At 38.3% G+C, this 242,565-nt stretch overlaps 2 protein-coding genes across 4 annotated transcripts; one reads left to right on the plus strand and one right to left on the minus strand.

Moving 5' to 3' along the window:
- Positions 1-16,077: 16,077 nt before the first annotated feature.
- On the plus strand, positions 16,078-22,152 carry phox2a (paired like homeobox 2A). Its single transcript, XM_039746498.1, has 3 exons — positions 16,078-16,551; positions 19,093-19,280; positions 21,237-22,152. The coding sequence occupies exons 1-3, from the start codon at positions 16,329-16,331 to the stop codon at positions 21,717-21,719; spliced, it is 894 nt and encodes a 297-aa protein (XP_039602432.1). The 5' UTR covers positions 16,078-16,328; the 3' UTR covers positions 21,720-22,152.
- A 5,518-nt stretch (positions 22,153-27,670) lies between these two features.
- On the minus strand, positions 27,671-231,216 carry inppl1a (inositol polyphosphate phosphatase-like 1a). Of its 3 annotated transcripts, XM_039745657.1 has the most exons (28): positions 230,081-231,214; positions 145,975-146,038; positions 130,766-130,910; positions 124,062-124,170; positions 120,295-120,435; positions 110,365-110,455; positions 106,116-106,205; positions 99,925-100,023; positions 89,115-89,265; positions 83,514-83,620; positions 80,805-80,907; positions 73,895-74,091; positions 73,320-73,437; positions 68,978-69,074; positions 68,737-68,875; positions 67,238-67,337; positions 66,810-66,898; positions 65,317-65,398; positions 63,162-63,251; positions 61,601-61,714; positions 60,319-60,407; positions 51,897-51,984; positions 51,319-51,474; positions 50,828-50,912; positions 48,692-48,823; positions 41,712-42,483; positions 36,485-36,621; positions 27,671-29,210 (listed from the first exon to the last, which is right to left on the minus strand). In XM_039745657.1, the coding sequence occupies exons 1-28, from the start codon at positions 230,245-230,247 to the stop codon at positions 29,120-29,122; spliced, it is 3,843 nt and encodes a 1,280-aa protein (XP_039601591.1). In that variant the 5' UTR covers positions 230,248-231,214; the 3' UTR covers positions 27,671-29,119. The 3 variants fall into 3 exon arrangements, with proteins under 3 accessions (XP_039601591.1, XP_039601592.1, XP_039601593.1); XM_039745658.1 differs by lacking the exon at positions 48,692-48,823 and having other exon boundaries at positions 230,081-231,216; XM_039745659.1 differs by lacking the exon at positions 36,485-36,621 and having other exon boundaries at positions 29,126-29,210; positions 230,081-231,215.
- Positions 231,217-242,565: the final 11,349 nt, after the last annotated feature.

The raw sequence follows: 242,565 nt of genomic DNA on the forward strand, positions 1-242,565 counted from the left end.
TTTGTGTTGCTCTGATGTCCCATCTAACACCTCAATCCTACTCTAAAGCCCGGCTTTTGACAGAAAACATTCAGGTTCATCGTAACTCTGTAAGAGATATCTGGCGGGTGAGTTGCGATTAAATATTGTTCATGACAATATGGCCGTGGTAAATTGGGAGAGTTGGTGGTGGTCATTTCTAAAATGGCTAAAGTGAAAATTGCCCCTGTTAATAGGAAAGGACCAAGGCAAGAAGAGATGCTTTAGATTAGGTTCAAGTAAGAAGATGAATGTCAGGAATGAAGAAAGGCCTTTTGCTTTTCTCAGCCAAAATGAATATTATGAATGCACCCCATATGCATTAGACATAAAGATAGCAGCTTTGCAGCACAAGAGAAAAGGAGCAAAGCCTTTGTGCCAGAAACATTAGACTGTCTGGCAGGAGAATTCAATTAGTAATGAACATTTTGACCACGTGGCTCCAGTGTAATTCAGTTACGTCCCTTTCTCCAGTAACACAGACACATGCATGTGCTCAGCCCCCGGCCCCTCAATCTCTCCCCTGCCCTTCCTAAACAGGAAGCTTTAGAAGCATTGTGTTCAAAAAATGCGTGAGGGAGATTTTCCCCTCTCCCTTTGCAGATGGCTATTTATTTTCAACTTTTTTTTTATTAAAAAAAATGATAAAAATGCAATTTCTTAAATTCAATGATAGCTAGAATTTATTGGAAATTTCCAATTTAAGCTCATGCCACTCCAGAGCTTGTAATTCCGGGAACAAAACAAACTAGGGAATCAAGATATTGCCAAAGTGTAGGTCATGCTGTAAAGGGATGTCAGCAGTCATTTTCTAATCCATTAAGAAGAAGGCTTTTGAATAGAAACAATATTGTGGGCTCTCTGAACGTGACGGTGACTCTTTTTAGACGTGAAACGGGATTAGAAGATATGGAGGCGCACATCCTCTTCAAGAATACAGCTTGGCCAGGTTCCTTTAGGTCTGTAAGTTAAGTGGTGCCGACGGGTACCAAAGAGCCACAAGCGGCCCACCTCCATCCTTCTGCGCTGCCCTCCAGCCCCTTTGTGCAGCCCACTGCACTCGCCTCACTTGTGCGCCTTTAGCACCGGACCACCTCCTGCTTGGCTGGGATGAGAGCGCAGCTAAACACTACTTGTCTACAGCCGTGACAGTGCAGAAGTGGCAAGTGCCTCGTGTTTTTATGGGAACTGCAGTACTCGTCCAGTGGCACTCATGGCAGTCTTCACTGAAACACTGGCATGGCTGATCACATCAGCGTGTAACTACAGAGACAAGTCTGAGACAGCTATGTTTTAGTTATGCCGTGGACATTTTGTGTTGCCTTCCAACCGATTTTGGTCTGAGGAAGGTTATTCTTTGATATTTTAACCAATATTTCAACCCAGATTCATTTCTGCTCTGAACTGAATCTTTTGGCTCTTTTTTTTCCTATGTCTAATTTCACTTTATATGTATGACATGCTAGTTAGTTTGGGGCGGCACGGTGGCGCAGTGGGTAGCGCTGCTGCCTCGAGTTAGACCAGGGTTCGCTTCCCGGGTCCTCCCTGCGTGGAGTCTGCATGTCCTCCCCGTGTCTGCGTGGGTTTCCTCCCAAAGGTTAGGTGGAGTGGCCATCCTAAATTGTCCCTGCTGTGTGTGGTGGGTGCCCTGCGGTGGGCTGGCGCCCTGCCCGGGGTTTGTTTCCTGCCTTGCGCCCTGTGTTGGCTGGGATTGGCACCAGCAGACCCCCGTGACCCTGTAGTTAGGGTATAGCAGGTTGGACACTGACTGGTGGGCTGACTAATTAGTTTGGTTTAGAGGGCCATTGACAATTCTAATTCATGTGTGTGAAGTGTATACAGTATAATACACCCAAACATCTTTGTATGTACAGTATAGCCCCCCCAGCCAATTCTTAATTCGTTTCTGGGTCCAGGGAGCGACATAGAAATGTACGTACTCTAAATACTGTGAAGGATGGCCGGCCAATAAGCCCAAGCCGCCAGGTGGAGCCCTCCTTGCAGCATGGAGGTCCCCAGAAGACCAGCAGGGCATCATGGACAATGGAGTTTTTATGCAAAGCCCTGCTGGATGCCGTGGGGGCCACAGGAGGGAGCTGCAGGGAGGACCGAGGGCTTCTTCGTGCCCTGTGACCCGGAGGTTCGTCACAGGAAGAGCGACGGACTTCTGGGTTGAAGAAAAGGACTATTTACCCTGACCCGGAAGGAATAAGGACTTGTGGACTGCTGGGCAGAAACACCTCTGGGTCAGGGAGTATAAAAGGACTTTGGGAGCTCCCAGACAATGAGCTGAGCTGGGTGGAAGGGTGACAACGCGTCTGGGAGTGGAGGATTGATTAGTATTGAGTATTTGTGAGTTTAATGAGTATTGTGGTGGAGAGTGTGCTTTGTGCACTGTGGAAGAAAAATAAAGTCAACATCTGGACTTTTATCTGGTGTCTGGAGTCGTGGACAGGGGTTCAAGGGAGCGAGGACGCCCCTATCGTTCACAATCCATTATGCCTTCTACAAGACGTTGCATTTAGTTTTGCAAATGTGGATTGTGTTCATGTGATCAGTTCACAGATCTTGGTATTATTATTATATGGCACTCTGTTATTTGGATATGCAGTTGATGTCATATTTTAACATTAGTTCACATAAAAAGATTATACAGTACAGTACATTGTTTCACTGAGTGAAGGAGTGAAGGCTGTCTTTTTGATTAAATCTCCATTTAGACAGAAAGTCTATCTTCATGGTAGATTCTCGTCCCATCCCATCAAGTTTATTTTTTTCTCCAGCCGTCTGGAGTTTTTTTTTTGTTTTTTCTGTCCCCCCTGGCCATTGAACCTTACTCTTATTCGATGTTAATTAATGTTGATTTATTTTGTTTTATAATTGTGTCTTTTATTTTTCTATTCTTCATTATGTAAAGCACTTTGAGCTACTGTGTGTATGAAAATGAGCTATAGAAATAAATGTTGTTCTTGTTGAAGTACTGAGCAGGTTGGTCATTTGCACATGGAATCCATCCATTATCCAACCTGCTATATCCTAACTACAGGGTCATGGGGTCTGCCGGAGCCAATCCCAGCCAACACAGGGCACCAGCCCACCGCAGCACATGGACGCTGCCTTTCTCATTGTCTTGTTATTCTCTTTTGGCGTATTGTGGCCTACCCTGCATAATAACTAACGGAGCCATTAGATCATCCCGTGCAGCACGTCCTGTGATACGTATAAATGGCACAATGGCAGTAATGGCAATTTAACTCTAGTTCTGCACAGACTGGATCTGCTGAGGCCAACAATCGATTGCTGCAGTTTTCTTGTTGTCTGCGTGGACGCAAAGCGATTTCATCCTGCATCCTAAAAGCGTGAGTCGCATTGAATTGGCAATTCCAAACGGAGAGGGTGCATGAGTGTCCTCCGTAAAGGACTGGCATCCCATCCATGGCACATGAGTATGCCCAGTCACACTAATGAGCCCCTCTAAATGGCAGGGGTGTGAATGAGTGTGTCTTGTGACCTTCTATCAGTGCAGACTCCTGTAACTGGACCTGATCGGGACAGAAACAAGAATATCAGAGAGAGTCTTCACACGTGAATATCAATAAAGTTGCTTGTCAGAGAGTCGATAAACGACATGACTGAATGCTGTAGTCAGAGAAAGAGATCCAGGAGCACGGAGCTGTACAGCGCACTGTATTCTGGGCAAAGGGAGAGGGGAAGAGTCAAGAGAAATGTGGAGATGGCAGTAGTTGGGATTTTTATTTCAAAGGTCGGTAGGCGAAGATAACGCAGAAACACACAACAGGCGACTAACATACGTGTGAGGAGTTTGAGGTGGCTTTCGGAGTCACTTGGCACCCTTTTATTAGAGGGACTGGCACAATTTCAGCAAAGCAGACCCCGATATGTCACTGAAGGTTCAGCGTAGATATGATATTATTATACAGCAGATAATAGAATAATATGTAAGTGAGAGAGATACGTAAACTTACACAAGGACTTGTCGTACTTTATATGGGATGTACAGAAACAAATCAGCAATGCAGCGATAAGAATTACATGTGGTCTTCAGGGCCAAGGAGACGACAAAGACAATTACAAAGGAGCCATAATGTTAGCTAAATGCATTAAATTACTAGAAGGCCACAATCTAGATAGAAAGATAGAGAGAGAGAGAGAGAGAGAGAGAGATAGATAGATAGATAGATAGATAGAGAGAGAGAGAGAGAGATAGATAGATAGATAGATAGATAGATAGATAGATAGAGAGAGAGAGAGAGATAGATAGATAGATAGATAGATGATACTTTATTAATCCCAAGGGGAAATTCACACAATCTACATGTCTTTTTAAAACATTATTATTATAAATGTATAACATTATAGAGAAACTGGAAATGCAATTAGCCTATAGGTGTTTTACAATCAACTTGCAGGCTGAAATGGAAGCTTTCTTTTTCTTTTTCTTTTTCTTTTTCTTTTTTTTTTTCTGGAACGAGGTCGTGGAGCCCGAGCTGTCTGAACAATATGAACTGTCCAGTTTGCCCCCCAAAGTCTTATTACAGCAAGAGAGATTTTACTTCGTCTGCACCATGGAGGTGGAACAAGGTTTTTTTTTTTTTTGTTGTTTTTTTTTTTAAGTTTATGAAATAACTCTCACCATGTAGTATATAATTACAAACCACTAGCTAGCGATTACCATCACAAAGCCCACCGGCACAGACCCCCACTCGAACTAATGCAAGCAGGTGAAGCGACTCGCTGGAGGTCAGGCGGTGAGCCAAACGTCAAGTCGGCCTCCTAGTCAATAGCCATCGTTGTTAATTTAACTTCATTCATAAATGGTAGCAGAAAATATGGAGCGAGCCCTGAAATTATTCATACATTTTGAAGTCCAGAATTCGCTTTGTTTTATTCAGTTTAAGAGGACACACTTCTCAGACTGAGGTTTAATACATTTGATTTTATTAACTATTAAACCTCCATTTTAAAACATCAAGCTAAGAAGTTCTGTTTAGGATCAAGTCAAAATTAAAAATGGTTTTAAGTTCAGGGTTAAAACTCTAAATATTGTTAAAAGTTTAAAAGTGAACAAATATCTCGTATTATTTATTGTAATTATTTTACCGTTTTTATTTATTTTTTTAATCTCCTTAAGATCACTGTACCTTCATTATTAACGGAATGTTAGCGGAATAAAAAAATGACTTATTAGCATTTTTCTCTTTTTATATTTACAGCACAGAAAATGAAATTTCATATTAATATCAGCAAGAAAAAGTGTGACACCAATACAATTAAGGCAGGCAGTCATAAATCCTGTTAGACGGGTTTCATGACACAAATTGAATGATTTTTATATGATTAACAACGGACTGAAACAGACTCTGCGTCACAAGAGAAACATTTGCTTAAACCTTATTTTGGAAATTAATATATATGTATTTTATATATATATATATATATATTTATATATATATATATATATATATATATATATATATATATTTGTACTTATGTGCGTATAATTTTCAGAAACTGCAGTTTCACAGACGGGAAGGTAATCGGCTACAGTGTAGTGTACAGTATTTTGAAATTAGAGCTTCGTGATGGTTTGATTGTTTATATCCTGCACGAAGTAAAGAACTGCCTTTAAAACAAACCTCGGAAAAGAGGCGTCTTGGCGTTCGCGTGGCCAGAGTTTGGACTTGGGGAGCCGGCGGTTCACGAAAGAAGAAGCTCCAGGGGTACAGCAGCCGAAACGAAACGAACGGGCGAGTTATTATTAATGAGCTTTACAGTAAAGCAAAGCAAAGAGCAATGTGACCTGCAAATGTACAAGAACAGTTACAGCGCACACCTCAAAAGGATCCTCAGGCGATTTGAATCGCGTTACTTAATAAGCCGAATGTCATAAAAGTGCCAAGAAAGACGAAAATGAATAATAATGTGCAAAGTCAGCAGAATTCCTGCGATCTCTAGAACTGCTCATTAAAGATATTTTACTATCGTTTTCAAATCGATGTAAGGGTATTTTTTTTAATAAGATTGCTATTATGTGTTATTGAGTCTGAATGATATGGCTTCTTTTCGTAAATTAATATGACTTTATAGTGGACATGAATAGTCGTTTATATTGAAGCGGAGGTTGCGCTTCAGTTTACGCGAATGAATTAATAGTATTTATTCTGACCTATGCATTAAACGTTCAAGCCCCGATATTTATTACGGAATTGAAAGATTTTTCTTAATCATGAAACGCAAAAGGTAGCCAAAATGAAGACTAATATTTCAAAAGGGAAAGCTTCACATAAAGGCTGCATATTGCAGTGTCCTAAAGTGAACTTTTTTTTTCCATTTTCGGGAAACAAAACCCTTGTTCTCTCGCCTTACTCTCTGAAACAGCTCGCGTGGCAGATTGCTTCCTAATTAGTTTAGATAAAACTTAATTCAATTAACTTTCCTCGACTCCAGAGCCCTGACAGTTGGGTCTTCCTTTTAGAAGGACAGCCTAGATCCTCTGATCTAATTAACTTGTTTGGAAAAGCTGCCGTTTCTCCCCTAGATCATTTCAAGTTTAAAAGCTGAAATGCAGAAGGGGCAGGTGGGGTGGGTGATGGACCGCTTTAGGAAATAATGCCCCAGACTTTCCAAATATGGACACACATCCGTATTTATATACATATAATATATAACAGAAGTGAGAGAAAGTAAATACTGTTTATATATAATTCGTATTAATAACAGTAGATACGATTGGTCTCTTTTGTACGGATTCATCCTTCTGCACGTCATTGTCTGTCTGCCTTTAGTATTCTATCATTTAGGTAGGACAAGTACAGCATAGCGCATTTCAATCACTTCATTTCATCTTCGCGGCAAGTTATCGAAATGTTAACTGCCACCCCGGACAGTAAGTTTAAGTAAAATCCACTGATCATGTAGTCTGTTATAGAGTGCCTTTCATATCTACCTGACTATTAAATACTGCCGTCCATCTGGCTTGATTTAAAAGGATAGGAATATGTTGTTACCTATTATCTCATCGAAAATCTTTTCGACTTTTTCATATATTTGCCGAACTTTTTTTTTTCTTAATACAATGCAAGAAGCATTTGTTTCAGAACTGCACACTGCTCGTTTTAGATGTGATAAATCTGATCTCTTTTAGAGTACTTTAGGTGCGGGGTTTGCCACACTAGTAGCCGTGTCAGTCATGGATGAAATGTAAAGCAACCTGAAAGAGCAGTTAAAGCAGTGCGTGCCGTTTTTACTTCGTCCTCGCACCGCCGATTCTTATGTTGCTGGTAGTAAATACTTCCAGTGTGTCGCGTGGAGCAAGTTTACTGCGGTAAAGTGCAGTTTTTCTGGACTTGCAAAAATATATTATTATTATTATTTACATTTAAACAAGAACTGCACCAGTGCGTGTATCCGAGCTCTTGCCGAAGCGAACAGCCTTTAGAAGGAGCGGCAGACACACAAGGGACCCTCCATTAAAGCGAGCGCGCCGGTGGTCCGGGAGGACTCAGTAACTGGTGGTCTTGGGTACAGGCGCAGCCTGGCAGGCGATGGAGGGCACAACATTATTAAGTGCATCTTGCTAGGTCGTCATTAAACATATAAAAACATCAGCATCGTATACCGTGGTATATAATGTTTTAAAGAGAAGTGTAAAGTGTGTTTATTCTAAAATAATAAAGCGGCGTATTGTGATCGATATGCTGAAATGTCAACATTCAGTTCCTGCCTTTGCCACATTGTGTGTCGGTGACCAAACTATAAAAGAAAAAAAAAATTGTAACGTAGCCTTGGAAAAAGGTGTCAGTAAAGTAAAACAGAATATAATAAACTTCGGCGTAGCATCCTATTTTGTGCTTTTTTGATTGCATTGTAAAACTATAACCGAAGCCATTTAACACTCGACGGGCGCATAGACCCATTGGCAAATTGGCATACAAGCGAAATTTATTTTTAAAGGGTATGAGTATTATTAAAGATAGTAAAATTGTACGTTTGACAGATTGTTGCTTAGACGACAAATCGTGTGAGTGGGAAAGCATAAAACGACACGCGTAACGTGCATTTCATTTTTAAAAGAAAGCGCCCATCGAAGACAATCAACGGCGTCGGGTCTTCTGAGCAAGTCGAGTGCGGACGAAGCCAATGACGCGGCGAGTGAGAGGCCGATACAAGTCGCTGTCCTGTGACCTCGATACTTGACGAGCAGAGAACAGAAACTTTTTAATACCCTCAAAGGGAAGGTATCTCCTTGACTCTTATTAGACTTTCAAATCCACTGCAGCCGAAGTGTTTGTCGTGAAAATGGGCACTAATCCTAGCTAATTCCCTCTTGTGAGGGACCTGAATAGATGTAAGGGGTTTTAACTTGGACTTTAAAATTCATTGGCTATCAGTGCAACTTTGGAGCTAGCCATTCAAATTCATTAAGATTTAGATAAATAAAGGCGGAGAGAGAAGAGAAAAAGAAAATGCCTTCCCAGGAATGGAGATTGACAGCTAAGGGCTGGAAAGGGACATTAAATATCAATCGGAGACAGTGGGCAGCGGCCATGAAGAATGGATAACCGGTGTTGCTCGTCTCTTCGAGCCCGTTAAGGCATTCTGATCGGTTTTGTACATCTGGTGGAAATGTACATTTAGTCGGAATGCCTTTTTAAACCACTCGAGAAACACGTTGCTACTTAAAAGCGCAATTTCCGTACACGTTGTGTGTTTTCCATTGACTTTCACTGTTTTATAGAAATGATTCAGCTCAGTTATATGTAGTGACACACTTTACTGAGCGCCATTCTCCATGCCCAAGGCTCCTTCACAGGAATTAAAAAGTGAAACGGTAAATAATATAAAAGATACATTAATTAAACGTAAAATTATGAGTTAGCTCAAGAAAATAATAAGTGGAAATATTGAATAATAAAATATGAAAGACACGAAATGTAAAGCTGTGAAAACGAAATGTATTAAATAAGATACACATAAACGAATCAATAGGCACATAACTAGAAAAACACGAAAATATAGCGAGACCCCTTTCTCTGTATACAATGCTCCTCTTTTGTTGGCCTTCCTTCACTCGGCGGTTTTGGTTAGAGATGGCACACTTAAAGAAGAGCATTACATTCTGCCAGACACTAACCTGGCCTCACCGCCCACGTTTCAAAGGGTTTCTTCATTGATCCAATAAACCGTCGTGACTTATATTCGTTTAATTTTCAGAAGCGGTCGATAATTACCGTCATTGACTCTTCAACATAACATTATCAAATCTGCTTGGTCTATAGGAGTTGTGGGATCCTATCGGCCACAAGCCAGGAGCAAACCGAGTAGGAGGCACCAGTGGGCACGCAGACATCGGCACTCACTATAAAGTTACACCTATACCTCTTTGGGATACAGGAGGAAACCCGAGTACGTGCCACATAAGGGAAAGCCGGCAAACTGCATGCATATTAAATATATATATTTTTTTTATATATAGGTTTGTTTCCTGCCTTGCGTCCTGTGTTGGCTGGGATTGGCTCCAGCAGACCCCCGTGACCCTGTAGTTAGGATATAGCGGGCTGGATAATGGATGGATGGATAGATAATACTCTTCTCGGTACTCAAATGTGGCACTTGGTGCCACGGCCCACCTGCCAAGTTGTTTTGTCTGCCTGAGGTAAAGTCATCCCTGATGGAGGATCGCAGGAATCATGGGAAAGAGGGGTCCTTTCATCGGATTGGCTGGCCCAGCACTGTTTTTAGCCGTGGAATGGCCAAATGAGGGAGGCAGCTTGATGGATGAGGTCTCCAGGACTCTAGAAATATCCAAATCTTATTATGTGATATCATCTACTGTTAAATTCTGCTCCGTACTTCTAAAATTTTTATTTTTATGCGGTATTGAGGATTTGTTCTGTTCTGTGTATTGTATTGTATTGTATTGACCCCCTTCTTTTGACACCCACTGCACACCCAGCCTACCTGGAAAGGGGTCTCTCTTTGAACTGCCTTTCCCAAGGTTTCTTCCATTTTTCCCTACGAGGTTTTTTTGGGAGTTTTTCCTTGTCATTTCAGAGAGGAAAGGCTGGGGGGCTGTCAAGAGGCCATTGCGGCACTTCCAGTGTGATTTTGGGCTATACAAAAATAAATTGTATTGTATTGTATTGTGTGTATATATATATAATTCATATTTTAATGCGTCACGTCCAATAAAAGTAATCATTCTGCAGGAATCTTGCTTTATATGAGTAATTACATGATTAGATGATAAAGATGATGAGGTTTAGTATTATCTTAGAGGATGGCACAGGTGTACATTCTCTTTATAGTTGACGGTTGTTAAAGAAGTGCCCGGCCTCTGAACCACAACGTTCCTGCGGCTCACGTGCACAAAAATCCTCGCGCGTTTCGCCGATCTGCTTGGGTTTATGTTAACATCAGCACTGACTCGATCCTTTATTCATTTTTAAAACATGTCTTAAAAATATTCGATGTTTTGGCATCGTACCCACCCCCTTGTATATTTCAAGTCCCTGGCGAACCCTCGCCCTTATTGGCTGTCTTATGTGACAGTTAGAAATGATGTCGGTGCTCAATCCTTCAGCGGACAGAAACGTCCTTTGGCTTGACAGCGCCAAGCTGCAGACTGCCCCGAAACCAGAAAGGCTGGACAAAAAGACTCCTGCTTTGGATAGAAATGCAAATCGGACTGTGACAGAACATAGACAGATGTGAATCCAGAAAGCATTAAATACAAGTTACCTCGCATAACAGGACAGTGGGGAGATCGATGAGTAAAGAGACCCAGACTGGTGTAAAGACAGATGAGGGGCTGAATGGGTGAAAATGTGCGCATTAAAGAACTGGGGGTGGGGTGGCTGTCGGAATAGTTTCAAGGGGACAGTATGCCGTCTTCCCCAGAAGACTTTCTGAAGCGGAGAAGCCGTCAATTGGAATTAGATTGAGATATTTGGTTAAAAGAAGATAGTCTGCACTGGCCGGGGCTTTTCCACAGCTCAGATATTCTTTTACCCTTATTTTCGTTTTGAGCCGTGAACACCGATCTCGATGCCGAAGGTGAACGTGCAGCTCACTCTCTGCTAAGCAAGAACAATTAAATGGTAGTATTGCGTAGCTGAAAAATAACCCCGCACACCACGTGATTCTGAAAACACGTGGGGTCAAGCAAATCAAACGCAATAAAACAACCGGTGTGGCTGACCGTGCTGAGTCGAGGCTGCCCATCTTGCATCGCGGCCACAAAGCACGGCGCATTTCAACCGCTTGATGGATTTTTTTTTTATTTTTACCGTTCCATCTTTTCGATGAGGCTCCTCATTTCAATCGGTTTACGTTTCACATTCATTTCAAAATAATCGTTCAATGCTGTGAAAGATTTGAAGGCGCCCTCTTGGCAGGTCGCAACACCAGTTCACCAGCGCGACGATACCTGTGCATGCCCGTTAAGAGAAGCTTTTATAATGTTATTATTCCAATTATTCTTTTTCATCTACATTCGATAACTATGTTTGAGGAAAAAAAAATGCACCAAATACATTATACACCTGTGAAGTAGTTTGTTTGTATGATTCATTCTTCATGTTATATAAACGTGTTAAATAAGACCCTGAGTAGCAGTTTAACTTGTAGCCATGTTCTAGTAAAGTGAGTCGCCGTTAAGAGATTCACATCTGCGTTCTGTCTCAAGACCAACACACCATTTTAATTGGAATATTCAACGAATGTTTGAGTGAAGCGTATTATTTCGTATCGTATTATTCATCATTTCATATGTTGGGTTGTACCATCACTGCTTTGTTATGCTGTTGTGTTTTATTATGATCTGTTGTGCTGTGTTGTTGCTTTGTTTCGCTCCTTCATGCACTTTTCCTTTGCACATTATAGAAAATATTCGTTGACTAAACGCCACAATAGCGACGACTAATCTGCAGGGCAACGTGCTCTTCAGTGCGCACTAAAAGAAAGGATTTTAAAAAATCGAGTTATACAGCAGACCCCTCAGAGAAAATACAAGTGAACGATTTCTTTCAAAATATTTATTCTAAGAGGCGCAATCAACAAAATTCCAAGTAGCCTCCGAGTGAACGTTTCATTCAAGTTGTATTTCAAGATACTCCTTAATAAACAAACGGAGGTTGTCGCGGACACTGGTTATTATTTTTTTATTTTGTTAAAAATAATCACAACCAAATAAGACGGTTAAATACTTTGATTGATGAGTTAAAATAAAACAGACTTATCGAGTTATTAATTTATAAGTGTCACAATTTTTGCCAATATTATCAAGACATCCTATATAAGCTTTAAAATAAATTTGATTAACCACAAGCATAAGATCTCAATGGCGGTCATCAGAACTGCAATGCCGGACCATTCCAATGTGAATTCATTTTTAAAAACCTTCGTTAACACAGTCGAATGGGTCGTCTATTAGCCCGTTAGTGTCCAGTAACGACTTAACGAACGTGTCACGAAGAAGCGCCCACAAGGCAGCAGTGACATTTTAAAACGGGGCTGCCCATAATCATCCGTTAGTCGCCTTACCGCCACGTAACGCCGCTTTAGCAGAGGCTTCTCTCGTGTTGCGTGTTGATAAGTGGCCAGTAGGTGCGCGAAAGCCCCCCTCTTCTAAAATGTTAGCAAGTATTTGAAATAAGCTTGCCATTTAAATTAATTACGGCTTTATAAATTAGTTTGCTAACCCGTTCAACCTTGTCTGGCAAACAATTAAAAACCTCGTTGTCTGTTTCGAAAACTGAGGTTAACCGAGTTGACTCTTTTTGTGTAATAACTACGTGTATTGTGTATTTTTTAATAAACTGAAAGCAATCCATCTTAACTAAAACCAAGACATTTTCATCAGACAAATATAGTTTTGAAGTCACGTCAACCTCAGATTTGTAAGAAGCTAAACTCATTCCGACTCCTGAACACCGGCCTACTTCCCCGAAACTCGTAATGGTAAATAAAACACAGCTTATTAGTTTAGCTCGGATCATTTTAATCCCTTGGTAGTGAGTGGCAAAGAAGAGGACGAGTTAAATAGCAAGAGAAACTGTCGGCTTTATTGAGAGTATTTGTTAAAAATAGTTGTTTAAATAATTTGGAAGGATTTCTGGAAGCGTTGTACACCCTACGCGAATGTGTGTGTGTGTGTGTGTGTGTGGTGTACAGTTGTGCACGTGTGTGTGTGTGCAGGCCGCCTTGTGCAAGCTGCGTTTCCTTCAATGATGGATGTGACGGAGTAGGGGGTCCGAGACGTCTGCCTGCTATTTGCTCTCGAATTATCCAAATGAACCGTGGCAGCGGCATTGGAAGCAGCCCGTGTCTAACCTGGTTACACTTCCCCAGCCCTGAGGATATGCGACTGGTACCCGTCCAGTCGCAGCCGAAATGTGGAGAGGGGCAGGGGACAGGGGGCCTCAGTAAGGCAGCCAGCCAGCCAGCCAGCCAGCCAGCCGTGTGCAACCTGATGCGATGAACATACGAGCGCAGTCCGAGGCCGATAATTGAATTAAATGGCGCACGAGCGGGGATGCAATTGAAAGGAGCAGAGACTCGTTATACTCAGCAAGGAGGGAAAACAAATGCACTGGCGTGAATGTTAAAGTTCGGGGTGTGACTGTAGGAGTTTGAAATCGGCCTTGGGTGCCGTTGACTCGCAAAATTCATACTTGATAGGTCTGTATCCATTTAGAGTAGTAGCACTTTAAAATGTAATCGAGCTGACACACCACACCGACATAATAATATGATGATAAAGTACATTTCACATCTAGCCATTATATAGCGCTTTTCATATCTAGCTATTTGTTATTTAGTGTCATTGACATTTCTTTATTATACATTGTGTCATTGACATATATATTCTATAGTGCCTTCTATATACAGTATCTGTTTTATAGCGCCATTGCGTATAATAGGACTTTCACACACATTTATTTTACACCACCTTTCACGTTTTCCTGGTATGTCAAGCCGTTCACATCTAGCTATTATATATCGCCTTTCATATCAATCCATCTATTGTATCGTGCAATCAATCTATATTTGTATAGAATTATCGAATATGCAATGCCTTCTCAAATCAAGTTTGAAATTACTAAAAGAAGAGGTCAAACTGCTAATGGTGAACTGGACTCCCCTAAACTGTTTAGCGGAGTAACCATTCTGAGGTACAAAAATAAATGTAAAATCTAAATCTAGAAATTGTGTTATATTATCGGACAAAACGAGCAGTTATAGTTGGAAGAAAGGACAGAATAACGGGAATCTAAAAGGCTTCGGGTGAATTACGGTATATATGAAGCTCTTGTATTCCTAGCGTTTTTAGTTAACATTGACAGATAAAGATTTGGTGTTTATGTGTTTGTTTGTTTGTGAACGCACTTCTTTTTCAGAGTCGCGGACAGTCCGAGCGCTAATTTGAGGCAACCCTCGTTATTACCCTAATCAAGTACCATAAGAAAAGAAAAAATATATACTATTTTATAAGCCCGGCGTAATAACAACTGAATTCTACATACCAGGAAAACACCAGATTTTTATAAAATGATAAGAACTGCAAACACGCTTCAAAACAGCATGTTGCAATTAGCCCTTATAATGGTGTGAAGTGACCAGTCTATCTATTTATATATGCTTTATAGAGAAAAGTCAAGCAAAATGACACCTTTTATTGGCTAACTAAAAAGATTACAATATGCAAGCTTTCGAGGCAACTCAGCCCTCTTTTTCAGGCAAGATTGGGGCCTGCGTTGTCTCGAAAGCTTGCATATTGTAATCTTTTTAGTTGGCCAATAAAAGGTGTCATTTTGCTTGACTTTTCTCTACATTCATAATGGCTAACACGGCACAACACCCTAGTACTATATGCTTTATGTTAACGATGCTGGTGTTGGTATAAAAATCACTCTGATAAAGTATGTCAAAAGAATTATCAAAATAATACAATAAACAAAACAGTTATAAGGTCGAGATAAGGAAGCAAACCTTATTAAAATTCAGACATTAGTGATGTTACTTTGATAATAAAATAATGCAACAGTGCGAGCCCGTGCGACGTTAAGAATCATCATTTTGCGAAAAAAAAAATCATTTCACTGTGGCACCAGAATGCAATAAGAGTGTCAGTCACTTAATTTTGGAAAGTAAAATGTTATTAAGTCCTGTTAACTGGCAATCTATAGGCAGTGGCAAATATGCTACAATTCCCCAGTTCATTTCTCAGATAAAGTTAACATTCTTATCGCCACAAGCATTTAACTTCGTTAGCGCAGACTGTAGAGTTAAAAAAAAAAACGGAGTCAACTGTTATTTTTTATTGTGTTATGAAGACAAATTGCGAATAATTCCATGTCCGCCCGACCCCGCGTTTTGCTATAGATGACGTGTCTGACACGATCGAGCCCCTTAATGTAAAACCGTAACGAAACAAGGCGTCCAAAAGGAGGCGGGCGAGGAAGATAACGGAAATGTGCGTGCGATTCCATTGCGTTTAATTTTGAAAAGCACTATACGAGTAATACATACCCCAAATAACACGTGAAAGACCCTGTATGAATTAATAAGGCACTGTGACAGACACAGACAGGCCGTATAGACGGGAACAGAGAGATACATATGAACGGTAAATATAATATCGATTGATAAAAAGCTCTAACACATAGATACAGATGGACTGATTTTGATAGATTTTTGTCAGCTGCGCGCTTGAAGCAAATCAGATTGCGAAGTGATTTGCTTACAAGAGTCCAACCAGAGGAAGGCCAATACGAAAGGGTTAATCAGACTTAGTGATGCATAAGGACTGGAGGGAGGGGTCCTCTGGCAGTGCCCCCCAATAGACTGAGGAGATATTGTCATGCAAAGAGACCACCGCCTCGCGATTGTCTCCACGACTTCCAAGTTTATTATAAACAGCCCTCGAAGTCCGCGAGGACCATTGCACTCAGTAAAGGTGGAAGGAGCGCAAGCGGCAGCACAGAGCGTCGGGGCGAGAGAGAGAGGAGAGAGGAGAGAGGGAGGAGTGCGTGTGTGCGGGCGGGAGCAGCAGTGACGAGCACACTGCGCAGCCAGGCAAGAGACACTTCGTGAAGCCAAGAGGAGCACAGGTTGTGTGAGAAGGACCCGCACCTGCCCCCGCAGTCGGCTCAGACAGCCATTTCAACTACATCTCGTCCGTGTTTTCATCGTTTGCTTTGAAACAGTCAAAGTCTAGGAAGTCAAGTCAGGGGTCCGAAAGCAGCGCAAGGACAAGAGAACAGCGAAAGGCTCAAGTGTTGGCTCTCATGTACAAGATGGATTACTCTTACCTGAACACCTACGACTCCTGCATGGCAGCGATGGAAGCGTCGGCCTACGCGGATTTCAGCTCGTGCAGTCAAGCGAACACTTTCCAGTATAATCCAATCCGGAGCAGCTTTGGTGCCAACCCAGGATGCCCACCTCTGAGCACAGCAAGTTGCACACTTGGCGCCCTCAGGGACCACCAGCCCACTCCATACTCCACAGGTAAGACCACCACAGAGCGGGTAGGCACGCACAGGTGAGGGGAAAGCGCATCCGAGTGTCAATGTTTCCGATTGAAATGCATTAATAATAAATATCTCAGAACTGGCACTGCACACTGAGCCGGAGAGCCGCTACGTGTATACGTGTGTGCAAACAACCACAAGGAACGTCGTTTATTGTGCTCATCTTTAATTTATTCGCTTTTTCGTTATAAGGATATGCGACATTTGATATTTGAACTGGCGTCCGACAACGAAAAAAGTTGAAATAAAGAAAAAAATATAACGCTGACATCTAAATAAGCCTATATTCGTAATTCGGAGCGCTCCTCTCTTGATACTTTATGGCTTGCTGTTCAGTCGACATCCGCTTTCATCTTCTATATTTCACTTTTAGATATTCCGATCAAAAAGTTACGAAACTGAAAATATACGATTTGAGAGATAAGCAATCAACTGAAGGTAAAGCGCAAAAGAAGTGACGGCGAAACGGGGCAAAGGAAGAGCACGGGTCTCAAACCGCAAAGAAGGAACCTGACACCAAAAATGAAAGAAACAAAAATATACAATGAATAATATTACCTGCCCTTTCATAGTCAAAACGAATTTACTCCAAAATTACTGTGTGGGTGTTTTAGATGTTATTATTAAAAAGGCTACTACTACGATTTATGTTTTTCTTTGCAGAGGCTTGCTATCCAAAACGAAATATAAACCACATATTTATGAAGAGATTTTTTGACAAATTAATAGTGTTTAAATTGTTTAAATTTACACATGCCGACACAGATCTGAACCACACGCAACGTTGTCCAAGCCACTATTACTGAGAGCAGTTGGCTGTGTGAATAACGGAAGTCGAATTTCACTCAAGAGGCTATGTAAATAAAAATGTATTATTATTATTAATTTTCATTTGAGAGTTAAAGCCTTTCGAATAATCGGGCGGCGGAACGGTCGGTTTTGAACTATGATTATTTCTCCTTATTATGAAGAAAACTGGAATAATCTTAAAGAGTATCGAATTTTGCCTGGAGGACAGATCCGCCGTTAAAAGAGAAGAGCAGTGCCGCTCAATTGGTTCGAGGAGCCCGCGAGTTCGCAGAAGGCAGATGATGGCTCATTTGAGTGGGTGTGATGCCAGTCCATCGCAGGACACAAGAACAAGATTATTACGGAAGCAACGAATAAAGTGTAGTAAATAAACGAAGAGGTGTTGGACACTTAATAAAAACGCAATTAAAGTTTTAAGGTAATTACCCAGCTACTGTTTGTTTTCCGCGCATGCGTGGTCTCTGGCTATCTGCGCCCCCGTACTCAACTACCGCAAGGTTAGAACACGGGTGACATGGCTGAATGAATGCCCAAGCTGTAGTGACGAGTGTATATCCATAACATACACTTGAAAATACATTAACTCCTAATTTAACATTCTTGGAAAAAAAAAAAAACAAGCCTCCTTGTTCGTCAGATGGACGTTTGAGCTACTGGTGGAAGTCCGCTGCATGCCCTTCCGTTTTCTGCATTTGTTTAGTTTTAATGTTGGCTACGCAAGTCTATCGAGTCAGTTTCAGGAGCAAAGGGTTGAATCGAGCAGGTGCCGAACCAAAGCTGATGGCACACCAATACTACAGAGCCAGTGTTGCGGGTGCAGTGGCTTTAAGATCCAGACGTGCAAAGAAACTGGGATATCTGCAAATGAATAACCTGAACTACAGGCAGTGAGTGGTGGAGCAGCAACCCCGACTGAGACTGCAGTGAGCTCACTGTAGTTTTCAGTGTATTTGGATTCAGCGGTGGGATCGGACCAGTTGCTTATACTAGAGGAGTTCAGTTAACCAACAGTGAAGTGTCAAATGAGTTTTTTGTTTTCAGGGTATGTTAGGTCACCCTTACTGGTAGACTGCATGTTGATTATGTGAAACATTTTACTGAGCAGAGTTCTGTGAGTTTCAAATGAATGTTTTGTATTTATATAAGTACAGTTAATTTTATTAGGGTCAGATTAAAAGTTGCACCACTTCCATATTTCTGTGTTCTTTCAGCCAGTCTACTTCTCTCTTGCAGCTGACAATTAAAACAGCCCAGTGGGCTTTGACATGATAATCCTTCTGACGGGTCACTTGTGCTAAGGCTTGGGTTTTCCCACTTCTCTGCCTGTCATTTTAACCCAGTGCTCAAGAGGGGCACACTTAAAGTGTTATAAAAATTTAAAAAACAAAAGTCCTGGGTTACTTAAAAGATGAGGTTGGCTACTTTTAAGACCTAATGGCATCACAATAATAACCCACACACTTTGAGGCCATAGAGAGACCAAACACTTGACTGATTTCCTGATGTAAAGTGGGTGATTTTAGGCCAGGGTGCCCACAGGGTTGGTTATGTCCAAGCTAAACAAGGAGGCTATATGTCAGTGGTCCCCAAATGAGTGCCCTATAAATATAAGGCAGGACGGCACTGCAGTATGGACGGCTCACTCTATTTCTAACTGACCGTTTTTGACAGCTGAATCCTTTCAACTTTGTCTTTTCTTCCCTTTCAGTTCCTTACAAGTTCTTTTCTGACCCCTCTGGACTCAATGAGAAGAGGAAACAGCGGCGGATTCGCACCACCTTCACCAGCTCTCAGCTGAAGGAGCTCGAGCGAGTGTTTGCCGAGACGCACTACCCGGACATTTACACTCGGGAGGAGCTGGCGCTCAAGATCGACCTCACCGAAGCACGAGTGCAGGTGAGACACTGCTTTGACCACAGTATCCATACAGCTACAATATATTGCCACAAGTTTGTTTATCCATGCGTTGTTACAACCCCAAATTCCAATTCAAGGTCAGGGGGATCCTTCTGAATGCGCGCTTCGCGTAAGTCATTGGCACCTCACCCATAACCTGAGATGTAGCTCTTGTGAGGCAATCATCCCACATATCGCACTCAATTATGATGACAGTAAGATCACTCGGGTCTCCAGTCCACTCCCATTCATTAAAGTGTCTTATGACACCAAAAAAGATCCAGTCACCCCATTATGGATTTGTTTGATGTAGTCCTGAGTAATAATTCTTATAAATAAAAATTCTTTGCATTTATATAGCGCTTTTCTCACTACAACAGAGAAGAGCCCCTTTTTACATTTATGGGATTCGAATCAGCAACCTTCCGATTGCCAGTGCAGATCCCTAGCGTGGCACTGGGTGCAGCACCCCCTCACACAAATAGGTACACTGATTTACCAGGTCAACCCAAGTGCATGTCCTGGGGATGTGTAAGTGGAGCCTCCCTACAGACACTGGGAGAACATGTGAATGGCGCACAGAATGGCGTGACCTGCAAACACAGGAATACCCACAGTGCCACCTTGCCATCCACAACTCAAACTCTTTTTTTTTTTTCTTTTACGACTAGGGGGCTTCACCCCTGCTCGCTTCGCTTGCCAACCCCCACCCGCCTGCACTTTGTGCCTGCAAATTTGCATCTCGGTCGCTCGCGTATGAGAATTTTGCTTTCACCAAACAACAAATCTTTTAATTCTCACGGACAGGCCTCTTCATTGGGAAGAAACATTACTTTTCCCTGATGCAACATGAATTTAACGATCTAAAAGTCTCCGACTTAAAGTTTAAATCTGAACAATATCTACATACTTATATCACCTATGTCCATATATTCGCTTTTACCGTTTCATCAATATCGCGTTGAATTTTGATTCCGTGTTTGGAATTGCATCGTATAACTTCCCGTGAGTGAATATCATTTCTTACTCTCTACAAGAAATGTGTCTGACGATAGCATTCACACAAATGAGAAATGATTGAACCGTGTGCGTGGTTATGTGGGCAGGACTTTTCCAAATCTCTTTGCATAAGCTCTTGTCTCGCGGGATTTCAGTTTCACCAAACAAAACTTTTAATTCTCGCGGATACACCTCTTCATTGGGAAGAAACACTACTTTTTTTTTTTTTTCCTGATGGCAACATGAATTAGACTATCTACAAGTCTCCGAGTTTAAATCCAAACAATATATTTGATCTCTTTTCGCCGTTCCCTTATTTCACCAAGCAATAATTTCCGTTTGTTTGTGCTAATGTGGTGTTTACTACCCATTTTTTGAGAGATTTGAATTTTCGTATTTCCATTATCTTTAACCTGCTCTGCATGTGACGTTCTACTTTGTCATCTACTCTTTGTCTTTTATTTCCGGCCCCGGGTGTGGTTAAATCTCTTGGCGCAAAGACTCATCTCGGGGGACATAAGTGTCTCTGTGAGAAAATCACGTCTCGTCTCCTTCCAATATTTTTTAGTACTGAAGACGAGTCCAGTTTATGAGGTTGTGATGCTTCATGTTTTTTTGTCCTACTCAGATTGAAGTCTGCACATTTTCATTTGGATTAACCAAATCTCTGCTTTGTAAAACTGTGTGTCTGTTGGATGAAACAAACCCCAAGCAGCTACACTATAACCCTGCTCCTCTTCCACAGCCGTTACTTGTTTGCTTCGATCTCCCACGTTCTCCTTCTGCGGTGCTTAGGGCTGAGCCAGCACCACTGCAGTCTCAACCACAAAGACACACTTCTGTCCCTCCTCCCATATTTGTTTATTGCATCCTTTCCTTTTCTTTCATTTCAAAAAACATTTGCTCGCTCACCACAATGAAGATCTCTGGCTCATCTTCATAACGTTTTTTTCCTAGGTGTGGTTCCAAAACAGACGTGCCAAGTTTCGTAAGCAGGAGCGAGCGGCCAACTCTAAAGGCAGTAGCAATGGAAGCAGTGGCAGCAACACAAACTCCAACTCCAAAAAGGGTGATGCTAGGTCCTCCTCAGAGGATGACGAGTCAAAGGAGTCCACCTGCAGCCCGACACCCGACAGCACGGCTTCCCTCCCCGGTTCAGGAAACATAGGCAGCCCTGGGAGCAGCCTGAGCCCCAGTCCAGTGTCTGTACCTGCTGCAGGAGGCGCCTATGGGACTGCGACCTCGGGACTGTCTCAGGCCCTCAAGGCCCCCGCCTGGCCTAGCATAGGCACCCCTGGCAGTGGTGTGAACGCCAGCACTGTGCCCGGATCAGAGCTCCTGAAGGCATGGCAGCCTGCAGACAGTATGGCTGGGCCCTTCGCTGGGGTCCTCTCCACATTTCACCGGAAGCCAAACTCCCTGAAGACTAATTTGTTTTAGACGGGGACACACCTGCAGATGAAGAGCAGGAGGAGGTCACCGAACTGACAAGGAGGAAAGCCTTGCGCTGTCAGCCTCACATTATTGCCATGACAGTATTCATATTTTAAGATGTAAACGGGATTCGATGTGAAGCGTTTTTTCTTTGTTCAGATTCCCATTTAACAGAGTGGGTGAGGCAGATCCCCACGCACAAGCCCACCAGGCTGCTTTGGAAGACTGAAGCACATGAACTCACACCGGTTTACTTGAGCGATGCGAGTCGAGTTTGAAACAAAGGGGGGTGGCGGGCGCAAGCAGGAGGTCCTTTGAAACCAGCAAGCGCCCTGGGAGCGTGGAGTCAGTCAGGAGAGAGTTTCCATTTCCAAAGTACTGTAAAGGGCAGCACACCATGACTTTGTTAGGGGCACTGGGGCAGGGTGCTCCGCTTGGTGTCATTTATCATGGAAATTATTATGTGACCAAAAAAAAAATTGCAAACAAAAAAAAAAAGTCACAAAGTGAGAAAAAGTAATTTATTAAATTCTTTGACATTTATTTACATTGCTTTTTTTAAAGTTAGTATTAAAATATTGTAATTTATTATTTGTAAATATGATATACAGATTAGGTCAAATAGCATTCCTTTGAGTAATAACAAAACATTCCAAAGAGGAGACCACTCAGATGCATCGTAGGTGGATTTGCTGCTGGGCTTCCACCTTCACTCGTCCCTTGGGGGTCCACCACTGACGCCAAGGCATCTGGCAGCGGCCTCCATATTGCAGATTCAAGTCATTGGCTGCGGTAAGCAGTTGTGCTCTCCTCCCGTCACAACAGTCGTGCGCCATGGGGGGCTGTTCTGTGGCGCCACATTCTTCTGCTAAACTTTTTTTTTTATTATTGTGAAGTTTTCTCAGAGAATAAACAAAATTGATTTGATCAAAAAGTATGGCCAAAATATTTGAAAAGCACCAACAGGACTGATACACGTCTGACCTGAATGGTCAGCTTAACTAAGCAGTGGCGAGGAACGAAACTGCAGAAATCCCAGGATGGAAGACTTTATATTCTACCCAGATGTAAGAAATGTATTTGCTCAAACACTGTATATTTTTTCTAATGTGTGATGATATCTGTTATAATAAAATATTAAAGACCGCGACCATTAAATGTGTGCCTTCTTGTCATTTAATCCTGGACCAGTTCTTGACACAGGAGTCTGCCGACTTGTGGTCACTGCATTCAAGCTCGTGCAAGTTCCAGAAAGTTAGTTAGACCATTCTTTGTAGAAGTGGAGGTGTCCTGAGGGTCGCCGTCTCGCTGAAGATCTGCCCACAGTCCAAGGTCAGCTGTGTCTGTTGGTAAAACGTTGTCGTTGGTACGATTGATGACGTGTCTTTTTCTCAAACTACTCCAGTGACATTCCAGTTCCATAGTCTACAGTGGGGACAAAGTGAGGTCCTTTACTCGGCCCTTCCTGCTGGTGGTCTTACTTGACCAGAACATTTGGTTCCAATATCAGTGTCAGTGCAGTTTATCCAAAACCCAAATGTTCTGATCTTTGGTTTGCTTTCATATTTTTTTTCTGGCAACCTTTCCAACCTTCTGCCAGTCTGGAAGTGAAGAGTAACTACTGCCAAACTACAGAAAACTCCATGGCTTTCTCTGACGCTTGACCCACCCTTGGCATGGCGCGTGGAGACGAGTTTGTGACTGTGGCAACATTTTCTTGCTTAAATTGCGGTCATATTTGCTCACTTTTCTACCTGATCTTGCTGGTCACCAGTATTTTCCTCTTGGGTCCTTTGTCTTCCTTCATGTTTATGATGTCTTGCACCCAAATCTTGTCAAGTCCTGAATGGTGGCCATCCCGCATTATAAAAGGGCATGAACAGGAGCCTCACTCTCACTTTCATAATAATCATCTCCACGATTCTGAGGGAAGTCCATGATAACAGCAACAAACCCGGCCAGTCTGGCTCTCAAATTTGTCCTGTCGCTGCTCGGGTCAGTGCCACAGGGACAACTTCAAAGTGCATGCATGAGTGACAGCTCCCTCATCACTGAGTGAACTCCAGCCTTGGTCCCCAGGCCATTACACTGCTTACAGTAAATCTCTTTGGCTGGCTGGCTGCTATGAAGAGCTCTAATTGGCTTATGCTCGAGGATAGCCAGTGGCCTCTCAGGCCAGGCAGTCTGTCTTGTTTTAGTATCCGGAGTACAAAATGCCCACCTAACACAACCATCCCGGTCAGCTTTGGAAGCAGAAGTCCACATCTCAAAGTCCTCTGCAGGGCACTTAACATGGCCAAGTGTGCATGTTTGAGGCCGGGTCAGTGGTCTCACTCAGTAGATCTTCCAAAGCTGCGTCTTTCCACACATTATCTTATTTTATAGAAAACTTCTTGCTTCGGCAGGCACTTGAAGTCTGCTGCACTGAACTGGCATACCAAATGGGGTACTGAGGCCACAAGATTGATGTTTCCGCACCAGTGGGACATGCCACAAATATTTGTCATTATGTAGTCATCTATATGTCATGGAGGTTGAGGGTCAGTTCCAGTTTTATAACTCACTTCAGCGGCACATCCCCAGGGCTGTCACCTCTCTCTGTGCTTTATGGATTACCGATCGGGGCCGTTGGGTCACCTGTTGTCATTTTTGTGGTGGGCTGGCACTGGCAGCAGGTGGCTTAGCACCAGCCTTCTCCCTTCAGCATTTTGTGGATTTCTAAATGCATCAGCGCAGCTGACTGGTGGCGACTGTGAAAACTTCAAAAAGAGGAATACTGTATATGTAAGTTTTGTTTAAGGAGGTGACAGGAATGACTTCAATAGATTATTCATTTGGACTCGCCTTGAATAAATATCTTGTTTCATCTCCATTTGTGTTGTTTGTTAGCTAAGAGAATGAAAGTAAATAAAAGTACTGGTTACATATTAAAAAAACAAAACAAAAGTGCATCAGTCCTAAAACTGACCAACCATCTGCAAGAAAAGGACTAAAGGAGGAGAAATCCAGCCTTGTGAACAAGCAAAACATAGTCCAGTCTGATCTGAAGAGGCGCTCACAATGACCAAGCTAGGCAGTTAAGAACTGGCCAGGAGGACATGGGGGTCATGAGTGGGTCTGCAGCACAAAGCAAAATTCACATACAGTACACCTGTGTGTCGTGAGGGGCTTACAGGGGGTTCCAGTGGAAGTGCCCGGCCTGTATTGTGGGCATCACTGCCATGTGGGATGAAACATGTAATGTTCCTCCAGGCCAGGGGTGGGCAATGTCAGTCCTGGAGGGTTGCAGTGGCTGCAGGTTTTCACTCCAATTGAGTTTCTTATTGAGAAGTCCATTATTGCTGATGACGCACTTGAATCCACAGAGGTGTAAATGGAAACCAGTTGGACAGAGAACTGCTGGCTCCTTTGTCATTTGTGTCTTAGGGCTAATAAGGAGCCACAGTGTGAATGTAGCCATTTTAAGACTGAAATAAGCAATTAAGGATGGGGAACCTTAACAAGCGAGACACCTAAATGAAGCAGAAAAATGTCACTTGAGCAATAAGTGCTTCACCAGCAATAACTGACCTCATTAACAAACTGGGTTACAACAAAAACCTGCAGCCACTGTGGCCCTCCAGGAGCGACATTGCCCACCCCTGTTCTAGACAGAATAATAATAATAATGCTTGAAGACATTTGACCTCCTGGCCACCAGGTGGTAGTAGCCTAATAATAAGACTTCTACAACAGCAAAAGCAAATGAATTGAGAAACACTGGTAGAAATTACCCCAGAGGATGGCTGAGCATCAAACAAGGTGGATTCAAGTCCCCTCACTACAGACTTGGAGGGTACACCTGAGGCTAACACTCAGCTAGCAGAAAAGGAAACGGGCCACCATATAATGAGTGATAAGGTCAGTGCAGATGAAGCAACCCACCAAGTAGACGAGGGTTCAAGAGCTGACTGCTCGTGCCCATTACAGTGGGCTATAAATCACAATGGCCAAACACCCATTTCTAAAATCAATAATTAAAGAAGGGACTGTGCCATGATTAAGAACAGCAGCACACAGTGGGCCATTCATTTATTTTTATCATCATATTAAAAAAATCCTACAACAATTTTAAGTATAAGGTCGATATTTTTCAAAGTGAAGTTCACAATCACAAAACATAGCAATGTGCCACATAAAGTTGTGCTCTGATTTGTATTTTATAAACCTTATACTCTGTTCTAGCAGCTTACAATAGAGCATCCACGTGACAAAAAAGCCTTAAAAACGTAACAAATATGGCGTCCACTTTGAAACGTCAACAGTTTCAATGTAAGAAAATGTGCCTGCAGCGTTTCAGACATCCCTGAGATAACGGAAGGAAGGCAACTGCAAATACAGACGCTGGCGCCATGAAGTGGGAGTGACAGCCCACTGTGCCAATGCGGAAACATCTGTGCTGAACTTACGAAACTTCAGCTAGACTAAACTTAAGTGAACTGGCACTGCTAAGGCGCCCTAGTGCTTGTTTGTCTGTGTGTGTCTGCACTGCGTTGGGCTGGCGCCTTGGGTCTGTTGCATGCTGGGACAGGCTCCAGGCACCCCGGAAGATGAATGGTTGTGTGTGTAGATGTATGCAGTACTTGGGGGTGGCAGTACACACGGACATGCCATTACAGATTTATCCAGTTTAAGCAATGATGTACACCTTAATGTCTGTCTGGTCAGTGAGCTCCGTATTCTCTCACTGAAGCAAACGTGTGTCACAGCAGGCCAGAGCCTCACCATCACAATCATGAGTGTGGCTACTTCTTTTATTATGGCCTGGCGGTCTGCAGAGTAGAGAGAGAAAAGAGTGAGACGAGCATGGAAGTGGGCAAAGACACGAGGCTCACAGCAGGCCTCCTTTTAAAATGTTTGAATCTCTCAACAATATGGTTTACTTTTTGCTTTTTATCCTCTCAAAACAACACAGATAAACTGATTTATAATATGTGTCTAATTTCCAGATGTGGATTGATACTCAATGACATATTTGGCTTGAGAAATGAACATAATTGTTACGTTTTACAGGCTTTTCTATCACATATGGACATGGGGTTCCACTAAGTATTGGAAGCTCCTGGAACAGACATTTTTAAAACTCATTAAAGAAACAGAACACGCTTCACTGTATAACACACTCTTAATTAATAATACATCAATAACTTTGCCTTGAAAAATACCAAACTTACCCTTCTAACGTCATGCTTTGACTTTTTCAGACGTCTCTGCTGCCGGAGCCCTCACAATCCACTCCTGCACAGTCGTGGCCTGCCAGGGGGTCTGTTAGGGGCTTTGCTCCTTTGGGTTAGCGTTGTAGACATCACACTCCATCACTTTGGACTTCCTCCCATATTGTGACTAAGAACGTGACACTCCAGCTTGTGTCTAAATTAGTCTGCACCTCAGCAGTACATAGCGATGAGCCAAGAAACTGATCTGAACACCAATGTGACAAGAACGGTCTGAGCAGACCCCCCAGGCTCCCCCTACACACCGTCATACAGGCGCTCAAAACTGCCCACTCAGCCATGCCAGGTGTTCTGCTGCTGCCAAGTGCTGAAGCGGTGGCCTCAATAATGATGGGCAGCTTTGTCAGGGGGCAAAGAACTGGGAAACAAATAATGCTGTTTTGCTTCTCTTTATTGAGATTAATAAAAGTGACTATTTGATTAATTTTAATGGCGTCTTAAAATGTATGAAACTGAGGAGAAACTGAATGCTGCCTAAGTGCTGGTAGGTATTCCCAATATAAAACTCACCAACTTGTTTTTTCCCTTTATTTCCTGACGACTAGCAACCAAAACTTAAGAAGGTGCCGATAAATTCATGTCACGTGGCTTTTGCTTTTCTTTTTCCTGGACACATTTTTTGAGTTTATGAATAGGTGTGCAGAAAATCCACTTCAGTGCAAGAAGGCTCAGCAATTGAAAAGGTGGTTGTTGTTGTTGTTTTTTTAATAAGATGAAAAAGTTTAATTACAAATTTAGACTTTGGATTACTCAATTAAATTACACAAAGGCAAAAGAAAATAACCTTAACGTGAGTCATCACGTGACCTACACTGACATTGCCCGATGTCCACTCAACAGTCTCCACGATTTTATTTCCAGTTCCTGTGCATGAAATTTCCAGACCTGAACGTAACACATACAAGACCTCTGGTCAAACAGCAGCTCACTGGCAGGCCTGCCAAGTCACAAGCAGCGCCCACGTACAGACAGATAGCATGGCGTCACATGTAGTAGAACAACACTATGCTATGGAGAGCAGATGCATTTGCACATTATACATATGTCAGATCACTAGAATGTTACTCAAAAATACATATACTGAGAGCACAGTAAAGACACATGCGCATCATAACATTTTCATGGAATATTACAATAATAAAAATAGTAATCAATAAAGTACTTCAGAAATCACACCATCATCTGAATAAAGGACAAACTAGTGGCACAAAAGAATCTTCCGATATAAATATTAGTGAACATCCACATACGGTCATAGAGAACACACATTCAGCACAAAGGCACTTTAAGGATTTTTTAACAAATCTACCAATATTAAATATGGCAGCATGTAAAGCTGACTAACTCTCTCTAGCTCTCCATGGCGAGGACACACAGGTGCCATCTTTACACGAGTTCACTATTCAAAGGCACTTTGCTGCCCTCTGCTGGACACAAATATAAATAGCATGCTAAGTACTAATAGGCTGTGTGACCGCGCCAAGGAGAGGTTTAAGCAAGAGAGGTCACTGGATTACAGCATCAAAATTAAACATCAGAACAGTACAAAGTAAAATAATAGTTAAAACAAATATCAATAAATTAGGTCAGATGTTTTAGAAATGAAATGCATGGTGACTGCATATTGCAGTAGGACACAAGTGCTTCAATAAAACAAAGCCTTGCCAGTGAGGAAGGACCACAATGAAAGATGGCAGTAAAAGCAACAAAAACGTCAGGATTAACGAGCGATTAAATATTAATCCTTTTCACCCTGGTGCAAAACACGCACGGCACAGAGAGCTCAAGGTATCCTTGTCTGTCATGTGGTGGCACCCACACAAGACTGAAGTGCTGTAAGATGAACAGTTAAAAAGAACATCCTGGGAAGAATTACTTTGACATTAAATACATAGGTCAGCAGAAGGGAATGTAAATAACTGGGTTAATTTTCAAACTTATATTTACAAACTCACTCAGCAACAAGGCCAGCTATACTGGTTTTGAACACTACTGAAATTAAAACCTGAAAGACATAAAACGCCTCCTGAAGTTAAGCTTTCAAAGCTACAGTGCAACCTTTGAAGCATATGAGGAACAGTACATGGAAGTCCAACAGCTGCCAAACCACAAGTCTGGAGAAGACAAGCTCGGCTATTTCTGCAATTTGAGGTTCTCCAAAATCATTTTCTTGTGAGTGGGGTCAAGGACTCCGGCCTCTTCCAGATCCTCTTCTGTGATGTCACTGGAGAAAGGAAACAACAGCCTGGTTAAGTCAAGTGAAACCTGAAGAGCAATCAAAATCAAGCGCACACAAGAGATGAAGATGCCCTCACTTCAAGTTTGGTTTCCATAAGGAATCAGTTAGACGTGATGGAATACACAGCAGTGCCCGGTCAATTTTTTGACTCAAACTTTTGACTCAAGCCGGCCTTGCAGCACTCCAACAAGGCCGTCATCATGGATTGGCTTTACGCCGTCTACTTATGGAGATGACAAGACCATTGTCAAACCTTCCAAAGCAATTTGAAAACTTCCATCTATGATGGCATGCCACATACAGGAAAATAAAGAAGCTGGAAGAAACAGGAGCCAAGACAAAGAAGAATCAAAAAGGAACTGCCGATGCTGCAGTCATCTCCTGCGCATCTTCTGGGTGGGTCAAGGATACAAATGCCATATGTGATCAACATCCAAGTACAGCTCCTTTAGGACTAGGAACACTGGACAACACATTTTTTTTCAAACGTGCTGCTGCCTGAAAAGCTTTTATGGTCAATATGACAAACAGCTTGACTGTACAACATATGAATTAAGAGAAACATAACATTAAGTTTTATTAAATTTAATGTGTTTAATCACTAAATGATGCTGACATACAGCATCAGTTCAACTGAGCTAAAAATGTTTACTGCCGATTTTCATTTGCATTCAGCATTTGATACTTCTCGCTTCCCTGTCCATCTATAGTCGCTCAGCACTGATGGATTCCACTTCCCAGTTATCGCTTTTCTGTCATTGCAATGCCCTGATGATACATTTCACTGTGTTCAGCACTGAGTGCACCGCATTAGCCAGTCTAAGTGCAAATGCACAAAATGACATTTGGCACTTCAAGGTTTTGGGTGCTTGAAGCTTGGTGTCAACTAGCTAGAGCTTTGGAATTGTCAAGAAGATTCTCAACAACATCCCTGAAAGAGTTCCCTGTCATTTCCTGCGGCCTGACTAGCAGACCTTTGAACCACTTGTCATTGACAGTATGTCAGATTTGTGGGTGAACGAAAGTGTCTTCTTTAATCGTGGCACCAGTTATTGGTGGAAACATCTGTCTCATCTCATCTCATTCACCTTCCTTGTTCATCACTTTCACAAAGTTCTTCATCAGTTCAAGTTTTATATGGCCTGCTCTTTTTAAAACAATCAGCTCTCCCGTTCACAACGAGACAACAGCACTTGATATAAATGATCTGCATTCCCAGTCGCAGGGCCACTAGGCTTAGATCACCACAGAGGGTTCAGCTGTAGTTATTATATGAACAATATGTGTGGAAATTAAGCAAAAATAGGCCATTGTGATAAAACAGCACATGATGAAGTAATGTAAAGGTGGTGTTTGTAATCAGCAAATGAAAATCCATAAAATAAACCACAAATTGTTCAGGAAGCAAAATCTTCATTGTCCACAGTAATGGAAATTGTCAACTTCAATTCTGGTTCCTGGTGCTATTAAACTGACAGGGAAAGGAGGGTTTCAATTCTGCTCCTCAAAATAAATCATCCTCGATTACATTTAAAAACTCATTTTTTAATTCTTTGTTGTAATTTTTCTTTTATTTTCTTACTAGCAGAATACCCGCGCTTCGCAGCGGAGAAGTAGTGTTAAAGAAGGTATGAAAAAGAAAAGGAAAAATTTTTATAATAACGTAACATGATTGTTAATGTAATTGTTTTGTCATTGATATGAGTGTTGTTCTCATATCTATATATATATCTATATATCTATATATATCTATATATATATATCTATATATATATATATATATATATCTATAGCAAAAAATACCCGCGCTTGGCAGCGGAGAAGTAGTGTGTTAAAGAAGGAAAGTGAAACAAAAGGAAACATTTTGAAAATAACGTAACATGATTGTCAATGTAATTGTTTTGTCAGTGTTATAAGTGTCGCTGTGATATATATATATATAGCAAAATACCTGCGCTTCGCAGTGATGTCGTGTGTTAAAGAAGTTATGAAAAAGAAAAGGAAACATTTTAAAAATAATGTAACATGATTGTCAAACTAATTGTTTTATGTATTTGGCGGCAGCGTCACAAAGTTGTTTTCGTCTAGCTGCATCAGAAAATGTACCACGACGTCTGACACGCCTCCTTTTTACTGTTTTCTCACAGCTTGGATTGGATAGCTTTGGTCACTGAATGCAAGGGAAAAATAATAAAATATAGTCTATAAGTTATTAAACAGTAAAACATTAACGTTTTAAGAAGTACAGGTACATTGAGCACTACTGGAGTGGTTGGGTAAACTACATTTTAAAGACTGTGTAACACAACAGGTAAGTAACTAACAGCAGCTAAAATGTATATGGATCATCTCTTGGTAGTAGATCCCTTTTGAAAGGCGCTACACGACGGCTGTGGTATATAAATTACATTTTCTATGTGAGCGTTCAAATTTCTGCCTCTGGTAATGTGCCTTACCGGCATTACCAGCAATTAAAGAAAATTAGTTTTGTGTCCTCTGCAGTGTTAAGAGAGAAAGGCTTTGGTTTGGGATAAAAGGAAAAAAGGTGTAAAGAAAGGAAAGTTGCCTTTTTCTTTTATATAGTATAGAGAGATGTGTTCGCTGACGTTATGATCGCCTTTTGGGGACAGTCGCGGTGGGTCTTGTGTAGACTGGTGAGACGTCCCTGCCATTAATCAGCTGTGATGGCACTGTCAGTCCTCCACTCGTGTGCGCGTCTTCATAATGCGAGCTGACAGCCTCATAATCGTATCCGTGCAAAAGAAAGTGCAAATCGCCTTAATATTAGTTTGCCGGTGTAGAAAAGGGGTCCCGTGTTTGCACTTGTCTGGGCTATAGCAGGGGAGGATGAAAAAATTAAAAGTGCTCACTTTGACTTAAGGCAGAAGCGCAGTCAGCGTCTCAAAGGCCGGCACAGCTATGTGCGTGTGCCGGCTGCTCGACTTTCGCTGGGCAGGAGACCCCATTTTTTGCAGACTCATTCACATGATCAAAAGTCTCAGCGCTCTTTGGAGGTCATTCATATATAGCAAAATACCCGCGCCTCGCAGCGGAGAAGTAGTGTGTTAAAGAAGTAATGAAAAAGAAAAGGAAACATTTTAATAATAACGTAACATGATCGACATTGTCATGAGTGTTGCTGTCATATATATGCCTGCCTAAATAAGTCACCCTCGCTTCGCTCTTACTTTTTACCGTTCATTTAATCATGGCTAGTGGCGGAAAAATTATAAAATGGAAGGAGGATGGCTTTACCAAAACAATTATTGATGGTGTAATCGATTATTCATAAAGCTTGAATTGGTGATCTGTTTTCTGTGTTAACCTCATATTTTTCATACTTCTTCTCAAACCAAGGTGGTGCGAGGGTAAAATGAATCGAGATGCGCTGATCAATGTAATCGGTGTACCAGGAAATCATGCATTGACAAAAGTTCCCCTTTGCTTGTAATGCAAAGTGTGATTAAATGCATTATTTTTTAAAGTGTTATGGAGCATCGGAGCTTCTCAGCTGTGCTTGTGCTAAGAAAAGGAAAGATTTTAAAAATAACATAACACGGATGTCAATGTAACCTTTTATAAGTAGTGCCTGGAGGATTCAGTGTGGAGAAACTCTAGAGGCAGCGTGTGTATTAACTTGTGGATTTTTCTGTGAGTATTTGGTGGCAGTCTGACGAAGTTGCTTCGGAAGACAGCGTTAGCCGCGGAGCTCAGCTCAGAGCGAAATGAGGTAAATGGGAGGGGAGATGATGACATGACTCCCCCACCCGCCTTAACTGTCAATCCCCACAAACACAGTATCTCGGAATTTGCATAAGCACACCCCTTCACCTGCAATTTTAACTTAGTTACAAAGTGATCAAAACTCTCGTTTATATCCTGCGTCCTCTCATTAAACTTGTATCCCGCATTACCTGTGGGCATGAGAAACGCCAGTGGCAGCCTGTCTATGAACTTAATTTAAAGTTTAGGTTTACACCTTGCTTTCTTTCCGAAGTAGCAGCACTCATGAATATGGTAGTATATGTCACTTGCTCGCTTCTTATTGTTTTGCTGCCTTCTCAATTATATAATGCATGTTTTCTTCAGCGCTTTTTGGAGGTCTTCCTGGTTTTCTACGCACTGCGTTGACAGTCAGTTCACGTGATTACGTGGAAGGTGTAATGATGTCACACGAAACTCCGCCCCCACGGCTTTCGAGCTCAACTCCATTACAGTAAATGAAGAAAAATACCTTCCAGTTATGACCATTACGCGTAGAATTTCGAAATGAAATCTGCCCAACTTTTGTAAGTAAGCTGTAAGGAATGAGCCTGCCAAATTTCAGCCTTCTACCCACACGGGAACTTGGAGAATTAGTGATGAGTCAGTGAGTGAGTCAGTGAGTGAGTGAGTCAGTCAGTCAGTGAGGGCTTTGCCTTTTATTAGTATAGATCCTAAAACCCCACTTTCTAAATTCATAAAAGTGAAGAAAAATTTATTTGCCTGCTTTTTTTTGGAAATCACAAAAGTAAAAATATATATAAATTCACCAATTGAAAAATCTCCTAGGGTGGTAAGAACACTCTTTTTTTGGAATTGAAATGACTGCGGCTGTGTTTCAAAATGACAAACCCACAGACAAAATGAACGCTGATAACCATTGTCTTCATTGAGTAGAATCAACATAGGCACCTTCACAAACAGCGGTGTTTAGTACTTTAGTGAAGTGCTTTTTAAGACCAAAATTCTATATCATAGTATTTTTCTAAATGATCCCAGTTTCAAGGTATTCAACGGTATTTTTTTCCCATGCATGAGTGTATCTTAACCATACTTTCCACTGCAATTACTGTAGTAGACTGGCTAAGAATAACCTATTCCATTGTCATGAGCATTGTACACAAAAAATATTTTAATGTGCAAACAAGTATTAATACAGGTTTGCATCACCCCATAAAGTGATATTTTTCAAGGGGGTGGCACCAATGAAGAGAAGGAATACATTGCATGACAGATGCAGTCAAAATACAGAACATTTTTATTGAACAAATTTTGAAAAACTTAAACTATAATTTTGACAACATATTTTCAACCATCCAAAGAGACATTTAAACTTAGCAAAATATCTTTCTTTATTGCATACATGCTGTCTGTCTGACGTACTAAAACCCCAGTTCCTATCCTTCCTTTATCTTTCTCCACATAACCAATCACCACACGATAAACCTCTTTGTGAATTTAAAACTAGTTATAAATTTAGCCCACGGAGTGTTCAGAACTTTAAAAATATCTTTGTTATACATGTTTAATTATGCCATCCATTCAAGGTTGTGCCCATTCCAGCAAGCATTGTGTGCAAGGCAGGAGGAAATCCTGAACGTGGCGCCAGCACATCACAGGGTGAATACGAGCAAAACATACACTAGCAGGGTTAATATAGCATAATTTGAAAGAAAACTGAAGCACTCAGAGTAAACCCACCAGAAAAACATGCAAATTCAAGGCAGGGAACACCTGAGACACCCTTGCTGAGAGGCAGCAGTGCTACCTCCACGCCGCCGTGCCCCCACGTGATTAAAACATGCTTTAATGCATTTCATCAGGAAAATTATATCAAGTATTTATCTTAGCATTCTAAATGTTCAGAGAGCAGGAATATCATGAACTGAATGTATTCTGTGGGGCGATCGCTGCCAGTGCTTCCTTAGTATAAGAGGAAGTCAGTTTAAGAAGCACGTACCGATTTAGCATGGCTTGGGGAACACTTAACACCGAGCATTTAATGTGCTATATAACTTATAACGGGGTTTGAGAAAATCTAGTAAATTAAATATTCTTTTTACGATGAAGTTTAGTTTATGGTGTTCTACATTAATGACAAATTACAAGAATAAATTCAACTTGTCGACTTTAATCTTGTCATAAGCATCGAGATTAAAGTGGAAATGTCGAGAATAAAGTCAACATGTTGTCACACTATTACACAGTACCCAGGTACATTACACTGTATTGAAAACAAATAAAACAAGTACAACTTGGCTTGCAGTATTATCCAGTAGTATAGAAACAGTATTTACACATTTGAACATAATGGTCCACATCTGACCTTTTATAACCAAAGTATCTCCAGGCAACGGACATGACTCCTTTTTTTCAGCAAAAGTTCTTCTGTGTCATCATGTTCAACTTTAGCGTCAGCTACAGCTTCAGTTTCAGGAATGTTCTCTGTCCATTTTCACCGTGCAATACCTATACCAGCACTACCTATTTAGTGGTGTAGCAGTGAAAAAAAAAAACCCCAGGCAACACCTCTGTGATTAGCAGTGTAGCAGTGAAAAAGGGTACCCACTTGAACAGTTTCCCCCTGCGCCATGTTCCGAACGTCGTTTAGGCAATTTAAACTGGTGTTGCGGTATAAGAAAAATCCATATCATAACAAAAATAAAAAACGGTTTTTGGTATGAACCGGTATACCACCCAGCACTAACTGGCACTCAAATGCAGTTTAGTTAACGAAATGAACAAGCATGGATAACAACAGAAAATACTGTCAGGAAAAGTGCTGCATGGGTGTCTGTCACTTAATGGTCAGAGAAATCTACAGTACTAACTACTGTGTTTCCCCGAAAATAAGACCTACTCCGAAAATAAGTCCTAGTCAAGATCGCCTAAGGCCAGGTTTATACTTCACGCAATGTGATGTGTATGCCCGAAATATCTATTAAATTCCGAGGACACCTTGCCACATTATCTCTGAAAAGGATGTTTAATGATTACATTCATCAATTTGGGGATGCACCGATTCTAGAAGCATCGGTGCAAGACAGAAACAAAATCTCTGGATGGGGCATCAGCTCACGGCAAGGTGAACACAATAGGTCGGTTTTAAGATGACCTTTACGACAGTCTGCTTTAATGATAAAGTAAACTACAAGGTTAAAGTGGACATTTCGAGTTTAAAGCCAAAGTTTCTACTTTAATCACAAAATAGACATTTTCATTATGTCCTTTTTTTCCCCTCTATGGCTCAAATACGCCGTCGTACATTCTGATGGTATTGTAAAGGTACCAAAAAAAAAAAAAAATGTGGAGAGTTATGATGATATTACAGAAGAAGATGACATGACTGCATTTGGATAAATGTATATTGTACATTAATGACGATGCCATCCTCTAACACAAGGTAACAATTCAAGAGAATCCAGTTTGTCCACACTATGTTGCATTTTCAAATTAAAACATCCAAAAATTACATGGCCGTAGTACTAAACACTCACCTAAGAAATTCCAAGTCATCCCATCCATTATGCAGCAATCCCTCTTCGTACCTCTCCAGGCCAAATCGTCGAAGCCAATCCCCAACGCTCAGCTCAAAAGACAAGCTAGAGCTACTGCTGCTTCCATGCCAAGATGGCTGCAAAGGCAAGAGTCAAATTACTCAGCTTCATTATGGCATCATCATGTCACGATCACAAGCTTCCTTGTGTGTCCAATTAAGCTGCACTTTCTGAAAATGTTTGGAAAGAGCAGGCCATTCAGACCAACACAAGAGTGACACGTGGGCTGTACTGTCATTGCTGCTGGGTTTTTCTACTTAATTAAAGGCAAAGCTCTTTAGACAGCTTGATTCTGCTTTAGTTCATTCATTCCTATTGGAGCTCAAGCATGTTCCAGAGTCAAAACAAATCAAATCTTTTGTGGTGAAGATTTTGTTAGTACGCATTCATCTAGGGCTGCGTGATAATTAGAAATCAATATTTATTGAATATTCTGATCTCCAAGTGGGAGATCATTTTTCTGAGTCTTCTCAGTTTAGAGGGCTGCATAACTTGGAAACATTTCATCCCACCTGCTTACAGTGCATCCGGAAAGTATTCACAGCGCATCACTTTCTCCACATTTTGTTATGTTACAGCCTTATTCCAAAATGGATTAAATTACATTTTTTCCTCAGAATTCTACACACAACACCCCATAATGACAACATGAAAAAGGTTTACTTGAGATTTTTGCAAATTTATTAAAAATAAAAAAACTGAGAAAGTACATGTACATAAGTATTCACAGCCTTTGCCATGAAGCTCAAAACTGAGCTCAGGTGCATCCTGGTTCCCCGATCATCCTTGAGATGTTTCTGCAGCTTAATTGGAGTCCACCTGTGGTAAATTCAGTTGATTGGACATGATTTGGAAAGGCACACACCTGTCTATATAAGGTCCCACAGTTGACAGTTCATGTCAGAGCACAAACCAAGCATGAAGTTAAAGGAATTGTCTGTAGACCTCCGAGACAGGATTGTCTCGAGGCACAAATCTGGGGAAGATTACAGAAAAATTTCTGCTGCTTTGAAGGTCCCAATGAGCACAGTGGCCTCCATCATCCGTAAGTGGAAGAAGTTCAAAACCACCCGGACTCTTCCTAGAGCTGGCCGGTCATCTAAACTGAGCGATCGGGGGAGAAGGGCCTTAGTCAGGGAGGTGACCAAGAACCTGATGGCCACTCTGTCAGAGCTCTGTGGATAGAGGATAACCTTCCAGAAGGACAACCATCTTTGCAGCAATCCACCAATCAGTCCTGTATGGTAGAGTGGCCAGACGGAAGCCACTCTTTAGTAAAAGGCACATGGCAGCCCACCTGGAGTTTGCCAAAAGGCACCTGAAGGACTCTCAGACCATGAGAAACAAAATTCTCTGGTCTGATGAGACAAAGATTGAACTCATTGGTGTGAATGCCAGGCGTCACGTTTGGAGGAAACCAGGCACTGCTCATCTCAAGGCCAATACCATCCCTACAGTGAAGCATGGTGGTGGCAGCATCATGCTGTGGGGATGTTTTTCAGTGGCAGGAACTGGGAGACTAGTCAGGAAAAAGGGAAAGATGACTGCAGCAACGTACAGAGACATCCTGGTTGAAAACCTGCTCCAGAGCGCTCTTGACCTCAGACTGGGGCGACGGTTCATCTTTCAGCAGGACAATAACCCTAAGCACACAGCCAAGATATCAAAGGAGTGGCTTCAGGACAACTCTGTGAATGTCCTTGAGTGGCCCAGCCAGAGCTGAGACTTGAATTTGATTGAACATCTCTGGAGAGATCTTAAAATGACTGTGCACCGACGCTTCCCATCCAACCTGATGGAAAAGAGGAAATGGGCAAAACTGGCCAAGGATAGGTGTGCCAATCTTTGTGGCATCATATTCAAAAAGACTCGAGGCTGTAATTGCTGCCAAAGGTGCATCGACAAACTATTGAGAAAAGGCTGTGAATACTTATGTACATGTGATGTCTAAGTTTTTTTTATTTTTAATAAATTTGCAAAAACCTCAAGTAAACTCTCTTCACGTCATTATGGGGTGATGTGCGTAGAATTCTGAGGAAAAAAATGAATTTAATCCATTTTGGAATAAGGCTATAACATAATAAAATGTGGAAAAAGTGATGTGCTGTGAATACTTTCCGGATGCACTGTAAATATCCAAATTGTGTCCCACTCTGTGACATAATAAGTTGGGATCTGCAAGACCTGCAGGGTGTCATGCGGAATTCGGGTCTCTAAACGTCAATCAAGTGCAGCGTAAATTACTGCTGTCTCATTGGCTGCAGTGCTGGAAAAGATGTCTTTTAAGAGCCAGCTCTAGATACAGTAAAGCTTAAATGTACATGTACAGCAAACAATTGAAAAGTAAAAAGATTGGAGTCAGTAGACTTCTACATCTTAGCCCTTAAGCCCCTATGCCCAGTTCTGCTCATTTGTGATGAGGCTGGCCTCTACTTCAGTCCAAAGGCACATACAGCCAGAACTGCTGACAGAGCAGACGCACATACCGCCACACAGGTGATGGGCCGACATGTCACAGGTGGGCAGGCTGGCTGGCTGGCTAGCAATGGAGCAGAAGGAAAGAATGAAAGCTGCAGTACAGCGTCCGGGGAAAATGATGGGTAAGCGATTTACATTCTGTCGTATGGGCATAAAGGGGAGAATGGAAAAATTAGACTGTCGAAAAAAGCAGTAGAGCATTTAAAATGAAGATATATATTTGAAAAATGTCGCTTTATAGCCATGGTCCACCACCCTAAATTCAAGCTATTTACAGAAAATGTCAGGTTAAATACGGCCAAGGACAGATATAGAAGCGTACTGTATGAACATCACAGCACCTTTGTTTATTCTTATGTGCATTCATTTTCATTTACTTGCTTTAAACAAAATATGCTCAGGTTGCAACGTTGTATTTTGCCACGGAGCACCCCAGGACCAGGGAGTCAGTCGGACAGATTACAATTTCTAGCCAAAAACTTGTAAATAAATAAAACAGAACTTGAAATTTTCATAACTTACACTCCGTTTATTCTCTTTTATTGCTGATTCTGCTGGCTGACAAGGTTTTGTTAAAAATGTCATTGTGAAATCTTGTAACAGGTTTCCATTCACACAACTGGTCTTCAAAATACTGAAGTTTATGGGCTTTTAATTATTTTAATTAACATTTTTTATTTATATTCACCACTGTTCAATTCCGGCTATACTTTTTGTACCGTGTATTACACACAATAATAAACCGTTTGGTTTCTTCTGGGATTAAAGGAATATTCAAATTTAAAAATGAGCATCAAAACATAAACATCACAACTGATAACTATCAAATGATACAGGAAAATATTTTGGCCATACTAGAGCAGTCCTACCCTAATCTGCATGTTATTCTAAATACTCTCCGATAAACGTTTTTATTATTATTTTTTTAAAATTAAGTTTAACTATACAGTGAGCTTCCTTAAAATGCATCAAAACAAAAAGCACATTTCTGAATTTCACAAGTAAATTTAACCAAAACCAGTGGCCAGTTTCTATAGATTGTGAGTTGAAGCAAATCACTTAATTAAAGTGAGAATTGTAATCAACCACAGGAAACCATTTATAATGAAAAAACGAATAATTCCAGTGTCAGAATTGCCAGCGCTCCTGTATTTTAAACCACACCATTAGATAATACACATATACCATTGTGTACAGACATTTGGATATAAAGTTAATATTTTTCTGGCATTTGCATATTATTAACTTTTGCTTTTGACCACATACTTGCATTATAGATGAAGGAGATGATAAATAAGTAACTGCGGGCCTTCCTCCTTTACAGCTTAAAAAAAATGAACTCCTGCCTCTTCTTCCTGTGCTTTGCCACCTAAGGCCAGCAGCTCTCCTCTGGCATTTCTTTGGTGATGTTAACACTGAACAATTCCACTAGATGTGTCACTGTACACCACAACCATCATATACAACAAGAAATTCTGTTTGTCTCGTCATTCTCTACTCCATCTTCCTGTGGACACTTAAGAGTCTATTACACACTATATGGCCAAATGTTTGTTGTAATCAGCATTCCAATTCATCCCAAAGGAGTTCAGTATGGTTGAGGTAAGGACTCTGTGCAATTCCTCCACGTCTTTATGGACTCGGCTTGGTGCACAGTCCTGCTGTAACAGAAAAGGGCCTTCTCCAAACTGCAGCCTCAACATTAGACGCACACAATTGTCTAAAATGTCTTTGAATGCTATCAACAGTAACCTTCACTGGAACAAAGGGGTCTAACACAAACCCTGAAAACAGCCTCAGACCATTATACTGTCTGTACCAAATTTAATAGCAGATGCTGTGCAGTTCAGAAGGGAGTCTTCTACTGCCATCCACCAAACCAGATCCATCCATCAGACTGCCAAACAGGGAAGTGTAATTCACTGCTTCAGAGAACACACTCCAGCTGCTCCTGAGCTGAACAGCAGTGTGCTGCACACTACTTCAGTCAATGCCTGGCACTGTGCATAGGGAGTTAGGCTTACGTACAGCTGCTCAGTAATGGAAACCCACTCCACGAAGCTCCCAACACACAGTTCTTCTGCTCAGGTTGTTTCCAGTGGTCTGTTGGAACTCTGCTGCAATTGATGCCACACAAGATCGGCAATTTTACAAGCTATGCACTTGGTGGCACCCCCCTCAGAAATGTACTTTGGTCTACCACTTCGTAGCTGAGATGTTGTTGCCCCACTTCATAACAGCAGCGTTTATAATTGGCTGGGGCAGATCTTGGAGAACAGAAGTTTCACATACTCACCTGTGACAAAGGTGGCATCCTGTGACAGTGCCACATATAAAGTCACTGATCTCTTCAGTACAACCCATTCTATTGTCACTGTTTGTCAAGAGAGACCTACATGGTTTAGGCACCTATTATCAATGAAGCAATTGAACCCAATAATTTGGAGGGGTGTCCACATATAGTGTAGAGTCAAATTTATGTTAATGTTAGTTTTCAAGGTACGCCTAGTCATGGGTGCCAACTTGTGCTAAACATTGGGGTTTGGGGATAATTTGGCACCAATCAATAGCTCATAACTGCTAATACTTTCTATATGAGTTTAAAAGATTGATCTTTAGTATCAAAATATTCAGCAGCAGGGGGTATAGCAATGTTTATTTAATTAAAACATTAAAAATGTTATCTTACCTCCTCATTTAGCCCCTCTTCAATACATTCTCGAATGGAATGTGTCTGAAAGGCATCCTGAAGTCCTAGCCCTCTGAGTGGCTGGGATGACAAGTTCTTAACTGGCAAAGGAGGATTTCTGTCACGAGAAGGCTGGTACTCAACTTCACTTAGTGTTTTGGCCATTTGCAGCACAGAACAGGACTGATCATCTGCACCATGTTGTCCACCACTCCTCTTAAATGAAGGTCCCATCATATTCATAGCAGGAGGCGATTCCATGCTAAAGACACCACTTGCCCCACCAGTACTTGAGGGCAGAAATCCTGGTGAAGGTAGAGGCTTGGGAAAAGCTCCAGTTCTCATGTCTGAAAGGTCAGGGTACATATTTCTTAGCTTGGCATCTTTGTTTGAACTGTGCATGTGACTTTCGTTAATCTCTACAACACTTTTAGGCAAGGGAGGTGGAGGAAAGTCAGGAGGAGGCCTATTCAGAGTACCACCATCACCCAGAATAGTTCCCTCTTCTTCTGGAGATGCTGCTTCGCCCTTCAGATTGGAGTGTGGTCCGGATCCCTGTCTGCGTTGTTGTGTCACCACAGTTAAAGGGGATTTGCTTTTGGTGGAACCAACTGAGACTTTACTGCTTAAAGGTGGAATGGCGGAGGCTGCTGAAATATCTGAAGACATTGCTGCAGACTGGTTTGGTACACCTTCTAAGATGTAGTAAGCAGGGTTATTGTAACTGTTTCTGCAGTTGTTGGTCTCCCCCTCAACAGTGTCTTGTTTAGGTCTGAAATTGAAACATTGAACATTACTGATATGCCTGATGTTTAGCTGGCTAAAGAGTAATTCACAAACAGTCTGACAGGTATGATAGAAATTAGATAACACACTATATTCAGCTCCTCTGTGCATTTTCTTTGTTTAACTACATGGATAACACAGGTCTACAAAAAAAAATTCTTTCAGGTGCCACGGTTTTTTGAAAGGATTTAGGGTATTTTGAGGGTGCTAAATTCAAAAATCCCATTACTTGCTGAATTGGTTCTAGTTTTTGAGATAATGGACATCCCTGAAAATAATGCATTCCCCCAATGTGACTTTTGCGTGATAACAAATCCAATAGCTTTTGGTCTGTCCTTTGTCTCTTTAACAGTGTCTTAGGTAATGAAATATCCCAGATAATTATTTTTTATTTCAATTTGTAGGCCTACAATGTTATAAAAGTGACTTTTTGAAGCCAGAATTCAACTGCAAATTTGCAGAGGAAAGAAGTTGGCTACAGTATAAGTTTGTCAACCCAGTCTTGGTTTATACCCAAAAAAGTTCTGTCTTAATAAGTATATAAATACATGTAAAAATTGTGACTTCATCAAGAAAAGCCTGCATCAACAATCTTGATGTATTCTGCTACATCTGTGGAGAGTACATGGTTGAAAAACAAAGAAGAAATATCACAGACTTTGTGCATCGAGTATACCTGGCTTATTTTGGAGTTCAGCTTGGAGACCATAATAAGTCTTGGGCTCCACATATGGTTTGCAAAACATGTGTGGAGCACCTACGACAGTGGACAAAAAGTGAAAAAGTTTAAACTTTGGTGTGCCAATGGTATGGAGAGAACCGAAAAACCACCATGATGATTGTTATTTTTGTGTTGTAAAGATTAAAGGCTTTAATCATTACAAGAAAACTCGGTGGGATTATCCTGATTTCGAATCAGCAAGATGACCTATTCCACATGGCAATGACGTTCCCATACCAGTGTTTATCGGACTACCAAACCAGTCACTGTCAGACTCTGAAGAGAGGCAGTGATTGGAGTGTATGGCAGGTAGTAGCAGTGGAAGTGAATTTGAGGGAAGCTCTTCGACACCTCAACCATTAAGCCAAAATGAACTCAATGACCTGATTCGAGACTTACAACTGTCCAAGGAAGTATCTGAACTTTTAGCGTCCAGACTTAATGAACGAAATCTTATAAAGGTGCAAGTTAAAATTACAGCTTATCGGACAACAGAAGGAAGGCTTCTCTCATATTTCAACCATGAGGAAGAACTTGTATACTGCAATGATATCCCAGGAATTGTACTTCAAATGGTACTAACAGAATATCGACCAGAAGACTGGCAGCGTTTTAAAAGCAGCTCCATTAGAAGCTTGAAATGTGTTCTCTTGCACAATGGTAACTGTTATGCGTCTCTTCCCATTGCTCACTCAACAAAACTTAAAAGAAGAATATGAAAATGTAAAAATCGTATTACAGAAAATCCATTATCATGAACATCAGTGATCGATTTGTGTTGCTCTGAAGATGGTGAACTTCTTGCTTGGACAGCAATCTGGATACACAAAATACTCATGCTTCATGTGCCTCTGAGATAGCAGGGCAAAGCAAGATCATTGGACAAAAGTGTCATGGCCTACAAGGGAAGAAATGATTGTTGGTGCTGCAAATATCATCAACAAGCCTCTGGTGGACAAGAACAAAATCATTCTCCCACCGCTTCATATTAAGCTAGGATTGATGAAGCAATTTGTTAGGGCTTTGGACAAAACGGGTAATTGCTTCAAGTACATTTGTAGATCATGGAAAAACTAAAAGTTGGAATCTTTGATGGTCCTCAGATTCGTAAACTCATGAACGATTCCAATTTTACTAAAGGCATGAATGACACTGAGGCTTCGGCCTGAAAGAGTTTTGTCTCTGTTGTGAGGAACTACTTGGGTAATCACAGAGCAGACAATTATGAAGAATTGGTGCAAGATATGCTTACTAACTTCAGACATTTGGGAGTTAATAGGAGCATAAAGATGCACTAACTCCTTAGCCATTTAAACAGATTTTCAGATAACCTTGGAGACTTCAGCGAGGAACAAGGCAAAAGGTTCCACCAGGATATGAAGGTGATGGAGGAGAGACATCAAGGCAGATGGGACATACACATGATGGCAGACTACTGTTGGAGTCTCCAACGTGATTATCCTGATGACACATATAAAAGGAAATCGCATAAACAGTGTTTTTTTGTAGCATTGATATTAATAACCAATTAATATTGTATTAATTAATCAAATCATACATAACGTTTTTCCTGTCACTGTTACATATTTTTAATTTCTTTTTTGTATAATGTTAGACTGCTTACTTACTAGTTGTAACTAAAATAAAAATATTCTTGCAATTCTAAATGCTTTTCAAATGTGTTGCGTTAATTAACTATTAAATATCTCAGAAACTAGAGCCAATCTGGTAAAACCAAAGTCATATTCTTAATCAGCACCATAAACTTAATATAAAACTGTACAGACATCATTGGCACCAAAATCACTGTATACCAGTAAATCAGTTTGATGGTCTAAAATAATTACTATGCACCAGCAGAAATATTATAAAACTGAAATCAGAGACTTCTCAGGTTTTATAGCCTTACACAATATAACTCGGGGTAAAACGTATGGCCTTCACATCAAGTCTCACTCTTAACTCAGCAGTCATCATCCATTACTCCATGACACTTCACACATCACTCTGGTCATTCTACTCTCTGTTCATGTTGCCTCTTCGCTGGTCTCATGTTGCTCTCATAGTGCAGACTACTGTTCACACAGCTTTCCTGCACTCTCCCTTTCAGTAATACTAAGTAAACTCAACTTATATGCACAAGTAATTTACAGAGCAAATACTTCAAGTCTCAGCCCAGTGTAACCTTTGTCCAACCAAAGGTACAAGCACCTTGATAACAACAGAATAGTAGCTATAGCAGAAATGCCGTAAGTATCATGGACCATACTGCTTGCCCTTCGCTAATTTTACTATGGCTTTTCACTCCATGACCTGCAGTACAACACATCCTAGAAAAGCCAGCCTGTTTTACAAGAAAACACCAAGATGACAGTCATGTAGTCAACAGCTGCAAATCTCAGGCTGTGCTTTTGGGAGGCTTAAACAAAACAGTGTTGCAGTTCTACTCCTGCTTTTCACTATCACTACAGCCAACAGCATAATTCAGTTTATTTTTTTAAAGCACTCTTCATATTCAATGACTGCAGTCTCAGAACACTATAATAAGGTAAAATATAATTACAGTTTTACAAATTACATGATGAACACACAAAGACATAGATTAGTGTAAATACAGTAAAACAAAGGAGTTCCAAACTGCATGACAAAATGGACACATGCTTATATCATTTGCCTTTCACTCGGGACTGGTAAGCACATTCTTTGTGAACAGGTTTAAGGCATGAAGCACACTTTTCAAAATCTTCATCATGGAGCTACAGATAGGAAAGAACTATAATGTTTTGTGGATGTTGGTACAGAGGAATACAAGTTCATTAAATAATCTAACCTATCCCATCACTCACACTAACAATTCTATTCTCTTTTTAATCATGTTACTTAGGTATATATATATAATAAAAACAAAACTACACAATATAGAAGACAAAATTGTCTTTGAAAATAAAAGTTAAACTTCACACTATGAAGAATGTCACATGACACTCTTCTTCACACTCACACAATCTTTCTTTGATTTAACTTGGCAAGTCACCTTTAATTCAGTTTGACACTCCACCAGGGTTCAGCTGAGCTTTCAGGCATTCTTTCATTTTCATTTATGCAATGTAAACATTGTATATTATTACTTCCAGAATTCAAATATCAGTACAGAATTGTTCCCATTTTATTACAAAATAAAGACTTGGAGAAGGTAAGCTCATATTTAGAGTGCCAGTTCTAGCTAAGGAAGTTTTGTTGCTTTTTCAGATGCTTATCACTCTCATGAGCTGACTATGATATGGCTCAATGGCCGAACCTTGGAATACAGGCTCCCAATTACATGTCACCTTGACACCCATATGACTACCACACTGGGCACACCTATACAAATGTACTGTTGAATTACCATCAAAAACAGGACACAAAATTAAAACAGGGATGTAAAAGGAGATGGACAGCATGAACTTGAAGACCTACAGTGCAACAGACACCATCTTATATGTGTGTATCTCTTCACATTCCCACTGTCTCGCAACAGACACTCAAGTTTAATTTTGCAAATCTGAGGCAGTGTGGTTACCGTTGTTGTTCCTCCCCGTGTCTGTGGGAGTTCTCCTCTAAGTAATCTGGTCTCATATGTGATGTGCATTTGAGATTGTCTGGCAATTTGAAATTCACCTTGTGTGGATGTGCATCTTAATGGTTATGGAGCATGACTGGCTCTAATAAACTGATCAGAGGTGCATGCATGTGCAGAAAGACTGTCACCTAAATATATTAAATATATTTAAATACATCAAACTTGCCTTTTTGAGTACACTGCCTCTTCAAAAAGCAGTGAACATTGCACCAGGGTTTGTAATTCCATGACTCTCTATTTAAAATAAAACAGAAAGCACCAGAGTTCTGTACTGCTTCAGACAGCTCTAAACAAACGGGTGGTTCATTATGGTGTACTTACACCAGGCATGTTTGTTCTGTACTGTGCCCTGTCCTAGCATGATTGTCCTCCATCCCTACTCCCTCGCTGGCCTGCACTCAAATTGTGCTCAACATTCTGGGCCCGGGCACGCTTTTGTCATGGCCATGTGACTTTGAGTAAAGCCAAAACAAGATCCAAACATGGAGTAACAGTATGCACGTCAAAATAATTTTATTTATTTTGTGTTGTTTTTTTCTCCTGAGTCATGTAGGGCAGGATACCGCTTTACCCTCACAGATTTATTAAGTGTGTAGCGCAGTGTGTTGCTGTTAATTGTGCAGCACATATAAGGAAGATTTTTACAGGGACAAATAATGTTAAGGGAAGAATTTGCAGCTTTTCAAGCCAACTACAAATCACGTCTATCTGTAAGGTGAGAATAAAAACCTGTTTTTAACTCAAAAGACATTGAATGAAATAAGAATTGCACTATCTGACTTGTCGCATCATTGATGTCATGGCTGTTGTCCATACTCAGGCACATTTAGAGATCACACTTTTCCTGAATCCTACTGAACTGTGCCCAGGCACATCTCTTCCAAGCGGGCCAGGGCATGGTATGGTTGGCCCAGCATGAAGCGATCACACTAGTCAAACGAACTAGACTTTAAGGAGGTTACATGTGGACAAAAGTGCTAAGGCACGGCATGAATTGACAGTGTAAGTATTCCCTTAAAAAGTAACAAATGAAATATCATGCAAAGTGTTGCATTTGACAGTTCACAAGATGAATATAAAATACGCAGTATGCCTGAAAATGTTTGTGATTATACTGTAAATCAATACATTTGCATGCTCAGATGATCTTCAGGACACCAGTCAGAAAGATATACATACATACTTTCGAAAATAAAATAAAATAGATAAAGTAATTGTTAATTATGCTAATAAAGTAGCAGGCCATTTAGGGAATATGACCAAATGATACTGTCTCAAGGAGGTCCAATCATCCATTTCATAGCCCTGTGTGACAGGACTACCTGATGCCATTTTCTAACCAGACCAGCCTGATGCCACATCGGCTATCACCCATTAACACATATTATAGGACAACACTGTTCCTTGGCTAGCCGTGGAGGAGCAGTCAAGCAGTTCTTGGATGCACATGTTCGCAGAACACCAACTGGAACAAGTCATAGTATAATGTATAGTAAGTAAGTATAATGCAAAGGGCAAATACAGCACAAATATTGCCATGCAAATCCATTATACAGTACTGGATTATTTTTAAAAATACTTTGTTGGCATGCAACAGATTCACTGTACCAACGTATTTACAGAACTGCAATGAAGTACTGTAATGCAGAGGTCACTTTCCAATGCAACCACTAAATATCTTTCTGACCTTGTTGTGCAAAATAATTAAAAACAAAATGATGCAATAGGAAATGTAAGCATTTTGGTAGCTTTACTGGTTGTGGTCATCCTTATACTGACTGTTAGAGTTTCAAAACTTAGAATCTCACAAGTGTACAGCATACTGCATTCAGCATTGCATTAAGCACTCACCGTACTTGAGTATTTTCCTCCTTTGGTGTGCAAGGCAGTGCAAAGTTAGGTCTCCCTGTGACCGGATTTCTGTCGCTTTCCTCAAACACTTTTCCTAAAGATTCACCTTGTACTGATTTTCGGGTTGTAGGTCTAACATGAAACGAAATTGTAAGATTAAGTCTTCAAATACTGAAAAAATGGAAATGTCAGAAAAAAGCTTGAATGTTAAGTTACTTTGTTAAGTAAAATCTGAAAATTTACAGGGCTAAACAGAAATTGTTATGCTTGAAATAGTAATCACCTCTATTTATAAAAGGTAAACCAAATCAGTGTTCAGATTGAAACAAATGGGTGTGCTCCAGAGGAATGCCACTGTGACCATTGATACATTTACAGAGTTAACAAACTGGTGGTTCACTCACCCTGTAAAGCTGTTTTTTGAGGCTTGGGTGAACCTCCCATAATTTACATTTTGTCGTTCTCAGACAGATGTGAAATATTAGCATGTCTTAAGACTTTATGTGGTTTGGTTCTTTCACCTTCTACAGTCTAGCTCTCAGCTATATGTGATCATAACTACTTGTGCCAGAAAAATGAACTTACGAAGTGGATACCGTGGTGCAAAGACTGATGCAAAGTTCACCCACGTAGAACTTGCACACAGGAACAGATCAATCATGTAAGTCAACTTGCCTTTCATGCAAGATTCAGGCTGAACCACACTTAGTCACACAGTGCATTCAAGTTTATTCTAGGGTCGACGACAAATGCTTGTAGCTTTAGCTAGGACTGTTTCTGGAAAGAAGAACTGTACCCAGCATACTATACTAAATTACACATGCCTACGGAGAGATCCATTTTATATATAATTTATTTGGACTTGAATTAAGTGTATCTAGGATAACACCTTTGGAAGAATAAAGTGCACACCCCACTTAATGCTTTGGGTACTAGTGCTACTGTCTCACAGCTCCGGGCCCAGGGTTCACCTCAATGCCACTTGGCATCTTCTCCATTCTATATATGTTTTCCGTGGGTACTCAAAAAAGCAATGAAGATTGACTGGTAACTCTAAATTAGGTCAGCAGTGTGTGTGTGTTTGAACCAATGTGCCCTGTTATGTCAAGAAGAGATGAGTCCGGCCTTGGCACTAATCCTGCTGAGACAAACTGTGGTAACCTGTAATGGAGCAAGCAGGTTCAGAATATGGACTGGCAGATGTGTTTCAAAATAAATCTCCTGTTGCAATGGGAACAAAAAACTGCCCAGCTAATTAAGCTTGTTTGATGAAAGATGAAATTCTAGTTTTTAGGTAGAAGATTTGGGTACATTTTCCCAACAATTTTCTTCAAGACAAAACATACTGGACATTTTAGTTTTTGTTCACTCAATCAAAGATGAAATTAACAAGCGCCATGTTAAACATGTTTATCGGATGCAGTTGTCATTGGAATAAAGTCTGCATGGTATTAGCGATATACACGACAGCCGTTTTGTTTACAAATCTTTTTGTCAGGAATATGCTACTTTTTCCCTATTTTAGAAGTCTAGACTTGGAACAATAGGAATTTCCATATTCTGCGAATAATGAATAATTAAAAATAAAAATGAACACATTAAAAGAATAACATTAAGACTTGTGTCTAAAAATCCAATTATCAACTTAAATGGTAATAATATACTGTATTTGTAAAGCTATTTATCCTTAAACAGCACTAGACCACGGAAAAAGGATTTTGGAATATACCACTCCAGACAATCCACACACGCGAGGCGTTTCATATCTCTGGTTGGCTACCTGAAAGTCAAAATATGCCTAATGATGTCAGGGTCAGTATCAGCTGGCAAGAAACACAAATTACTAATATAATACATCTATTGTGTTTCATGATATAGAATAATGGAAGAGTTAAACAGAGGGCTTTCATTTCTAAGCAGTTATTTCCAACTTAAAGAATAATGAACAACTTAAAGAATAATGAAGAAATTCCAGGTTGTGTGGACAAGTTGCTAAGGCTTTGGTGTGAAAACCATGTAGCTGTCAATTCAATGCCCAGCACACACCTTTAGTACTGTGTGTCCTGGTGGAAAAAAAAAATCACTTCATTTGCTAGTCTTCCTAGTACAAAAATGTGAAATTTCACTATAGCTTACTTCACATAGTCATGAGAGCTTCGAGAACAGCTTGGGTGCTTTCCTTTCAGTCCTCCAGTCTCATCCTTATCGATGCTAATCCATTCTGAGAAACACAAATGGAACTCATAAGTCATTGTATTAGGACAGATATAATGCTATAGTACCCAGGCTTCCTCTTCCTTAATACTAACTATAAACATAAGTAATCTGTAATCTACAAATAGCGCACAGACAAAAGTACCCTAACATAAATGTGTGACTAAATTATACTAACATATCATGTGTTACACCTTCCAAATTGCTTGAGCAAACATTTAACTAAACTGATGAGAATTCAAAGTTATTGAAATGTGCTGCCTAAATCACACATCATTTACTAGTAAAGATTTTTAAAATGTCAATTTCCAAAAAGTCTAAGACAACTAGTATTACAAGAGTAAATGTGGTTTTTAAAGAATACAATCTTGCATAATTAGCTTTACTCAAAATGAAACCACTTCTCAACTTACCATAGAGTCTCTCACGTGTGCCCATTCTTTCAGACGGTACTCGTACACGCATAGAACCTCGAATATTGCCAGTTTCTTCCCCACGATGTGACAGATAGGTATGGAACTGTTGTGCAGTACTACCAATCATGGATTTAAGAGCAAGTACACACTCCCCTTGAATTAAGATAAATCAATTACCATTAGTAACACTCATTATGTAAGGTCTGAACACTCAAATACAGTAAAAGTATGGTTTATCCTCAAAAAAGACAAAAGATAACTGCTTCAAATTCTTATTTTTAATAATGGCTTTTGTAAGGAAGCACATCAAAATGTCTGATGTGTGTACTGTTATTTCTTCTAATGTACAAGTTAATGTACAAATCACTTTTGTTTCTAAACACATGGATAAATCAGATAACTAACTTTTACATCTACTGCCTGATCCTATTACATGATATTAGAACTGCACTTTGGTGTACCTCTAAGCGTTAAAAAAACAGAGTTTGAATTAGCTGTATTCAGATCTGGCATGACTAGAATGTCTAAAGTATGATAAACACAACAATCTAAATGTTCATACTATTAGCACTTACCATAGGACTCATAGCCATCGACTGATTTAACAGTAAGGAGCAAGTGCTGATCTTGAAGATACTCAATATCTGACAAAATTGGCTTTAGCTGAAAAAGTACAAAGGTGAATAAAATAACTGAATACAGAACTATACAGTTCATGTTTATGTATTGACAATCAATAATACAAAAAGCATATTATATTAATTAACCATGATTATATTCAAATTAGTAAGTAAATAAGTTATTTCATATTCAAAGAGCAGAACATTCAGAGTATTTCTAGATGTCAATGCAATAAATACCTCCATTTCAACTATTATTTTTTATCCATGCACCTTCTGATGCCACTTGTACTTGGGTGAAAAATAGTGCTTTTAGCAGTTTGTTAAATAAGACTCATAATAGTTAATTTTTGTGAATATTATTATTATTATTATTGTAGGAATTATTAGATAAGATGCATCTTTTAAGTAAATAAAACTGCACAGGCAAGACTGTATTGTACAGTTAATTCATACAGGAAAGCTAGCATTATTTTTGATTGTGTGTATTTAAACAGGAGTTTAACAGGCCTGTGCCTGTTTGGACAGAGGCTAGGGTCAGCAAACACATAATGATGACTCACAGAATGACAATGTGATTTTTCAAGAAAGACAGAGAAGATATTAATATGCAAGCAAATAAATTGAAAAATAATGGGAGATAGGTAAATGTAAAAGCAAATGATAAGATAGTTGAATAATTAATAGACTGTACAAGTTTAACCAACCAGTGAGTGTATGCTTTTTAGGAAGATGTGAAATAACTGCTTGGGATCTTTTAGTCAACATGTTATTGTATTCAGCTAAAAGCAGCTTAACCGACAAGTAACAAGACCATTGGAAATTACCAGCTGTCCAAATTTGGCTGATGCACCTATTGCTAAATCTTGCATGATCAGTCACCAAGGCACTCTTTAAATGAGAGGATTTGGAAGTATATCTTCAACATCTTTGTCAGGCTGACCACCTGCAAAACCATCTCAACTAGCTTAACAGGATGACAAAAGTGCTATGTCTTTTCTTTAAATGAACACCTTAGCTTAATCAAGATAAAGATTGCAACAGCTAAAATGGCAAACAAACCATCAGACGCAAATCTTACTGCATGGACTTTGACTTGAATCATCAGAATTTATGTTTTCTTTTCTGTTTTAACTTCTGGTGCTTGATATGCCTGTTTTTTCTACAAACAAACATAAGTTTAGATTGAACTGAAGTCTGGTATTATCTCACTGAAACTGCTTTGTTGTTTACAGACACTAGCAATCACCGTAGTGTCTATAGGATGTGGGAGTAAGATACTTACCCAGGTTCTGAAGGATCCTAACACAGGCTGTAAGTATTAAAAGGCTCAATAATATAATGAACGGTGCTTGTTCAGGATTAATCCTATCAGAGGTAGCAAAGTGGGAGGAGATGGTGGTCTGCAATTCTAACAAAATCAAGAAAGCCCAACAACGCCTCTAATTCCTCAGGAGACTGAGTAAAGCCCGGATGTCCCCCACAACCCTGTGCAGATTCTACAGGTGTACTGTGGAATCCATCCTGACAGGATGCATCACATCCTGGTACAGCAACTGCTCAGTTCAGGACTACAGAGCTCTGCAGCATGTGGTGAATACAGCACAGCAGATTACAGGCATAGCACACACATAGCTCCCTGCGATCCATGACATCCACACTACACGCTGTCTCAGGAAAGTGAACTGTATCAGGCAGGACCCCAGCCATCCTGCACTGTCACTTTTCCCCATCCTCCCATCTAGGAAGCGACTAAAGTCCATTTGGACACGCACCTCCAGGTTCAGGAACAGTTTCTACTGCAATCAGACTCATGAACAATCAGTAACCTTGTGCCGCTTCCACTGCTACCTGCACATATACTTCTGCCACTGTCTCCATTTATTCCTAGGATTCTGGTTTTATTCATTTACTTATTATATTCATTTATTTATTGTGTGTGTGTGATTTTTTTTGTCTATGTTCACTGTCTGCAGGGGCACATGCAAGCAAGCATTTCATTATACATGGTACTTGTACTTGTACACAAGACAATAAAGAATTGAACTGAATTGAAGCAAGCTCCTGGTCTTTGTTAGTATATATAGTGCAATCCTGTTGAAGTAATAAGGAACAGTTCAGCCCTTGCAAGGGGTAGTTGGACTGAGAACACGACTGGGCTCAGCCATTTAGGTTTAGGCCTTATAGGGGTGGAAAACTAAAAACAAGATTGGTCCCAGCAGTGTTCAACCTGCCCTTGTTAAAGAATTTCAGAGGTAAATATTGTACTTGTACGTGTAAAACAAGGTTAGTAAACTTATGAACATCAGTTAAGCATTTTGAGGATTAAATATTTCACCTACCGTAGATCCCGTTATATAAGCAGAGAATTTCGTCCTAAATTTTTGGCTTGGAGTTTGGGGGTCGGTTTATACAACGAGTATCGTTTCAGATTCAAGATTTCCAGGGCAATGCCAGTTTTGCCGATGAATACGGAAGTAAATAATGACGAAACTACAGAGCCATCTTTCAGATGAAGAAGTAACTTTGCATGCCGGTACTTTAAAATAAATAAAGAATTTATTTAAAAAAAGTGTTTTAGTTGTTGATTTTATTAATAAAATTTATAATAATTTATCGGGAAGTTTAAAATGAAATTTTTTGTTTTGATTTACGATCAACATCTTGCGTTACGAAACGGATGCGGTCACGTGTATTAAACGCGATTGTAAACAAACAACCGAGAGCGTTAGTAGCGTCAGTCGGAGCCCAGATACATGTGTTTGTGGATGTAATTTCCGTCATTGCAGTGATTTACCTATATATACCTGTATAATTCATTAAGACCATGCAAGCAAGACACATAATTGCTAAGGAAGGAAGAGAAGGTAAAAGTAAGCGATCGCAATCAAAACGAAGATGGACATTGTGTGGAAATATCTCCTCCCTTACTGCAGCCCAAAGATGTCAAATTAAATGGTGAGTACAGCATGAAATTGTTTCTGGAATAGAATGCCTTTTATTGTCACTATACGCATCTACAATGAGATTAAAAGCAGCTCCTTCAGTGCAGAAAAAAGTTCTGTATAGGGCTTGTATGGTTGTTTTTTAGCTTTAGCATAACGCCGGATCTGCGGCCCCGTTTCTGCTTTCTTTCCGTCCTCCATCTGTGTTGTCTCCTAGACCCGACAACAAGCCACAGAGAGCCCGCTGGTCTCGCTATGTTATCTGGGATGTTGTGCGTGTGATGAAAAACACTGGACACCGATGTCTATAAGGTTCTGAATGGTGTAGCGGATGTTCGCCAAACCGATCGTGCACAAACAAGGACAAAAAAAAAGTACAAAAACAACAAAAAAGTGCACTTAAAAGGAGAGCCCTGAGCCGCTGCGACCATGCGTGCCGCCATGCTCCTAGCTTAATCGAAGTAGGCGTGGCACTTTTTATAACTTTTTGGTTAGTACATTAGAAAAATGATTGGTGTTTTGGTAAATTATGCACATTATATTATATACCAAAAATGCCAGCAGTCTCAAATTCTCGCCGATAAACATTATAAATATACCCGAACAGACACTTTAAGGAAATTTAGAAAATTTTGCTTGGAGAAGGGGGTCGGCTTAAATACCGGTCATCGGCAAATACATGTAATTTAGTAGGTAGAGAAGGGGTTCGGCTAATATACCAGGTCGGCCTGTATTCCGGGATCTACGGTATACTAAAGAACTTTATTAGGCTGAAGTGCCTTTAGTGGACACATTGTGATGGTAAAACATCACTTGTTCTATTTTAGGGTCCCAGGCAGCACTGTGCCCCTGTAGCAATGCATGAGAGTTCAGTCTACTGTAGTTACTTCATGGTCATTTATTAACTAATACTAAATTTTAAACACAGATGAGCATGTTGTCCAAAAAAGAACCTACCAAAGATACAAACTCTCACCACATACACTTTAATGTTGCCATATAAAACCATAGCTTTAAACTGTGGGAAGAAAACCTCCCATAAATTCAAAGGACATGCAATCTGAAGTTATAAAACAACTCTTTACAGCTGGGAAGTGAGCCATAATCTCACTTTTGTGAGACAGCGATATTACCTCCTTCACTACTATACTGCCCTTTCATAATTGGTTAACCTAGCAGTATGTTAACAGTTACCAAAGCAAAATGCAATGCAACATCATACAATAAATGGCACTCAAAGACAGGAATATATCATGATGAGAAGAATACTGTATACATTTGTAGTATAGCGGGTCTGCGGCTTAAAAAAAAAAAGGGCCAGGTTTTAAATCTATATAGCCGTGTCGTTCTCCATGGGTGCGACTGCACAGCCGCGGGGAGTTAATTGAAGTAGTTGGAGCGAGTCGCACCTGCAAGTGTGGGTGCGATCGTTCACAATTGCTTCATTGGCTTCCTGCGGTGTGTGATTAAGGCGCTGCGCCCGCGGAGGCGTGGGTGTGTGTATATATACAAGCCGACACAAAGGAAAGGGGATAGATGGACCGAGAAATCAGAAGGGATTGAGGAAAAGAAGAAAGCAGGTTTTTAAAGGACATGAACGTTAGTTTTGAAGTTGTGATCTGGCCACCTAAAAGGAGGAGACAGCATGAGCTGGGGCCCTGCGAAGGAGTGTTTGGCTGTGATGCTCCAGGGGCTAGTCCATCCCACTGAATGATCAGGTGGAATGGAGTGAGCAAGGCAGGTGTCCTCCCGATGGATCTGAGGAGCAACTACGGGAGCACGAAGGAAGAAGGGAGGAGAGCCAACCTCGGACGGTCTGGCCGTGATGTCCTTAAGACAGCCAAGACGGAGGTCAGCCGAAAGTAGCTCGTGGCTGTTGGGTCTCCGCTGGCTACGGGAGCAATGGGTAAGCCGGGGAGAATGAGATGGAGGTGTTTGAGATCGGGATTTGAGAGACTGCATTTTAACTTCTGATTTTAACCTCGGATTTATTTATTGATTTTTTATTCTCACTCCTTTGGATTTTATGGAATTTATATATGTACTTAGTTTTTGAACACTGCACTATTGACTTTGTTTGGACATCACAGTTTGTTTTAATAAAAGCACCTTGGCCTTTTTTGTATTATCCCCTGGGTTCATTTGAGAATTGTCCTCATTTGTCAGCTCATCTCGGTGACATTACTGACGGGGTTAGCTTCAAGAGCTCCCAGAGGTCAGATGAGAGCTTGGAGCGAACCTGCATAATCACAACATAGTCTAGGATAACACAGAGCCATCCCCTTACTAAACTCACTTAATACAGTTGTGGGTTGTTGCGGCCTGACCCTAATCTAGTAGCATTGGGCGTAAAGCACTAGCACATCCCTGACAGGGTGTCAGTCCATCACAGGGTACACTCCCAGACACATCTACACCCATTCAGATAACCAAACTACAGTCATCATTTGTCCTAACTTGCATGTCTTTTAAAAGTGTGAGTAAAGCAGGAGTTATACCTGGAGAAAAATGAGACACAGGAAGAATATGCAAACTTCACATGGCTAGTGTCTGAGCAAAGATTCAAACCCAGGACAGCAGAGCTTTGAGATGGCAACATCACTCACTGTGCCATCATACCTTAAGCCTGAAACTGAATCTTGAAAATTAATTAGGGGAAGATTAACAATTAAAATGACACTGATGATTAATAAACAAACAGCAGAGAAAAAAAAAATTGTCTAACAAATAGTGGATTTCAGATTTAAAAAGTATGCATCATACAACCTCTAGGTCCTGTATTTCTGGTGATTTAACAGTGACAAATACTTTAATACAAGAGGATCCTGTGTTTTTAATAATGCAACTATTACATAAAATTACAGAATAAAAACTATTGCATGAGTGTTTTCAAAGAAATTAGTACAGTAAATAGATAAATTCTAAATACAGTATAGGAAAAACATTGTGAATAATAAGTCTATATAAAGTCCTACTTAATCTTTGTTTCCTTCCATTTCCTAAACCATCTTTACTCTGTGGGAAGTCATGGATCCCTTACACAAAAGATTATTTTAAAATCAGGAAACAATGGAGGTCTCATCTACACACACACACACACACACACACACACACACACGAGTATGGAATGCATTGAACAAACCAGAACACTCACACTCACTCACACAGACACAGATGGAAGAGGCATACTCTACACAAAGAGTCTGCTGAAGTTATGAGGAAGCACACTGCGTCATCCAATAATTTTCTCTGATTTTTTTTTTTAATTACAAAAGCTGTGCTCAGCAATATATCATTATTGTACAAAACAGCAAAAGGGGTCTGCCACGTTTTGCACTGGCCTTTTCATTAACAGTACCCCAAATGTCAGCAGTGGACTGGGGGTAAATTATAAAGTGAAAGTCATTAGCATTCATAATTAAATACAAATTCATATCAAAATCAAGCAGTACTTTACTACAGTACAATTGTGTGTAAACTCAAGTTATGATGCAAAAAGCACTATGAATGCATGAGGAGAGTATTTTTTTGTGCTTTCCCAAATGGTCCTCCTAGAGAAGTAACTGTATAGTGATGCTTTGCGGTCATATGACATAAATAAGTAATATGACGGACTACTTAGATGTAATTTAAAATTTCTGTCCACTTCCATTAGACAGTGGAACAATGACCAAGTACAGTACTTGCTAACCCTATATCACAGATCCATGGGACAATTGTAGTCCTTGTAGTGTTTGCCGATTCTCCAGCTGTTAGTGTGGTCTTTTTCTTAGATACTGTACTCTGATATTCTCCATCAGCCAAATAATGTACTTGTTAGGATGATTATCCACTCAAGTGTCAGTATGTAACATATAAATATACATTTTTAACTCATCTGAAGAGCACTGACTCTTCCCTTGTCTGTAAATTTACAGTAATGGGGTGGATAGTTGGAAATAAAAAACATTCTATTTAAAATGAGCTTACATGGATTTGCTGGCTTTCTATAAGCTCAAGAGACAAGCAACTTCAGGTAAAATCCTGCATGCCTTCATTGTCATGGATGATTTTATACGTCACATACTGTACATAGTTAACTGTATAAAGATTTCATTGTATCTGTAGCATAACATATCCAAATATAGTCATGTGCTGACATATCTCTGTTTGAGACGAGCCATTTGGCCGTATATTAGTCACAAAGTGTACAGGGTCTTTGCAATTGAGGGTCTGATGGGGGTCACCAGTAGGCATACGTTAAGTGCTTGTACAAAGTAACACAAATCTATGTCTGAGTCTCCGTGACTGAACAACAGGTCAGTTAAGGGAAGGTGGTGTGGGCCAAATGGATAAGAATTAGCCATGTGGAGCACAGTCAATCAAAACAAACCTTAAACTGCCCTCCAAGAGATAGAAAATAATAATACACACAGATTGATTATTATTTACAAGGCGTTACGGTCTTTTTGATGGAAGAAAAAATTGCAAACCATTGGCACAGACTTTTGGGGGAGAAAAAGATATGCCAGCTGGCTGAAGCACAACTTCATAAAAATGCTGCATGGCGTGGCCAATCAGTGTCCCAAAGACTGGCACTCTGTGAATGCAATAATTTGATTTATTTATTTTTAAAATTTATTTCTATCTGTGATTGTAGTGAGCATTACCTTTTATATACATATTCTGTATATTAAACCTTTAAATACAAAAATTGCACTGCATAAAACAGTGGCAAGACAGGGTGTACATCCAATAATTTGAAATCAGTTTTAATTCTTTAAAAGAAAGTCACAGGCACATGCTGTTGTAGCACATGGCATGTATATGCAGACTCTCCCACTAGACCCAAGAATACTCCACATCACTTTAATGATTATGTAAGGGACACGTGCATGGAAGCTGCTTGAAATACACACACAAATTAGCAGGTGACAAAAACTGCAAAATCATGTGCCAAACACATCATATATTTTTTAAATTTCCTTGTTAAAGTGTTGCAGTGGACCTATAAAATGCTTATTTCTTAATTGGTATTACACTTTACTTACAAAATAATAATAAAGGTTCAGAAAAAAATCCAATGGAAAATTTGCTTCAAGAAGTGTTTGCAAAAGTGTACAGTAACCTACTCTAGCTGGGGAATCAAAATGATACTGCAATTGAGCCAACTAAAGAGGCTATGGACCAAGTTAGCTCAGTACCAATACCACCACTATAAGATTACCAAGCACCCGCTTGGTATGCACAGGAATTAGGCTTGATATTACTGTTTGGATTCACTGATGATTTACAGGAACATTATTTAAAACAGGATTCCTAACGCCCATAACAACGCGTCAACATACAACATAAATGAAGGAGTAAGTATGTAAAAAAAGACCAAAAATGTTAATATATATAGAATATACAGTTGTCTTTCGTTAGACTTCACAATATATGGTAAAACTCACCGTTGTCAACTGTTTAGATGACCAGCCCACCTTCAGAAAGTTTATATTGTCACTACTTTGAGTGTCATTCTCATAGCTCTTTTTAAATTCTGTAAAACAGAAGAAAAATAAATGACTACTCTCTTCAGTTGTATTAGCTGCCGATTTTACGCTTTTTGGAGAATACATTCTTTAAAACTATTTGGAAGAAACCACTTAACTTACACAAGTTTTTATTTTGGTTGAATAATACATTATTATTCTAATTACGTTGATTCCACAAAGAAATAAAATCCATTGATATTTATTAAGCAATATGGTACTCATCATAGAAGGGGGGACTGTTTTTTTGCATTCAATGATTTCATTGCCAATTTTTACCTTGTCCTACTGAGGCACAGGAGAACATTTTTACAAGAAAAACAGAAGATATAATTTCTTTATCCCCTAAAAACTTACATTAAAGTATATGTGGAATTTAGGAAAAACTCACAGAAATAGTGAATTAGTCTCACAATTATCAACACATTAATGACTTTATACTCAAACTATCCATGCTACCTATCAGAGAATTAATTTAATCTCTTGCCCTAAGTGTAACTTTAGCAACTTTCCTTAGTATCTGCGTTGTGTCTGAACCTCTCTTAAATGGCGCCCCCTCTCTCGAGCATATTCCTGTAAACCCTACTTCTCAAGACTGTCATTATGTTCAAGGAAACTTTCTAATGAACTAGAGATGTTTTGTAAAGAGGAATGGTCCAAAATACCTTCAACCACAATCCAGACTCTCATTGGAACCTACAGGAAGCGTTTAGAGGCTGTAATTTCTGCAAAAGGCGGATCTACTAAATATTGATTTCATTTCTTTTTTGTGGTGCCCAAACTTATGCACCTGCCTGATTTTGTTTGAACAATTATTGCACACTTTCTGTAAATCCAATAAACTTCATTTCACTTCCCAAATATCACTGTGTGTGTCTCCTATATGATATATTTAACTGACATTTTTTATCGTAACAACCAACGATTTATACAGGAAAATAATGACTATTAACAAGGTTGCCCAAACGTTTGCATCCCACTGTATATATACACATACATACATAGTGTATATATATATATATATATATATATATATATATATATATATATATATAGTATATACACTATATATGTGTGTGTGTTTGTGGATCACACACACACATATATATAAAATTGCCAATTTGAACAAAGAAACGGACTTGTACTTTTGGTGCTTCAAGTTTTTGTTGTAGCCATTACTGAAGTGAAGATTTGCCATTACCTTCTAGACAAGTTGAGTAGAATTCAATAAAGAATTTGGTACGACTTGCAGTCTTCACAATGGCTTCAATGCTCTCAAATTCAATGTACGCCTGTTCTGTAGACTTGTGCAGACCTACATTATAAACAAAACATAAACAGTTGTAAAGTACATGATGAAACAGCAATTAAGATATTCAATTTAAAATGGTGTTTAGCCAGATAACCACAAATGTTTTTTTGTAAATCAGAGAATCTGATATGAAGGATTGATCTGAAATGTTTTATGTCTCTAATATTATAGTGAAATTGTTGCTTTTTAATTTTTAAAACTCCTTAAAGCAATAATAATTCAACACATCCAAGCTATATCATTCAGATGCAGTAAAGTGGATATTTTTGAAGCAGGGGACTCAACAGAAGTTTCACTGAACTATAAGCTTGTTAGAAGAAAGAAAAAAAAAAAAGACAGAAGCATAGGTGCAAATAAAAAAAAAAGACCAAAGTGGTCTGAAAGATATTTGGTGGCCTATAAACTAAAAGAGATAAGAATAGTAGATGGAAGGACCTTTTGCACATATAACTAGGTAAATTTCAGGTTTACCAACCCCAGGAATTTACTGGGATTCTCTTGTTTGCACAATCCAAATTGACCAGACAGTCTATCAGATCCATAGCAATCACACATAAAAATATCACGCCTGCTAAGATGACTGTGGTATCGAAAGCTGTGCAAAAAGACAAAGACCCTGGCTAGCTGTCAACAAATGATAGTGCACTGGTCAGTCGTGGACTTCACTTTATTCATTAGTTTGTATCTGAAATAGAAAAATACATTGGAGACATAAACAAACTTATGGACTTAATACTGAAAAAAGCAGAGGCAAATATGAAACAAGTAGGACACACAGAGGTATGGATATCACATGAGACTCCATTTCATTACTGCTTTACTGTCACTGGACTATATGCCATTAGCTTCAATAGTGGAAAGGAGTACCTGTGAAGCAGGTGGAACATGGTCACATGAGATAATGTTTAAAAGTGATCCCACATTTAGAAACAGATTATTCTCCTATTTTAACATTAGTTCAATTTCCAGCTCAGCTTAAAAAGCAAGCATCCAAGAAACAATCATCATCCTCCAAATCTGTTATGATTGCTTCACTTACATTAACATCAGCATATTATACATGAAGATGCCTTAACACCTTATGATTTTTCTGATAAATTTCCCCAAAATGTGAAATTACCATGAATTATAGCAGGTCTTCATCTGAGTAGATGCCCTGTTGTTTTGACCAGGTTTACCAGGAACATTTACCAGTAAATTCCTGGGATGACTGGATCTCTCAGTTTTAATGTCTACATGCCTGCTAGGGAATATCTGCCCTTTTTATTGCGAGGAATGTTTACCATTTTAATTTCATGTAGGAACACATTTAGCATAAAATCACTGTTTACTAATATTTAATTGCCAGTTTTCAGTACAGAATAAAACTGCTTTCAATTTTTTTCCCATTGGAGAAACATTAACTGTAGGCCAATTCCAAGACCAATCTGTTTAGCATGGTTAAATTTACCTTTCTTGGAGACAAACTGGGAGGTTACACCAACTTCAAAAGTTGCAAAAACAGGAGAATGGTCACTTGTTACAATATCATCAGTGCATCCTAACAAATAAAAGAAAAAATAGTTATCCTTTTTAATGAGAACGAAAAATGAAAAAGAATATAGTTAAAAAATACTATGTAAGAAACAAAAACTGATAATTAGTATTTTGCCTGAGTTTTGTCTAAATAATTTCAATATATACTAATGCTGAGTATTTGAAAATAATCAGAAGCTCCAGCTATTGAATACGTGTGCCATAAATTTGTTATCAGCTGTCATCTTTAAACAAAAATAACCTTGTCATGCAAATATGTTCTTATATGTGGAGTTCTATTTGTACATACATAAAACACTTACTGCTTATACTAGAAGCCTCAATTGTTTCAGACCAACTGTTCTTTGCACCAGGTTTAAATTTACCCAACACCAACCAAACCCCCCGCTCCCTCAAAAAAGAGAGCAAAGAGAGCAAAGACCTCATCAAAGTACTCTCTATATCTCTATTTAGAAATATAAATATATTCAAATATCCCAACCCTCAACCAACATTTAAGGAGAAATCTATAAAAGAGAACGATCTAAAGCAGTTTACTACCAGGGAGATGTTAAGAAGTAGAGAAGATTATGAGGACACTTGCAGCCCTGAATGTCAGACCGATATACAGTACATAACCAAAAACTAGGCTCATACTGATTTATCGAGCACAGGAATTGCCACACTACATCCCCTGAACAATGTAATGTGAATTCCAATTCAGATGTAATCAATGGATTAAATTAGGATTCCTATGGAAAATACTGTATACAATTTCAAAGTTGACCTAAATATTGACATTTTGGTTTCTTTATACTTTTAACAACATGACCAGTTTGAATAGTAAACCATGCAATTGCATATGGAGAATCTCATGCACTCCTGAACACCTGCACAATGCACAACCCAAAATTACAGTAAAGTGAGAAACTGGTTGGGAAAGGTCAGTTTGATTATCTCCTCGTTACAGAACGTATTACTAAACATTTTTACTTAAACCCAAAAATCTTCCTTGAAACTCAATGAGAGCAGCAGAAACGTGCTTTAAAAATATCTCACAAATTCTATTTTTGTGACAAGATCTACAGTTTTGAGCAATGAAATAAGGATCTCAAAGGCCCAAACCAAATAATAAATTCAGGCTTGCAGTTTATTTAATTTTCAATGGAAAACAGATTGTAAGATTTACAGTTATTTAATTAAAACAACAGCTTTTTTTAAATGATTGTGAAGTTCTGATCACAAAATGTTTAGTAATTAAATAAAACAGTCACCGAGAGCAAAGACTTGCTTGCTGCTGAACCAATCCTAAAAAACTAGGCTGGGAAACTGGGAATGTGGCTTGATAAGGAAGTACAACAGGCTCTCTGTAATGTCACTTTTGTTCTACAAAGTACTGTACGTTACCATTATTGTTTCATATAACACTGTATTCTTGATGCCTGACAGCTTTTTTGCATGTGTTGTGCCACGGTCAAAACACAAGAACCAAATCTTTACAGTACACTGAGCATCAGATAAGGTAAAAGAGTCGAGTCCGTCCTTCTACTGCAGATAAGTATGCACTTGAATTAAAAAAGCAAAGTACATCTCAGACAAAATGGAGCCTCCAAAACAGGAAAAAAATGTAAACAGCACACACAAAAGTAATGGATCTTTAGATGATACGAACTAAATCCATTAAACTAACACTTCAGTCATCATAATAGTAATGTACAGTATTTTAAAAGTAATAGAGGCAAAACAAAAAAAAATACACTAAAACAGCAGACAAGCAAATGGGGACAAAAATAAATTGTTGGTTAAACATACGTTGCTATTATTATATAAGCAATTGTTTGTTTAAAATATGAACTGCCTGAAGTATTTGTGCATGATGCAGCAGCATTATCTGCCAGACTCAAGAGATATGAACAGACACAAACTATGCTTGGTGAAAAAGTAAACATTTACAATTCCTCTAAATATCTATGATTGCTTAATAGATTCCTGTTATTTAATCTAACTGAACACTTTGAATAAAAATAATTGAATGCAAACAGGTAAAGGTTTACAGTGACATTCAGCAATACAGGAGCAACAATACATACCATAAGAATTACACACGATGTGAGTTTCGGGGTAGGACTTCCATAGAATTCGGTCACACCAAGAAGGAACATTAGTTCGCATCTAGAAATCAAATAAATAATGTTCAATACCCACATTTTCATATTACATATACATATAAATGACAATAAGCAAATACACTGTTTTAATCATCATGTTAACAATATAGATCAATTAACTTGCTATAGGGTAACTAGGTGGTATAGGATAGCAGTCACCTTTTTACAAAGAGAAAGAGAGGGTGCGTTTTTACAAAGGCCAAAATTCCCCTGCCATACCAGCAATGCTGGAGTACTGTAATGGAGCCATAGGATAACAGTGGAACCTTGGAAGATCCAGGAGGAGCATTGTAAATTCTTCCCAGACTGTATAACACCCAATAAAGACCTTCCCACTGCACACTAATCTGTCAACACACGCTTGAAAAGCTGTAGCAAGGCTTATCATCGCATATCTCATGGCATCTACAAGGGTATGAGATCTTAGGACTGCTGCTGCATGCTATTTAGTCCCTGTCCTTACACAGTGAGAATTATACTTGTATGACTTGAATTTCCCCTTGGGATTAATAAAATATCTATCTACTATGCATTACATTTAATCCATTAAAAGTCGCAAACCCAATTCTAGTAGAGGGTCTACTCTAGGAACCAGTGGGTTATAACTTTCACATTTGTGGATAACAATTTTTCTTGACCTTATTTGACTCCTCTCTCAGGTGCACAACAGAGTGGTTTGCAGACAAAGCAAATGGGATAAGAAACAACACTTCCAACTCAGGTCATACTACACCCCATAAAATATTGACAAGCACTCTGGAGGTGAGAGTGGAGCACCTGGCACAAATGGAGGAGTTCAACTACTTCAAGGTATTCTTCACACACAAAAGTAAAGGCGATTGTATGACCTACCAATGGATCTGTGCAATAGCTGCATTACTGGATATTAAAGGTAAAATAGGAACAAAGTTTGCACAAATACTGTATTTCAATTGACAGTTCAATTTATGTCTCAATACTCACTTATGATTACATGTACACACCTTTTGGCAGTGACCAAAACAAAAAGGTCATAAACACAAGTGGAAGGATTAAAGTTCCATAACTGGGTTGCTGGGCTTGAAAAGACCCCCCCAAGAAAAAAGGAAAAAAAAAAGAGACGCTGAGCCTCCAAATACACAGGATCTGGAGTTGGCTTGTTTCTCTAGTGGGAATCCCTTCTATGAAGCTCCCACCGGTGGTGTAAATTGCACAGCTCCATGTGTAAAATACCAGAGGCTCACTTTTGACACGCTGGGAATATTCATTGGGTGAAAGAAGTCGGTCTGATCAACTAAAAGATGTTGCCAAAGCAACTCTTACAAAAACAAAAAATGATACAAGTACAAAACATTTTGCTACATTTGAGGAATTTAACCTGATCCATATCACAGAGCAAAACTGTCACTGGAAACTGGCAACATAAACTGACTTACCCCTGTTGGTTTCTGTTTCTGCCAGACGTAAGTGTCCCTCGATCCCCTCTCATAGCGATAGGTAGGAGGAAAAGTGATATCTTCTTCAGCTGCAAAAATATTTTTTAAATTAGAAAACTTCACTTATGATTTTAATAAGTCTTCAATAATATTTTGGAAAATTTAAATCTAGTATTTTATATATTTTCAAAAAAATATTAAATTTTCTCTGACCTAATGTTTTATTTTTATGAATATTAAAGAAAAAGGACTTTTTAACTTTTTGTATACTTAAAAGGCAAACACACCTAACAAAATGTTTTCTATACCAATTTGATTAAGAAATGATATTTAGTTATGCTTTTCTCAACAAACTATAGAAAAAGTTTACAAATTGTCATACTTATTCAGTTTAAAATAATATATATATATTTTTTTGCTATTCTTACCAAACCGCAGGAAAACCTTGTTCTTTTCTCGTTCTAAATTCAGCTGGTCCACTTTTAGAAGAGCCTCAAATTCCTTTCTACTGATATAATTTAGAATTTCCTAGGAATAAAAATATTGTCCTTGTAAATCACACAGCTGATGGACACAAAAACAGAAAAGTAGCATTAGAAAAAAAATGAAGCCCTCTAGATACTAATTAGAAGGGGCAATAAAATTGAAACTGCATTTGTTATGTGTCTTAACATTACAGATTCTTTTACATTTGACTAAAATGTTATTAGCATTTAAAACAAAATCATAAACATCTGTGATTCAAGTAAGTATGTAGAAGCAGCACTCAATTCACTGCTTAGGTTCTATGATTTGTTCACTTCTCACTCTGAAGTCATCATAGTAACAATGGGCACAATATTCCTATTTGGAATATTGAGCACAGGTGGAAATGCCAAACACAGCAACTTGTGGACAATTTAATGTTACCAATCAATACAAATACATGTCCTCAGAGAGTCTGTACTAACTGGAATCCCTAGAGGAAACCAACATGACCATTTCATCTTCATACGGACAACACTCAAGCTGAGAAACACTGACGCGTTTTGAGGTAGCAGATCTAAGCAATGCAGCAAATAGTCATTTAAACGCTTAGATGCTCTCTCTCAGTGTTTTTATATTATATATATATATATATATATATATATATATATATATATATATATATACACACATATACATACACACATATACATACACACTGTATCTTGTGTAGTACCTAATGGAGTTTGTTAAGGCTGCATCAGCATGCATCTGCAAAGGATAAAAAGTTTAAAGTCTATTTGCATGCTGAAAAGGAGAGAAGCTTAAAGACACAGCATTTTGGCTATACAGCCTTCATCAGGTGTGTCACTAATGATCAAAAAGCAGGTAACATATATAAGAAGGGAAATAAGGAACATCTGATTTTTCTTTCATCTGCCCTAGCTTTGTTTCCCCCTTCCTCCTATATATGTTACCTGGTTTATCCTTTCCAGTTGCCCACCTGATAAAGGCTAAACAGCTGAACTGTTGAGTCTTTACCTTTCGTTCCATATTAGCATGGAAACTCCTTTAACCTCTTTTCTTGTAAATTATGTTAGCCTTCAAGTTTCCAATCACGTACAGTATACAGAGAACAATTAAATTCTTACTTCCATGTTTATTCATAACATAAGCAACAGTATATATAAACAACAAAAAAACAACATATTCTGTAATGAGTCATGCAATGGACTGGTGCACCTTCCATGGTGGGCTCTGCCCTGCTGAGATGGACCAGAAACCAAAAATGGACTAAGCAGATTCTGTATGGGAGTAATTTCAAGATGTACACATTTACATGGATGCCCATAAATGCAAGCAAGTGACACAATTTCCTGTGTGCCCCACATGCTAAATGACAAGTAGTAAGAGTTTTGCCCTCTACAGAACATAATAAAAGATAACACATCAATCACATTACCTGTATGTCCATATCCAGTCTGTAATTTAGGTCCCCAAACCAAAAGAGATGAGTGAAACGCAGTGAGATGTCAAATGAGTTCAGCTGCTTATCTCCCAGAGAAAGCAGCCGCAAGATGTCAATGTAATTCTGATTTCGTCTATTGCAAATGAAAAATAACTCTTGGTCATGTGAAGTATGTTTATTAGCTAACAGATATTAAAAATTATAATACAGGAGTTTAAAATCTGAAACTTATTACCTGGCAGTTTTCTCATTCCCTGAGGTTAAGTGGCAGTTAACAAATCCAAATGAAGTACCATTAAAGATGAAGGAAATACCAACAGCCCCTTTATTACCTAAAGGGTAAATAACACAGAGTCTGTATTGTTTTCAAATGTATTCAGTTAAATAAAGCACCATTCGTTTTAATTTAATGTACTGGGGAATTATGTGGGCAGTCAAAGTACAGAACAGCAATATTAATTATAGATCCATCAATACAATATAAGGTTTAATATTGTTATTGTTAAAGTACATCTTGAAACTGAAAAAGGCAAACATAATATGAAATGAAAATTAGGACTTATATACCTGGTTTGTAAACAAATATTCAATTTTCATTTTACAAAATTAACAATATTGTAAAAATGTTGAAAATGAAATATAAACATCTTTACACAGTGATCAATATTGTATAGATTACTGCAAGGATTTGATTAATGCAAAGTAAAACCCTGTTTATATTTTAAAACCATAATTATATGAAAACCTCTACATTTCTATGGTGCATGGAAATAGTAATAACTAAAACATTATTTTTGTGTTTCACTGCCCCAGGTGATAATACATATTTCCTTTATCTTGATGTTTTAAAATTGATATAAATGCTTCACTGATTGCAATTATTGAATTTAATAAAAATTAATAATTCAGCAACATTTCAGCCACCAAAAGTATTTGGCCAAAAACAGTAAAAAATGTCATATCCAGTTTTCAAATGGCCATTTTTTGGCAAATATGTGACGCTGATTGCATTCCTCTCTTGCACTGGGTACACATGACACGTTCAAACAGCACCCGTGGTTCTATGGAGAAGGAGCCAATGCAGTGCATTATGGGGTGTGGATGCCATCTTCAGAGGATTATATAGGTTTGTTTACAAAAATGATGAGGAATTTTGGTGTATATGAGGAACACCAACAGTAGTGACATGCTGCGAGAATCAGCAGTGCTTTTATGAAAGCAAATGGATATGGACAAAAGAGAGGAAAAGTAGAAGAGATCACACTAGAAAAAAATGAAGTCAGGAACCAAATTAACAAAGTAGCTGAAATAATAAACCATGTACAGATAATCTGATGGGAGTTTGAAAGTTATAAATCAATACAAGCGACACAAAAAATATTAATGAGTGGGTGCAAGATTTTCACACTTACAAACCAGCAAACTGTGAGAGCCACAGTCATTCTGGACAAGACAAACTGGCCAAGCTGATGGCACTTTCTTCACCTGCCCTCCTTTTCTGGTTCTTTTCCAACTGTACATTGCTGGATGGACTTCTATACTGTCAGTCATCAGTTATTGTTTACTAAATTATATTTTGCTGAAGTTTTTATTTATCAATACATCAATGAATTTTCTATTTGATTTTTTTTTAAATACACCCATCTTTAAAAAGAATGACTTCAATAACAGCAGGATTTTTCAACAGCTTGCAGTTTCAATGAAAGGCATAAACCAAAATTTAAAACTGATTTTATTCAGGCCTTATGCAATGACACCAAAAATGTGTAGAACATGAATTAAAAAGGCATTTGGCAGTCAATGGTGATCTTATTGTTTTCTGACATTCAACTTCAACCAAGGACTTTCATTCCATTGAATCTCTAATAAAAACTGAAATAAAAAAAATAAAAAAAAACTGGAAAGGAGAGCATAATACTTACCTCTTTTTTCTTTTGATAAGCACCATAAGAGGTTAATGGTATGTTCTAGGTTGCCATATTGTCTGAAAATATTTTGTTTTGTATATAGGGAAACAATTTTCTGCTCATTCTGACACTACAATCATAAGTTATATCACTGATAAAGTGAAGTACACATAATTCAATAGGTGGCTATGCATGCTTTATCATAAACTACAAGTCATTTTCAGAGATGAGCTGGAGCAGAAAAAAAAAAGATCTTTCTGCAAGCATTGTGAATCTAGATGATATAAATCTCCAACTATTTGATACTGACAGGAACCCTGGTGAGATCCTGAATGACTGCACATTTCTTCATTACCCCAGTTTTGTTATTTTTTTTTCTTCATAAAATTTGTAAGATGCAGACCTTTTCACCCAATGTCCACTAATTCCTCATCAAGACTACTTGTTCTCCCTCGGTTGGACTAATGTGTTTCTCTTCTGACATGGCCTCCAGCAACTGCTTTCTGACCTCCTTCAGCTAAACAACCGACTGTCCCTCCTGTTTCCAGATGTATATAAAATGAAAGATGCTTATTTGTTCTCGCATTCCAGAGACAACACACACTGCTCAGAATCTACTAATGCTCAGGTGGCCTGATGAAGATGCACTTCTTTACAAAGCATATTGAGACTGCTTAGACTCTTTACATGTCTGCTCTCCAACTGTGCCGATCCAATAAACTATCAGTAACTTCAGTTTGGTTTGAATTGCAATTTTCACTTCACTTTGGGGCTAACTGTAGTACAGTAAAACCTTGGATTGTAAGTAACTTGGTCTGAGAGTGTTTTGCAAGACAAGCTAAAATTTTCAATAAATTTTAACTTGATAAACAAGTGAGGTCTTGCAATACGAGTAGTATGTATACTTTTGGTCTGTCAAGTGTCACGTGATCACAATTAATCTGATGGTTCTTCTCTTTCTCTCACTGCGGGATTGTGGGTAATCATCTCACAATTTTGGGCTCAATCGGCGTACCTCACTCATATAGTCAACATCCATACGAGTGTATACAGTTTACTATAGCATTGTGACCGTGTGTGTGTGTGTGTTGTAACGTGCGAGCCCCTGTCTTGTACCCCAAAACACAAAGCTGAGTCTCAGTACTTTAGGAACACCAGCTTTATTCAGCTTGAAACAGGAACAGCACGGTTATTTACTGCAGAGGGATCTGCCACTCTCCTATACAGTCAGGCAGGGTCATGGCCAGGTTACTGGCCAAGTAATACTGTGCACTGCATTTATAATGTTCTTTGTATCACCCATCAACGGCAGGCACTTATAGAACGACCGCAATCTTTTCGGATTAGCTTTTACGGCAAAATGATACAGTGCTGGGAGCCGGCAGTTGCTTCGGGATGCTCTTCCACGTGTTGTCCCATTGGGTGGAATCCCAAAACAGTTTAGAATCCTTACTGTGCGTAAAGCATTTTTTTTTTATTTTGTGTCCAAGTGTAGTGACTCTTCAGGCAAAAGAAATTGTCATTGGATAGGTTCCTTTTTAAAGTCGCAAAAAAAAGAAGATTCCAGTGATCCAACAGATAGTAGGGATTCCGTTAATTAGAGTGAAAGTCGTCCTACATAATAACCCTCCTAGGCTCTCTCATCTCCCTCACACCAGCCACGATTCTTTTCAAAGGTAAACTGCAGGTTAATTTGCTTTATGTATTTTTACTTTATATACAGTATTTTGTATTAATCATTTTTATATGAACAGTTTTGGGTTGTGGAACGAATCATCGGAGTTTCCATTATTCATTATTGGGAAATTCGTTTTGATATATGAGTGCTTTGGATTACAAGCATGTTTCCGTAACGAAATATGCTTGTAATCCAAGGTTCCACTGTACGTTTCTTGTGATCTACTTTGAATTTATGTATTCTATCGGTTATTAACTTTGTACTTTCAAATCCCTCCAGCTGTATGTATAACACTTTGCTTTAGCAAAGTAAATATCAAATTATGGAACTTCTAGTCATAGGGTATGTCCGACTTGCCGACTGCAGCTGATGTTCTTGTTCCTGGGCCATGTCAACGTACACAACTAAAATCTGTGTGACAACTTTCCAGAAACAGTATGCTGTCTGACAGAGACGGTGCTGTACAAAGGGTTTGCAGGTATGGCAAACTATACCGTATATACTGGTATATAAGGTCCAAAACACCCACTATTCCTATTCATCCTTTTTCTGGGACGAGAGTCATTGCCTAATTATAGTGAGTCACAGGACATGTCACATATTGTGACTGGCCTTAATGGGAGCACACTGCCAAATGACTCCATATCTCTAAGATTATGTAAATGAAGGCTACAACTGAAAACAGCTGAAAAAGTCACATAATGTGACACAGCCTAACATCACCTTGGCTAAAGGTACCTGCTAAATAAAGAACACAAATAGTAATGGCCAGTTTCTACTTTTGTCCTCTGCCACTCTTATTTATTGTCATAACCTGTGTCTTAATTCATATTTAATTCAAATTCAAATAATTTATCACATATTAAAAGTTACAGTAAACAGCCCTCGTGTGGAACTTGACTACTCAGAAGACTCTCGTAATATCAAGCATTGTTTCATTAAACATAAACAAAGCTTAAACTAATATGTAAAACTGAATATTTAACACTTACCAAGTGTGTTGGCGATACCTGTCTTCACGCTTGAGAAGCCTACATGACTGATACGGTTCTCATGCTCCGGTTTTACAAGAACAACAATTTTGATATTCCAGAGTGAATGAACTGCAATCTTAAAAAAAAAAACATTATTTGGGTTTGACATGTAGGATAATAAAAATCACTGCTTGAACTTGCAAACTTCTTGAATGATAAAATGTTAGATAATTTAAGGTTCAGAAATGTTACATGTACAACAAACAATTCACAAATTTTGATGTCAAAATGTATAAATAATTGAATACACACTGCATTTTGAAAGCATTACAGATATTATTCCTAATTACTTTTGATAATGTACACTATCAAAAGTTCCACATAAAAGCTAGACTCCTAGATCGTTATTGTGCAATCACTTCATTATGTAGAGGAAAAAAAAACTATGAATAAAACAGTTAAAACATCTTGCTAATTCAAAGAAAATGAAATGTAAATTATGAATAGTAAGACAAAGTGTGTCCTTACACAACTCAATGGTTCATAACAATATTGCGAGCCTAACAAACTAAGAAGAATTTTAACTTTCTCACCAGTCTAAAATCAATCTCAGTGCATTCTTTAAGTGCGCCACGCAAGATTTCAACCCACTCTCTGTCACAAATCGAGTTTTCCTGTGTTCCAATTACATAGATATCATGTGGGATGTTCACTGCAATTTCATCTAAGGTTTTGCCTAGACCCTTGGACATTATCCACGAACTTATATTCTTTGGACAAGGCACACTTCCTGCAAAAAAAAAAAAATACAAGGCAATCATGTCACATTTTGTTTATTATGGAGACAAATACCACCTGATTAACAGTTCCAATCACAAATTCAAAAGTAGTGTTTGCATAATTTTGAAATGCAGCAAAGCCATCCACACTTTATTCTAAAATACATTTTGCCACTCTTGCTTTATCTTATTTTAAAGGTTAAAACATCTGTTCCTGAACATTATATTACTTAGTATTTTATTGTCTTGCCCAAACAAGTACTGCAGTACTGCATTTGAAGATTACAAATGTTCTTCAAATAAAAAAGTAGGAGATGCTTCCAGATATTATAGATAAGAACAAATAATCAAAAAATAAATAAATAAAAACTAATAGTAGTGATGGACTTCTCTGATACTGGACTATCCTTTCACCCAATATTTGCACCGACATAATCAAATTAGACAGCTGGATCTTATCCTGACATCATCATGCACTGGGGAAGTTCAAATTCTCAACAGGTGCTAGTTACACACACTGGTTCAATTTAGGATCAGGAATACTGTGGTAATGTTGCCTGGTCTTCATTTCTGAAAATATGCTCCTAACGTGTCACTGCCATTCTAAGTTCAACAGCCCTTGCCTGTTACTTCTAACAACTCCATAAACACCCACCCACCTGCTCCTATATACTTAGTCCTTCTACTGTCTCTCCATATTCATGTGCCCTGGTAGCTGTCAGAAGAAATATTCAGGTTGTTTCTGGGGAAAAAAGGGAATTCTGAACACTTCTTATCTTGTATATTTTGTTACTTTATTTCAACTCTGCTTTCATTATTGTATTTAAACCTCTTTTTCATAAGTCTGATTTTTGGAAATTATTTTTGCAGGCTCTTGTATGTTTTGAAATATAATTATCTTAAGAGTTTGATACACAATATATTATTTTGTCACACTAAGTCATTTATGTAATTTGTGCATTTACTTTATGACTATCATACTAATACATTAGTCTCTTCTTGGGACATTTTTTGATTTCTCTTTTTTGGTAGGTGCACTGTGCACTAGGAATACACATGTGTGAGATTCTGTTTATATTGTGCAATAATATGTTTACATTATAATTAAGCCTCCTAACAAACATATTTCTTAATTTTCAGTTTAATTTGTGCTTTCCCACTTATACATATTTGATTTTATATGCTCCTCAACTCATATATTTTTAAGTAGGATTTATTTTTTTTTAATTAGACAGTGGTACTAGTCAATTAATTAAATAAAACTCATCAATTTTAGTTAAATGAAACAGCTCTGTACTATTAACACACATTCCATTTTTCTAATTTTAGCAAACCCTATAACATATATTACAATTAATAATAGTGTACACAAATCATCATGATTATTTGATATACCTTTGTTTTTCTTAAATTCATTTTAAAAGACGATTTCCCATATTTCAGATAAATGTTCTGCTGTGTATTATTAAAGTAATATAATGTTACTGTATTTTAACAAATCAGCTTTATTTGATCATGTGCAAAAATTGGAAATAATTTCTTCTATCATTATTTAAAACGTTTTTTAGTATTTCATTACAATGCATACATTAAAAACCATTAAGACATACAGTACTACATGTTATTGAAAACACACCAGATACATCATCCTTTCTTCCCTGAGAGCAGAGAAAAAAAATGTGAAGGTGAAGTAAACACAGAGATACTGAAATATTCACAAAATCAGCAATGGTTTATGAAGAAAAATAGGATGAATAAACACCTGACAAACGCTAAAGAAAATCAGAGATGTTGTTCTTTTTTTACTTAAAGTACACAAGGAGATCTTTTCTGCCATTGTGTTATATTAGGTAGGTTACCAATAAGATAGTGTAATAGCATGGTAATGCAAGTTATCACAATAGTTTACTCAATAAGCAGTAATGTCCCATCTGGTGTCAGCATGAAAGCAAGACATTAAAAAGAATTACACAACTGTAGGACATAGAGGGGACTGCCCCTTTTACAGGGCAAACAGTTGAACACAAAGCATTCTGTTAAAAGAGCAGACATATCAAAGATGCAGAGTCCTTGCATATTGTATCAAAAACTCAGCTTGAGGTATCCTTCCTTACACTTGAATTCCATAAAGGACAACTCTTAGCCAACATCTATTCAATCAGCATGATGCATTAAATCCGATAAGCAGCAGTGTTAATGAAGAAGACGTGACATCTCTGTAGATCTTGACTAAGAGGCAATTGGAATGTCTTTCATCTTAAGTTACTGTTTTACCTAGTTTGACGTGCACATTCAGACTACTTGAAGCCTTTCACCTCTAACTGGAGATGTAAAGATGTTAGGTTTGGTAAATTTAAGTCATTTGAGTATCTCACCATTGTTATTCATGGAGATTCTCACTTTCTAGTTTTATCCGTGTATAGACCTCCTAAATTTAATGCATCTTTCTTTGAAGAATTCTCAGACTTAATGTCAATTTTAATTACGAACTATGACACACTCTTAATAGTCAGCGACTTTAACTTTCATATCTATAATCAGTGTGACCTAAAAGAAAAGGAATTCATGAACCTCTTGGACTCTTGATTTGAGACAGCTCATTAATCAACCTACACATAAAGCAGGTCATATGTTAGACTTAGTATTACCAAAGGACTAAAAGTTGATGTAAAGCAGATCATTGATATTGGTCTATCAGACCACTTTCTTCTACTATTTAATATAGAAATAATGTTAGAAAACATTCATAAGAAGCATATTGTTAAAAAACGCTTCTTTGACTCATCAGCAGCTTTAAAACTTACAAACATTCTAAGCAGTCTGTTTATAGTGCCAACTATAATAGCGAGGATAATGTAAATAGTAAGGTGGAAAATTTTAATTCTAAAGTAAGAGCTGCTGTTGACATAGTTGCACCTGAAAAGACAGTTAAAAAATCTTCTAGCATTTTTATTCCATGGAAGACCCAAAGAGTGTCTGATTTAAAAAGAACATGTCGTAGAGCTGAGTGTAAATGGAGGAAAACTAAACTAACTATCCATTATGAGATATTGAAGGTTAAAATAACAGAATACAATAACACAGTCCGTCTTGAGAGACGTTGCTATTTCTGTAAGATTATAAATAACAATGCTAGTAATCCCAGAGTCTTATTTTCTACAATTGATCGTCTGTTAAACCCAGGTAACACAAAGGAATGCCCCAAAATATTTCCAGTGAAACCTGTGAGAACATTGCTGTATTTTTCAATCAAAAAATTAATGATATTAGAAATAACATAGTATATCTCCCCAACACTGCAGAACCTCCTAAGCCCCAGTACTCCATTATAAACAAATTAAATTCTTTCACCAGGATAGATTTACCTGATTTACATAGAATAATCTCTCAACTGAAACCCTCCACCTGCATCCTTGACCCAATACCAACAAGGTTTTTCAAGGAAGTATCAGGCGTGCTAATTGATAATATTCTTGACATAGTAGACAGACTGTCTTAAGACTGCTGTAGTTAAACCCCTACTTAAGAAACATAATCTTGACCCTCTGCTTTGAAAATTTTAGACCCATCTCTAACCTGCCCTTCTTAAGTAAAATTCTAGAGAAGGCAGTCATTATGCAGTTAAATGACCACCTCAATAAACATGCTATTCTTGATAAATTTCAGTCAGGTTTTAGAACAAATCACAGCACAGAAACTGCACTCGTTAAAGTAGTAAATGACTTGCGGTAAATGCAGACAGAGGCCATTTATCTGTTCTCATACTCTTAGATCTGAGTGGCGCATTTGACACCATTGATCACAATATTCTTAGAAATCGCCTTAGTCAATGGGTGGGCCTCTCTGGCAGTGTCTTAAATTGGTTTGAATCCTACCTGGCAGGGAGAAAATTCTTTGTTAGTTGTGGTAATCACAACTCAAAGACACATGATATCCTATATGGTGTTCCACAAGGCTCTATCCTGGGTCCGCTGCTCTTCTCAATCTATATGCTTCCTTTAGGTCAGATTATCTCAGGTTACAACGTGAGCTACCACAGCTATGCTGATGACACACAGCTGTACTTATCAATAGCACCTGATGACACCAACTCTCTCATTCACTAACACAATGTCTTACTGGTATTTCTGAATGGATGAATAGTAATTTTCTCAAGCTAAATAAAGAGAAAACTGAAATTTTAGTGATTGGCAATAATGGATTCAATGAGGTTATCAGAAATAAACTTGATGCATTAGGATTAAAAGTTAAGACGGAAGTAAAAAACTTAGGGGTAACTGTTGACTGTAACCTGAATTTTAAATCACATATTCATCAGACCACTAGGACAGCATTTTTCACTTAAGAAACATAGCAAAAGTTAGACCTCTTATATCATTGAAAGATGCTGAGAAATTAATTCACGCTTTTGTTTTCAGTCGTCTAGATTACTGTAACGCACTCCTCTCAGGACTACCCAAAAAACACATAAATCATTTGCAACGAGTGCAGAATGCAGCTGCTAGAATTCTAACTAGGAAAAGAAAATCCGAACACATTTCTCCAGTTTTGATGTCACTACACTGGTTACCTGTGTCTTTCAGAATTGACTTTAAAATTCTGCTTATGGTTTATAAAGCCTTAAATAATCTTGCTCCATCTTACGTATCGAAATGTCTGACACCCTATATCCCAAATTGTAACCTTAGATCCTCAAATGAGTGTCTCCTTAGAATTCCAAAAGCTAAACTTAAAAGAAGTGGTGAGGTGGCCTTCTGCTGTTATGCACCTAAAATCTGGAATAGCCTGCCAATAGGAATTCGCCAGGCTAATACAGTAGAGCACTTTAAAACACTGCTGAAAACACATTACTTTAACATGCGTTTTCATAACTTCACTTTAACTTAATCCTGATACTCTGTATGTTCAATTCACCACCACCTACTCAAAGCATCATGATGCTCCAACATAGATGGACTAAAAGCCAGAAGTCTACGTGACCATCATCATCAAGTCCTTTCGTGAGAACCCTAAATCCAAAGAGGACTGCTTCATTTATGTTAGGTAGAATGCCCAGAGGGGACAGGGTGGTCTCATGGTCTGGAATCCCTACAGATTTTATTTTTTTCTCCAGCCGTCTGGAGTTTTTTGTTTTTGTCCACCATGGCCATCGGACCTTACTCTTATTCTATGTTAATTAATGTTGACTTATTTTATTTTCTAACTGTGTCTTTTATTCTTCCATTCTTCATTATGTAAAGCAGTTTGAGCTACATTTTTGTATGAAAATGTGCTATATAAATACATTTTGTTGAAATCTGATCCAATGAGCATAATCTGCACCTCTCTGCCATACTCTGTGTGAGGCTGCAAGTTCTCAGTCCTTGAAGCTTTATGGAATTCTGCTCTAGAACTCCATGTGCCTTCAGAGAAAGCAAAACTCCAGGTGGGCGGCTATTTATCAATCTCTTTGATCTTATAAGAATTTCTCTATTGTGTATATTAATTGATTCAGGTCTAAAGCCCTTCAGCAATGGTACATAGCAGAGCCACTAGAAACAGTACAGATACACCATCTAGCTAATCTAAATGTAAAGTTCCCTGTCATGTCTGATATTAACCAAAACTCTACCTCATTAGTCTGGTCCTGAGAGTCTTTCAAGTCAGGAGGGTGACTGGGATCAAAAACAGGCATCAACCTTGAGGCATGGACTGCATGTTTCTTGAAGGAACATCAACAACCATTCAAGGTTAACCAACGTAGTCATGGCATTCTGGGGACAAATGGGGGACTTTCTGGGGCACCAGACCAGTTAAGAGCTGAAAATCAATAAAACAAGCACATCCAGGCAGAGGAGTAGCTTCAGTGACAGACTTTTGTCACTGTCTTGCTCCACTGACAGACTGAGGAGATCGTTCCTCCCCCACACTATGCGACTCTTCAATTCCATCCGGGGGAGTAAATGCTAACATTATTTAAAGTTATTGTCTGCTTTTACATGCATTTTTATTACTTTTTAATTTAATTTTTTTTTGTATCAGTATACTGCTGCAGGATTATGTGAATTTCCCCTTGGGATTAATAAAGTATCTATCTATCTTTGCTACCTGGAAAAATCCAACTCTACACTAACCAAGCCTAAACAAGGGTTTGGACCACGAATTATGCAACTGTGAGGTACAACATATGAAAATGTCTGTGCATACAGAAATGTATGAAATGGAAAGCTGGGGTCACATATGGAGGTGTTGCGGGTTTATAAGGTCTCTATGGTCACATGTACAAAGTACTGTGAAATATAACAAAAAAGAATGACATGATATAAATGTGTCTGATTCTTGCGTTTTCATCAATGTCAGTATGAATTCTATAGCAGAAATGAGTTTTATAGCAGAAATAGCAATTGTGCCAATGACCATGGATAACAGTGTACATACTGTACATGTACAGTAAATATTAGTAATAAAGGGAAAGCTAATATTTCCTTAACATCTTGAAGGTCTAATACTTAACCAGATTTATGGAACTGAAACACAAACATGAACTTTTAATGAAGAAACAAACTACTGGTAGTATCGTTTTACATTTACTACCTTTTCTAACTGACTAGCACTGCTATTTTAAAACAACAAACAAACAGTGTGTATTTCAACATTAATGCCACTATATAATAATTTCCTGAAATAGCATAAGGCAAACTCATATTCCACAAAGAAAAATTACAAGAAAAGCAAAGCTGCTTACCCATATTCCAGGTACCAATGAAAACTGAAATCATGTCTGGCTCGTCTTGATTGGAATGTCTGTTCTTCATCAGCTGCAGCAGTTGACAAAATGCTTCTCTCTTCTGGGGGTTTGGAGAGGAGAGAAAACAATATGCACAAATCAAACACACATACATAGATTCTCAGTTGAGCCACAAGCTATTCCCAGCAGTACAAGGTGCACATCAAGAAACACCAAACATACATACTTGCTGACACTAGGGCCAATTTAGAGTAGGCAGTTAAGCTTACTTGTACAGTATGTCTTTGTGGTGTGAGAACAAACCTTGAGTGTTTTGGGTTAGATTAAACCAGAGTCTCAAAGGCAACATACAGGTGTAGAAGCATAAGAGCCAGCTACCAACACATCTCAAACCACACAATCAAAGTAAAAACAGTCAAACTCCACAGCAATAATGATCAGATGGAAGAGTTGAACCCATGACACTTGATCCATGAGACTACTGAATCAAGTATGAGTAAATTTAAGAAATACAATGCATTCTTTAATATGGTTAAGGAAATAAAAAACATGCTTATGATGCCTCAATCACAGCACATCTAGATTTCATCACTTTTTTTAATTTTGATTTTTAAATGCTGCAATTTACAATAAGGCTGCAGGGGTGCAGAAAGAACGTCCGAGTGCATTTTGTAAATCTTTAATGATTCAATCAGATAAACGTTATTAATCCCATGGGGAAATTCAGATGCATACAATAGCAGAAACATAAATAAAAACAAGGATACAGACTCATAGGACAGAGAATACAGAGAATTTATTTATTAATAAATAAATAAATGATAAATCAATAAAAATAAATAAGTACATTGGGTGGAAGCATTGAATTGATAGCAATATGTAGAAAAGACAAATTCAATTAGCTGACACTTTTAACATATCATTGAAAGGATGTGTGGCACCCAATTACTTCACAAAAGCAATAATTATCCTTGTGCCAAAGAAAACAGAAGTGAACTGTCTCATAAGTACAAACCAGGGACATTTGTTCACATTGTTATGAAATGCTCTGAGGGACTGGTGGAGGCACACATTAATTGAATTATTCTAGATGTTTTGGAATTTCTCCAGGTCGCATATTGTCACAACCAGTCCACAGAGGATGCCACATACAGTGAACTTCATTCATTCTTACCACAGCGTGGCAAACTGAGGACAATTTTTAGGTGTTTTAGCATAAAATACAACACACCAATTGTCCACATCATTTAAAAAGCATTTGTGAATTTTTATAATCATACAAAAGAGAACCATTCTATACAACCACTACTGATTAATTTATGGTTTCAAATTTACTTTAGTATAAGTTTGTACATTATTCTCTATTACACATCCAATAGCAACTCTTGATAGAAAAACATATCCCTAATACAAATTATTCAAACGCCAACAGAGCCTCCTCACAGATGGGTACTTGCCATCAAGTCAGTAGCCTGTGTGAATCTCTGCAGTACTAACTTAGCTCTCCTTCTGCTTGAAGTCATATCAGGTAATTTCATTGATCTTTGCAAAAGCAAAAAATGCAAGAAAAGAAAATAAGATGATGCTTAATTTCATCTAGTATTAGAAGAGGGTGCTCCCTAAACATGACTCTGTAAGGCATTATGTATAGAATAAATAATCATTACTCGTATCTGTGCTACACTAGGAATACAGATAGTCTTCCACAGCATCTGGGGCCTCATGTATAAGCGGTGTGTACGCACAGAAATGTTGCGTAAAACCTTTTCCACGTTCAAATCGCGATGTATAAAACCTACACTTGGTGTAAAGCCATGCACTTTTCCACGGTACATCATACTTTGTCGTATGCAAGTTCTCCGCTTGGTTTTGCAAACTGGCGGCACCCAGCGTCAAAGCAATGCTACTGTTCCTGTGTGTTTACTCCTTATTTTCCTAACGCGGCTTTATAAATTAACTGAAACTAACCTCATATTGTTTATTAGTGTAATGCATCTGATTGTAATTAACTTGTAACAATATAATGGTCCAGGGAATAGCCATAGTATTCCAAATACCATAACTGCTTTAGCGTTGTTACTCTAACTGCACCTTCATCTTCTTTCAGCTACTCCCGTTAGGAGTTGCCACAGCGGATCATCTTTTTCCATATTACTCTCCATTACTATTAAACATCATCAAACCTTCTCATACACACACAAGACGAAAACGGTAAGGTATTATAAAAATTTACTGCTCTATCCATAAAGAAGCCTCTGTAGAATTTCATGACACACTTTGACTGAATGTCCTCAATGCTAGTGTTTCAAAGAGAGATTGCGCAGCACTGTTCATAATGGCACTCAGTTTTGCCTTCTGTTTTCTATTACCTCTAGAAGGTTGACAGTGCATCCTATAACTGAGCCTGACCTTTTAATTAACTTATTGACTCCATAGGCCAGCCAAGCAAACTACAGCACAGAAAAAAAAAAAAATCACACTAGCCATCAGAGGCTGGTAGAATACTGGTATGTGAAGGATGCCAGTACCTGCATTAAAGGAACGCTAACTCTCATCGATTTGGAAATTTGAACGTACATGTTTCACTACGGCATTTGCCTTATCACATGTTACTTCAGCATATTTTTATATCAAAACCTCTTCTGATTTTATTTAAGCAGAACTGACCACGCTGAGCATTTAGTGACATTATGTCCGATTGTTCACCTTAGCACTGGCAAAAATGAAGTCCTTCCTCTGGCTCTTGTCTTTTTCCTTCTCAAACACTATTCCCAGTTTATTCTGAAATCTTTGAGACTTTATAAGCTGTCGAACTACATGAAAAAGAAAAAGAAAAAAAAAAGTTAACAAAACGAACATCACAAATTTCTTTTTTTTACCTTGAAGATAAATACACTCTAATCATTGAATAATTAGTTAACTGTCCCAAAATAGAAGCTCCACTAAGTCCTGCGAGCTTGAAAAAGAGGGTATGGAGTGGCCTACAGAACACTCTAACTGTAAAAAAAAATACTAGCTAAGGCTCACTGAAGAGCTCTTTGATGCCAAAGAAGGTTTCACTTCCACACCTGTATCTATGGCAAAATACACAATGATTCACAGGACGAGAAGTTACAAAAGACAAATTTGGTAAAATCGTGTCCAATGAAAGTATGTCCGATGTAATTGCTGAGAATTCAAAACAGCCAAATCTCCAGCAGTGCAATTTAGTAATTACTACAATCATCACGAAGAGAGCACAACTAAGAATTAGAACTGCAGAACCACTACATAAAACAGAGAAAGGCTGTTTTCTTCTGGACTACAGAAAACAAAAAGGAACACAAGAAATGGATCTTAAGACGCATTCAATAATAGACTGTGCGCAGCAGGAAGAATAAGCAAACTGAACAAAGTTTTTGATTTAAATGAGATGCTGTAGAGTGCAATTTACACGACTGGACACCATGCACAGAAACAAAATACAATAAAGTAACAAATTAATCAAAATATTTCTGAATAACAGAGATGATGTCATTGCATTTTTGCTAAAACATCACACCAATAAAACATATGAGAAATAAAAAAAAATTAATTTAGCAAGGTACAAAACCCCAGAATCGTAACACATACCTAAACCAATAATTTTAAGTATTAACAGCTAAAAACATTGCTTTAACATAGTCCATGTGCAGTATGCAATAAAGCAGCAGTGCTCAAAGTCTGGTCCATGTGCATGTAACAAGTGATCTATGGGCTGACCAAGTCATCTTTCTTAGAATAACTTTTCTTTTTTTCTGTCAAATCCAAATGTAACAGCTCTAAAGACACAACCACAGATAACCTGTCTAACTTTTTTTGTAGACAATAACATCTTTTTGTTCTGCACTACCTCCCACTCCAATCCTCTACTCTGAATCAGCATGGTAGCCCATAGTGTATCAATATGAGAACTGACTTGCAACATAGAAGACTGAGAAGCAGGGTGAGTCTGACAGAGTTCTGTTCGTACAAGGTTTTTGTGGTCTTTCTTAGGTACAGTGACCAGACGTCCCGGTTTACCCAGGACAGTCCCTATTTTTGGATCACCCGTCCCGGCGTCCCCGAAAGATCAGGAAATGTCCCGGCCTGTGGCGTTTTCCGACAAAATGTATAGTTTTCCCTAGAGGCTTAGACCCCATTCAGCCTTTCTAATTCCAAATCATACTTTCTACCCATCATGACATCAGACAGTTAGTCGACCTTCTTCCGTGTCTGTCGCCTGCTGGTGGCCATTGTTTGAAGTATGGAAATGCACGGAAGGCAAGAAGGTGGAAACAGACGCATTGTCGGATGGTATCGACCGTGCCTTGTGATACGACGCGTTTTGGCTATGCTACGCTCTGAGCCAGGAAATATCTTATTATTCTGGCTCTGAGTCTGATATAAGAGCTGATGCCTGATTCAGTCATTCACTCATCAATACGGCGTTCGAAGTGAGCCGTTTTCACTGAAGTTAAAGCTTAAACTTAAAAGAGTTAAACTTGCCAATTTATTTTGTATGACAAAATTGAAAGTGCTGACAAAGTTTATTTTTTTTTTAACTTTTAGCTCTTTATTTTTTAAGTAAGTACTGCTGTACACACTTTACTGTAGTAAAGTCTGCAGACTGTAATCTCTTTAAATTTCTTCGTAGTTGTGAATCTGATAATATTAATTTATATATTAATAATGAGTGAATATTTGACACAAGTCACAAGAACATTTGCGGATGCTTGCCTGTTCCTTACACTTACAGCTGTATTTTACTTTGTTTTCCTTTAGTTTAGAGTGCAGAGTGACATTGCTTCTTCCCTTGCCTCTTTGGAATTTGCATTGTGTCTTCCAGGGACAAATGCTCCCACTGAAAGAGTCTTTTCTCTGAATACCAACATGTGGACACCAGAAATGTCGCAACTTAAAGTCAACACATTGAAACATATGCTGGTTGTGAAATGCAATTTCAGTGAGTCATGTGACAAGTTTTATGACTTGTTATTACAAAATCCTAATGCTATCCACTCATCTCAGAAATATTAGTGTTTCATGATTATGAAAGTTACTCATTGAAAAGCTGTTTTTCTTTTATAAACATTGCAAAAGTGTCATGTTCAATTTCAGAAAGTATTAATAAATTATTCACAAAACATTTCTGGCACTTCTCTACTTTCACTGCGATTTCCGATTTAACAACATAAGGTTTTGGTACGTCCATAACTTACAGTATACTATATAATGTACAGTAATGAGTTTATTTGCTCTTCAGTTCAAACGAACTGTTTTTGGCAAGATCAAGCCTGTAATTTCACGAAAAATAGCATACAATGGTATAGAACCCTACTTTGAAAATGGGTATATGTTTGTGGTTAAATAATATGATTGTTTCAAATGGAAGAAACTCGTACAGAATAAGATGCAGGAAACACGAAAATAGGCATTTCCATTATTAAAGTCTATCTGGCTTTTGGGGGGCTCTGCCCCCCAGACCCGTCGCCTGGTGTCCCAGGTTGCCCCCAGAAAAATCTGGTCACTGTATCTTAGGGCACCTTCAAAAGGCATAACACAGCAGGAGTAACATCAGCACTTAAATTAAGGAGGTGTTTTCTGATAAATTGCCTTGTCCTGGCTTACCAACTCAGTATTTAAGGTTGTGCCAAGTCTGCTTCTTTGTACCTCAGCTTGTTAGTTATATTTACATGAGTACATAATTGCAATGTACAGAATTTACAGTAATGAATGACTAACATAGGTGGTCCTCCATATCTTTGACAACATAGTCCTTAGTCCAAAACAAGTAATGTTTATATATACAGATACTGTATATATACACACACACACACACACACTCATTTGGTGTCACAAGCTTAAATTCTGTTGTTAACAATTTACAAATAATATTAAAAGTATTTCAGTATTTTACAAAATCCAATATAAAGAAATAAGGAAGCGTATTAGGGCCACAGTGAAAAAAAAAATACGGACACAGCGAAGAAAAATAAAGACTAAATGTCGAGATTAAAGTCGACATGCTGACTTTATTCTCGACATTTATGTCGAGATATAAATCGACATGTTGACTTTATTCTCGACATTTCCACTTTATTCTCGCCATTTACGTTGAGATTAAAGTCGACATTTACACTTTATTCTATTGTTTATTTTGTCAGTAGAATGTCGCAAACTAAACATCTTAAAATGAATGTTCAATTTACTAGATTTTCTCAAACCCCTTCATTAATTAATGTAGCACATTAAATGCTTTATATTAAGTGTTCCCCGACCCAGTTTTTAATCTCTATGCCTTCTTAAACTGACTTCCTCTTGCACTGAGAGGCGCAGACAGCGATCGCTGCACATTGACTTCATGATGTTCCTGCTCTAAGAACATTCAGAATACTAAGAGAAATACTTGATATCTTCTTCACGATGAAATGCATTAAAGCATGTATTAAACATGGGTGGCGGGGGGCACGGTGGCGTGGCTATAGAGCTGCTCCCTTGCATTAAGGGGTCCCCAGTTGTATGTTCAGTGTAGTACAAAGTCCCAAAAACTGGATATATGAATGGGTATCGCACAGGTTTAACTTAAATATTGTGTAAATATTGGGCTTGGTGGGTCGGAGACACGAACACAGGATTACATGGATGTTCTTCTGAGCGGCTTTCTTTATTGCATGCGTGCTGTCTCTATCTGACGTACTAAACCTCCAGTTTCTATCCTTGCTTTTTCTTTCTGCACATAACCAATCACCACAAGATAAACGTCTTTGTGAAATTAAAACAAGTTATAAACTTAGACCTCGGAGTTTTCAGAACTTTAGATTATTAAAGCATGTGGGGGCACGGTGCTTGCTGGGATGGAGTTTTCAGAAATTAAAAAAAAATCTTCATTATACATGTTTAAATATGCCATCCATTCAGGGTTGCCCATCCCAGCAAGCATCTTGTGCGAGGCAGGAGTAAATCCTGAATGAGACGCCAACACATCGCAGGGTGAATACGTGCAACATCTAAAGTATCAGGGTCAATAATACATAACAAAACCCCACATCCTACATGTCTTTGAAAGGAAACTGAAACACGCCGAGTAGACCCACCAGAAAAACATGCAAACTCAAGGCAGGGAACATCCGGGACCCCCTTGCTGCGAAGCAGCAGTGCAACCACCACCCCGTGCCCCCATATGCTTTAATACATTTTAAGTTCTGTACATTTTAAGTTTTGAAAACTCTGGGGTCTAGGTTTATAACTTGTTTTAATTTCACAAAGACGTTTATCGTGTGGTGATTGGTTATGTGCAGAAAGAAAAAACAAGGATTGGAACTGGAAGTTTAGTACGTTAGATAGAGACAGCGCGCATGTAATAAAGAAAGCCCGCTCAGAAGAACATCCATTGAATTCTGCGTTCGTGTCTCCAACCACCACAACACGAACCCAACATTTACACGATATTCCAGTTAAACCTGTGCGATACCCATTTATATATCCAGTTTTTTGGAGCCTCGTCACACTTGCCATAAAGTTCACTACACAGAACATACAACTGGGGACCCCTTAATGCAAGGGAGCAGCTCTATAGCCACGCCACCGTGCCCCCCGCCACCCATGTTTAATACATGCTTTAATGCATTTCATCGTGAAGAAGATATCAAGTATTTCTCTTAGTATTCTGAATGTTCTTAGAGCAGGAACATCATGAGGTCAATGTGCGGCGATCGCTGTCTGCGCCTCTCAGTGCAAGATGAAGTCAGTTTAAGAAGCGCATAGAGATTAAAAACTGGGTCGGGGAACACTTAATATAAAGCATTTAATGTGCTACATTAATTAATGAAGGGTTTGAGAAAATCTAGTAAATTGAACATTCATTTTAAGATGTTTAGTTTGCGACATTCTACTGACAAAATAAACAATAGAATAAAGTGTAAATGTCGACTTTAATCTCGACATAAATGGCGAGAATAAAGTGTAAATGTCGAGAATAAACATGTCAACTTTAATCTCGACATTTAGTCTTTTTTTTTCTTCACTGTGTCCGTATTTTTTTTTTCACCGTGGTCCTAATACGCTTCCGTAATGAAATAAAACAAAACAGTACAAATTATTTCTGCATTCACTTAATATTTTCTGATTTATAAACAATTCTTAATATATAAGAAAAGCATTTAAAATCTCTTCATCAGGAAAAGTATTTTTTTTATTATTACATTTATGAAAGCATAAACTGAACTACACAGTAAACGACATTTCACTTAAACAGAAAGCTGCTATTGCAGATTTAATTTACTGCCTAATGTGTAAAATATTTCCTACTTTTATCGTAAGTGAAGGTATTCCAGTCTTCTTGAGAGTCCTTCAGCTTTTTAGTGACTACTAATTTTCCTGCTTCCACATCGACACTCAGGGTGTACTTCTGAGATTTCCCAATCTTTGTCAGGTCTGCTAAATTCACATCCAGTTTGACCTATTAAAGTAACATGAAATATTCATTGACAAGCTGAAAACAACTTTACATGAAATTGTTAAGATCTACTTCAATGATTCCTTTCTTCTCCAATATTTTATAATTAGTATGCAATAAATTGCAAGCATGTATTTTATATACAAGGTTAACTCTCTGTTGCCAATGAAGTAGTGCAGATTTGTTGCATTCTCAACAGTGACTACACCAACTACTTCTAGTCAGACCACCAGGCTGAATAATAGGAAACAACCCACAAGTCTGATGAGCAAAGAGTATATCACTGATGTAAGAATGATATAAGAAATGAAAATACTGCTTAAGCCTATGCGGTTTTTTTTTTAGACAAAACACATTACAAATTGTGTCCTAACTAAATCATCTGCATTATCTATCTGCATTGAATTTTCACAGCTACCAGAATTCCAACATATGGCATATACAAAACATGCTGTAGGTGCTTGGAAAGATCGCTATTTAAACCATCCAGGCTTGCCAATCAGCAATCATTTGATTCTACTAGACAACTACACTCCAACAAAAGCTATTAAGAGGATGACTTGACCTTAGCAAAAGTCACTCACAGTGCTTACAAACCGTTATATACACACACACACACACATATATACAGTAATCCCTCCTCGATCGCAGGGGTTGCGTTCCAGACCCCCGCGCGATAGGTGAAAATCCGCGAAGTAGAAACCATATGCTTGTATGGTTATTTTTATATATTTTAAGACCTTATAAACTCTCCTACCCTGTTAACATTATTAGAGACCTCTAGACATGAAATAACACCCTTTAGTCAAAAGTTTAAATTGTGCTCCATGACAAGACAGAGATGACAGTTCTTTCTCACAAATAAAAGAATGCAAACGTATCTTTTCTTCAAACGAGCACCGTCAGGAGCAGAGAATGTCCGAGAGATAGAGAGAGCGTGACAGAAAAACAAACAATCAAAAAATCAATACGTGCTGTTGGGCTTTTAAGTATGAGCACCGCGATAAAGCAGCCGCAAAGAAGGGAGCAATGTGAAGGTAGTCTTTCAGCATTTTTTAGAGTAGCCTCCATATCTTCTAAACAAACAGCCCCTCTGCTCACACCCCCTCCGTCAGGCGCAGAGAATGTCAGAGAGAGAGAGCGCGCGAGATTAAAGCAAACAATCAAAAAATCAATATGTGTTTTTGGGCCACCGCGATAAAGCGGCATTTCTTAGAGTAGCGTCCATATCTTCTAGGCAAACAGCCCCTCTACTCACACCCCCTCCGTCAGGTGCAGAGAATGTCAGAGAAAGACTGAGAAAAGCAAACAATCCGCTCAAGGGAAGCACATCGTATATCATTGAGGATTTTAGTTAATATGTAATACATGCTCTGATTGGGTAGCTTCTAAGCCATCTGCCAATAGCGTCCCTTGTATGAAATCAACTGGGCAAACAAACTGAGGAAGCATGTACTTTAAATTAAAAGACCCATTGTCCGCAGAAATCCGAACCAGCGAAAAATCCGTGATATATATTTAGATATGCTTACATTTAAAATCCGCGATGGAGTGAAGCCGCGAAAGTCGAATCGCGATATAGCGAGGAATTACTGTATATACATATCTACATATATACTGTATATACACATATACATATATATATATATATACACATATACATATATATACACATACAGTGGTGTGAAAAACTATTTGCCCCCTTCCAGATTTCTTATTCTTTTGCATGTTTGTCACACAAAATGTTTCTGATCATCAAACACATTTAACCATTAGTCAAATATAACACAAGTAAACACAAAATGCAGTTTTTAAATGATGGTTTTTATTATTTAGGGAGAAAAAATCCAAACCTACATGGACCTGTGTGAAAAAGTAATTGCCCCTTGTTAAAAAATAACCTAACTGTGGTGTATCACACCCGAGTTCAATTTCCGTAGCCACCCCCAGGCCTGATTACTGCCACACCTGTTTCAATCAAGAAATCACTTAAATAGGAGCTGCCTGACACAGAGAAGTAGACCAAAAGCACCTCAAAAGCTAGACATCATGCCAAGATCCAAAGAAATTCAGGAACAAATGAGAACAGAAGTAATTGAGATCTATCAGTCTGGTAAAGGTTATAAAGCCATTTCTAAAGCTTTGGGACTCCAGCGAACCACAGTGAGAGCCATTATCCACAAATGGCAAAAACATGGGACAGTGGTGAACCTTCCCAGGAGTGGCTGGCCAACCAAAATTACCCCAAGAGCGCAGAGACGACTCATCCGAGAGGTCACAAAAGACCCCAGGACAACGTCTAAAGAACTGCAGGGCTCACTTGCCTCAATTAAGGTCAGTGTTCACGACTGCACCATAAAAAAGAGACTGGGCAAATACGGCCTGCATGGCAGATTTCCAAGATGCAAACCACTGTTAAGCAAAAAGAACATTAGGGCTCGTCTCAATTTTGCTAAGAAACATCTCAATGATTGCCAAGACTTTTGGGAAAATACCTTGTGGACTGATGAGACAAAAGTTGAACTTTTTGGAAGGCAAATGTCCCGTTACATCTGGCGTAAAAGGAACACAGCATTTCAGAAAAAGAACATCATACCAACAGTAAAATATGGTGGTGGTAGTGTGATGGTCTGGGGTTGTTTTGCTGCTTCAGGACCTGGAAGGCTTGCTGTGATAGCTGGAACCATGAATTCTACTGTCTACCAAAAAATCCTGAAGAACAATGTCTGGCCATCTGTTCGTCAACTCAAGCTGAAGCGATCTTGGGTGCTGCAACAGGACAATGACCCAAAACACACCAGCAAATCCACCTCTGAATGGCTGAAGAAAAACAAGATGAAGACTGTGGAGTGGCCTAGTCAAAGTCCTGACCTGAATCCAATTGAGATGCCATGGCATGACCTTAAAAAGGCGGTACATGCTAGAAAACCCTCAAATAAAGCTGAATTACAACAATTCTGCAAAGATGAGTGGGCCAAAATTCCTCCAGAGTGCTGTAAAAGACTCATTGCAAATTATCGCAAACGCTTGATTGCAGTTATTGCTGCTAAGGGTGGCCCAACCAGTTATTAGGTTCAGGGGGCAATTACTTTTCACACAGGGCCATGTAGGTTTGGATTTTTTTTTCTCCCTAATTAATAAAAACCATCATTTAAAAACTGCATTTTGTGTTTACTTGTATTATATTTGACTAATGGTTAAATGTGTTTGATGATCTGAAACATTTTGTGTGACAAACCTGCAAAAGAATAAGAAATCAGGAAGGGGGCAAATAGTTTTTCACACCACTGTATACACATATATACATATACAGTGGAACCTCGGTTCACGAACGTCTCCGTACACGTACAACTCGGTTCACGGCCAAAAAGTTCGGCAAACTTTTGCCTCGGTTCACAACCACACATTTGGTATACGAACAAGCCAGTTTCCCTTTCGGTTTGTGTGCGCCGATGATTTCCGCACGTGTTGCATTGTTCTCGGTCAGACGTGCCTTCCTGCCGTGCGTGCAAGCCTGCCTGTCTTCCTGCCTGCCGTCTTCCTGCGCGTGCGTGCCTGCCTGCCTTCCTGCGCGTGCGTGCCTGCCTGCTTTCCTGTGCGTGCGTGCGTGCCTGCCTGCCTTCCTGCGCGTGCGTGCATGCCTGCCTGCCTTCCTGCACATGCGTGCCTGCCTGCCTGCACATGCGTGCCGATTACTTAAGCACGTGTTAAGCCGCACCTTGTTCATTGTTCTAAGTCAGACGTGCGTGCTTTACCTGTGATATCTTTGCGCTCTATATTTTGTGGGCTTTTGCAGTTAACCATGGCTTCTAAGCAAGTGAAGAGTGGTGAGAAGAAACTCTTAAAGAAAATTGAAATCGAAGTGAAGAAAGAAATAATTGAAAAGTTTGAGCGTGGCGTTCGTGTTACTGATCTTGCCGCCGAGTAAAAGAAGTCAAAATCTACGATTGACTATTCTAAAGGAAAAAGAATCTATTAAAGCAGCTGATGTTGCAAAAGGCGTTACAGCGTTAACCAGGCAGAGGCCTCAAGTGCTGGAAGAGGTAGAAAAACTGTTGCTAGTGTGGTTGAACAAGAAGCAACTTGCAGGGGACAGCATAAGTGAGGCGATGTTATGCGAGAAAGCCAGGAAGATTCATGGCGATTTGCTGCAAAACTATCCTTCTACGAGTGCCGAAAGTGAGGAATTTAAAGCCAGTAGAGGATGGTTTGAAAAGTTTTGCAAAAGAAGTGGCATTCATAGTGTGGTAAGGCATGGAGAGGCTGCTAGTTCCGCGCTAAAGCTTCGAAAGAATTTGTGAAAATTTTCGCAAAATTAGTGGAGGACGAAGGCTACATCCCGCAACAAGTCTTCAACTGTGACGAGACCGGATTGTTCAGGAAGAGGATGCCAAAGAGGACCTACATTACCCAGGAAGAGAAGGCTATGCCCGGCCATAAACCAATGAAGGACAGGTTAACTGTTTTGCTGTGTGCTAACGCTAGTGGCGACGTAAAAATCAAGCCGCTACTCGTTTACCAATTTGAGAACCCTCGTGCTTACAAACAGCACAACGTAAATAAAGCCAGACTGCCTGTGATGTGGAGGGCAAACACAAAGGGGTGGGTCACAAGGACTTTGTTTTTGGAATGGCTGCACGAGGCTTTCGCTCCCGCCGTGAAGTGATATCTCGAAGAGAATAACCTGCCTAAAAAATGCCTTCTAATGGACAATGCACACCCTCCAAAATTTGGTTGACGATACGGTCGAGGAGTACGAATTTATTAAGGTCGTGTTCCTCCCTCCCAACACGACTCCTCTTCTGCAGCCCATGGACCAGCAGGTTATTTCAAATTTCAAGAAACTGTACACCAAAGGACTATTCACCAGGTGTTTTAAGGTGACCGAGGAGACGTCTTTAACCCTGAAAGAGTTCTGGAAGAACCATTTTAATATTGTTCATTGCATCTGCCTCATTGATAAAGCCTGGGAAGACGTCACACACCTCACGTTGATCTCAGCCTGGAAGAAACTTTGGCCTGAATACGTTCCTTAACAGGTTTTAGAAAGCTTTGAGCCTCCTGTTGTGGATGAGATTGCGTCCATGGGCAACAGCATGGGTCTTGAAGTGGACAATGAGGACATCGAGGAGCTGGTCCTGGATCACAAGGAGGAGCTGACGACGGAGGAACTCGCTGCACTCCAGCAGGAGCAGCTTAGGTTGCTCACCGAGGAGCAGTCCTCCGGAGAAGAAGAGGAAAGAACAGTTATAAAAAGTGATGCGATAAAAGCCATCATGGAAAAATGGAATGAGTGCCAGGATTTTTTTGAAAAGAACCACCCTGACAAAGCGGTTACGAACCGAGTGATAAACATGATGAACGACAATGTCGTCTCGCATTTCCGAAAAATTTTTATGCGTAGGAAAAGACAAGTCACATTCGACCGCTATTTCACTAAGTCTGATCCACCAGCTAAACAGCTAAAAACATCAGAAACCCAAGAAAGCACAACAGAGAAAACGGCTGAAAGAAAACATCCCTCCATCGCGGAGCCGGACTCTCCCTCAAAACTGTGACCTCGTCTCCACCCATTTACTCATGCAAGGTTAGTTATCTTAGTGGTTTGTACTGTACAGTAGTTTTTGTATTACGGATTTTTCAAAAGTTAATTTTTCAGATCATGCTGTGATTTGTTGCAGTGTTACTTTTCTCTTTTTTTCAAATGTTCGTTCACCTACCAAATTTCGTGAAGATGGGGTCAGCCTTCTACCTACACGAGAAGTCTGAAAATTGGTGACGTTGGAAAATTCAATATGGCGGCCGATAGTGGCGTCATACCACCGAAATAAGTACGTACATCGGTTTTGGTTAGCGCAGGGAAGCCGCCTACAAATTTCGTGAAGATGGGACCATAAATAAGAAAGTTCAATATGGCGGACGTTGTCGACCGTTATCGACCGTTACGTGTAGAATTTCGAAATGAAACCTGCTTAACTTTTGTAAGTAAGCTGTAAGGAATGAGCCTGCCAAATTTCAGCCTTCTACCTACACAGGAACTTGGAGAATTAGTGATAAGTGAGTGAGTAAGTGAGTGAGTCAGTCAGTGAGTGCTTTGCCTTTTATTAGTATATATATATATATATATATATATATATATACATAAATATTAGGGGTGGAACTCGATTAAAAAAATTAATGTAATTAATTAGAGGCTGTGTAATAATTAATCTTGATTAATCATATGTAATCACACATGAAAATTTGCCCCAAATCACAAATGTTTTTTTTTTTTTTTTAATTTAAAAGGGTTTTAGTGGGCGAGAGAATCAAATAATAGACATGGACATGAATATTGTAAACTGAAGCTCTTCTAATTTCTGAAAAAATGCTTTTAAACTGCATTTCAATTCAAAACAGAAAAAAATATCATCCCTGGCTAAAATTGGGCAGACTTAAAGTACTTAAAATACCACTTTATTTTTAAGTACATTTTCAGAATACGCACAGAGTGGTCACGGAAGGAAGAGCCACAAAGTCCGCTTTCTGTAATGCATCTAATTTTGCTTGCTTTTCAGTGTGCACAAAACCATGCTTTTATCAAGGCTTCCGTCGTGGTAGTGTTTTGAAATGAAATTTGCCTCCGATTAGTCCCAGCAACGCGCTTTCTTTCGACTCTTAGATTTTTGTAGCTCTGATGTGTGCATAAATGTAATCGATATACTAGGAAATCATGCACTGACAAAAGTTCCCCCCCTGTGCTTGGAATGCAAACTGTGATTAAATGCGTTATTTTTAGCAGCGTTATGGAGTACATGCATCGAAGCTTCTCAGCTGTGCTTGTGGTAAGAAAAGGAAACATTTAAAAAATAACGTAACATGATTGTCAAAGTAATAGTTTTGTGACCGTTATGAGTGTTGCTGTCATCAAGGATTTGATCATCATTATTTCTTGCAATCAGGTTCGTATTTGGAGGATGTGTTTATTTAATGTTAGGTAAGACCCGGCACTTAAATGTTTCTTGCTACAGCAATTTTAACTTTGTTACAAAGTGATCCAAAGTCTCGTTTATACCTCGTGTCTTCTCAGTAAACCTGTATGTCGCTAATACCGTCATCTGCCGCAGGCATGACAAACGGCAGCGGGAGTGTGTCTATAAACTTAATGTAAACTTACGGTTCACGACGTGCTTTGTTTCCGCAGCTGTACTTATGAATATACTTGTATTTATGAATACGCTTGTATGCATCACTTGCTTCATAATCTTTTTCTGCCTTCTCAATTGTGAAATGGCGTTTTTTGTTCAGCGCTGTTTGGAGGTCTTCCTTGTTCTCTACGTACTTAAGTTGGAGGCGTAATGATGTGACACGAAACTCCGCCCCCCACGGCCATCCAGGTCAACTCCATTACAGTATATGGAGAAAAATTAGCTTCCAGTTATGACCATTACGCATTGAATTTCAAAATGAAACCCGCCCAACTTTTGTAAGGAAGCTGTAAGGAATGAGCCTGCCAAATTTCAGCCTTCTACCCACATGGGAACTTGGAGAATTAGTGATGAGTGAGTGAGTGAGTGAGTGAGTCAGTCAGTGAGTGAGTGAGGGCTTTGCCTTTTATTAGTATAGATTCCTATTCTTAAGGATATGACAATTTTTTTTTTACTTCATGTATTTTATTTATTAGTAAGGTCAGCTTGCAGTTTGTGGCTGGTTAGGATAAAGGTGTAAAAAATGTGAGGCACTCATAGCCTACAATAGTTCTTGGACAAGTGTGACAAGCCCTACCTAAAAATGTCAGTTCTATACACTTAATTAAGCGACAAACAAAAGCATATGCTTTAACACAAAACAGGTGTTGTGTGTTATACCTCCCTCACCCTAACCCCTCCATACTGGCTATAACAATACAAAATGAACTGTATTTAATTAATTCATCTGTGAACACTTAATCAATTGTGCATATATACACTGTGTGCAGAATTATTAGGCAAGTTGTATTTTTGAGGATTAATTTTAATATGGAACAAACACAGTGCTATCAGTCAATCCAAAATGTTAATAAACCTGAAACCTGAATGTTTCACAACGGAAATGTGAGTGTGAACATCATCAGGGGAATACATATGTGCGCACAATTATTAGGCAACTATTAGTGTGCAGATTTATTATGCAACTAAAGGAAAAATGAAAATTTTCCCATCTCACTTGTATATTTTCATCTGTTATAGTGAGAATAATAAACAAACACCTCAAAATTTACAAATAAACATCTCTGACATTTCAAAAAAAATAAATCAATCAATCAATGACCAATATAGCCACCCTTCTTTCCAATAACAGTCATAAGCCTTTCCATTCATGGAGTCTGTCAGTTTCTTGATCTGTTGACGATCAGCTTTTTGTGGAGCAGTGACTACAGCCTCCCAGACACTCTTCAGAGAGGTGTATTGTTTTTCTCCCCGTAAATCTAGCGTTTAAGAAGTGCCCACAAGTTCTCGATAGGGTTTAGGTCAGATGAGGAAGGTGGGCCATGTCATTATTCCTTCATCTTTAAGGCCTTTACTGGCTGGCCACGCAGTGGAGAACTTCGATGCAAGTGATGGAGCATTGGCCTGCATAAAAATCACGGTCTTTTTCCTGTATCACTGTTTGAAGAAAGTGTCTTCGAAAAACTGGCAGTAGGTTTGGGAGTTGATTTTGAGTTCATCTTCAATGCAAAAGGTCCAACTACCTCATCTTTAAAAATACCAGCTCATACCAGTACCCCACCTCCACGCTGGAGTGGAGCTCTGTGCCCATTACTGATCCACAGGTCCATCCATCTGGTCCATCAAGAGTCACTCTCATCTCATCGGTCCATAAAACCTTTGAAAAAAATCTGTCTTCAGATATTTCTTGGCCCAGTTTTGACATTTCAACTTATGTTTCTTGTTCAGTGGTGGTTGGGTTTCAGCCCTCCTTACCTTGGCCATGTCTTTGAGCACTGAACACCTTGTACTTCTGGGCACTCCAGGTAGGTTGCAGCTCTGGAATATGAAAGTACTGGAGGATAATGGGTTCCTGGTAGCTTCACGTTTGATTCTTCTCAAATCTTTGGCAGCTAATTTGCGTCTTTTGTTCTCAACACGTTTCTTGCGACCCTGTTGACTATTTGCAACAAAATGTTTGATGGTTCTGTGATCACACACCAATATCTTAGCAATTCCAAAAGTGCTGCATCCCTCTGAAAGACTTTTTACAATTTTTGACTTTTCAGAGTCAGTTAAATCTCTTTTTTGGCCCATTTTGCCTGAGGAAAACTAGCTGCCTAATAATTCTGCACACCTTGATATAGGGTGTTTATCTCCTTAGGCCACACCCTCCCTCATTACACAAATACACATCACCTGACGTGCTTAAATCCAATAAGCATTCAAGTTAATACAGCTTGGAGTTCGAATATACGCATTAAAAATGATGATATGGTCAAAATACTCACTTGCCTAATTGTGCACACAGTGTATATATATATTATATATATATATATATATATATATATATATATATATATATATATATATACACATATATATATATATATATATATATATATATATATATATATACATATATATATATATATATATATATATATATATATATATATACACACATATATATATACATATATATATATATATATATATATATATATATATATATATATATATATATATATATATATATATATATATATATATATATATATATATATATATATATATATACATATATATATATATATATATATATATATATATATATATATATATATATATATACACACATATATATATATATATATATATATATATATATATATATATATATATATATATATATATATATACACATACACACACAGTAAGAATAGCAGTGACATTGTGTATTACCCCCTGGAAGCACGTAACAAAAACTGATATAATCTAAGGTTTATTTGATCAATAAGTCATCTAAGTTTTTTTTTCCAAAAAAAATTCCCACGACTTTAGCAATGCACAGAAGAATAAAATGTTCACTTTGGGTTTGGTTGTGTTAGTTTATGAGATATTCAATCCCTGTTGTCAGCAACAGCATAGGAGTAAAACACTGCTGGCTATATATTTGAACTAGAATTGCGCTCAAACAGCAGCTTTTAGCTCATAAGAAAAAGGATGCTCTTTCTCATAGATGGTTGCTCATTTTACCATTGACAAAAAAAAAAGCTTTCCAGCCAAAAATAAGATATCAACATAAAATGGCAATATGAACATAATTTTATATAACAGTGCATTAATTGTTTTCTAATCAGCAAAATAAAACAGCCACGGTTCTTATACATCTCATTGTCCATTTCCGCCACTATACACATTTTTTAGACGATCAAATCATATTTAAATAGTGAAGTACATTCTGACAGCTCGAAGCACAAATTAATTATTATTTCCTACCAAGTATCTGCAGGTGATGACTGCTTTAGCATATCATTAATGCATAATGAACAGAATCCCTAAACTCTGTATGAAATTATACAGATTCAACACAGAAGTCGTAACATACTATATGGTGAAAGAAATAAATATAATAATAAAAATAGAGTCAAATTAATAGTAATAACTGTGTTATACATTTAAAACATAGCCAAAATAAAAATTAACAAGTTACCTCAAAGAATTGTACTGGAATAGTCTTCTGATGTCGTGTAAAAGGAGCAGATGGAAGTGAAAATGCTGGGGAGCTCATATCCTGTAGTGCTTTTAAAGCCTTAAACAGTAAATAAAAGTTAAAAAAAAAAAAACACAAAAGAAGGAAAAAATCAGTTTGGTGAAACCCATTCAAATGAAACGTCTGCAAAATGTAAATACAACAATAGTTATTATTCCTTAATAGAACATGTACAACCAAGTTAAGAAATAAAGACTTGGAGAGTCACCAAAATTCACCAAATACTAGCTGAAATGAAAAGATTAAGGGAAACAGAAGTAATTTTGATGAAAAGAACAATTCACATAACAGTAATAATATTTATCTCAATAGTTCAGTAATATTAAAATGTAACAGACCAAGTAGAATACACCAAACTGGACTGCTGAGAGTCAAAGGAGGGTTGAGCGATACACATCTACACATTTGTCGTGTCTGAACAGAGCTCCTGGTGGATCCCCATATAGTGTCTGCCTTGCCTATCACTCCTGCCAACTCAAAAGACTTTTTATTCCAGTTAAACATAGCCCTTATCACAAATGGGTCATTTGCTCGTTTACTACGAATACTAGAATTAACAAAATCTGCAATGCTAAATTTTCTTCTCATTAGTAAAGCAAGTAAGACTATGGTATTGCTGCCTCACGGCTTCAGAGCCATAGTTTGGCCAATGTTGGTGTAGACATTGCGTTTGTACTTTTACCTGGGTTTCCCACATTCATACTACAAGAACATATGTACAGTGCATCCGTAAAGTATTCACAGCGCATCACTTTTTCCACATTTTGTTATGTTACAGCCTTATTCCAAAATGGATTAAATTAATTTTTTCCTCAGAATTCTACACACAACACCCCATAATGGCAACATGAAAAAAGTTTACTTGAGATTTTTGCAAATTTATTAAAAATAAAAAAACTGAGAAAGCACATGTACATAAGTAAGTATTCACAGCCTTTGCCATGAAGCTCAATATTGAGCTCAGGTGCATCCTGTTTCCCCTGATCATCCTTGAGATGTTTCTGCAGCTTAATTGGAGTCCACCTTTGGTAAATTCAGTTGATTGGACATGATTTGGAAAAGCACACACCTGTCTATATAAGGTCCCACAGTTGACAGTTCATGTCAGAGTACAAACCAAGCATGAAGTCAAAGGAATTGTCTGTAGACCTCCGAGACATGATTGTTTCGAGCCACAAATCTGGGGAAGGTTACACAAAAATTTCTGCTGTTTTGAAGATCCTTGTGAGCACAGTGGCCTCCATCATCCATAAGTGGAAGAAGTTCAAAACCACTGGGACTCTTCCTAAAGCTGGCCGGCCATCTAAACTGAGTGATCGGGGGAGAAGGGCCTTAGTCAGAGAGGTGACCAAGAACCCGAGTCACTCTGTCAGAGCTCCAGAGTTCTTCTGTGAAGAGAGGAGAACCTTCCAGGAAGGCAACCATTTCTGCAGCAATCCACCAATCAGCCCTGTATGGTATAGTGGCCAGACGGAAGCCACTCCTTAGTAAAAGGCACATGGCAGCCCAACTGGAGTTTGCCAAAAGGCAAAATTCTCTGGTCTGATGAGACAAAGATTGAATTCTTTGGTGTGAATGCTAGGCATCGTGTTTGGAGGAAACCAGGCACCGCTCATCACCAGGCCAATACCATCCACAGCTATAGTGAAGCATGGTGGTGGCAGCATCAAGCTGTGGCGATGTTTTTCAGCGGCAGGAACTGGGAGACTAGTCAGGATAAAGGGAAAGATGACTGCAAAAATGTACAGAGACATCCTGGATGAAAACCTGCTCCAGAGTGCTCTTGACCTCAGACTGGAGCAACGGTTCATCTTTCAGCAGGATGACCCTAAGCACACAGCCAAGATAATCAAAGGAGTGGCTTCAGGACAACTCTGTGAATGTCCTTGAGTGGCCCAGCCAGAGCCCAGACTTGAATAAGATTGAACATCTCTGGAGAGATCTTAAAAATGGCTATGCACCGATGCTTCCCATCCAACCCAATGGAGCTTGAGAGGTGCTGCAAAGAGGAATGGGCGAAACTGGTCAAGGATAGGTGTGCCAAGCTTGTGGCATCATATTCAAAAAGACTTGAGGCTGTAATTGCTGCCAAAGGTGCATCGACAAAGTATTGAGCAAAGGCTGTGAATACTTATGTACATGTGATGTCTCAGTTTTTTTATTTTTAATAAATTTGCAAAAACCTCAAGTAAACTTTATTCACGTTGTCATTATGGGGTGTTGTGTGAAGAATTCTGAGGAAAAAAATGAATTTAATGCATTTTGAAATAAGGCTGTAACATAACAAAATGTGAATGTCAATACTTTCCAGATGCACTGTATATGCTAGGTTAATCTGCAAACAGTGGGGACAGAAACTGTTTCCCTATAACACTCTACTAGATAAACACGGGAGAAAACGCTGAGTGAATGGATGGAATTTCTTACCCTCTGAAAAAGCACTATAAATAATCGAAAAATAAGCACTTGTGGGAATATTTTAAATTGTTCTTCTCTCTTGTTAAATGAACCCTAGTCTGAAGGAGTCTGTTATTGTTTTACATTTAAGATTTCTCACTTAAAGATTTACCAATATTGTTTCTTGTCCTAGTGTGTATATAAACACAGGGAACTCCAGTTTCTGTATTACATCTTGCCTGAAGAAGAGGCCTGATTTGCCTCGAAAGCTTGCATATTGTAATCTTTTTAGTTAGCCAATAAAAGATGTCATTTTGCTTGACTTTTCACTACATTCAAAATGGTTAACACGGTACAACACCCTAGTACTACAAACAAACTAGAAATTCTTGCTCAGTTCTATACAAATCACTTAATTTTACTGTGCCAAAATAAACTAATAATTCCTATCAAACCCTTTTCATAGTAGTTTAAAACATATTTACAACTAAACCAGCAGTGTTAGCAGGCTTCAACCTGGGAAGCTTCATAAGACAACAGGCCCCAGTGATAGTGCCGCTGGTTAAAAAGGTGTATCACAAGTACTATGTAACTAAGTGCGTTTCTGTCTTTCTTTGCTCTTTGCTTTTGTTGATGGTCATTGAAAAACTGAATTTTACAGGATTGTGTATGCTTTTAATTCAAACAGGTAATCAGTAGAAATAATGTGAAACCTGAGTTTATATCATTATTAGATGTTTACAATTTCAATTGTTTAGGATATTTATTTTTATATTACTCATCAGTTGTATGTGGTCCCCTTTTTAATATCCACATTTTTGAATGTATAAGCAAAGCAAGTACTTGAAGTGGATATACTTAAGTGCCAGTACCCTATGTATTCCATTGACATATTAAAGTGAAAAGCGAGCATGTATTTTCGAAGAAAATGATGTGATGTTAAGTCAAGTCCTCATAAAAAATATAGGTCAAATATTACACAATATTTGTGTTCACAGTGCATATCTCTATGTCCGATCAAATAAATCTTCAAATTTAGTAGAACTGAGTACAATTTCTATGGCTTCCCCATTAGAAATTTAGGTGCCACTACCTATGACCAATCTTTCTGTGTTGGCCTCTGCTGAGTTGGTGTGCATACAGTGGGTACGGAAAGTATTCAGACCCCCTTCAATTTTTCATTCTTTGTTATATTGCAGCCATTTGCTAAAATCATTTAAATTATTTTTTTTTCCTCATTAATGTACACACAGCACCCCATATTGACGGACAAAAAAAAGAATTTTTGAAATTGTTGCAGATTTATTAAAAAAGAAAAACTGAAATACCACATGGTCCTAAGTATTTATACCGTTTGCTGTGACACTCATATATTTAACTCAGGTGCTTTCCATTTCTTCTGATCATCCTTGAGATCACCTTCATTTGAGTCCAGCTGTGTTTGATTATACCGATTGGACTTGATTAGGAAAGCCACACACCTGTCTATATAAGACCTTACAGCTCACAATGCATGTCAGAGCAAATGAGAATCATGAGGTCAAAGGAACTGCCTGAAGAGCTCAGAGACAGAATTGTGGCAAGGCACAGATCTGGCCAAGGTTACAAAAAAATTTCCGCTGCACTTAAGGTTCCCAAGAGCACAGTGGCCTCCATAATCCTTAAATGGAAGACGTTTGGGACGACCAGAACCCTTCCTACAGCTGTCCATCCGGCCAAGCTGAGCTACCGGGGGAGAAGAGCCTTGGTTAAAGAGATAAAGAAGAACCCAAAGATCACTTTGGCTGAGCTCCAGAGATGCAGTCAGGAGATGGGAGAAAGTTGTAGAAAGTCAACCATCACTGCAGCCCTCCACCAGTCAGGGCTTTATGGCAGAGTGGCCTGTAGGAAGCCTCTCCTCAGTGCAAAACACAGGACAGCCCGCATGGAGTTTGCTAAAAGACACCTGAAGGACTCTGAGATGGTGATAAATAAGACTCTCTGGTCTGATGAGACCAAGATAGAACTTTTTGGCCTTAATTCTAAGTGGTATGTGTGGAGACAACCAGGCACTGTTCATCACTTGTCCAATACAATCCCCACAGTGAAGCATGGCGGTGGCAGCATCATGCTGTGGGGGTGTTTTTCAGCTGCAGGGGCAGGACGACTGGTTGTAATCGAGAGAAAGATGAATGCGGCCAAGTACAGGGATATCCTGGACAAAAACCTTCTCCAGAGTGCTAAGGACCTCAGACTGGGCCGAAGGTTAACCTTCCAACAAGACAATTGCCCTAAGCACACAGCTAAAATAACGAAGGAGTGGCTTTACAACAACTCTGCGACTGTTCTTAAATGGCCCAGCCAGAGCCCTGACTTAAACCCAATTGAGCATCTCTGGAGAGACCTAAAAATGGCTGTCCACCAACGTTTACCATCCAACCTGACAGAACTGGAGAGGATCTGCAAGGAGGAATGGCAGAGGATCCCCAAATCCAGGTGTGAAAAACTTGTTGCATCTTTCCCAAGAAGACTCATGGCTGTATTAGCTCAAAAGGGTGCTTCTACTAAATACTGAGCAAAGGGTCTGAATACTTAAGACCATGTGATATTTCAGTTTTTCTTTTTTAATAAATCTGCAACAATTTCAAAAATTCTTTTTTTTGTCTGTCAATATGGGGTGCTGTGTGTACATTAATGAGGGGAAAAAAAATAATTTAAATTATTTTAGCAAATGGCTGCAATATAACAAAGAGTGAAAAATTGAAGGGGGTCTGAATACTTTCCGTACCCACTGTATATACAGTATATATATTTCACACACACACACACACACACATACAAAGTAGATACTGTTATAAACCTGAGAATAATAATGTTTTAGATTATTTATATATTCTACACCTCTAGTGTGATGCTTCAGGCAAATTTGAAGACAAACTGATTCATCTCATTCTCAGCCAAGCTCTACCTCAGGGGACCACTTCCCGAATGATCATGTTGTTGTTGGTAGCTCCCTAACTCTTGGTTTGTAGTGAGGCTGAAGCAGAACCAGGTTATGATCTGCTTTCACAGCGCCACGCCGCTGCCTAGCTACAAGACACTTATTAGACGGCAACCTGTTACCTCCACAATAGTGAGGAAGTGCAGCCTGAAGGTTGAAATTTCTTCTATCACTCCATGATGGTCAGTGCGATTTTCTACACTGTTGTGTACTTGGCTGGTAACATCAGGTCAAGAGAGGCCCACTAAATCAACAGGCTAATTAAAAGGCCATGCTCAGTAATAAGATGCACGCTGGACCCCTTGGAGGTCATAGCGAAGCAGATAATTAAAACAAAACTGAGTGCCATGGTGAAAAATGCTGCACATCCTCTCTCTTACACACTAACATTGATGACTTTCAGACAACAAATTATTCATTAGAAATACGTCAAGAAACACAAATGGGGCTCCCTTTATATCAAACCAACAGCAATAGTCTGCATAATGCCTTACTGTGACAGCCAAGTCAGAAATAACTTTCTTTTTTAATTTTCTTGCTTTATAGTAATTCTGATGTGTGTTCAGACCAAATTGTGTATGTGTGTGTATTTATTTATCTATCTATCTAATAATTGCATTATTTATTTATTTAAAAAGTTTCAGTAAACAGCCAAATTTCCCCATGGACACAAATAAAGTTCTCTATATATATTTACAATCAATTGCTTATGCTACATTTCACATTTTTGGAGTCTTGTGAAGAAAGCCTTTACCTTTTTTTCAATTGAAGACAACAAGTCCTTGAGGATAGAAAGTTTTGTTACAAGATTTTCCAGTTCCTGGTCACCACTTTGACTATTTGTCTAAAAAAGAAAAGGAAACAAAAAGAGAGTAAGATTCTACTGTAGTCAATATTCTAACCCTACTTTCTCAAAAAATGTTAAACATTAAACACAGATTTCCATTTATGAAGGTTGGCACTTTACATCACAGTGTTACTGACCTCTGAATTAGAAACCAGCTTTTTGGATGACTACTGGCAATTTTTCCCTAAAACACAAGCCAAATAGAAATGTACAATGTATTTTTAAGATAGTGTGGAAATAGACTGATATAGGCACTTAAACTAATGACATTACTAAACTTCGCGAGTGACCAGCAAAGACAACACAAAATCTTCTCCATTCTAAGGTATGTTATGACCATTTTGAACTATGAAGGTGGCAACCAATAGACTTTCACTTATTTATTGCTCGATCTAATAAGAGGCCTTAAAGTTCATTTGCTTTTTCTGTGACAAAAATTCATGCCAAATCAAATCACTGCAGTACCATATATAAGCTGAATAAAGTCCCACAATAACAGCATTTTTCTGTTTATTTCATAAAAATGACAGGCATGAAAAACATCAGATGATGCATTTTTCAAAGTATAATTATTTAGGAAAAATGCAGCTAATTACAAATGATAAAAACAGCTAACGGGATAAGTGTGTGCAATAGGGAATTGCAGCCAAACTAGCTAAATGACCAATCATACCTATAACAAATCATATCAGCCCAGCTCGTTATTAGAACGAGCTTTGATATGACAAACATATTAAAGCTCAACAGTTATGAATATGATGTGCAAACTCTATTTTAGCTCCTATTGCAAAGGCTAATGCTGTGTATTTGCACTGAAGAACTTTTTGTGTTTTTCATCAGTATATACAGCTTAACTGTAGTCACTTCCCAAGGAACTGGCCAATAGATCAGGAATATCTCAGCCAAGATTCATTCCACTATGCCCGCAGTGCTGGAAGCCATTAACCACTACATTCAGTTTTCATTTGGTTTGGGTGTACATACATAAAACATAACAGCTTCTTGCCAACATGAAAAAGTAATTTGCAGCAGTTTTCGTAAAGTAATTGAGCAATTTACAGCACTCATATTAAATTAAGGGCACCTAGTGAGAATGAAGCTGTTTTTGCTAACCATAAGTAGTTGCATTACATTAAATTTACTGTGCTGCATGTACAAATGTTGTGGCTCAGGGGTCTAGGTCAACCCGTGATTCTTTCATTTTAAGACAAAGTAGATTTGGCAGACATGATGGTACTGCATGTGGTGGCTAGATTATTGGTTAGGTAACTGGCTAAACCCTCGGTTTTTAATATAGAGCCTATACTATTCACTGCAACAGCAATTACGTCATTACATGTGCCAGGTGACAGTGACTACCCCCTCAGAGACTGGCACTTTACGTTGTTCTGACCCACAGAGTGCAGAGGAGTGGGCACTAAAATGCCACACACGTTCTTTGGCGCACTCAGTTGCAGAGCACAGCATGATATGTCAAGAGGGAAGCTGCTGAGGTATGAGGTTGATTACCATGTTCTATATATGACTGACTGTTTGTTTTAGTTTGGCTAGAAAGCAGAGTTCAAGGCATTCATGTACACATATTTACAAGATAATTGTTATTCACAAAGGTAAACTGCATAGAAATGTGCGTATGCCATGTTTTATAATTCAGATTTTCTTTGGCAAAAACATTTCCCTGTTTATTGCCAAACTCAGATTTTCACAATCAATTCATGCCAAGTTTTAAAAATGACATACAAGAGCCATATCCTTATGAAAATACAGCTTCAGAATTGTAATGGACAGATGAAAATGCAGACTCTTATTGTGCTCTGATTTGTTTGTGCTCATTATCTGACCCTTCTTGACAGGATTCTGCACACTACAAAATCTCATTCCCTGATTGGCCACCCAAAACAGAAGAAGAGATATTACAAAATAGCAGGCATAAAAGTGTTGCTTTCCATTGCACTTGTTGAGTTATTCACCTGTGTGAATCTAAATTGCATTTTGGACATTTTGAATGCTATATAAGCACAAAAGACAAATAATTTACTGGTCACTACAGTGCTTCACCACAGATGTGAAAACACAGATTTGGTTTTGGTTTAAATGAAAACAAAGTAGTGAGGAACACAGCCTTAAAGACACTATGTTTATATTAAACAAACAAATTAAAGAGGTAATATGACAGAAGTTATGAAGACAAAGTAATTTTTAAACTTCCTTTTACATAGAAGATTCAGATGGTGAATATAGTAGCTGATGTGGAAGGAAGATGATGATATGAAAACAGTGGCAGATAGGTTGACAATGGTCTACCTGGGATTACTTTGTACTAATAACTGGGCAAGGGAAAAAAGTCTTCTCAACTGTACACTCTTCTCTTGCTTTAAAACAGAGACTGGGTGAAGAATTTATTATTTCAATTTGGAAATTATATTTTTGTGCATGACTGCAGCCTATCGCTTGCCACACACACAAAAAATTCATTCTAACAAATAAATGATTACCATTTTCTATTCCTTTAAAAATTATATACAATGAATGGTTTTATATATAAAAATGGGTGTTGGGGACTTTTCCTGTTCTTACACTAGACTCATATTAATTTAGAAATGGTGTGTCTGCACACACACAAGACCCCTAAATATGAATTGTTTTTGCCTTTCAAGATGAAATGCTAAGTACCTAGCAGAATGTATACACTTGTCTACATCAAAAGGACAAATACTCACTGCACCCGAGTAAAGTGTCTAAGAATGGTACACAGTGGTACCTCGTTATACATCCATAATCCGTTCCAGATCCTTTGACTTCTACCAAACAGGACGTATACCAAACAAATTTTTCCCATAAGAAATAAAGGGAAAATGATGAATCCGTTCCAATGAAAAATAATCCTATTGTTATTGGTATATTATACATTGATGGGGTTGTATAAAATAATTTAAACACTGCTTAATACTAAAATACATAAATACAAAAGCAATTAGATGAAACAAATTAAAATTTAACCTCACTTTACTTCTTAATAACGTCTTTGTTTTTCACAATCGTAGATACTGTAATTCTCGGCATACGGTTAATGCAGCAGCAATGTCCCGGATACGCATGCCACCTTCATATTTTTCGACAATCAGTTCAAATTTACGAGACAAAATACAAAATCATATGAAAATTCACAGAGTTATTGTACGGGTTGTTCACGGAATGCTAACAACTGGCGTACTGACGCTCATGGGCAGTCATGGCTTTGTCTCAAGAGAGATAAACAAAGGGTTCTAGCACGCGAGCCGTATTCCAAACAAAGGCCGTATACCAAGCAAAATTTTTTGCGTCCAAACAGGACGTATACCAAGATGGACTTATTCCAAAGCGGACGAATACCGAGGTATCATTGTACATTATATTGTGCCATGCATTGAAAGAAAAAAATATAATATAAGACAGTTTATGCTGGAGTGAGAAAAACTGTAGCTGAAATAATTCTAAAGTAGCCATCCAAATAACACTTACTGCATAATTTATGAAACCTACAAAAAAAAAAAAAAACTTATTTTAGGTACGATTTCTGCAACTTTTCTGTGCGTAGTTTTGAAATCCCATTTAAACCACAGGATGCCACTGGTAAGTATTTTTTTCTATTCTCTATCTGAGCAACAAAAATGAATGGAGCAAATGTAGAAGTCAGGTCAAAAATCGTTAAATGGGTAGCATACTGATATAAGGTTCAAAATGCCATAAGTAACATTATGCACTCTGAAATTACACACAATCCCTCTCCACCAAAAGTGTCAATTACATTTATTGCTTTATTGTAAATGTATTACAGTGCATAAGTTTTTTTTTTGTTTTTTTGGTAGTAATTCGTAAGGTTTGCACCAAACTTTAATTACAGCAAGTATATTCATACTGCAAATGTTTACATTACCAGAATTTAAAAAAATATATAAACTGTATATACACACAGTACCTGTAATTAAGTATTAATGAGCTAGAATGGAAAGACACAACAAAATTAAATATCAACAAAAGTAACAATTTTGTGCTGGAAGCAAACTAAATCAGAAAAAATATACATTTTACAGTTGGGCATACATGTTATTAGGATTTTTAATCTACTGTATATGTTTCAAAAAATGTAGTGCTTCTGACTTCAAAACTTCTGTACCTGCTGTATCATCCGTGAAACCATCACAGAGCTTTGCTGGTCAAACACCTTGGATAGAATCTCCAGCCCGGCAAGAACCTTATCTACCTCCCTAAAGGCAAACACAAACATTTTAAGCAAAGCACATATACACAAAGGAATATTGAAGAGCTAGTTTAATTCATGGGTATACGTCATAGCAAAGTTAAACATAAAGCCAAGCGGTTAATCAGAAGTCCTATTCATGCAATTTGGAAGTAAGATATTCTTCAGTTAGGATGGAGACCATATTTATAAAAAAAAGTATAAAATTCACAAATTCCCTCTTCTACCTATAGAATTACCAACCATGTGAATTTTACCTTCAGCTTCCAAAGAATTTTCTGCAGAATGCTCACTATTCTGGTTCCAAACTGGTAACCTTGATACAGGTCTTATCTTAGACATAAGGTTTTATTTTTCAGTTTTTACTTTTATATTATTTTCCATTTTAATTCAATTTTTTATTCTCTTGTAACTAGAAGCTCTGGTCAGTTTGTCTACTAGTCAGGCCAGTCTGTTCTGGTGTTTCACTTGCTCTGAACCACCAGGTGGCATTATTGTTCAAAGAAAGGAAAAGAAAGACCCAAAGGTATCCCCAGGATCCAGATTTTGTGTCATAACATAGTGTGTGTGGTCTTCCCCTGATCAAATGAGGAAAGTGTGCAAATTTTGGCACAGACTGGTCAAATGAAAAAAAAAAAAAATCTACATCTCTCTCTCTCTCTCTTTATATATATATATATATATATATATATATATATATATATATATATACACACACACACACACTGTAGATAGATAGATAGATAGATAGATAGATAGATAGATAGATAGATAGATAGATAGATAGATAGATAGATAGATAGATAGATAGATAGATTTGTTCTCTTCAGTGACATCTTAACACTGTCTTTAGAAAATTTGCCCAACAGCAACATATATTTAGCCAGAGCCCTCCTGCTAGACTGACTTAACTCACTGGGTATCCTCGGTTTCTAACAATGTCTTTGTGGTCATAACTAAGATGACTATTTAAATGTGTGTGGATCTTGCATTTTAAGTTTATGCTGTAAACACTGCATTTACATTCATCTAAATGTGAATAATATACAAAATGCTCCTACACTGAATGCACACACTCTCGAAAAGCAGACTGTATTTTGTGGTAGCTGTCACCACTATTCTCTTTCATGTAACGTTACCTCTGAATTGATTCTATGAAGTTGTAAACAACTTATTAAACTTTAAACTAAAGTAAAGAGCTGCTTCACTTTCTCAGGCAGTTAGGGAGGGAACTGCTCCTGAAATCAAACATGGTCTGCGGAAGTCACCTAAAAATTACAACGGGTTAAAGTAAATGAGTCCCTATTGCTACACCACAACTTCAAGGTCTATTAAGATATTGTAAAATATACGCACAACTGTAAAAGCTTGACAGATATTAGTGGAAATCTGTCAATACATACTGAAATTTAGGAAAAGGTAGAAAGTGAAAATACCATGCACAACATGCTTTTCTCTGAGTTATTAGTTTAAAAAGGCTACTCAAATATGTTATGCTCAACAGTTCCTTTTCTGCTGCTATTGACTCCAGCTTTGAGCAGGTTGAAGCAGATTGCCAGCCGTTCCTTTATTGTCACGGTCAGCTAGGAATTGACCTGCAAAATCAGTGCTGATGACATCTAGCAGACTGAACAAACTGAGCAATAAACTCAAGACTTGCTCTTAAACAAAAAAAAAAATGAAAAAATTAACTGATTTTGTTAATATTTACTTTTATTTCGTTTAACAAGTTGGCTTATTTCACCGTTTCAGATTAAGTTTTTAGTAAAGACAGTTATCCTGCTTAGATGTTTGTTCGATTCTACTCTCTGATTCTGGCTATTTGCAAATTAAAAAGGAAGCAGGAGGGCTTGAGGCTCAATCAAACATTGCTGAATGACCCAAATAAACCAAGCCAGCTCTCCAATATGCAAATCTTTTTCAAGCATTCCTACAAAAACTATGGGACTATTTTTTCACATTAAACATTGTTCTGTCAGCATGATAAACTACTTAAACAAAGCACAGCTTACCAGGAACTTGAAGCATGCCAGAAAGTAGACATATTTAAATGTAAGGCTTTTGGAAACCACAGCAGTACATCAGACAATAAAACACACAGAGAACCAAGATGTTATAATTTTGTTCAAATGCTGGAAAAAGCTAAATAAATATGCAAGAGTTAAATCAAAAACGTTTTAGTCTAGTCTTTTTTAAATATAATGAAAAATTGAACGGGGGGAATAGCAAAGTGAACTTCAGTTAGCCTGTAAGCTGACTGAACAAAAAATGGTTAATAAAATTGAAAGAAAAAATCCTTTACAAATGCTATAATATATTTCACTTGCACTTCATGTACCCCTGTAGGGTTGCGTGGTATGGCAATACTGAAAAAGTCTCAAAAAACTGAATTTTTAAAATGGCACAGTTATGGAAGTAAATGGCAGGTTTCTGTTGTTTTCTGTTTCTCTGTCTTTTAAATGCAATCAAAACATTAAGGGGGGCCCAATTCAGACACCCCAGCCCATCCTGTCTTGAAACATATACTAACGTAAACTTGCTGGATAGTCCAAAGAGGAGGCTCCTCTTATCAATGCATGGAGTGCAGTACACAGGGGAGGTGCATGATTGTGTGGCAGCCCAGTGATTTGTGTCTGCATGTTGACTGTGGGGTGGGGATGGGGGGTTTGGGGGAGTTACTTGCATCATAATTGTTTTTGAACTGGTATTGGGGTCCAAGAGCTGGTATCAATACTAAAGTCAAAACTTTAGCTCTAATCCAACATTAAGTATATAGCAGTAACACAGTACTTGGACATGGATTTTTACACGCTGACACTCATCTATTCAGGTAGTCAACTTCTAGCCCTGAGAACAAAGGCCCATGTCAGTGTGGTTCCCTATTTACCTGATGAGGTAAGAAGGCGGTATCATGGCAGCCGAGCCGGCGCTAAGCTAAAGGCTAAGTGGCTAGCGAGGAAGTGGCGATACAAGCCTTCAGTGCCTTCTGTGATCCTGGGAAATGTGAACACACTAACAAATAAGATCGATGAACTGGCTGAGCTGGTGAAAAATGTCAGAACCTACAGATAATGCAGTTTGCTGTGTTTTTGTGAAGCGTGGCTAACAACTAGCATCCCAGATGCTAACGTGAAGCTACCCAGATTTTTTTTTTTTTATTAATTTTATTACAATCCATACATAGCAATCAAGTTTTTACAAAAAAAATTATGTTAAGAACAGATCGATCCCCACCCTGAGAGAGAGAGCAAGCCAAACGGTGTAAAATTTAAGGCTTGTAAAAATACCTAAATTAATGAATTCTCTGTGCTTTATAAACTTATTTTAAAATATTACTGATTAGATCCTGCCATGTTTTGAAAAAGTCTGTACAGATCCTCTAACTGAGTATTTGATTTATTCCAATTTCAAATAGTATAACACATCAGTTTCCCACTGACTTAAAAGAGGAGAGTTTGGGTTCTTCCAGTTTATCAGAATAAGTCTGCGTGCCAACAGTGTAGTGAATGCAATCACAATTTGTTTGTCCTTCTCCACTTTAAGCCCCTCTGGAAGAACCCCAAACACAGCTGTTAATGGGTTAGGAGGGATTGTGAGTCCAAGGCTGTCTGAGAGGTAATTAAAAATTTTTGTCCAGAATAATGTTAATTTGGTGCAGGCCCAGAACATGTGACCCAGTGAGGCTGGGGCTTGGTTGCAACGTTCGCAGGTTGGATCATGCCCTGGAAACATTTTGGAGAGTTTTAGTCGAGACAGATGTGCTCGATATATAATTTTGAGTTGTATAATTGTATGCTTTGCATATGGAGCTTGAGTGAATTCTCTGCATTGCTACTTTCCACTCCTTTTCTGATATATTAATTGAGAGGTCTTTTTCCCAGTGTCCTCTTGGATCTTTGAAAGGAAGGGATTGTAAAATGATTTTATATATTGTAGAGATGGAGTCTAATCCCTTGAAATTGAGCAATATTTTTCCAGCGTGGATGAGGGTGCAAGATGAGGAAAATCTGGAAGGTTCTGTTTAACAAAGTTCCTGATTTGAAGATAGTGAAAGAAATGTGTAGCTGGAATGTTAAATTTGGAATGTAATTGTTCATAGGATGCAAAGACGTTGTCTATATAAAGATCTCTAAGCAAGTTAATTCCAAATTTTTCCAGATATTAAAACTGCATATGTTTGTGAAGGTTGAAAGAGGTGGTTCTCTTGCAGGGTGCCACAGATAGAAGCTTCTCCGTCTTAAAATGCTTTCTACATTGGTTCCAGATTCTAAGTGAGTGGAGCACAATTGGGTTATTAGTGTATTGCCGATAGCGTGTGTTTATTGGAGCACAGAGCAAGGAATACAAAGAAGTACTGCAGGATTTTACTTCTATTGCGGTCCATGCCTGTGTATGTTCTTCTATTTGTGTCCAGGTTCTTATGCCTGTATATTTGCTGCCCAGTAATAAAACTGGAAGTTAGGTAGAGCCATGCCGCCTTCTGCCTTTTGTCTTTGTAGGGTCGCTCTTTTGATGCGTGGATGTTTTGAATTCCAAATAAATGAGGTTATTGTTGAATCTAATTGCTTAAAGAATGATTTATTAATGTATATTGGGATGTTTTGAAATAAAAAGGAGCTTAGGAAGAATATTCATCTTAACAGTGTTAATTCTTCCAGCTAGTGTGAGATGAAGGGTTGACCATCTATGCAAGTCTTGTTTAATTTTTTCCATGCAGACGATAAATTTTGTTGATATAGAGCTTTATGTTTACTTGTGATGTTTACCCCTAGGTATTTAAACTGTTCTGCAATGATAAAAGGTAGGGTGTCTAATCTAATATTATATGCTTGAGAATTCACTGGAAAGAGTACACTTTTATTCAGATTAATTCTGAGACCAGAGAGCTTTTGAAATTCTGTGAGTGCTGCTAAGACTGCAGGCACAGAATTTTCTGGGTCGAATATACAGTACCATGTCATCTGCATATAATGAGATTTTCTGTTCCAGTCCTTCTCTGCTAATCCCCTTTATCTGATCAGTATTTCGACAATGTATTGCCAGTGGTTCAATGGCAATGCAAACAACAGCGGTGACAAAGGGCATCCTTGTCTTGTGCCACGTTCTAGTTTTAAGTAGTCTGAGCAAATGTTATTGATGCAAACTGAAGCTTCTGGGTTAGTATACAGTAATTTAATCCATGCACAAATGTTCGGGCCAAACCCAAACTTCTCCAAATAGTAAAAGGTATTTCCATTCAATCATGTGAATGCTTTTCTGCATCCAATGATAATAATATTTCTGGGGTGTTTGATTTAGTTGGTGAGTATATTACATTAAACAGGCGTCGAAGATTTGAAGTGTCCCCCTAATAAATCCAGTTTGGTCTTGTGATATTACGAGGGAGCACTTTCTCCATCCTTCTAGCTATGATTTTAGAGAGTATTTTAACATCGTTATTCAGAAGTGAAACTGGTCTGTATGATGCACATTGTAATAAGTCCTAATTTTGTTTCGGAAAGACAGTGATTAATGCTTGGCGAAAGGTTTGTGGAAGAAATTGGTTATCTCTGGCTTCTGTAAATGTTGCTAATAGGAGGGAGCTAGCTGAGCGAGAATTTCTTGTAAAACTCTGCAGGGTAGCCGTCAGGGCCTGCTGCTTTTCCACCTTGGAGTGACTTTATAGCATCCAGTAATTCTGATAATGCCAGAGGTTTATCAAGTTCCTCAACACTAAAAGCGTCAATTTGTGGTATCTGTAATGTATCCAGAAATGCATTAGATTGTATATTGTCTTCTTTAAACTCAGTTGTATATAGGGATTTATAGTAGTCACTTTTTATCTCTGCTACTTTCTTCGCTTTGGATTTATTTCTGTGGGAAAGATATGAGATAATCTGTCCTCTTAAGAAGGCTTTAAGAGTTTCCCAGAGTATTCCTGCAGAGATCTCAGGGGATGTATTTGTCTCTAGAAAGAATTCATTTGTTTGGATATAAATTCAGTACAATTCTCGTCAGCTAATAGAAGCGGATTGAGGCCCATCTGGGGTGAGTGTATGGGGCTTAGTAATTTCAGCTCCAAGATCATAGGAGCATGGTCTGAAATAACAATAGCATCGTATTTACAAGATTTAATCTTAGGCAAGAAGTTATTATCTATAAAGAAGTAATCAATCCTTGAGTAGCAATGATGTACTGGTGAGTAGAAAGAATATGTTCTTGAATTTGGGTTTAAAAACCTCCAGGGATCTGATAAGTTGTGATCAGTTATAAACTTTGTAATTATCTTTGCGGTGTTAGTTGCTGTTCCCCCTGTGGAGGAAGTCTTATCTAAAAGTGGATTTAGAACACAATTAAAGTCCCCAGCCATTATAAGTTTATGAGTGTTCAGATTGGGAATGGATGCAAATAAATTTTGTATAAATTCCTTATCATCAACATTAGGTGCATAAACATTTATCAAAATCATTTTACAGTTAGATAAGTCTCCCATGACCATCACATATCTCCCTTCAGGATCCAATACTACATCTGATGCTACAAATGGTACTGTTCTATGTATGAGAATTCCCACCCCTCTAGTTTTCTTTGTAAAACTAGAATGGAACATTTGGCCAGTCCAGTCTTTTTGCAGCGGAACTGATCCTTACTTAGTAAGTGGGTTTCCTGTAAAAATACTATTTTAGCATTTAGACCTGTTAGGTGAGAAAGTACTCTTTCTCTTTAATTCGTGATTCAGGCCTTTAACATTCCAGCTTACGGTTAACTGTCCCATCATGGAGACACTGATTCTGAGTTTTTGATGTCATTTTATAGTCTTAACTGGAAGTGAAATAGTTTAGGTCTTAATTTCCTATTCCCCAAGAGTTGTTGCCATGCAGCTTATTATTACGTTGATAGTTATAATTATAAAGATTGAGATGATAGATTAGGTATAGATCAAGCCTGCTCTCTTTCTCTTCCCCCCTTAACCCCCACCCTCCCTTTTTGCCTCCCCAGGTGAGGCTAAAACCCACTTCATGCAGTCCCAGTCCTCTGACATACCCAGAGACAGAGCACGTCCAAAGCACATCAAGCCCCATGCAGTGGCGCTTTAAGGTTAAAAGATATATCTGTTACCAATATAGTCTTTAAAAGAGGAAAAAAAAAAGAATTTTGCACTTATATATATATATATATATATATATATATATATATATATATATATATATATATATATATATATATATATATATAATCTTCATCAATTTTAGTGCATTAAGATGATATCCCCAGATAATAAACCCAGGTGATGGTGTTAAAGATGTGTCCAAAACAGCATAACAAGTCTTAATGCAGTAATAGCAATAACAGCAAACCAAGGGTATGATATTGAACAGTCTCATTTAGGGTACACATGAAATAATTAGAAAAGAAAAAGAAAAAAAAGGAGGAAAACGTAATTAAGCACAATAAAACATAAACATTTAGCCCTAGTAATACTAAGTAATAATAAGAATATATGAGAATATATGCTGATGAAAAACCCGTATTTTAAAACAAATAGATCAGACAGTAGATTATTAATCCTAGCATTATCATTTACCGCCATGACTCACAATTATGTATCAGAATAGTCCGGGATCAGCTTTCTTAATCATTTTCTGCTTCTTCCTTGCTAGCGAAACATAGAAATGACCCTGCCATTCCACTTTCAGTTTTGCGGATACAGGAGGCTATATTTGACATTGGCTTGCCGTAGCCGCTGTTTAATATTATAGAAGGCTGTGCGTTTAATAGCTGTTGCTGGAGAGAAGTCAGGGAAGACGAATGTGGCATTTTCATATATAATATCTTCCTTTTTCTGAGGAGTTCCATCACCTCTAACTTAAATGATAATCGTTCAAAACGAACTATAAAAGATCTTGGTCGGGGTCTGACGGTGTTTGATCCGCGTAGGCGGTAAGCCGCTGCTATCTCAGATTCTGCTTTAAAGTCGCCCCCGATTATTTTAGAAAAAAGTTCAGCTGCGAATTTCACAGGGTTTGAACTTTCTTGATTCTCCGGCAGACCTTCAATTCTGACATTATACCTTTTACTCCCATCTTCTAAAGCAGCCAGTCTGTCTCCAAGTTTTTCTCCGAGTCTTTTACATTCGGAACTGACATTTACTGCTCTTTCCTCGGCACTGGCAGCTGAATGTTCGGCCATTTCGATCCGATTCGTGAATGTCTCCTTAAGATGCTCCAATTGATCAGCAAGCGTGCTCAGTTTAACCGAGTTTTTCTGAATGCGCTCTTCAATTTTACCCAGCACCTGTCGAAGCTCGAGTTGTACCTCTTGATGCAGCCTTTCATCCATCCGTCCTTGAGAGCCAAAGACAGGCTGGTTTGACAGCTAACCCCAAGAAGTGTAAATTGGGTATGTCTGAGACTCATTACCTGGGCTACTCCATGGGCAGGGGTTTACTCCGACCTCAGTTCAGAAATATAGAAGAGATGCTTGCTTATCCACGCACAGAAACACAGAAACAAGTACGTGCTTTTCTGGGGTTTGCAGGTTATTACAGAAGATTCATCCCTGATTTTGCAAATAGGGCTGCTCCTCTTTCAGATCTTACTAGAGGCAGAAAAAAAACACCCTGTTGTATGGACAGACGTTTGTGAACATGCCTTTTGTGATTTGAAAACTGCTTTGTCTTCTTATCCAGCTCTGCGGAATCCTGACTTCTCCAAGGATTTTGTTCTATAGACAAGTGCAAGTGCAATTGGTGTAGATGCTGCCCTGTCCCAGGTTTTTGATGGGGAAGAGCACCCTATCACATTTTTGAGTAGGAAATTGCTTCCTAGGGAGTGTAATTATTTGACTATTGAAAAAGAATGTTTGGTAATAAAATGGGATGTGGAAGCACTTTGTTATTATTTAAGGGGATGAAATTTCACATTAGTGACAGATCACGCTCCACTTCAGTTGTTATACCATCAGAAAGAAACAAACTCTTGTCTCATGAGATAGTTTTTGGGTTTACAACCTTACAGTTTTACAGTGAGGCATCGACCCGGCTCTGAACATATTAATGCTGATGTCCTGTAACACTTATTTGAGCCTGGTTTGGAATGTCGCTTGATTCAGAAAGAAGTGAATAAAGCTGAGGGAGGGGGTGTGAGCTAAAAAAAGACACCGAAAGACTACCTTCACATTGCTCCCTTGCTTGCTGGGCTTACATGTGGCTGATCTATCACATGATCCACGCGGTACTTCGCAGACTTAAAAGTCTGAAAAGCACCTGTCAGTTTTTGTTCTTCCCGGCTCCTGATGCTCATTCCTTTGAAAAGGAAAATATGTTTGCATTCTTTTAATTGTGAGATGGAACTGTCATCTTCGTCTTGTCAAGGAGCAATTTTAAACTTTTGAAAAAGAGACATGTTTGTTTGCAGTGTTCGCAAGTTCCTGTCTCTACAAACTCCTGTGTTTCTGTGCAAATCTGTGACCCACGCGTGGCACTATCTATCTATCTATCTATCTATCTATCTATCTATCTATCAGTACATTTCTTATCATGACTTTTGTAGCTCTGTTTCAGTAAGGATGTGTGATAAAAATAAAAATATACTTAATTGCTTTGGAACATGTAAGCATAAATTATAATACAAAAAGTGTTTTGTAATGACAGTCCCCTTACACGCTTGTAACATCAGAAATACAAACAAACATAAGATATATAATTTAGCCAATAGGCACAATTAATGTATCAAATACAGGCATTCAAAAGACAAAACACAAAAGACAAGTTTGAATAGCAGAGCCCAACAGATTTTAAAGTTATTAAACATAATATGAAAAGATGAAAGAGAAAAAACTATAAAAATATGCAAAAGTATAACTCACCCATGTAGTCTCTTACAGGATGTGACCAGTGTCTTGTTAAGATGAGGAAGATTACTTGACCCCTGCTTCACAGCCTCCAAATCCAGTGCATAGCTGCCTTTCAGATAATCATGAGATATGGTGCTCAACCCATTAGCAGCACTGGCAAGTAAAAAAATGTAACAATCATTATCATGGAATAACTTTCTTTTCTAATATAGTATTTATAAAGTTCACTATCGAGACAGGAAGGCCAAACTGCTTTATTCGCTTTAAAAGCAAGCAAGCATAAATGTAAACTTTGGCTATGTTCAAATTACCCAGATAAAGTGACTCAGATCTGATTTTCTTTACCTTAATGCAATACAAATCTGATGTTTTCAGGGTTGTGTGGAAACAAAAATGTCATCTTTTCAACTCAGATGTGAGTCACTGTCATGTATCCAATTTGTGGCCATACAACATAAATGGGAGTCAGATTGGAATTTGTGTGTTTTTTTCATATATGCACAGGCCGACTGATGCGGTTATCTGCCAACAGTGGAAACAAGGCAAAAAGTAATTAAGGAGATTAAGCAGTTGTGAATGCAATCACGGTCACACAATTGCATGTTCCCTTCTCATATTCACATATCTCTTGGTGTAATTGTTCCAGCAGTAGCTGCATAAAACAGCAAAAGCTAGCCATCAGGCTTTTTTTCACCTTTTCAACTTAATCATGTACAGATGTTGAACTGTTTGCCACCCTCCAAAGTAAAAATGAAGGCATACACTTGCTAGATTTTAGTGTTAAACTACCTATCTGTGGCATATTCTACAAATTTCAGGTGTAAGAAAGTTTTGGAAAAATCTAGCTTTCTTGTTTCATAAATTCTAACTAGGACTAGGTTTGTATAACCAGCAACTGAGTAAGGCCAGATTCTCAATTAGAAGCAGAGGTTTCGCATAATTACGAATTTTACATCTTCCGAGAAATCAAATGGGCCAGAATTTAGCTTGATATAAGGTACACCTCATACACAATAAAATATTTGATGTAAGACAACAGGAAATGTTATGCCTTAAAAAAGCACATCTACTAGGGATTTACACTCAAATAGTATTCTGCATTAAACAATGCTAGTTTAATTTTCATAATTTATACTGATAGAATCAGGCCATTTGGGAATCTCCAAGAGTGGCTCTGTGCGATGTAGCATTTTAGTCGTGTGGTTTATTTATTTAATACTTTTTAAAATATGCATGCGACACTCACAATTATCATTCATACTATATTGTGTTGAAAAAGTTTACCCCTAAAAGGTTTTAGGCATCATCATAATATAACACAGTATGCCATTACTATCATCATCATCATCACTAGAGGTTTAATAGCCATTTTCAAAGTTTACCCAGGTTAGCCTGTTGGCCTCCCTTTCTCATGCCTTATTATTTCTTCCTTCACTTTCCACAGTCCTGGGCCTCCACTGGTGCAAGATCTATTATTTTCCTATCATCTGGAACCACACTTTAATCACATTTTCTTTGGATTCCCTCTGTGCTCCATCTCCTCCACCTCCATCTTTTTGCTACTCTTCACTCAATCATACTCTGCCTATCTCTCCAAAGGACTAAACTACCTTAATTTGTTTCTCCTCCTCAGAAAAAAAAATCAGTTATTGTAATTTTTTAATCCAAATGAATCTAAAATGTTTTAATCATTTAACAGAACATTTTTTTCTGTATGAAGTTTTTTGATACAGTTAGTATATTACATTAAGAAATCAGAATTGTATAAGAAGGAAACTACACACTAAGGGATTAAAATAATTCAAAAAACTTAACTTTTAGCCTGCAGAATTATATGAAAGTCATATAGTATTAGGGTTGTTTGAATACAATTAGAAACATCCATCCATCCATTTTCTAACCCGCTGAATCCGAATACAGGGTCACGGGGGTCTGCTGGAGCCAATCCCAGCCAACACAGGGCACAAGGCAGGAACCAATCCTGGGCAGGGTGCCAACCCACCGCAGGACACACACAAACACACCCACACACCAAGCACACACTAGGGCCAATTTAGAATCGCCAATCCACCTAACCTGCATGTCTTTGGATTGTGGGAGGAAACCGGAGTGCCCGGAGGAAACCCACGCAGACACGGGGAGAACATGCAAACTCCACGCAGGGAGGACCCAATTAGAAACATTTATGGGGAAAAAAAACTATATACAGTAATTTCTGAAAAGCAAACGCAACATTTGATCCTAAAATAACAGTCCCTTTTTTTATGGCAACCTGATCTGGGCATTGTGTTACTGTTTTTAATCGTTAGTTTGGATAGATTTTTCTACCACAATGCTCTGAATTTTAGTTAAGAGTTATATTAACAACACACTCTAAAGCCTTCTCCAGTGCCCAAGAAGTATCATATTGTTCCTTTGCCGCTTCAGTCTTGAATATGACAGCCCTGATTTGCTGTTGTTTTCCATGTTGAATGCTTAATGGCTTTGCAACAGCTGGTTTCCTTTCTCATTAAAACTAATGGGAAATAATTTCCATTTTTCTGATTTTTCCTTTAATATTATAACAGCTTTAAAATCACCACTTTAAATAGCATTTGCGGTGCCAGGAAACAATCTTAGCCACTTTAATAAACACATGTCTTTTGGCGGCTGCAGATGTGACACATAATCACAAAAACAAAGTTGAAATAAAAAATAAGATTTACATGTGTTACAGTTTTGCTGAATCCATCCCTTACTCGCTTTGCTTGCCAACTCCCGGGGGTGGCTGAGCTGCTCGAAGGTCATCAGGGCTCTCCTCCGTTAGAGAAAGCGACTGTATTTAAAGAGTTGGTATATAGAAGAGTATGCGGACGCAGGGGAAGGAAAGTTTTGTCCGTAGTTATTAAAAACAGAAAATCAGTTACTTGGGTATTTTACTACAGCACTTAGGATGTGTGCAGTAGAAGTAATGACTGGGAGAGCAGTGTGGAGGGAAGTGGTCAAAGCTGAATATTGCAGACATGACAGAAAATTTTTTAATTTAGTACAAACACTACAAATTACACTTCTTGTGATGTGATTTGTTTAGTTTTTAAGTTGCTGTTAATAAAAGTGTAAGCCAAATAACAATACAACAGGATTGGGAGATACTTGAAAGATCATTACAATGCAACATTTAGTGCATTTCAGTAATTCCTTTTGTGAAACGTGAATAGATTCATGCTGCCACGACTTATATAAAATACAGATGGACACTGACTTTTGCACCAGTGGAAAAGTATATAACAGAGCAGAAGGCTGGAGGTGGGGGCTGGGACTAAAGTAACGACTATGTTTAACGTGTTTAAGTAATCATGAGCGATGTTGTATGGGTTTCAAATATGCACTACAGGCATGTGATATGTCCCAGTTCCACTTATCTGTTTGACCATGTCACTTTCCATGCACAGAAAATCAAATTTTGTAGGCAAGAGCCAGTATATACAAGTCGTAAGTAACCCATATGAAACACAAAAAGCAAAAAAGCAATGATAATATTAACAGAACATATAAGGGTCAAATTAAATACAAACACACATGTAGTAGTAATTACATCTTTTAACCTACATTCAAATATATTAAAATATTTATTTTTAATATGAGCATAACTTTTGGTACAACTTTACTGCCCTATTCAGTACATATTATGCTTTGACATGTACTATAAATTTAATTTGAAGATTGCCTGCATAAAATAAATTGACATTGTTCAGATAATATGAAATATACAAGTTCAAAAGAAGTAAAAAATTATATACCCTTCACTGTGAGTATCATGTCCTGTAAGAACAACTGCAGAACTTGAGGAGGCAGGGTTACTTGTGGATGCAGTACGAGGAGGCAGTGGGGGTTTCTCATCTTCACCATCTGCAACAGAAAGATGAAATCAAGCTAGTTCTCATTAGGACATTACATATTCATTCCCTGCATTATTAAGTGCAAGGTAGAAATGAAGTCTGAATGAGATTAAGTTGTCAATTTTGTTGTAACCAGACAAATATTTCGTTAATTTATAAAACCCTAGAGCAAGTATGGGATTACCTCACAGTGTGGATTAAAGCAAGTAAGTATAAGTATGGCAAATTAATATTTAGAGATACTATATTTCAAAATTGATTTTAAATTATGTTTTAAAATAAAAAATAAAGCTATTTTGAGCTATCTAGAAATAATTAAAAAATCCTGAATTGTATTTTAGATTTCTGAGAATACTATATATATATATATATATATATATATATATATATATATATATATATATATATATATATATATATATATATATACACACACACACACACATAATAGCAAAATACCCGTGCTTCGCAGCAGCAAAGATCTGCCTTCAAATTTTTATTAAGAAGAAAATTAAACATTTTTAAACTGAGGGAAAATATACCAATAATTATTTGTTAAAGATTTCTTTCTATATCACATTGTCTGTTTGGCCCTCCGGTTGCAATATGACCAAGCTGTGCGCTAAGCTTACTCTTCAGCATGCAACGTACAGTTGGCCATGTGAAAAGTAATCTTGTTTCAAATCTCACAGCTTGGATTGCTGCTGTCATAATCGGTTTGAGTTTCATGGTTTGTTTCAATTACGACAGTATTTGTAGGACTTGTGTTGAAGAGACATTCAGCACCTGTCAAGCGTTGTAAGTATACAACCAGTTTCATTGATAACTTCACATCCAGCTTTTGAGAGTTTAAACATTTCTAAACATCAAAGTGTCCACTACTGAAATCGTCACCTGTGAATCTAAGATGTTTAAGAGGCATTGGCGGTTTTCCAAAGATGTAAAATATTTGGCCATTTCGGTACTCTTGAAAGCGACAACCGAACAATTCAGCGGCAGCCATCAACTCACATGCAGATGCATAGGTGAAGGGCTTAAGCATTTCACTCTTCTAGTGCTCCTGTGTAGTATAATTATCTCCTGTACCGTCATCAGTCCACACCTTGAACCTGTCCTAGTCATTCAATACATAAGACACAATGTTCCTCCGGATATCAAGATTGAGCCTGATATGGCCGTGCAACATGTAACAAAAGAATGGAAAAGGCAGGTGCCATCTCCGGGCATGGAAACCACTTGGTAAGTGACAGTTCTTTGATCGATGGTGATCACCTCGATAGACATGTTAATGGGGGTACAGTTGGAATGATAAAGGAAATGGGTACCTAAACAATGTAAAGTAAGTCTAAAATACATACACAATAACTATAATCGTAATAAATGAACAATAAAACAGCGGAGAAGCCGTGGATTAAAAAAAAAGGCTGTAGTTATCAGCAGGGAGACGTGAATACCGTGGCGAAGCAAGGAAGGGAATGTAGAGACTGGAGTGACGGACGGCCTTATATAGGTAGGCAGCCAACAACGTGGGAGGCGTTGGGATTGGGGACCCAACGCCGCCTCACACGGTGACCGAGCTGCAGGCTATGGACATACAGTATATATGTACGCAAGTAGGATTCAGTTAGCGTTGGGAACCCGCGTACCAAATTTCTTGAAGATGGGCCCATAAGTAACAAAGACCATTGAAAAGTTCAATATGGCGACCGACAGTGGCATCATACCACCGAAATAAGTACCAAATTTCAGCCTTCTACCTACACGGGAAGTTGGAGAATTAGTGACGTTGGAAAGTTCAATATGGTGGCTGACATTGGCGTCATACCACCGAAATAAGTACATACATCGGTTTCGGCTAGCGCAGGGAATCCGCCTGCCAAATTTCGTGAAGATGGGGCCATGAATAAGAAAGTTCAACATGGCGGACATTGTTGACCGTTACGCACAGAATTTCGAAATGAAACCTGCTTAACTTTTGTAAATAAGCTGTAAGGAATGACCCTGCCAAATTTCAGCCTTCTACCTACACGGGAAGTTGGAGACCAATGTCCAGGAATAAGTGACAAAGCTGAAGCTGTGCCGGGGCTGGATCTTTCAACAAGACAACAACCCGAAACACTGCTCAAAATCCACTAAGGCATTCATGCAGAGGAACAAGTACAACGTTCTGGAATGGCCATCTCAGTCCCCAGACCTGAATATAATTGAAAATCTGTGGTGTGAGTTAAAGAGAGCTGTCCATGCTCGGAAGCCATCAAACCTGAATGAACTAGAGATGTTTTGTAAAGAGGAATGGTCCAAAATACCTTCAACCACAATCCAGACTCTCATTGGAACCTACAGGAAGCGTTTAGAGGCTGTAATTTCTGCAAAAGGAGGATCTACTAAATATTGATTTCATTTCTTTTTTGTGGTGCCCAAACTTATGCACCTGCCTGATTTTGTTTGAGCAATTATTGCACACTTTCTATAAATCCAATAAACTTCATTTCACTTCTCAAATATTACTGTGTATGTCTCCTATATGATATATTTAACTGACATATTTTATCGTAACAACCAACGATTTATAAAGGAAAATAATGACTATTAACAAGGTTGCCCAAACTTTTGCATCCCACTGTGTGTGTATATATATATATATATATATATATATATATATATATATATATATATATATATATACTAAAATACCAGCTTACATGCAGGAGAAGTAGTGTGTTAAAAAGTTATGAAAAGAAAAGCAAACATTTTAAAAATAACATAAGATGATTGTTAATGTAATTGTTTTGTCATTGATATGAGTGTTGTTGTCATATCTATCTATCTATATATATATATATATATATATATATATATATATATATATATATATATATATATATATATATATATATAAAATATATATATATATATATATATATATATATATATATATATAGCAAAATACCTGCGATTGGCAGGAGAAGAAAAAGAAAAGGAAACATTTTAATAATAACGTAACATGATTGACAATGTAATTGTTTTGTCATTGTCATGAGTGTTGCTGGCATATATATATATATATACACACACAGACACATATATAAACATATATATATATAAATATATATATATATATACACACATACATATATATATACATATACACATACTGTATATACGCACACACACATATATATATATACTGTATATACACATATACATATCTACATATATACTGTATATCCACATATATATATACAAATCTACATATATATATCCACATATATATATATTAGGGTGGGACTCGATTAAAAAAATTAATCCAATTAATTAGAGGCTGTGTAAGAATTAATCTTGATTAATCGTATGTAATCGACACGTAAATTTGCCCCAAATCGCAAATGTTTTTTTTAATTTAAAAGTGTTTTAGTGGGTGACAGAATCAAATAATAGACATGGACATGAATATTGTAAACTGAAGCTGTTTTAATTTCTGAAAAAAAGCCTTTAAACTGCATTTGAATTCAAAACAGAAACAAAAATATCATCCCTGGTTAAAATTGGGCAGACTTAAAAATAAAGTGGTAGTTTAAGTACTTTAAGTAGATTTTCAGAATAGTATTGTCTTTAAATAATAATAACCAAAATTTCAACATAAAGTGCAGTTTTTCTTCTTAAAAAAATAAGTCAGAAACATAAAAGGTAATTTGACCAACTTAATCTTTAAACTCTGAGTAACATTAGCCAAAATTATTTTGTACATTAGGCTAAAACAGTGTGATCATTGAACATTTTGTAATTAGATGTAATTAGAATTACTAACGGTCACGGAAGTCCAATGATCCCCAGTAAGAGCCACAAAGTCCGCTTTCTGTAATGCATCTAATTTTGCTTGCTTTTCAGTGTGCACAAAACCATGCTTTTATCAAGGCTTCGCTCGGGAAGTCGAAATGATCAGTCGTAGGAGCGCTTTATTCCGACTCTAACATTTTTGTAGCTGTGATGTGTGCATCAGTGTAATGGATGTACCAGGAAATCATGCATTGACAAAAGTTCCGTTTGCTTGGAATTGAAAGTGTGATTAAATCGTTATTTTTAGCGCGTTATGGAGTACATGCATCGAAGCTTCTCAGCTGTGCTTGTGCTAATAAAGGGAAACATTTTAAAAATAGCGTAACATGATTCTGTTAACCTAATATTTTTCATACGTCCCAAACCAAGGAGATCTGAAGGTAAAATGAATCGGTAGCGCGTACATACTCAGTGCATCCCTCTCGGAATCGAACCTCGAATGTCGGCATTAGAGGCTTAAGACTCTACAATTAGCCACAGCGTGTGGCTTGTCTATGCGAGTATGTACTGTAGATCGGGTATATATATACATTTATATATATACCCGCGTATCGCAGTGGAGAAGTAGAAGTTATGAAAAAGAAAAGGGAACATTTTAAAAATAACGTAACATGATTGTCAATATACAGTAATTGTTTTGTGAGTGTTATTGAATGTTGCTGTCATCAAGGATTTGATTATCATTATTTGTTTCAATCAGGTCGTATTTGTAGATGTGTTGTGTTCAAGTTACATTCCGTGTTTGTCAATCGTTGTAAAGATAAGAGGTTTCATTCATCGATTAGTTTCTTACTGCATCAATAAACAGCTCGTCTTCCTCTTTATCTGAGATGTGACAAACTGCATGCACGGGTTTTTTTACACTGTCTTCCTTTAGCGGACATTCACTTTTTCCACCGTGTGCTTTGTTTCGCAGTAGCTGCACTTATGAATATGATTCTATGTATCAGGCGCTTCATATTTTTTTGCTGCCTTCTCAATTGTGTAATTCGGTTTTTGTTCAGCACTCTTTGGAACTGTTGCTTTTTGTCTGTGCACTGCGTCAGTTCACGTGAGCCGCTTGGTGTTCTTGCATCGAAGGTTCCCAGCTGTGCTGGTGCCATCTCGTGTAATGTCAGCTAAGACCCGGCACTTAAAAGTTTCTCTCGCAGTTTCAATGAGTTTGTGCCAAACACCATCCTGACCATCTCATCTTCCTCTGCATAAGCACAGTCCTTCACATGTGAATATTTACCGGCAGTGTTTGTATTGGATTGCGCTGATGGGCGGCCTTATATGGGCAGGCACTAAATTACAAGCGCTAGTGGCAGCCTGTCTATGAACTTAATTTAATATAAACTTACGGTTCACGCCGTGCTTTGTTTCAGTAGCTGTACTTATGAATATGCTTGTATGCATCATTTGCTTCATAATGTTTTTCTGCCTTCTCAATTGTGAAATGGCGTTTTGTGCTCATCGCTGTTTGGAGTTCTTCCTTGTTCTCTACGTACTTACGTAGGAGGCGTGATGATGTCACACGAAACTCCGCCCCCACGGCCATCTCCAACTCAACTCCATTACATTATATGTAGAAAAATAGGTTCCAGTTATGACCCTTACGTGTAGAATTTCGAAATGAAACCTGCCCAACTTTTGTAAGTAAGCTGTAAGGAATAAGCCTGCCAAATTTCAGCCTTCTACCTACACGGGAAGTTGGAGAATTAGTGATGAGTCAGTGAGTGAGTGAGTGAGTGAGTGAGGGCTTTGCCTTTTATTAGTATAGATATATATATATATATATACACACACACACACACACACACATATAGTGACAGATTAGGGCTTTTCTCGCACCCTTGTACTCTCAGACCACACGCCAGACACCAAATAAAAAGTCCAATTATTATTTATTATAATAATAATGTGCACAAAGCACTCTCCACTCCCAAATACTCAATAAACAATACAATCCAATACAATAATCCAATCCTCCAAACTCCCAGACGCTTAGTCACCCTGCCTCCCAACTCAGCTTGCCCGCCTGGGATTTCCCACAGTCCTTTATAGTCCTTGACCCGGAAGCGTTTCACCCTCTCTGTCCATGTGACCTGGAACACTTCCGGGTCAGATAAAATTCTTCTTTTCTTCACCCAGGAAGCACATCGTTCCCATTGTCCACGTGACTATGACGTACTTCCTGGGCATAAGGCAAATAGTCTCTGGGCCTCCCTGCAGCGACTCCTGTCGGCCCCCATGGTATCCAGCAGGGCTGTGCATTACAAATCCATTGTACATAATTCCCTGTTGGCATTCGGGGCACCTCTATGCTGCAAGGAGGGCTCCATCTGGCGGCACGGGGGTACTGGCCGGGATGAACGGCCGGCCATGTACTACAATATATATATATATATATATATATATATATATATATATATATAAAAATAATATATAAGTTGGAGAATTAGTGATGAGTCAGTGAGTGAGTGAGTCAGTCAGTCAGTCAGTCAGTCAGTGAGGGCTCTGCCTTTTATTAGTATAGATATATATAAAATATATATAATTATTTTATGTATTACTGTTTTAGAACCTTTTTTCCTTCATACCCAATCTTCTTTTCTGTACCTAATGTCATAAACTTTCAATAGCTTGTTTAAGTGAAATGACCATTTTAGTAATCTTTGTGAGAATCATAACACACATCTAAGAAAAAATACTTTTTCAAGATTAAGTACACAGGAACAAAAAGTCAAAAAAAGGACTACAGTCAAAAAAGACTTTGAAATATTTACCAGAATAATCACGGTCTTCAGGATTATCTTTCTCTCTGTCAACAGGATACAACAGAGTGGTCACAAGGCCTTGGTTAGGTTGCAAGTAAAGTTGGACCAATTCTGCCAGAGTTTTGTAGCGCTTTACCTGCACACCCTGAGATGTCTGCACCAAAACAAAAGGTTAGGTATAAAGAACTGGTGAGTAAACATAGCAAAATAGATTTCCATTCATATTAATTACTAAAGATAACACCAGTTTTAAAAATGTCTGAAATTATGTTCCTTGTTATTTATATAATATTAACCCAAAAGCACATTTATTATTTTCTTTTTCATGACTTGTACCAGTAAACATTACATGCTTCCCTTACCTTACTAAATTACTAATCTGGACACAAAGGTAAGTGGCAAATTCAAAACACATTTAAGAATTAATACTTTCAATTATAAACTGAGGGATAGAATGCCGGTTACTGGCAATGTGTGTGTATGTTTTTGCAAAACTGTAATAAACACTCCCCCCAAAGCCACAGTTTAAGTGTAGCATTAGCCTTAAAGGGTAAATTTGATATTTTGCAAAAGTTACTTCTTCACAATCATGGTACAGTATATATAAATTTGCTGTTTTTAAAAAACACCTTTTTGGCAATAAAGGGTTCACTAGCTCATAGATGAATGCAAAAGCTTTAGAACTTAACCAAACCCAAATATTTCCACTATACAGCATGAAAAGTTATGATTTCAGAAAATATGCCTTCAGTATTTATGACGTATCCATGGGATAACAAAACGAAACTAGATATAATCGTTTTATCCCAGATTCTTGCAACTACTGTATTTCACTTGTCTGCAAACAACCTCTGTTGTGGGTGCATTTATGACAACCCTAATAAGCCCCAAATGCCAAGTTATATTGCACTTACACGTATAATCCTATTTTTATTTCTATCATTCTGTTTCTGCAGCAGATATGCTCTGCCATTGCTTGTAAACAACAGACAAATGCGCTCTTAAATAATATAGTAGCAAACTGGGGTTGGCCTCTAAGTGTGCATGTGTGTGCGCCCTTGTCCAGGTGTTGTACATATCTTGTATCTGATGCTTGCTGGCACAGGCTCCAGTTGCCCCACAACCCTGCTCTGGGCAAGCAGGGTAGGAAGATAAATGGATTATTCATCTTTCTTATTATTGTGCCTACAGCGAAGAAAAAAATATAAATAGATTAATCTACTTCATAGCCCTTTTCACATATTGACGTAGAGTCCCCTTTTCAGCAGATCATTTTCTATTTGTTCCAATCAGGGGCATCTTTGGAGCAGTGTTTAACATCGTGCCTAATCATCCCTTACACAATCAAGCCATAATTTCTTTGGGCATCAGCATGGTACAATAGTACAGTAGGTTATAGATTTTTGCTCTCGCTTGTATGCTGCACAATTCACATTACAGCAGAGCAATTTATGTTTATCCAGACTGTAATGTTCATGCCCTGTATATCAATTATGATTACCATTTTATTTCCTTTGGATTCATATTTTGTTTACATTAAGGGTAAATGTCTGTTTAAAATGCTCTCATTATAATACTTTTGTTGGTGTTTTTGTTGGTGCAATTTTTGTGTAAATCCTGTAAGGCCAGTTTGATATGGTTTACTTATACTTGCACTGTTTGACCTCAGTAATACATTCACTGGTGATTTAAATGTTACTTTACCTCACTTTTAAGTAAGTCAATAAGACATGTTTTCCTTAAGCTACAATTAATATCCTATTATGAAGACCAATCTAGATCAATAAGACTTACAAACCAGTTTTTAAAGGATGCAAAATATCATCTAATTAGCATTACTGTCAAAGTCACAGAAAATATCAACATATAATTTGTTGCCAATATCACACGCCCCTAGAGTTAGGAAGGTGAATGAATGAATTAATGAACGGATGCCTATCTGTTCAGTTCTTGCCACTTGATTACATACTGCACGCTTGCTCAATATGCTCTATAACTGAAGCACAAGCATGCAATTATAAATCTAGCAGCAGTAGGCAATCTTTGAGAAATTAAGAACAAAACTTCATTATAGTTAAAGAATAAAAGAGATCGTAAGTGTGCTTTCAGTTCTTAATGTCTAGTTGCCTACAAAACAAAGTCAACAATTCACTTCTATGCATTAACATCAAGAATGTCAATAACGGGCATTTGATGATGACTTTACAAGGTGAACCTACACCCCTAGGGCAGAGTTCTTTTCCATTCCACAGGCTGCAGCAAGGGCACTGCCCCGAGAATGAAGCAGTGCCACAGTGGAAGATTTGGCAGGGCAGTTGGCAAAATGACAGGCACAGCCAATATCCTTTTAAAATGTCAGAATCTCATAACAGTAGTTTGCTTTATGCTTTACTACCTTACTGAAACAACATGGCTACTGTGTTTAGCAAAATAGGTGCAATCTGTAGACACAGATTGATACTCGGTAACATTTGCGGCTTGAAAAATGGACTTCCAGCCTGTTGCTCTGACGTCACATGTGATGAAGACCAGGCTACTGCTTCACCACCTGAGGCCAAAGGTCTGCCATGCCCTCAGACCTCTGTAGTTCGCATACCAGGAGAAGGTGGGAGCGGAAGATGCCATCATCTATATGCTACACAGATCCCTCTCCCACTTGGACAGAGGCAGTGGTGCTGTAAGAATTATGCTTCTGGACTTCTCTAGCACCTTCAACACCATCCAACCTCTGCTCCTTAGGGACAAGCTGACAGAGATGGGAGTAGATTCATACCTGGTGGCATGGATCGTGGACTATCTTACAGACAGACCTCAGTATGTGCGTCTCAGGAACTGCAGGTCTGACATTGTGGTCAGCAACGGAAGAGCACCGCAGGGGACTGTACATTCTCCGGACCTGTTCAGCCTATATACATTGGATTTCCAATACAACTCGGAGTCCTGCCACGTGCAAAAGTTCGCTGATGACACTGCTATCATGGGCTGCATCAGGAGTGGACAGGAGGAGGAGTATAGGAACCTAATCAAGGACTTTGTTAAATGGTGCGACTCAAACCACTTACACCTGAACACCAGCAAAACCAAGGAGCTGGTGGTGGATTTTAGGAGACCCAGGCCCCTCCTGGAACCCGTGATTATCAGAGGTGACTGTGTGCTGAGGGTACAGATCTATAAATACCTGGGAGTGCAGCTGGATGATAAATTGGACTGGACTGCCAATACTGATGCTCTGTGCAAGAGAGGCCAGAGCCGACTATACTTCCTTAGAAAGCTGGCGTCCTTCAACATCTGCAATAAGATGCTGCAGATGTTCTATCAGACAGTTGTGGTGAGCGCCATCTTCTATGCGGTGGTGTGCTGGGGACGCAGCATAAAGAAGAGGGACGCCTTACGCCTGGACAAACTGGTGAGGAAGGCAGGATCTATTGTAGCCATGGAACTGGACAGTTTGACATCCGCGGCAGAGCGTCGGGCGCTGAGCAGGCTCCTGTCTATCATGGAGAATCCACTGCATCCACTGAACAGTACCATCTCCAGACAGAGGAGCAGCTTCAATGACAGACTGCTGTCACTGTCCTGCTCTACAGACAGACTGAGGATCGTTCCTCCCCCACACTATGCAACTCTTCAATTCCACCCGGGGGGTAAACGTTAACATTATAGAAAGTTATTGTCCATTTTACCTGCAATTTTATCACTCTCAGGGCTGCAGATGGCGACTAAAATGGTCGCCAATGCGACTTGATTTTCTATTTTGCGACTAGTTTTTTCATTCCAGTCGCCGGTGGTGACTCTCTCTCTCAATCTAAGAAAAGTTTTAAATTTAAAGCAGCAGAAACAGCTTTTAATTATGTGCAAACACTCTCAGCCCGCATCTGCCTTTCCTATTAAACTATCACATGATTAAAGCCAAACCGAAGCGAGGCATCATCTAACACGCCCACTTTGCTTCAAACGTCATCTCGCTAACTGCTGCGGATAGGGATCTGAAATAGAAGAGAATCGGGCCACGACTACTCCTAGAATTATGTCCTAACTTTCCAAGTAACACGCGTAAAGTTCTAAGTTTCCATGTAACACACAAAATGGGCAAACAAAAAATTTCCGAGTTTTTCTCAATGCCCACTCGTCCAAATACTGCCTTGTCTACTTCTGAACAAACCGAAGATAATTCAGTCAGTGGGTTATCTGAGGTACAGCCACCAGCGTCCAGAAATGTACAGTTATTAAAGGATGACAACTCTGTCCCGTTAGCAAAGTCTTCTGCGCCTGCGGCTTCGACGCCTGGAAGACAGTTTAAAGCGGCTTGGTTACGGTATGACAAAGGAAAGATGTATTGCAGCTTTTGTGCACAAGCCAGACAAGAAATTTCTGGTAAAACAGAATTCATTTGTGGTACGAGCCGTTTTAAAAAGGAAACAACCATGGTGAGAGTAAGAAAAACAAGAATGCCAGAGACTGTGTGATCGCAAGGTCTGGTTCTCATGACACCCCCAAAGCAAAGGTAGTGCAATGTGCTTGTGAGAAAGTGACAGAAAATGAGATGAAAGAATTAAAAATAAAATTCAATGCAGCATATATGATTGCACTGGAAGAAGTACCGTTCACAAAGTTTAAATCTCAAATTCTGCTGATGAAGAAGAATGGCATGGATGTGTCAAAAACATATGATAATGATACAGCATGTGCAGAGTTTGTAGATTGCATTGTAGATGAACTAAAAAGTAGTGTGCTGGAAGAAGCTTTAAAGGTAAACTACATCTCTGTTATAACTGATTGTGGAACAGATGTCTCAGGGAAAGACATTGTCAACACATACTGTAGGTATGTTGTATCTGATGGAACACCCAAGACTCATCTAGTAGGTTTGGCCGAGATTGATTATGGCCATGCAGATGGGATTCAAAACACTATTAAATCACTGCTTCAGAATGCTAACCCAACCAATCCAAATTGGTGGGTACATAAAATTAGTGCTTTTGGAGTAGATGGTGCAAGCGTGAACATGGGTGCAACAGGGGGAACAGGGGCACTTTTCAAAAAAGAGATAGGTGAACATGCTCTGTCTTTCCACTGTCTACCCCATCGGCTGGAATTGGCAATGCTAAACACACAAAGGTCAGTGCCAATGATTGAAAAAGTTTATGACCTTCTACAACTAGTGTGGAAAATGTATCATTTCAGTCCCAAAAGCAAGTGGGAGCTGAAGGCTATAGGAGCAGAGTTAGGATGCACAGTACAAAACCCATCACCAGTAAAAACTCAGCGCTGGTTGCCACACATTTATTGGGCACTCTCAGTTTTTCTCCATTCAAGCTATGCAACAGGTCAGGGGCAGTACACTGCTGTGCATTATCATGTGGTGCACCTTGCAGTCATGTCCAAAAACACAGACATAAAGGGAAGAGTCAAACACATTGTTCAGCAAATGGAAAGCCTGTCATTCATTGCCTTTTGTCACTTTTTACATGACCTTTTTTCAGAGGTCTCAAAGCTGAGCCTTACACTTCAAAACAATTCTCATATACTTCATCAGGCAGTTGCTGCAATTGTGGGCTGTGTAGTAACAATTAAAGGATTTAAGGAAAATGCTTTGAGAGAAGGGAAGCTGCAGGAATTCTTACAGCACATAGGTTCTCAGCCTGAAGGTTCAGTGCAACAGGAAGGGCCATCAACAAACAGGTGAGAGGGCTGCAAGTAGCTACACAGTCATAACCTTCCAAAATGAAAGGCCCCCAAAATCAGGCCACATTCAGAACTGATCTAAAGGCCGCAATTGAAAAAACAGTTGACATTACTGTTAAAGAATTGGAGATCAGGTTTGCAAACATGATGTCAAGTGTTACACAGCACGGACATTCAAAGGGATCAGAAATCATCAAGTCATTTTCAGTGTTTTGTCATGATGCATGGCCAGAGGACATTGATAGCTATGGCAAGTGTGAAATAGACACACTTGTTAAATGGTACAGGGAGCTCTTATCAAACAATGGCTGTGAAGTCACAGCTGTGCAGAAGGAATGGCTAATGTTGAAAATATTAGTGAAGGGTCAGTTTGTGGATAAAACTTATGGTGACCTATGGACAGTGATGCTGAGCAAGAAGCCATTCTGTACAGATTTTAAAAATCTGCTTCACTTAGTCAAAATAATGCTGGTGCTTCTGATATCTGCAGCTCAGTGCGAGCGAGGATTTTCAGCACAAAGCAGAATAAAATCAAAAGTGCGCAACTCCCTAAGTGTAGAAACACTGGAAGACTTGGTAAGGATCAGTACAAAGAGCCCTACACTTGAACTTTTTGACCCAGAGCCCAGTGTAAAGCGCTGGTTGTCAGCCAGCAAAAAAAAAGCGCAGACCAAAGTATACTGGCTGGCCTAATGATGCTGACATTGTAATGGTTAGTGACAGTGAACTTGAAGAGTAATTAATTTCTTTATATTTGTACACTCATTGTGAAATGATTATTTCAGAAATGACTGTTTATAATGTTTGTTATTGTGTTAATTCTTGTGTTATTATGTGTAAGACATTTTCAGTGTTTGTATTTGTAGTGTTCCTTACACATGTTGTGTATAAGATTCTGGACTTGAAGTATTGCTTATTAGTAAACATTTGCACTGTTCACATTTATGTGTCATTTATTCTTCTGTTATTATTATCTATAACACCTTGCAGAGGACGCTAGTAGGCAGGTCAAATAGCTCAGACAGGAGAAAGGAAAGGCAGTGTGAGGTAGGCCGAAGAAACAAATAAACAATACAAGTAAATATTATTATTTGTTTATTGCACATTTGGCATGCGTTAGAGATTATGGCTCCCAAAAAAAGCATTTGGCTCCTAAATATTTTGGGTTTAGGAGCCAATGTCTCCCAAATTTATTTTTTCTGTCTGGAGCCCTGACTCTTTAATATATATATATATATATATATATATATATATATATATATATATATATATATATATATATATATATATTTATTTATTAGTATGCTGCTGCTGGAGTATGTAATTTTCCCCTTAGGATTAATAAAGTATCTATCTATCTATCAATAGGCAATTATATTATAAAACTACAGATGAGTAGCCAGCCCTATTTGGAGTAATGAGGATAGTCATAAAGAGCAGACAGTGGAAGAGGTTGGGGAGCACGCACTGATACCACACTGGCGGAAGCAGGCAGAAACTAAACTTTTTTCAATTTTAACGGCAAGCCAAAAACAAGATGAAAAGCAGTTAACACAAAAACAAAAACATTATATAAATTATAACGGTGCTTTGTCACAGCTGAAAAAGATATTCTTTCATGATTAAGTCATGCATTTCCAGTTTAACTAAGAAAAAACATGCACAGCTGTATCTGTGGCATGTTAAACAAAACACTAAATAAAGCTGGGATTTGTTGTACACAAGAGAGAAGAAATAAATGTGCACAATGTCAAATGAAACCAGTATACATAAGAATATCTATAATCTGTACTTTGTAGTAGCATTGGGCACTTCCAACTACCACACATGTACAGAGTTCAATATATTAAAACTTTTTAATGTTGATAATAATGTTGGGAACGCCTAGTCAAACATGCAAGTAGTCTTTTCATTAGAGAACTTATTAAAAAGCATTCTTTTCCTTCTTCACCCTGTACGTGTTTCAAGAAGACATGCAAAGCTTTAAGCATTGATTAAAATGTGGAGATGATAGGAAAAAAAAAACCAATGTTTAAGAAAACAATTATTTATTGGAATATTATATTGTTGTTTAGGAAAACATTTTAATTTTATTAGAGATGCACTGATGTGTGGGAATACTCCCAAAACCCACAAAAATAAGCCCTAAAAGAAGTAATGCTCTAATCAATCTCCTGCTGATCAAGCAACTTTTTAAAAAGAAAAAATTAACTGCTTTTCTAAGCTTTATGGTAAATTAGTTGCAGTGCCCCTTTACACAAGGTACGGCAATTGTAGTACTTGATGAATCACGTGTCATTTTGGTAATGAACGTCCTGTAAACAGAGACTTGACAGACTATTTCTTAAAATCTCTGATCTAAATCACAATTTAAAAAATGACAAAATATTACAAGAAAAATTCATAAAATTAAAAACTGACTGAAAATGTATGCAGTTACCATGTGTGTTAATTATGAAGATCAAGAAGATATATTTTAAGCACAAATCTCTTATTAAACAAGACATTGTCACAGTACTAATCATAATAGTGAAACCTATGTTATTTAATTTTACATCATTTGCTGTTTGTATGCCACAAATACTAATTACTGGAAAGGATCTATCAGAAAACACAAGGATTCAAGTCTGTCATAGAAAATGCATCTTATCTATGCAAGAGCATAACAAAGATCAACATATACTCTTTTCCTTATTCCACAATCTATTAGACACTGTAAAAATTAACTTGCAAATGTATTTATTGTTTTGAATAACATTTTTCACATTATTTATTAGGTATTTACAAAAGTACATTTTAAACTGTCATTTCATTGTTGAAGTATTTTATGAATTCTTCTAAAATATCAAAAAGTTTCACCACTCATCTAGTCTTTCAAGTAGCACAGTTAAAGTACTTTAAAATGGCATTTGTTTCTTCTATGTACTTAAAAAATTCTTAAAAGAAACTTCTTGCAAACTTACTGCATTAGTATGAAAGCTAGTCTAATGGTTTGAATTAATCAAATCAAATCATATATCAGATTTGTTCAGTTTGGGGAATGCATTTTCAAGTTCAACATAGAGTATAATGATTTCCTCAAGTTTAAGAACCATATTGGTTTCTTGTTACTACACTGGCAGCAGTACTCACATAATTATAAGGATGAAACCCAGAAAAGGATTTTCTTCAATGTTATAATTATTTTGTTTAAATATTTATAAACAGTTGTCTATGTTGGCTTTTGTCTAGACAGAAGGAAACGGAAGTACATATTATGAGCTCTTTGCATCAATGCCTTAACTGAAGGATCTTAAATTTAAAAAAATATATTACAAATATAAAACTATAAACGTGCAGTTACTTGATACATACTGTTTATTGCAAGAATTAACGTTTATAATGAGAAAGTAATGAGGATTACAAACAAGGATCTTAATACATCTTTAAAAAAAACATCCAAGTGAAAGTGTATCAGTAGTCTTGTTTCATGAGGAGCTCCCAACGTGTTTAATCACATGGCCTGATTTTTTATTTTTGCTGATTCGGACAGATGATGTTACTTTTAACTAGTGCTGGGAGATATAACGGTTCATACCGAAAACCGTTTTTTATTTTTGTTATGATATAGATTTTTCTTATACCGCAACACCGGTTTAAATTGCCTAAACAACGTTCAGAACGTGGTGCAGCGGGAAACTGTTTTTTAAGGGGGGACTTTTTCCCTGCTACACCGCTAAACACATATGCAATGGAGTACATGCGGTAGAGGAGGTATTGCGCAGTGAAAAAGGAACTGAGAACATTCCGAAACTGAAGCTGTAGCAGACGATAAAGTTGAACATGATGACACAGAAGAACTTTTGCAAAAAAAAAAAAAAAAAAAAGGAGTCACGTCCATTGCCTGGAGATACTTCGGATTTAAAAGGTCAGATGTGGAACATTATGTTTAAATCTTTCTTATACTACTGGATAATACTGCAAGCCAAGTTGTACTTGTTTTATTTTTTATTTCAATACTGTGTAATGTAATGTAATGTAATACATGTGTAATATAATGTGTAATAGTATGACAACATGTTGACTTTATTCTCGACATTTCCACTTTAATCTCGACGCTTATGATGAGAATAAAGTCGACATTTTGAATTTATTCTCAAAATTTGTCATTAAAGTAGAACATTGTAAACTAAACTTCATCTTAAAATGAATATTTAATTTAAGATATTTTCTAAAACCCTGTCATGTTATGTAGCACATTAAATGCTTTGTGTTAAGTGTTCCCTGAGCCATGTTAATCATTACGTGCTTCTTAAACTGACTTCCTCTTGCACTAAGAGGAATTAATATTATTCTTAGCCAGTCTACTGCAGTAATTGCAGTGGAAAATGTGGTTAACATCCAATTATGCATGAGGAAAAAAATATTGTTGAATACCGTGAAACCAGTATAATTTTGAAAAATACCGTGGTATAGAATTTTGGTCATACTGCCCAGCACTACTTTTGACTATTGTCTGTTTTTGTTTTCACTATGCACATGCTTATCGTATGTTAATCCAGGTTGTCACAGTGATTAACAGGTAATGCAATAGCCTAGTTGAATTGTGGCTATTGTAAAAAAAACTTTTTAAACATAAATTATCTGAAAATTAAACTAAATTATATTAGAGACTAGCAAAATACCCGCGCTTCGCAGCGGAGAAGTAGTGTGTTAAAAAAGTTATGAAAAAGAAAAGGAAACATTTTAAAAATAACGTAACATGATTGTCAATATAATTGTTTTGTCACTGTTATGAGTGTTGCTGTCATATATATATATATATATATATATATATATATATATATATAGCAAAATACCAGCTTCAGCGCAAAGTACTGCATTAAAATTTTTATTAAGAAGAAAATTAAACCTTTTTAAACTGAGGGAAAATATGCCAATACTTATTTGTTAAGGATCTCTTTGTATACCACATTGTCAGTTCGGCTCTCTGGTTGTAATATGACGAAGCTGTGCGCTGAGCTTACTCTTGAGCATGCAACTTACAGTTGGCCATGTGAACAGTAATCTTGTATCAAATCTGACAGCTTGGATTGCTGCTGTCATGATCGGTTTGAGTTTCACGGTTTGTTTCAATTACGACAGTATTTGCAGGACTTGTTGTGTTGAAGTGACATTTGGCATCTGTCAAGCGTTGTAAGCACACAACCGGTTTCATCGATAAAATCACATCCAGCTTTTGAGAGTTTAAAACATTCATAAACATCAAAGTGTCCAATACTAAAATCATCACCTGTGAATCTAAAATGTTTAAGAGGCATTGGCGGTTGTCGAAAGTTATAAAATGTTTGGCTATTTCGGTACACTTGAAAGCGACAACAGAATAATTCAGCGGCAGCCATCAACTCACATGCAGAAGCATAGGTGAAGGGCTTAAGCATTTCACTCTTCTAGTGTTCCTGTGTAGTATAATTATCTCCTGTACCATCATCAGTCCACACCTTGAACCTGTCCCAGTCATTCAATACATAAGACACAATGTTCCTCCAGATATCAAGAGTGAGCCTGATATGGCCGTGCAATATGTAACAAAGAGAATGGAAAAGGTAGGTGCCATCTCCGGGCATGGAAACCACTCGGTAAGTGACAGTTCTTTGATCAATAGTGATCACCTCGATAGACATGGAAATGGGGGTTGGAATGATAAAGAAAATGGGTACCTGAGAAATGTAAAGTAAGTCTAAAATACCTATACAATAACTATAATTGTAATAATCAAACAATAAAACAGTGGGGAAGCCGTGGATTAAACAAAAAGGCTGTAGTTATCAGTAGGGAGACGTGAATCTTGTGGCGAAGCAAGGAAGGGAATGTAGAGACCGGAGCGACGGACGGCCTTATATAGGCAGGCAGCCAAAAACGTGGGAGGCGTTGGGATGGGGGACCCAACGCCACCTCACACGGTGACCAAGCTGCAGGCTATGGACGTATATATGTACGTAAGTAGGATTCAGTTAGCGTTGGGAACCCGTGTACCAAATTTCTTGAAGATGGGCCCATAAGTAACAAAGACCGTTGAAAAGTTCAATATGGCGGCTGACAGTGGCATTATACCACCGAAATAAGAACGTACATTGGTTTTGGTAATTGCAGGGAAGCCACCTACCAAATTTCGAGAAGATGGGGCCATAAATAAGAAAGTTCAACATGGTGGACATTGTTGACCGTTATGACCATTACGTGTAGAATTTCGAAATGAAACCTGCTTAACTTTTGTAAGGAATAAGCCTGCCAAATTTCAGCCTTCTACCTACACGGGAAGTTGGAGAATTAGTGACGTTGAAAAGTTCAATATGGTGGCCGACAGTGGTGTCATACCAACGAAATAAGTACGTACATCGGTTTCCATTAAAAGTTCAATATGGTGGCCGACAGTGGCATCATACCACCGAAATAAGTACCACATTTCAGCCTTTTACCTACACGGGAAGTTGGAAAATTAGTGATGTTGGAAAGTTCAATATGGCAGCTGACAGTGGCGTCATACCACCGAAATAAGTATGTACATTGGTTTCGGTTAGCGCATGGAAGCCGCCTACCAAATTTCGTGAAGATGGGGACATGAATAAGAAAGTTCAATATGGCGGACGTTGTTGACCGTTATGTGTAGAATTTCGAAATGAAACCTGCTTAACTTTTGTAAGTAAGCTGTAAGGAATGGGCCTCCCAAATTTCAGCCTTCTACCTACATAGGAAGTTGGGGAATTAGTGACGTTTTGAAAATTCAATATGGCGGCCGACAGTGGCGTCATACCATCGAAATAAGTATGTACATTGGTTTTGGTTAGCGCAGGGAAGCCACCTACCAAATTTCATGAAGATGGGGCCATAAATAAGAAAGTTCAATATGGCGGACGTTGTCGACCGTTATCGATCGTTTTGACCATTACGTGTGGAATTTCGAAATGAAACCTGCTTAACTTTTGTAAGTAGGCTGTAAGAAATAAGCCTGCCAAATTTCAGCTTTCTACCTACATGGGAAGTTGGAGAATTAGTGATGAGTCAGTGAGTCAGTCAGTCAGTGAGGACTTTGCCCTTTATTAGTATAGATAAAAAATGTTTTCACTACATTTCAAAAAGACATAACCAGTTTAAAACAGTGGTTCTCTAACTCAGTCCTAAGGATCCCATGGGGCTAAAGATTGTTGTTCCAACCAACTTCAGTTTTTAATTAGACTCCTATCCTTTTTAAGTGAGTGGTTATTTTCCGAATTCTGTGTTTTGGTAACTATGTTAATACAATTTAATAAAAATTATGCAATTATATGTGGAAAATATTTTTTTATTTCCATTCTACCTCTCCACTATTGACTAATTAGTGGGTCTGACGCAGTTGTAGCCTTTCATCTTTTAGTCTTGTTCACCTGGGTGTCTGCTTAGCTTGTTTTTAATTATCACTATTAGGATACAATGAATGGAGCAGACTGCACAGAATAAGGGAAAAATAGAAAAACAACAATAAAGAGTTATAAATTTAAAGCTATAGAAAAAAAGAAATATTTCTAAATATCTTATAATGTAAAAAGCATACTGGTGTGCTTTTCTGAAGGCAGAATAAAAAAAATGACCAGCTAACTACATAAGATCAATTTTATTATCAATTATCATCACTTAATGTGAATCTGGTTGGGATTAAAACCTGCAGCCACAGAGGATCTCCAGGATCGAGTTTAGGAAACACTGATTTAAAAATGTAAAGTCTTTCCTGGCCACGTTTCAACTTCAAGAATTGGTTTAAGACCATTGCAGTCTATAAACAGATCACCTAAACTCTGCTTGTTTTCCTAGTTTCAATTCATCTCATACAATTGTTTACTGTTGTCACTCAAACCACTTTCTATCAAATATATAGTCCTTAGAGTGACTAAGGGGTCATAAAACCAACAGAGGTTTTTCCTCTGGATATAATATTTCCCCCCTTGAATTTCACAATTATTCTCAACAACATATGACATCTAATAATAATAATAATTAAATCTTGACTATAGAAAACTTAGGACTAAATTAATCAATAAGGATTTGAAAATTATTTTGAGGCAAAATGTTTCAAAAATTTTCTAAAATAGATAACATAGAAATGCGTATGTTATGTATAGAAGAGCTCTCAAATCAAACTCCACTAGTCAAGTATAATTCAAATATTTGGCAAAAATTATCAAAGTTACTGCCATCCCATGCCAAACTGGGGCCCTAAGTGGAATCTTCCAAGTCAAGTAAAACAAGCAATAAAAATATGCTATCCAATTTGCTGTTCAGCAGAATGTCTAAATTACCCTTCAGTTAAAGCATTAATACAAAGAGACCACAACCTGTACTTGGGTTCTCTGGTCATGGGCCCGCACATTGTGTGACCCGCGTATAAGAAGGGGTGGCTCTGGCTTTACCTCAAGCATTACCACAAACACACTATACAATGTTGCAGTATTTTACCTACATCTTTTGCACATCACTTAAAGGATTAGCCTTTTCATATTTTTGATTAGATAGCATTTTCTTAGGAAAAATAATACAATTCTTCTTGATAATTCACCCCTTCACAAAACAACTTGGGACAGATTTTACAACCCAGCCCAAGTACTCAACCATCTTCTTTCTAACCTGTGGTACTCAAGTTATTCTTACTATATGAATACATGGATACACATTTTTGAATCCACTTGAATTTTTTTCTTTTACTTGCATGTTTGTGTGTTCTGAAAATTTAAATTGTTGTAATTGTGATAATTAGAGAGATGACTTTGTTTAACTCACATACCTACAACTAATGGTTGTAAATGAAAAAATTAAAGCAAGGATTAAGCTCAAATAGAGTGCAAACTTCAGATTTATTTTTAAGGACTGAATTTTTTTTTACAATGCTTCTGTGATTAAAGCTACCACAGGCTCAAACACATAGGACTGAAATAGCAACACAAACTAAATGCATGTAGAAAGAGTGCACATCTTTAAACCATCAAGAAAATTTAAGTGACAATTAAAAATCAAAAACGTAGCCCCTAATGCATAAGCTGGATGTAAACTTGATGTTTAATAATGGTCACAGTACTGTGAAGTAAATCATCCACAAAGTGGGGGTAGGGTTTATTCCTTTATGACATTACAGCAATAACATGACAAAAAATGCTAATTATGTACTTTTTGTATGTGCCATAAAACAAGTTACAAGCAAGTAACAGACATTGTGGTTTTCAGAATCCGCACATAAGCAAAAAAAAAAAGGCATCACTTGGACAGTGCCATTAATAACTAAAACAAAAATATAATTAATATAATTATTCATATTTTAAAATAACCTTGCAGAGCTAATTTTCTAAAAGCAACCCTGCCTATTCTACACTGAAAACCTTTTTAAATGTTATATATGAGCATTTACAAACAAATCTCATTTATTCTACTTAGATCTTAGCTCAAGTATGCAGAACTTGTATAAAAACCTTCTATGATAATAGAATAAGTAAATTCAGAAATGTGTTAAAAAAAGGAAGGTCACATACCTGTACAGCAAGGAAATCCTCTTCATCTGGGAGTATTCTGTATGTGTGGACATGTTTCTGAAATCTGCATTAAAAAAACAATATGATCAAACAAACATGGATATGAAGATTGTTCAGAATTGATCAATTCAAAGAAAATCATCACAAACTATTTAAAGATATTTTGATCATCCAAGCTCTGTCTAATTTAATCAGGTACAAAGAGAACACATTTAAACATATTTGCACAATGCCAGACAAAAACAGTAACTAGCTACAGATGGTATGCATGCATTTGTTTAGCTTCCAGTTCTACTAACATGTACTATACACATGCTGACCAATAAGAAGATCCTTAATCAGTCACACTGAAATTTGCTTTGGACTAGACTACTGAAGTGTGAGCCTGTTTATTCTGCCAATATGAGTACAACAAAAAAGGGGGAAGTGAGTAACCAGGTACCCAAAAACAAACAAAAAAAGAAAAAAAACACATTTCACTTCAGCCACTCGACAGTTATTTAGATAATACATTATAGGAAGTAATTTGGTCCTTTTTTGGTCCCAGGCATTCAGTAATTAAAGTTTTTGTTTATTATTATAAAACTCTGATTAACTTTAATACTCTGTACAGTATATTGCAGTTTAAATCACAATCACAATGTGTATGAAAATAATCGTAATATGAATTTTTGCTCAAATCCTGCAGTCCTGCTCCAGGTTTTGGCTTCAGATCTTTTTTGTATTTGCCAGCTCTTTTTCTGACTCTGTTAGCCTGTGTTGGCGAGGTAGCTAAAAATACCATCATATGGCCTATTCCTGACAGTTTCTGGAAGCATTTCTAGTGTCCTATTTCTCTAAGGTCACCAGGTTTGAACTTCCTCTATCAGTCTCAGTGCCAGAATTTCTTTAGTTGCCTTTAAATGTTTGGATCTCCCAGACATCCAATCTCCAAGATTGTTCTGCAGAGTCAGAGCAGTACAAACTCTTACATATTTTATTGTTACCTTCAGTCTTTAAACCCTGGCTTCACTCTGTTTATAAGGAGAAAACTGGGTCTCCACCTAATACACTGCCTACTGGGGTGAAAAATATTAAAATCAAGATATGATATGATATGCAATTCAATTTTGGGTTTATGAAAAAGTACAATGTCCAATTGTCCAATACTATAATAATAAACAAGGAAACTGTAGTCTTTCAAAAAAGGAGACAATTTGGATTGTTCTAGCTTGGACTTCCTGACTCCTTTGCCTGCTAGTGCAATCACAATTGCAAATACAACACAAAAAATGGAAGAGGTGCAATTGTTTCATCATTCAGTCTATGGCATGTTTTGTACATTGTAATGAACATTACACAGAATAAAACTTTCCAGAAGTTTATAACAGCTGCATTCAATTCAACCAGATGTACATATGCATATATTCTTTGTTGTCTCAAACAACATGGCAATTTCGAGAACATTTTTGGCAAAATAATTCTACAGTCAAAACACAAAACTGTAAAAGTGTAATGGTATTAATATTGGTGCATTGGGCTATTACTGTATACTTTATTTTATATGAAAAAGAACACAATACTTTAACAAATCCTTTGTATGTGACCTTGCTCTTAAAGAACGAGTACCAATTCCACAAGAAACAGTCCCTAGAAATTAATAACTGCACATAAGACATTAATGTACACAGGAGATCTACAAACTACCATACGACAGAGACTTAAAACAGGACACTTTGCTTGTTATTCCAAGCGGTTCATTATGTTGTATTTTTGCTCTGTAATTTATATCAAGCTGGGTATTATTTGTATTGTGTTTGTACTGCACTTTACTTTTCCTTTTAAAGCATTATTGCTTCTTTTACTAACAAAATCTGATGCCTGCTCAATAAAGAACAATTAAAATAATAAAATACAACAGAGACAGGCAACTGGAAATACCATGAATATATAATACAGACAACAATACTCAATGTGGTACTGAAGTGAAGAAATGAGTAACAATAACTGGTGTAGGGCCTCATGATTTCCACAATGTGGAAAACACAGATGGAATCACGGAATTAACCGCAAAAAAAAAAAAACAGACTTTAGATTTAAAAATGGAAATTTGCAGAAATTAGAGACTCAAAGGGTAACTGCTACAATAGTGTAAGGGGGAAGAGAGACAAGGCAGTGAGACACTGGGAAAGCCACAGCGCAGTCTATTAAACGTTGGAAGCCCTGCACAAGATGCAGATCACGCGGCATGTCAGCAAGCAGCAGGCTAACAGCTGATTCTGCAAAGAGGAAATGAACAGCTGTGCATAATCATTTACGAGCAACAGAGATGTAATTCTCAGGACACCAACCTGGACATACTCCCATACCCGATTGTGCCCTAAAATCCTGTTAGTGAAAATTATGAAACGGAAACAAGATGTGTCACTCAAAATCATACACCCAACTTAGAGCACACACACACTAAGTGATTTTTGGTTAATATACAAACTCCTGAGTGGTTTATTTAAATTGGCACAATATTAAAATATCTTCATTTAGGTCACAATACTCAAGGTATATACATGTTCCAACCTAATCCCAGTGGCTTCTGGGCTCCCAATGACTTCTTGATACTTCAGAAAATTCAAACACTGTTGGCTGAATACAACAGGTGTGAGAGGCCTTGCCAGCCAATTCTGTGTTTCAATAGCCATTCACCAATAAGTAAGTGTGTTTAGTCTTTTTCAAGCACAACTGCAAAATGCATGAGTAGGAAGACAAATTAGACAAGCTGTGGCTGGAGAAATGTCCAGTTTATGATATTTCTTCAGAAAAATAACATGGTAGGATCTTCAAAGTACAAATACAAAGGAACACTGACTAGCACCTAGAAACTTCAGGATGCATTGCATGTTTGTACCTTGAACAGATTAGCATGTTCGTACTTTTAACAAGTGCCAGACCAATAATATCAGCCTTGATATGGTCTCTATAAATGCATCGGAATTGGATGAACCTGCACCAATAATAGGATGCTAAAGCCCTTTCATGCAAAGCAAGTTTCTAACATTATTTTTCTGGTGTAAAAGACTGCAGTTTAAAAACAGCTCTCCTTGATTGATAATGTACAATGATGGCAATGAATTAAGAGTTAGCAATGTATGTGCTAACCAATTCCATGAGCTTCAAAAAATAGTAAACTTTGCTCACATTCATCATCTGTAGTACTAACAATATGACAAATTTTTATATGGTTATACTTGACATTCACAATTTTCTTGTTAAAATGCTGTATTCTGTTTTTATCTGTTTCCCCAAGTCTTTAACCCTGCCAAAATGGCTGTTGCAGAAGGTGCAGAAGTGTGCACAAGGTTACTGTGTAGCTAAGATTGTCTTTGTTTCAAAAGTCAGACATTTATCCAGTAAAAAAAAAGAGTTTTGATTTCAAACAGTTATAAATTTCTGTATGCCACAGTGATTGCTTGAGAGACAACTTACACTGTAAGAGTTTGCAGATAAGCATTCATTATTATTCCAGTGTCGGTATTCTTATCGAAGCTCCAAGCAGGTTGTTATGGCAGTCCAATTTTTAAATTGCCTGGTCTGTCAGCTTTCGAAAGAAAACGGGTGTGGCTTTTGAAGGCATATAGACTCACCCTCTGTAAATTTCAGCGACTGATTAATAAGAGAATTAATTTTTCAATAAATGCACACCAATCTGCTGTTTGTGTTGTCAGCCTGCTAGTTCTTTCTCTCAAAATCTCATTTAAAATCCTTCAAGTATAACTTGCTGCATCATGCAAAGTTGGATGCTTGACTCCAGACCCAGAGTAAGAGAAACTGTCCTTACTGCAGCCAATCACACTTGTTAGGTACATAAGCTTATCTAAAATGGCTCACACTATGAATTTGGTCTTCTCAAATGAACTGTTTTTTTTTTTATATATACACATGTTCATATGTTGCACACCCTTACAGATCAGATTATGTTTACTTTTATACCACTGTAATGAAAACACTTTCTTTTTTATTTTTTCCCCTGCAATGTTGTTTTTTTATGTGGGCCTTACTGGCCCTGTATAACTGAGAAAAATTGCCAGAACATATAGGTGATTTCCCTGGCTCAATATATTGTGATTAAAAAAAGTTTATACAAGCACAATGAATCAAGTCACTTGGTTCAGCTCATGAGCAAAAGTCCAATCTGTTAGTAACAAGTACCATTTTTAAATGTCAATGCATCTTTTCAAAATTATGGCTTGGTGACATTAAGTTACCTATGTTATTAAAATTAATTCATATGATGCTTCTTTGGTTATGGTCAGCTATATTCTTTTCCAGCCCTTTTCAGTAGCTTATTCTTATTCCTTCTCTTCTGCGTTTGTTTTCAGAATCTGCTAGTAGAGGTGACAGACTGCTGGAGTATTTACATTACTCCCAGATTCCCACTTGTCATGAGACTATCAAGTCTAATACATAAGCACTTATTCATTCAGCCATAATACTCTGTACAAAAGCAAACTAGTAAAGCATTTTTTAATTTGATTTTACTTAAAAGCAGACAGCACTCCATAAAATTCAAGTCAAACTTAACAAATCAAACAAAGCACAATTCAACCCCTACCCAAGAGAAAAAAAGAGCCAGCAACCAAAGCTACTCTATAAAAGAAACAAGAAAGGAAGGGCAACCTTTTCCCCAAAAATTGAAGCTTTTTCCAAAATGTTATTGATTAGATCCTGCCATATTTAAATAAAAAAGTTTTGAACAAATCCTCTAAGTGAGAAATTGATTTTTTCCCCCAATTTCAAATAGTATGGAACATCAGTTACCTGATTTAAAAGTGGTGGGGTGGGATTCTTCCAGTTGAGAAATACAGTCGACCATTGATATACGAACGGCATGACATGCAAACAACTTGATTTACGACCAAAATTTTTGTTTTGATTTACGACCAACATCTTGCGTTACGACCTGAATGCGGTCACGTGTAACCGCTTGTGCGATTGTAAACAAACAGCCGAGAGCGTTCATAAGCGTCAGTCGCAGCCCAGATACATGTGTTTGTGGACGTAATTTCGGTCAGTGCAGTGATTTATCTATCTATCTATATCTATATATATATATATATATATATATATATATATATAAGATATATATATATATATATATATATATATCTATATCTATATATCTATATATATATATATATATATATATATATATAATGGGCTGGGCAAGCAAGACACATAATTGCTAAGGAAGGCAGATAACTTGAAGGTGAAAAGCAGCACCGGATGTTAGCTAGTGGGCTGGGGCACATGATGATGTCATCAGGCTGAGTCAGCACCGGCTTGCTTTGGGGTGTATTTTTACAGCAGTTCACAACACGACCAGCTTTGAACTGAGTGCTCAACAACTGTCATTATTAACCTGAGAAACAGCGATCACAATCGAAACGAAGAAGGAAATTGTGCGGAAATATGAGAGTGGCGTTTGTGACTGATCTCGCTAATATGTACAGCATGTCGAAATCCACCATCTCGACAATTTTACAAAGAAAAGATTTGCATAAGGAGGTTCCTTCTAAACAGTAACCATCTTCCGTTTCATTCTCCTCTTCCTCCCTTCCTGCAGCCCAAAGATGTCAAATTAAATGGTGAGTACAGTTGTTTTGTTGTTTCTTGTAAGCTAGGCACTTTTTATAACTTTTTGGTTAGTACATTAGAAAAATTATTGGTGTTTTGGTAAATTATGCACATTATACAACCCTTTTTTATTATGAAAAGGTTAAGTAACTGTTGCTGTGGGAGGCTCGGAGCACATTATGGGTATTTCCATTATTTCTTATGGGAAAAACAGTCTTGACTTACAACCAACTTGAGTTACAACGAGCACCTGCGCACGAATCGAGTTCGTAAGTCAAGGGTCCACTGTATAAGTCTACGTGCTAGCAGTGTAGGCAATTACAGTTTGTTTGTCCATCTCCACTTTAAGCCCATCTGGGAGTACACCAAACACGGCTGTGATGGGTTTGAAGTGATTGTGATACCGAGGCTATCTGATGGGCATGCAAAGATTTTTATCCAAAATGATGTTAATTTGGTGCACACCCAGAACATGTGGCCCAGTGAGCCTGGAGCTATATTGCAACATTCACAGGCTGAATCTTGTCCTGGAAATATTTTGGACAAATTTAAAAGAGATAAATGTGCTAGATAAAAGATATTACGCTGAATGATTAAATGCTTTGCACATATGGATCTAGAGTGTAGCTGCCTTTCACTCCTTTTCTGAAATATTAACTGACACATCCTTTCCCCAATGTACTCTAGGGTCTTGAAAAGGAAGGAACTTTAAAATATTTTTATAAATTGTAGAGTTATGTTATTTGAATCTTCAAGAATGATCAATATTTCTTCTGGAGAAGCACAAGGTTTATTTTGTCATTAAAGCAGAACATTATAAACCTCATGTTAAAATTATTTAATTAACCAGTTTCTAAAATCACATTGTAATTAAAGTAGCACGTTAAATGCTTTGTTTAGTATGTGTTCTGTGTGTGTGAATCACTACATGCTTCTTAAACCGGCTCTCTTCCTCCGACAGGACACAGAATCCATTACATTTGTGATATTACAGCTCTCTGAATAACTAAAATACTGAGATGTACAGTGCATCCGGAAAATATTCACAGTGCATCATTTTATCAACATTTGGTTATGTTACAGCCTTATTCCAAAATGGATTAAATTCATTTTTTTAATCAGAATTCTATACACAACACCCCATAATGACAACGTGAAAAAAGTTTACTTGAGGTTTTTGCAAATTTATTAAAAATAAAAAAACTGAGAAATCACATGTACATACAGTGGTGTGAAAAACTATTTGCCCCCTTCCTGATTTCTTATTCTTTTGCATGTTTGTCACACAAAATGTTTCTGATCATCAAACACATTTAACCATTAGTCAAATATAACACAAGTAAACACAAAATGCAGTTTTTAAATGATGTTTTTTATTATTTAGGGAGAAAAAAAATCCAAACCTACATGGCCCTGTGTGAAAAAATTGCCCCTTGTTAAAAATAACCTAACTGTGGTGTATCACACCTGAGTTCAATTTCCGTAGCCACCCCCAGGCCTGATTACTGCCACACCTGTTTCAATCAAGAAATCACTTAAATAGGAGCTGCCTGACACAGAGAAGTAGACCAAAAGCACCTCAAAAGCTAGACATCATGCCAAGATCCAAAGAAATTCAGGAACAAATGAGAACAGAAGTAATTGAGATCTATCAGTCTGGTAAAGGTTATAAAGCCATTTCTAAAGCTTTTGGACTCCAGCGAGCGCCATTATCCACAAATGGCAAAAACATGGAACAGTGGTGAACCTTCCCAGGAGTGGCCGGCCGACCAAAATTACCCCAAGAGTGCAGTGACGACTCATCCGAGAGGTCACAAAAGACCCCAGGACAACGTCTAAAGAACTGCAGGCCTCACTTGCCTCAATTAAGGTCAGTGTTCACAACTCCACCATAAGAAAGAGACTGGGCAAAAACGGCCTGCATGGCAGATTTCCAAGGCGCAAACCACTGTTAAGCAAAAGAACATTAGGGCTCATCTCAATTTTGCTAAGAAACATCTCAATGATTGCCAAGACTTTTGGGAAAATACCTTGTGGACTGATGAGACAAAAGTTGAACTTTTTGGAAGGCAAATGTCCTGTTACATCTGGCGTAAAAGGAACACAGCATTTCAGAAAAAGAACATCATACCAACTGTAAAATATGGTGGTGGTAGTGTGATGGTCTGGGGTTGTTTTACTGCTTCAGGACCTGGAAGGCTTGCTGTGATAGATGGAACCATGAATTCTACTGTCTATCAAAAAATCCTGAAGGAGAATGTCAGGCCATCTGTTCGTCAACTCAAGCTGAAGCGATCTTGGGTGCTGCAACAGGACAATGACCCAAAACACCCAAGCAAATCCACCTCTGAATGGCTGAAGAAAAACAAAATGAAGACTTTGGAGTGGCCTAGTCAAAGTCCTGACCTGAATCCAATTGAGATGCTATGGCATGACCTTAAAAAGGCGGTTCATGCTAGAAAACCATCAAATAAAGCTGAATTACAACAATTCTGCAAAGATGAGTGGGCCAAAATTCCTCCAGAGCGCTGTAAAAGACTCATTGCAAGTTATCGCAAACGCTTGATTGCAGTTATTGCTGCTAAGGGTGGCCCAACCAGTTATTAGGTTCAGGGGCAATTACTTTTCACACAGGGCCATGTAGGTTTGGATTTTTTCTCCCTAAATAATAAAACCATCATTTAAAACTGCATTTTGTGTTTACTTGTGTTATATTTGACTAATGGTTAAATGTGTTTGATGATCAGAAACATTTTGTGTGACAAACATGCAAAAGAATAAGAAATCAGGAAGGGGGGAAATAGTTTTTCACACCACTGTAAGTATTCACAGCCTTTGTTCAATACTTTGTCAATGCACCTTTGGCGGCAATTACAGCCTCAAGTCTTTTTGAATATGATGCCACAAGCTTGGCACACCTATCCTTGGCCAACTTCGCCCATTGCTCTTTGCAGCACCTCTCAAGCTCCATCAGGTTGGGTGGGAAACGTCAGTGCACAGCCATTTTAAGATCTCTCCAGAGATGTTCAATTGGATTCAAGTCTCGGCTCTGGCTAGGCCACTCAAGGACATTCACACAGTTGTCCTGAAGCCACTCCTTTGATATCTTGGCTGTGTGCTTAGGGTCGTTATCCTGCTGAAAGATGAACCGTCGCCTCAGTCTGAGGTCAAGAGCGCTCTGGAGCAGGTTTTCATCCAGGATGTCTCTGTACATTGCTGCAGTCATCTCTCCCCTTTATCCTGACTAGTCTCCCAGTTCCTGCCGCTGAAAAATATCCCCACAGCATGATGCTGCCACCACCATGCTTCACTGTAGGGATGGTATTGGCCTGGTGATGGCGGTGCCTGGTTTCCTCCAAACGTGACGCCTGGCATTCACACCAAAGAGTTCAATCTTTGTCTCATCAGACCAGAGAATTTTGTTTCTCATTGTCCGAGGGTATCTTATGTATGGCCAATGGCCACGTCCGTTGCGGACACTGCATAGCCGCCTCGTGCTCATGATACAAGCGTTTAACTTTTGCCGAAATTTGCAGCAGTGTTTTTAGCTGTGTCGTTATTTTGGTTCTGTTTTATATCTATACTAATAAAAGGCAAAGCCCCCACTGACTGACTGACTCATCACTAATTCTCCAACTTCCTGTGTAGGTAGAAGGCTGAAATTTGGCAGGCTTATTCCTTACAGCTTACTTACAAAAGTTAAGCAGGTTTCATTTCGAAATTCTACACGTAACGGTCATAACAGTCGATAGCGATGACAACGTCCATATATTGAACTTTCTTATTTATGACCCCATCTTCACGAAATTTGGTAGGCGGCTTCCCTGCGCTAACCAAAACCGATGTACATACTTATTTCGATGGTATGACGCCACTGTTAGCCGCCATATTGAACTTTCCAGCATCGCTGATTCTCCAACTTCCCTTGTAGGTAGAAGGCTGAAATTTGGCAGGCTCATTCCTTATAGCTTACTTACAAAGGTTAAGCAGGTTTCCTTTCGAAATTCTACGCATAACAGTCGACAACGATCGGCATGTTGAACTTTCTTATTTATGGCCCCATCTTCACGAAATTTGGTAGGTGGCTTCCCTACGCTAACCAAAACTGATGTACGTACTTATTACAGTGGTATAATGCCACTGTTGGCTGCCATATTGAACTTTTCAACAGTCTTTGTTATTTATGGGCCCATCTTCAAGAAATTTGGTACGCTGGTTCCCAAAGCTAACTGAATCCTACTTACGTACATATATACGTCCATAGCCTGCAGCTCGGTCACCGTGTGAGGCGGTGTTGGGTCCCCCATCCCAACGTCTCCCATGTTGTTGGCTGCCTGCCTATATAAGGCCGTCCGTCGCTCTGGTCTCTACATTCTCTTCCTTGCTTCGCCAGGGGATTCACGTCTCCCTGCTGATAACTGCAGCTTTTTAATTTAATCCACGGCTTCTCCGCTGTTTTATTGTTTGTTTATTACGATTATAGTTATTGTGTAGGTATTTTAGACTTACTTTACATTGTTCAGGTACCCATTTCCTTTATCGTTCCAACCGTACCCCCATTAACATGTCTATCGACGTGATCAACATCGATCAAAGAACTGTCACTTACCGAGTGGTTTCCATGCCCGGAGATGGCACCTACCTTTTCCATTCTCTTTGTTACATATTGCACGGCCATATCAGGCTCACCCTTGATATCCGGAAGAACATTGTGTCTTATGTATTGAATGACTGGGACAGGTTCAAGGTGTAGACTGATGACGATACAGGACATAATTATACTACACAGGAGCACTAGAAGAGAGAAATGCTTAAGCACTTCACCTATGGTTCTGCATGTGAGTTGATGGCTTCCACTGAATTGTTCGGTTTTCACTTTCAAGTATACCGAAATGGCCAAATATTTTACACCTTTCGACAACCGCCAATGCCTCTTAAACATCTTAGATTCACAGGTGATGATTTCAGTAGTGGACACTTTGATGTTTAAACTCTCAAAAGCTGGATGTGAAGTTATCGATGAATCCGGTTGTATGCTTACAACGCTTGACAGTTGCCGAATGTCACTTCAACACAAGTCCTGAAAATACTGTCGGAATTGAAACAAACCATGAAACTCAAACCGATTATGACAGCAGCAATCCAAGCTGTGAAATTTGAAACAAGATTACTGTTCACATGGCCAACTGTACGTTGCATGCTCAAGAGTAAGCTCAGCGCACAGCTTTGATCATATTACAACCGGAGGGCCGAACTCACAATGTGGTATACAAAGAAATCCTTAAATAATTATTGGCATAGTATTTCCCTCAATTTGAAAAGGTTTAATTTTCTTCTTAATAAAAATTTTAAGGCAGTACTTCGCCGCTGCAAAGCGCGGGTATTTTGCTAGTTCAATATATATTGGCTTGGTGGCCCTGTGCAGGTGCACAGTTTGCACATGCCTAAGGCCGCCCCTGCAGTATTGCCTATTTCAAACATAATAACCTGCAATTCCTGTCCTTCCTTTTCTTTCTCCAAGTAACCGATTGCCACACAATTAGCTCTGTAATAGACGTTAAGCCATCTGTAAGCTTATAACGTCAATTCTTCAAAACTTTTAAGGAACATTGAAATATCTTCATAGTACATGTTTAATTATTCTATCCTTCATACCAGTCCCAGTGAAGCATATAGTGCGAGGCAGGAACAACCTTTAATTATTAACAATATAGATTATTTAAATGAAGTTAAAGTTTTATCTGTATAATATAATAAACATATTTTGCTGCATTTCATCTTAAAAATGATATAGTCATCATATGTAAATACACGCTTTACAAAGTGGCTCAGGTTGTGCAATATTATAACTGTAGTGCAAGTTTACAGTGAAGTAATTCTACTTATAAGTACAGATAGTTCTACAAGGAGCACTTGATTGAGTGCATTTAGAGCACTTGGGATGAAACTCTTTCTGAACCTCAAGGTCCGTACAGGAAAGGTTTGAAACGTTTGCTGTGTAAGAAATAGGAAGCATGGCTGAGGCAGCGTGTGCTTGATGCTGTATACCGATAATTCTCTTTCCAATCAGCTGCTCTGAGTGGTGCAGTGAGAGTAATATGGAAAAAGATGATCTGCTGTGGCAAACCCCTTACGGGAGCAGCTGTTAGTAGTAAAATAAGGTGCTGTGAGAGTAACGCTAAAGCAGCTATGGTATTTGGAATAGTATGACCATTCTGTGGACCATTATATTGTTACAGGTTAATTACAATCAGATGCATTAAACCACAGGTGTTGAACTCCGGTCCTGGAGGGCCGCAGTGGCTGCAGATTTTCATTCTGACCATCTTCTTAATTTGTGACTAGTTTTTGCTGCGAATTACCTTCTTTTGCCTTAATTTTAATTACCTTGACTCAGGCCCCTTAGTTGTTTCCTTTTTCTTAATTAGCAGCCAAACAATAACGAGCCACAAAACAAGAATCCATATGACCAGCTAACCTGTGCCCACCACAAAATATGTGAAAACAAAGAAAGGTGGAAGTCTCAGTAAGGCTGATCTTTCAGCTCACCAAAACACTGTGAGGGTGGTCTTAGAAGAAAAAAAAAAATCAACAGTTTTGGAAATGGCTGCTGTGGCAGAATGAGAGCAGCAACAAGCCATGGAATAATGAGATTAATTAACAGCAAGAATCTGCTTCTCATTGTGAAACTGGTTGGAGTCTGAAGCTCCGATTTAGCTGGTCATCTGTTGGCTCGTTTCATGCCTCATTTCTGTTTGGCTGCTATTTAATGAAGAAAGGAATCAATTCAGAGGAATGAATCCTTAAGAACAGGGCTATTAACGTTAATTAGCAGTCAAAACTGGTCACTGATTAGGAAAAGGGTTAGAATGAAAACCTGCAGCCACTGCGGCACTCCAGGCCTGGAGTTCGACACCTCTGCATTAATCTAATAAACAATATGCGGTTAATTTCAGTGTATGTATAAAGCCGCGTCAGGAAAAGAAAGGATAACCACACAGGAACAGTAGCACTGCTTTGACGCTGGATGCCGCCAGTCTGGAAAACCGAGCAGAGAACTTGCGTAAGACAGGGTATGAGGTACCATGGAAATGTGCGTGGCTTTATGCCAAGTTTAGGTTTTATACATCACGATTTGAACGTGGAAATGTTCTTGCACAACATTTCTGTGCGTACGCACCATTTACACATGAGGTCCCAGGTCTTTACAGCTTGTATATTTGCCATCCAGTAGTAGAATTCAAAGTTAGGTAGTGCCATGGCTCTTTCTACTTTAGGTCATTGTAGTGTCAGCTTTTGGATGCGAAGATGTTTTGAATTCCAAATAAAATAAGTTATGATTAAGTCTAGTTTCTTAAAAATGATTTGTTAATGTATATGGGGATGCTTTGAAATTCGAACAGAAACTTGGGAAGGATGATCATCTGAACAATGTTGATTCTCCCTGCTTATTTTTTTTCCATACACACACCAAAATTTAGTTGAATTACAGCTTTATGTTTGCTTGTGATATTTACCCCTAGATATTTAAAATGATCTGCTAAAATAAAAGGGAAAGTGACCAGTCCAATATTGTGTGCCAGAGAATTCCTGGAAGGAGCTCACTTTTATTCAAATTGATTTTGAGTCCAGACATCCTTTGAAAATCTGCTAATGCTTTTAAGACTGCCAGCACTGAATTTTGTGGGACAGATATACAGTATAGAGTACCATATCATCTGCATATAGTGGTATTTTCTATTCAAGTCCTTCTCTGAGAAATTCTCATCTCTAATGCACTTCGAAAGTATACAGCCAGTGGTTCAATGCACCCAAACTTATTCAACCCCCATTGCAAATTAGGTTTACTGGCAAAATTTACAAACTTTCAACTGTTTGCAATACACAAATCAAATATAAATAATTTTAACAGTTCAACGCCACTAATATTACAAGTGGTTTCTCCACATTCAACACAAATTGCCACTTTTAATGACTACTAGCCAACCCGCGGCGTAGCATACGCCGCATAATCAGGCCGCTGTTTAAATGATTTTTAAGCACAGAGGAAAAAATAAACATTTGAAAAATCCGTAATTTAATAACTCAACCAAGAAAAATAACATTGCAACAATGCACGCTACGAACCAACATACAATTGTCCGTGACTGAAAACCGGAGCACGGGGTTGAACGGCACTCGTTCACTATGCACTGCCCGCTTATGTGCCCGCCCCCAACTCCCTACCCGAGTCGCTGCCTGTGTACAGTCCACACGCACCTGTGAGTCACGTTGACTGTTAATTTTCCAAACACCACCTCAGTCGGTTTCCACGTTGATTTTTCATTGTTCTTTGCGGTTCCGGCTGCTTTTTTTTATATATAATCCACCAAGTCACCCGACCTTGGGGTTTACAAAGGGTAGGGATGTAATCAGTGTGAGCGTATGACCCGCACGTACTGGGAATTTCTCGTTCGTGGGGAACAATTACAAGCCACGGTCTCCATCATGAATGGGGCTCAACGGCTTACGCACGGCTCCCCGCGCCAAGTAGACACACGTTGATCCATTCAGTGTAGCGCGCGTGCAGTACCGGAGATACAAGTGCATCACAGACCTGTCAATGCTCAATCTCACGTGGCTGAAAGCCACTTGTCCCTCTAAGAATTTGGACGCCGACCGCCGTTGGGTCGTGTAATTATTTGGCAGGTGGGAGTCTCGTTCGTTTTGGGAAATAACCAGCCAAATCGCTCCACCAACTAAGAACTGCCATGCACCACCACCCACAGAATCGAGAAAGAGCTATCAATCTGTCAATCCTCTCCGTGTCCAGGCCAGGTGAGGTTTCCTGTGTCGAGTCAAATGAAGCGAAAGGCTTCACACCTGGTGGTGCCCTTCCGTCAATTCCTTTAAGTTTCAGCTTTGTAACCATACTCCTCCCTGAACCCAAAGTGTTTGGTTACCCGGTTGGCTGCCCTGTTGCGGGGCCTGCATTGGTCAAGCAGGTGAGACGGTAATGAAACAGAGGCACAGGGCTTATTGGTTTTTAAAGACTGCTTCCTTCATTGGGTTTTAACCAATGCACGAACGAACCAACACACAATCGTCCGTGTGGCGCGGAGGGTGGAACGGGAGGAGAGGAGAAGGACATCCACTCCGCTCCCTCCGTCATGTTAGTCCGCTGATTTCTCATTCAGTATGCACTGCTTGCTCATGTGCCCACCTTCAACTCTTCACTCGAGTCGTTGTTCGTCTTTGTACAGTCCAGATGCACCTGTGACTCACATAGACTTTTCACTGCTCTGTTCGGTTTTGGCTGCCTTTCTATACATAATCCACCAAGACACCCGACCACGGTAGTAGCGAGGTGGGAGGGGGGTGTGTACAAAGTGCAGGAGCATCTAAGAAGACGCATGTTTGTCGCGGGTGCGAATTGCTGTATGTAGCGTGTAAAACAGTTTGCCAGGGTGCATGCGGTCGTGCGTCGTAACCTTAGACTTGTTTTTTAAAGACTGCTTACTTTATTGTGTTTTAACCTCAGTTGTAAAGGAATGTTTTAAGGATCCCATGGGATACCCCTCGCAAACCATTTTACACGCTGCATATGGCGATTCACCTCCGCGAGAAACATGCCTCTATTAACAGTCAGCGTGGGTCGGAGCTGCATGTTGCCTCTAAGACAGACGAATATAAATGACGCCATTTTTTCTGTGTCGTTGCGTCTGAGTTGGTGGGCGTGGCTTTGCGAGTTGTCGTCGTATCCAATGGTCTTGGAGTTGGTGGGCGTGGCTCCTTCCTGCGTGCGCCATAGGTGTCTAACTTGTCGGCAGCTTAGTGAATCCACGCCCCTTCCGGCGTGTTTTCCATGGTCGTCTTGCCTTGCCTATATATATATATATATATATATATATATATATATATATATATATATATATATAGATTGGTAGTCTCAGAATTATTAGACCCCCTCAACCACTTCATGACAAGCATATATTTAGTACTTAGCAGAGCTTTCTTTTTATTTGCTGCCGTTATTACCTGCTGCAAATGTGATGCATAACTAGACACCGGGGTTAAATATTTCTGAGACTGTAGTAGTCATTAAAAGTGGCATTTTGTGTTGAATATGAAAAAAACACTTGTAAAATTAGTTGTATTGAGCTAGTTGTTTTGAGCTACTTAATTTTTTATTTGATTTGTTTATTGCAAACAGCTGAAAGATTGTTAATTTTCAATTTAACAATGAATGATAATCAAAATGTAAAAATAGCTACACTATAAAGTTTTCTGTGCACAGTACAGTAAAATGTACGGGTACTCACCAAAGATTAATGATATGGATTATGAAAATGAAGTAGCTGTGCAGTACAATACAGAGAATTTAAAACTCCTCAGGTGGTGCCTCTTCCTCAGGCGCTTCAGAAAGAGATATCTTTGAACGGGTCTTTTTCGGGTGGGGTTTTGTGCTGGCTTTTCTTTATAGGTTTCAGGAACATTGTGATGGGAAGTTGCTGTTGTTGTTTCTTCATGGTGGCAAGGAGCGTTTTATGTGTATGAATGGCAGCATCGATGCCATTATTAATTGTGAGAGCCCGAACCATATAGGGATCCCATGCTTCAATCATCCCTTGTAACTTCTTCGATGTCCGAGTAATCTGGGACAGACGTCCCAATGTCAGGTCCTGCTCCTCTTGCACTGGATCTGTCTGTTCCTCCTCCTCTTCATTGGCAGACTTTGTTAACTACAACAAATCCTCATCCGTCAGGGGTTTAGAGTGGTCATCAATAAGGTCTCATCTTGAGTAATGTTGTCAAAACCTTCACCACCCAGTATCTTTTCCAGTTCCACGGCCTTGTCGATAGCGTCGTCCTGAATGTTTTCGGGTGATAAGCCCTTGTAGTCATGGACACACTCTGGCCACAGCATTTTCCAGCAGACGTTGAGGGTTTCCTTTTTCATCTCCTTAAGAGCAGCTTGGATGACTGACAGGCACGCCGAGATTGTAAAGCTATGCCAGTAACCCTTCAATGTAAAATTCTCGTCCACGTCCATTGCATCCACAAGATATTGTTGAGAAATCCAGGTATAAAGAGCCTTGAAGGCACGGATTATGCCTTGATCCATAGGTTGGATGAGGGAGGTGGTGTTGGCAGGGAGGATCTCAGTCTAAACTCCCTTGTGATACAAATCCAAAAGGGTGGCCGCCAGCATTATCCATAATAAGCAACACCTTGAAGTCCTTGCCTAAGTCGTGGCGGTATTCTTGGGTTGAGGGATGAAACCAGTTTGAAGCAAGGACTTTGGTAATCTAGGCTTTAGGGTTGTGCATCCAGAAGACAGGCAGCAGGTTTTTATCTTTGTTTTTAAGGGCCCTAGGGTTCGCTGATTTGTACATGAGGCCAGGTTTCATCATGTAACCAGCAGCATTGCCACACATAATAAGTGTCTCTCTGTCCTTCTGTGCCTTAAACCCTGGAGCTTTGGCTTCATCCTTCATGATGTAAGTTCTGGACAGCATCTTCTTCCAGAAGAAGCCAGTCTCATCCATGTTAAAAACTTGTATGCCTCCTCCTCTATGATGTGCCTAAATGTCTCAGGGTACTTCTCCGCGGCTTCTTTGTCAGCAGACGCTGCCTCTCCTTGTAGAGAGATGCTTTTAACATTAAATCGCTTCTGAAAAGTTCAAACCATCCCTTACTGGCTTGAAAATCTTCAGGCTCTGGTGCTGTTGATGGTCCTGGTTGCGGTTCTTCCAGTAAAAACCATATGTTTGTATGGTTAATTTTATATATTTTAAGCCCTTATAAACTCTCCCACACTGTTTATAAATATTCTCCGCACAGTTATACAGTAAACCCTCGTTTATCGCTGTTAATCCGTTCCAGATTCTACCGCGATAAATGAATTTCCACAAAGTAGGATTCTTTATTTATAAATCTAATATTTTCGCAGTTAGAGCATAGACAACCTTCTAAATACATTTTTTAACATTATTTGAACCCTGTAGACATGAAATAACACCCTTTAGTCAAAAGTTTAAACTGTGCTCCATGACAAGACAGAGGTGACAGTTGTGTCTCACAATTAAAAGAATGCAAACATATCTTCCTCTTCAAAGGAGTGTGCGTCAGGAGCAGAGAATGTCAGAGAGAGAGAGAGAAAAGCAAACAAGCAAAAATCAATAGGGCTGTTGGGCTTTCAAGTATGCGAAGCACCGCGATAAAGCTGCCGCAAGGAAGGGCGCAATGTGAAGGTAGTCTTTCAGCATTTTCTAGAGGAGCGTCCGTATCCTCTAGTCAAACAGCCTCTGTGCAAACAGCCCCTCTGCTCACACCCCCTCCGTCAGAAGCAGAGAATGTCAGAGAGAGAGAGAGAGAGAAACACAGAGAAAAGCAAACAAAAATCAATACGTGCTGTTAGAGCTTTTAAGTGTGTGAAGCACCGCGCAGGAAGCATATCATATATCATTGAGCAGTTTTATTTAATATGTAATACATGCTCTCTGATTGGGTAGCTTCTAAGCCATCTGCCAATAGCGTCTATGAAATCTAGCATGTATGAAATCAACTGGGCAAACCAACTGAGGAAGCATGTACCATAAATTAAAAGACCCACTGTCAGAAATCCGCGAACCAGCAAAAAATCCGTGATATATATTTAGATATGCTTACATTTAAAATCCGCAATGGAGTGAAGCCATGAAAGTCGAAGCGCGATATAGCAAGGAATTACTGTACATTAGCTCATGTAGCAAACTGCTGGTACAATTTTCTCACGGATGATGTTACTGTCCAAGTGGATGCTTTTCTTCCTGCAGTCAGTGATCAACAATGCCAAGGCAGATTCCATCCTGATGACATTTTTTTTCCTTATGGTTGTAACCTTTTTGGCACTATCACAGAAACTTACAGATACGGTGCTCTGGACCGCTGCCTCGTTCTTCTTTATGTAGTGTACAGTGCTTTCATTAATGCCATAGTGGCGCACTATTGCTACATAACTTTTTAGTTCCTGGAGCAAATCCAGTAGTTCATCCTTCCCCTGGAGTGTTTTAAACTGCTTCTGGCACTTAGGCTCAGAGCCAGAAGCCTTAGAAGGCGCAGGGCGTTTCGGGGACATCTTATGCGGAGATAAACCCACTCACCTGGAGACACGTCACATGGCAACACTCAATCGTAATCAAGGAGAAATGAATAACGCTCTCGGATTGGCTACTTTCACCATCCCAAACCGTGTTTCCCTAAGCGTTGTTCTCTCTACAGCACACTATTGCCACGAAAAAAGCTATAAAAAATTGCGGGGGATATTTGCACTTTCCATTAACAATTAATAGTTAGGTTCTAAGGAAAAATCCGCGAATCCTGAATTGCGACTTCGCAGGGGTCTACTATATATAACTAGTTGCATGAAATTAAGTGTTGACAACTCAAGGTGTAACTATATTTGAACTGCATTCTCTAAACAACTATGCCTAAAAAATAATATCCTAGCAAAGCATTTTTTATAGATTTTGCTATAAGAAATCTGGCCATCTTTACTAACATTCCTACAGGTATAGTATGAGCTTTAGAAATTATACTTTCTTGACACGAGATGTAGGCATTATTTTTAAACAAAGCCAATGCTTCAAAGGAGAATATCTCTGGATAATAAAAGATGGCACTAGGGACTAGAGCTTTCAATTACATTTTCAGATAACAAATATAACTCAGCCTTCAACAAAACACACTCTTCCATAATATGTGAAATATGATCTAATTCAGGTCAAAACAGACTACCCAAAAAACATCTGGGTGAAAACCCTAAAAAATAGGCCAACTGCTTCACTGTGTCATATATTTTCTGAATGTTCTCTGCTCAGGAATAAACTCTTTTGTTATTAGTCAGTCTTGGAATCACTGTAATCCATAATCTTTTTAAATCTTTGTTGGAAGTCTTGAAGAACTGAAACAATCTAAACCCACCTCCCAATATACAATGAAAATATGTCCTATTTCACTTAATACTGTTCTAAACTAATACAGCATGTCGAACCAAAACTTACCTTCTGAATATTTTAGTATCATTCAAAAATTACTTTACAGAATGTTTTCTGCTATCTACATGGGTAGCAGAGAGGGCACCTGATCTGAATGAGATATAGTTGTGTACTTCTCACTGATGTGCAGAGTTTTTAGTGAAGTAAAATTTTGAAATCTACCAGGAAAACGCTTAAAAAATGAGATACAAGTGCAAAAAGAGAAACACTATTATTAGTTTATTTTTTTAAAAGTATTCATGTTTGTTTGCTCCAAGGATTCTTTCCTCCAATCCAAAGACAAATTAACAACTCAAAATTGTTGCTACATAACTGAATTAATATGGGTGTGTACATGAGTGTGTGCCATATGGAAGTTGTCTCCCATGGTACCAGAATAAGCTTTAGTTTCCAGGAGCCCATTTCAGGAAAAAGCAAGCTCAGTAAAGCAACAGATAGCAGAGTAAATGGTTGTTTTGTTTTCATCTTTTCTCTTTTTTTTAATAATTGATGAAGGATCGTTGAATGAAGTGTGAACTCCCACTCTGGGCATGTGAAGGGACTGCAAATTCCCAGTATTTAAGCAGCTGTTAAAATTGGTCCATGAACCCTGACCCTTCTACAGTAATAATGATTTGCTTTTTATTTGTAACCATAAACCAAAATACTTTTAAACAGAGGTTATAAGACATTTAATAGTGCAACAAATTGATACTTCTAAGCTGCTTTAGTATCATTATGCAGTACTTAACTTATTGAAGTCATTGTTAATTAACAGATCTCTATATTGCTAATATACTCTCGATATTATACTTCAAATTGAATCTTCCAGCAACAAACATGTTCTTCTATGAGAACTTTTTGAAACTTTGCAGAAAGCAATCTACACAACTTTCTTTATCTTTCACCTATATCTACATTTTAGGTGATATTGCCTACTTTGGATATATATATATATATATATATATATATATATATATATATATATATATATATATATATATATATAATATCAACCTAATATATTTAACAAAACACTACTTCAGAAAATGATTGGAATTCAGTTATTCACAGAGTACATTATAGTTTAATATGTGGCAATCATACCATAAATCAAATTAAAATTATCTACATATACTGTACTATATACCATCTAAAATGTATCCAGGGCAAGATCTAAATTTAGAACAGTGTCAGCAAGTGCCACGAACAGTATATCTACAAGAATCCCAATACACCTTCTGTAACACAATGGGAAAAGGATTGTTCAATATTATCTTAAATCAGAAAAAGTCTCTTCAAGTCAGTATGATAAGGACATTTTGGGAATCTGGGAAGAACTACTTGAATTCTTATGTAAGAATGCCAGGACCGTATTGCACTGAATCAGTACAGAACTTTACATGGGGCTTGCTTGACATATAGCTCTCTCAGTCAGGTGGGATTAATGTTAAGTTTTATAGATTGTCTTAACATATAATTGTACTTATAATTTTTACATTTGATTAAGTTGTGTTTTGCTTTATGTTGTTTTATGTTTTTGTTCCTCAAATAGATAACATTAACAGAAACAGCTATATATATTATTCTGAAAGGTAATTTATCTTGATGGCTCTGTGGTAGTGCTGAAATAGTTTTATTGTGCACAATCACATGGCGCCAGACCCTGCCATTGTGCACAGTACCAGATTCTCTTCTACAGATATGTCAGTAACATACAAGAGTATCCACCCATTTAAAACAAACATAGAGCTTAATTAACATCCCCAATATCTGCTTGTCTGTGTATTACACAATTTTCCTTAAAAGTGATAACCACTGTCATCAACTAACATTCTTTGTTTATTCTGCATTTTAATAGGAAATACATATAGATAACTGGGTGCTAATATTCAAATACTGAGATCATTATTCAGGTATTCTATTAATGTACTGCATTGCAGTAAGGGAGGAAAGCATGTAAAGGAAATATTTGTGGTGAAGCCCCATCTATTTGCTGACCACAATGATGCAGGTGATAAAGTTCTGGAACCAGCTAGAACTAAAAATAATGAATGAAGATGCAAAATATCCCAGCACATTATTTCTCTGTATTACTGTTGTCAAACAGATAAACATCTTCTTCAAATTTATCTGCAGTGGGAAAAATAGTTTTTAATTCATGCAAATTTTTTTTTTTTTATGATCAACCCAATATATTTATCAAAACATAAGCATCCTTGGCTAGCAAAGTAATCCAGAAACAGTAACAATAGGAGACAATAAGCCCTAATTTTCAAACCCCAAATCATAACTACACACATACACACTTTTGGACCTCATTGTCACAGATTTCAGCAAAACTTAGCATGCTGATTTGGTCAAGGAACTGAAATTGCAAATGTCTTGGATCAATATTGAGGTAAATTTATGCTAACAAAGTTTGAACTTATTTTGGGTGAGGGTGTAGAGTAATTATGGCTCTCTCTCCCTAAATACAAGTTGCACAGAAATGGTTTTAAAGCTCTTCTCCAATTCTATATTTAGTGTAAATTTTATGCTATCCCCAAAATGAAAAATTACTATGTTATGAGTGATTATAGTATTAAAAAAATATATATATATATATTTTTTTTTTACTTACTTCGCTTCACTCACCAATGTTTGGTTTTTTTTTTTCTTTTTTTCTTTTAATTGTTGCTATTTCATTAGTTTCACTTTTATTTCAGAACTTCTGTAAAAACAATATTTGGAATCTTTCGTGTCCTAATATGCCGATTCTTTTAAATGAGATCTGTGAGACTTGTGTTTAATGACTTTGTACCATAATTTAGGATAGGTTTCCCTGTTTGTAATTTCAGCACAGACAAAACGATCTTCATCAGCAGCAGTTAATAGTTTTTTTTTTGGCAAAGTAACCAATAAATGTATGTGAGTTAAACCCCGTTTTTAAAATTCTCTGACTTAAACTAATTTCCTTTTGTTTGCGTCAATGCGATCTATACTATCTTTTTTTTGATACTGTAACGACTGACGTAATAAAGTGTCACAAAAGTTCTAACTGCGCCAACTGCGTAACCCCAAACACAACTTTCTAGCACCCTCTCCAACCCCTCCTCCCACAGGTCTCGCCTCCCCCTTACCACATCAATCAGCACCCATCTATCAAGTCTTCCATGCTGTACTCTGCCCTCCCTCAATCGAACCTAACGGTCACTTAAAACAAAAAAAGGCTTCAGCTTGGCTGGGACGCCAAAACACTTTCGAATTTTACTGCTTTCATATTCTGTACCTTTCTCTGCATTTGTATCACGCCTTGGGTCTCTTATCTCCACGCTGCTCTTTCTTCTTTGCTGAGGGCACAGGATCTGTGCCACGTGACTTTACATAACTGAATGTTTTGCTGGCTGTCCGTGCTCTTATTTGATAAGAAGGGCGTGTCTTTCAAGAATCTTATGTTCCACGTCCCCGCGAGACTGCCCTGGGACAATCTCTTGGCACCAAGTCTCATATTTACGGTCCCCGCGAGACGCACCGTGGTCAGTCTTTTTTATCTCGCAGGTCTTTTAAATGTCTTCTGAGAAGATCATGTATTGTCGCCTTGCTTTTCCATTCCAGGATTTTTTTTATATATAGTGAGACTAAAGCTAGCTTATAATGTCACAACATCTCCAGAAAATTTGGTCTTTGGTTTTTGAGCCGTTGCTGAGATATCATTACTTAAATGTGCATCAAAACCACATTCCTTACAATGCTGTTGAATGGCAGTAGTGATCAGTGAATGGTTATTAGGGATCATGAAAACTAAGACTAAAGCTAGAACTAGCAGTGAAAATATAATTTTAATTGAAATAAAAATATAAATTACAGTTAAAATGAATAAAAAAATACAATAATGGCAAACTAAAACAAGTTTACAGTTTTGACTTTATAAGAGACCCTGGCCTACTAAAAACAGCCTTGAATTACAGTAATAAATTATAATTGAGATCATCCACTCTTTCATTGTATGTTTTCAGAAAATATAGATGAAGCTTTTCCTTATAAACCTGAAAAAAGACTAAACTGATATTAGATGGGCTCTTAGATTTCTAGAGTGAGGAAAGAAGTTCAATTTTGATGGAATCATGAATAGATTATGTACAAACTGTACAGTTTGAATGGTAAGATGCATGTAATGCAGCAATTGTGCCTCTACTTGAAACTATGTACAATATGTCCGCCCTGTTGCCGTCACAGGTTCAAATATTAAAAGCACATCCTGATGAAAATTGTATCAGGACATATGGGAATAAGTAGGTTGGAGATGGTCCATGAGGATGTAAAATGTTCAGTCTCAACTCTTCGGTGCTGGACATAGTTTCTTCAACATATCCTAGCCACTTCATCATATGCAGCCACAAAATAACCTTTGATACCTGCAAAGTCGAGTGATTCCCTAAGTGTGCACACCCTTTCAATCCGGCTTTCAGTGTATGCCGAATATGGTCTGATGTCCACTTTGACAGTTAACAATGGACAAAAGCTATTAAGTTTCAGAGTACCTGGAATTGTTCTTGCTGAATGGCATCTCTTCATCAAGTTGGTATATCTCTGTTGTGGCAAACTGGCAATAGATGTTCCTGATACTAGATTCGACAAATTCAAACAGCTGGTGTGGATTGAGAATCCGTCCATCAATGGGTCGTTGTAGACTAGCTCATGCAGCAAGGCACTACTGTCCCTCCAACTCCGTCACATGGGCCTTTGCTCGGTGATGTTGCAAAGTGCCATTCGGCAGGTATACCAAAATCTACCTCATGATGGCACAAGTTGAGTAAATTTTTCAAGTTCTTATACTGAGCAGCGCAACCATCCGAAAAGTAGACCATCTTCTTTTGACACCCATAAGTCTTATCAAGGACCTGAATAAGCAGCTTTTCAAAAAGGTGGAAAGCAACAGCATCATGTGTGTTGCAGTCTGAGATAACAACAAAGCTGACTTTCTTCAATTTCTCATCTCCTTCAGGGTAGCAGACAAAAGGATGTATCATTGCCTGAAGATTGTTCCAGTGAAATGGCTGAGTGGAATCCTACAGGAGAAAGTAGGGTGAAATGACACCTTTTATTGGCTAACTAAATAGATTACAAATGCAAGCTTTTGAGGCAGCTATGGCCCCTTCATCAGGCAAGGTTGCTCTCACACAGCAATTTCTGCAGATACGATCACCTGACCTTAAATCCTTAAATTGAGACTTGGGTGATCCTGTATTGCTGCCTCAGGCACAATCCTTAAAGCACTGTTATCTTCTTGAGATGACAATTGAAAGAGTCACAACTAGATGTCCGATTCAGTCTAAACAACTTTTCTATCGAAGACATTGTGATAAATGTATGCTTCTGCAGCAAAGACAATGTTTTTATCTCCACCAGGTAACATTGATTGATTATACCTGAACAATTTGCACACCTCACTCTCCTCCAATTAATGCAGAGAAGAACATTGGCATTTATTAGCCACATTGGGAAGGGCCCTTTTCACAGCAGCCATTTTGAAATGAAATGGTATGGCAAGCACAGGTGTCATTAATAACATTAATGAAGCTTCTGTTCAATTTCAGTTTAGCATAATTGGAATCTTAATGCCATTATGTACACCTGTGCTTGCCATACTACTTCATGTCAATATGGCTTCTATGAAAATAGCCTCTTAGTGATATGAAACCATGTGATGCCACCTATAAGTAATGATAGCTCAGTACTTACATAAAATAGAGAGCTGGAAAAGAGCTTTAAAACAATATGAGAACCATTTATGTACAACTTATATTTAGTAAGATATGGCCAGTCAAATTCATAATCCACTCCCCCAATAAGATAAAGCTTTGTTAGCTTAAACCCCCCCTAAATATTGACCCAAGACAGATGCAATTTCAGTTTCATGGGTTACTCATATGACCAAATCAACATGCCAAATTTCATTAAAATCTGTGACAATAAGGTCCAAAAGTGTGATGATTTGACATGAAATTACTCACTTTTGGTATTTATTCTTATTTTTAATTATTTATAATGTGTTCTTCTCTTTTAACATTTATACTTATCTTGTAAACCACTTTGAGCTACATCTTTGTATAAAAATGCACTACAGAAAAATATTTTGCATGACAATATCACATTACTTAAATGAAACACAAAGGCAAACAAAAACATGTTTTACTTAAGGCAGGGAATTTAAAAATGGATTGAAAAACTAGAACGTACACCATGACTAATTGGTTGCATTCTGCCAGGACCAATATTCACCGTCTATGTAACCCTAGAGCTGGATCCATAAAAGGGCACGGCTAACCACCTCAATATCTTGTTGCTAATAAATATAAAATAATGAAAGACAAAATGTATTTCTCTTTGCATTCTCAACAATGAAAAGGAACAAGGGTTATCAAAAGTATCAAATCTTCAAAAGTACATTTTTAAACAATTTTAAAATTATTTAAAACTTGTTTTTCATGGTATTGATTTTGCGAATGCACTTTGGGTTCAGTCTGGCTATTGATGGTTGAGCTTCGTAGGCTACCAATGAGCATTGCTAGAGTTGCAGCACCATTTTTTATAGTATTTTATTTCAAAATTACAGAAACAATCAGTATAAGTCCATAAACTGTTGCATTTGAATTAAGGAAGTGAAGTTTATTGTTTATCTATAGGTTTAAACATTTTTTGCACTCAGTTAAACAATTAATGCATTGAGACAGATGTCTGCAATTATTCTGTCTGTCACTCTCTTGATTTTAAAACCATGAAATGTGCTGCCATAACAAGCTACTTTCTTTCATTATGTGAAATTTTACAATTATATGTAATCACATTTACTATTTTGTTAAGGTTCTAGAACTTTTTATTGTTCAATTACAAAAACATTGGCTATACTCTTACATGTGCTCATTTACTCAGTGTATTACAACAGAAATTGAATTGGAAGATAGTGACTAAAGTGAAAGTTGATTGGATTTGGCTGGCTGCAGTGGCCCCTGCACCATGAATGCAACAGCATGGTGTATTTTCCTTCACGATGTATCACTTTAAGCGAAGGAAAATTTGGTGATTTGATGATTTTTTTTTTTTTTTTTTGCTTTGATGATGGCCCTGTTTTGTTGCAGTTTCCTCGTATTGTTTGAAAAAACAGTTTAAAATTCAAATCTGTATAAATTAAATGCTGAATGAGTGGACAGGAACTGCAGTTTTTGAGATGGGCCATGGTGCATATTAGGTTAACACCAAAGCTGTTGACCACTATAGTAGTTAATTATTCCTGTGCTTTAAGGACTAACATTTCTGATATGTGTTTTCCACAAAGGTAAAGGTTTTAATGTATATAGAACTGCAATTTATTTAAATATATTTTTATTGAGTTACATTATATATTGTATTGGCTATAGAAAATGGCATCAAACATTAATAACTTTTCCTAGTATCATATTTAAATTTTGTTATTGTGACAACCCTAAGAACAGCAACAAATTTACTAATTTTCTGACTAAATGATAACCATGAGCTTTCTCAGCTTACTTTTGCAGCTGAATGGCTGTTTGAACTTGACAATTTCAAAGCATGCAGGCAGAAGAGTCATATAAGTGTTTGAAATATTTTTTTTCACAGATTATAAAAGTTCAGGAAGGAACACAGAATACAACAAAAAATAAAAACTATAAAAGATCTTTGATGTACATAAAAAAACTCCTTTTTGACAAATACCAATACTATAAATTCACAGCCAGCAACACAGTTAGGGAATGGCTCATTATCTGCATAAAAATTATTTAATTCAATCCAGAATATTATGTAAGGGATGTTTTGAAAACATATAGACAAAAGCTTTCAGTTGTCTTATTGAACAAAGACCCAATGAAAAAATGGCCTGTTTTGCAAAATACTTTTAAATTGGTTTAAGTTGCTGAAACAACTCATAAAGCTATTTTTACTGATTGTATTTAATTTGTGCAAACCACCTGATTTGTAATTAGGCTGAGCCATAGTGATTTTGACAAACACAAGCAGTTATTTTGCATTGAAGCTGGTACTGTGTCCAGACCGCTTTGACTGTATACACTTCTGAATATCATTGGATGTTTCAGGTACCAGATGAGACAGGTCAGGCATGCTTGCAAATCTACAAAAAAATGCCAAAAATCACAATAGCAACAAACAATACTGAAAATTAAACTAAAGTAATTCAGGCATATTGGGCATAATTTGGAAATTAGTTATAATACTGCACAACCTGTGCCACTTTATAAGGGGCGTATTTACATATAATAACAATTGGCTTCTAAGTCAATTTAGATTTCCAGGCTCTACCTTATTGGAGCTCTTGATATCATTTTTAAGATGAAATGCAGCAAAGTATGTTTATTACATTATATAGATAAAATTTTAACATCATTTAAATAATGTATATTGTCAATAATTAAACATTTGAGGACAGAGTGTTGCACCGCTATTGACAAGCTGGCACCCCATTCAGGGACTGTTCCTGCCTCGCGCTGTATGCTTGCTGGGATTGGCGCAACCCTGGATGGATAGATGGATACAATAATTAAACATGTGCTATGAAGATATTTCAATGTTCCTTAAAAGTTTTGAAGAATTGGTCTTCTAAGCTTACAGATGGCTTGACATCTATTACATGATTGTGTGGCAATTGTTTACTTGGAGAAAGAAAAGTGAGGACAAGAATTGGGGGTTAGTATGTTTGAAAGAGACAGTACGCTGCAATAAATTATTTCATCAAAGGTCGTGCACGGTGCATCAACATTTTGCGGGAGGCAGGAGAAATCTCTGGACAGGGCACCAGCTCGTCATTATCACTGTGCCACCGTGTTCCCATGTTTAATACATGCTTTAATTCATTTCATCATGAAAAGGATATCAAGTATACATCTTAGTATTTAAATTGTTCACAGAGCTGTAATATCACAAATGTAATGGAATCTATGTCCTGTTGGAGGAAGAGAAAGAACATTTAAGAAGCAAGTAGTGATTCACACACATAGAGCACATAGAAGAACACATAGAATACAAAGCATTTAATGTGCTACTTTAGTTACAATGGTATTTGAGAAACTAGTAAATGAAACGATTTTAAGATGAAGTTTATGACGTTCTACTTTAATGACAAAATAAAGTACATGATTAAAGTGGAAATATAAAGATTAAAGTTGACATCTCGAGCTCACTGTGTCCTCATTTTTTGTTTCTTTTCTCTGTACCCTAATAAGCTTCTATATTACATTCAGACGGTGGTCTACAACTCATCTTTTCACGGCGACTTTGATATCTGACAACTTTTTATTTTGGGGCACTGTGCGACTTTGTGAACTTCCTTTTGTTGTTTATACCACTGTTTAAAACAACACATGTATGTTTTTCCTTGCCTCCACTTGGTACTCACTGAAATTTTCCCCTGTGCTTTTGACATTGTCTTTTCACAGAACACTGAACTTAAGGGCTATTTATATTGATTTGCATATTCAAATAGGTGTAATTTTGGAAGGAGACAGGGTGGGGCAGCAGGCGCATGCATGACTTTTCACGCTGACTGGGATTTATGTAGCAGAAGAAAGTAGAAGTTGGTATACAGACAGATTTATGCATCTGGATTTTTTTGTGTATACACACATTTCTGTTTTTGTCGGTACGCCATGTTTTATTGTGAATTCTACGCACGCTGTTATGCATGAGGCCCCTGGAGACAAACTTAATGACATGGGAGGGGGTAGTGGAATCCAATATCCATACTGACTCAAAAAAGGCCGTGGGATTTAAACTTGATGCATGCTTGAAGTAAGAGTGCTAACCACTATAAGGGTTTGTTTATACTTCACGCTCAGAACGCGTACACACCCGCATCATGGCTGCCACGCATTCCCAGCATTCATCTGATGCGTCCTCTGAGCAGGTCCTCAGAAATTAACGTGACACGTGCGCGAGTTTCAGTATCAGCAAAAAGTCGGAGGCAGGGGAGGGCGCAGTGTGCTAAAAGTTGGAATGTGACGTCAGAGTCTCTGTTTACTATCTACATGTGACAGAAAGCCGATTTGCAGATCCTGCGAGATCGTTGTGCGTGCTTCGATGTTTGATGAATGGTTCGATGTGGTGAAGCAAAATGCCGATATACAAATGCCTTTGTGGTGTTTTTATATTCAAGCGTCGCATATTCCCAATCATGATGACACAATACCTGTACATTTTAAAAGTCTCACATACCATTTTCTGTGCCATCTTTTTCTGGGGCTTCCTCCAGTCCTCCGGCAGTGGATCGCCAGCAATAGATCGCCACACTGAGCACATTAAATGTATGATATTCGAACTCTCTGCACATTTAGAATCCTTAGATTTATACTTGATATCACTTTCTTGATGAAATGTATTAAAGTATGTATGCTACATTTTACAGATAAATCGGTACTTTTGTTAAAATAATGAACACTGTTAATAATTACACACATGGACATGATGACGGTGCGTTAGCGATGCTGTCTTGCAGGGAGTCACGTCACTAATATTCCCAGCCTGCAGTTTACATGTTTTACTGCTGGATTTCCTCAGTGTGCTCCGGTTTCCTTCCAAAGATATGCAGATTTGGTTACACTAAAATGACGCCAGTGTGTGTGTGAGTGCTTGTATTCACCTTGCGATGAGCTGATGCCTCGTCCCCAGTGCTAGCTGAAATGGACAAATCCCTGGACTGATGGATTTAATCATTAAACATCCTTTTCAGAGGTATTGCGGTAAGGTGTCATCGGAATTTAATGGGTGTTCCAGACAATTCTCAACACAGCAAAGCCGAACCTGTTCTCACCGTGATAATATCTCGCACTGCCACCTGGTGGATTCCTCCAGATTTACATAAAGTACACACGCAAGTATAAACAGTACAACGCTTACGTAGCAGGAGCGTCCACTGCAGCATGCGTCATATTGCGTGTAGTAAAACCCCGGCCTAAGGACTGTCACTCTTCAAAATGCACACAATGAAATAACAAATTAATTGGTTAATAAACTAGGCTCAATTCAACCAAAACAAAGCACCACTATTAACGTTTTCCGAAATTTAAAAAGCCTAATAACCAGCTAAATGTGCATGTTTTTATTTTGTTAATAACAGTATCATGTCTGTTGCGTTTAGATGTTTGACAAATCTTGATACAGTCATGTGAAAAAGTTTGGGAACCCCTTTTAATTCTTTGGAGATTTGTTTATCATTGGCTGAGCTTTCAAAGTAGCAACTTCCTTTTAATATATAACATGCCCTATGGAAACAGTAGTATTTCAGCAGTGACATTAAGTTTATTGGATTAACAGAAAATATTAAATATGCATTATAACAAAATTAGACAGGTGCATAAATATGGGCACCCCAATAGAGATATTACATCAATACTTAGTTGAGCCAGCTTTTGCAAATATAACAGCCTCTAGACACCTCCTATAGCCTTTGATGAGTGTCTGGATTCTGGATGGAGGTATTTTTGACCATTTTTCCATACAAAATCTCACCAGTTCAGTTAAATTTGATGGCTGCCGAGTATGGACAGCCTGCTTCAAATCATCCCATATATATTTGATGATATTCAAGTCAGGGGACTGTGATTGCCATTCCAGAACATTGTACTAATCCCTCTGCATGAATGCCTTTGTAGATTTCGAACTGTGTTTTGGGTCATTGTCTTGTTGGAATATCCAGCCCCTGTGTAACTTCAACTTTGTGACTGATGCTTGAACATTATCCTGAAGAATTTGTTGACAGTGGGTTGAATTCCTCCTACCCTCGACTTTAACAAGTGCCCCAGTCCCTGAACTTGCCACACAGTCCCACAGCATGATGGAACCTCCACCAAATTTGACAGTATGTAGTAGGTGTTTTTCTTGGAATGCAGTGTTCTTCTTCCGCCATGCAAAGAACTTTTTATGACCAAATAACTCAATTTTTGTCTCATCAGTCCAAAGCACTTTGTTCCAAAATGAATCTGGCTTGTCTACATGAGCATTTGCATACAACAAGCGACTCTTGTTTGTGGTGTGAGTGCAGAAAGGGCTTCTTTCTCATTACCCTGCCATACAGATGCTCTTTGTGCAAATTGCGGTGAATTGTAGAACAATGTACAGATACACTATCTGCAGCCAAATGTTCTTGCAGGCCTTTGGAGGTGATCTGTGGGTTGTCTGTAACCATTCTCATAATCCTGCGCATATGCCACTCCTGTATTTTTCTTGTCCTACCAGACTTGGGTTTAATAGCAACTGTGCCTGTGGCCTTCCATTTCCTGATTGCATTCCTTAGAGTTGAAACTAACAGTTTAAACCTCTGAGCTAGCTTTTTGTAGCCTTCTCCTAAACCATGATACTGAACAATCTTTGTTTTCAGATCTTTTGAGAGTTGCTTTGACAATCCCAAGCTGTCACTCTTCAGAAGAGTCAAAGGAAAGCACAACTTGCAATTGACTACTTTAAATACATTTTCTCATGATTGGACACAACTGTCTATGAAGTTCAAGGCTTAACGAGCTAATCCAACCAATTTGATGTTGCAAGTAATCATTATTGATCTGTTACATGCATTCAAATCAGAAAAATTACAAGGGTACCCAAATTTTTGCAGAGCCAGTTTTTCACATTTGATTTAATTTCATAAAACTAAATACTGCTTCACTAAAAATCTTTTTTCGGAAAACACCCCAGTGCAGTACTCAGATGTTCCTTGGAAATGAGACATACCACTGTTATCTTTTTTGGTTGAAAGTTGAGTAAATTATTATGCAGGCTGAGAGGGGTTCCCAAACTTTTTCATATGACTGTAAATAGTGAATATGGTAGAGGCAGAACTAGGCTCCAGATTATCAGAGGTAGACAAGCAAATGAGAACATTCAAGAAGACAAAACAAGGTGAGCTGAGTGTGCAACCTCACAAGAATAAATGGAAACCAGTGAGGGGGTAATGGTGTTCTTCTTTGAAGTTGTTGTATGAAGGAGAGAAGGAGACAGCACATTTCTACTTTTTGAACTTAATCTGTCATGTGTTTCCTATGGCTCAAACAACAGAAAGGTATAGTAGGCACATAAGGTTGCAGCATTGGTCATTTAAAATACTAGTTTAACCATTTTTCATGTTTGTACATTTCACTGCTGCCATCCCAGAGCTCATTACAACAAATATTGGTCAACTAAAAATGTTCCTAATTGTTTTAGGGAATTACCAGGAAATTACACAGCAAGGATGACATTTGTGTGGTGTGATAAACGTCAGACTCGAATGGTATCCCAAACAGCTGCCAACCAATCAATAATGCAGATTTGACTAAGGTCACAGACAACAACAATAGTGTCATAATGTTTCAGAGAGCTTAGGTTTTTAAATATCTTTCGAATAAATAATGGTTAAGCTATTCCAAGGAAAATTGTGGCTACATGTAGGTTTAACAAGAGTATGCACTGCTAAGGATTAGTAAACATCATATTTACAATTTAGAACAAAGTCCAGCAGCCTACTTGATAAACTGTATTTTGAAAAAAAGTACATAAATTAAATCGCCCCAAAATCATCACAGCTGCAGGATTTTAAAGGTTGAAAAAGATGCTGAATTGAAAATAAACATTTGGCCCTGCTCTGTTATATGAGGTACAAAGGAAAGGTGAAACAGAAAAACAGGATGTCCACTGTGACTAGAATACAGAGAACCCAAGTTGGCCGCAGGTTTTGGACTCTCCATGGACCTCTACTGAGGGACAATTATGTGAAGTGTCATTACCCGCATCTACACAATCCTACATTAAAAGCATACAGTGATAGCCAAATGTCCACAGGTGCATGGCGAAATATAACTCAGACACTAGGCAAATATTAAAGTTTGTGCAGGCAGAAATGGAAATATCTGATCAATATGTAAAGGCAAAAAAAAAAAAAAAACTTGGGAGGAATGATTCTGCAACTGTGCAAAGTCGAGCAGTGCCGCAAATCAAGCACTTGAACTATATATAAACAGACTAGGGTGTTCATCTTCTGTGAATGTGACTACATCTGCAGCTGCCTACATTGGGAGTATAAATGGGCCTTAAGTGGGAATGCCCAGTGTTATCTCTCTCAATGAGAAAATAAAAATCTTAGATCTTTTGAAAAGTGGGATTTCGCTTGCCTAAGTGGGATGTAAGGTCAGCAAGAATGAGCATTCTCACAATAATGCAGACAGAAGTTGAAATTTGTGGGGGTATTACTGCTGCTAGTGCTATTATAAGTAATCTAGAGATAGCAAAGTATATGGGAGGATGTGTATAAGTGATGTCCAATTACTTTGCCTTTTTATATAAGTGGCACACGTGAATTTAGGTATATGTGACTGCGGGGATGGTCTTGGAACCAATCCCCTGCTGATACCAAAAGACAACTGTATGTCATTTTTAATGGCACTGTTAATAATTTTTGTGCCATCAGTGATAAAAAAAATTATAAATTTCAAGCATCTTCTCAATATTCACACAATCTCCTACATGAAAGAGGGAGAAAAACCAATGAAAACAGCATATACAACTTATTAAAAATTAATTGCTTATATTGGTGCTCTGCAAGTCTGTATTTTAAGAGAGAAATACTGAGTGCATTTACATGAACTTTAACAACCTGGTTATTCATAGGAGTTTCTAAAATGCCATATAAACCGTTTCTACTTAGAGAAATTGGAATATTGTTTCCCAAGAAACCAGGTTAACACACAGATTATTCAACAAAAAATCAGCTTATTTAACCATGTAAACCCTTAACAGGGTTACAGTTAAGAATTTTGTAGTCTGTGTACGTTCATTGCATTCTGTTAGCTCATAAATGCTTCCAGCAGCCACAGGTAGAAAACGGTGGAAATGTCCCCAAAGATAATTTTCCTGAGGCAAAGGCTTGGGAAATTGCATTATTGCTTCCCCTGTTTGAAATAATCTATTAGAAATAACTAAAATTACATCAAAAAGCTGAAAGAATAATGCTAAGCTCATCAACACAATGTTGGCAGCAGCAGGGTAACATGTTGAAAATAACGTGCATTAAGTTGTCCGATTACTTTTTAAAGTAACGAGTAACCTAATGCAATACTTAGTCCATTGATGTAAAACTACCTACATTTTTATTATCCCAGTGTGTGCTGCATGCACTCTGGTAAAAGAAACAATAATAAATTGTTTGTCCAGTTTTCATTCAGCTATCTGCTATAAATATCTTTGAACAGTGTGTTAGGGTGACATAGTGGCCAGTGTTCATACTGTGAATCACGGGTGGGGTGAATGTGATTTACTTCACAGCATATGAAAGACTAAACATTTATAAAACATATGAAAATGATTTGGCTGTGTTTATGGTCAGCTTTATGAAGGTTCATATATGGGTTTAAGACTTTATAACAAATGCAACATAAGGCACCTTACATTTTATATTAAGTATCTATATAAAATACTTAAAATTACTTTTTTTGTAAGTAATGTATCTAAATTACTTTGAAAAATAACGCTCCCCACACAGCTCGGGAAAAATATGTCACATTCTTGTTTTCAGGTTTACAGCGACCAATGAAAAAAAAAAAAAAAAAGTTAAAACACAGCTTAAAGTCAGAGCATTTTGCAAAAGAAGAACTACATAGGTGGACTAGAACTTTTTTCTTTTTTAGGAAACCAGGTAATTCTGTCTGAATTACTCACCTAATCCTGGTTTTGTGTGTGCATGTAAATGTACTGTCAAGAAAGGGGAAGGTTTTAGTTTCATTTTGCCATTTTCTTTTACAGTACATGCACATGAAATTAAAGAAGCAATAAAGTGTTCATGTTAATACATCTGAGAAGACTAAAATAATAGGACCAATGGCTGCAACAAACATCTTGTAAACCAGGCTGTTTCTTATAATCATTTAAACTGTGTCAATAACTCCTAGGAGTACAAACAGCCTTTGTTTGGCCACCGTCAAGAACAGATTATTAAGCAGAAGCAGTGAACATTACTAAAATTACACAAATGTAGAATGCCAGTGCTACAGTTTTTGATGAATATATAAAAAAAAAAAAGTATGTGATTAGAACTGCCCAAGCCTTACTGTCAGAACAACTACACTTGTTTGACATTACCATATTTAAAAGAAACAAATCTCCAGATCACCCAAATAAAATTTCAAAATGTTACCATTATAGATATTTTTATCTGAACCTAATGCTTAGGTTTTTAATATATTTTTCCTGGATAAAAACGTCAAGTCTTAGTTTGCTGCCCCTAGGTACTACCACTGAAAAATTTACTAGCAATATCACACAGCACTTGATTACACAAATCTTTTCTTGATACCCTGAACACCTACAGAGATTATACAGAATTTCAATGAATTACAGTATGTTGTAAAATAGGCATGCACTGCTATTTGTTGCAGAATAAATCTCCTTAAAAAACAAAACTAATTTTGCTCATACAGCACACATCTGCTTCAAGAGCTATAATAGCTAATTCAGATGCACAGACTTCCTGTCAGTCTGAAAAGCATATTAACAATTAAAGTGCTCTATAGAAGGGGCCGGAGTTGCCTCAAAAGCTTGCGTATTGTACTCTTTTTAGTTAGCAAATTAAAGGTGTTATTTTGCTCTTGCTTTTCTCTACATTTATAATGACTAACACCCTAGTATTATAAACCTCTAAAGATAGTTCCTGTATCATGGTTCTTCCCATTTAGAAGAACTACAAAATTCCAAAAGATAAATCCTAGCTTTTTTGAAGTTTAAATGTAAATGTACACTCTAAACATATGGCAAACGTATATTCTAAATCAAAATCCTCTATTCTGTTTTTATTGCGCCTCTCAAAAATGCTAATTAGTGTACAGGCATTACACAAACATAAATATTCAAGTCTCGGTAGGTTTCCTTTTGGGACGGATGGTACGGTCTTGGACAAACAGTAAATAACTAATGCATGGCCATTTTAGAATCCTCAGGCAATATACAGTAACAGGCATTTCTGGTATTGTTGATAGAAAAAAAATCAGAGGATCTGAAGAAAAACCCAAGAATGTGCTGACTCTACACAGAGCAACAGTGCTAGATTCAAGCTCCAGACTTTGGATCTATAAGGCAGTGATGCTAACTGATGCATCACTGTAAAATCCTATATCCATGACAATTAAAAAAAATAATACAAAGATAAAATGATAACTTGAATACTGTCCAAATTATCCCAGGAAATTAGAATGTCATTCAATGAACTACAGATCCTTCCTGTAGGTCTAAGTACCTAAATATTTTGTGTTGTTTAATGCCTAAATCAAAAAAGAAAATTAGGAAGAAAGTGCACTGTACATTACAGACAGAAACATATATCTTGAAGCATAGCAAATGGCTAAGTGATTGGAATTTACCAAGCCTGCTACAGGATAAATTGTATCATTTTGAAATTACCAATCCTGCTTAGCCAAATCATCGAATAGAATAGAATTTTTACTGCCAGTGAACTTTAAGCTCACCCCTCTTGTTACAGTGTATTCTTTGTTTTTTTATTATGCACCTGGTTATTTATTTAGTTGTTTATTCATAAACACAGTTATAATTTATCTGATTAAAAATGGCAATTTACAACCAAACCATTCAGACTGGATTAAATAATCCAATACTATGCATGACCACAAAAATATTTGCCCTTTTTCATTTTTTATAGTAATCTGACCACCTACTACTCCATAATTCAGTACTATAAAATTGGTACACATGGATATAGTGTATGTTATAGATTACATTCTTCTAGTGCAGCTACAGATCTATTTGCATGAATGTCTGCTAACCAAAGTGAGCTTCCTGTCAGTTTTCAAAGCACTCTTAAGGCCAATGTACTCTGTTGCCAACCCCCACAATGACAAAACTGTCTTCAATAATAATCTCAGAGTGTACATTTCTTATTATTTCTAGCAAGCAATAATACATTAACGAATATAAAACAGGACTGAAGGCTGCGTAAATAACTACTTTGCACAAAACCATTGACATAAAATACCTAAGGACACTCATCTCTTCACTAGAAGAGCCTTTTAAAAGGATGTATTTAATTGTACATCAGTTTAGAGAATTTTCTTTTATGTTCCTCCATGTTCTGCTATAGCAAGCTTAATGAAGTATTTTGCGAGGAGCAGTCAGCTTCATATTTAAACCTTGTTTTATGCATTAACAGATAGTTATACTTTCTACAAAATGCAGTTATTTTTGCATTTACCACAGGGGTAAATACAGCAAAGTGAAAATAGTTTAAGATGAAGGGCCTTGTCGAGTTCAAAAAATGTTCCAGGAAATTAAACTTTAAAAATTAAAATGTTCAAGTAAGTTCTGCCCAGGAAGTTCAACTGATGAAAGATTTGCTTTTCACTTACTCTAGTAATAGGCTAGCTACATATTATAATATTCTGTAGTAAAAATTACTAACTTCTTCATAAAAATATATATTTGTTAAACACCCAAAACAACTTCCAAATCTATAGGAAGAATATAGAGGCAATCATGAAATTGACTCGAAGATATGCGCAACAACTTTTCAGTGTTAATCGATTTAGTTCACCATAAGAAGCTTTGCAGAAATGAGTGGTGGCAATACTACAAGAATTAACAGATTATACTGAAGAATTGAAACTCAAGAACTCATAATTAGCACTCATTTCACCACTCAATGTTTCCACACTCACTTCTGTTTATAAGTTATACACTCACCTAAAGGATTATTAGGAACACCTGTTCAATCTCTCATTAATGCAATTATCTAATCAACCAATCACATGGCAGTTGCTTCAATGCATTTAGGGGTGTGGTCCTGGTCAAGACAATCTCCTGAACTCCAAACTGAATGTCAGAATGGGAAAGAAAGGTGATTTAAGCAATTTTGAGCGTGGCATGGTTGTTGGTGCCAGACGGACCGGTCTGAGTATTTCACAATCTGCTCAGTTACTGGGATTTTCATGCACAACCATTTCTAGGGTTTACAAAGAATGGTGTGAAAAGGGAAAAACATCCAGTATGTGGCAGTCCTGTGGACGAAAATGCCTTGTTGATGCTAGAGGTCAGAGGAGAATGGGCCGACTGATTCAAGCTGATAGAAGAGCAACTTTGACTGAAATAACCACTCGTTACAACCGAGGTATGCAGCAAAGCATTTGTGAAGCCACAACACGCACAACCTTGAGGCGGATGGGCTACAACAGCAGAAGACCCCACCGGGTACCACTCATCTCCACTACAAATAGGAAAAAGAGGCTACAATTTGCACAAGCTCACCAAAATTGGACAGTTGAAGCCTGAAAAAATGTTTCCTGGTCTGATGAGTCTCGATTTCTGTTGAGACATTCAAATGGTAGAGTCAGAATTTGGCGTAAACAGAATGAGAACATGGATCCATCATGCCTTGTTACCACTGTGCAGGCTGGTGGTGGTGGTGTAATGGTGTGGGGGATGTTTTCTTGGCACACTTTAGGCCCCTTAGTGCCAATTGGGCATCGTTTAAATGCCACGGGCTACCTGAGCATTGTTTCTGACCATGTCCATCCCTTCATGACCACCATGTACCCATCCTCTGATGGCTACTTCCAGCAGGATAATGCACCATGTCACAAAGCTCGAATCATTTCAAATTGGTTTCTTGAACATGACATCTTTGGGATGTGGTGGAACGGGAGCTTCGTGCCCTGGATGTGCATCCCACAAATCTCCATCAAGATGCTATCCTATCAATATGGGCCAACATTTCTAAAGAATGCTTTCAGCACCTTGTTGAATCAATGCCACATAGAATTAAGGCAGTTTTGAAGGCGAAAGGGGGTCAAACACCGTATTAGTAAGGTGTTCCTAATAATCCTTTAGGTGAGTGTATGTAGTCAATTATGAGTTTCCTCTGCAAGGCTACTGAACTCCATGTAGATTACAAGGAGCTTATAGAGATGGTGTCAGTATATAACTGGGTGCCTACTGGGTACCTTGAACATGAAGTACATCAGGTAAGGCCCACTGGGAGAACATCTAAGACATCAAGCAGGCTAGAGGGACTGTAGCTGTTAGCTGGCCTAGCAATACCTGGAAATTCCCTCAGAAGGACCTTGTGAGGCAGTAGATGTCTGATGTGAGAAGACTTACCTCCTCAAATCTCACTGGGAACGGGGTTTGGTCTGAACTGATAGCACATTGCCGCATCCATCACACAACAAACCACCTGGACTGGGACCCATGTGCAGAGGCCGACACTTCAGCACCAGTTCCAGTGTGAGCTTTTTTTTTTTTTTTATATAAAAACAGTGGCTAAAGTGCCATTCTTGACACCTACTCTCAAGTTTTTCCTGTAAGTTGGGAGGACCTGCTTGCAGGGTTGGATAGAAATTAATGTCATACCCATGACAAAGCAATGGAATTGAGTCACTTCTGGCTTTTACAGGATTCGAATCGGCAACCTTCCAATTGCCTCGCTGGGAAACTGATGAGAAAAATGTCAACAAATTAGTGCTCCAACTCCACTGATTTGTTGTCAGTTTTCTAGTTGTAAATTATGCTTGTAAACAAAATGTTTTCTTTTCGGAAGATAAAGTTATCTATTGATTATTTCCCTTTTCAATGTGAAATAAGAACAGAGCTGTGAACCAGAAATTAAGATGCAAACCAAACCATGGAGTTTGTGAGCCATTAAATTATACTGATCAAACTAAGTACAGTAGCCTCCCGCTTAAGTACGCACCCGTGTAAGTACGCATATTTTTCCCTAAAATTCTGGGTTCAAGATTTATTTAACATGTCATGAATCATCATTTGGCTAAGGTTTTGAAGTTTCTTGCGTTTGGCTTTGAGGGAGACAGCCCAGCTCTTTCTCTGAAATGATTCAAACGATTTCTTAACATCATCAAATGTATTACCCGCTTCAATTTGAACTTCAGAGCTGATCCTCAATGTCGAGAACCTGCTTGTAAAGAGATTCGAACCCCTGAAATTCAACTCCACCTTTTAAACCGGCATTCAGGTCTTGAGGATCAATGTCGTCATCATCATCATCATCATCTATCATCATTTCAAAAATTTTCATCGCCTCCAAAAGCTCTTCAACATCTTCCAATACCACAGCAGCATATTCTTCGTTGTTCTCATCATCAACGTGAACAAAGTCCTCCAGTTCAGATGGAGCGATAGATAAATTAAATGTTTCCAAAGCCTTCGCAACTTCGGTGCCCACATCTTCAACATTGCTATCAGCCTCCAGTTCTGGTTCTAAAGTCATTAGTTCGGCCTTGACAAAAAGCCTTTTTGATTGAGCTTGGCAAAAAAGAATCCCAGGCTTCTTTCACATAACCTGCAGCATTGAGCAGGTGCGCTGGATTCCCGTAAAAGACCCCTGCAGCACCTCATCGCAATCTTCGCTCCTGACCTTTCTTTCGACTTTTCGTCTCCTCGTCAAGTTCGTAAAAGTCAAGAACATCCTTGAGATACAAATATTTGTATCGCTTTTTCACAGCTGCGATTATTCCCATATCACAAGGCTGTTTCCAGCTTGTACAATTCGGGGGAAATAAAACTATCCGAATATTGTCGCTTTCAAAAACTTCAAAATGTCCCGGAGTGTTGTCCATCAGCAATAGAACGTGACGTCCTGTTCGCTTTTTCACTTCTGGAAAAAACAACTCATTGAACCACTTCCAACAGGTCTGTACATACATCCAAGCTTTCACTTGATTGAAATAAGGAACTGGCCAATGTCGGTCCTTAATGAAAGCTGGTTCTTTGGATCTTTCACTTTCTTTTTGCCTCTGGTGGTTGAGATATCCTCGTCTTGCATAAGAAGACTATATCTCAGAAGCAATCAAAAAAACAAGCCGGTCTCGTCCATGTTGTAGACATTTTCTGGGTCATATGGTTTTCTAAAGCAGCTAGCAATTCCGGATCATTCTTGTTGACTTCTGCTCCCTCTCTGTGAAGAAGCATCTTCTGCAATCCACGCCGAACTCTGAATCGACTATTGCCAAGATGCCTTAATATCTGATTCCGGAATTGACAGGCTGGAAGCAACGCTTTTCACTTTGGCAATGGCGAGAGATGGCGATACAGGAAGGCTGGCACGATGCATGCTGTCAATAAAGACATAAAGCAGGTCTTCAAGCTCCGTAAATCGTCCAACTGACGCTCGAAAAGTCTTCTCCTTAGCCTCTTCAGTCAACAGGGCAGATCGTTCTTGGATCGCTTCACGATTCTCCCAAATCTTTCGGATAGCGCCTTCACTAAACTTGTACTCCCGCGCTATGGTCCTCTTACTGGGAGCAGACGTTTTGCTTAGCTTCGAGATGATTTCACAGCATTGAGACTCATTGAGACACTTGTAGTTTGGTTTCTTTGACATCGTAGTGAAATGCAAGCTATTTGGGAGTGGCGACTAAGTACACGCAAACTTCACAGGTGAAGTTTTCAGAGCTGAAAATAATCTTTCAACACTGACTTGGGTGGGTGGCATTGCCGTTACAAATCTAGCTACATCACCAATGATCTCTGGATACACAAGGATGGCTTCTTCAACACTACGTTTTTATGAGCGATCATACTTTTCAACTTCCTTTAGTTCTTTAAAAAACTCCTGCCGGAATTTCTTTATTTGGACATTGACTGGTTCTTTATTGCTTATGTGACGTCGCTTTCCTTTTCCTTCCATTTTCTCCAAGAAGGAATCAAAGTCTAACTCTTCATTTGAAGAGGATGATCCCGAGTTACCACTAGTGCTTTGAACTTCCTCCTGTGGAGGTATTTCAGGTAGTAATGCCCTCATGCGAACTGCTAAATCGTAGAGTGCCTTTTTCGCTGTAGCAGTCTGGTCACTGTTCAACAAAATTCGGTTCATTGGGTCGACATAAATAGCTGCTAACAAGATTTCATTGTCCAGCAAAAGAATCTCTCTTTTCATCATTGAAGATGCAATGCCATCAGCTATTAACCCCCTCCACTTTTGTTCAGGCGATACATCAGGCTCTTCCATTCCAAGAAGAATTTACCGGGGGTTAGATCGTCACATTGCAACCTCTTGGTGACGGTAAAGGGGTGCGAAAGAAGGTTTTCCGGCTCTTTTATTTGTGCCCACTGGCTTTCAGTTAAAGCAACATTCTAATTATCCAATTCTTCTAGGAAGTCTTTAAGTTCAAGCAAACGCTTCACCATCAAATAAGTGCTTCCCCAGCGTGTTGTCTGATCCAAAATGGCTCCTTTTCCTGCACGTCTCTTCAAAATTGCATCTGTTTTTGGTGCCCTGGCTGAAATAGCTACTTGCCTTAATTTCCCAATCAATGTAGCTGCATGGCGATCTTTTAGTCCATCCCTTATAGCAAGCTGCAGAGAATGAACAGCACATCTCATATGGTGAATAGTAGCAAGCTTTAATGCTTCTTCAACAATGTTATCCACAATGTCAGTATTCTCTTCATTTTTTCCAATACTTTCAGAGCAGTCTTCCTCTAACTCTAATAACTCTGTGCCACTTTCTTCATCTTTGTTCATCTTCTCAATTGTTTAACATATTAGAAGCATTATCTGTCACAAAACAAAGAATCTGTTCCTTTTTAATTTCAAAATCATCTAGAACACCCTCCACTAACTTCTGAAGATAGTCACTTGAGTGATGTGCCTGGGTGTCCTTTAATCCCAAGGTCTGTGTTATTGTTTTGTTATTTTCATCCACAAATCTCACATCAATACCAAAATAATTGACCCTGTGACGTGTGCATGCATCCGTTTTAATGAAGAGAAAACGTCCTTTCAGAACTTTCCGTAGTTCTTCCTTTTTACATTTGGCATCCTCAATTATAAGTTTTCTTATATTTTCTCTTTCCAGAGAAACACCAAGTTTTTTAGCCATTTCTCCATTTAGGCCTAAAAAGGCTGGCTGAGAAAAGAAGGATAGTGGTAGACTATTCTTTACTACCATTTCAATAATGTGGGTTTTGAATTTTTCTGGTGTCATTGTTATGGTAACTTTGTCAGATATGAAGAATTTTCTTATTTGTGATTGGGTTCCAGTAGATTTCTGAACGTTACAAGGAGCCATGCAGTTTTAAAATAAATATGAACACTTACAGTTGAATGCAAATGCAAGAAGCTGTTCCACCAAGTTCTTCTAAGCTCTTATAGCAGAGAGAGGCAGAAGCTGCTGCTTTTTCCTTAGTGTTCTTATCTTGTGAAGATAGGGCAGTGGAAGGCTGAAGGAGGAGGCAGGGGGGAGGGGCACTTCAAGGGAAATCATGAATCATGTTTGAATCCCATAGTCAGGTTTAAAGTTTAAGTTTATTCCCTTCACTTATACAAGTGTCTCTAGTCCTGCAAAAAACATTTACCTAATTATCAGCGAGAGTTAAGGCCCCCAAATATGCAGCGATCCGTGGCCGATTTTGCCATCGACCGATGTGCGTGTACAATCTCGGCAATTGATTGGCGGCCGCAGATTGCGGGTCTCCACATGGACGGGCAGATCCAGCTTGCTGAAAATCTCGACCACCGCCCTCATCCAAAGTAATGTGATGCCTCTGTCTGCTGCAGTGGCTGTCTCCTCTGTCAGCCAGCCGGAAGTTTAGTGCATTGTGTCACTCACCGGCCAGCTGATCAGCAGAACGAGCCTCTGCTGGAGACAGGTAGGGAGATCCGTTTTCTCAGCTCCTTCGGCCCCCTTCACTAGCGCATAGCGAAGGGGAGCCGATGGAGCTGAGAACACACCAGATGATTTTTCAGGCGTTGCAGTGCATCTGTAAATGTATGGGGGGCTTTAGGCTAGGTTCACAGTTCCCTGTAACAGTGGAACACGACACAATGGAAAGCGGTGCCGCACCTTACCTGTGCATTACATCCCATATAGTGACGCATACAGTCAATGAAAAGCATGCTTCATGGTTACCTGACATGTTCGTTTTGTGGTAACATTATGCACTGCAAGTATTGGGCTTTATTCTTACAGCAGAGAAGTAGTTCATTATGACTGTTTGTGAATTGGGACATTTCAACTTACTTTTTTAATTCCCATTTAAATTTAGTAGGAGTCGGAGTCGGTTAACTTTTTGCCGACTCCGACTCCAGGTACCAAAAATTGTCTCCGACTCCGATTCCTCGACTCCGACTCTGCAGCCCTGGTTGTACATAAAACTGCAAATCTACATAGAGTACCTAAAATTTCAGACCTGTATTTGAATATAATCGAAAATATACTTACTTTTAATATGAATACTTGGAAATTAATTTTTGTTTAATTTGTCTGTGGTGGTGTGGAGAGTGAGAGGCTCTTAAGTATTAAATCTGAAGTGATTAACAAAAAGAAAACTAGACTAACTACTGAGAAAGGTGGAATGCTAATTTTCAAAATAAAAATTAACCTCATGAAACAGTGCAAAGATGAAATGTTTAAAAGATAAGGCAAGAAGTAATGTTTTTTGTTTTTAAAGTTAAGGAAGTCAATTAAGTGAAAGAGTAATAGCTTTTCTTCAGATTTATATTGCACTAGCAAAATACCCGCCATGCAGCCAGATAGTGTGTTAAAGAAGCAATGAAAAAGAAAAGGAAACATTTTGAAAATAACGTAACATGATTGTCAATGTAATTGTTTTGTCACTGTTGTGAGTGATGAGTGTTGCTGTCATATATATATATATATATATATATATACTGTATTATATAAATATAAATATATATATATTTACACACACACACAAATATATATATATATATATATATATATATATATATATATATATATATATATATATATATATATATATATATATACATACACATACACATATATAAACATATATATACATATACATACATATCTACATATATACACACACAGCTATTTCAGTATCAGTGCAATACGCTGCTTGTTAAAACGGATAACTCCGCTCTTACGTTGCAAGTCTGCGTGGATATTATGAACTATCATTATTTGTTCAAGTTCTATTTAAATTTTAAATAGAAGGAATTTTTATTTAGTCGACAGAAATATCTTTGGTAGGAATGGTAAAAACAGACAGGAATATTATTCCTGAATAAATCAACTCAAACCTTAAACAACTTATAATATTTTGCTCTCCATAAAAATATATCCTGTGTAAATTATACAAGTTAGAAATAAAGTAAACATTAAAAGAACAAACATTCAAATTTCTTTACTCTTATGTAATTTTATATTTTATAAAAATAAACTTAGATTTTAAATATCCCAAAAGATTTTGCTCTCCATAAAATATATCCTGTCAAAATTATACAAATTCAAATATGAACATGCTGCATAACAAAACCTGGAAATATAAATAAAATGTGTTCCTTTCAGCAATAACAAATCAAATCATTCAGTTGTCTTTGCTCATATGTCATTTTAGAGCTGGACGCCTGGCATCTTTTTTTGGCCACAGGTTCGTTTCTGTTTGGTGTGAGGTTCTGTGTTGTGGAGATTCTCAGGATGGATTGCAGGTGCTCATCAGTGAGGCGACTCCTGTGTGCTGTTTTGTTAGTCTTTATCACTGAGAAGAGCTTCTCACACAGATATGTGCTACCAAACATGCACAAGGTTGAGCGCATGTAGGCGGACTTTTTGTTCTTCAAAGTCACCAAAGCGCCGTGCAAACTCAGTGCGCTCAGTTTATCAGCAAAGTGCGTATTTGGGAACACCGTAGTGACGACTTGGTTTAACATTACTTGGTAACAGGGAAAGTGGGGCAAGTGGTTGTGTCTCCCATAAAAGCAGCCTCAATTGAAATCACTTTGTGATTGTGCGGGTAAAACGTCCGCTGAAGTGTCAGATTCTTATTTAATTCTTCTGCTTTCTGTATCTTCTGCATTGCATTCAGGTCTTTCAGGTTACCCTGATGTTTTGTTTTATAGTGCCGTCTTAGATTAAATTCTGTAATTACAGCCACAATAGCTCCACAAATGAGACACACGGGTTCAGTAAACATATACTCAGCCTCCCATCGGTTTTTAAAGGCTCTATTTTCAGAATCAACTTTCTCTTCAGCATCGTGTGAGCTAGCGTTGCATTATGGGATCTGTAGTTTATTGTGTTACCAGCACTTCATATACTCGGGCTTTAATAACAATAATACAGTATATAAAATGATCTCGGGCGGATATAATTACGGATGATGTGGCCGCCCTTGAGTTTGACACATATGGACTAAATAGAACTTGAAAAGATATATTTTTCAAATGTGATCGCAATTCAGATAGAGTTGACGCACTACAGCCTGCATGCCTCAATTAGTCATCCTCCCTCGCCCTTACTTTTTTACCGTTCATCTAATGAATACACTGAGTATGGCTTTACCAAAACAATCATTGATGGCGAATAAAGTATCCATTATTCGAGTATGTAGATCGGGTTATATATATATATACATATATATATACCCGCGTATCGCAGCGAGAAGTAGTGTGTTAAAAAGCTAGAAAAGAAAAGGGAACATTTTAAAAATAGCGTAACATGACTGTCAATATACAGTATTTGTTTTGTGAGTGTTACTGAGTGTTGCGGTCATCAAGGATTTGATTATCATTATTTCTTTCAATCAGGTTCGTATTTGTAGGATGTGTTGTGTTCAAGTTACATTCCGTGTTTGTCAATCGTTGTAAAGATGACAGGTTTCATTCATCGATTCGTTTCTTACTGCATCAATAAACAGCTCGTCTTCTTCTTTATCTGAGACCGGACACACTGCATGCACGGGTTTTTACACTGTCTTCCTTTAGCGGGACATTGACTTTTCCAACGTGTGCTTTGTTTCCGCAGTAGTTGGATTTATGAATATGCTTGTATGTATGAGACGCTTCATATTTTTTGCTGCCTTTTCAATTGTGTAATTCGGTTTTTGTTCAGCGGTCTTTGGAACTGTTGCCTTTTATCTGTGCACTGCGTCAGTTCACGTGAGCCACTCGATGTACATGCATCGAAGGTTCCCAGCTGTGCTGGTGCCATCTCGTGCTATGTCCATGGCTGTATTTAATGTTACCTTAGTCCTGGCACTTAAAACTTTCTCTCGCAGTTTCGCTGAGTTTGTGTCAAACACCACCCTGACCATCTCATCTTCCTCTCCATAAGCACAGTCCTTCACCCGTGAATATTTACCCGTGGCAGTTTGCTATTGGATTGCCGCTGACGGACGGCCTTATATGGGCAGGCACTAAATTACAAACGCCAGCGGCAGCCTGTCTATGAACTTAATTTAAAGTGTAGATTTCCATCGTGCTTTGTTTCCGAAGTAGCAGAACTCATGAATATGGTTGTATATGTCACTCGCTCGCTTCTTATTGTTTCGCTGCCTTCTCAATTATATAATGCATGTTTTCTTGGCTTTTTGAGGTCTTCCTGGTTTTCTATGTACTGCGTGATTACGTGGGAGGCGTGATGATGTCACACGAAACTCCATACACGGCGTTGAAGCTCATCTCCATTACAGTAAATGGAGAAAAACTGCTTCAGTTATGACCATTACGCGTAGAATTTCGATATAAAACCTGCCCAACTTTTGTAAGGAAGCTGTAAGGAATGAACCTGCCAAATTTCAGTCTTCCACCCACACGGGAAGTTGGAGAATTAGTGATGAGTCAGTGAGTGAGTGAGTGAGGGCTTTGCCTTTTATTAGTATAGATTATTTTTAATTGATTAGTTAGAAAAATAATACCACTCTTTCATGTCAAATTTATAAAAATCAGCTCTAAGTATTTTTGTTTATGTTGAGGTATACAGAGATATTGTTATATTTTAGTTATGACTAATTTTACTTGTCTTGTAAGCATGCTCAAATAGTAATTATTTTCTTTAAAAAGCTCAAATTTAACACAAATTTACACATTAAGTAATATTTTTTTTTATCTGTGTGAGTGTTCAATTGAATAATACGAAGGAGCAGTTCTATATAAGCCATGTTGTGTTTTTTTCTCTGTAGAGTAGTTTGGATATGGTAGTTTTAAACCGACATTTTAAATCCACTGATACAAAGAGAAAATTTCAAGCTTAGTAATTTTTAAAGAGAAAAATATTAGATTGATATAAGTATTGTTGGATACTTAACATTTCAATATTGATATCTGGATCATAACAGAACCAAATTGAGCCCTGCATCTCTAGTTTTGTATGTGAATACTTTCTTCTGCTAACGAAGATGAAATAAGTACAGCCCAGACCAGACAACGGCCCTTTGAGAACCAGCATGTTAAACTCTTTTCACTGGCCAGGAAAACACTACTGGAAATACCCAATTCTATGCATATATACGCTCATTATATCTTTTTAATTGCTATAAAATAAAGATATGGTTATACAAACACTTGGTAAGCTAATGCCAGCCAACCACAAAAGAGAAGAAAAAAAGTCAAAGCATATCTTAACTAAGCTAGCTAGCCAAGCAGCTCTTTCCTGTGAATTTAACAACATAGTACAGTTCAGGCTAGTGTCCATGTCTTTGCAGGAACATAACAAAGGTAAGATGGTCAATTTGTCACAGTTGATGGCACAGTCTTCACTACACTGCCATTTCAAGCTATAGAGAAATAACTTGGTCAAAGTGGCAATGACAACTAGAATTACCACAAGCTACCAAAATGTAAAAGAGAAGGCTTAATAAAAGCTGATGACAGATACTGTCACAATTAAATTAATAAGCAATGTGAACAACTTCTGCAGGAGTACACTATGCAAAAACAAGAGGTCTCCAAACTTGCTATACGTCAACATATTAGTCAAACGAGGGTGGAGGAAGATGGGGCATGCAGATAGCGGCCCTCTAATAAGCACTGTAATGTCTACCTCCTGTATGTTCTTTCTTTTACTGATTTGAGAAGGCGTTTAAACTTTCCAAGGCATGCCATTATGTCTGGCTTATGTTGTACATATAGCTTGAAGAGAGCTGGTTCGCGGTTGTACCAGCCCTTCACTGTTTTACTTTGCAGCACATCATAGTCTGACTTCCAAGGGGAAACCACCAGTTCTCTGCAAAATGGCATGTATTTCAACAACAAGGGCCCATCATCTTCTTTCTTTCCATTTGTTCAAAGTATATGTACTGTATTTTAGCACAATCGACAGTCTATGGGGTATAACCCCTCTTCAAATTTGTATTTGTTTTATACCACATCGCAAGGATTAAGAAGAACCCAAAAATATATGTACCCAAGGAGGCAAATTGCTAAGCATGTCTACTTTGAGCTTCACTGAACTTTTGTTCTTCCCTTTCTTTTCTGGTAATAATAATAATTGTATTTATACAGGGAGTGCAGAAGTATTAGGCAAGTTGTATTTTTGAGGATTAATTTTAATATGGAACAAACACAGTGCTATCAGTCAATCCAAAATGTTAATAAACCTGAAACCTGAATGTTTCACAACGGAAATGTGAGTGTGAACATCATCAGGGAATACATATGTGCACAATTATTAGGCAACTATTAGTGTGCAGATTTATTATGCAACTAAAGGAAAAATGAAAATTTTCCCATCTCACTTGTTTATTTTCATCTGGTATAGTGAGAATAATAAACAAACACCTCAAAATTTACAAATAAACATCTCTGACATTTCAAAAAAAATAAATCAATCAATCAATCAATGACCAATATAGCCACCCTTCTTTCCAATAACAGTCATAAGCCTTTCCATTCATGGAGTCTGTCAGTTTCTTGATCTGTTGACGATCAGCTTTTGTGGAGCAGTGACTACAGCCTCGTAGACACTCTTCAGAGAGGTGTATTGTTTTTCTCCCCCGTAAATCTAGCGTTTAGAAGTGCCCACAAGTTCTCGATAGGGTTTAGGTCAGATGAGGAAGGGGGGCCATGTCATTATTCCTTCATCTTTAAGGCCTTTACTGGCTGGCCACGCAGTGGAGAACTTCGATGCAAGTGATGGAGCATTGGCCTGCATAAAAATCATGGTCTTTTTCCTGTATCACTGTTTGAAGAAAGTGTCTTCGAAAAACTGGCAGTAGGTTTGGGAGTTGATTTTGAGTTCATCTTCAATGCAAAAAGGTCCAACTAGCTCATCTTTAAAAATACCAGCTCATACCAGTACCCCACCTCCACGTTGGAGTGGAGCTCTGTGCCCATTACTGATCCACAGGTCCATCCATCTGGTCCATCAAGAGTCACTCTCATCTCATCGGTTCATAAAACCTTTGAAAAAAATCTGTCTTCAGATATTTCTTGGCCCAGTTTTGTCGTTTCAACTTATGTTTCTTGTTCAGTGGTGGTTGGGTTTCAGCCCTCCTTACCTTGGCCATGTCTTTGAGCACTGAACACCTTGTACTTCTGGGCACTCCAGGTAGGTTGCAGCTCTGGAATATGAAAGTACTGGAGGATAATGGGTTCCTGGTAGCTTCACGTTTGATTCTTCTCAAATCTTTGGCAGCTAATTTGCGTCTTTTGTTCTCAACACGTTTCTTGCGACCCTGTTGACTATTTGCAACAAAATGTTTGATGGTTCTGTGATCACACACCAATATCTTAGCAATTCCAAAAGTGCTGCATCCCTCTGAAGACTTTTTACAATTTTTGACTTTTCAGAGTCAGTTAAATCTCTTTTTTGGCCCATTTTGCCTGAGGAAAACTAATAATAATTCTGCACACCTTGATATAGGGTGTTGATCTCCTTAGGCCACACCATCCCTCATTACACAAATACACATCACCTGACGTGCTTAAATCCAATAAGCATTCAAGTTAATACAGCTTGGAGTTGGAATATACGCATTAAAAATGATGATATGGTCAAAATACTCACTTGCCTAATAATTGTGCACACAGTGTATAGCACCTTTCCCAATGCTCAAGGCTGCTGGTAGTTGACTTCATTCACATAAAGCAGCAGCAGCTCCACTTATAAATAGATAGATACTTTATTAATCCCAAGGGAAAATTCACATAATCCAGCAGCAGTATACTAATACAAAAAAAAATAAATAAAATAAAAAAATATTAAATTAAAGAGTAATAAAAATACATGTAAAAAAAAACAGACAATAACTTTGGTAGCGTTTACCCCCCGGGTGGAACTGAAGAGTCGCATAGTGTGGTTGGAAGAATGATCTCCTCAGTCTGTCAGTGGAGCAAGACAGTGGCAAAAGTCTGTCACTGAAGTTACTCCACTGCCTGGAGATGACACTGTTCAGTGGATGCAGTGGATTCTTCATGATTGACAGAAGTTTGCTTAGTGCCCGTCACTCTGCTACAGATGTTAAACTGTCCAGCTTTATTCCTACAATAGAGCCTGCCTTCGTAACAAGTTTGTCTAGGCGTGAGAAGTCCTTCTTTATGCTGCATCCCCAGTACACCACCGCGTAGAAGAGGGCACTCGCCACAACCGTCTGGTAGAACATCTGCAGCATCTTATTGCAGATGTTGAAGGACGCCAACCTTCTAAGAAAGTATAGTCAGCTCTGACCTATCTTACACAGAGCATCAGTATTGTCAGTCCAGTCCAATTTGTCATCCAGCTGCACTCCCAGGTATTTATAGGTCTGCACCCTCTGCACACATTCTCATATGATGATCACAGGGTCCATGAGGGGGCTGCACAATTAATCTGCACAAATCCTTCACTTCCTTTGCGTTGCTCATCAGAAAAAAAAAAAAATTCAGACATAAGCATTGGTTGGACAAAAAAAGGCTAATTTTCTTTTTTCTATAACTTCACCAAATTTTTATCAAAACTTAAAGGTATTTGAGATTTTGAGGTACACTGGAACCTCGGGTCACGACCATAATTCTTTCCAAAACAGTAATTTCCCCCCATAGGATTGTATGTAAATACAATTAATCTGTTCTAGACCGTACAAACTGTATGTAAAAACTTTTTGAAAGATTTTTAAGCACAAAAATAGTTAATAATACCATACAATGCACAGTGCAATAGTAAACTAAATGTAAAAACATTGAATAACACTGAGAAAACCTTAAACAGAGAAAAGTAACATTGCAAGAATTCACGCTATAGCCTTACGAACCATTCGCTGTAAACACTTTTTTTTAAATGAGTTTTAAGCACAGGGAAAACGTGAATTTTTGAAAAATCCATAACTTAATAAACAACCAACAACAGTAACATGCTACGAACTGTTCACTGTAAACAGAAGTGAATTGGAGGTTAAAATCCAATAGAAAAAGGTCTTCATTAAATACAAAGAGGATAAAACAATGCTGGAATCAATCTCTTTAAAAACAAGACCAGTGTATTCTTTAACTGCCTTCTAGGCCTTATGCGGCCAGCCCCCTCTCTCTCGCACATAGGGAAAGACTGAACATGTGCAGAAATCATCGATGTGTGCGAACTGGAAGGGAAACTGGCTTGTTCGTCACCTGAGTGTGTGGTCGTGAACAGATGCAAAAGCTTGGCGAACTTTTTGGTCGTAACCTGATTTGTACGTGGTCCAAGATGTTCGTGACCCAAGGTTCCAATGTATTTAGTTTTTCTCTTGGGGAGAGTTTCCTATAAATATTTATATACTGAAATGCCCTTTCTTAGTGGATACCTACTAGCCTAGATGTATCATCCTGCTGAATTTCAGTAGTTTAACTCAATAGAAAAATAGAGTTTTTGTTAATGTTTGAGCGAGTCAGGCAAGTCTGCATTATATTACACACATAGATAGACAGATAGACAGATAGATAGACAGACAGATAGATAGACAGACAGCCAGCAAAACGCTACCAGAGTTAATATAAAAATATATATAAATAAAATAGTGCACAAAATCTATACTAATAAAAGGCAAAGCCCTCAATGACTGACTGACTCACTCACTGACTCATCACTAATTCTCCAACTTCCCGTGTAGGTAGAAGGCTAAAATTTGGCAGGCTCATTCCTTACAGATTACTTACAAAAGTTAAGCTGGTTTCATTTTGAAAATCTATGCGTAATGGTCATAACTGAATCCTACTTACGTACATATATACGGCCATAGCCTGCAGCTTGGTTGCCGTGTGAGGCGGAGTTGCGTCACCCATCACCACGCCTTCCATGTAATTGAGTGCTTGCCCATATAAGGCCGTCTGTCACCAGCAAATAGACACGCTGCCACTATGAGGCGTTTGTCATGCCTAAGACAAATACGATTTTCGCGAGATACAAGTTTAGTGAGAAGACGCAAGGTATAAATGAGATGTCTGATCACTTTGTAACGGAGTTAAAATTGCTGGTGAAGGACTGTGCTTATGCAAACGAAGATGAGATGGTCAGGGAGAGAATAGTGTTTGGCACAAACTCAGCAAAAGTGCAAGAGAAACTTTTAAGTGCCGGGTCTGAGCTAACATTAAATAAAGCCGTGGACATCGCAAGATCGCACGAGATAGCACAACCACAGCTGAGAACCTTCGATGCATGTACTCAGAGCGGCTCACGTGACCTGACTGTGAAGCATGATGCATTACACAAAAAGCAAGACCTCCAAAGAGCGCTGAGCAAAAAAACGCATTACACAATTGAGAAAGCAGCAAAAGAATATAAAGTGTGTGACACATACAAGCATATTCATAAGTGCAGGTACTGTGGAAACAAAGCACACGGTAGAAAAAGTCAATATCCAGCTAAAGGAAGACAGTGTAAAAGATGTGGTAAATTGAACCACTTCGCTAAAGTTTGCAGGACTGGGAAAGGTAAACCTGTGCATGCAGTGTGTGATGTCTCAGATAAAGAGGAAAACGAGCCGTTTATTGATGCAGTAAGAAAGGAACAACCCACAGCAACACTCATAACAGTCACAAAACAATTATATTGACAATCATGTTACGTTATTTTTAAAATGTTTCCTTTTCTTTTTCATAACTACTTTAACACACTACTTCTCTACTGCGAAGCGCAGGTATTTTGCTAATCTATACTAATAAAAGGCAAAGACCTCACTCACTCACTAATTCTCCAACCTCCCGTGTAGGTAGAAGGCTGAAATTTGGCAGGCTCATTCCTTACAGCTTACTTACAAAAGTTGGGCAGGTTTCATTTCGAAATTCTACGCCTAATGATCATAACTGGAAGGTATTTTTCTCCATTAACTGTAATGGAGTTGAGCTGGAAAGATGTGGGGGTGGAGTTTCGTGTGACATCATCACGCCTCCCACGTAATCACGTGAACTGACTGTCAACGCAGTACATAGAAAACCAGGAAGACCTCCAAAAAGCGCTTAAGAAAACATGCATTATATAATTGAGAAGGCAGCGAAATAATAAGAAGCGAGCGAGTGACATATACAACCATATTCATGAGTTCTGCTACTTCGGAAAGAAAGCAAGGTGTAAACCTAAACTTTAAATTAAGTTCATAGACAGGCTACTGCTGGCGTTTCACATGCCACAGGTAATCACGGGATACAAGTTTAATGAGAGGGCGCTTGGGATATAAGCGAGAGTTGTGATCACTTTGTAACTAAGTTAAAATTGTAGGTGAAAAGGTGTGCTTATGCAAAATCCGAGAGACTGTGTTTGTGGGGGATTGACAGTTAAGGCGGGTTGGGGAGTCACGTCATCATCTCCCCTCCCATTTACCTAATTTCGCTCTGAGCTGAGCTCCGCGGCTAACGCCGTCTTCCGAAGCAACTTCGTCAGACTGCCACCAAATACTCACAGAAAAATCCACAAGTTAATACACGCTGTCTCTAGAGCTTCTCCACACTTAATCCTCCAGGCACTACTTACAAAAGGTTACATTGACAATCGTGTTACGTTATTTTTAAAATCTTTCCTTTTCTTAGCACAAGCACAGCTGAGAAGCTTCGATGCATGTGCTGCATAACGCGTTAAAAAATAATGCATTTAATCACACTTTGCATTACAAGCAAAGGGAGCTTTGTCAATGCATGATTTCCTGGTACACGATTACATTGATCAAGCGCATCCCGATTCATTTTACCCTCGCACCACCTTAGTTTGAGAAGAAGTATGAAAAAATATGAGGTTAACACAGAAAAACAGATCACCAATTCAAGCTTTATGAATAATCAATTCGCCATCAATAATTGTTTTGGTAAAGCCATCCTCCTTCCATTTTATAATTTTTCCGCCACTAGCCATGATTAAATGAGCGGTACAAAAGTAAGAAGCGAAGCGAGGGTGACTTATTTAGGCAGGAATATATATGACAGCAACACTCATGACAATGTCAATCATGTTACGTTATTATTAAAATGTTTCCTTTTCTGATCTTGGTCTCGTCCGATGCGAGAGATGGACGTCTGAAGTGGAGCTCCGCTAGCAGTGGTGCTATTTTTCATATTATTTGCTTATTATTCTGAGATATCCTGTATTTATTCAGCCCGAGAGGGACCGCTACAGTATATGTAAACACATATAAACATGGCCAACAAGAAGGGGTCGAAAGAATCGAAGACTAAAGCTACATCCAAGCTGCGATCAGCAAGCCCTAGTTCGAGATACGGCCTCTCAGAGACAGACCTGGATCAGATGGGCGAAAGTACAGACTCCTCGGGACCACGGTCCGCTACATCGCCGCCGCTGAGAGCGAAAAGGGGCGAAGGTGCGATCGTGAGTGCAGATGTGGACAGCTCGCCGATTGGAGAGGATTACCTGAAACTGGAAAAGGCCGGGAGGTCCGCGGCTTCAGTTACGCAATTACGCGGGACTGGAGCAGCGGGGACACCGCTTCAGCAGAGTCTGCTGCTTCATCTACGGTACAAGAAGGCACATTTGAGCTATCTGAACTGAAAGTGTTGCTCGCTGAGCTCACGCAAGATATAAAGAAAAGCGAGAAGGCTAATGAGAAAGCAACGGCAAAGGCACTTGAGAGACTGAAACAGGAATTAAAACAGGAGATGAAACAGGCCAATGAATGTCTGCGACAGGAAATCCAACAGGCAAATGAAAGGCTGCGACAGGAATTCCAACAGGCAAATGAAAGGCTGCGTCAAGAGGTACAACTTGAACTTCGACAGGTGCTGGGTAAAATTGAAGAGCGCATTGAGAAAAACTCGCTAAACTGAGCACGCTTGCTGATCGATTGGAGCATCTTAGTGAGACATTCACGAATCGGATCGAAATAGCGAACATCTAGCTGCCAGTGCCGAGGAAAGAGCAGTAAATGTCAGTTCGGAATGTAAAAAACTCGGAGAAAAACTTGGAGACAGACTGGCTGCTTTAGAAGATGGGAATAGAAGGTATAATGTCAGAATTGAAGGCTTGCGGAGATAATCGAGAAAGTTTAAACCCGTGAAATTCGCAACTGAACTTTTTCTAAAATAATCGGGGCGACTTTAAAGCAGAATCTGAGATAGCAGCGGCTTACGCGTCGCGGATCAAACACCGTCAGACCCGACCAAGATCTTTTATAGTTCGTTTTGAACGATTATCATTTAAGTTAGAGGTGATGGAACTCCTCAGGAAAAAAGGAAGATATTATATATGAAGATTGCCACATTCGCGTCTTCCCTGACTTCTCTCCAGCAACAGCTATCAAACGCCGCCTTCTATAATATTAAACAGCGTCTACGGAAAGCCAATGTCAAATACGGCCTCCTGTATCCGGCAAAACTGAAAGTGGAATGGCAGGGTCATTTCTATGTTTTCGCTAGCAAGGAGGAGGCAGAAAATGAGTTAAGAAAGCTGATCCCGGGACTATTCTGATACATAATTGTGAGTCATGGCGGTAAATGATAAAGCTAGGATTAATAATCTACTGTCTGATCTATTTGTTTTAAAATACGGGTTTTTATCAGCATATATTCTCATATTCTTATATTATTATTACTTACTTATTACTTATCATTACTTAGTATTACTAGGGCTAAATGTTTATGTTTTATTGTGCTTAATTACGTTTTCCTCCTCTTTTTCTTTTCTAATTATTTCATGTGTACCCTAAATGAGACTGTTCAATATCATACCCTTGGTTTGCTGTTATTGCTATTACTGCATTAAGACTTGTTATGCTTGTTTTGGACACATCTTTAACACCATCACCTGGGTTTATTATCTGGGGATATCATCTTAATGCACTAAAATTGATGAAGATTATATATATATATATATATATATATATATATATATATATATATATATATATATATATATATATATATATATATATATATTAAGTGCAAAATTCTTTTTTTTTTTTTCTTTTTCCTCTTTTAAAGACTATATTGGTAACAGATATCTCTATCTTTTAACCTTAAAGCGCCACTGCATGGGGGCTTGATGTGCTTTGGGCGTGCTCTGTCTCTGGGTATGTCAGAGGACTGGGACTGCATGAAGTGGGTTTTAGCCTCACCTGGGGAGGCAAAAAGGGAGGGTGGGGGTTAAGGGGAAGAGAAAGAGAGCAGGCTTGATCTATATCTAATCTATCATCTCAATCTTTATAATTATAACTATCAACGTAATAATAAGCTGCATGGCAACAACTCTTGGGGGAATAGGAAATTAAGACCTAAACTATTTCACTTCCAGTTAAGACTATAATATGACACCAAAAACTCAGAATCAGTGTCTCCATGATGGGACAGTTAACTTCGTAAGCTGGAATGTTAAAGGCCTGAATCACGAATTAAAGAGAAAGAAAGTACTTTCTCACCTAACAGGTCTAAATGCTAAAATAGTATTTTTACAGGAAACCCACTTACTAAGTAAGGATCAGTTCCGGCTGCAAAAGACTGGACTGGCCAAATGTTCCATTCTAGTTTTACAAAGAAAACTAGAGGGGTGGGAATTCTCATACATAGAACAGTACCATTTGTAGCATCAGATGTAGTATTGGATCCTGAAGGGAGATATGTGATGGTCATGGGAGACTTATCTAACTGTAAAATGATTTTGATAAATGTTTATGCACCTAATGTTGATGATAAGGAATTTATACAAAATTTATTTGCATCCATTCCCAATCTGAACACTCATAAACTTATAATGGCTGGGGACTTTAATTGTGTTCTAAATCCACTTTTAGATAAGACTTCCTCCACAGGGGAACGCAACTAACACCGCAAAGATAATTACAAAGTTTATAACTGATCACAACTTATCAGATCCCTGGAGGTTTTAAACCCAAATTCAAGAACATATTCTTTCTACTCACCAGTACATCATTGCTACTCAAGGATTGATTACTTCTTTATAGATAATAACTTCTTGCCTAAGATTAAATCTTGTAAATACGATGCTATTGTTATTTCAGACCATGCTCCGATGATCTTGGAGCTGAAATTACTAAGCCCCATACACTCACCCGCAGATGGCGTCTCAATCCGCTTCTATTAGCTGACGAGAATTGTACTGAATTTATATCCAAACAAATTGAATTCTTTCTAGAGACAAATACATCCCCTGAGATCTCTGCAGGAATACTCTGGGAAACTCTTAAGGCCTTCTTAAGAGGACAGATTATCTCATATCTTTCCCACAGAAATAAATCCGCGAAGAAAGTAGCAGAGATAAAAAGCGAAATTACTAAAATAGATGAAGAACATGCCAGACTACCAAGCGAGACTCTACATAAGAGGAGGCAGGCTCTACATTCAGAATTAAACCTCTTGACAACTAAAGAAACCGAACAACTAATTTACAAATCCAGACATCATTATTATGAACATGGAGAGAAAGCTAATAAGCTTTTAGCAACAAATTCACAAGCAAGATATGCATAGCGCAATCTCGGTAATTACTAACACGAATGGAGATAAAATCATCGAACACAAAAATATAATGTACACTTTTAGAGACTACTATAAATCCCTATATACTACTGAGTTTAAAGAAGACAATATACAATCTAATGCATTTCTGGATAAATTACAGATACCACAAATTGACGCTATTAGTGTGGAGGAGCTCGATAAACCTCTGTCATTATCAGAATTACTGGATGCTATAAAGTCACTCCAAGGTGGAAAAGCAGCAGGCCCTGATGGCTACCCTGCAGAGTTTTACAAGAAATTCTCCGCTCAGCTAGCTCCCTCCTATTAGCAACATTTACAGAAGCCAGAGATAACCAATCTCTTCCACAAACCTTTCGCCAAGCACTAATCACTGTCTTTCCAAAACAAAATAAGGACTTATTACAATGTGCATCATACAGACCAATTTCACTTCTGAATAACGACGTTAAAATACTCTCTAAAATCATAGCTAGAAGGATGGAGAAAGTGCTCCCTCAGTAATATCACAAGACCAAACTGGATTTATTAGGGGCCGACACTTATCTTCAAATCTTCGACGCCTGTTTAATGTAATATACTCACCAACTAAATCAAACACCCCAGAAATATTATTATCATTGGATGCAGAAAAAGCATTCGACATGATTGAATGGAAATACCTTTTACTATTTTGGAGAAGTTTGGGTTTGGCCCGAACATTTGTGCATGGATTAAATTACTGTATACTAACCCAGAAGCTTCAGTTTGCATCAATAACATTTGCTCAGACTACTTTAAACTAGAACGTGGCACAAGACAAGGATGCCCTTTGTCACCACTGCTGTTTGCAATTGCCATTGAACCACTGGCAATACATTGTCGAAATACTGATCAGATAAAGGGGATTAGCAGAGAAGGACTGGAACAGAAAATCTCATTATATGCAGATGACATGGTACTGTATATATCGGACCCAGAAAATTCTGTGCCTGCAGTCTTAGCAGCACTCACAGAATTTCAAAAGCTCTCTGGTCTCAGAATTAATCTGAATAAAAGTGTACTCTTTCCGGTGAATTCGCAAGCATATAATATTAGATTAGACACCCTTCCTTTTATCATTGCAGAACAGTTTAAATACCTCGGGTAAACATCACAAGTAAACATAAAGCTCTTTATCAACAAAATTTATCGTCTGTATGGAAAAAATTAAACAAGACTTGCATAGATGGTCAACCCTTCATCTCACACTAGCTGGAAGAATTAACACTGTTAAGATGAATATTCTTCCTAAGCTCCTTTTTATTTCAAAACATACCAATATACATTAATAAATCGTTCTTTAAGCAATTAGATTCAACAATAACCTCATTTATTTGGAATTCTAAACATCCACGCATCAAAAGAGCGACCCTACAAAGACAAAAGGCAGAAGGTGGCATGGCTCTACCTAACTTCCAGTTTTATTACTGGGCAAATATACAGTCGATAAGAACCTGGACACAAATAGAAGAACATACACAGGCATGGACCGCAATAGAAGTAAAATCCTGCAGTACTTCTTTGTATTCCTTGCTTTGTGCTCCAATAAACACGTTATCGGCAATACACTAATAACCCAATTGTGCTCCACTCACTTAGAATCTGGAACCAATGTAGAAAGCATTTTAAGACGGAGAAGCTTCTTTCTGTGGCACCCTGCAAAAGAACCACCTCTTTCAACCCTCACAAACATATGCAGTTTTAATATCTGGAAAAATTTGGAATTAACTTGCTTAGAGATCTTTATATAGACAACGTCTTTGCATCCTATGAACAATTACATTCCAAATTTAACATTCCAGCTACAAATTTCTTTCACTATCTTCAAATCAGGAACTTTGTTAAACAGAACCTTCCAGATTTTCCTCATCTTGCACCCTCATCCACGCTGGAAAAATTATTGCTCAATTTCAAGGAGTTAGACTCCATCTCTACAATATATAAAATCCTTTTACAATCCCTTCCTTTCAAAGATCCAAGAGGACACTGGGAAAATGACCTCTCAATTAATATATCAGAAAAGGAGTGGAAAGTAGCAATGCAGAGAATTCACTCAAGCTCCATATGCAAAGCATACAATTATACAACTCAAAATTATATATCGAGCACATCTGTCTCGACTAAAACTCTCAAAATGTTTCCAGGGCATGATCCAACCTGCGAACGTTGCAACCAAGCCCCAGCCTCACTAGGTCACATGTTCTGGGCCTGCTCCAAATTAACATTATTCTGGACAAAAATTTTTAATTACCTCTCAGACAGTCTTGGACTCACAATCCCTCCTAACCCATTAACAGCTGTGTTTGGGGTTCTTCCAGAGGGTCTTAAAGTGGAGAAAGACAAACAAATTGTGATTGCATTCACTACACTGTTGGCACGCAGACTTATTCTGATAAACTGGAAGAACCCAAACTCTCCTCTTTAAGTCAGTGGGAAACTGATGTGTTATATTATTTAAAATTGGAAAAAATCAAATACTCAGTTAGAGGATCTGTGCAGACTTTTTCAAAACATGGCAGGATCTAATCAGTAATATTTTGAAATGATTTTATAAAGCACAGAGAATTTGTTGATTTAGGTATTTTTAAAAGCCTTAAATTTTAACCGTTTGGCTTGCTCTCTCTCTCAAGGGTGGGGATCGATCTGTTCTTAGCATAATTCTTTTTTTTGTAAAAACTTGATTGCTATGTATTGATTGTAATAAAATTAATAAATAAATAAAAAAAAAAAAAAAAAAATAAAACTCGGATTATGAAGACACGCACAGAGTGGAGGACTGACAGTGCACCCGGTCGATTAATGGCGGGGCGTCTCCCAGTCTACACAAGACCACGCGACTGTCCCCAAGGCGATCATAACGTCAGCGAACACATCTCTATACTATATAAAGAAAAGGAACTTTCCTTTCTTTACACCTTTTATCCCAAACCAAAGCCTTTCTCTCTTAACACTGCAGAGGACAAAAAAACTAATTTTCTTTAATTGCGGTAAGGAAATTTACCAGAGCCTAATTTGAACGTTCACATTAAAATGTAATTTCTATCCCAACCGTCGTGTGGCGCCTTTTAAAGGGATCTACAGGGAGATGATCCATATACATTTTAAACTGATGTTAGTTCTACTTACCTGTTGTGTTACACAGTCTTTAAAATGTAGTTTACCCTAACCACTCCAGTATGCTCAATGTACCTGATTCTTAAAAGCGTTAATGTTTTTTCTTTAATAACTTATAGACTATATTTTATTATTTTTCCCTTGCCTTAGTGACCAAGCTATCACACACAATATATATATGCACACACATATATATATAAAATATATATATATATATATATATACACATATATATATATATATATCAATATATATATATATATATAAAAATATATATATTATATATATATAAAATATATAATATATATATATATATATATACACATATATATATATATATAATAAAAAATATAATATACATATATATATAATATATAAATATATATATATATATACACACATTTATATATCAATAAGCATTGTATATATATATAGCATATATATATTATATACAGTTATATATATATTTGCTATAATGGCGCACATGATTTTCACATATTGTTAGGGGTTGGGGTATAACATATTATGCACATTTTTATTTGTATATATCACTTTTAAATTATGGTAAAACTTATATATATTATATGTATGTGTCACATTATTATTATTATATTTATTCTTTTTTATTATTATTTTTATATGATTATATATATATATATAGGTTTCTATATATATTTTATATTATATATATCATATATATTTTTTATATTATATTATATATATATTATATATACATATATATTTATATATATATATAATATATATATATATATATATATATTTTTATATATATATATATATATATTGTACTACGTCATGGGGGGCAGCTAAGGAGAGGTGAAGGGGAGCGGGGGCATCCCGGGGTGTGGCAAGTGCACTGACTCTTTTCTCTTTGCCTGTGACCATCCCGGGATTTCACCTGGATCTCCTGACTTTCACTTCGGGACTGGCCATGGAACTAGCCACCAGCTCAGTCCCTCTGGTACCCCCGGGCCTCTGACCAATGGTGAAAAACCACGGCAGATCCATCTGACCTCACTTCCCTGTCTCCCCCTTTAAAACTGCCCCTTTCCTTTGTTTCCTCAGTCTTGTTTGGCCCTGGTTGTTTTCATGCTCTGTTTTTCCAAAAAGCGACTTTGCAGCCAGGATACCAAAATTCACGGGGGGTGCCCCAACTCTTTATCTGTCCATGTCTGTTCTTGTGACAGTGGGTAGTGGGCCCAGGATGGAAAAGTCCCAGAAGAGAAAGGGGCAGGACCGCAATATCCCCGGTGGGGGGGGGGGGCCGGGGGTCTTCAGGCGGGGAGGGTGCCCAGCGGTCCCGGGGTGACCGGGGGGGCTCCGGGTCCCCGCACTCCTCTTTGGCCATCTGGAGGCCCGGGGTGTCGCAGGTGGGGCTCCGGGGTTTGGGGTGCCCTGGAGGGAAAAGGGACTCAATTGCTCTCCTGGGAAAAGGCCCTTTCCTCCCCTCTTTAAAAAAAAGGGCCCCCTTTAAACCCAGGGGGGCCCCAAAACTGGCAGGTGAATAAAATAAAAAAAAGGGGTTTTGGGCCCTGGGGGCCCACCAACAGACAAAAACCCGGTCCATATGGGCAATGGTAAAGGGGGGTTGGGTCGGCCCATTTAAAAAACCCCCCTACCAAAAATGGGGTAACTTGCTATCTGCTCCTGGGCGCTTCCCGTGGGTTCACCCCGCCCGGGTTTGGGGGGAAAAAGGTTTTAAAAACATTTTTTGAGCTCATAGAGCTTTGGTAGAAGGGGGCCCCACACTCTGGGGAGCAGGGGAAATCCTCATGTCAAACCCGGGGAGTCGTTCCAAGGGGCCCAGCCCCCCCTTCAATCCGGGGGCGTCAAGGGGGTCCGGGGGTGCGGGCGCCAAAACCCCTTTAAAAGGAATGGGGTGGAGGCGGAGGGGGTGGCTCTCGCTAATCCCTTGGCGGTCCCCATACTGGGTGGTGATGGTCGGGGGACCCAAACTCACAAGGTTTTGACTCCCGGGAGCAACTTTTTTCCCTTTTTGCCCCCCCTTTTTTTGCAACCCCAACAGTGGCTAAAATTTAAAACCCGGGATAATTTAAACCCTGGGACCCGCCCCAGACAATTTTGGCTGGTTAAACCGGAGGGTTCCGCCCCCCGGGCAGGGGGGGGTCAAAACAAAACTGGCAGTTCCCGGGGGAAATTTCCCGGGGGGGGGTTTCCTGTCCCTTTTACCCAAACCCGGGGGGGGATTTTTTCCGTACATTTTCCCGGAAACCCCAAAGAAAACGCCTCAAAACCCCAGGGGGAAACCCAGTTTCGGGCGGGAGGGTCCAGCGTAAGTACCCGTGAGGCTCCGCTCCAGCACTCTGACTAGGCCATCTGGAGCCAGGATGCCAGTGGCTCACTGGTGGGCTGCCCTGAGGACAGGGTTCAGTTGCTTCTGGAATGCCACTCCCTCTTGATCCAACCCATTTACACCAGGGTCCCCAGATGGAGGAATATATTAACATGTGTTTGGACTGAGCGTCGCCACAGATAAGCCATGGTAATATGGGCAAGGGCATACTAGCCCAGTTGACGCCTACCAATGGAGAGTTGTAGTGCCCGGAGGCTCCGTGCTCACCAGCCGTTGGGCAAGTTTAGAAATTCTGAGCATAGAGCTTAGAAATGCGAAGGGGCAAAGCTGGAGCAGGAACTCTCTCATGTCAACCACGGCATGTTTCAACCTAGCTCCCTGCTGGCAATCAATCAAGGGTAGCCCTGGCGGCGCCCAAACCGTCTGAAAAGGATGGGGATTGGCGCAAGGCTGTGACTTCAAACCTTGCCGTCCCAATAATAGGTGGATACTGAAGTCACAAGAAACTCACAGTGCTTCCACTGGCAGCAATTTTTCCCATGTTGCAATTACAAGCTTGTAACGAAGGGCTACATTAGACGATAACCTGTTCGGAACATCCGAGGTACCGGGTCGCGATGTGCCAATCTTAAGGGTCATTCAAAATGTTCACGAGTCTACCTGATCAAATCACGTACTACTGGGGGGACCGGTCAAAACAAAAGCGGGAAATGCATGCCTCTAATTGGCCCGTTATGACGGAGAAACCGTCCAGCTGCCCACGCGTGTGAACACCGGCAGAGACGAGCGTCATGAGTGAAAACCGTCATGTTCCTGGCGAAACTGTTGACAAGAACCAGGTATGCAGTGGAAGCAAGTCTGCCCACTTAAATGGAACATTTGGGAGTAACTACCTTTGGCGAATTCACCCTTTCACGGACCATGCACCCCATGGTGCCACCAAAGCAGTCGAATCGGTCACCCGTAGTTTCTTGACCTGACTTGAAGTTTTCTGTATCGCGTGGCACTTGCCAATTAATGACCTTACTCATTCGACATTCTACCTTGGGTGCAATTCAGCCCTTGGTCAGGACCTAGGCCTTGTCACCCTCTCGCAGGGGAATAATGGCTGTAAGGAGTTGCGCATGTCAGTTTAGTGCATTACTCTCTCCTTTCCAAGACGCATCCCGGGATTGCCCTGGATTGCACACTTCGGGACTGGCCATGGAATCGCACCCCGCCCATGCCCTAGTCACCATTTAAGCAATGTGGAAGACCTGCCGATCATACACTCTCTTCTGTCTCCCTTTAAACCACCCAGCTTTCACTGCTCCTCATTTTCGGCTGGCTTGAAGCACTTCAGCTCGTTCTGACAAAATTTTCACCAGATACCAAATTAGACCGGCTGCCCCTAACTCTTACAGTCCTGTCTGGTTCTTCCGACATTATAATGACACATATAATAATTTATATTTCTTACACTTTTATAACTTATTTGTAACTAAATATTCACCAATACACAATATTGTTAAAATTTTAAAATTCCATCTGTTAGATTGATATTCGATAAAATCAAGCATAACCTCTACATATATTTAAAATTTTTTAAAAAATTTTTTAAATAAAATAAACCCAAAAAAATTGGTTGGGGGTTTTCCCAATTTTTTTCCCCAAACCCTTTAAAAAAGGAATTTTTCGGGGAACCAATGAAAAAGGCTTTTTAAAGGGCAGGCTTTTTTTCTGTGGCCCCCCTGCAAAAAAACCACCTCTTTTCAACCCTCAAAAACATATGCATTTTTTAATATCTAAAAAAAAATTTGGAATTAACTTGTTAGAGATCTTTAAAAGACAACGTTTTTGCATCCTATGAACAATTACTTTTAAATTTAACATTCCCAATTTCAAATTTTTTACTATCTTCAAATCGGGGAACTTTTTAAACAAAACCCTTTCCAGATTTTCCTCATCTTGCACCCTCATCCACGTTTGGAAAAATTATTGCTCAATTTAAAAGGGTTAGACTCCATCTCTACAAAAATATAAAAATCTTTTTAAAACCCCTTTCCCTTTTTAAAAGACCCAAGAGGACACTGGGAAAATGACCCCCAATTAATATTTTCAGAAAAGGGGGGGAAAGTAGCAATGCAGAGAATTCACTCAAGCTCCATTCTAAAGCATACAATTATACAACTAAAAATTATATATCAAAAGACATCTTTCTCGACTAAAATTTCCAAAAAATGTTTCCAGGGATGATCCAACCTTAACGTGCAACCAAGCCCCAACCTCACTGGGTCACATGTTCTGGGGCCCGCTCCAAATTAACATTATTCTTTGGGCAAAAAATTTTTTAAATTTCCCTCAGACAGTCTTGGGCTCCAAACCCCCCTAACCCATTAACAGCTGTGTTTTTGGGGTTTTTTCCAGAAGGGGCTTAAAGTGGAGAAAGACAAACAAATTGGAAATTTCATTCACTACACTGTTGGGAAAATAGATTTTTTCTGATAAACTGGAAAAAACCCAAACTCTCCTCTTTAAAATCAGTGGGAAACTGATTTTTATATTATTTAAAATTGGGGGAAAAACAAATACTCAGTTAGAGGATTGTAGACTTTTTTAAAACATGGCAGGATCTTTAAACAGTAATATTTTGAAATGATTTTATAAAGCACAGAGAATTTGTTGATTTAGGTATTTTTTAAAAAACCCTTTAAATTTTAACCCCGGCTTTTTCTCTCTCTCTCAAGGGTGGGGATCGACCCGTTCTTTTAATAATTCTTTTTTTTGTAAAAACTTGATTGCTTTTATTGATTGTAATAAAATTAATAAATAAAAAAAAAAAAAAAAAAAAAAAAAAAATTTTTCCTTTTCTTTTCTTATTTTTTCACTACTTCTCCGCGAAGTCGGTATTTTTTATATATAATATATAATTACCTCCAAAAGCCTGAGACTTTTGATTCGAACATGTGTAAAGGTGTCTCCTCCCCAAAAATTTGAGCAGCCACCCGGGGGCGTGGGGGCCAGGCGACTGCGTTTCTGCTTTAATCGTGAGCACTTTTAATTTTTTTACCTGCGCTAACCCCAACAAGTGAAAACCCCGGGACCCCTTTTCACACCCGGAAAAATAAAAGGGTTTCCCTTTCTTTTCCCGCCGAATGGTCCAAAACCGGTTTTGAGACCGCAAAAAGTGGAGGACTGAATCCCATCCCCCATTAATGGGGGGGCGCTCACCGTCTACAAAGACCCACCGGACTGTCCCAAAAGGATCCGCCGGAACACTCTCTTCTATATAAAAAAAAAAAAAACTTTCCTTTCTTTACACCTTTTCCCCAAAAAAACCTTTTTTTAAACTAGAGGAAAAAAAATAATTTTTTTTTCCCTAGGAAAAAAGGGGGGGTTAAAATTAATAAAAAATGTAATTTTATAAAATTGTAGCTTTTAAAGAGGGATCTACTACGAGATGATCCATATACATTTTAGCTGATGTTAGTTCTACTTACCTGTTTAGTGTTACACAGTCTTTAAAATGTAGTTTACCATAACCACTCAGTAGTGCTCAATGTACCTGTACTTTGTAAAACGCGTTAATGTTTTACTTTTAATAACTTATAGACTATATTTTATTATTTTTCCCTTGCACTTAGTGACCAAAGCTATACATATATATATATATATATATATATATATATATATATATATATATATATATATATACATATATATATATATATATATACATATATATATATATATATATATATATACATATATATATATACATATATATATATATATATATATATATATATATATACATATATATATACATATATATATATATATACATATATATATATATATATATATATATATATATATATATATATACATATATACATATATATATATATATACACATATACATATATATATATATATATATATATATATATATATATATATATATATACATATATATATATATATATATATATATATATATATATATGTATGTATGTGTATATATATATATATATATATATACACACATACATACATACATACATACACACATATATATAATTTGTGTGTGTGTATGTATGTATGTGTGTGTATATATGATGTAGATAGGCATATGTATGTGTATATATATATATATATATATATTGTATATATATGTATGTATGTATGTATGTATGTATGTATGTATGTATGTGTGTATATATATATATGACAGCAGCAATCCAAGCTGTGAGAAAACAGTAAAAAGGAGGCGTGTCAGACGTCGTGGTACATTTTCTGATGCAGCTAGATCTAAAATAACTTTGTGACGCTGCCACCAAATACACAAAACAATTACTTTGACAATCATGTTACATTATTTTTAAAATGTTTCCTTTTCTTTTTCATAACTTCTTTAACACATGACATCAGCTATGGCCTGGTATTTTGCTATATATATATATATATATATATCACAGCGACACTCATAACAGTGACAAAACAATTACATTAACAATCATGTTACGTTATTTTCAAAATGTTTCCTTTTCTTTCTTTCTTTAACACACTACTTCTCCGCTGCCAAGCGCGGGTATTCTGCTAGTTAACATATAAATCTGCAAAGTGCTGAACTGATCAACCTGCAGAGAGCAACAGCAATCTAGGATATCAGCATTCCTGGTAAGATAATGGTTATTTGGGGTATATGTTCCTTAAATCTGCTTTTTTGAAATCCTAGCCAAATGATAAACCAAAGATGGTATTGACAGCAATAACCAAAACACATACTGTACCAGGGAAATCTGAACGTTTTGGAAACACTGAACAACAATGAATTTAATCCGAGAGAAATGGAATAAAATTAGTAACATATCTTGTATGTACATGATCGCACAATCTACACAGAGAAGCCTTGTGAAGTTAGCCAACATTGATGTGTTGGTTACTTTATGAGTAAAATGCAGCTCTGCAATAGCAATGATCTGGATATGTCAAAACCAACCATTTCTTGAAATCTGCATCAAACTTTGCATTCAAAGAAAGCCTTACAACATGTGAGAAAATACACTCACAATCTTGCCTAAGAAAACAGCCAGGAATAAGGAATGGTACTAAAACATTGTCCAAGAGCAACTTCTCCCAACCACCCAGAAACAGTCTGGTGTTGAACAATGCCTTTTCCAGCATGATGGAGCACCATGCCATAAGGCAAAAGTGATAACTAAGTGGCATGGGGGACAAAACATCGAAATTTTGGGTCCATGGCCAGGAAACTCCCCAGAACTTAATCCCATTAAGAACTTTTGGTCAAACCTCAAGAGGCGGGTGGGCAAACAAAAACCCACAAATTCTGACAATCTCCAAGCATTGATTATGCAAGAATGGGCTGCCATCTGTCAGGATTTGGCACAGAAGTTCATTTTACAGCATGACAGGGTGAATTGCAGAGGTCTTGGAAAAAAGGGCCAATACTGCAAATATTGACTCTTTGCATAAACATAATGTAATTGTCAATAAAAGCCTTTGAAACTTGTGAAATTCTTGTAATTATACTTCAGTATACCATAGAAAAATATCTGAAAAAAAGATCTAAAAATAAAGCAGGAGACTTTGTGAAAACCAATACTTGTGTCATTCCCTAAATTTTTGGCCATGACTGTAAATGCTAACTGTATTGTAATAGCCAACATATATAAATAAAAGATGTTGTTGTTATTACCATGAACATAGACAAGGCCAGATGGATCATCCATCCATCCATTTTCTAACCCGCTGAATCCGAACACAGGTTCACGGGGGTCTGCTGGAGCCAATCCCAGCCAACACAGGGCACAAGGCAGGAACAAATCCCGGGCAGGGTGCCAACCCACCGCAGGACACACACAAACACACCCACACACCAAGCACACACTAGGGCCAATTTAGAATCGCCAATCCACCTAACCCGCATGTCTTTGGGACTGTGGGAGGAAACCGGAGTTGACAGCAAAATATCACACAGGTGTGCTGAATGGTGCATTCCATGGACCCTTGGAACATTTCCAATACATTTTAGAAGCATAGAAGGTTCAAGAAGGCAGGTGGAAACTTCTGGAGCACTGGATAAATAGAGCCTCAGAGAAGATAAGTGGGGGATGACGGAGAGGAACAAGAAACAATACGGTGGTAGACAATCAGAAACTGGAAAAGTGAATATGAAATCAGAAACAGCACAGCAGTGGCTAGTTTCAAAAACTGTTACTTTATGATGTGTTTCCAGTGGCCATAAAAGTGGGAAGGTGATTCATCTGAAAGTACAGCTGTGGATCATCCATCCACCAATCCATTTTCTAAACTTACGATATACTGAGCAAGGTTGCTGGGAAGCTAGAACATATCCCAACAATCATAGAGTGCGAGGCAGGAACAATTTCTAAAGCATTCATTGTTAAACAAACATGCTTCGGCTTTGCTCTAACTCACCATGTGTGTGTCTAGATCTTTCCATCTCGGTCCTCATTACATTATTATTCTTAATGTTGTTGCAAAATGGCAACAATTAGGTAGGCGCAGCTTAGTGCAATATCCTACCTCGTTATGTTTACCATCTACTATTACTACTTCAAATAATATACTATTAATCTCATTATTATTGCAGTGCAGCCTATGCATTAGTATCAGAAGCAACAAAATCTCATCATGACTTCCAGTTTCCAGCTCAGAGTGTCATGAAGTCATCATGTCAGTCATTCTCAAAAATGAACTACCACACCTCGCCGGGAGTATGTGTAGGACCCTTCATAAATACTAATTATGTCTTGCTCTGGGGTTGTCCAAATTCTAATCCTAGACAGACTTTTACTGCAATTACTAGGAGTAATTCTGAGATGTTTCATAAACAAACCATTATGACATATCATTTACAACAGCTAAAGCCTTAATTTTTTTTCCCCCAATTGGAAGAGTAGCAGAATTATCAAACTTTAAGTTAAAACATGCAGAGTTTTACACAAAAGGGAAAATTCCCAAATTCCTGCACTAAAAACATATTAAATTATAATTCACTAAACATATGAGGGTATAATAGTTATGTAGAATTTTGCAATTTAAGTCAAAAAGATTTCTAAAACTATCAACTATGAACACTATCAACTTGTGACCCAAGTGTCAATAAATAACTAAAAAAATGTATAAATTAATATATATATATATATATACACATACATATACAGTGAACCCTTGTTTATCACGGTTAATCCGTTCCAGACTCTACCGTGATAAATGAATTTTCGTGAAGTAGGACTTTATTTATAAATCAAATATTTTCGCAGTTAAGAGTATAGAAAACCTGTTTACGACCTTCTAAATACGTTTTTTTAACATTATTAGAGCCCTCTAGACATGAAATAACACCCTTTTGTCACCATTACACTCGTATTACTCAAATATATTATACAAAATAAGAGAAAATAAGACATATTAGATGTTACAAATATCATATTACTAGGCGCACTAGCCTTTTAAGGCGACCGACTTTTATCCTCAATTTTTGTGCGCTCCATGTGTACATCAAGCATGTAAGTGTAGGGAATGAGAACATCAAAGTGCCCATTCATAACATCTCCCAAAAACCTACGTTTTTTATCCCCTCAAGTGCCTGTCCAAAGTCGTACAATGTCAGCCCGAATCTGTACCGCTAAAGACGGAGTTTCATGCACTAAATAAGCTATACAGTAGATGAGAATAAGCAAGCACCATCTACCCTGATATTTACTACTTAATTATTTCCAGAGACATAATGTTGTCTATTTTTCCAGCGCATTGCGCACAAAAGCAAGGGAACGGTGACAGCACCAGAACTCTGCTCACATCGCGTCGCTTCGTACCTCAAGCCGCAAGTAGCAAGTCTGTAATAAGCGGAATACCACTACGCTTTGCACTCACGGGACAGAAGGACAACCCCGAACGCTTTTATCTAGTAGAGTATTGTACTGTACATTTAATTGCACACAACCACTAACCTATGAAGGCACGACCTCAGTAGGAGAGTCTTCAGAGGTGGTGCAGTATCTTCAGCAGGTGCGTTGTTGTCTTCAGTGAAGAAGTACTAGGAGTAGGCAGTGGGTGTCTGGGTGCGCAGCTGAAGAACATCGTGATAGGCAGTTGCTAGCACTGTCTTTTCATATGCGTGAGGAGGCTTTTGTAGGGTATTGCCATCTTTAATCATATCCAAGAGTTTCACCTTTTCCTGGATAGTAAGCATCTTCCTCCGGTGCTTAGTTTTATTGTCAGAAGGCTTAAAAAAAGCAGCACGTTTAGGAGCCATCGTAAGGCTTAGTTCTCAGAAAGCGCATGCGTAGTGACGTAAGCGTGTATGAGAAAAAAAATCGCGATAGAGTGAAGCCGAAAGTCGAAGTGTGATATAGCGAGGGATCACTGTATACATACATATATACATAATTATTATATATATAATTATATATATATTTTACTTAAACTTCCATATATATATATATTAATGCTGCCTTATACTGGCAAACAATGTTAAAAGACCTCAGCCATTCTGCAGAGACACTTTTCACCCTTCTCCATTTCAGTAAATGCTAAAATACCATTAACACTTGCACCAGTGGATTCAGGAACACTTTTTTTCACAGGTTATAAGGTTACTCAGAAGCCATTTCTACTAGGCACTGTATGTTTCTTGTGTATATAATCTGTTACTGTATTTAGTGTATGATGTTGCCATCACTGTCTGTTTATTCACCGTTTTTGGAAAAGCTTTTTTATTTTTAATAAATTTGCAAAAATCTCAAGTAAACCTTTTTCACGTTGTCATTATGGGGTGTTGCGTGTAGAATTCGGAGGGACAAAATTAATTTAATCCATTTTGGAATAAGGCTGTAACATAAAATGTGGAAAAAGTGATGCACTGTGAATACTTTCCGGATGCACTATATATAATATATAATGTCTTTAACATTGTTTGCCTATATAAAGCAACATTAATAAATATATATATATATATACATAAAATTTTTATTTATTAGACAACACACAAATATATAAATGTGTACAGTTAGGCCCATAGGCAATTAACTTTGGATTTGGTAAATTAACTGATCTCAACCCAATTGGACATGCATTTCACTTGCTGAAGACAAAGCTAATGGCAGAAAGTACAATGAACAAGCCGCAACTGAAGACAGCTGCAGCAAAGACTTGGTAAACCATCTCTAGATTGCAAACCCACCATTTGGAAATGGACATGGGTGCCAGACTCCAGGCAGTCACTGACTGTAAAGGATTTTCAACCAAATATTGAAAATGATCATTTATAATTATGTTAGTTTGTCCAAATATTTTAGAGTTCCTGGAAACTGGGGGTATCTATGCAGAAAAATAGCTGTCATGCCTAAACGGCTCAAAAAGATATTTTTGGCAAAACCCTTCAATTAAAGCTGAAAGTCTACACTTTAATCACATAATGCTTGCTTTATATCAAGTATACTGTGGTGGCGTAAAAATTATGAAAATTGTATCACTGTCCAAATACTTTTGGGTCTAACTGCATATATTTATATACATCCATCCATCTCCCTATATACTGTATGTCACAATAAAAATTGAATTGACCTTTTTTAAGAACAACTTTTCTGAACATAGCAAACACGTACTTGACCTGTTTGCTTTTTATAGTGCCTGCCCCACCAATGCAAGGTGGAAGTATATTTAAATAAGTATTTCCCAAGGGTTATAATAATAATTATATATAAATATCCCAAATAAATAATATTAGCAAAAAGAAAAAACTACAAATTAAAAAAATACATGCATTAACTGGATATGTGGACTTCACAATCTTCTTGTTCCTAACAATACTGCTTACTGGAAAAAGGAAATTTGTTTACCCTGTTGTGCAGACTTGATATAAAGAACTGACTAAACAAAAACAATAACTATTACAGTTAAAAGGATCATAGATTATTTAAAGCTCTTAACCATAAGTATGTAGTGGGCAAATTCTCAAGAAAGCTCTTATCTACTCCTGAAAATTGTCACCCCAGACTCAACTGCCTCAGCAGTTTGAGCTCATTTGTCTCTACAATATTCAGTTAAATTTTTTATATGGCACCCTTTCCTGGATACAGGTTTTGTGAAATCACATAAATTTTCAAAAACAACAACATAGCATATAACCAAACAATTTACTTGCAAAAACTTTCATATTTATTGAACTGTAAATAAATTTATGCTAGCACATGCAATATTTCAGTTCAGAACAAATATGGCTTTTTGATATGTAAGCAGAGGAAAAGTTCAAAACTGAGAAGTCTCTTAATTGCAGGAAAGGACTGCATCAAGGTCATTACCATTAAAGAAAACTAACTAAAGCAACTAAAAACGATTTTTCTCTAATCAAAATACAAAAATAACATAGAGGAGTGAAAAACACAAAATATCTGAAACTAAAACTAAATACTCAAAAATGAGCTGGAATAAAATTAAAATGAGATGAGTTTTTTTATTTTTTTTAAATAAATTAATAGAAGCACATTGTTGTGTCTTTCCTTTTTACCAATCAACTATGTGCCATGTGACTACATACAGTACATTAGCCTATATGGCACACAGCAAAGAATTTGTTGCATATGGGGAAAGTACCTTTTGGGATTACTTTGCATATGACACTGACAATAACAAGAGCAAGTGCGTAATCCACATAGGTAAGGTTTATGAAGCACACTTAAAAAAACACAACTAAAATGCTTTTAGAAATATGTCTGTAAAGAGGGTGAAGAACCACAGACCTACCAAAGAAATTAAAGTAAGAGGCAACACTGATCAAACTTAAAACACACATCTGCAAACAGCTGTTTTCCGTTTACCTCAGTCGATTATAACTCAAACAGGTAGAAGTAGTCACACCACAGCATTCTCACTATTTATTGAGTCAGAAATATCTAGCCAATTAAGTGAAGTGCTTACCTTCATAAGGTAATGTAAAACGCTAAATCTAAAGTTTAGAATTATAGTCCTGCCAATCTAAACAGCATGCTCCATCAACAGGTGCACATTATGACAACATAATGACACAATTGCATCCGAATGCTTCCACAATCCCTGGTCTATGGCAGCACAGTATACATTTCTTAATCTTCACCCTACTTTATAGAATTTGAACTAAGATAGCTTCAGTTTGCATTCACAATTTGCTATTGTCAAATCATTAGCCCAAATAAAAGCAAGTCACCCGACCTGTCTGTACTCCAATTGGAAAAACGAAATCAAAAAATTAGAACAATCTGGAGGAGAACAGGCCATTCACCCCAACAAAGCTCACCAGTCCTATCCATCTAATTTTTCATATCTATCTATATATTTGCTATATTCCTTTCCAACTGCCTTTTAGCCTCCCTAATATTCTTCTTATTGGTTGCCGTTATTTTCTCCTAGATCCTAAGATTCACTTTGGAGTTATTCGTCTTCTATGCCTTATAAAGCTGTTTTTTCCTTTGCAGCTTTTTTTAACTCTTCATTAACCCATTGTGAAGTTTTTTTTAATTTCCTATTAATTCCAAATTTAGGTACGTACCTGTTTTGCATTACATGTAAAACATTTTAAACCTGTTCCACTGCTCCTCGACCTTCTACACACTTAAAACCTTATCCAAGTCTATCCTACTTAGTCTTTGCCGCATCTGCTCAAAATTTGCCCTATCAAAGTTTAACAATTTTAGACTTTGCATCCGCACCCCACTTTGGTGCTTTAACATACTGTGTTAAAAAACAGTAACTGATTCCTTCTAAAAACTCAAGTTCATGTGCTCCTCCATTTCCAAGGTTATCCCAGTTAATATTCAGATATTTTAAGCCGAACATGACTATAATATTGCCTTGTAAACTTGCCTTTTTAATATTACTAAAAAGATGTGTGTTGAAATTATTGTCTGCATTGGGTGGTCTAGAACACACTCCTAAAATAAAGCCTCTTTTCCTAATGCTTTCCAGGCAAAGCAACATGTCCCCACTAAGATGGGGTTCATCATTCAACTGAAGAGGACTTGCATTTAAATTCTGTCTGACATGAACAGCAAGTCCACCGCCTTTTCTGTTCTTTCTATCCTTCCTAAAAAAATGTGTATCCCTCTATGTAACACTCATCCCCATCTTTGTTATTTAGCCAGGTTTCTCTTATTGCTATAATATCAGGATTATGCTCTGCTACATACAGCTACAACTCACTTGCCTTATTTTTGATACTTCTAGCATTAATGCAAGTTATTTTTAATGTGTTACTCCTTCTACATTTAAATGTTGGGTTAAAATTTATATTATTGCTCATTTTTATTTCTACATTGTTCCTCCGCGTATACTTCTAATCCTGGCTTGTCCTAGACTACCCGATTTCCTAGTTTAAACAATCCTCGACTAGCCTTCTCATACGCCTCCCCAATACATTGGTGCCCCTCCAGTTCAGATATAACCAATCATGGCAGAACAGGTCTCATCTGTTCCAAAAGGAGTACCAATGCCCCATAAATCTATACCCTTCTACCATGTACCAAGATTTGAGCAACGTGTTAAACCTTGTAATCTCCTCAGTCTTACCTGGACTACCACTAGGCACAGGCAGAACTTCAGAGAAGACTTCCTTTATGTATCTATACTAATAAAAGGCAAAGCCCTCACTCACTCACTCACTCACTCATCACTAATTCTCCAACTTCCCGTGTGGGTGGAAGGCTGAAATTTGGCAGGTTCATTCCTTACAGCTTCCTTACAAAAGTTGGGCAGGTTTTATATCGAAATTCTACGCGTAATGGTCATAACTGGAAGCAGTTTTTCTCCATTTACTGTAATGGAGATGAGCTTCAACGCGGTGGGGGCGGAGTTTCGTGTGACATCATCACGCCTCCCACGTAATCACGCAGTTCATAGAAAACCAGGAAGACCTAAAAAAAGCGCTGAAGAAAACATGCATTATATAATTGAGAAGGCAGCGAAACAATAAGAAGCGAAAGCGAAAGTGACATATACAACCATATTCATGACTTCTGCTACTTCGGAAACAAAGCACGATGTAAACCTACACTTTAAATTAAGTTCATAGACAGGCTGCCGCTGGCGTTTGTAATTTAGTGCCTGCCCATATAAGGTCAGTCCGTCAGCGGCAATCCAATAGCAAACTGCCACTAAATATTCACGGGTTAAGGACTGTGCTTATGCAGAGGAAGATGAGATGGTCAGGGTGGTGTTTGGTACAAACTCAGCGAAACTGCGAGAGAAAGTTTTAAGTGCCAGGACTAAGGTAACATTAAATACAGCCATGGACATAGCACGAGATGGCACCAGCACAGCTGGGAAACTTCGATGCATGTACACCGAGCGGCTCACGTGAACTGACGCAGTGCACAGATAAAAAGCAACAGTTCCAAAGAGCGCTGAACAAAACCAATTACACAATTGAAAAGGCAGCAAAAATATGAAGCGCCTCATACATACAAGCATATTCATAAATCCAAAACAAAGCACACGTTGGAAAAAGTCAATGTCCCGCTAAAGGAAGACAGTGTAAAAAACCGTGCATGCAGTGTGTCAGGTCTCAGATAAAGAAGAAGACGAGCTGTTTATTGATGCAGTAAGAAACGAATCGATGAATGAAACCTGTCATCTTTACAACGATTGACAAACACGGAATGTAACTTGAACACAACACATCCTACAAATACGAACCTGATTGAAAGAAATAATGATAATCAAATCCTTGATGACAGCAACACTCAGTAACACTCACAAAACAAATACTGTATATTGACAGTCATGTTACGTTATTTTTAAAATGTTCCCTTTTCTTTTCATAGCTTTTTAACACACTACTCCGCTGCGCTGGTATATATATATATATATATATATATATATATATATAACCGATCTACATACTCGAATAATGGATACTTTATTCGCCATCAATGATTGTTTTGGTAAAGCCATACTCAGTGTATTCATTAGATGAACGGTAAAAAAGTAAGAGCGAGGGAAGGATGACTTATTGAGGCATGCAGGCTGTAGTGCCAACTCTATCTGAATTGCGCGATCACATTTGAAAAATATATCTTTTCAAGTTCTATTTAGTCCATATGTGTCAAACTCAAGGGCGCAGGGCCACATCCGCCCGGCGTAATTATATCCGCCCGAGATCATTTTATATACTGTATTATTGTTATTAAAGCCCGGTATATGAAGCGCTGGTAACACAATAAACTACAGATCCCATAATGCAGCGCTTCAGCTGCCTTGCCGAACACTTACCGAAGTTAATCAAGTTATTGCGGCTAGCTCACACGATGCTGAAGAGAAAAGTTGATTCTGAAAATAGAGCCTTTAAAAACCGATGGGAGGCTGAGTATATGTTTACTAAACCCGTGTGTCTCATTTGTGGAGCTAATGTGGCTGTAATTACAGAATTTAATCTAAGACGGCACTATGAGACAAAACATCAGGTTAACCTGAATGCAATGCAGAAGATACAGAAAGCAGCATAATTAAATAAGAATCTGACACTTCAGCGGACGCTTTAACCGTGCACAATCACAAAGTGATTTCAAGTGAAGCTGCTTTTATGGGAGACACAAATGCACCAGTGCACCTTGCCTCACTTTCCCTGTTGCCAAGTAATGTTAAACCAAGTCGTCACTACGGTGTTCCCAAATACGCACTTTGCTGATAAACTGAGCGCACTGAGTTTGCACGGCGCTTTGGTGACTTCAAGAACAAAAAAAGTCCGTCTACATGCGGCTCGAACCTTGTGCATGTTTGGTAGCACATATCTGTGTGAGAAGCTCTTCTCAGTGATAAAGACTAACAAAACAGCACACAGGAGTCGCCTCACTGATGAGCACCTGCAATCCATCCTGAGAATCTCCACAACACAGAACCTCACACCAAACATAAACGAACCTGTGGCCAAAAAGATGCCAGGCGCCCAGCTCTAAAATGACATATGAGCAAAGACAACTGAATGATTTGATTTGTTATTGCTGAAAAGAACACATTTCATTTATATTTCTAGGTTTTGTTATGCAGCATGTTCATATTTGAATTTGTATCATTTTGACAGGATATATTTTTATGGAGAGCAAAATCTTTTGGGATATTTAAAATCTAAGTTTATTTTTATATAAAATTACATAAGAGTAAAGAAATGTGAATGTTTGTTCTTTTAACGCTTACTTTATTTCTAACTTGTATAATTTAGACAGGATAAATTTTTATGGAGAGCAAATTATTATAAGTTGTTTAAGGTTTGAGTTGATTTATTCACTAATAATATTCCTGTCTGTTTTACCATTCCTACCAAAGATATTTCTGTCGACTAAATAAAAATTCCTTCTATTTAAAATTTAAATAGAACTTGAACAAATACGATAGTTCATAATATCCACGCAGACTTGCACGTAAGAGCGGGAGTTATCCGTTTTAACAAGCAGCGTATTGCACTGATACGAAATAGCTGTGTGTGTATATATGTAGATATGTATGTATATGTATATATATGTTTGTATATGTATGTGTATATATGTAGATATATATATATGTATATATATGTGTATATGTATAGATATGTGTATATATATATATGTTTATGTATGTGTGTGTAAATATATATATATATATATGACAACAACACTCATCACTCACAACAGTGACAAAACAATTACATTGACAATCATGTTACGTTATTTTCAAAATGTTTCCTTTTCTTTTTCATTGCTTCTTTAACACACTACTTCTCCGCTGCGAAGCCGGGTATTTTGCTAGTCTATATATATAATTCACTAAGGCAAGACAACCATGGAAAGCACGCCGGAAGGGGCGTGGACTCACTGAGCCCCCGACAAGCAAGACACCTATGGCGCACGCAGAAGGAGCCACGCCCACCAACTTCTGGCACCTCCGAGCCACGTTAACTGTTCATAGAAGCATGTTTCTCGCGGAGGTGAATCGCCATATGCAGCGTGTAAAACGGTTTGCGAGGGGTATCCCATGGAATCCTCAAAACAATCCTTTACAACTGAGGTTAAAACACAATGAAGTAAGCAGTCTTTAAAAACCGAGTTTTCGGTTACGACACACGACCGCGTGCACCATAGCAAACTGTTTTACTGTGTTGGTTCGTTCCGTGCATTGTTATAATGTTGCTTTTCTTGCTGATTTATTACATTACCGATTTTTCAAATGTTAAATTTTCTCCCTGTGCTTAAAAATCATTAAAAAACCGGCCTGATTATGCAGCGTATGGTACGCCGCAGGTTGGCTAGTATCATTTATTCCAACATAGACAATAACAACTGGATCCACTCTCGCTCTGGCCAAGAGCCTATCCACCCTTCAATTTATTTGCATAAATTATTTTATGTATATAGCAAAAAAAACACCTATACAGGAATAAAAAAATGTTGTGACCTTTAGGTTTACCACCAGTGTTACATGGAAAATAGGTAAACCTCTCAAGGTGTCTTTGCTTCAAATCTCCACCCTCTTTCTTGGCATGTACAAACAAAACCTACAACTTCTCAGTTGCAGAGCATGTGCAAACCAACCCACAAAAGTGTTTTTTTAAAGAAGAACTTTGCTGTGAACCAATTCAAATCTCTTTAAAAAAAACTTTTCTCATCTTGCTTTAACCCAGCAAGACAAAAAGAAAATATTAGCGTGAATTTAACTTGAAGGCAGTTAAGAAAAAATTAAATCACCTGTCATTTCACTCCTGCAACTTGCTCTGCCTGTCCCATAATGGGGAGTTTAAGAAAAAGTTGGAAATCTGAAAGACCTCCTTTGACAGAAAGAAAATGTTGTATAAACTGAGAACATAAAAGAAAAATGGATGGAAAAGACTGTTGCTAGAATGTCTGATGTAAGAAAATAGTGTAACAAAAACATTTATTGAATAGCGTTGCAATATACTTCGTCTGTGAATATTGAAATGGACTTGTTCTTTTCTTGTGTAGTAAGATGGAATCTAATAGAGAAAAAAACTAAAAAGAACAGAAATGATGGTACATTCAAAAATTGACTCAAGTTAAAGAACATTTATCTGAAAAAGACAACAGAGAGACATGGCTAATACTCCAATTTTTGAAACAAACTTAAAACACATTAACATTTAATAGTAGCTGCAGTGTGTAAGGATATCATATGTCAAAGGTGGAAACACGAAGTGCTGAGCTGGTGTTCTTTTGAAATGGCTGGATCTCATAATATTGGCGTTTGTTTTTTTTCTAAAAAATTACATGTATAAACTATTTTACAATGTGTGTGCAATTGGAAGGTGTGGATTAATACTTCACAGGGGTCTTGGCTTGAAAATCAATGCATTTGGCAAGTTTTTAAGCTTTTATTCTGTATTACATAACCTCCCACTGTAAAGCGAAAGTGTGGACAAGACATTTTTTAATTGACAGAAACTGCTTAACTTTAGCACACAATTTTATGCGGCAAATCCATATAAATCATGCTTGTGAAGCAATAACTTTGACTTGAAAAATGCCAAACATATCCTTTAAACTAAATGTACAATGGCTCGATATGGGTAAGTGCCTTGCGATGGACTGGTTTCTCATTTAGAGCTGGTTCCTACTTTGAATAATGTCAGACACTAAATTAAGCATTCATACATTTACTGCTTTACTCAGTCCCAAACTTCAGGGCCATGAAGTCTACCTCAGCAGCATAGGGCAAAAAAAAAAAAAACATCTGATTATGAATGTCTGTTAATTAGTGATGGTAAATGTAAATTTTGTATGTATTTATTCAAACATTTCCATATAATGGCTACAGTTACTGTGGACAGGGAGATCTGGTCAGCCTAACTGCATGTTGTTACAGCAATGCTCAACTGGAAAAGAATGAATTTTAATTCCAAAAAGATATTCTTTTTGATAATAGAATGCATAAAAATATTTCTAAAAGTCAAATGAGGCATCAATTCTGTAGTATTATTTTAGTGACTAAAAATAGCAAGAGAAAGACTATAACAGTTCTGGTTTATTTGGTTTTTTTTTTAGCTACTGCATAACTTACAGCCTACATGGAAAAACAAAAAAAGGAGATGATTCCGTTAACTCCCTTCAGCTTCAGTTATATGTGTCTATGGAACATGTGCTTTATAATTGAATATTGCTTCTGTGTTTGTCTCTCCTTTAAAGTGTCTCTAGGTTTTATTTCACCCATGGCCTATAGGATAGTTTCAGTTCATCAGGCAGTCATTTGCACTTTTTACCATTTAAAACCAAAGATTTGGCACAGGCTTCCAGCAACAGTTTCTTTCTATCTGCACAGTAACATTGTTTTATCCTCCACTATTCCTTGCATAAATAAGGATTTCTTATTCTTTGCATTGACTACTGCATTTTTACTTTACTTGTGTCAAAATGTGTCAAAATAATTATTCTATGCAAGGGATTATACTTTAATTTTGAACTAAAGTCTTAATAAAATTGGTTATTACATATTACACACCTAAAAAGATCTCATTGGAAAAATGAGGACTACAGGCACTGTTAAAGTACTCGACCTAAAATCACCACATCATCCAGATTACAGTGAAGACTGATCAGTTGCTTCCATTTTTGTAAATGGCAGCCAACTAATAACAAAACATATTCAAACCCAATGTACGTTTGTATCCTATCTTTACCCTTCCCAATAGACTAAAAAGAGGACTGAGCATTTATTCCAGCCATCCAATAACTGAGCCCTCACCTACTGGCTTAACTAGTTCGCAGTCAGAGGGAGTCTGTGTCTATCCTATCCATACTTTGAACAAGGTGCAGCCAGCCTACGGTGGGGTATAGTCATACTTTGTGATAATTTAGAATCAACAATTTACTTTAACACACATGCCTAATATGAACACGAGGGAAAAAATGCAGATGCTACACCGGCAGTACCAAGACGCAATGTTTGACTCTAAGGCAACCGCATTAAAGCCTGCCCTACCATTCCATCAATTTCATGAATCCAATTCCAGTTTTTGAGGGTATTTTGATAGGATATGGTTTATTCTTGGCAGGGCAACTGGGAAACACATTTACGTATTATTTCACAACAGAGGAAGTTAACAGGATTGGGGGCCGCATCTTTGGGGCATGGGAGGTAAAATGACAACCTCCAGTCAATATGTTAATTAGCCAGAATTCAGAATCCATCCTCCTGGGGCTGGGAAATAGTCCCGCTATCTACTGCGCCACCATGTCCTGAAATGGCACAGCAACTTAAAAGGTAACCATCGCCACATACAGTAGGCCGAAAAGAAACCTGTATATAAGGTAAATGATGCTGAAGAATTACGAACTCGATTACTTTAACATCTCAATAACAAAGACATCAACTTGCCAAGTGTAACAGCAAAGACCGGGAAACTTACAGGACACAGAGGGCGTACGCGCCATTCACACTCTCACTGTCCCGCACCAGGAAACTCCCGTCCCGACCGGCCCGCGCCAAAAGCTCCTCGGCCGCTGCGCGACTCAAGTCTCGGTGGTACCAGGTCGGAGAAGCTCCGCACGAGGGAGACATGGTGGCGCCGGACATTCTTCTTTAAATAAACGCAGCAATTGTTCAGACCACACTCGGCTCCAGTATTTCAAGTGTGGTAAGGGTTATTTAGTATTATTATTTTGTTCCGAGTTAAGTGTTCTCGTGCCTCTTTTCCCAGGACAATAGGACCATTGCGTGCGCAGAAACGTCAACGCTTCAGTGTCACAGCAGGAGATGTCAGAACGAGCGGTGTCCAGGCGCACCTTTTTCTCTGTGTTTTTTTTTTCCCTTTTGCAGTTCACCGGAGAGCTTATCTGCCCCCTTTGTGTCCGTATGACCACTCCGCTCGCTTAATAACTACTGGGCTTCTGTGACGCCCGTCCGCACGCACTTCTCCAACTTGCTCATATGCGAGTCTGGAAGGCTCGTAGGGCGCTTGCGTGTCTCCCAAGCGCGACGTACTGTAAATTGGACTGTGCACTCAAACTGTTCGTTCCGTCGATTTTCCCATATCATCTAAAAAAAAAAACCCACCAAGGTACGAGATGGAAAGAACTGGCGTTGTTTAGCTTCCAAAAGTTTACTACTGGCACAAGTAAGCCGTGCTTTTCCAGCGATAATTCCACATTCAGACACCCGCGACAGGGTAACGTGTGTCTCCTATCGTTCCTCGACGCTCTCCCATGTAATTATATGTCGCCCCGATGGCAAAGAATCCGTGTTTGCTCATTCCGCAATTCCGAAGCGTTTATAAATGTCCGTAAAGCTCTCTCGTTCTCCATTTAATTCCTCCTTGACGATTTCCTCACTCCTGCTAAAAAGTGAACCCCTTAGCCTTCCGCTACTGGACGACGCTTTCCTGCCAGATCCTGCCCCCAACACCCCCCAGCGCTCGCTTCCTCTCAGTGAGCTCGTCCCCGCTCGAAGTTACAGTTGTTTAAAAACTTCCTGCCCTGGTGAACCGCATGGATACTTAAAGCGACAGCTTATTCACCGTAACGTTGGGCAGGCCCTCTGGCTTATGGGCACAGATCGAGCCGCACGGGGTCTCAATAGTGAACGGCTCGGCTCTGCATTTCCTTCTCCTGCTACTGGGAGCCACACCTGGAACTTGTGCCCGATATAACGCGCAAGTCAGTAGTCTTCACGGTATCCCGTTGTTTCTTCATCATTTCTCTTTTTATTTTATAATGCGTCATCGCGGGAACCTATGTAGAAAAAAATGTTAACTTTGACCATTTATATGCGTTGATTGATCTTGTTTCTTTGTTCTTGATTTGCACTCTCAGAGGGTGCGATGCAGAATGAAAATTTTGCTTCTTAGTGGCTGATCGTGCTGATTGTTTGCTAAACTGCTTTATTAACCAATCCTTCCGTTTTCTGAATCCACTTATTCCAAAAAGGGCAGGTAGCAGCATTTTCTGCAAGCCAAGAATCAACTTTCAAAGGATTATCAGTCCTCACATTCAAACGTGCTATTAATTAATGTTTGTTTGTTTGCTTGTTTATCACATTCCATGGAATATAGCTCAATATGCTTTACTTTAACATAATGCAAATTACCTTTACATATATAAATAAATATGATTAAAATAAACAGATACTAGTGAGATGCATTTGAAACAATAACTTACAGAAGAGTCTCATGATAAACCCTTTCATGGTTTCTTCTGCTACTGCCCATTTGTGACTGTAAATGTTTTCAAATCTTTAATCAAAATTTAATATTTGATTAAGGGCACAAAAGTGAAGAAAGGACATCTTTTTAATTTCACCTATAGACATTCTCTAATGGTTCTGTACTAATAGTGTACATTAAAAAAGGGTATATAACTGAGTGTAGGAGTAAGGTTGAAAACTTTGTTTCATCATTTGGAAAGAATTGCCCGCAACTTAACATCAGCAAAACCTTGGACATGGTCATTGACATTCACCACAGGTGGTGCACAGCTATATGCACTTATTGATCCACATCAATGACAAGCAGCACTGGAGTAGTAACAGTCAGTCAGTCATTATCCAGATAATCTAGATCCTAACATAGGGTCATGGGAGTGTGCTGGAGCAAGGCAGGAACAAACCCCGGGCAGGGTGCCAGCCCACTGCATGGCACACACACCCCCACACAGTAGTAATAGGAACTATATAAAAAACGCCATAGCAGATACTTTTTTTTCTTAAGAGACTGTACTCCATTAATGTGCATAGTGACTTCCTTTACATGTTCTACAACTCTTTGATGGCCAGTGCAATTTGCTGCATTGTATTGTGTCAGGCTGGTAACATAATTTTCATTAGAGGCCCCCAAATTATGAAGCTAATTAAAAAGGCAGGCTCAATTCTGGGACCCACTCTCCACCCCTGGAGGTAGTAACAAAGGAGAGAATGAAGACAAAGCTTAGTGTCGCTATGAACAATGCTGCACATCCTCTTCCTTACATCTAACACAGTAACACTGAATACTTTCAACCAACAAATTATTCAGCAGAAGTATGTCAAGAAATGCTACTGGGGCTCCTTAAATCAATGACGATACATTTTTATAATGTCTCACTGTGCTTATGATAGCTGTTTTCATCTTTTGCCAAGTAAGAGGTTTTCTTTCTCATTAGTCATTCTGGTGTGTATTTGTTGTTTGTCATAATATATTTAGCCAGTCATCCTCCTGGGGGCAAATAAAGTACTATCTATCTAGGGTGGTATAATGGTGCCGTGAGCCTCACAACAAAAGGGTTCAAATCTTGGGTTCTGTCTGCGCGTAGATGACATGTTTCCTCTTGTTTGTCCAGTTTCCTCTCTCATTCCAAAGACATTCAGGTTAGGTGGATAAGTGATGCTAAATTGCCCCCCATACCTGTGTGTATGTTCACACTACAAAGGACTGGTGTCCATTTCAGAAATTGTCCCTGATTTACTTAGAGTGCTTCCTGGGATGGATAGATTATACATTATTTGTCCCCAATAGGCTGGAGGTTCCCTTTGATCCTGCTCTGGATTACAGAGTTTGAAAAATTGATGGAACAATCAGCCAGCAACAAACAGACCCTGAAAGCACCATCTTTAGATGTAATGGCTTGACCAAAACAATTCTCATAACTCAATATTAAGCATGTACGTCTTGTGTCAAGTTCTACAATTGAATCTCTGCCAAGTTTAGGTCTGAACTTTAAAACTTTAACTTTTCTCCTTTCCAGTCCTTATGAAATAGACTTACTTTTGTGTTTTCAATCATTTTGTTGCTACATGACTAACTATGCTTTTGCTTATATTTGGATGACTGGGCATTCTCCTTAAGGATTTTATGATATAGAGCAGAATTTATGGGTCCTTCAAATATAATAAATGATCCTGTTCCAGAGGGAGCAAAGTATCCCCACAGCATCAAACTACCAACATTATATATGATTGCAGTTATAGATAGATAGACAGAACTTTTTTGTCCCTAGGGAGAAATTGGGCTCTTTATGGAAGGTTATCAAATAAATAAATACATAAATAGATAGATAAGTAAGTAAATAAATAAATATTCACACATACAGGAATTAAAATAAAGCAAGAAAAATTCAAAAGGAAGGAAAGTTCTGACTTGGCTGTCACAGTTAAAGTAAGGTATTATGCAGATGTATTGCTGTTGGTATAAAGGAGCCTCAGCAGTGTTTCTTGACACACTTCTGCTGAATAACTGGTTGGCTGAAACTACTCATATGATGTTCTTACTGTGAAATGCTGTGCTTGCTTTAAGCCAAACTTAATTCAACCATATCGTTCAAAAAGTCCCATGTTTTTGTTTTTGTCCTAATAAGTTTTTCCTAAAACTTGGGATCATCCAGATGTTTTCTGACAAATAAAAGATGAGCATTATGTTCTTCTTGATTAGAAGTGTTTTCCAACCTGCTGCTTTCCAATAATGCTCATTTTTGCCCAGTGTACTGTATATTGTGGTGTCATAACAAATTACTGTTAACTGATGTAAAATAAGCCTGAAGTTCTGTGGGTTTTTTAGGTTTCTTTGATACTTCTTGGATGATTTTTACAAAGCATGATTGGAGTAACTTTTGGAGATAACAATTCCTGGGAAGATTACTAGTGTTCCAAGATTTTTCTTTGTGTAGATTATTGCTCTGTGTTTTAGTAGATTCCCGGGTCTTTAAAAATGGATTCATATACCTTTCTAGGCTGATAAATTCCAACTTTTGTTCTGGTTTCTTCAGGAATTTCCTTTGTAGAATCATGTGCTTGTGGAATATATGTGGATGCCTGTTGACTCCAATGATAAGGGATAAAATAAGTGGGGTTTATATTGAGCAGGTTTGACTGTAATTAAAACTTGCTGTGTTCTATCAGCTGACTCTGTTCCTTCAATTGGATTGCTATAACTCTGAAGTAATTATTTTTTCACATGGTGTCAGTAGTTTAGGATAACTCCATTCTGTAGATAAATGAAATATTTTACAAATGTATGTTATGTTTACTCAGGTGCCCTTTACCTACAGTAATGTTAGATTTTGATAGAAGACCCAAAAATATTTTGAATTAACATTTTTCAAGGAAAGACAAAATGAAGAAGGTTGAAACAACTTTTAATGGCATATTAAATAAAACGTACAGAGTATGTGAAATGTTGTGAAAACTATTACCTGTTTATCTTACAAGTGATGATGTCAAATGTTTTTTTTTAATAATAGGTATGTCCAATTAGAATCAAAGCAGAGAAAAACAAAAACTCCAGAAAGCCAAATCCTAAATAAAATACATCTCTTGTAGTTAAAAATGCAAAAGTTTGTCAATCTATGCCGCTCCTGAACACTGTACATTTATATTATCCAAATCAAGTAACTATTAGCCTGGTTACCTGAATCACTGTAGAAGTGTTGACCTTTAATCCAATGACACATTCCATAAGGTTGCTGGAAAACTTCAACAACTGCTGTTTGGCACATAGCACCAACAGCAGGATCCTGAGAAAGAAAAATAGAAAGAGAAGCAGTTACTAACTAAGGATACTTGTTATGAGTACTGGTAATGCTTATAACCAAACCACTAAAAAAATATATGTTTTAGATGCAGAAAATGAAGCACTGTTTGTGCAATACAAACGATAGCGTCAAAAACCAGCAAAACATATAACTGATCATCAAAGCATAAAACACAAAACCAAAACTCGAAGCTGAATAAATGATTATTAAAAAGCTCTAGCTACATATTGAGCCTTTCCCTGTATACTGTAACTAAAAAGAATTACACTTTTTTTTTTTTTTTTGTAATTGGTCTTTGTCCAATCTTGGATGCCTGGAATAATCATCTTAAATAGCCCACGAGTGATGACATTGCAGCAAGGTGCTTTGTGGTATCTTGTGGTCTTACAAAGCTCGATAACAACAAATTAACCACCTGTACTAAGAATTATAAAACAACTGCCAAAATAGAAATAAAAAATAATTTAAAAATAACAAGAAAATAATTTGAACATGTGCAGAACCGTACAACAATGGAAGTAACATATTCTAAAACGCATCAGTTGTCATGCAGACAGTAAGTCAGATATACAGTGTGGTATGCCGCCCGGACACTGACAGGCAGACATCATTTGTCACCCAACACACGTTTATTTACAAGAATATATACAAGTATGACACACATAATCCAGTGCCGCAGCACCAATCACCACAATGTCCAGGCCCTTTCACCCTTTTCTCTTTGTCTCTGACTGCCTTCACTCCTCTCCTCTGAGCTCCGTCTTCTTCCACCCAACTCCAGCCACCAAATGGAGGGAGGCAGCCCCTTTTATAAGCACCCGGATGTGACCCAGGTGCCTCCCAACACTCCTCCGCCAGCACTCCCCAGTGTGGCAGAAGTGCCGGCTGCGCACCTGGAAGCACTCCGGGTGTCCCCGATCCTCTTCCCCCCAGCACTTCTGGGTGTGGAGGAAGTGCTGAGGTCCAGGGCTCCAAAGGCATTTGGGCGCCCCCTGACGGTGACCACATGGCCCTACAGGGCTGAGCTTCAAAGCTCTGTACCCGTGGTCCCCATAGCCACCAGGGCGGTTGCCCCCACATGGTCTGGGGGAGGCGTAAGCTCTCCTCCGGTCCACCTGGGCATCCTGGCCGTGTACCACCCCCAGCCACCTGACAATAGGTAGATATACTAAGAATTACCAATCCAGCTTTGCTAAGCAACTCTAAACTAAAATATTTTCATAATATGTTAGTCCCAACATGCTTTAAATACTAGTTAGTAATAATTATTATAAGCCCAACTGAAAACATTTTTCTTTTTGCATCTTTTTGAAATGTCCTACAGTACTTATTTTATGTTACTCCGTTGACAAACATTGCAGATTTCAGGTGTACAAAAACTTCCTCTTCAGTTTTTTTATTTATAATATAGAGTTGTCAATTATCTTTAATACATTTGGGATATGAAAAGAACACAAGATATTGAAGAAAAGTGGCACATATAGAAGGTGAACATGCCAGCTCCACTAGGATGTTGGATACGAATGGAATCAAATACAGTTTTGTCCAGTCTTGCAACAGCAGCAGTTACCAATGTGCCATTTTGTCATCCCTCTATACTCAGCAGTATTTTATTATCCCTGCATCTGTTTTCCTAACTTACTTAGTCCACTATAGAATCACATTATAGAATTACAGGAAGCCAGAACTGTGGGTCGAGTTGAGGGCAGGAATCAAACTGAATGGAATGCCTTTCCATTGCAGGGCTTGCTGCAACTTTCCCAATTTAGAAACAACAGTTAACCTATAATACACACATTTATGGTGTGAGAAAAGAGTGTTGGGAAGGAATCAAGCTGCAACAAACCAAATTAATATTATCATTTTCTTCTGATTCTTTGATTAAAAGACTTTTATTTTGTTTTTGGAATTTTATTACTGATTTATAGACTACGTTTTGTTAATCTTTGGGGCTTGGTAATGATAGATAGATAGATATTTGGTGTGTTTACAGAAGTTCAATAAATTATACTATTAAATTATAACAAACAACAAACTCCCCTTAAATACACACCACAACGACTAAAAAGAAAGAAAACGTCTAACTTGGCAGTCAAAGTCACAGTGAGGTATTATACAGGTGTATTGCCATTAGTATAAAGGAGCCCCAGTAGGGTTTCTTCACACACTTGTGTGGAGTAATTCATTGGCTGAGAGTCCTCAGTTTTAGTGTGTCAGTAAGAGAATGTGCAGCATTGTTCATAATGGCACTCAATTTTGTTTCCATTCTCTTCATTGTTACTATTTCCAGGAAGTCAAAAATGTGTTGCATAGATGGTGGACGTTTGCTGTAGTGATGTTTCCAGTCTCACACACCACAGCATAGAAAATCACAGTGAATATCACAGCTGTAGAATAAGTAAAGGATGACACTGTGCATATTGAACAAGCACAGTTTCCTAAGCAAAAGGAGTTTGCTCTACTGTTTCTTAAATAGTTCCTCTGTGTTTTAAGACTGTGCTGCCTGGGTTAACCACGGCTGGCATACTCCTCCTTGAACCCAGGTCATCAATAGTTATGAAACCTAGATGCACTGCTCAATGAGGACATGTGACAACAAGTGAAGGTGGCAAAAGTATGTAATGCTTTCCTTTTACAAATCTGTGTCCATATCAGATAAAGTGCAGTGCTTCTTCCCAATAAATAAGTAATCCACAATCAAAATCTTATTCAGTGAGGAAGTTAAAATCAGCAATAAATATCTCCAATAAATTATGTCTTAAAATCAAAAGTCACAATTTCCTTTATAACTCTTTCTAGTACTCACTCATGCTCTCATCTCTCCCCGCTCACCCATATCATGTATACTGAACAAGGACAAGACACTGTCAAAAATGATCCACTCGACTTCCCTCTCAGACACCAACGCTCAGGATCTACCTGGGACACGTTGAGCATGGCTCCCACTTTCACCATGCTGTGAAATCTAACTGATTCCTAGGAGCCCAACAATCAACTCCCATCCTGTTCACCAATCCTTGGCATCCATGGGATCCCTAGCACTCCATTATGCAACAGGAGTGATCTGGTCCACCCCTGGAGTACCACTCATGCTACTCCACCACAGGGTTTCCCCTCACCTCTTTGTTGCCTTATTTCAGTACTGTCTCTCCAACCAGTTCTATTCTCTGTTGTCTTTATTCTTCCTTATCTCCTTGATTCTTTTTGTTTTTCCCTTTTTTACCCTACCCAGGCTCCTTAATACTCCCATAGGTGTGGTTCCCTGGTTACAACCCACAGAGAGTCAATAAAAATAATTGGAAACGTAAATTCACGATTAGCCCAATCTTCCCATTAAACATACTAGTGAAACATGATTATATATTCCCATGGACCCCTAACATGCATCACCAGAAAGACCAGTTCAGTCTGTCATTGGTGTGGACTCCCAAGTACTTGTTGCAATGCACGACCTCTACATTCACTCCCTGAACAGTGACTGGGTCTAGAACCTCTTTGGTGTGGTGAAAGTCAATAACCATTTCCATGGTTTTGCTGACATTAAGTTTTAGGCAATTTTTTCAGCACCAAGAAACAAAGATTTCCACCTGAGTCTTGTACTCTATTATTGTTTTTTGTAAGAAACTTTTTCAATAATAGACACATTTTGTTTTATATTTTGAACCACAGTTTTTATTTATAATCTCCCTTTTGAAATTTATAAACTTTGGCTACTTTTTTCTTTCACCAGAAACACCCCTTAATCCTTCTGTTACATACCTATTTTTGTTTATTTTTTATCTGACCTGTGTGATATCTTTCCGATATTATGGGGTTTAGGGCCTTGAGTTCCTTTTCTGGACTTCGGTTCCACATCTATGAACTTAGCAATTGCATCAGAACATACAACTTGAATGGTTATATTAAGCATTTAATATTTAAATGTACAGTAGTGAAGTTCTCTAGATGATACAAGAACTCAGACAGTAAAAGAAATAGATAATGACTTGGGGCCTCTGTGCGTAGAATTCACACTATAACATGGTGTACAGACAAAAGCGTAAATGTGTGTAGGCACAAAAAAATCCAGATGCATAAATCTGTGCGAACACCAACATCCACATTCTTCTGCTACATAAATCCCGGTCAGCGTGAAAAATAACACACCTACACGCGCCTGCTGACACAATTATTTATTGGTTCCTAAACCTCATATAGTGGCAGACAGTAGGCTGGATAGAAGGTGTTAACAGAATGTGGAAAAAACAATATAATACATTAATCTTCCAGTATCTATAACCACACCTGTCTTTTATGGTTCAGCAAAAAGGGCTTCTTTTTGCCTTCCTTGTGTTCTATAATATATTTTTTGTTTTCTATTATTTTTTCATAATATTGTACTGTTCATTTATTGTCTAATTATGTAATATCTGTTAATTTTATTCTGTTAAGTTTTTTATACAGAGTTTGTGTGTATGAATATGTTCTCTGAAGTTTCTTTTATCTTGTGGGTAGTAAGCCCAAGACATGCAGGCAAACGTTCGTCATCATTGAGGGATTCTTGCCAGCCTTAATGTAAATGTTGTCCTTTGCCATTAATTATGGATGCGTTTGGTGACTTCTCATTTTGATAATTTTCTTCTCTGTATTTACAGTTTTTTTGTGAGTTCTGCTACTGTTTTAAGAATTATGATTTTTGTTTTTGTGTTGAGACTCGTTTGCTGAGGATTGCCTTTTAGCCAATACCCTTTTGCCTTCTTTTTTGAGATTTTTTTTGTTATCTTTGTAGGTTTTGTTGTTAGGTCCTCTTTTATACAGATTCTGGTGGGAATAGTCTCTGTTTAAACCGGAATTTCATGGTACTCCCTCTTGTGAGACATATTTTGAGATATTTAACACTTTCTATTACATTTTTAACTTTAAAAGTCAGTTCTCAATTTTGAGGCCTAGAATGACCGGATGCCTACCAATTTCCTAGGGTCAGGCTTCTCTGCATCAATCATTTCACTGTGTCCGTGTCTTCTTTAAATTAATTCCTGTATCTCATATAAATAATCACACACCCAATGTAGTACCCACCATTGCTTTGTTTTATGGGACAGAGCATGATCCACTGTGAGGCTAAATACCTACAGCACCATAGAGACAATACCATAGAGCTTTCTAGTTTTTTTGGACCACCTTAAAACAGAAAGGCTGGCAGTTCAGGAGACACCTAGTTACGCTAGGTTAGTAATCTTTGTGCCACACTATCCACTTTATTGGAGTGAGCTTACTAACTAAAGTGGATTGCCTTCCATAAGATACCATTTCAGCAACATACCACCCCTCATGGTCAAGAAATGTCTTTATGTACATTACCTATCACTTCTCTTAATTCGTAACCTCAGTACTACTTCTAGTCCTATTTCAGAAACATTTGTCTGTAGGGTAAAAGATTTTCAAAAGTTACAAGTAGCCAAAATCGGAGCAGAGGCTCAGCCTTTTTAAGATCTGGAATTCAGGATTAATTTGAGAGTTCCATACCACTTTATTAGGAGCATTTTTCATACTGATTTAGTAAGGGTTGCAACGTGTTAAAAATCTTTGGGTACAAACATCTGAAAGTATCTAGTGTGGAAGACTGCCGGCTTCCGAGGCCGGTCCGCACCCCCAGGCCGACAGGAGGAGCTCTCCCGACAGCGGGATCATGCCCCGAGGTCCAGCAGGGCCTTATGGACTCTGTGGTGTTTATACACAGCCCTGCTGGATACCTTGGGCACCACCAGGAGTCGCTGTAGGGGGACTTATGGGCTCTGTTGTGCCTTATGACCCGGGAGTACGTCACGGTCACGTGACAGGAAGGTATGGCGTGCTCCCGGGTTGAAGTAATAGACTGATTGCCCTGACCCGGAAGGAATAAGGAACTGTGGACTGCTGGGACAGGAACACCTCCGGGTCAGGGGCTATAAAAGGACGCTGCCTCAGTCCAGACACTGAGCTGTGCTGGGTGGGAGAGGAGCAAAGTGTCTGGGCGAGGAGGAGAGGTTATTGTGTGTTTATTATTAGTGGAAAGAGATTTGTGAGGAGTGTGGGAGGTGCTTGGTGCACTGCGAAAAATAATAAAAAGGTCGTGGACTATTACCTGGTGTCAGGAGTCGTACCTGAGGGTTCAAGGGTGCACTACTGCCCCCTACTGCCACACTGGCGTAGTCGGCAGGATTCTCTGGCCGTCTGTTGGCAGAGAACCTGCATAAAAAACAAATTTCGTGTGGGCAGACAACCCTCGGTTGATTCCCCATTTTTCACGGAGGTGCACAACACCACCCGCTGCCAAGGAAGCGGCAACAGTGCGTGCTATCCCGCTCTACAGGGCCATGGGAAAGAAAACGGGAAAAAAGAAGGTCAGTCCCAGCCGCCTGCAGGGCATGACGGACGCCGCGATGTCCTGGACCCTCCTGACCGGGAGCGAGGAAGACAAAGCGCTGATACGGGCCAAACAAGCCCGGCCGCGGCGACCCGGACACGGACAAATGCCGAGCGCATCGTACTCCTTAGACGGTCCGGGGGTGCCGCATTCCGTTACGGAGGCGGCTGCAGGTAAACCGCCCGACGTCCCGTCTTTGTTTTTATCCTGTTTTGCAGACGTCCGCCGGGAGGATTGCAGCGGCGTCTTGGACGACTACCTCGTGCTTCGGCAAAATGGCCGCGGCTCCCAGAAGACAAGCCGTGACGCAAGACGGCTAGAGACAGCCGCAGTCGGCGACAACAGACTGGTCACCCGCGGTGGATGTCGGGACGGTGGAGGAAACCCGGAGTCCGCCGACGAGGCCGGTCATCCCCTAACGGGTCCAAGCCTCCTGGAAAGGGAGGGGAAGGCGGGCGAAGCGCCGCCGAAACAAAAAGCCTCCGACAAAGAGGGACGGCTTGTGGCTGACGGGTCTGCCGCAGAAAGAAAAGGCAGATCTCAGCCGGCTTGTGGTAGCCAGCCGTCCCTCTGAGGACTCCAACTCCCAGGGGCCTTTGCGCGACCCAGCGGAACACGTGCCTGGGGGCGACGTGCTCATTGGTTCCCGCCGGGCGGTAAGCAAAACGCGGAAGCGAAAATGCAGCCGGCCGTAATAACTAACTGTTTGGACTTACAGGGTCTCGAGAAATACCTCGAGCCCCTACACCGTTTCTTGCAGGGTGTCGAAGACCTAAAGGAACGAGTGGAGGAACTAGAGCAACGGCAGCGGCACCTATAAAGGCACTGAAGGATTTTGTGCAGCGGCTGCGCCGGGAAGCTCCGGAGATGATCGATGCGGGAGTACAGGTGAGTCCCTCCCGTATCGTAGAGAATAAGGGGACACAGTGCGATCGGGCACCGCTGAGAATGAGTAGCGCGTGTCAAAGCACTGTGTACCCGACAAGAGACTGGGGCACGCGATGACCGAAT

Source organism: Polypterus senegalus, chromosome 2 (assembly GCF_016835505.1).
Source record: "Polypterus senegalus isolate Bchr_013 chromosome 2, ASM1683550v1, whole genome shotgun sequence".
In the NCBI taxonomy this organism is placed as follows: domain Eukaryota; kingdom Metazoa; phylum Chordata; class Cladistia; order Polypteriformes; family Polypteridae; genus Polypterus; species Polypterus senegalus.

Bases quoted from the DNA above. Each gene is read 5' to 3' on its own strand.
- inppl1a (XM_039745657.1), bottom strand. From the start codon at position 230,247: ATGTCCGGCGCCACCATGTCTCCCTCGTGCGGAGCTTCTCCGACCTGG. The intron at 110,456-120,294 runs GTGAGTTATACT...GTTTGCCTTTAG, and splicing joins TCCTGTAAGAGACTACATGG to GGAGGTAGATAAGGTTCTTG. The intron at 106,206-110,364 runs GTACAGAAGTTT...TTTCTTTTTTAG, and splicing joins TTTCACGGATGATACAGCAG to ACAAATAGTCAAAGTGGTGA.
- phox2a (XM_039746498.1), top strand. From the start codon at position 16,329: ATGTACAAGATGGATTACTCTTACCTGAACACCTACGACTCCTGCATG. The intron at 16,552-19,092 runs GTAAGACCACCA...CTTCCCTTTCAG, and splicing joins GCCCACTCCATACTCCACAG to TTCCTTACAAGTTCTTTTCT. The intron at 19,281-21,236 runs GTGAGACACTGC...TTTTTTTCCTAG, and splicing joins TCACCGAAGCACGAGTGCAG to GTGTGGTTCCAAAACAGACG.